The sequence below is a fragment of the Bos indicus x Bos taurus genome, chromosome X (assembly GCF_003369695.1).
Source record: "Bos indicus x Bos taurus breed Angus x Brahman F1 hybrid chromosome X, Bos_hybrid_MaternalHap_v2.0, whole genome shotgun sequence".
Classification (NCBI taxonomy): domain Eukaryota; kingdom Metazoa; phylum Chordata; class Mammalia; order Artiodactyla; family Bovidae; genus Bos; species Bos indicus x Bos taurus.
In genome coordinates, this window is record NC_040105.1 from 129,993,357 (window position 1) to 130,281,714 (window position 288,358).

Consider the following 288,358-nt stretch of genomic DNA (forward strand, 5'->3'; position numbering starts at 1 on the left):
TCATGATTCTGTTAATATTGTGAGTTGATATGTTAAAGTCCTAACCCTCAGGACTGCAGAATGTCACATTATTTTGGGAAATAGAGTTGGTTTTGTAGATGAAATTGAGTTAAGATGAGGTCATAGTGGAGTAGGGTGGGCCCTTAATCTAATCTGACTGGTGTCCTCAGAAGAGAAGAGACACAGAGAGACACATAGGGACAATGCCATGTGATGACAGAGGCAGAGACTGGGTGATGGAGCTTTAAGGCAAGGAACACCCAGGGTTGGTGGCTACCACCAGAAGCTAGGAAGAGCCAAGGAAGGATTCTACCCAGAGTCTCAGGCACATGGCTCTGCTGACACCTTGATTTTAGTATTCTAGCCTCCAGAACTAAGAATGAATCAATTTCTGTTGTTTTAAGTCACCCAGTTGGTGATAATTTGTTAGGGCAGCCTTTGAAAACATACAGTTAGGGAGTATAAAAGAATGCCACTACTCCAGGGACAAGCTTCCAGTTGAGAATAAGCTCTCACAAGAGGAGTTACTATAAATATTCCATTCAGGCTGAAACCTCTGGCTACTTGACAGAAGAACTGACAAGCTGCAAAGAGTGGTGAGCTTCCCTGGTAGGTCAGTTGGTAAGGAATTTCCGGCAGTACAGGAGACCCAGGTTCTATCCCTGGGTTGGGAAGATCCCCTGGAGGAGGAAATGGCAACCCACTCCATTATTCTTGCCTGGAAAATCCCATGGGCAGAGGAGCCTGGCGGGCTACAGTTCATGGGGTTGCAAGAACTGGACATGATTTAGCGACTGAACCACCACCACCCAAAGAGTGGTGAAAATCTGTGTCACTCCATGGATTCTGGGTGATGTTTGCTCTTGGAGATATTTAAGCTAGCTTGGTTCATAATTCCTAAAGTCATCAAAATTGATGTCTTTATTTTGGGTGTTTTTTTACAAATCAAATCCAGTTTTTAGTCAAGATAGTTCTCTTTTTATTTGTTCTTTTTAAAAGTTTCATCAGAGAGGGGGAGGAACTATTATTCAACAAGCCCCTTGTTAAGATTTGGTGAGTAGCCAGGGGGTCATGCTCCTGCTGAAAGTTCTGGGGGAGAATCCTTCCTTTCCCGAGATGATAGAATTCTTATAGAGATAATAAATAGCAACAACTCCAAAATACATAAGGATTAGATGAAGTTTCTAAAAGCGCTTCCAGTTCTGAAACCCCATGCTTTTCTTAAAAGAGAGCATATTCTGTTGCCTACCCTCACTCACACATCAAAGCCTTACCACACTGCATGGTCTACAACCTGGACCCAGGCTTCCTTATCATTCACCCACTCTTGGCACCCTGCAGTCTGGGCCTTTTCCCTTCTTCCTTGCTTTACTTTGCCTTCACACTCACATGTTCCCAACACTCCCCACAACTGTTCACCACCCAAGACTGCTCAGTGCAGTTTCAACTGGTTGTCTCTGATGTCCCTTTCCTAGCCTTCATCCTCTTTGAGTTTTCTACAACAGCTGACATTATTGATCTTCCTTCTCCTCCCTGAAACTCTTATTTCAAAACCTCATGATACTGACAATTTTCTTTCTCTCTTTATACTTTCAGATTCTGAAATTGTATCCCCCCAAGGGCTTGTGTTATTGTTTCTATGATGAAGACTCTCAAAGCTGTATCTGTAGTCCAGTCCTCTGACATATCTTACTTTCTAATACAGATCTCCATCTAGATACCCTAAAGGAGCTTCAAACTCAGCATACTTCAAACTGAATGCATCATCTCCCCTCTATGCTCCACTTCAACGTCTCTCCTTTTTTTAAAAAAAATATAACTATAATTGATTTACTATATTGTGTTAGTTTCAGGTACACAGCTTCAGATTCTTTTCCATTTTAGATTATTATAAGATGTTGAACATAGTTCCCTGTGCTATACAGTAAATCCTTATTGTTTATCTATTTTATATGTAATGGTATGTATCTGTTAATCCCAATCTCCTAATTTATCCCTCCTGTCTCCCCTCTCCCCTTTGGTAACCATAAGTTTGTTTTCTAGATTAGTCTATTTCTATTTTGTAAGTAAGATGATATGCATTATTTTTTTAGATTCGACACATAAGTGATATCATATAATATTTGTCTTTCTCTGCCTGCCTTACTTCACTTGGCATGATAATCTCTAGATCCATCATGTTGCTGAAAATGGCAATATTTCATTCTTTTTAGGGCTGAGTAGTATCCCATTGTATGTACATACACGGGCTTCCATGGTGGCTCAGTGGTAAAGAATCCGCCTGCAATACAGGAAACACAAGAGATGCGAGTTCAATTCCTAAGTGGGGAAGATCGTTGGAGAAGGAAATGGCAATCCACTCCAGTATTCTTGCCTGGGAAACCCCATGGACAGAGGAGCCTGGCGGGCTACAGTCCATGGGGTCACAAGAGTTGGACACAACTTAGTGACTAAATCACCATTACCATGTATATACATACATACATATATATGTCTCCACATATATTTTCTTTATACATTCATCTGCTGGTGGACACTTAGGTTGCTTCTATGTCTTGATAACTGTGAATAGTGGTGCTATGAATATTAGGATGCACGGATCTTTGTGAATTACAGTTTTCCCCTTTTCCGTATATATGCCCAGGAGTGGGATTGCTGGATTATATGGGAGCTCTATCTTTAGGGTTTTTTTTTTTTTTTTTTTTTTTGGCTGTGCCACGTGGCTTGTGGGTCTACAGGATCTCAGTTCCCCAACCAGGGCTCGAACATGGGCCCCTTGCAGTGGAAGTGCAGAGTCCTAAGTACGGGGCTGCCAGGGAAGTCCTGTTTTTAGTTTTTTAAGGAGCCTCCATACTATTTCCATAGCTGTGCACCAATTTCCATCCCCACCAACAGTGTAGTAAGGTTTCCTTTCCTCTGCACCCTCTCCAGGATTTATTATTTGTAGACATTTTGATGAAGGTCATTCTGACTGGTGGGAGTTTTGATTTGGAGTTTTGATTTCCGTTTCTCTAATAATTAGCTTTGTGGAGCATCTCTTCATGTGTCTGTTGGCCATCTGTATGTCTTCTTTGGAGAAATGTCTGTTTAGGTCTCCTGCCATTTTCCGTTGTCCTAAAATCTTTTCCTGTATTCTCTACTTGACAGATGCTTTTATTTTCTCCAAGCCATTTAGATTTGAAATCAGGAGTCAAATCATTGACGATCCTCCACTCCACAATCAGTAGTAAATTTCAATAGATTCCCTCTCTCTAATGTGCCTTGTATTTGTCTCTTCTTCATGCCTACTATGCCTATTTGATTCAGAACCATGTTACCATTTGCTTTGACTATTACAATAGCCTCATTGTGTCTCTGTTGCCTCTTTTCCAAACTGTACATTTTGCTGCTATAGTCTTCAGACCTCTTCCCTCTCCGGCTCAAAAGTTGTCTAACTCTCATGCTGTAGTGGTATTCAGGACACATCACTGCTCTGCACAAACGCCTTTAGTTACTCCCTCTTGATCATCAAATCAAATACAAACTTTTTGCTCCAACATTCCCTTCCCCAAATGATGCCAACCTTCCATTACAGCCTCACCTATCACTCAACTTGAACCTTTAGCTACAAACAAGACAATACATTCTGCTCATCTCAATCTCCATGCCTTTGCTTCTACTCTTCCTTCTATCTAAAACGCCCTTCTTAGAATTCATCTAGCCCAACAAAATTCTTCCCATGCTTCAAAACCCATTTAAATCACTCACTCCTCCACTGTACTTCTCCTTGATCTCTTAATCATACATGTCCTTTGCTCGTTTAAACACCATGCCCCCATCCTGAACTGATGGCCTCTGGACTTATTGAACATGAAAAATAAACATCTATTATTTGGGGACTTACTATTGCTTATAACTAAACCTAATCCAAATAATACAGTATTATTCAGCCTTCTCTGCCTTCTCTTAAAGATAAGATCTTCCTAAATCCCTGTTTGATTTTTAAGAATGTATTTTTCAATGTGCGAAATGAAATAAGTTGAGTCCAAGCTAGTCTCTTGCTAGCCACGCAAAGAACAATTCTACTTGGATGGACCTCTCTAAACAAAGATTGCCAATACTTGTGTGCTTACCTCCATCTGGCTTCCAGTTTCAAACACAGAAGATTTTTTTCTCAGGTCCAAGAAGAGTACTACTTTTGATCATAACTGGAGAATATGTTGGAGATGGATTATTTCACTTGGTTCCATTCATGTCTTAGTCTCAGGGAGAGACACAAGAGTATGATGGTTAAGAACATTGACTTTGAAGCCCTACCACTTGAGTTTAAATCTGAACTCTATCACTTCCTGGCTATGTGACCTTAGGCACAATGCTTAACCTCTCCACACTTTCATTTCCTCACCTCTCAGTAATAATAATAGTGCACACCATATAAGATGGTTGTGAGGATTAAATGAATTAATATACACAGAACACACACATAACCACATTGAACAATGTCTGGCACATTTAAGTGTTTACTATCACTGAATATGGTAATGCTTGACTTTATTACCTACTAGGGATGGCAACCCACTCCAGTGTTCTTGCCTGGAGAATCCCAGGGACGGGGGAGCCTGTGGGGCTGCCGTCTCTGGGGTCACACAGAGTCGGACACGACTGAAGCAACTTAGCAGCAGCAGCAGGGATGTAATGGTGAGTAAAAATGACACTTCTCTGCCTTCGTGGATCTTACAGTCTAGTACACAAGGTTAAACGATATTAAAATAATGTTTAATTTAGAGTTACAATTAGTGCTACAACAAGGCTGATGAGCATGCTTTAGAGAGAAATTTCTTCTAGTCCAGGTTATCAGGCGAGACATCTCCGCTGCAGTGTGGAGAGTCAGTAAATTAGCCTGGGGAAGGGGGCTAAGAGAAAGAGGAGGAGGCTGAGAGAAGAGAAGCCAAGATGCTTTGCTAGCCTCTGAGGTCCAGGGTGCTCAGCTTACTGGTCCACAATCCTAGCAGGAATTGAGGCCGCCTACAGAGAACTGCATGTGCTTCACAATTAAGAGGCCTTGAGGACCAAGGAAAAGAGAATTCCAGTGGCTTACCCTATGGAAACAAATCCTCTAATCCCCTGGGAAGTCGCAAGGCAGAGGGGCACAGCCCAGGGGGAAAGTGACTGCTGGGGGCTACATTTTGTCAAGGTAGATTAAAGCATCCATGAAGATATTCTGCAAGAAAAGTCAAAGCAGGGAATCACACAAAAGTGGCCGAGTTGCCTTTGCTGCTGAAAATTTTAGAAGGCCTTTGAACACTTAAGAAATCATATTTGCTGTACATATGTGAAGAGTTGAGTCAAGAGACCTCAAATGCTCAAATGTATTCCTGGCATGCACAACCTTAAATTAGAGGGGCTAAATAAAGCTGTGGCCTGCCCTTTCTGAAAGTTTGCCAACCACTGATATAGATCATGTGGGACATGGGGCCTCATCTGGGCTGCTCTTAGGACAGACACTGGAACTTGCTTTCTGGCTGAAATGTCTGACATCAGCCCTAATGTTTAGTCATGTATCCTTTTCCCCAAGACATCAAGTACCGGGCCCAGGGCCTCAGGGAGGGTAGGTTTAGTCCGCAGAGAGCTAACGGGCTCCTTGTGAAGAGAATGGATAATTCCTGGCCCCAAGCAGCCTGCCCCAAGTTGTCTCTGCAGAGACCCATCATATTCATGGTTTCTAGAGATGCCCTTTGACTTCTGAGCAACATGTGCAGCTTTCTTTTGGTTTGGCATCAGCGAACACTCCAGACCTCCCAGGCAGCTCCGAGTCATGGTCCACATCACCTTGTTTGGAAACATCACCATCTGGTGGATTTCACTGTATCTGCTCTCAAAGACCGGGCTGTGTTTTGTCAATTGAGGGCATCCAGGACATGCTGGATATTCCAGCTGTACACTGGCTCTGAGGCTGGTATTTAAGGAAGCCAGAGTTGAGGGGCAAGTAAGGAAGACTGTTGTATGCTTCATGCTTCTAAGCTGAAATCTTGGCGCACAGTCAGCGCTCTCTCTACAACTTGATTGGCTTTTCTCAGCAGCACAAAGGGCCCCCCATGGCCCTGCTCTTAAAGAGTTTCATCGAAGCTCCTTGAACCTGGATTGTCTTCGCAGAGATCACAGGAAATTTCCCAGGAGTGGAAAGGACCCAATAAATGGCTGTTCTTTCCTTCATAGCTGATTGAAATTTAATCCCTGGAATCTGAAAGGAGGCAAGACTGCTTTGCTTCAAATGCAGGCCCTTCCTGGCATGGTCAAACCCAAGGACCTCAGGTCAGATGACGCCCTGGGAAGCTCAGCCTAGACACGTGCTGTGGGATCCACATCGCTTTTCCTGTTTCCTAGCCAAAAAACATTAGTGAAGTCTCTTGAACACAGTCTTTCATTAGTGTGAGGGTAGGGAGCAGAAACACAAACGTATAGGGTCCTAAAAGATAGTATCTGCTCAAGTAGAAAAATGTCTGGGCTTTGGAGAATTAGATTCAAATCCCAGCTCTTCCACATGCAGATCGTGTGGATGAAACATAGAAAAGTCTCCACGCAAGCCCTGCCACTTCTGTTCTCCAACAGCAAGGAACTCAATCTCTCTGAGCTTTACTCTCCTTATTTAAGAAATAGCATAATCATAGCAGCTGCTTTATGCAATGAAAAAGAAAATGAAACGAGAGAGCAATATTGCTGTCATTTACCCACTCTTGATAATTTTAAAATATAATATTTTAATTTATTGGGGGTTTTGTTGCAGCTTTCACAATAAAAATGTTCAAATCTCTTGCTGTCTAAGCCAGAAGACTTTACTCAGAACTGATTCATACTTGGAATGATGTTGTCTGAAAAAAGCATCTGTTTAGTTTCTAACAAAAGGGTTTTATAAAAAATCCAAAGGACTCTGTTTAAATTATAGTTCTACTTTAGATCTAATTATCTGATGTATTTAGCATGGTCTTTCTCTAACTTCATTTTCTTCTAGGCAGCAGGGTTCTTTTTTTCAAGTGTATTCTCACTTGGAACCCTGATATATTGAATAAATAAAAGCAAATATGAGTGGAGTGGAGCTGCAGCTGGAGCTGGGGGAAGAAAGGCAGGCTTCTCTTTGGTTTCCACTCAAAAGTAAGCTCTAGAACAGCAGGAATTTTGCTGTTATGTTCACTGCTGCATTTCCAGTGTCTTCAGTAAATGATGCTTTATCATTAACAGGGCTCAACAGATATTTTTGAATGAATGATGGGGAAATAGTGTATGAAAATGGCTGGCACATAATAAGCAACAAACAAAATCTTTGTGCCTTTTACTTAACTAAAACCCTGCAGGAAACTGAGCAATATTTTGTTGGTGTAAGAATAAAAACTCCCACCCAGCAGAAAACTTTTGTCCTCCCTTTTCACCTATCTTGTTATCCCTTCTGCTATTCTCTTAACACCAGTTAAGTGTATAATGGGAGACCAGCTATGCAGGGAGAAAAAGACATCAGATGGAGTGACTTTGGCCTCGTCACTTCTCACCTCAAAAACCTCTGGGCTTATGACAGAGCTTGCAAAAATCAGACTGAGCACCTGGTTAAACATGAATATACATCAAACACCCTCTTCAATAGTAGCACTTCCCTGCTGGCTAAAAAGGTAAAGAATCTGCCTGCAATGCAAGAGACCTGTGTTGATCCCTGGGTTGGGAAGATCCCCTGAAGAAGGGAAAGGCTGCCCACTCCAGTATTCTTGCCTGGAGAATTCCATGGACAGAGGAGCCTGGCTGCCTACAATCCAAGGGGTTGCAAAGAGTTCGACTTGACTGAGTGACTAACACAGTAAGAACAGAAGCAATACAGTTGGCTCTGTAGCCAACAAGTCAAATTTGAAATTTGGACCAATAAAATTAACAGGCAGCCTGATGGAAAAAGAGAAATTTAAACTTTGTAGCCAACAGGCCCCAAATTTCAGATCTGCCAGTTATTGCTTGGGTGATCTTTAGGTAAGACCTCTTTGATCCTCAATTTGTTTGTGTTTTTTTTTAGCCTACTAAGTGATCCTCATTCCTTGTCTGATAAAAATATTACCCGTATCATAGATTTATGTGGAAATTAAATGAGCCGGTTAGCTAACTGATTAACAAAGTGCCTAACTCATAATGAACACTCAAGAAAAACTCACTTTCCCAGGAGTCTCAAAACAATCATGTAAAGATAGACTGCTTTATACAGAAGCCCCAAAGCAAAGATTAAGGATGTATACTATAGAAATTCAGAGACTTGGTCAGGGGTGAATGTTAAAATATAATGGAGGCATGTTTTAAGTGATGAGATTCTGATGCTCATATGGAGAGGAAAACCAGGATTCCTGAGCTCCCTGAGTGAGAGGTAGGTAAAAAGTGGGAGGCAATATGTGTAATGATCGAGAGTTGGACACTGAAGTCATGAATATGTGACCTGAGTTAAAATTCCAGCCCTGGTATTTGCTGATACGTATTTCTTCTAGGCATCCATGTTTCCTTATCTACAATATGGGGATGATAATAAGAATTCCGACTTCTGGAGGCTGTTTTGAAGATAAAATGTGATAATGCATCCAGACCTTCTGAAGACGGTGAGAGTTCTATATACAGTCATTGTAGTTATTAGTATCTTGGGATTAACACACCTGGAAGGAAGGAATGGGCTAGAAAGAGTGGTAATTTCTTCAACCCTAAATATGAGCAGAGACTTAACTTTAGAGAGGTGATTCTGCAAAGAGTCAGTCTTACGTACACCTCATTCTTGAAAAGGAAAGCAGAAATATGTCATGGGAGGGCCCTTTGCCTAGCAAGAAGTAGCTGTTTTCACTTTCTTGAGTTATCTTGACAACAACCTGTGAGGTAAGCAACCAGAATGTCTCAGGCTGGTACCCCACAAGCAGACAAGCAAATAAAGCTTCATGTGTATGTGGTTTATCAAGTACTTGCTCCTGGAAGGACTGGAAAAAGTAGGGCAAGTGGGATACAAAAAGAAAAGGAAAGAAAAGTGGGGGGAGCGCAATTTCGAGGTAAGTCCCAATTTTAGCTTTATTCTTCAGGGAAGCTCTGACACATAAATTATACACCAAAGCTGAACTTTTACACTTCTGCATCAGCCGTTGGCTAAGGGCTGCCCTGGAGAGATTTAAATCTCCCCGGATTTTCTGATTACTCTGCATTTTTAGGAAAAATGGCTCCAGTCTCCCAAGTACAGTCTTCTTAAAAACATTTGCAAGTGCTGGCATTTAAAAGCAAAATACATAGACGGTGGGAAGATGGGTACACAAAAATAGTAAAAAGGTATCTGAGGGGATCTGGGCAAAGCACTGACACAACACACTCCTGAATTATCTATCAATGGGTCAAAGGAGGAAATCAAAAGGAAAATTTAAAAATATCTTAAAAACAAACAAAAATGAAAACATTACATACCAAAACTTATAGGATGCTGCAAAAACACTTAACAGAGGAAAGTTTTAGCAATAGATACTTACATTAAGAAAAAAAATCTCAAAAAACTTAACCTTACATCTCAAGGAACAAGAAAAAAAAGAATTAACTAAGGCCAAATTAAGTAGAAGAAAGGAAATAAAGATCAGAGCAGAAATAAATGAAATAGAGATTTTAAAAAATTGAAAAGATCAATGAAACTAAAAGTTGTGCTTTTTAAAAGACAACAAAAACTGACAAACCATAGCTAGATTTAATTTTAAAAGAGAGAAGACTCAAAAAAAAAAAAACAAAACCCAGAAATGAAGAAGAGACATCACAACTGATATCATACAAATAAAGAAGATCATTAGAGATTACTATGTGCCCACCAACAGAAGAATATACAAAGAATATATACAATGGGATATTGTGTATATATATAGTGTATGCATATATATATGTATACTGCTATACATATACATATACATATATATGTATATGCTGCAATGCTAAATATAGATGTTAAAAATATTATGTTTAGTGAAATAAATCAAAGATAAATACTGTATTAGATCACTTATATGTGAAATCTACAGAAACAGACTCAGAGGTATAGAGGACAAGCTTATGTTTACCAAAGGGGTAGAGGAACAAATTAGGGGTAAGGGGTTAACAGATACAAACTACTATGAATAAAATAGACACAAGGATATGTTGTAGAGCACAGGGAATTTTAGTCATTTGTCTTGTAACAACTTGTAATATAATCTGCAAAAACACTGAATTACTTTGCATGTGATTGTTCAATTTGAAGAAACCGAAGCGGACACAAAAGGAAATCTATCTTCATGCATTAAAAGAATTAATATTGTCAAATGTCCATACTACTGAAAGCCATCTATAGATTCAGTGCAGTTCCTATTCAAATTCCAATGGCATTTTCCACTGAAATAGAGGAAAAAGTACTAAATTTGTATGGAACTACAAAAGACCCTGAATAACCCAAGTAATCCTGAGAAGAACAAAATGGGAGGCATCACACTTTTTGAATTCAAACTATGTTATTACAAAGCTATAGTAATCAAAATAGTATGGTACTGGCATAAAAATAGAGACAACAACCAGTGGAACAGAATCAAGAACCCAGAAACAACCCCTTGCCTATACAACCAATATTTGACAAGGAAGTCAAGAAAACTCAATGGAGAAAGGATAGTCTCTCAATAACAGTATTGGGAAAATTGCATAATCACATTCAGAAGAATAAAATGGACCCTATCTCAAACCACTCACAAACGTTAACTTGAAATGGATTTAAAAAATTAAACCTAAGACCTAAAACTGTGAAACTTCTAGAAGAAAACATAGGGGGAAAGCCCCCTCGACAGTGGTCTTGACAATGATTTGGGGGGATGTGACACTGAAATCACAAGCAACAAAAGCGAAAGTAAACTAGTGCACAGCAGAAGATATAATTAACAAAACGAAAAGGCAACCTATGGAATGGAAGAAAATATTTGCAAATTATATATCTGATAAGGAGTTAATATCCAATGTTTATAAGGAACTCAATAGCAAAAACAACACAAAAAACATTTGAATAGAAAATGAACAGAGGAACTGAGTAGACATATCTCCGAAGAAGACACAGAAATGGTCAACAGGTTCATGAAAAGATGCTCAATGTCACTAGTCACCAGGGAAATGCAAATCACAAGCACAGTGAGATGTTACCTCACACCTGTTAGAATGGCTATTATAGAAAAGACAAGAGAGAAAAGTTTGCAAGGATGTGGAGAAAGGGGAGCCCTGGTGCACTACTGGTGGAAATGTAAATTGGCGCAGCCACTGTGGCAAACAGTGTGACGATTCTTCAACAACTTAAAAAGAGAGTTACCATAACAGCCAGTAATCTCACTTCTGGGTACATATCCAAAAGAAATGAAATCAAGACTTCAAAGAGATACTGCACTCCCGTGTTAACTGCAGTATTGTTCACAATAACCAAGATACAGAAACAACCTTACTGTCAGTCTACAGATGAATGGATAAAGAAGGTGAGGCATGTATACACAGGGAATATTACTGAGCCATGAGAAAGAAGGAAATCCTGCCATTGGCAACAACATGGATGGACCTTGAGGGCATTGTGCTATGTGAGATAAATCAGAGAAAGACAAATAGTGTATAATATTATTTATATGTAGTATCTATAAAAGCCAAACTCACAGAAACAGAGTAGAAAGGTGCTTGTAAGTGGCTGGGTAGGGAGGAGATGGAGGTCAAAGGTTGCAAACTTTCACTTACAAGATAAGTCCTGGGGATCTACAGCATGGTGACTATAGTTAACAATACTGTATTATATGATTGAAAGTTTCTAAAAGAGTAGATCTTAAATGTTTTCATCACAAAAAAGAACTGGTAATCATGTGAGGTAATGGAGGTGTTAACTAATCCTATTGAGGTAAACATTTCACAGTGTAGAAGTGTATCAAATCAAGTGTACACATTAGACTTACATAATGTTATATGTCAATTTTATCTCAATAAAGCTGGGAAAAAATAAGGAAATTTTGAAAAAGAACAGTCTTTCAGTTCAGTTCAGTTCAGTCGCTCAGTCGTGTCCAACTCTTTGCGACCCCATGCCCCAAAGAAATAAGATACTAATGGTAAAGTGCCAGGAACTGGGGCCAGAATTTTGGTCAGAATTCTAAACTCTTATCCTTAAAGTCATATCACAGATCACTCATAATCTTAGGAAGAAACAATGATGTGCTTTTTATTTTTGATTTAGGTTTCTTTTTAAATGGTAATGGTAAAAGCTATCTAGTATACTCTTTCCATCTGAGCTCACCAACCCTGGACTCCATCCCCCAGTTTCCTTTTGCTCCTATTCTGGCCTCCGTCTCAGCTCTCCCTCTCCACCTCTCCATGTGTGGAGGGGCTAAAGTGAAAACAGACTAGCCAGGATAATTTTTCCAAGGGTGAGCTCAACTTTGGATTTTTACTTTAAAGTAGAATATGAAAATTTCCTTTAGGACAGTTTCCTGTTTTGAATCACAGTCAATTAGTAACATTTTGCCAGTAATAACTGAAGGAATAAAGTCTAGGTGGAAAAAGAGAGGAAAAGAGAGAGCTCATTCTTGATTTACCATTTTAAACTTCAACAAAAAGTGAATAATTTATATTTATGTCCTTAATATTAATTCAGCAAACATTTATTCTGTGCCTACTATGTGGTAGGTGCTGAATTATATGATTTCACATATCTAGATCTTTTCTTTCTCACAACAACTCTATGAATTAGAATTGTGACCTTACTTTATAAGTTAGGAAACCAAGGCACAAGGAGCTCAAGTGCCCTGGCTTAGGTCACATTGCTTGTAAGATTTTAAATAGATTCTTTGGCCACCAGTTCAGTTCAGTTCAATCATTCAGTCATTTCTGACTCTTTGCGACACCATGGACTGCAACACACCAGGCCTCCCTGTCCATCACCAACTCCAGAAGCTTGCTGAAACTCAGGTCTGTTGAGTCGGTGATTCCATCCAACCATCTTATCCTCTGTTGACCCCTTCTCCTCCTGAGCTAGTGCTTTTCCCACCAGCTTCACAGCTGACTCTCCACTTGGACTTGTTGTGGAGACTGCTGTGAGCAATCAAAATATTATCAAAGCTATGCACTCTTGTCCATCAGATGACAGCATTTCATTTCATTGGTCTAATTTTACCAGCCTGTTTAGTGACATAGAATAAGTTGGTTCAGTATAGACAAAGGGTGGTGTTTGGGGATTTTTGCCCAATCAGGTTTAAATGTACTTTAGACAATATCTCCTTCAAAAGCCAGAGTTTTACTTAATGGGGAAACCCTGGAAGCATTCCCACTAATGTCAGGAGAAAAAAAAGAGGATGCCCACTTTTGGCACCATTATTTAATGTTTCATTGGATGCCATCCAAATAGACAAAAGAAAGAAATTAATGTTATATGAATTAAAAATGAAGAAAGAAGACAATTTCTATTCACAAATAATATAATTGTCTTATACTTGAAAATCCAAGAATAAAATGTACTACAAACATTTAAGAGAGTTCAGTATGCTAGCAAGATAAAAAGCTAATATATAAAAATACCTTCATATATACAAAAAGCATCAGAATATACAATGGAAGAGAAAATCTCCATTTTTAAAAAAGCAACCAAAAAGTTTAAATACCTAGAAGTGAATATATAAGAAATACACAAAGCCTATATGAGAAATACTTTCACTTTGATGTTCATTACTTAAACCCATTCATCAATCTTAGTATCACTAAAAACAACCATCATATGCCTCCTGATGTGATGCAATATAAGTATGCAGCATCAACTATGAAGAATTCTTAGCAAAAAAGTAGAATGTGGATCTTATCAAGCATTCATAGCTATCTTTCACTTATAAGAAATATGAGTGGAATAACAAACTAGGTGACAGCATGGTGGAGCAAGCAGACAAATACAGAACATGGAACATTTCACAGGACAAGTGACCAAGTTTCTTCAACGAATCTAAGGTGTAAAACAGAGGAAGGACATTGCTATTGATTAAAAGAGAATTAATAGGTATAACAACCAAATGCAATATGTGGAACTTCTTTGGATGCTGATTCAAACCAACTAACTGTAAAAAAAAACTTTCTGAAATAATTGGGAAAATTGAGTATGGACTGGGTATTATGCGATAATAAGACTATGTTTGATAATTTTGTTAGTTGTGGTGATAGCCTTTGGGTTATATGAGAAATTTTCCATATTTTAAGTGGTAAATACCAGACATTAAGGGAGTGGAATAATATGATATTTGCTTTAAAATAGTTCCTGAAAGAAAGAGGCAAGGGGAGAGAGAGAGCATGTAAAATCTTAATAGTATTTGTATCAATTTTCTGATAAATTTGTATCAATTTTGCCATAACAAAATACCATACTAGGTGGTGTAAACAGAAATTTCTCACCATTCTGGGGGCTGAAAATCCAGGATCAAGGCATTGGCAGGTTTGGCTTCTACTGAGGCCTCTGTCCTTGGCTTGCAGATGGCTGCCCTCTCGCTGTGTCCTCACCTGAATTTTCCTGTGTGTGTGTGTGTATCCCTGGTCTCTCTCCTGTGTATAAAAATTTTCTTTTCATATAAGACCAGTCAGATTGGATTAGAGCCCATTCTAAAGGCCTCATTTGAACTTTCTTCTTTAAAGGCCCTATCCCCAAATACAGCCTCATTCTGAGGTACTGAGGGTTAGGACTTCAATGTATGAGTTCAGGGGATGAAACAATTCCTCTCATAACAGTTGTTAATCTGGATGATAAATGTATGGGAGTTTATTGTACTAAACTCCTTGGTTTTATGTATATTTTAAAATTTATATTAAATGCAACATTCTAGAAAAGAAGGATATAAAAGTAGACCTGAACAAATAGACATACACACCCCATGGATAAGAAGACTCACCATCAGAAAGATAAAATTTTTCACAAATAAATAACTTTAACACATCTCTATAAATAAACCTGATTCTTTTCCTGAAACTGAACAAGCTTATATACAAAAATAAGTAAGTAAGAATAGCAGGGAAAACTCTGTAAATATAGAGCAATATGGTGTAGAGAAGCCTTGTTGGATATTAAAACATAGTCTAGAGCCTCAAAAATTTAAATGATGTGAAATTAGTACATGGAAGTAAACAAAAATCCAAAAACAGACCCAAATGCATATAGCAAATTATTAATATATGATAAAGGTATCTTCTCAAATCAATGAGGGTAAAAATGAAATGTCTAATCAATAACATTAGGACGACTGAGTAGCTATTTGCAAAATGATTAAATATGATCCATACTTCATACCATATATCAAGATAAAATCTAAATAGATCAAAGATTTAAGTTTAAAAACTGAAACTATTAAAATACTAACAGTAAACCTTGAAGTGAATCAGGCCTTTCTAAGTATGACAAACCAGAGGCCATTTAGAAACTGATTCACATATTTCACTTCACTTCATAAAAAAAAATTCTCATAGTAAACAACAGCACACATGCACCCCACAAGCAAAGATAAAGGATAAGTGGGGAAAATATTTGTATTTCATATCACAAAGGGCAAATTTGGATCCTAAAGAATACCAAGTGACCCTGAAACCTCTGAAAAGTTGCTCAATTTTTCTCATTATACAAAAAATTCAAATTGAAAACTACAGTAAGATTCTTTTTCTCGCTTATCAACCTGGCAAAGGTAAAAAAGTTTGACACCACATTCTATTGGTGAGCCTGGGGAAAATGGAAACTCTCATACATTGTTGGTGGGACTGCAAATTGATACAACCCTTGAATTAAGTTGGTAGTTCTGCCATAACAAAGTACTAGACACTGGCTGGCTTATAAGAACAGAAATTGATTTGAATTAATTTTTCTCACAATTCTGGAGGCTACACATCTGAGATCCAAGTGCTAGAAGGTTTGGTTCCTTCTGAGCCTTCTCTCCTAGTCTGGTAAGCGGCCATCTTCTTATCCCTGTGTCTTCACGTTGTCTGCCCTCTGTACGTATCTGGGTCCTAATGCCCTCTACTTACAAGGACACTAGTCGTGTTGGATTAGAGCCACTCTAATGACCTCATTTCAACTTAATCACCTCTTTATAAACCCTATTTGCAAATACAGTCACATTCTGAGTAACTGGGGGTTAGGAATTAAACACTTGAATTTGCAGGGACACAAATCAAATCATAGCAACCATTATGGCAAGAAACAGAAGTAGCTATAAAGATTACCAATATATTACCTTTCTCCAGCAATTCCACTTCTGGAAATTTATCCTACAGATACAAATGACATAAAGCGGCATACATATGAGATTATTCATTTCAAACTTGTTTATTTATAATAGCAAAAAGTTTGAAATGACCCATGTCCACCAATAGGTGACTGAGTAAACTATGTTTCATCTACACTGTGCAAAATTATACAGCTGTAAAAAAAAATCAGGAAGCTCTCCTGATTTTAGCTGATGCACAGCTAAGGAGAAATCAACAATGATATATGAAGTAAGAAAAGGAAGGCACAAAACAATAGCATGCTACCCACGTATGAGAAATACATTTGTATTTACTTGTACAGATTTGCGTAAAGAAACACTGAAGGCAAAACGACAACAACAACAAACTAATACAATTGGTTATTGATAGGGACGTCATGGGTACTCAGAATAGAAGGGACAGAAGTGGAAGTGAGTTTTTCCATACATTCCTTTTTATATAGTTTCCATTTCTAAATCACATAAATTCAAAAGTTACAATTGTTATATATAAAGTTTTCTAGTTCAGCCATGAAATTTCTAGTACAATATGAGACTAACTCTAATTAATCTTTCCACTTCTAAGAATACCTACTTTCAGTTTATCAAAGCTACATCTAGAGTTTTCAAATCGTGCTCTTGTAAAATACAGAAAATATCCAGGGGTTGCAAAGGCTTTCTTTTTATTTTTCTTTGAAGAAAGGAAGCGAGTTTAAGAGGGCTAGAGCGAGTCCAGTTGGATTTGACGTTGACCGAAGAGGAGATCGCCCAGATGCTATTGATCACCAGCACTCAGCAGCACACACACCCTTTGGTGTGCATCACTTCAAGCAAGCAGAAGTGTGCCCTGCTGAGAGTGGGGGTGCCGGGGTGGGGGTGGGGGGACCTGAGCGCACTGCCTCCAGCTGAGAGTGAAATTCCTTGAGAAAGCCCCCTTCCTGTCATAGCACCCACAGCGCTCTGAGCCTGCTTGCAGCCCAACGGCCTCTCCGAGAATGCTACATTTAAAAGTGCAGTTTTTGGATGATTCCCAGAAGATTTTTGTGGTTGATGTAAGTGGAAATCACATTGCTATTATTCCTTTATTATTCATTCAATACTGGTCATTTGTGGACAGCCCATTAGCTGGCAATATTATGTCTTCTTTAGGACCGAATGACGGAGGACTGTGGTTTTTAGCTTTGGAAAAAAGAAATCTGTTTTTAATATCACAATGTAGCTCATGCTTTCCCATTAACCTTTCTTCTAGAACAGGTTCTCTTTTCTCAAGGAATAACAAAAGCAAGTCTTAAAGATATGTTAAATATTTGTAAAAATAAAGCAGCAATAACTTAGTTGTCCTACCCCAAAAGGTGTTATTGCTCACTGAAATAATTTGTCTGTGAGTCTCACCCCATGAATATTTGTGGGGAGAAAGCTGTGGTTCTGAGGGAAAGGAGAAGGGGAAAGCTATCCTCCTTTTCTGAAGAAAACCTGTGGGGTTTCAGGGGGTGGGGAGTGGGGGTAGAATTATGCAGTTATAATGAGAACTTCAGGAAGTAATGACAAGTATAAAAGAGAAAGATAGGATAAGAGACTATTTAGTTTGATTTAGTACTTAAAGTTCAGGGTTCTTCATATAATTCCTAGCTACATGATGATTGCGTACAATTATACCTCATCTCTTCAAGGAAGAACAAATGCACTAAGCACATCATTTGGGGCTCATCTTCCAGTATCTTAAGAGACGTACATTTTGGTGTCAGAATTTATGTATGAGCATTTGGAAATGTTCTACAATTTTATTGGAATCAAAGCCGCTATTTGCTCTGATATTTACATTAGCTACTAACAAGGAACAAATAGTTCATTTTCTTTGAAATTCCTACAAAATGCTGGCTGTTTTCTTTTATACATTACGTGACAACTGCTGTTGGGTGTGGGGGTAACCCATTTTTCAAATAAGTATTTCATTTTTATTTGAATCATGTGCTTTGTGGGTGATGGTTGCATGGTTTCAGCTGCTGTTTGGCTGTCTCTTCCTTTCACTTTTATTTGCAAAAGGCATTTCTAGGTCCATGGACCTGAATGATTTGTTTTTGTAGCAAATAGCTTCCATTAGAGGTATGAGGCATTTCCTATTCTTTCCTGGAACTATATTTAAGGGGTGGAAAATGTCTTTTGAGTAGTTTATCCATTTACAGGCTGGTGGTGTATGCTCGCAGTGCTCTGGTACCTGAATTAGTGAGCTGGGGATTCAAAAGACACTGCTTTAGGCTAAGTTTTTAATAGATACTTCAAGTGACTCAAAGAGAAATCTTTGACAAAAAGTGACAGAAGGGCTTTCTGAATGTACAGTTCAAATACAGATCCAATTAAATGGGGGTGAGGGGTGGGAAGCCCAGTATTATAGCATCACAAAATTCACCTTCTGAGGAGCTGGTTCTAGCAACTGGAAGCCAGCATGATTTGGCTTGAAGTCAGATTGTCTCTTTCCAGCTGCAACACATTGTGTTCCTTGGGAAGATAATGGGAGAGATTTGATACCCAGCAATTCGGGTGTCACAGCATCTGATCCCGTTTGCTCTGTGGAGCGCTGCTCTGTAAGTAGCAATTGTGCCGTTACCGAGAGTGGCGGTAGCACTAACGGCAGTCCCTTGGGCAGCTTTGTCTTGAGGAAAATGGAGCCTTCAGTTAGCATCCAGCCATCCAACAGGATTTCTCTCCTTAACAATAGTAGACTGATAATGAAATTGATGATGATGATGATGATGATGGTAGCAGTAGTAGTGGGTCCTCAATGAATACCACTTTCAAATTTAAAGAGCAATTTCACATCCATTAGTTAATTTGATCCTCCATTCCACCCTGTGAGTGAAAGTAGTCAAAAGATGAATCTTTTCCAGTTTTGCAAATTAAGAGAGAGGGGCTCAGGGAGCTTAAGTGACTTGGGCAGAATTAGCACGGAAATGCAGAGCTGGGACTTTCGACTCAGGACTCTTCCTATGACCCCATGTACAGTTGTATCTAAAGACTCATCTGTCAGTAGCTCTCTGTTGTTGTTGTTTAGTCATGCCTGACTCTTTGCGACCCCCAGACTGTATCCCACTAGGCTCCTCTGTCTATGGGGTTTCCTGGGCGAGAATCCTGGAGCAGGTTGCCATTTCCTACTCCAGGGGATCTTTCTGACCCACGGATCGAATCTGCATCTCCTGTGGGTTCTTTACCACTGAGCCACCTAGGAAGTCCCAGTTGTTCTCAAGTCCTGTAATATTGCCATTGCATGTTAGTTTCCATGGCCCTCAAAAGGCATAGAATTTGGCATACAATGAGCCTTTGATGATTGTTATGAACCAACTGGTAGATACTTATTTCTTTGCCCATCGATGAGGAACTACATGAGAAAACGATTCCTAGAGCTCAAGGAGACCATGGCATGAATCTTTTAATTGATTCAAAAGTTCACAAAGCAACCTAAACCTGTTATCTTTTATGAGTATCCTAGGATGAAAAAATGCTTGGAACCATAGTGACGAGAACCATTAGCAGGTAAGGAGAGCCACATGGAGGGGCTTTTGATACAAAAATTGACTGAAGTCTCATGAGGCATGGGTCAGTCCCAGGGACAATTGTTCTTCAAGATAAAATTTAAGAAAATAATTGGCTGCATGGGGGGAAAATGATGGCATCTTGGGCATTACATATAAAGCACACATGATCAGATAGAATAAGGTCACCTGGATTAGACTAACTGACATCCAGAAGCCTTTATTCCACTCCGAGTAGCATCATCTATATGAGTTTGCTGGTGTCTAGGATCTGGCTCTGAACTATAGCCTCAGAAGCCTGATTTGTCAGCACTCCACAAGATCCGAAGTCAGACAATGATATTTTAAAATCAGGAAGCCAGTGTTACCATTTATGGTAGGATTGGGAATGCTAATCCTCTCATCGATTACATAAGATGCGGAAGGACAGAAGAGTCAGATTTAAAGGAACTGGATTTATGATCTAGTTTGATGGCTTGATAATGAATCCATCTCCACAAAGGCCCTGTCATTGACACCTTTTAGTCACTTATTCATTCGTTTAGTCATTTCATTAACAAATTATTGTTGAGGTTCTAGTATGTTCCAGGCCCTGTTCTGGGCACAGTCAACTCTACTATATGAGCAAGGGAACACGCTCGCCTGGGCAGTGCTGGCTGGGAGCCGCCAACCTTAGCTGCACTGATTCCTCCTCCTTTCATTGCGTGGTTGACAAACTCCTTTTGTGATTGACCTGTTCTTAATTTGCTAATGTAATTTGCTAATCTAATCAATTAGATTACTGGGAAGAGTGTCTGGTCCCTGAAATGTCCTGGTTTTTTGAATTTTCTTTGCATATGTGTAATCTGAGACACTGGGTGTTGATATTTATAGATGAACACTGTGAGAGTATTAGTCAACATTTTCCTTTCTGAATTTCCAAGAGTGTTTAGGGGATGCAGGATAGATATGGGATTCCAGAATTGCTGGGATGTGCCTATTAAAGTTTAATCCAATGAAGAAAATGTATTTAGTAAAAACCTCATTTTACTTTTCTAGTCAATGTATTTGATAAAACTGATCATTGTTAAACAGCAACAGCATCTCTAGTCCAGAATGATGATGGGAGCGGGTAAACAGGAGGATAAACAGAATAAGGTAATGATTTTAGAAATAATTGAAGATTTTAGTATAAATTCAGTTTGCCTCTTCAACATGGGGACTGGGACTTTTCTGGATAGAAAAAGGGAGGATAAGACCAAAGCTAAGGCTTTTGAGCTCTCAGAAAGAATAGAGAAGGTCAGGTTTCTAGCTTGACTAGGAACCCTCCTAATACTCACACATACCAGTAGCAGTAATGAGTGACCTCATTTTAAGCCTGAACTGTTTGCTTATATGAGGTTTAGATAGAGAGTTTTCAAAACAATAATCCAGTCACCATAGTTGACACAGTTCTGTCTGATATGCCCCCTGCTTGCTGCAGTTCTCTCTTTGTAAAAGCATAGTGAAGGGGAAGAACAGCTGTTGTTTGTGAATTTCCAAAAGTACATTTTATTTTGATGATTTCTGGAAGCTGAAGTCAAAATAAGACATTTGAAACATTTCAAGTCTTACATTTACCTGATTGTTAAGTGACTGTACTGGCCAGCACAGTGGGTACCTAGGGGCTTACTCAGTGAGAGAATACAGTGAGTCAGCTTACTCCATGCCGCTGGGAGCCCATCATAAAGGCCACCAGGCCTCATTTTCTGAAAGACGCAGAGGGGAAGCGTTGCCAGGACTGAGCACTATTCAAGTTAAATAAGCAAGCCAAGAATCGCCTACTGATTTGTTCTTATTGGTAGTGGTATTTAAGCTTGAGATATTTGTCCAGGAGCTGTTTTTTTCAATTTGTAATGATGAGGGATCTTTTGCAGTTTTGTCAATAACAAACTAGATACCCCTCCCCTTCATAAAGCAAAGCTCGTCTAACACGAATGGAATGGAATTGCTCTAGTGTAGTAAAATGTACCTGGATTTGGGGTTAGAGAAACTGCCCCATTTTAGATGTGTGATCTCGGGACAGTCACTTAACCCCTTATCTCCCAGAGTTGTTGTAAGGAGTGATATAAATGATATATATCTGGAGTCTGATATAGCAAGGCAAATTTTGACTCTGCTGCTTACAAGCTGTGTGAACTTGGGCAAGTCACTTAGCATCTCAGACTTAGTTCTGTCAACTCTAAAAACTTGGACTTGGGGTATCAGGAAAAACTTTCCAAAGAATATACCATTTAAGTTGCTGAGTAGGAACTAAGGAGGTGAAGAGTGTGAGCTAGGGTGAAGGGGGTTGTATGGTGTTTACACAAAAGAAAGATTAAAGACCAATGTGCAAAAGAGAACATGGCCCTTTCATAGAAAAAAAAAAAAAAAAAGGTCACTGTGAGCAAAGAATGGAGTGGGGACAGAAAGATGGGGAGTAGCTTGAATTCAAGTTGAAGCAGAGGTAGTCAGCAGCTAGATCATTTGTATCAAGTTATATATATATATATATATATATATATGAAGTTTGAGCTTTATCTTGAAGATGATAGAGAATCAGTAAAGAGTTTAAGAAACTCAAAATGGGGCTATTAGCATCTGATAACTCATTAATTTGTGCATTCCCTTGCTCATCTAATATTTAATGAAAAATGTTCTAAGTGTTGGAGATGCCAGGTAGAATTGTAATAATAATTTCAAGTTCAGTGGCTCCAATTTCAGATAGCCAACCTCTGTCCTAAAATATGTGCCCAAACATCAAAATTCCAACCTGATAGGGAATAGTGGACACAGAAAGGATGGATACAAAAGATATTAATGAAGTAGAATTACTAGAAGCATTTGATGTCAGCCTGGATATAGGAGACGAATTGAGGAGTCTAGATGACATCTAAATTTCTGGCTTAGATAATGGTTTCAATGAGTGGCCCTCATTCACCAAGAAAGAGAACAGAATAAAAGGAGAAAGTTTAGGATGGGCAAGGAGTTTTGGATTTATTCATGGGAATGTGGAAAGAGAAATATATCTGGAGTTGCACAGATCTGAGTTCTAGTCTTGGCTCTAACAATTGTAAAAAAAAGATTATTTTATTGAAGTACAGCTGATTTATAATGTTGTATTAATTTCTGCTGTACAGAAGTGATTCAGTTATATTGGTATATATATATATATGTATGTATCTATGTATGTATACGGAGAAGGCAATGGCACCCCACTCCAGTACTCTTGCCTGGAAAATCCCATGGACAGAGGAGCCTGGTAGGCTGCAGTCCATGGGGTCGCTAAGAGTCGGACACGACTGAGTGACTTCACTTTCACTTTTCACTTTCCTGCATTGGAGAAGGAAATGGCAACCCACTCCAGTGGTCTTGCCTGGCGAATCCCAGGGACGAGGGAGCCTGGTGGCTGCCGTCTATGGGGTCGCACAGAGTCGGACACGACTGAAGCGACTTAGCAGCAGCTGCAGCATGTATGTATACACATATATATTCTTTTTCATTTCTTTTCCATTATGGCTTATTACAGAATATTGATTATAGTTCACTGTGCTATACAGTAGGACTTTGTTATTTATCCATCCTATATATAATAATTTGCATCTGCTAATCCCAAACTCTCAGTCCATCCCTCCCCAACCTGCCCTCCCCCTAAGCAACCCCAAGTGTGTTTTCTATGTCTGTCTGTTTCTGTTTCATAGATACGTTCATTTGTGTCATATTTTAGATTCCACATATAACTGACATCATATATTTGTCTTTCTCAGTGTGACTTACTTTGCTTAGTATGACGATATCTAGGTCCAGTCACATTGTTACAAATGGTATTATTTCATTCTTTTTTTATGACTGAGTAGTATTCCATTGTGTATATATCACATCTCCTTTATGCATTCATCTGTTGATGAACATTTAGGTTGTTTGCATGTCTTGCCAGCTCTAACGGTTTTAAGATGTGGAACATCAGGTGAGTCACTTCACCCCCCTAAGTCTGTATGCTTATCACCAAAATTGTAATAATCATAGCATGTACCTCATAAATGCATTGTAAAGAATAAAATACCAGAAGTAAGGTTCCTGACACAAGTAATGTGCTCAAAGCATGTTAATTCCTCTCTCCCTTGCTTTCAGACCTCTTCATTTCTATACTTTGCAAACCAATAGAGAACAGTCTTTCATTCTCAACTTGAAGTTTCTTTTGATAAAACTTGATGTTGCAGCCAACCTCCAGGCAAAATAGAACTGTGTTTCCCGTGGTTTGCTCTTCCTCTGTGGCTTCCTGAGGTTATTATCCTGCTTTTCTGAGCAGTTTTCCCTTTTCTTAGTCAGCATCCCCAGGAGATTTGTTCTTCCCCCTTGGAGTCATTAATCCTGTGAGGGTCCATGAAAACTGTCTAAAGTTACCTAAAATAATGGTGGGTTTCCTTTAAGGAAGCAGATGGAAACAGCCAAATCCTTTATCTTTAATGACATTTAATAAACATTTTTTAATTTGATACTTAAAAAAAAATTTTTGAGGTCCACTTTTAAATTAAGGCATAGTTGATTTACAATATTAGTTTCACGTGTACAGCAGTGATTCACAAATTTTATAGATTATACTCCATTTAGAGTTATTATAAAATATTGGCTATATTCCCTGTGCTTTACAATATACCCTTGTTGCTTATTTTAGACACAGAAGTTTGTACCTCTTAATCCCCTACCCCATCTTGCCCCTCATCCTTTCCCTCTCCCCACTGGTAACCACTAGCTTGCTCTCTGTATTGTGAGTCTGTATCTCTTGTGTTATATTCACTAGTTTGCTTTCATTTTTAGATTCCACATAAAAGTGATAGCATATAGTATTAGTTTTTCTCTAACTTATTTCACTAAGAATAATACCTTCCAGGTCTGTCCATGTTGTTGAAAATGGCAAAATTTCATTCTTTTTCTTATACCTGAGTGGTATTCTATTTGTGTGTGTGTGTGTGTGTACACACCACATCTTCTTTATCCATCTGTTGATGGACACTTAGGTTGTTTCCATTTCTTGGGTATTGTAAATAATGCTCCTATGAACATTGGAATGCATATGTCTTTTCAAATTAGCATTTTTTGTTTTCTTTGGGTGTATACCCAGGAATGGAATTGATGGATCATGGTCTATATTTAGTTATTTGAGAAACCTCAATGGTGTTTTTCATAGTGGTTGCAACAATTTACATTCCCGCCAACAGTGTTCAACTGTTTCCTTTTCTCAGTATCCTTGCCAACATCTGCTATTTCTATTCTTTTTGATTACAGCCATTCTGACAGGTATGAGGTGATATATTTTTTGTTGTTCAATTGCTAAGTCATGTCTGACTCTTTGCAACCCCACGGACTGTAGCACGCCAGGTGCCCCTGTCCTTCACTATCCCCCGGAGTTTGTTCAAATTCATGTCCATTGAGTCAGTGATGCTATCCAACCATCTCATCCTCTGCCGCCCTCTTGTCCTTTTCCCTTCCATCTTTCCCAGGATCTGGGTCTTTTCCAATGAGTTGGCTCTTTGCATCAGGTCACCAAAGGATTGGAACTTCAACTTCAGCATCAGTCCTTCCAATGAACATTCAAGGTTAATTTCCTTTAGGATGGACTGGTTTGATCTCCTTGCAGTCCAGGGGACTCTCAAGAGTCTTCTCCAACACCATAGTTGGAAAGCACCAATTCTTTGGCACCCAGCCTTCTTTCTGGACCAACTCTCACATCCATACACGACTACTGGAAAAGCCATAGCTTTGGCTAGACAGACCTTTGTTAGCAAAGTAGTGTCTCTGCTTTTTAATATGCTGTCTAGGTTTGTCATACCTTTCCTTCTAAGGAGCAAACATCTTTTAATTTCATGGCTGCAGTCACCATCTGTAGTGATTTTATTGGTTTTTTAAATTTTTTTTATTGAATTATAGTTAATTTACAGTGCTGTGTTACTTTCAGGTGTACAACAAACTGATTCAGTTATACACACACATACACACATATATTCTTTTGGCTTCTTTTCCATTATAGATTATTATAAGATATTGAATATCATTTTCTATAAGTAGGTCCTTGTTGTTTACCTATTTTATATCATCAAAAAAGCAAGAGAGTTCCAGAAAAACATCTATTTCTGCTTTCTTGACTATGCCAAAGCCTTTGACTGTGTGGATCACAATAAACTGTGGAAAATTCTGAAAGAGATGGGAATACCAGACCACCTGACCTGCCTCTTGAGAAACCTATATGCAGGTCAGGAAGCAACAGTTAGAACTGGACATGGAACAACAGACTGGTTCCAAAAAGGAAAAGGAGTACATCAAGGCTGTATATTGTCACCCTGCTTATTTAACTTATATGCAGAGTACATCATGAGAAGCACTGGACTGGAAGAAACACAAGTTGGAATCATGGATGGAGGAGCCTGGTAGGCTGCAGTCCATGGGGTCGCTAAGAGTCAGACACAAATGAGCGACCTCACTTTCACTTTTCACTTTCATGCATTGGAGAAGGAAATGGCAACCCACTCCCGTGTTCTTGCCTGGAGAATCCCAGGGACGGGGGAGCCTGGTAGCTGCCGTCTATGGGGTCACACAGAGTCAGACGTGACTGAAGTGACTTAGCAGCATTCTGTTCCATTAATCTGTGTGTCTGGTTTTTGTTTTTTGTTTGTTTGTTTGTTTTTGCTAGTACCATATTGTTTTGATTACTGTGACTTTGTAGTATAGTCTGAAGCCAGGGGAGCATGATACCTCCAGCTCTGCTCTTCTGACTCAATCTCGTTTTGGCTATTTGGGGTCCTTTGTGTTTCCATGCAAAATTTTAAAATTATTTGTTCTAGTACTGTAGACAGAGGTTGCATTGCATCTGTATGTTGCCTTGGATAGTATGGTCATTTTAACAATATTATCTTTTCCAATCCAAGAACATGGTAAATCTTTCCATCCATTTTTGCAGTCAACAGTATTGTTCATCAGTGTCTTATAGTTTTCTAAGGATAGGTCTTTTACCCATAGGTAAGGTTGTTTTGGTGCAGTCATAAATGGGATTGTTTCCTTACTTCTTCTTTCTAATATTTTGTTGTTACTATATAGAAATGCAACTTTATGGGTAAAGTTCATTGACAAGTTTTAATAGTTTTTTGGTGGCATCTTTAGGATTTTCTATGTATAGTATCCTGTCATCTGCACACAACGTGTCTTAATGGCCTCTTTGAATTGATCATGTTTTGGGCTCTGTGCTTCCTTGGACATCTGTTTCCTTTCCTGTGTTAGGGAAGTTTTCAGCTATTATATCTTCAAATATGTTCTCTGCCTCTTTCTTTCTCTCTTTTCCTTCTGGAACCCTTATAATGTGAATGTTAGTATACTTGATGTTGTTTTAGAGGTCTCTGAAACTGTCCTCATTTCTTTTCATCTTTTTTCTTTTCATCTTCAATGATTCTCACTACTCTTTCTTCCAGCTCATTGATCCATTGCTCTGTATCATTTAATCTACTATTATTTCCTCACAGTTTATATTTTTATTTCAGTTATTGTATTCTTCATCTCTATTTGGTTGTTCTTAATATTTTCTAACTCTGTTAAAAACTCCTAACTTCTTGATGTTCGTCCATTTTTCTCCTGAGTTCTTTGATCATCTTTACAATTACCTTGAACTTTTTCTTGGGTAGATTGTCCATCACCACTTCAATTAGTGCTTCTTCTGGAATTTTGTCTTGTTCCTTCACTTGAGACATGTTCCTCTGTTATCTCAATTTTGCTAACTTGCTCTGTATTTATACATATCTGATAGGTTGGTTACGTTTCCTGATCTTGGAGAAGTGGCCTTTTATAGGAGACATCCTACGCATCCAAGCACTGTGCTCCTATCTAGTCACCAGAGCTATATGCTCTAGGGGCGCCCCCATGTGGCTGCATGCATCTTTCTGTTATGACAGATTGACTATGATGGATGGTCTGGTGGGTGTGGCTAGGCCTCAGTCTGGTTTGTTGCCAAGCTTTGCCTTGTGAGGAGGCTCCTGTTTGCTAGTTGGTGGGGCCGGATCATGAGATGGCTGGCTATGGAACCCCTGGGGCCCCAAAGCTAGTGCTGGCTCACTGGAGTCAGGGTCCAGGAGATCCTAGGGCTGGTGCCTGCCCAGCCAGATTCCGGGGCTAGTGCTGGCCCACTGGTAGGCAGAGCTGAGTCCTGGGGTCTAGCTGCAGCATCCAGGAGTCCCAGAGATGGTGTTGGCCTACTGGTAATTGGGGCCTGGGCCCATTTGGTTGTATCGCCACTGCTGGTCTGTTGGTGGGTGGGCTGTGTTGACAGGCTGTGGGGCTATGGTTGTCTGCCTGCTGTTAGTGGGTGCCGCTGGCCCCAAGGCTAGAACAGGCTTGCTCAGGGCTGACGATCCTAGAGTTGGTGCCTGCCCACTGGTGGGTGAAGCTGGGTCTTAGGGTCTCTGGCTCTAGGGCCCAGAGGGTCTCAGGTCTAGTGCCTGTGCACCTGTATGGGGCTGAGTCCTGGGCTCTCTGGTTGATAGGGCCATATCCAGGGGTGGCTGTGGTCTCAGCTTGCTTGCTGGTGGGTGGGGCTGTGTCCCCGCCCAGCTAGATGCTTGGCGTGAGGCATCCCAGTACTGGTGTCTATAGGTTGGTGGGAGTGGGCAGGGCTGGGTCCTGAGGCTAACAAGCCAGAGGGAGGATTTCAAAAGGGCATTTGCCAGCACCAGTGTCATGTAGTAGGAGGACCTCCCAAAACATGGGTGCTGGTAGTATCTATGTCCCCAGGGTGAGGTCCAGTTGCCTCCTCCCTCTCTGGGAGGCTCTCCAAGATCAGCAGGTGGGTCTGACCCAGGCTCCTTTCACTTTACTGCTTCTGCCCCAGGATTCAGAGCGTGTGAGATTTTGTGTGCACCCTTTAAGAGTGGAGCCTATTTCCCCAAGCCCTGTGGCTCTCCTGAAAGTAAGTTCTGCTGGCCTTCAAAGCCAAATGTTCTGGGCTGGAATGAACCCCAGGGCTGGAGACTCCGAAGTGGGGCTCAGACCCTTGGCTTCTTGGGGAGAACCTCTTGAATTGTAATTATCCTTCTGTTTGCGGGTTGCCCATTTAAGGGTATTGGTCTTGACTATGCTGTGACTCTACCCCTCTTATCTGTTTCACTATGGTTCCTTCTTTATATCTTTAGTTATAGAAGATCTTTTCTGGTAGGTTCCAGTCTTTTTCATCGATAGTTGTTCTATAAATAGTTGTAATTTTGGTGTGCCTATGAGAGGAGGTGAACTCAAGGTCTTTCTACTCCACCGTCTTGGCCTCTAGGCCAGTCTGTTTAACTACATTTTTAATTACTCTGTGGTAACTACTCATAGTAACACTAACACAGTTAATAATAATGGTAGTGATAATACTACTGACTAATAATCATAGATAGTATTTATCAAGAGCATATGTTCTAGGTGAATTTTTCATGCACTATTTTATGTAATGTTCACACAAGTCAACTGAGTGGGAAAAAAATCAAATGAGTGTCACTATCTAGGGTAGTTCCATTACCTGTGTCCTGGGCTTTCTCATCTGTTAAATGGAAATAGTATTAGTATCCACTCTATAAGATTTTTAGAAAGGTTAAATGAATTAATATGTAAAACACTTAGAACAGTGCTACTAAGAGCTATAAGGGTGTTTGCTATTCTGATGCTTTGTGGAATTTAGCTCCAAATTTAGGTGGTAAATACACATTCCTGATGCTTATGTGCAAGCAGCAATATCCCAAGCTGATGAGGCCTAAAATATTGTTTTTATCTTTATTTTACAGGTGGTAAAACCATGGTCCAGAGAGGTTGAGTTATCCAAGGTTACTTTACTGTTTCAATTAATGAGTGAATTAATGGGGTTCAAGCCCTAGTCTGTCTAGTTTCAAAACCTAGCTGAACAGAAACAAATTCACATAGAAAACAAGTTTATGGTTCAGTTCAGTTCAGTCGCTCAGTTGCATCCAACTCTGTGGACCCCATGGACTGCAGCACACCAGACTTCCCTGTCCATCACCAACTCTAGGAGCTTGCTCAAAGTCATGTCCATTGAGTTGGTGATGCCATCCAACCATCTTATCCTCTGTCATCCCCTTCTCCTTCTGCCTTCAATCTTTCCCAGCATCAGGGTCTTTTCCAGTGAGTCAGTTCTTTGCATCAGGTGGCCAAAGTATTAGAGTTTCAGCTTCAGCATCAGTCCTTCCAGTGAATATTCAGGACTGATTTCCTTTAGGATTTTCTGGTTTGATCTCCTTGCATCAAAGGGGAAAGGAGGGGGGAGGGATAAATTAGGAGTTTGGGATTAACATATACACAGTACTATATATAAAATAGATAACCAATGAGGACTTACTGTAAAGCACAGGGAGCTATATTCAATATCTTGTAATAACCTATAATGAAAAAGAATCTGAAAAAGAATATATATATATATATATAAAACTCAATCACTTTGCTGTATACCTGAAACTAACATAACATTGTAAGTCAACTATACTTTTATTTGTGAAAAATAAAAAAAGAATTGTTTGAAATTATGCATTTAAAACTTTAGGTTTGTATTGTGAATTATAACATGTATATAAAACACACATTTATGAAATAAATTCACACTTTGCAAAAAAATTAAAAACCCTGAGTGGTCACTGGTTTGGTAGTGGGCTGGTGACTTGAGGGATTGCTCTAATGTGTTGTGAGGCTTCCTGGTTTTCTAGGACATGATAACATATCCTCCAGTTCCAAGCAGTCTGCCCCACATTAGGTGCTCAATCACTGTGGGATGACAGACTGACCAACAGACTGACCATATCAACTCATCCCCACCCTCTGCCTGCACAAAGTACTCCAAGCAAGGGAGCTTCTGAACCACATCAGAAAAGAAACACCCTGGAATCATAATGTCCAAGGCTAGCCAATGTTGGCCATTTCTTTGCCAGGGATTTATTTGTCATTGCAGGGGGGCCCCCTTGTCTGATGAATGCCTTTGTTTAAATTTCTGAGTTTGCTTTGCCCCTCATAGCCTAAGGTTTGTTGATTCAGAGAATAAATTGAACTGAGAAAGAAAGAAAGTGCTTGTTCTTTGTCTGGCCAGTGGCCAGATGGAGCAGTGGGCCAAATGTGGTTTAGGTGTCACCTGTCATACCCTTCTAGGGGCCTTATACCTTCCATGGTCATCTGGCTGCCAGGCTGCCCTCCTGATGCTTGAGCTCAGAGAAGAGGCCTGGACTCAAGCCTTCCTTTACTCCACCCCTGTCATTCCCTTTCTCTTCCCAGCCCCACAGCTGACAGGAAGAAGGAGTCTGAAGCCAAGAACATTCGAGGTGCTGGAGGTGGGGACTGGGGAACTGTCTTTGGAGCTGGGTGGGAGGCAGTTGGGTCTTAGTTCAAGTCTGCACTCGCGGGAATCTCTGTGAAGAGTTTCAGGTAGCTGGGGCCTTGCCACCCCTTCAGCTGAGGCTCCCTACCCTGGAGCTAGAGCGCTCTGCAGAGCTTCTCTCAGAGTGAAACTTGCTTGAGGGCAAGATTCTTCTGGCTTGTGTGGGAGTTTCTCTCTCTCTTTTTTTTAATTTAAATTTTTTATTTTGTATTGGGGTACAGCCAATTAACAATATTGTGATAGTTTCAGGTGAACAGTGAAGAGACTCAGCCATACATATACACGTATCCATTCTCCTTCAAACCCCCCTCCCATCCAGGCTGCCACATAACATGAGGCAGAGTTCCCCGTGCTATACAGTAGGTTCCTGCTGGTTATCCATTTTAAATATAGCAGTGTGTATATGTCCATCCCCAAACGAGTTTCTCTCTTTTTATTAAATGTCAGTTACTCTGTATTTGCACTCTTATTTGACCTGTCACAAATACAATATATTACAGTAATAAGAGCTTAGCCAGAGCTTGTGGTTTAAGACAGTGAAGTCCGATTGCAACTTAGAGACTGAGAGATTCTTTAAACTGGCTGAGCTGAGTCCAGTGTCTTGGGGTCAAAAGGGCTTGACTTGAGGGGCAGAACCACCCAGGAGATGGCCGGACTGACCCAGCAATTTCCTAAAAGGACCTGGAGCATGTTATCCCAGCAGCAGAGAGCAAGGCTGGCCTTTGTGATTCTGGGTGCCACTAAGCAATTGTGGGCCAAACTGTCAGAAGTGGGAAAACATTTGGTTAGACCAGTTCTACTGCGGAGAGATCCACCCTGAACAGATCACTGGCACCACAGGAGGTAGGGAGGAATTGGCCAATGAGGCACCAGGACAAGGCACCACAGGAAAGATCTGCTGAAGGTTGCAGAGCTTAGGAAGAATGGAAAGTGACAGGCGTCCAGGGCAGCGCCAGTCTGGGGGCTGTTGAACTCTGTTGTATAGCTTGTCTGTTCTAAACACAGCTGCTGTGCAAAAGCTACAATTATTACCCCCACAGAATCTTATTGCAGCCTTCTTTTCTTTATTCCCTGTGTTTCTCCTTACCCAATTCCTCCTTGACTTCTGGGTCCAAGGTGTGGGGCCAGAGAGGGGAGGTCTGTCTGGGCGAGCTGACCCCAGGCCCTGGAAGCACTTAGGCATGGCGCCTTACCACTAATCGCTGGGCTTAGCTGTCTTAAACAAGAGGTCCTTTGTCCTCTGAGATTCCTTCTATGATGACGAAATTCACCTTTCAACAGACTTAAGCAAAGACAAAAGTTCTCCAGAAATTCACACTCAGAATATTTTAAATGATTTCAAAAGATGGGTCTCAAGGTTACTGTCAGTTACCTTTATTGCTATGAGATACCATTTTCTGACCTCCACTCCAGGAATTTCCAGTTACATCATTTCATACAATCATTAGTTAATAAGTGTGTTAAATAGGTATGACTACCCTGCTTCATTCATTTGTCACTCATTTAACAAGTTCCTATGAGCCCTCACTGCTTCCATACACCAGGTTGGCTAATGAGGATGCAAAGAAAAGTAAGAAATACTACCCGACCTCATAGTCTAGTGGAAGAAACAGAACATAAAATCATGTACACTACAGCGCTATGTATACAATGACAGTGGCAAAGAGTGTTTTAATGGCATAACAGGAGAGGGGCACATAAGCCAGACTGAAGTGTGATGAGGGAATAGATGGACAGCTTTTTTTGAGGGAGATGATGTCTAACCTGAGCCCTAGTGACAGGTACTAATTATTTAGACATGTTAGGGGAATGGAAGGGAGCAAAGTTGAAGGTTGGTCCAGACAAAGGTAGAGTTATAGGGAAAGGTCTGTGGAGATGCTCGGTCTGCTCAGATCTTAAAACTGAGGACAGAGAGTGCTATGAGCGAGTTGAGAGACTGAGCCACGAGATGGGAGAGATAAGCATGGGCCAAGACATAAAAGGAATTTTTCCTCATGAAGAAATGAAGGTTCAGCAAGGTTAACTATGAGTCCATGGTCATGCAACTGCAAGCAAGTACTTGCGTCAGGAGAGCCCCAGCTCTTTCCCCTGCAGCCTGCTGCCTCCAGGCTTCTGATATCCAGTAGGAAAAACCTCTCACTGCTTTCCCAAGCAAGGCCCATCACTGTCGTGAATCTTTTCCACGATATTTGTCTCTATTTCAGTATTTAATTCAGATTTTACACAGAAATAAAACATCTTGGTATTTAATTTAAAGTCTCAAACAACTGGCAGTACAACCTAAATAAGCTAAGTGGTTCAATTTAGGGAAAAACTTATCCTAAGGAAATGATTAAGGTTGTGTACAAAGATGGATATACATCTTTGTGTACTAAGCTCTTTATCTTAGTGTTGTTTGCAGTAGCTCAAAGGAGAAAACAATTTACATGTCCCATAAGGTAGTTTCCCATACACTAACAAATGATAATGTAAATAATAAAATACTAAGTTTTTTTAAAAAAATTGGTCACCCAAAATGTGGCTGTGCATTGAGAATTATCTCAATAATTCTTTACCTCAATAAAGCTTTATCTTAAGGTCCTAATACTGTCTGTCTCTTAATGGATGGGATTATAAGCACTTTAATTCTTTTTGCTTTTCTGTTTCTTTTTTACCCTGATTTTTCAATGAGCATACTAACTTTCTGAATGAGGGTAAAAGCTCAGAAACAAAACAGTGAAAGAAATTTCACTTAAAAATGGCTGCCATATAAGTAGTCAAAATAGAGGCTTCTCTCAAAATGGTGCCTGTTCTCAAATATCAACTCCATTGCCCACTATCCCACAATTACTACTCAATTCCTTTCCAACCTAAACAGCAATGATAATAGCTACATATATCAAAAGAATGTTTATCATTTACTAGGCACTAATATGGGGCTTCGCCCATGGCTCAGCAGTAAAGAATCTGCCTGCAGTGCAGGAGGTGCCGGAGATGTGAGTTTGATCCTTGGGTTGGGAAGATCCCCTGGAGGAGTGCATGGCAACTCATTCCAGGATTCTTGCCTGGGAAATTCAATGGACAGAGGAGCCTGGTGGGTTACAGTCCATGGGGTCGCAAAGAGTTGGACATGACTGAGTGACTTAGCACACAGGCACTAATATAAACTTCACATGTACTAATTGATTGAAACCCTCAATGAAGTAGATGCCATCACCATCCCCATTTGATGGATTAGCAAACTGGGCAGAGAAATGAAGTAACTTGCCCAAAGTCACAGAGTAGTAAGTGGTAGAAACAGGATTTGAATGGGGCGCTGTGAGTTAAGAGCCCATGCACTCGACCACTATAAGCTCTTTAAGGCTTGTTTTTCAAAAGCCACTGTTTTGGAGTCATCTCGGCATTTCACATCTTATCAGTTATCTCTGGTGTGTGTTGGGAGTGGTAATGCAGACAACAGGATTGGCTGTTTCAGGGAAAAACTGACTTTGGGTGAAAAGGATTTGTGAGAGCTGTTGGGGAGCTTTCAGGGGACAGATGAACAATGGAAACGGTTCAGAGACATGGATGGGGTTAGAAAGATAAGGTATAGAGCATCTGCGAATTGCATGAGGCCAAAAAAGATAGGTCACTCTTTGGGGCTCAGTGTGGAGTGGGAGATATGCACCCAAAAGGACACAATAGGTTCTTCTAATTCAGTGACATCAGTGACAGTCTATGTGGTCTGTAGTACAGTTAACCTAATACATAGTAGATGCTCAATAACTATGAAGAATGAATTCTCTTATTTACAGCACCAGGCAGCTAAACCTTGCTCCAATGAGTTAGCTAATAAAATATCAGTTAGCTAATAAGACATTCTAGGAAGTAAAGTCTTAAGTCAAAGGGGATGTGGCACAAACAATGCATGTATTACTGTAACAGTCTCCCTGGACCAGCCCTACACCCAAGTAAAACTGTGTGGTCACAGTAAGCCCTCACTGACTGAGATGGGGTTGCCAGAGATGAGAAATGTTCTGATCAGGCTCTCCCAAGGTTCAACAAAGGAGAGGTTTACTCCACCCCTAATAGCCTACAAAGGCTCCCCAAGTCTGTCTGTGGGTGCCACCATAAACATGTTTGTTCATTTTTGTATTTGGAGGAATGTGGATTAGAGCCTTGTAAGCTGGGACAAGCAAATATCAAATTAAACATTCAGAAAAGAGGAATATCTTTGGTTTTGATTTATAAATAGCAATGAGTCAGTTTAACCAGATCCTTCTGCACAAATAATTCCCCCTAAGCAATTAGAGGAGAAAGGTATTGGAAAATTTGCACTGGGAATGTGCAACTAATTTTAAGACACAAAGGTTAGTATCTCTTGGAACCAGTTTCCCACTGAAGATGGCTGGTAAGTCACAATTCCTGCCACTCCGCCCTTCTCCAGTGCCCACAATTCTACATTTTGCATATTATACCCGGCCTTCTGTTTCTTTTTCTACATTAGAATTTTTGATATGCAGTATTTAGTAAAACATATGAGTTAAAATTTCTCTGGGCTCGGTTATCCTTGTCCCTCAGTACAGCTAGAGAATCGCAGACAACTGAGTTACACACCCTAACCAAAGATCAGCTATATTGAAATAGCCTTGTGGAGGGCGGGAGGATGTCAGAGTTCTGTAAACCTGGGATCGATCAGCCCCAGACTAAGCCAGGCTGAGAGATGTATGTGACTCTTAGGCTTTGGGTTATAGAGCCCAGGTTACCCTAAGGCCCACAGGAGTGAGTTAGTACTCAGGACTTGCATGACTGTATGCCAGGGTATCTGAGAAGAAAGGGGTAAAAGGCTCCATGCACACCCAGGAATTAAGTTATATTGCTAAACCACAGTTCATGAAGCACCTATGATGTGCACAGCAGAGGTAGTGACCAGTTAAGGGGAGAACAGAGCTGAGTGGAGTCTAGCCTGTGGCCTTTGTTGCTCCAAGTCAGCACCAAATAGTGGGAACCCAAATAGAGACTATGTGAACAGGGTCAAGAACTCAGGCAGATGTCTGCGTAGGGAAAGAGGAATGAAATCACAGGTCCTAAGTGACTTCTGCAAGAGTGGAGCTTGGCAAGAAGCCAAATTGAGTGTCAGCCTCTTATAGACTTCTTGCTGCGGGGCAGAGCTGGTCCCCAAACCTAGTCCACAGGTGTTGACAAGCACGCACACCTGGCTAACCATGGGGGTGTTGAAAGGGTGGGGGAATGAGACACTTGAGACAGGCAGATTAGCCTGAGTGATGGCTCACATGACCACTCATTTTGCTACTCAAAAGTCCTTTAGAGGTGCATTTTGTTTTTCAAAATTTGATGCTTAGGTTCTTTTTTAAAATTGTAGTTGATTTACAATGTCGTATTAATTACCACTGTATAGCAAGCAAAGTGATTCAGTTATACATATACTCTTTAATATTCTTTTCCATTATGGTTTATCATAAGATACTGAATACAGTTCCCTGTGCTATACAGTAGGACCTTGTGGTTTATCCATTCTATATATAAAAGCTTACATCTGCTAACTCCAACCTCCCACTCCCTCCCTCCCCCAACCCCCTTCCCCTTGGCAACCACGAGTCTGTTTTCCACATCCTAGAGTCTGTTTCTGTTGCACAGATAGGTTTGTTTGTGTCGTAGTTTAGATTCCACAATCAGTGATATCATATGGTATTTGTCTTTCTCAAGTTTTTTTTTCCAATTTTCAAATCCAGCTTCCATTATATGAGGAATATAAATTCATTAGAATATTCTGGTAAGCAAAAAGAAGAAAATAAAATGCAAGGATCGGAGAAGGCAATGGTACCCCACTCCAGTACTCTTGCCTGGAAAATCCCATGGATGGAGGAGCCTGGTGGACTTCGGTCCATGGGGTCACAAAGAGTCTGACACGACTGAGCGACTTTGCTTTCACTTTTCATTTTCACGCATTGGAGAAAGAAATGGCAATCCACTCCAGTGTTGTTGCCTGGAGAATCCCAGGGACGGCAGAGCCTGGTGGGCTACTGTCTATGGGGTCACACAGAGTCGGACATGACTGAAGTGACTTAGCAGCAGCAAAATGCAAGGATAATCTCATCATCCAGACTTTTAACATTTTGGTGTATATTTTATACATTGAAATACTACTTTCTTATAGAAGCCTAAGCTCCACATGTGTCTCTTGATTCAATTTAACTTGGGATAGTTTCTGAAATATTTTTCTCAAAGATTTTCTGTTCAGCCAACACAGATTCACTACAGTAACCCTGATACATTGGGTTTCATGGCCTCCTATTAAGTAGCCCTTTTAAAAGGCATTATTATTCTTTAATGGGTTCTTTATAGAGTTTCTGTGAAATTCACAACCTGTCAGAACAGAATGGCCTCCAATGTGCTCACAGTCTTGCTGGGCAACATAGTGAACACTTTCTAAATGAAGCAAAACTGATTCTAGAAAGAAGAGGCAGGAATGTAGAACAATCAAGGAAAGGGAAACTAAAGAGGGAGAAACATTGGAGTAATAAGCAGAAGGAGAGAGAAGTGAATTAGCACTACAGTTAGAAGGTGAGAAAAGATGATAAAGAAAAAAACAGCAAACATGAAAGAGGGACTTAAAGGAACAAGTTTAGGTGTTCATCTCTTTCTTGTCCTTCATACACCTAGACATTAGTTTTCCCTTTATATTTAAGTAAAGACATCTGGTGTAATGAAATGAGCCCATTACTGGAGGCCAGAAGACCTGGGTTCCAATCCCAGATCTGCTATTACCTGCTGGAATACCTTTGGACAAGTCTCTTCCCTTCTCTGGATCTCAGTTTCCCCACTTACTAAAATGAAGGGCCCGGATTATGTGACATCAAATGATCTCTGTTGTGTCCCGAATGTCTCAGATTGTTAGATATGCACAGAATGTTTTATCAACTCAAGTTTAAAGGAAAATTCAAACTACCATTTGGAATCCAGTTGTGCATCACGCACAGCACGTGGATTTAGTGCTAAAGCATTACGTGGAAACAAACAATTATAATTGTTTTAATTATCCAAGTAGCTAGTAATTTCGACAGGACTTGGAAGCACTGTCTTGAGAATGCTATTATTACCCTGTCACTTTTGAACAGCCTTTCCAATGTAGGCACAGTAATTTCAATGTCCCAGGAGTGGGGGCAAGATTGCTATTAGGGAGGTAATCTTGTGTTTTTTTCCCCCTTTTCTTTGTATGAAGAGTAATCCTGAGCAATGAGAGTCTCTTAGACACCATCCAGCAAAGAGTATGAATCAGATGCAACATGTCCAGGTCACTGGCAGGCCAACCTAAGGCCTCAGGCAGTGACATATCATTCCCTTAGAGCTTGAAAAGGGTGTCTGCCAGGTAGTATCATCTATCAGGGCCTAGATGAGCTTTCTGATTCCAGAGTTCCCTTCTGAACATAGTTTAGTCAGTATCAACACGGCTGCAGGTAAAGAGGGTGGTATACAGGTATAACTGAATCATTTCACAAAACTGCAGAAATTAACACAACATCGTAAATCAGCTACACTTCAATAGAAAAAAAGAGAGTAGTGGTCAGGCAGCTGCTCAGGTTGATACTTCCAGGACCCCCCTAGGATAGCCACGTGGGCCGGAAATCTTTCTGAGCAGTTAATCTCAAGCAACTTTAAACCTTCCATCGATCACACAGGCAGTACTTTGAACTGCTTTATGTTTTCAGAAATAAAATAAAAACCGGTTGTAATTTGGTGTGAATTTCACACGTGCACACACAACTACAAGGCTTGTTCTCTCTGCTTACCACCATCAGGAAATCTTAAGTACCCATTTAAACTGTGCTTCCCTCCAGGGTTTATTGCTGAGTCCTCTGGGCTCTGGGGAAGGGGCCTCCGTTGACTTCCAACTTATTCTTTGTTCTTTGATGTGTCTGACTGCACCTTGCTCTCCACCAGATGCTGAAAAACTAGACTGCCTGCAGAGAGGGCTCCATTTTAGAATGAACTACAGCTACCTGGTAATTAGCCTCTCACCACTCTCAGCAGTTCTCTTTTTACCAGGAGTTCAACCCTCCAGGAAGGTTATAGCTTGGCCAATAATTTCTTCTGCCCTGCCCCGAAGGAGCTCTGTTTCCTAGTTCCCCGGGTGGTTTACACAGTGTAAGTTTGGAAAATCTGTTCAACTTCATTTTTAGAAAACTGGTTGCGTCTGACTGTATTGGTAGATGTATATGATATAGGTTTCATTTTTCTGTTGCTTGTTGCAATGTCAGAATATTTGCATTTTAAATGAAAAGTGAAACAGCCCTTTGAAAGGAATAGTCCCAGGGTTTAACCCCTAAAGGGTTCTGAGGTTTCTGGATGTAGCCTGCAGATAATAAGAAAGGAGAAGGAAGGACCGAAGGGTCCAAACTCTGCAAAGGAGGTGCGTGCCTATTGTTGCTTATAAAGAGAGAGCTGGATGGAGGTGAGGGAATGTAGACCAAGATGCAGAACACGATTTCTTTATATTGCTGAAATTAAATCAGGATCACTGAAAACAGATTTTGCCTGGGAATTCACTAAATAGTACCAAAATGCAAAAATGTTGCCAGATTTACTATTCTGCTCAGCACAAACGAGATCTTCTCACTGGACAACTCCACTTGATTCTGAGCTCCAAAATGCCATTCAGGATTCAGAATGTGAAGAGCAAAAGGAGAGATGGAAATTAGCCATCAGGGTGGCTGGAAGGGACTAGTTCACTATTGTCTCCATAAAGATGCTGGGTGGCAATGTGCTTAGGCTTCTGGATGAACTGACTCTGGGCCAGCGCCAGGGGTTGGGGGGGTGATTGGGGTAAGTTGCCAATGGGATAATACATGGCAAAGCTCTCAGCTGCACCATAAAAGACTGAAAGTAATTTCCAGGTAGGTGACTCTAAAAGGAATCCAGGAACACATCAGAGATGGGGTGTCAAAAAGATAATTTATATGTTTATGTCAGCAGAAAGCTCTTGATCTGACAAGCTGTGGTTTTCTTTCCAAAGGGTAGGAAGTGTCAAAGGAGAGGCTCAAGCATGTCGTCATGGGTGAGGAATGTTCCCAGCATCCCCCCTCTCAAAGAGGTGGGTAAGGGAAGAATGCGGTAACAAGGGATGGTGGAAAGGGAGTGAGGCAAGCGGAGCCCAGCTTATCATGTCACGTTATGTAAAGTTATCATGTTGTAAGGATGCATCTCACTGCCAGTTGAGCCTTCTCATGCTGTCCTTGCTGTATATGTGGTTGGTGAGCCAATTAGTAAACAAACAAATATGTAAACCATGACTCCGCCTAAAGGCAAAAGGGGAGCCAGCGAGAGCACCTGGATATGCAGGCCTCTCCCTCTCTGTGACCTTTCAACTGCACCTATTACCCTGGACACATGTCCCCCATCCCGCCTCTTTCTCATCTCACAATCACTGCCCTCGTCCATGCGACCATCTTCTCCACCTGAACTGCTGCAGTAGCCCGGCCTGGTTGGCTCGTCACTGGTTTTGCCCCCTCCTCCATCCACTCCTTCCACTTGTTCCTCCAAGGATAGTCCTCACACCTGCAGCACTGGTCTCCCCTGGGAGCTTGTGAGAAACGTAGTTTCTCAGGCCCCACCCCACACTTACTGAATCTGAATCTGCGTTTTTAACAAGAGGTGGAGGTGATTCATATGCACTTTCCTGTTTGGGACGCTCTGCCCTAACTACTGCCAGGATGGTGTTTCCAAAACAGAACTCTGACCCTATCAATCCCCTGCTGAAATTCATTCAGCTACTCCACCCGAGCCCTGCCTTCAGGTATACGGCTTTGCCTGACCCAAGGAGCCATCTTGGTGAGGTTCCTGCTCACTTCCCCAGTCCCTGTACCTCCCTTACTCCTTTAGGAATGCCACACTGCTAACAGCCTCATTGTTCACAGCAGGTTAACTAATCTCTTCTGCCTCTGACAGCCTTCTCTCACCCTCTTCTTCATCTGGTTACCTCCAACTCTTGCTTCCTGCTTTGGATGAAGTGTCCCCTCTGTGAAGAATCCATTATGCTACCCCCTCACCTGCCGCTCTGGGTTAGCTACCTTCTAGGTGTGATGTCCGGAGAAGGCAATGGCACCCCACTCCAGTACTCTTGCCTGGAAAATCCCATGGACAGAGGAGCCTGGTAGGCTGCAGTCCATGGGGTTGCTAAGAGTCGGACACGACTGAGCAACTTCCCTTTCACTTTTCACTTGCATGCATTGGAGAAGGAAATGGCAACCCACTCCAGTGTTCTTGCCTGGAGAATCCCAGGGACGGGGGAGCCTGGTGGGCTTCCATCTATGGGGTCGCACAGAGTCGGACACGACTGAAGCGACTTAGCAGCAGCAGCAGCAGGTGTGATGTCACATTACCCCCTGCATACATCCTTGATGAGCCCCAATCACAGTGATCACCTGCTGATGCGCCTGCCTTGCCTGCCAGCCTATGTATTCCTCGGTGGTAATGCCTGAGTCTTGTTCACCTCAGTATCCCTGGAGTCCAGGAAAGTACCTGGCACCGAACAGGCACTCAATAAGGTGTGTTGAACTGAAAGAGTAGTAGAAAAGGGTCACAAAGAGTAAAGGCATATGGAGCAGGAAAAGGGCGAATGCCTGGAGTCTCGGCTGGGGGAAATTACAACAGGAAAACAAAAGGAGCAAAAACAGACAATAAAGAATGGAGAAAACAAGCTCAAGGAGAGGTGAGGGATTGACTTTTCAAGTGTTTAGTAGTGAAAAGGTTAAGAATGGTGAGGCAGTTCTCTCCGTCCCTGGCTTTTTGTGTGGTTGTTATGGTTGAGCTGTACCTATTAAAATGTGGAATCAGGGTGAAAATGACTGAAAGGCAACTCATTCACTTGCTACTGGAGAAATGATCATCAGACATGGGTGTCTTTGTGGGTAAACTAATAGTCATTTCTGTGATTCTTAATATTCCTGATCTTGAATATTCAAATAAATGCTGCCCTCGTCCAAACAGACCCAGAGCTGTCCAAATGCAGGATGGTGTTTGTCCAGTCCTGGTTTACACCTGTTGTGACAATATAATAATTACTAATGCCCCATCAACCCTCAAAAGTGTCCCAATTTGGATGATAAATTATATAGTCAACCTGTATACCATCAACATTTCTTGAGCTCTTCCTTTGGACCAGATATTGTATAAGGTATTTGACATGAATAGTTTCATCATTAATAGATAATTGTTATGATCCTTCTTTAACATGAAGATGCAATGCACAGGCCAGAAAATTCACCCTGTAAAATTCAGTGGTTTTTAATATATTCACTGTGTTGTACAACCATCACAACTATCTAATTCCAGAATATTATCATCCTTCCCAAAAGAAAACCCCAAACTAATTAGTAGTCACTCCCTCTTCCCCTCTCCCCAGTCCTTGGCAACCACCAATCTGTCTCTATGGATTTGCCTGTTCTAGACATTTCATAGAAATAGAATCATATAATATGTGGCCCTTTTGTGTTTGATTTCTGGCAGTACTGTTTCGCAACTGAGGAAGTGAAGGCTCAGAGAGATTAAATAGTCTGCCCAAGGTCACCCCTCTAACAGGAAGAGGGTCAGACCTAGATCCAGGTGTGTCTGGCTTCAGGGTCCACATTCTTGTGCTGCCCACCATGGCGTGCTGCCTCCTCCTATATGCAGGTTTTCAGGACATTTTTGGAACTTCTTTCTAGCCTTCTTTCCAAAATGACTCACAGATCTTCATAAGTTGAGAGTGGATTTATTGTTTGGAAAGAGTACAAAGTCTTAAAGAGCAAGTATGGTAACGAAAGTGGGTTATCAAGTTGGGTGATTGTTATGGACTGAAATATGTCCCACCCCCCACCAGATTCATATCAGTTCAGTTCAGTTCAGGGCTTCCCTGGTAGCTCAGATGGTAAAGTATCTGCCTGCAATGTGGGAGATCCAGGTTCGATCCTTGAATTGGGAAGATCTCCTGGAGAAGAAAATGTCAGCCCACTCCAGTATTCTTGCCTGGAGAATTCCATGGACTGACCATGGGATTGCAAAGAGCAGTAACACTTTCACTTTCAGTTCAGTTCAGTCGCTCAGTTGTGTCCGACTCTTTGCAATCCCATGGACTGCAGCATGCCAGGCTTCCCTGTCCATCACCAACTCCCAGCGCTTGCTCAAACACATGTCCATCAAGTTGGTGATGCCATCCAACCATCTCATCCTCTGTTGTCCCCTTCTCCTTCTGCCTTCCATTTTTCCCAGCATCCGGGTCTTTTCTAGTGAGTCAGTTCTTCACATCAGGTGGCCAAAATATTGAAGCTTTAGCTTCAGCATCAGTCCTTCCAATGAACATTCAGGACTGATTTCCTTTAAGATTGATTGGTTTGACTTCCTTGCAGTCCAAGGAGTCTTCTCAACTCAAGAGTCTTCTCCAACACCACAGTTCAAAAGTATCAGTTCTTTGGCGCTCAACTTTCTTTATGGTGCAACTCTCACATCCATACATGACTACTGGAAAAACCACAGCTTTGACTAGATGGATCTTTGTTGGCAGTGTCTCTGCTTTTTAGTATGCTGTCTAGGTTTGTCATAGCTTTTCTTCCAAGGAGCAAGCATCTTTTAATTGCATGGCTGCAGTCACCATCTGCAGTGATTTTGGAGCCCAAGAAAATAAAGTCTGGCACTGTTTCCATTGTTTCCCCATCTATTTACCATGAAGTGATGGGACCAGGTGCCATGATCTTTGTTTTTTGAATGTTGAGTTTTAAGCCAGCTTTTTCACTCTCCTCTTTCACTTTCATCAGGAGGCTGTTTAGTTCCTCTCCACTTTCTGCCATAAGGGTGGTGTCATCTGCATATCTGAGGTTATTGATATTTCTCCCAGCAATCTTGATTCATATGTTGAACGGCTAACCCTCATCCCAACGTGACTCAGGTGACTGTATTTTGAGATGGAGCTTTTAGGAAGTAATTAAGGTTAAATGAAGTCATAAGGGTGGGGCCCTAATATAAGATTGATGGCTTTATAGAAAGAGGAAGAGACAGGTCTCTCTCTGTCTCTGTCCCTGTCTCTGTCAAGTGAGGACACAGAGAGAAGGCAACCATCTGCAAATCAGAAAAAGAGGTCTCACCACAACCTGACCATGCTGGCATCCTAATCTCAGACCTTCAGCCTCTAGAACTGTGAGAAATAAATTCCCATTGTCTAAGCCCCCCAGACTGTGCTGTTATAGCCGCTGGAACTAGTATGGTCATATTTTGGGATTAAAAAATGAGGCATAACCATAAAGTCAGAAGAGTGAGTGATTATTCTCTGTGACTTCAAGAGCAATTTCCTGAGGGGAGCATGAGAAGTATTTTGAATGTGGGAATCAGCATTGGAAACAGGAGAAGCATCTCTTTGTATGGCATTGTGTATAATGTGTATTGTATTTCTCTGGAAATTGTAACAAGTATAAGGAAAAGTTAAAATGTCCTATTATGCTACTGTTAATAATATGCTGTATTTTGTTCCAGTTTGTCCTTCTCTGAAGCCTTAATTGTATAGCCTATGTTCTTTTGAAGTAAACAATCAATATGCGGGTACATTAGATAGAATCTGTTATCTAATGTGGTCAAAGGTGGTTGTTGGTCAGTTAACTGATAAAATACGTCAAAGCAGGAATCACAATAAGTATGTATATTTGCACTCAAACACCTTAAACTTTTTAGTTTGACATAAAACATATATTTATATGTGAAGTTTTTGATGCAGGGTCAAGGGTTTTTGAGTAAGGGCTTCTGATTGGTGTTTCCATTTTTCTTCTCTGACACCCACTCATAATGCATCATCTATGATTGCCAGTATTTGCTCATTTAACATAGAAAAATTTGAGTACAGAATCCTTCCAGATTTTTATCCCCCAATATTTTACTGCTGTCATACCCCAAACTAATTTGACAGCATATTTGGGGGGATTCCCCCCTTATTGATTTTTTTTTTTTTTGCAAAGTGATCAACTTAGTTTTCATAGAAACCCCTTTTGTTATTGTGATCCTAATTCTTGTGATATACATATAATTTAATGAAATTGTGTAATTATAATATAAGTAGAATTGTCAAAAATATATTCAAGAAAATAATTATTAGTAAGCCTGAGACTCAGTCAATGGATATAGAAGTGCAAAGTCATATCAGAGTAGCCTACTAGCCATGATCTTTCATCATGACATAAGCATTTGTCAATGTTTTAAAGGGGGAACAGAAAGCATCTTCTGTGCATTGTTGAGTTAAAGTTGATTAAGATAGTTTCTTCAATCCTAAAGCATGACAGTACCAAAGAATGTTCAAACTTACCCAACATTTGTGCTCATTTCACATGCTAGTAAAGTTATGGTCAAAATCCTTCAAGCTAGGCTTCAACAGTATGTGAACTGAGAACTTCCAAATGTACAAGCTGGGTTTAGAAAAGGCAGAGGAACCAGAGATCAAATTGCCAACATTTGTTGGATCATAGAGAAAGGAAGGGAATTCCAGAAAAACAACTGCTTCATTAAAAGCCTTTGACTGTGTGGATCACAACAAACTGTGGAAAATTCTTAGAGATGGAAATACCAGACCTCCTTATCTGTCTCCTGAGAAATCTGTATGCAGGTCAAGAAGCAACAGCTAGAACCTTACATGGAGCAAAGGACTGGTTCAAAATTGGGAAAGGAGTACGACAAGGCTGTATGTTGTCACCCTGCTTATTTAACATATATGCAGAGTACATCATGTGAAATGCCAGGCTGGGTGAATTAAAAGCTGGAATCAAGATTGCTGGGAAAAATATCAACAACCTCAGATATGCAGAGGTTGATAACACTAATAGCAGAAAGTGAAGAGAAACTAAAGAGCCTCTTGAAGAAGGTGAAACAGAGTGAAAAAGCTGGCTTAAAAGTCAGCATTCAAAAAACTAAGATCATGGCATCCAGTGCCATCACTTTATGGCAAATAAAAGGGGAAAAAGTGGGAGCAGTGACAGATTTTATTTTTATGGACTCCAAAATCACTGTGGACAGTGACTGCAGCCATGAAATTAAAAGACATGTTCTCCTTGCAAGGAAAGCTATGACCAACCTAGACAGCATATTAAAAAGAAAAGACATCACTTTGCTGACAAAAATCTATATAGTCAAAGCTATGGTTTCCCCAGTAGTCACGTATGGATGTGGGAGTTGGACCATAAAGAAGGCCGAGCACTGAAGAATTAAGGCACGCCAATTGTGGTGCTGGAGAAGACTATTGAGAGTCTCTTGGACAGCAAGGAGATCAAACCTAAAGGAAATCAACCCTGAATATTCATTGGAAAGACTGATGCTGAAGCTGAAATTCCAATACTTTGGCCACCTGATGCGAAGAGCCAACTCATTGAAAAAGAACTTGATGCTGGGAAAGATGGAGGGCAGGAAGAGAAAGGAACAACAGAAGTATTTAAGATGGTTGGATGGCATCATTGACTCAATGAACATGAGTCTGAGCAAACTCCAGGAGATAGTGAAGGCTTCCCTGTCCTTCAGGGGGTTGCAGATTTGGACACAACTTAAAGACTGAACAGCAACAAGAGAGTTTCTACTGTCCCTGATTACTTAAGAAAAATCTAAATATATGCAAACTAAAAAGGTAAAGTTCCCTTTAATCTAATCCCCTCTCCAGAAATAATGCTGTTAACAGTTTGGTATGTATTCTTCCAGACTCTTCTGTCTATCTATCTATGTACACTACTTACTGCTTGCTATGTGCCAGGCACTATACTAAGCCCTTGATGTGAATTATCTTGATTAATCCACACAACAATTCTATAAAATAATACTATTATTGTCTCCATTTTACAGATGAGTAAACCGAGGCTCAGGAAGGTTCAGTAATTAGCCCTAAGTCTCATAGTGACTAATTTGTTCTTCCTCTTGAGAGGACTGTTGTGCTAATGCACACGAATCAAGTTAAATGTTTGGATCTATTCATCTATTTATTCAGTAAGCATTTATTTAATGTCCACTCTTTGCCAGTCACTGTATAGAATGCCAGCTACTCAGACACACGCCTGAATAAGGGAGATCAATCTGTGAGCTAAATGATTTGCCCCAATTCAAAAACCTAGTCAATAGGTAGAGCAGGATTAGAGTCCAGGCTTGTTTAACCACCTGTTCTTTGCCCTATGTGCAAAGAAGCTTTGGTAGACTGTTTTTTTGGAGAGAGACAACACCGCTTGAATAAGTATCGTTTGCATGAGAAAATGAGTTTGGATCCCCAAGAAATCAGTGTCCAATGCTTAAGGCCAAGTTTGTAGACTGGAGATTATAAATACATGTTCTGAAAAGTTTTAAATTATATTATATGTGTGTGTGTGTATGATTTTTCTTAAGGCAAATACTGCTCTACTGTAATCCAAGGCAGAGTTCAAAATTGGAGTTTCTATTTCTTGAGTGGGAGGGCCGGTGATAAAGCATTTAGATCCTAAGGAGCTTAAACAAGAGCAAGCAATGGAAAAGAGAATCAGAAGTCCAGAAAAAATAGGAAAGTTGTAAACAGAGATATTATGAGAAAATAATAAAGATTGAAGAATTGGTTGAAAAAAAGTAAAGGCTGCATGTTAAGACAGAACCAAGACTTACCTATTGTGCAACACATTCCACTAGGCTGGCCAATTTCAATGTACACTATGGAGGGTTGAAGGGAAATGCCTCTCCCAGAGATGGGGGTGGAGAACTCGAGCCACGTGAGCCCCTGACCTCTGAGTGCACACATGCCAAAGCCTTTTAGAGCCAGTTGGCAAGATATACAGGGGTGGACGAGTCAGGGGCTTATTCTTGTAAACATGGTATGGAATCTTACAGAAGGGAGCAAAAAGGCAGCCTGGATTGGAAACCTTACAGGAACGGCTATATACTCTTTGTGACTGCAGAAACATTCAAGTATACAAACGCATGGAATGTGGCAGCATTGATGCGGAGGATTAAGCACCCCAATGGAAAAAGAAAGAAGAAAAAAAAATGAGAAGGAAAAAGGAAAGTCTTGAGTTTCTTAAATTGTTTGCAAAGAAACTGGAGTCTATGACGGAATTTGGTCCCCATGACTGAAATGTTTCTTTGGTGTTGGAAAAAGTCTTGCTGTCATCTCTCTCTCTCTTTAGAATTTTTTTTTAATTCATAATAAAAATCTTGTGGCAGCTCCTTGTCTGGAGGACTTTAAAAATAGGAGCGATTTCATCTGTCTGGAATGGTCTGTGTCAGCACTTGCCCTAGGCAAGGTTGCCACAGAGGCAAAAACACCCCCTCCCTGCCCCCTCCCAGACACCCCTCCCCCACTGCCCCCCAATGCCTTTCAAGCCCCCAAACCACCTCCCCTCTGTGGGCTGGCCCCCTTTTCCCGGACCACAGCTCCAATGAGACCTCCCACATAAAATCAAACCTCCTTGTCTTCAGCTCTCTCTCCAGGTGCTAAGGAGGCAGTAACTTTCACCCTTTGCGGCCTATTTGCATTTAAAACCAGGACCCTGCTTAACCCTCATGAATCTCAAGTTGGTGGAGATTTGGACCGTGTAACCGAGCAGAGAGAGGTCCAAGCAAGAGGGGAGTGTTTTGAGTCCTTGGGGGAAGGGAGTGGGGGAAGTTGCCTTCCTGGAAGCTATTAAATCCCAGATGTGAGTTCTGTTCAGTGTGAGACTGCCTTGAGGGAGAGTGTTGGTGGGTGGGGGAGGTTGTCTGGACTCTCTGACCTCTCAAGGTTGGCATTAATTCTATGGGTCGGTGATTTCCAACTATATTCCCTGAGCCCGGCTTCCTTCGCAGCACTAGAGGCACCTCGTGACTTGGCTTTAACTAGGGGTTTTCAACAGCGTGTCTTTGTGCCTATCAGCCAGGGCCCAATTTTCCCATCACTGTCCTCCCCGCCACTGCAACCCTCAGCTTCAGCGATGGTGGCTGAAGATCAGCCCCAGCCCCACTCCGCTCAGGTTTTCAGCTCTATACAGCTCCCGTTCTCAGAGAAGCCTGAGAAAGGGACTGTTTTGTGCTCACAGTGTGAGGGGACTTTATGAAGAAAGAAATAATACGTGTGGCCTTGCATGAAATGAATATGTTAGACGCAGATTTGGTGGAAAAAGCTGCAAAATCAAATCTCCTGGCAGAACTCAGAGGAGGAAGTTGGTCAGTTTCATGTTGGAATAACCCACATTCAAGAGCCCCTAGTATGTGCCAGGCTCTGAGTTAGATCCGGTGAGTAACAAGAAAATTAAAGCAAGGTCCCTGGTATGAAGGAATTCAGTCTAACAGGGAAGATAGACATCCCATGTGAGAAATGTCATGTTTGAGGTAAGCAAGAGTGTCTGGGAGCACGGAGTGTGCCCTTGGCTCCACCTGCTCCTGTAGGGATCAGAGAATGCTCTCCTGGGGAGATGGCATCTGAGCTGAGTAGGAGGAAGCCAAAGCCAAGAAAGATGGGAAGGGCGTTCTGTGTAGAAGGAATGACAGAAGCAGAGGCATGGAGGCATGAAGCTACTTGACCTGTGTGGGGAGCCAGGAGCAGGCTGCGATTAGTAGAAAGTGGCGGGCCGGGGAAGGGCAAGAGATGAAGCTGGAGGGGCAGGCGGGCCGCCAGAGAGGGAGGAGGGCCCAGCCTCCCTGCTAGGGAGTACAGACTTTATCCTGAAGGGAGTCACTGAAGGATTTTAAACAGGTCAGAATTGCATCTTGATTAAACTATCTGTCAATTGGGGGAAATCCTTAAAATTGCCTGTGGAATGAACTGATGAAAGAATTCCATTGAAAGCGTGGATTTGTAGATCCAGCCTAAGTAGTTAAGGGTGAGGCTGTCTTTTCCAAGAGGGTTTCTCATTCATCTGAGGCTTTTTAAAAGGTACCTCTAAAACAATCTACAGATAGATGCCTGTATATGTATGTAAGATTCAACCTCATTTGGGAGGGTACCAGAAAACTGTGCTTAAAGGAAACTGTTTGAATAAAGTCTAGGTGCTTCTCCCTTTCCCCACGCAACCTGCCCCACCCCCGCACTGCAGTAATAGTATTAGCCTAGAATGGAAAACTGCTATGATCTCTTTGCTTTGTTTAGCAAAAGTCATCCGGGAAGGCGCTGTTTAACTTGAGCTGCAGCCATCTAAATCTTGCTGAAAAGGAGTATTTTGGATTAGAATTCTGTAGCCATTCTGGAAATAATGTAAGTTGCTTTCATTATAGGGTTCTTTGTGTCTAGAATTGCTTCTAAATGCAGCTTGCAGCTAGGTATGTAGGGCTCAAACCCCTGATTGCAAAATGAAAAACCATTTAAACCCTTGCAAAATGACAGGATTTAATCACTATTTCCCCTCCTTGGCTATTAAAAGTCACTTCAGTTTGCCAAACACAAACTCTTCCACCCGCTGCTCCTCTTTTGTGTCTTCACTGTGTGAAGAGCTCTCTGTGCTTGGTTCTGATTTTCTAGAGGCTGGAACTCAGCCTCCAGAATGAAGACTGCTAACCTCACCAATGAGTGTTCAAGGCACTCTCCTTGGCCCTCTCTCATGTCCTACCACTCCCAATGTTCTCCCTGCTGTGTCCTGCCTTGGCAGATCTCTTATCTGGCCCCTTCCCAGAAAGGCTCATTATGACTACTAAGCTGGCATTTGGAGGCTGTAGGATTCAAATATGGAGCCAAACGCCTTCATTAGTCTTTGTGGCCACTAATAAGCCTGGCATATGACACCTCCGTCATCCCTCTGTGGCAGGGGAGCAGTAATTCAAATGTCAACAGCCAAGGGTTTATAGATCAACAATCTGCACTGTCATTGGGAAAATACAAGGGGGCAGACTGAGTGTGGGGCAGGCACGGCATCTCTTTAACGTTGCTGTTCCTTATTATCTTTAGAAGTCTGAAGAGTCTTGATTTTTGTTTGCTTCATGTTGACTTTAATATGTTAAAAAAAAAAAGTGTACTCAGTGCCATGTTCTACCAATTCTTTCATTAATGTTATTACAGGTCTGGTTGGAACTGCTGAAGCCCATTACAAAGCAGGTAAAAAGTAAGTATGGAAAATCACTTAAGGAATAGAATTCCTAGTTATAACTTGAAAATATTTCAACAATACCGCACTATTCCACACCTTAATATAAGCTGAGAAAAGGGCTTTGATGTATTATTTTAATCCTTCATCATCCAATAAATTTACCAATTTTGAAAAATCGTTTTAACTTTGCCTGAGATGAAGAAAATCAGGCTGCTAGGTTTTTGAGTAAATTTAGAGAACTCTGTGGATTGGCCCTAGGACTACATCTCTGACTGCTGCTGCTGCTAAGTCGCTTCAGTCGTGTCCGACTCTGTGCGATCCCATAGATGGCAGCCCAACAGGCTCCCCCGTCCCTGGGATTCTCCAGGCAAGAACACTGGAGTGGGTTGCCATTTCCTTCTCCAATGCATGAAAGTGAACAGTGAAAGTGAAGTCACTCAGTCGTATCGGACTCTTAGCGACCCCATGGACTGCAGCCTACCAGGCTCCTTTGTCCATGGGATTTTCCAGGCAAGAGTAGTGGAGTGGGGTGCCATTGCCTTCTCCACATCTCTGACTCTAGCCCTGAAAATCTTTGAGCATCCCTGATGTCAATCAGCCATGCCATTCGCAGTCTTCCAGAAGGTGTTTTAGTTTCATTCTATCACAGACATTGTCCATTCATTTCAGTTCACATTTGAGTGCCTGTATGTATGAAATAATCCACCTACCCCATATGTTACAATCTATGTGGTGGTTCTCAAATTTCAGTGTGTATTAGGATCACTGTGAGGTGGGGCAGGCAGGGTCTTATTAAAATGTAGATTCCTGGGCCTCACCCCCACGTTAGGGGCCAGCAATCTGCATTTTTAACAACCTCCATAAGTGTTTCTGCTTGCAGGTTGATTTCAGGCCACACTTTGAGGAAAGCTGTCTTTGTGTGTCTTCCCCCACCTGCTCTCTGCATGTTGCTGCTTCCCACTGTATGATGTGGGTCTTCCCAGGCGGCGCTAGTAGTAAAGAACACGCCTGCCAATGCAGGGGATGTAAGAGACGTGGGTTCAATCCCTGAGTCAGGAAGATCCCCTGGAGAAGTGGCAACCCACTCCAGTATTTGTGCTTTGAGAATTCCATGAAGAGAGGAGCATGGTGGGCTATACAGTCCATGGGGTCGCAAAGGATCAGACATGACTGAAGTGACTTAGCACTGGATGATGATACTCTGTCACATGATTGTAGCAGCTTCCCAACTGACTCCCTCACCTCACCCCTACAATCCATCTTGTGCACTACTCCCAAAGGAACTATTGCAAATAGAAACCTTACCGCATCACTCTCCTGCTTAAAGTGTTTCCATGACTCCCTATGGCCCTCGGAATAAAGTCCAAACCCCTTTGCATGACCCACAAAGCACTGAATTCTGACTGGCTTTTTAGCCTTTACCTCTGCCTCTGACCACTTCATACTCCTACCTCTCCTGACTTGAACAAAACTAGCCTCAGGTGTAGGCTTCTCAGATAAAATAGAAGATGCCCAACTAAATTAGAATTTCAGACCAATGAAGACTAATTTTCTTAGTGTAAGTATGTCCCATGCAATCATTTTTTATCTGAAATTCAAATTTAACTGAGAATCCTGTCTTTTTATCTGCTAAATCTGGTGGCCCTACTGAGGTGTCAGCTCCTCCAGGAAGCCTTCTTTGACTTCCTCCAAACTCTTTTCTCCCTCTTGGGCTTAAAGTGTTATAAAGCACCACTTTGTGGTGCTGTACTCGTCAGTCTAGAAGTCTGCCTCTTCTACCAGCCTTTGAATGCTTAATTGTATTTTTATTTCCAGGACCTGCTAGTACAATGCTTAGCATACAACAGACACTCAACAAATATTTACTGAATGAATGGTGTTAGTGCTGCATGTGTACACTGGCTTTTGATGCAAAAAGTTTCTTATTTTCAAATGCAAGTAGGAGTGAAGGCAAGTAGATACGGATTTTTAAAGTAATTAATTTTGCAGTAGGTCCTTGTTGCTTATCTGTTTTACATATAGCAGTATGTACTTGTCAATCCCAATTCCCCAAGATGTTTTCTTAATGTAGATTTTATGATACACGGAGGTCTCAGTCCCTACTACTAGTTCCCTTTAAGAATTTTGAGCCAGCTGAAATTCACCTGCCTCTACAGTGGGGTCCTTCTCTCAGCCAGGAATGCAGAATCACAAGTAGCAAGTGGTATATTTTTCTAAATGCAACACTTCTTAAGAGAGGACACTGCTGCTGCTGCTGCTAAGTCGCTTCAGTCGTGTCCGACTCTGTGCGACCCCATAGATGGAAGCCCACCAGGCTCCCCCGTCCCTGGGATTCTCCAGGCAAGAACACTGGAGTGGGTTGCCATTTCCTTCTCCAATGCATGAAAGTGAAAAGTGAAAGTGAAGTCTCTCAGTCGTGTCCGACTCCTTGCGACCCCTTGGACTGCAGCCCACCAGGCTCCTCCATCCATGGGATTTTCCAGGCAAGAGTACTGGAGTGGGGTGCCATTGCCTTCTCCAAGAGAGGACACAGTAGGCCCCAAACGGGGCACATCTTCACAAAAAGAAAGTCAGAGAGAGAGAGAAGGTAGGAAGAGGGGCACGAGGACTTTCCCAATTGCTGTCCACATAGAGGCACAGTCCAGAAATAGCAGCATTTCACAAATGTGAAAAATTGAAATTTCAATGAAAAGTCCATGGGAAGGAGTGATGAGGAGAGGAGGGGAAGGGAGAGAGGAGTGTGTGCGCGCGCGCGTGTGCGTGTGTGTGCGTGTGTGTGTGTTTCTGAAGACATGTAACTGTTGAAATAAGACTTATGGAGATATTGTGTTTTAAGATCCTAAGGAAGTTGTTTTCAAATTTATGGTGAAATTTTTCCCAGTGGACCCTGGACATCTGCGAGAAGAGCTTACAAGGTATAGTACTTGTATGATGCATGATGTTATTTAATCATTATCCTTTTATCAGGGAACAAGCTTCTAGCCTTCTTTGGAAGGCTTGGATCATAGTCTCTTTCTGGGAGATGGTGAGGAGTTGGTGAGCAGGAGGGCCTGGCTGGTCCCCGAAATGTTACTCTTTCAAAGGATAGGGACTTGAGGGACAAGGAGGGGTGGTGTTCTAAAAGTGGTAACCAGCCTGGGTGCCCACTTGGGGGATATGCCATTACCTGCTACAACAGTAAGAATGTTTGCCTCCACTGCGTCTGTGTTCCCATCATAGGGCAGCTTGACAGCACAAGTATGATGCCAGCTAAGTTCCCTGCATGTTGAAAATGGTTGTGTGTGTGTGTGTGTGTGTGTGTGTGTATCCCATAGGTAGGAAGTGATAATGACTCATAAAACCTTTCTAAAGTAGAAAAGTAAAAAATATAAAACTAAATTGTAATAAATTATTTATTTTGCACAATTATAAATGATTGACATTTAAGTATAATATTAATAATTGCTATTATTAATATTATACAAGTAAAATATTTGTATACTTGTAAAAATGTAAAAGGTATAAAGTATGAAATGTTGAAGTATTTTTATATTTGTAAAAATTCCCTTTAAAATGACAATGTAAACTTACTTCTTTGAAAACACCTTGTCAACATAGAAAAAAAAATGAAAGTGTCATTTGCTAGGTTGTGTCCAGCTTTTTGCGACCCCATGGAGCCCCCCAGGCTCCTCTGTCTGTGGAATTCTCCAGGAAAAAAATACTGGAATGGGTTGCCATGTCCTTCTCCAAAGGACCTTCCTGACCCAGGGATCAAACCTGGGTCTCCTGCATTGCGGGCAGATTCTTTACCATCTGAGCCACCAGGGAAACAGTCTCATAAACCTTTGCTTTCTAGACTTTAGACTCCAGACTTCTACACATAAAAGGAATATAAGGAAACGGGTCCTGGGAACTAGAGTGACTTGACCAAGGTCTTGGGATGTTAGAGAATATTTCACCTGACATATGCCCCAACATCATTCATGGCCAGTTTTTCTTTACCTCTCTTGTACAGGAAGCTTCTTTTCTGAGAGGTCTTTGTAGAAGTCAGTCTTTTCACATATCAGTCTCTCTCTCTAAATCCTCTCCAAATTTGTGAGTTTTAGGCCGCTTTCCCACATAACTTGGTATCTCTATTAGTTTGCCTTTGCTTACCCATTTCAGTCCAGTCTCAAATTGTAACCAATTCTGATGGAGATAAACTTTTTCTTGGGAAAAAAAAAAAGAATGAGAGAATCAATGTGATGATAAATGATTCATCAGCTGTTCAGAGGAAGGATTTGGTATTTGCAGCAGGCAGCTGCCTCCTTAACAGCAAGGAATGTGTCAAATGAGAAGTTTACTTTCTTTCTTGTTAGGAGTAAAATGAAATTCACCTCCCCTTTAGCAATTGAGGCTGATTATTCTCATTTACATTTATATTTGAAAGCAGGCAATGGCAAAGTTTAGACTTCCTTTATTTTTTCCCCATTGGTCCATTTGAGAATACTTAACTGTAGTTGACTTTACAAGGAAGCGTTGTTTGAGGCCAATACCTGAGTTTCTCAGAGTGGCATTCAAATATAACTTTTCTAATTGAATCATTTCTAATCCTTTAGGGGAGTATCACTTTTCACTTTCATAATGAACCCTTTTGTAAAGTGAATAATCATCTACTAATTTATCTGTTTTCTCCCACTCTGTATTTTCATTTATCACCTGCAGTTAATTTTGATTCACCACATTACCTTCAAGTCTTAACTGGTTTTAAAACATCTAGATAGAATGTTACTTAGAAATTTATCAATTACATCTTATATAGGGAAATGCACACAGTAGATACTCAATGAATGTTTTAATGTCTAAAATAAAATATTGGAAACAGTTTTGGACCAAGAAGGGACACAGTCAGCAGTAGAATCTTAATTATACACATCTTTTTGAAAGTTGATTGCCTTTGATAAGGGCTTAAAAGTATGGAACAAACGCTCTTTGCCTGTTCGGCAAAGCTCTGGATGCCAACATGCACTTTATGGGTCCCTGATTATCGGTGGAGGGCTTCCCAGGTGGCGCTAGTGGTAAAGAGTGCCAATGCATGAGATGCAAGGGACACAGGTTCAATCCCTGGGTCAGGAAGATCCCCTGGAGGAGGGCACGGTAACCCACTCCAGTATTCTTTCTGGGAAATCCCATGGACAGAGGAGCTTGGCGGGTTACAGTCCATGGGGTCGCAAAGAGTCAGACACGACTGAAGAGACTTAGCGCGAATGATTACAGCTGGGGAAAAGGGCAGTCTGGCTTCATTCCATTCGGGACACAGTAATTCCATACCTGCTGTGTGCAAAGGGCTGGGCTGGGCCCTGGTGATACAGAGACGGGGGTCCACGTGAAGGGGCAGAAGCATGTCCTCAGGTTCTTGATTTCTGAAACACCGTCTTTTGGGTAGGAGCCAGCCTAAACTGGATGGCAGACCTGAGATCTGGCCACAATTTCACTCTGTCGGGGTGAAAGGACTTTGCCAAGATCACCTAACCTCTGTCTTTCCATAATTGGAACATGGGGTGACGGTGCCAACTTTCTAAGTTGTTACCATAGTGAGGACTTGAGAGCATTTTGTGAACAGAGCAGCCCTGGCCTCCTGCACAGTCTTATTCTTGCTGAATCTCTCTTTCTCTCTGGCGGGGTACGTGGCCTTGCTACGTGGCAGAAACCACCAGAGGATGGCTGGCCAACTCCCTTGAGTTGGCGGGAGGATTTGGCCAGGGTGATTCCTAACGGCTGTGAGGCCTGCCAAAGCGCTGGCTCAGCCGAGTCGTGGTCTAGCTGTTGGTTAGGGGCTGAAGCGAAGCCTATGCATTACTCACCACCCCCAATAGGCATCTCCCTGACTGGGGGCACCGTGTCTTTCTTGAAACATCTTGGGTCTGGGCGAAGGGAAATGCTTCTGTCTTGTTCCTGTTTCTTTCTCAAGAGATTTCCCCCCACTTCTTTGCAGGTACCTTTTTACTCTTCAAATAAAGAAGGATTTGGCTCTGGGAAGGCTGCCATGCAGTGACAACTGTACAGCGTTGATGGTATCCCACATCTTACAATGTAAGTAGCAAATGTCGGCTTTGGGGCCCATCAATTAGCTAGAGAACCCAGCAAAGGAGCTGAGCACCCTCAACGTCCCCACCATTGTGCTGGGACCTTTCTGTGGAGGAGAGAAAGCAGGGATGAGATAGATGGGAATGACATGGTCCAGTAGAAAGGGGCTGGTCACTGTAGTCACTGAGATTTGGATACAAATCCTATCTCTGCATTCTAACTGTTGTAGCCTGGGGTGAAGTCCCCTGTTTGTCTCTGTCTGTGCCTGTTTTTCCCTAGTCTTTAAAATAGTGACAAGAATGCCTTCTCACAGAGTGCTTATGTAGATTAAAAGTAAATGCTGATTTCCTTCTATCTCCTTTTAACCTTGCCCTCCCACTGCCCCCAGCTTGCTCACCAGGAGCTGGTCTGGACTAATCCAGGCACGGACTTGGCTAGGCAGGCCCCCTACTCCTTCTGCTTCCCCCAGAAGCCATTTGTGGTACGTGCTTTCTGCGGCACATTGTCACATTTAATGTGATTTCCGTGTTGCTGTTTATCATGATTCCAGAGAACAAAGCACAGAGTCCAGCAGGTGGAGAGAGGCTAAAAGGGAAAAAGGCCCCAGGCGTCTATTAGAGTTCCCCATATTCTAGCAGCCAAGCCGGTGGACGAGGCTGAGTAAGGAAGGGAAAAGGAGACCCAGGGAACAGTGGGGCCTTGCCTGGGAGGGGGTGAAGCTGGGCAGGTCAGCCTTCTCCTCATCCCCAAGGGTAGGGTTGAGGCAGCTGGAAATAATCATTATGATTATTTTAATTCCATGTGTATAATCTATAATATTTGTTCAAAGGAGAATAGGCTGTTCCTATTCCTGCAGGATCATAACTTCATTTTTCTGGTTTCATTTTTTGACCTCTATCCATTGCCTCACTGACAGTCCAGAAATGGTCGATTTTTTATTTCAGTGGGAACTCCAGGATGAAGGGCTTGGATAGAGACAGTATCTGAGTCATTGTTTACCAAGTGACTTGTAACTGAGGCAGAGTGACAGCCCAGGATCTCAGGAAGGCAGTGAGCAGTGAGAGCGATAGTTACCAGAGAAGGCTTATGGATGAGGTGGCTTTCGTGCTGCGCTTTAAAGGGATGCACAGGAATTGGATATGTAATGATAAGCAGAGAAAAAAGCAAGAAAAAAAGGGAGGGGCAGTGATGGTACAAGAAGGAAGTATACACAGAGGATACAGCTTAAGTACAGCTTGAGCATAGGGTCTGTTTAAGGGAGGTGGCCAAAAACTAAGCATCATTTTGAAGGGCCTTGAATGCCAAGGACACTAACTACACGTCCAGTATTGTGCTTGCGGTGGGGTCGGGAAATGGGGTAAGGCAAATGGAGATAACCGTATTGGAAGACTTATCCTTCTCCACTTTATCCGCCTGCTAAATCAGCAGTCATTCTGATTGGGGCTCCCCAGACAGCCTTTGATGGGGGAGCCCAATTTCATTCTTAATGGTTCAGCATTATGGATTTGAGCATTCCCTAGTGGCCATTTGAGGCATAGCACAGAACACTTCAGGTTTTCTAGAGGGTATTTTGTTTGCCAATAGAAGCTCTTTCCACAGAAAAAAGCTGAAGTTTCAAGGAGTCAGCTCTTCACAATCCATGCAGGTCAGATTATTTCACTGGATGCTAAGACAGTGTGCAGAACCCAACCAGGCTGCTCATTCATTTGCTCATTTATTTATTCATTTAATATTTATGTTGCAGGCATTCAAGGGCCTCCACATTCTGACCTTGTCATCTGCTTAAATCTCTCTTACACACCCCTCTGGCTCTAGCCAGATTTCCTCCCAAACACAATTTGTACATTCCAAACATTTATGAATACCCTTAGTAACTCTTCTTTGTCATTCATTCAGCAAAAATGTATTGAGTACCTACCACATGCCAGGTACTACTATAGGCACTGGGAACATAGCAGTGAAATAAACGACAAAAATCCTTGCTCTCATGTAGCTCACATTTGGCAGTGGAAGACAATCAGACCAAAATAAGGAAATATATAATGTATTAATATGATTGTAGGTGATGAGTGCACCAGAGGCCTTTAAATATGGAAGGGAGAGAAGGAAATTCAAGGGGCAGGTATTGAATTTTTTAAAAAGGTGGTCAGGGTAGGCTTCACTGTGAAGGTAACAGCTGAACAAAGACTTGGAGGAAGTAAAAGACCAAGCCATGCAGAAATTGGGTGGAAGAGAGTTTCAGTCAGAGAGTATCCAGTACAAAGGGCCTGAGATGGGAACATGCTGGGAATATACAAGAAATATTAAGTAGGCTTTATGGCTGGCTGGAACTGAGGCAAAAAGGGAGACTAATCATGGAGAGTCTTAAAAGTGTATTAAAATCGACTTCCCTGGCAGTCCAGTGGCTCCCAATGCAGGGGGCCCGGGTTCGATCCCTGGTCAGGAAACTAGATCCCACATGCTGCAACTAAAGATCCTGCGTGCTGCAACTGAGACTCAGTGCAGGCAAATAAATATATAAAAATAAAATATTTTAAAAAGCATATTCAAGACATAGGATATTACTCTAAATGTGATGGGAAGCCATTATAGCATTTGAAGCAGAGGAGTGAAATGATCTGAATTAGGTTTGAACTACATCATGCTGGCTGCAGTGGTGAAAACAGAAACTTGTAGCAAGTCATAAATAAGCCATAGTGATCTAATGTAAAGTATAATGAATGTAGACTGTAATATTGTATTATAATTATGTAATGTGATGAATATTGCTACAACAGCAATCATTGCCACCTATAAGTGTATCAAAGTAACCCAATGTTATAGTCAAATTTATTCAATTGAAAAAAGAGAGAAAACAGACCTTATGGGGGATGGTGGAAGTGGGGAGACCAGATAACAGGTGATGGCAGGAGAGAGAGAGGGTGGTAGTTTGGACCAGTGGGCTCACAGTGAAGGTGCAGATGCTCTGCGCTGCCTTCTGTCATTAATGATATTTACCTATTTGTATGTCATAGGTCTCTTCCTAGATTGTCAAGAGAAAAACAAGCATGGTCTTATGTGTTCCTATGTTTTCCTTAGAGTCAGCATAGGGCTTGTGCTTAATATACAGAAAGATTGGTGTGTGATGTGTGTGTGTGTCTAATTTATTTTTTTAAAACAGCTCAGTTGTGGTATAATTTGCATACGATAAAATTCACTCATTTGTAAGCCTGTAACTCAACGGTTTTTTGTAAATTTACAGAGTTGTGCAACCTTTACCACAACCCAGTTTTCAAACATTTCCATCATGCCAAAAGAGATCTCTCATGACCATTTGCCCATGCTCAGCCCAGCAACCACTAATTTATTTTCTGTTTCTGTGGATTTGCCTTTTCTGGACATTTCATGGAATCACAATGACAAAATATGTGGTCTTTAGCATTGGGCTTTTCTTAACAAGCGTAATGTTTTTGAAATTCATGCATGTTCTAACATGAATCACAGCCGTCTGTTCCTTTCTACTGCTGAGTAGTATTCCATTTTATGGGTATACCACATTTTGTTTATTTACCTGGTGAGGGATGTCTGGACTGTTTCCAGTTTAGCTATTATGAATAATATTATGAATATTCATGTACAAGTCTTTGTGTGGACACGTGTGTTCATTTCTCTTGGGCAGACTCCTAAGAATGTAATTGTCTCGTCTTAAGGTAAATTTTTTTGGGCTTCCCTGGTGGCTCAGAGGTTAAAGCGTCTGCCTGCAATGCAGGAGACCTGGGTACGATCCCTGGGTTGGGAAGATCCCCTGGAGCAGGAAATGGCAACCGACTCCAGTATTCTTGCCTGGAGAATCCCATGGATGGAGGAGCCTGGTGGGCTACAGTCCACGGGGTCGCAGAGTCGGACACGACTGAGTGACTTCACTCACTCAAGGTAAATTTAGGGCTTCCCAGGTGGCGCTGCTGCTGCTAAGTCGCTTCAGTCGTGTCTGACTCTGTGCGACCCCACAGACGGCAGCCCACCAGGCTCCCCTGTCCCTGGGATTCTCCAGGCAAGAACACTGGAGCGGGTTGCCATTTCCTTCTCCAATGCATGAAAGTGAAAAGTGAAAGTGAAGTCGCTCAGTCGTGTCCGACTCCTCGCGACCCCATGGACTGCAGCCGACCAGGCTCCTCCGTCCATGGGATTTTCCAGGCAAGAGTACTGGAGTGGGGTGCCACTGCCTTCTCCGCCAGGTGGCGCTAGTGGTAAAGAATCCACCTGCCAATGCAGGAGACATAAGAGACGTGGGTTTGATCCCTGGATAGGGAATATCCTCTGGAGGAAGGCATGGCAACCCACTCCAGTACTCTTCCCTGAGAATCCCATGCATGGTCAGAGGAGCCTGGTGTGCTACAGTCCATGGAGTCGCAAAGAGGCAGACATGACTTAATACCTGAGCATGCGTGCACAATGACTGTTGATATTGAGTACCTTCTCATCTGTTTTGTTAGGCATGCCTATGTTTTCTCTGGGCTTCCCTGGTGGCTCAGACGGTAAAGCGTCTGCCTGCAATGCGGGAGACCTGGGTTCGATTCCTGGATCAGGAAGATCCCCTGGAGAAGGAAATGGCAATCCACTCCAGCACTCTTGCCTGGAAAATCCCATGGACGGAGGAGCCTGATAGGCTACAGTCCATTACCTATTCAAATCTTTTGCCAATTTTAAAATATGTTGTCTTATTGGACTTTAAGAGATTTTTATATATTCTTTTTTTTTTAATTTTATTTTATTTTTAAACTTTACAATATTGTATTAGTTTTGCCAAATATCAAAATGAATCCGCCACAGGTATACCCGCGTTCCCCATTCTGAACCCTCCTCCCTCCTCCCTCCCCTCCCCTCCCTCTGGGTCGTCCCAGTGCACCAGCCCCAAGCATCCAGTACCGTGCATCGAACCTGGACTGGCGACTCATTTCATACATGATATTATACATGTTTCAATGCTATTCTCCCAAATCTTCCCACCCTCTCCCTCTCCCACAGAGTCCATAAGACTGATCTATACATCGGTGTCTCTTTTGCAGTCTTGTACACAGGGTTATTGTTACCATCTTTCTAAATTCCATATATATGTGTTAGTATACTGTATTGGTGTTTTTCTTTCTGGCTTACTTCACTCTGTATAATAGGTTCCAGTTTCATCCATCTCATTAGAACTGATTCTAATGTATTCTTTTTAATGGCTGAGTAATACTCCATTGTGTATATGTACCACAGCTTTCTTATCCATTCATCTGCTGATGGACATCTAGGTTGCTTCCATGTCCTGGCTATTATAAACAGTGCTGCGATGAACATTGGGGTATACGTGTCTCTTTCCCTTCTGGTTTCCTCGGTGTGTATGCCCAGCAGTGGGATTGCTGGATCATAAGGCAGTTCTATTTCCAGTTTTTTAAGGAATCTCCACACTGTTCTCCATAGTGGCTGTACTAGTTTGCATTCCCACCAACAGTGTAAGAGGGTTCCCTTTTCTCCATACCCTCTCCAGCATTTATTGCTTGTAGACTTTTGGATCACAGCCATTCTGACTGGCGTGAAATGGTACCTCATAGTGGTTTTGATTTGCATTTCTCTGATAATGAGTGATGTTGAGCATCTTTTCATGTGTTTGTTAGCCATCTGTATGTCTTCTTAAAAAATGTGAACCTTTTGTGATTCAGCCATAGCCTTTACTCCCAGGTGACTTCTTCATTGGGTTTCAATGTCTTTTTATATAACAGACTCCTGTTCTGGAAGGCAAGTTAGATTTTCACCATTATTTTTATCTAGATAACATCCAAAGACAAATTCCATAGGGACAAGTATATGTACCCAGTGGTCGTGCACAACCTGAAGTAAATTCATTATCAATGCTGCAGCCTTGGAGCCAACAAAAACCCCATGACCAATGTGGGCAAAACAGAAATAGGTAGAAGAGCCATTGATTTGGTATTTTTTAAAAAGCTTGTTATATAGAGATTTTCATTCTAATGTGGTTTTTTAAATATACAAGCATGCCTCATCTGTCTAAAAATGAGCATGCCATCTGTCTAAAACACAATAGAAAACCAAGACAAAAGAAAAATAACTTTGTAGTACTCAAAATTGATGCCCCATGTCCATGAATTTTACTCAATAGCAGAGCACCACATTATTCCATGGAGAGTCTATTTACTCTTATATTTCATAAAATCCTAATAGGTTTGTATATCTGGATTAGCTTTTTTTTTTTTTCATTTAAAATGTGAATTTTAATTGTAAAAACTGTTTTGGGTTCCCATTTTATGGTAGATTAGAAGTCATTATTTGGAACCAAGTAGAGACTTCTTCAGGGGAAGTCAATGACAAGGAAGTGATTCTTATGACACTGACAGAGAGTGAAAAGGCCTAAAAATTATAAAGAACATGTAAGAATTCAAAAACCAAAACAGGAGACTTCTCTGGAGGTCCTGTGGTTAAGACTCTGGGCTTCCAATGCAGGGGGCATGGGTTCAATCCCTGATCAGGGAACTAAGATCCCACATGCTGCATGGTGCAGCCAGTAAATAAATAAATAACAATGTCAAGCCATTTACTGTAGGGGCAGTAAATATCTACCTCAATTGCATTTGTAGGCACAGTGTTATAATAGACATTTATAGCAATAAATTGGATACATTTAGAACAGAATGTTATGACCAGGAATAAACTTCCAGTGATTTGGAAAAGCAAGAATGATTTCCAGAATGATTCACCTACTGGGGATTCCATATAGCGGGGTTTTACTAGGTTTCCAATGTACAGAGTGATGAACGGCTGTGGCTGGCTTACATTGTAGTTGGCATTTATAGTCTCCTTTCTGAATAATGTCTGATCAGTGCAGAGTGAGGTTAGGGGGCTGTCTTAGTTTGCTAGGGTTACCATAACGAACAACAACAGACTAGGCGACTTAAATGACAGACATTTATTTTCTCACCGCTCTGGAGGCTAGACATCAAAGACTGAAGAGTCAGCACTTTCAGTTTCTTTCGAGGCCTCCCACCTTGGCTTGCAGATGGCTGCCTTCCTGACGCATCCTCACGCAGTCTTTCCTCTTGTACCTGCATTCTTGGTGTCTGGCTGTGTGTCCAAATTTCCTCTTCTCAGAAGAACACCAGTCAAATTGGATTAGGGCCCACTCTACTGCCCCATTTTAGCATAATAATTCCTTTATATGCCCTGTCTTTAAACACAGTCATATTCTGAGGTACTGGGGGTTTAGGACTTCAACATACAACTTTGAGAGGGAGGACACAATTCAACTCACAACAGGGACTGATCAGGAACAGAAGAGATCATAAACAGAATGTGGGAGAAGAAAATAACATTTATCTATGATCCTGGAGCCTCTAAGACCTACACCGTGTCTGTGACTTCCTCTGTTGAGACTTTATAAAAGCCCACTGCTTCTGATTTGAAGAAGAACCAGTTAGTTCTTCCCCCACTACTCATAACCTAAAACAAAACAAATACACATCAAGTGTGTGGTGGGAGGTTTAGGGCTGCACTGGCCTCCAAGAAAGGGCTGTTTGGGGGCACTCAGAGGGTCTGTTGGGTGCTCCGTTGCTTAACTCATCAACGGTAATGTGAAATATGTCACTTTTCTGTCATGCAGCAGAACTGGGAGACTTTCATGAAGAAACAGATAGGAAACACTTGGCACAAACCCGGTATTTACCGAACCAAGATGATTTAGAGAGCAAGATCGTGCACTTTCATCAGAAGCACATGTAAGTTCTTTCACTGGCACCTGTTTCCACCTATTCCACTGGCAGGAAAGACTGAAGCCAGGGACAGACACTTAAAAGCAAGCTTTTAAGTCAGAGAAGCTTCAGTTTAGTTCAGTTCAGCCGCTCAGTCGTGCCCAACTCTGCCACCCCAAGGACTGCAGCACGCCAAACTTCCCTGTCCATCACCAACTTCCAGAGCTTGCTCAAACTCATGTCCATTGAGTCGGTAATGCCATCCAACCATCTCATCCTCTGTTTCCCCTTCTCTTCCTGCCTTCAATCTTTCCCAGCATCGGGGTCTTTTCCAATGAGTCAGTTCTTTGCATCAGGTGGCCAGCGTATTGGAGCTTCAGCTTCAGCATCAGTCCTTCCATTGAATATCCAGGACTGATTTCCTTTGGGATGGACTGGTTGGATCTCCTTGCAGTCCAAGGGACTCTCAAGAGTCTTCTGTAACACCACAGGCTCAAGAAAACATTGAGTTCCTCTTGGAACTCTCGGGGTGGAGGTGTCATTCTTGCTGCATTTATTAGGCTCATAAATTCTTTCTCCTTGCAGTGGCAGGAGCCCAGCTGAATCTGACATTCTGCTACTGGACATAGCGAGGAAGCTGGACATGTATGGCATCAGGCCACACCCCGCCAGTGATGGTGAAGGGATGCAGATCCACCTGGCTGTTGCTCACATGGGTGTACTGGTGTTACGGGTAACAGCTCCTTTCCTTTAAAGTCCTCAGCTTTTGGGGTTATCTTGGCTCAAACTTGAGTGTCCATTCTCAAGGTGACCCCTCCCCTCAGTTTTACTACCAGCCAGAAAGGGAGGCAGTGCTTGGAAGAGTTTGAGGTAAGTTCCCTCCCCTTGATGCGCTCTGTTTCCTTTTGCAACCTAGAACTGACTGTTTTCTCAGAAGCTCACATGTTAGATCAAGCCAGCATGGTGGAGAGATGAAGTCAAGAGGCTCTTCAGAACTTTTAGACCCTAAAGAATACAGATTTTGGCATCCTAAAAGCCCAGGCTGTGACATAAAGTGCATTCAGCCTGTCCAAATCTGCCAGAAAAAAACCAAAGAGTTTCTCATTCAGTTACTAGTTAAGTTGGAGGTGCCCAGTGCCCACAAATAGGGCATTAGCACCCAACCCTGCAAGAAATCTTTACTGTTAAGAGACTCATCCTTTCCCCAAGGTTCTGTTTTCCAGGTTAGAAACCAACTCAGGGCTCTCTGGTCCTCCATCATCATTAATCCTCACGCCTAGGAATGTGGCCAGAGGCTATTTTCAACAGTTTTTCAGTCTGTTTAGACTTCTATATCTGTGAATATTCAGTGAATTCAGATCCAAGTTAAAGTTTAAGAACCTTCAGAATGATAGGCAGATACCTGGACACGTTTGGGAGTGAACCCCTTGTGAGAAAGCAAGGGATGGCTTTGGACCCACTGACCTCCAGGACCGAATTATAGCACTGAAATAAGTCACAAAGCAGGTCAGGTACAGACTTGGCTACAAAAATCTTCACTTTTTAATTTATTTGGCTGTAAACTTTACAGCATGAGACTCACATTGATGGCCAGAAGACCCAATGGATCACAGGCATACCTGTTCACCCAGGAGGGAATTTTTACCCAGGCCACTCTAACTCTGATTCATTTTTTTTTTTTAAGATAAGCAACAAGGATATATTATACAGCTATGAGAAATATAACCACTATCCTGTAATAACTATTTAAGCTTTTTATTTAATATTGAAGTATAGTTGATCAACAATGTTGTGTTAGTTTCAGGTATACAGCAAAGGGATTCAGTTTTACATATACATGGATCATTCTTGCTGATCCTGATTCTTGCTATTTCCTGTTGCATGAGAGAAGTTGGTGAGGGTAGGGGGGCAAGATCATCATGTTAGCTGTGATCTCTTTCAGTGTGACTACTTCTGCGGACAGTTGGGAACAATACAGATGGTCTATTTTGTCCTACATGAAATCTAGTCAAAGAATATTCATGTATTGAGTGCCTTCTATATGTTCTTCATTGTATTATTTTCTTAAAAAAGTTTTATTGAGCTGTAATTTGCATACCATGAAATTCATCTGTTTTAATGGTACAATTCAATGAGTTTGAGTATATTTATAGTTGGGAAGCAATCCATTCATCTTTCTATCAGTATATTTATTGTACATCCACTCTGCGCCAGGCACTAGAGGTACAGAGGTAAACAGGAATGATCCTGACTTCATGGAACTTAAATGCTAATAGGAGGAAGACAGTTAAGCAAGTAATTATAAAAAAATGTGATATGCTTTGTGCTAGAAGAAACAGGATGATACAGTAACACATGTGAAAGGGACTTAACATTTAAGCAACACCAAAGGGATAAGGTTGGCAGATGAAGGAGAGTGTTCCAGGGAAAGGGCACATGGGCGAAGGCCCTGAAAAGGATAAAGGATGACATAATTAAGAAGCTAACATTAAGCATGACACATGGCTCCTGTCATTAAGATAGTCACAATTTATTTTGAAAGACCAGAGAAAGAATGGTCAATATCAGACAATAAATAATCAAAAGCTAATCTATCATATTTACTTTAGTTGCACAAGGAGTATACACAACAGAAAAATGTGGTTACCTGTAGAGAATGGTTAGATGGGGACAGAGATAGGAGTGGCAGTGGTGGGAGTGAGACTTCTCAATATATTTATTTTTGTACCCCCTTTGATTTTGGACCATGTGAATAAAAACCAAAAGAGCTGATCTGTTCGGGTAGTCCAGGAGAGCTAAAGGAGTGCAGAGGAGTTGGAAACGTGTGTGGGCTGGGACAGTACTATAGAATATCCTAGACGAGGTGCCATCAGAGCTGGCAAGAAGGCTTGACCATGGGGAAGTCATTCTGGTAGGAGAATGAGGAGACCTGTGGGGGCAGTGGGAAAGGTACAGAGTTGGATGGAAAGGTGTTTTCTGGGAGTAATGGGATCAAAGTTATAGTCAATATAAGGGCAAGAAAATCCAGCCAAAAGAGTTTCAAGTTGATTCAGGCAGTGAGTGAGGAGCTATTGAAGGTCTTAGAGTAAATGAGGTGGCAGGATAAATGGGATTTTTTTAAGCAGTTCAATCTGGAAATATAGGAAGGGGTGAGATTAGAGAAGCTATTCAGTTCAGTTCAGTTCAGTCCAGTCACTCAGTCGTGTCCGACTCTTTGTGACCACATGGACTGTAGCATGCCAGGCTTCCCTGTCTATCACCAACTCCTGGAGCTTGCTCAAACTCATGTCCATCGAGTCGGTGATGCCATCCAGCCATTTCATACTCTGTTGTCCCCTTCCCAACATTAGGGTCTTTCTAATGAGAAGCTATTGAAGTGCAGGTTTCCCCTGCTTCAAAAGTAGAGCGTTCCTATGAAACCTTTCCTAGCTGACATGGTGTAAAGTGAAGAAGCATTAACCTGAGGACACATCTTCCTAATGGATGTACAAGATAAATCGAGATAAAGTACTGGCTGGATGCTGAGCTGCTGAGTGGAGTGTAGTTCCTGGGGAAGGAGCATAGAGATGCCACTCGTACTGCTTGGCATGTGCACTACTTTATAACACCTTGATGCAAAACAAATGCTGATTTTTATTTTTGCTCCCCCCCTTTTTTTGTAAGAGCAAAATTCCTCTTTGGATTTCTTTGAGTTAGTGAAAACAGGTAATAATGTGGGTTTTTCATGTAATAAAAGCAAAGTGGCATAAAGCAAACTTTTGAAAAGCAGAGGACCCCTCAGTTCAGTTCAGTCCCTCCATCGTGTCTGACTCTTTGTGACCCCGTGGACTGCAGCACACTGGGCCTCCCTGTCCATCACCAACTCCCAGAGCTTACTCAAACTCATGTCCATCGAGTCAGTGATGCCATCCAGCCATCTCATCCTCTGTCGTCCCCTCCTCCTCCTGCCCTCAATCTTTCCCAGCATTGGGGTCTTTTCCAATGAGTCAGTTCTTCGCATTAGGTGGCCAAAGTATTGGAGCTTCAGCTTCAGCATCAGTCGTTCCAATGAATATTCAGGACTGATTTCCTTTAGGATGGACTGGTTGGATCTCGTTGCAGTCCAAGGGACTCTCAAGAGTCTTCTCCAACACCACACTTCAAAAGCATCAATTCTTCAGCACTCAGTTTCTTTGTAGTCCAACTCTTACATCCATACATGACCACTGGAAAAACCATAGCTTTGACTAGATGGATCTTAGTTGCCAAAGTAGTTTTTTCTGTGACCTCCCTATCCTGGTTAGAAACCTTTCCCTTCTTACTTGCATTTCAGAGCAGGTTTGTGTCCCACCTAGAATGCCTTCTCTGGCCATAGTCAAGTGAAGTCACTCAGTCGTGTCCGACTCTTTGTGATCTCGTGGACTGTAGCCCAACAGGCTCCTCCATCCATGGAATTTTCTAGGCAAGAGTACTGGAGTGGGTTGCCATTTCCTTCTCCAGGGGATCTTCCCGACCCATGGATCGAACCAGGGTCTCCCGCATTGTGGGCAGACGCTTTACCTAATACAACTGGATCAGTCTATACAAGAGATAGATCAAGGACAGCCCTGTTCATGTGATGCATTTTCCAACAGGTTCACATTGTCTTACAAACCAGCCTGTGCTGATATTCATCCTGAAATCTGCCATGTGTTTTGTTATAGGGAAATACAAAGATCAACACTTTCAACTGGGCTAAAATCCGAAAATTAAGTTTTAAGAGAAAGCATTTTCTCATCAAACTTCATGCCAACATCTTGGTAAGTAGCTTCTGAATAAATTCTTTTACTTTCTACTCACTTGAGATTTCTTGGTTGGTTCTGCAAATGATTGGATTGTGAGTGGTGAAAGCTGGCTGGCCCCAACCAGTGATGTGCTTCCTTTTTTGCCTCTATATAAATAAACCAGGGCTTTGGTCAGATTTTCACTAAAGGCAAAACACTAAGAAATCCTATTGGCAGTTCAGAATGAGTAAAGTGATAGGAAAATGGGGTGGCTGGGATGAAAGACAAGTCTCCTTAGACATCATTTTTCAGGGATTTGATAAGTCAAATGAGGGAGCCCAGATCTAAGATTGTGTCCATATTAATTCAAAGTTATTTGCTTGATTTTATAAAGTATTTTCATCTTTCCTGAAGCAAAAAAAAAAAAAATTGAACACCTACTATGTGCCAAATAACTGAACACCTACTCTTTCCCAAAGCAGGATGTGGGGATTGGGTACATTTTAAGCCAAAGAAGCAATTATTGGGCAAGGCTGCATTGTACAGGGTGAGACAAAGGGGCTAGAAAGAATTTTTATGACTATAAAGGAAATGGAAGATATGTATCAGCTACTTTTTTGGCCTAAAGATAATTCATACTACAGATCTTAGCCTTAGATAAAAATATTCATGTGAGCAGTTCAGAAGACTGAATCTAGTGTGAAGCTTGTGGAGAATCCCAGGGCTGTATCCAGAGACCTGGAGAGGAATGGGAGAAGGGGAGGAGCAAAGTGTATTGGGGGTATATAGTGAGTCAGGGGATGGGGCAAACTTGTACTTTAGGTCTGTAAGACCAAGCTCCTCTGCAGCAGATTAGGAGAAGCTAAATGAGCATCACACAGCACCATAGAACAAGGCAGCATAAAGAGGGAGAAATGTTCTAGCTGGTGTGTTACAAAGACTCGTGTATACGCAGTCATCCTATAAAGCCTACCATTTGTAAGAAAAATCTCCTCCCTCCCCCTTTCCTGTTGGTCGTTTATAACTTCTTGTCACCTTGAAAGGGTGCCCTTTGATGTTCATTTTAACCTAATTTACAACTTCATAAAATGTTCCTGGCAGAGAAGAGGGGGTAAAAGGGGGTGTGAGGTGAGGAGGGTGTGCAGAGTAAGACTTGCTTCATAGAGAAGGCTCTGTTTTTGAGCAGTAGCCCTGTCTGTTCCTCGGAAGGTTGCCAATCATTTGATTTCAGTAGGTGTGAAGCCTAAAGGGAGCCAAGTGGAAAATCAGAAGCCGGATGTGGACCCTGGACCAATAGTTTAGCAGGCGTTGGGCTTTGAAGGTTTTTGATATTCTTGAAGGATGTTTTGCTTGATAGAAATTGGTTTATACAGGTGTTGTGCAAAGATACTTTGGAGTTCACCATGGCCAGCCGAGATGCCTGCAAAGCTTTCTGGAAAACCTGTGTGGAGTACCACGCTTTCTTCAGACTTTCTGAAGAGCCCAAATCAAAGCCCAAAACCCTGCTCTGCAGCAAGGGTTCCAGTTTCCGCTACAGGTAATTAAATCTTGCACATAAGCAAACTAAACACACAATTTCTTTTCAATAACAGGGAAGGCAGTAGGAACAGCTTGAATTCTAGAAGCAATAAAGAATCCATTTCAATCACATAAAGGACGATATCCTTAACTGGTCATTCTCTGTGTAACTCATTAAGTCAATATTTTCTAACAGAGAGGCAGGGGAAGGAGTACACCCCACTTAAGGGGTTAGATCAGAATTTCTGCAAGGACAGAGGGGCATATACTGTGGAGAAAATGTAGTCAATGAACCTATTGTTTTCCTTATGTGCAACTTACATGCTAGCCATGGGAGGGCTAGTTCAACAACATCGTTTTGGTTATGGTTAGGCAAAAGATAGGGTGAGAAAGCTTTGTAGGGGCTAAGGGATTAAAGAGGTTGAACAATATGGTAGTAGAGGCTCCATACTACACGTTAACACCTTGGAGAAAAGGAAGCGAGGTCGAAATAAGAACTTGTTTTTACTTGAACGCACCAGCCTAGGAATTCTCTGAAAGACTTTCAAACTCTTAGCTAAGATAAAAATTCTAATTCAATGCTTCCTGTAAAGGATTTTTCAAGTAGTAGAAGCCTGCCTCAGTAAAAAGTGGGATTTTTACAGTGTACATATTTTTATGGAATCGTTCCAAAATGTATTCTACAAATCTCTGTCTTCTTAAACAGATGATACTAAGCATGTTTTGCCCTTTTCTTAATGACCTGAGTTATTATAAACAGTGCTTATTATCCTCTGCCAGCAGCTGTGGTACAGCGACAACCTCAGGGCGGGGGTAGCATGTCAGAGCCTGCACCATAGTGATAAATGGCCCTGACTTTTGGGGTTTTATTATGCTCATGATTTCTTTTTTGGTTCTTGTGTTTCTCCCAGCAGTCAGCTGGTTTTCTTTGCTAGTGTATGTCTGACTGGAGCAACTTTCTTCTACTGTTTAGTTGGGTGTTTTTCTCCTGTCATGGGTTGGGAAACCAGACACATAGCCTCAATAGAAACTATGTGTAAATTTGGAGGAAGGGGAAAGGCCTTTAAAGGAAAGTATATTAGTTTTCATGGCCAGAGTTTGTACCTGTTAAATAGCCCTGTTCAGATGCTTTAAAAAGTTTTCTGGGTTCTGAGTAGTTGAGGTTGCTCTGCCCGATTCTTGGATAAATGAGTATTATTAACATGCTGGTTTGGTGCGCTACAGTTCACAGGGTCGCAAAGAGTCGTACATGACTGAGCCACTAAGCACAGCACAGCGACGTGGTCACAGATTCATGACATATGTCACTCATCCAGACTCTTTTGATTTCAACAATAAATGATGCTTTTGAGTTTTAGTAGCCTACTGGCTTATGAAGAGCATTCATAAAATAGTTTATCTCATTTTTCTCACAGTGGAAGAACCCAAAGGCAACTTTTGGAATATGGAAAAAAGGGGAGGTTGAAGAGCTTGCCATTTGAAAGGTAACCTGGTTTTGTTTCTCTCTGTGATGGTAATTTTTTAAGATGAATTTAGAGTGTTAGAGGGATCCTGTATTCACATGAAGACTATTTCAATTCCTTCTCTGTTTGGGGATTTCAGGAAACATTACCCATCTCAGTACCATGAACGACAGTGCAGGTCCTCCCCAGACCTCCTCTCTGATGTGTCAAAACAAGTAAGGTTTTTGAAAATTTCTTCTTGTTTACGTAAGTGTAATGCATCCACATTTCAAATGCTTCCAAGAATTGATTGTGCCAGAATCTCCCAGTATGTAAAAAGGTGTAAAAAGGTTACTGTGATCAAATAGGCTAACTTCCTGGGGTCTGTCAACTCAGTATCTCCAGCCAATAGAAGACTGCTGGGTACACTGCTGTGTGTACTGTATGGACTGACAAGATCTGGTACAACTTCAAACTGCAACCTGTATTGCTAACATCTTGCAAAATGTAGATCCAAATGAATTTCTATGGCTCTGTATTTTTGAAACTAAAAGCTTCGCCTTTTTACCCATGAAAATCTTAAGTCTTATTGGAAGCTATGAGATCTTGGGTTAATATTTTAAAGTACTTTTGCTATGTAATTTTGTTAATTTAAGAACAAAGTGCTATTATCTTGGAACTGTGAGATGATAGCTTCATTTGAGTTCTATAGTATGAACCATGTTCATTTTTCTTTTGCTCTCCCTTAAAAAAATCTAATTAGAGGTCTCATAAACTCTGTCTTCATTCAAGTCAGAGGCAGTTTTTATCTGAAAGGAATCACAGAGTTATAATGCTGGAAGGTATCATCAAATGTTTAATCGTCTCCTGCCATTCACAGCGTTCCTCCCCACCATTTTACAGAAGGGAGGGAGGAGGCTGGAACAGTGAGGTTAGGAGACTTACTTGAGGTCACACAGCAAGTAAAGACAGAGCCAAGCCAAGACCAAAAGGCAGAACTCCCGGCTCGTGAATATAGCTACTCAGCCATACTGCTTGAAGTCCAAGGCTGGGGCTCAAGTAGATAGAGAATGTGGAGGCCGGGAGTGTGATGGTGTTGAGAAAGGGTAGTGTTACGTCTATTTTTAAGCACATATATTGGGATGCGGTCCAAGTTAGAACCTTTTATGTACGTATTTATCAACCCTGGCAGAGAACATGGGTAGAAATGACTTTGTGAAAAACTACCTTTGCGAAATCAAAGGCTGATTTAGATGCCTGTCCCCACCCCAACCAGATGGCTTTTTCCTTCTTTCACTCGCCTGTCCTTTCTCTCAAGGTGGAAGATCTGAGACTAGGCTATGGCAGTGGGTACTACAGAACTGTGAATGGAGTGCACGCCTCTGAGCCTGTGCTGGATGGCAGGAGGAGAAATTCTGCAGTGGAGGTGACGTTTGCAGCTGAGTTGGAGCATTCCAAACCAGAGGCAGATCCCACATCATTACATCAGTCCCAAAGCAGTTCCTCCTTCCCTTTTATTTATACAGACCCAGTCTTTATCACTGACCCTGATCCTGACACTGATCCCAGAGACTACTTTGAGGAAAGGAGTCCTCTAAGCTCCTTCCAAACAAGCTCTAAGTTTGCTGACAATCCCATGAGCACATCTTCTGGCCTTACAAGCAAAGTGAGTCCAGCAAGGCAGCTTACTTACACAGATGTGCCCTATATTCCTTGTACTGGTCAGCAGGTTGATATTATGCCCCCCCAAGTCTTCTTTTATGTGGACAGACCACCCCAGGTGCCCAGACGGTCTCCAATCATGGCAGAGGAAAGGGAAAGACCAGACAGCTGTCTACAGTCTACTGCAGTGAAGTCAGCCAAAAGAAGCCCAAGGAACATCAGAATGAAGAGCTTTCAGCAAGACTTTCAAGAACTCCAAGAAGCTATGGCCAGGACTACTGGTAGGAGCAATGTGAATGTAGATCTAGAAGAGCAAGATCCAACTATAGAAGATACATTTGCATATAACATTCAAGAGCCAACCCCTAAACGTTCCCAGAGCCAATCAGACATGAAAACGATCCGATTTCCTTTTGGGTCAGAATTTAGACCTTTAGGGCCTTGTCCTGCTCTCAGTCGTAAAGCTGACCTGTTAACATATATGTTTGCAGAGCAGGAGTTTCCAACAGTTTTAATGGATCAGGGAGCTACAGAAAGGTATGTACCTAGTGAATCCAGTGATTCTGAGTCAGAGATTCTTAAACCAGACTACTACTCTTTGTATGACAAAGGAATAAGGTCGCCCATGGCCAGAATCCGCTTGTCTTCTGGTAGTCTACAGCTAGATGAAGAAGATGAAGATGTTTCTTTCAATACATCAACTGCTGAAGATAGGACTTTGCAAAAACCATGTAATTACTTTTTAGCCTAAAATGTGAACCCTATGAACATGTCGAGACCAATTCCATGTTACTCACTTAGGTGAAACATAAGGCACTTTCTGCAAAAACCATTTTCTGTTACTATTCACTAGTATTAAGGGACTCTTCTAAGCTTGGGCATCTAGCTTATGAAAGATCCAGCTACTGCCTCATTCCTCAAGCCTCTCTTCTATTCCCTCTGAATCATTCTGGAACATGCCCTTTCCTCACCAGCACTGAGGCAGAGTGAGGTGGGTATTTGTCATCTCTATTATACATTTCCCCATAGAGACATTATAAATGAAGGCCAGGCTCCTCAACACTGAAGAACAGTAAGAACAGTGACAGTATGGACTGGCATACAAAACTGGCTTCTGATATCATTTAGTGATAAGAGACTGTGACTGTGTTGGTCATTTTAACAACACTGCAACTAAAGGTTTCAGTCCTCATTATTTGTGTGGGGCCCAGTAAAAATGGTCCTGTTTTATGTTAAAATACTTCAATTTTTATAACATATATTAGGGGGAGCATGGCCCTCTTGTACTTCAGGAACAGAAGGAACATAGATCCTTTCAACAGAATACAAGTTTATAATTAATCTAGGACGTGGCAGAATGCTAAACCTTGGAAATTCATGAACTGGTCAGTTTCTAAAATCAGACATCTGCTGATGAGGACAATATGATGTTTGACTTATTCTCTATTCTTAACTAGCTATAATATGTAGTGAAAGATAAAACTTAACATGTTGGTCTGTTTATCTAATTTCTTCTGCAAGAATTAATTTTTTGCCATATCTTGTTGCATGCATGTAGGCAAGGAAATGAGATGAATAGCATTTTAATAAAGAGTGATGGAAACCCATTTACTTAAAAAACAAGTTGTAAGTATGAACTTCCTTTTGTTTTAATCAATTTCAGAAGTGATTGTCTCTAGCCTATAATTAAGGGAAGGCATAGTTAGAGAACAAGGAAAAGGAGGGAAGCAGGTGAAAATGTATAGTCAGGGATGGAGAAGTGGCAGAAATGGGGTAGCTGAAAAGAAAAAGGATAATACTCCACACTGAGTTAATGAACCAAAATTCTATTCTTGACCCTTTCAGGATTTCTCTATTATTCCCCCTTGAAAGGTATATAGCATTCTATTTGAGAACTTTATCTTCTTTTTTTATTTTAATTGTAAGTACAACATATTTACAAGATAATGTTAGGTAATTACATCAAAGAAATGATGCAATTATATAAGCAAGTTATTTTTATATATGACTGAATGGATAAAAGATAGATGGAATAGTTTTCTTACTCTCCTAGTCCTTACACCAGAAAAATCCCTTTTAATAAACCTCACTCTACTGCTTTTTAAAATTCCAGCACTTTCCTTCCTGCTCCTGGAACCAAATCCAATAACTCACAAGTCTACAATAGCTATTTCATAATAAGAATATATGAAGCCCAATCACTTATGTATTAATCATATAGATACTCAAAGCTACATTAAGTTAATCTCTGACCTTTTCTATAGGAAAAACCCAAACTCCTTTATGATTATATGCTGTTTCTCATCTCAATTTCCAGAAATCTTTGCAAAATTTGTTTCTCCAAGAGAAATACAGGGTTCAAATCTGTATAAGATTTTCTATAAAACTATATTAGGGTGACCATATAATTTACTGTCTAACCTAATAAGGACATTTTTGAGTGAAAGAGGACTCTGTTAATAATTTTGTCGGGACAGGAGGCAGAAATCATGACAGATATTCAAGCAGGACAGAAATCAGATATTCAAATTATAGTCCATTGGAGCTATAATCAATGCATAATAAAATTGTGAAGAATATCTTCTAGTTTCCAATGGAAACTCTGATGTTAAAGTTCCAACAATAAATGAAAGGGGAAAGGAGAAATAATTTGAAATAAGTAAAATACCATACCCCTCAAGAAAACAAACATTAAGGACCATGAAATTTAAATATTTATTTTTAAATCCCCCCAAAACATTGAAGTATGCTTACCCAGAAACAGTTTACAGGACTAATAACTAAAATGAATAAGCAATACAATTTTCTATTCATAATGCAGCTGTGCTGAAAGTTTCAAATAATCAATTTAAAAATTTGTTGCTTTTACTTTTATAAAAATATTCATTTAATACATGAGTTGCAAAATTATTACCAGGCCTCTACAAATTATAAACTGTGATGGAGTTTCAGTTAGTTAGCAGGTGAAAATTTTCACTCAACTATTACTTCAAAATAAAATGTGTTAAAAGTAATTATTACAGTATAGGCACCAATGAAAACATTTTCTTGGCATATGACACAACAACAACTTATTCAAGTGTCTGTATTATTACAAAAGAGGAGGAGGTAATGGCCACTTTGACTAAAAACTTATTCTTCACTTGAAGAACATCTTCTAATATTTGGCAATTATTGAGCTTTATTAAAATGACTTTTGTGCAAAACCCAAATTGTGCAGATCCAAACAATAAAACAAACTATCAAAACTAATTAATATCAATAATTCTACAACTACTGAAATACAGCCCCACTTCAGAACTTAGGCAGGCATAATATGTATACTGGGTTTAAAAGAAAAGGGTATTACCCATGTAACAGTACCATAAATATAACTGAAAATTAACTGTACAGTCTAACTTACCTTTGTACGGACAGAAATCATCCAGTACTATGGTTATTTTCATATGAATTAGAAAATGCTTATTTAAATACCCTCTCAAAAATGAACAAATGATGCTTATGTATTGGATAGTTATGAAGAACAAAAATGTATAAATAGTTTATAGGACATTTTAAGACCATGACAAAAATATGCTGGTTTAAATTATATTCATACCTGTTGACCAGGTATTTATAATCACATGATAATCACCTTCTTTTAAGCTCCCCAAATCCACTCATATAATATGCGATTTGAGTTGGTTTTTAAAACGAATCCTTATTCTTCCAGTATTACTGAAAATTCATCCTTGGCTAATTGGTATTGCTTTAACTTCCCAACCATGTTAAATAAGGATCAACCATCTCTTCCATAAGAGAAAGTAAATACTGCACACAAGAGGTACTTCTGTTGCTACATGTTGCCTCTAAACACTACAGACGCAGGGCTCTCAAATGTAATCATTATTGAGCTGCCTGGAATATCATACCCACTTCGTAGAAACATCAATACTTTTCCAGGTTTCATTTCTAAGAGCGTATCAAAAACTTCTATCTTAAGAATGTGTGACTTGTTTCTGCTTCCCCACCAATAGTCATTTTTAGAATATGCTGTGTTTAAAAAAAGCTTTTTGAAGTTTGATGATTATAAAAGTTGAATATTTACGATGACTTTGAACAACCTGTATGTTTCATAAGTGTACAGTTAAGATCAAAACATGAAAAGTATTCATCCTAGTAACTTAAGCAATAATGATACCTAAAAGCAAAACTGTCTCAACATTTACTAGAATACAGGTGAAACTATAGTATTAAAAGTTACTCCTTACAAAATAATCTCTTTAAAATAGAAAATGATAAACACCATCACAAAATAGTTGAATAGCTTCTTCCAAATCTTCAATGTCACAAAGATCCAAAAGGCACATGGAGCTCATGAGTTAAGCATTGGTAAGCTTGAAGTAACTTTGGTGGGTTTCTCTGGGTCCATATGAAATAGAAGCCAATAACGAGAAGTTTCTTAGGGGGATTCATCTGTCGAACACCTATAAAATTAGGAAAAATTTAAATGATGTATAAGTATGCGTGTGTCTATCTTATATCTGTATAAACTCTCCAGTGAAGGAAGTGATTCAGCAGACACAACTGTATTGGGTCTCATCATACGGATGCTAAAATATAAGGAAGTTAAAAAAAATCCCTTCTGTGTCTGACTTTACAACTTCCAATTGATTTGTTTGCAAATTGGAAAAGAGAAGAGAGGTTTTCATTAAAAATTAAGGGATTTTAATTAGCCTCCAATTAAAATAAATAAATTAATTTAAGAAAAACTAAGGGATTTTAAGAGGGGTTTTAGCTGATGAATATAAATAGGCTTTATCAGCTAAAAAGATCTAGCAGAGTATGTTTTACAGCTGTATAGTTTGTTCCAACTTGATCCCAGCGGCATTACAAATACAAAGAAATATAAAGATACACTGAGAAGCCATCTAATGAGATTAAGGCTAAGATTAGTATTGCTTTATAACTTGCTTGAGCTAAGAAGTTGTGTTTGTATATGCATTTTAAAAGGGAATTTAACAATTAAATGTAAGAACTTTACTGAGTGTGAACAAAGTTAAAGCAACAGTTCAAGAGACAGTATAGAAACTGAAATCAACCAAAAGAACTTTTCAGAATCTTCATTTGAGTTTCTCTACCTAAAATCCTTTCCTTAACTTTTCCTATGGGGGTTAAACTTAATGAACTATAGCACTGAAACTGTGAATAGCACTGTGATAAGAACAGCAGCAAGAATGAAAGCATTCCTAAATGGTATTTACAAGGGTCCAAATAAGAATATGCCCCCTGGCCTTTTGTCTATACTCCTACTAACAAAAAAAAAAAAAGAGAGAAAAACAACCAGGCCATTTCATTCAGTGGAAAACTACCTTGTAATGTGTGCAGATAATTCCAAAAGCTAATATTTCAGATGGGCGGCACACAAAACAGTTTTCAATTATATGACTATTAAGAATTGACTTTGTAGGAATAACCAAAATAAGTAGGTAATCATATTATCACATCATAAATGAACATCCAACAGAAAATGTCAAAATAGTTTTTTAAAAATGACATTTCAAGCTTACTTTTGAAATTTTTCAATTAATTTCTTCACCATTTTATCTGTAATGCCAGGACAGGCAGCTTCGGCCACGGCAATACTTTTCTCCAGTTCTTCGATTGCCTGATTCCTGCTTGCATTATTCTCATCCTGCTGTTTAAGCTGAGAAAGATCAATAGCTATAACATTTAAAATTACTAAACTTCTTAAAATAGATAGCCAAAGCTTATGAGTCTGTACTTACTTCAGCAAATGCAGGTGTGATTATCATAGACAAACAGCTCAGGGTTTGTACAAGATCTTGCTCCTTTGAACAAATATTATAGATTATACACATGAAATTAAAATAATCACTCGTGCATTCATTGGCGTCCTCCTCAAAAAAGACCCAATACAAGGCAAGTCTCCATACTTTCTTCACATCACTCATTCCCATCCATTGTCCAGAGGCCTCTAACTTCTAGGATTACAATTAATATGCACAATTCTGTTTTAAAACATACCAATGGCCACTTAAATGACTTCTATGACCTTTTCTTAATTAGTTTGAAATGAATGGCAAATGAAACATACTGTGGACCACAGTGAGGTAGACAAGCATTTAGGGGTATTAAATTCTAACAATTTCTGGCCATCACACTGTCTCATTTTATAGTTCGAAAAAGTCTACCAAAAGGAAGTGATCATCTCTGTATACATACTGCCCCATTCTGTAGTTTCTTAGGATCAGGCTTCTTTCGCACAGTGGTAAAGCTCCATTCAGGATGAGTATTATTTTCCCTGCTGGTGGACTCCCTAAAGAGATTGCCAAAGATATTTCTATAAGTTCCCAAATGACACAGCTTGGGGAAAATATCAAATCAGTGCAGACAGATTCTGAATGGATAACTGTCCCAATGTATAAAAAAAATCATTTGATCTCAGTTTCAAATACACACTGCTTTCTGCCAAAGAGTAGCAATGGTACCCAGCTCTAAGTGTATATCAGAATCACATGTGAAGGTCTCTTACTATATATAATGTCCTGGCCCAATCCCTTCAATGACTAGATCAAGATCTCCTGTAGTGTGGCTTGTGTTTTTTTTTTTAATCTTATTTTATATTGGAGTATAGTTAATTTACATTTTTAAAGGCTCCATGACTGACTAATGGGCAGCAAAGGCCAACAACCATTAGAACAGAGTAAAGACAACTACCTTGGTACTTTTTAGACCTTTCAAAAGTTGGACAATTTCTCATAAATGCAGATATTACCTGAAGAGATTTGGTGTTGCCTTTGTGTCAATTCAACTAGCAGAGGAGCTAATTCTGGTGTAGCCTACAGACTCTGTAGTCTAAATTAAGTTAAGGAGTTAGAGGCTCAAATGTTAGTATAAATGCTGTAGTTAAAAAATAATGCAACTTTTAGGGGGTACAAATCAGATATAAATGAATACTTCAATGTACCGGTCTGATCACAGTTTGGTACATGGCCAAGAGGTGAGAAACGTTAGTTCTCCAGAGAGGTTTTGCAGGTTGCCAGGAAAGTATGAGAAGACATTGCTCTTTATCACTTTGGGCAAGCTAATAAAACACCTTAAATGCAATCTTGTTCCAAAATTTTGTAATATACTCAAGTATCCACTAGGGGTTAGACTGAGACCATTTGAAACTAAAGAAATTCACTTCTAAGAAGAAAAAAAAAAAAAAAAAAAGTGTTTCCAAATTCATTGTACTTCACAGACCACAATTTTAAAAGATTTTCACAATTTCTAAAGTCACACTTTAGAATAAGGTTTATATTTTATGCTAGAGAAAGCGTATCAGCTCACAGTAAAAGATATGAAATACTGAAATGGGCTATCTACATAAAAAGTAAACAATTGGTACGTACGAATCAGACCCGTCAGAATCAGATTCATCATCGCTGTGTCCTTCTGCCTTCCATCTCTTAAATCGATCTATCAGTTCAGTCAGATAAGAAGTCTTCTTTGAATTTTTTACAATGAATTTATGTTTCAGAAGTTCTTTAGCTGTAGGACGCTAAGGAACAAAAAAGGAAGGATACCAGTATTTCTAGGCTTTTTATGATTGCAAAGAGTGATATGAAATCATTATCAATTATTAAGCTGAAAGGTATAAAAGTTTGTCTATAAATATGAGGATAACTAAAATGCCATAAGACAATAGCTAATTCTATTTCCGAAGTGGCTCAAGGCAACCAAATTAAATTCACTACTTTGGTATCAACTTGCTAAAATCCAGTGGCAAAAGGTGGCCTATGTAGCAGCAAACAGGCAGGCAGGGCTTTCTTCAAAGCAGAGAAACACATGACAGGACTTCAATAATTAAGTAAAAATTTTAAAACAAGATTGTACATGAAAATACTTTTATTATATTTACTGTAAATTGGGAAAAAAGCATGAGAACTAGCAAGGCTATAACTTTCTTATTATCTGCACACATCATATGACCCCCACAGTAATCCCTTCTCCATCACACATTAATTCATATTGCATCTAAATAAAAACACCATGTGCTGTGGGGGATATTTCCTCCCTAATATTTTATTAATATCAGAATATTCATTAGCAACCTATGATAGTTACATCCAATTTAGATAGTTCTTGTATATTTTAGGCAACTTTATTTTAAAAACAAAAAAACAACTGTAATCAAATTTGCCAACTAAATGAACGGAGCTCACTAGACTCAGGAAAAGTATACAACTTCATGTTGGAATTTCTGAACATTAAATAAAAAATCATGAAACACCAACAACTTTTCATGAAAAATGAAAACAGCTGAATAAAAATCATTGTGCATAGTTATACTTTCTTAATGACATCCTAGAAAATGAACTTTATTTCCCCTTGAAATAGGAAACGATCAACAGAATGAGGAAGGTGCTAGGGAACATAGCAAAAAAAGAAGATGCAGGGGAAGGAGAGAAGAACTACGGATCTTGTCAACAACCGAACAAAATTAGCAACACAGACGGGACAGTCAGGTTCCTGGATGGTCTGTAGACAGTTTCCACAGGCACTGTATTCCTTACTGTTGAACAAACCACATTGGCTCTATGTATATCTGACCACAGAAAACAACGGTCATAGCACATATACTCACAAATGATGGATCTTTGTTCAGGCAAGCATCAATAAACTCCTTAAAGGATTTAGTGAAGTCTCCGACAAGAGTTGGAGGATTGTTTTTTGGAATAAGAAACAGAACTCTCATTGGATGCATATCGGAGTTAGGTGGCTCTCCCTTGGCTAGTTCAATAGCAGTGATTCCCAGTGACCAAATGTCAGCCTAAGGTAAGGAGCAAAGAACAATTACCTTGAAATTCCATTCTAACATTCTGCCACAAAATAACCTGTGGAGTCTAATGGTCATACAATATTAAAATGTCTCAAGAAATGTGGTGTTAATAACTTTTTGATACAATTCATTTTTTTAGAAAAGTATCAAATTCCCTACTTTGTGCCAGGCACTGCATTCCAAACACAAAGAATTCGGGTGGTGACTAAACCAGACAAAAATTCCTGCTCTCAAGAGGCTGATGTTCTAGTAGAAGAGAAAGATAAATGAATAAACAATAGGATGTCAGATGGTATTAAGTTCTGTGAAGAAAATACAAAATCAGGATAATGGAGTAATGAATGATAAGGTAAAAGGGCTGCAAATTTACATGGGATGGCTAGGGAAGACTATTCTGTGTCAGTAATGTTTAAGCAGAGATCTGATTGAGAGGAAAGTTATTCCAGTAAGAGGGAGAGGCAAGTGCAAAGGTCCTGAGGCTGGAGGGGACTTGCTGTGTTTATGGACCAGTAAAGAGGCCACTGTGGCTGAAATGGGTAGAAAATGGAGGAGAGTGGTGGGAGATGAGGCAGAGGTGGACAAGGGCCAGACAGTAGAGAGCCATGTATGTGATAGTAAGGACTTTGGATTTATTCCAAGTAGGATGGAAGGCCACTGAAGGGAAGAAGATCCAAATATTCAGTATTACCAGCATCTAGGGAACTTATGATTTAGCGGCAAAATTTGACATGACTCTAGTTTTAGAAATACTCTAAGAGGAAGGAGAATTAAGGCAGTTTATTAAATAGGATAGGATGCTATGTAAAACAATATTAAAAACAAAATAGTTTATAGGTAACACTTCACTTTTGAGTCATAAGCTGACTGCTGGATAACTTCAGGAGCCATCCAAAATGGTGTTCCCACAAAGGTATTTCTTTTAATTTGTGTATCCGTCAGCTGGCCAGCCACTCCAAAGTCAGCGAGTTTCACATCTCCTTGCTCTGAGAGCAAGACGTTGGCAGCTAGGAGGGAAAAGGAAATGAAAAAAAACTCAGCTTCCTCAGAATGCATCTATTTTTCTCAGGTTCATATTAGACTTCTGTATACCTTTTATGTCTCGGTGAATTTTCTTTTCAGAATGCAGGTAGTCCAGACCTTTCAAAATTTCCTTTAGCATGGTAGCGATCTGGAACTCATCAAATGGACCAGCTCGCAGCTTAGGGGGAAAGACACACATATACATGTAAAAGTTTGGAACAATAAAGTTCAAACTTAACATTATCTTTGAAATAAGGGAATTGCTTATATATAATGAAGCAGTTCTGTTTATTGAGCCAGTATTTAAACAAATGAGAAAATTCTTAAGGGTGAAGAGAGTTAAGTCAAAGGGCTAAAAGGGTTTTCAATGATTAGATTTTAATGATTAGATTTAATCTTGAAAGATAATATAACTATATATTAGCTTCAAATCTTGAGGTTCTTAAATATTTACATTAAAGATCTAAGGAACATGCTTAAGTCATGACAGATAGGAAAAAATATATCAACTACTTAAATTTTGGCATTTGCTGTTTAAAACATTAAATATTTACACTGAACTGATTTTTAGATCAGATGGTCCATAAGATTTCTGCAGCAACCCAATCTGATCATATGGGTCTGCTGTAGCACCGTTCTTAACATTTACGTATTTCAAAAACATTATAAAGCATAGAGACTTTTTGGAGACTCAGATTTAAGTTTTAGCTAGGAATATAATAATTAAACTATTCAAACTTTCATTGTAAAAAGAAATTCAAATCATGGAGCGATGCAGTTTTTCAAATAAACATAACACATTTCCCTTTCTTTCCCCATCCCTGTACTAAAGCCAGTGGTTTCAACTGCAATACAAGGAAAGCAATGATTAAGTTTCAGGAGAATTTGTAATGGAATATCTGAAAATCTCTCTTTAAAATAAATGGTTATTTAAAAATTCTGGTACCTCATAAAGCACAAACAGTGGACTGTATAATATTATTACAGGAAAGGGTGGGAATCTAAAGTCAGAGCTGAGGTAGAGTTCTGTTTGCTGGAAGGAGGGAAGAGGTGGTGAAAATCAAATATTGCCCACTCTGCCTCACACTGGGAGGGATTCACAGCTCTTTGGCACCTTCTGTATTTCATCTTTCATGAATGCCATATTTATTCTGAATAAAGGGCACTTTCATGTTGAAATTTAACAGCTTAAAATAGAACCCATACTTCGGTCTCACTATTTAATATTAACTATGCTCTGGATATATAGTATACTTCAGGGATGTTTATAGTTCAGTAGGTGCCTTTCCTAGGTAACAGTATCTATTTACTTTCAAATGTATCAACTTCCACCCCAAAGTATCTATTTAAACACCAGTGATTAAAGTCATCTAAAAGGTGAAAATGGTATATTATTTTATTGATTGCTGGTAATGAAATTCTGAGGTACTACCAAGCAACTTAAAGATAAATGTCAAGTAATACTACTTAAGACTAGTACTTTAGTATCATTGATTATAAAATGTTGACAGGGCCAGAGGAGGTATATTCTCAGTCACTCAGAAAATTGGGCAAGGTCCATATAAAAGGTACTAGCTATCATTCTGAAGGATTTCTAAAAGTGGTCTGAATAATACAGCATTTTAAAAATATACTTTAGTAAAAACCAACAGAAAAGTGGTCCTAAAGACACATTAGCTTATCTGGTATACTCAGGTCCAGTTTAAAATTCAACGCAATCTCACTTAACTGGGTACTGGAGGAGGATGGGAAGGGCACTTCCGTGGCAGGGAAATGGGAGTGGGGTGGTGGCAGAGTTGGGTTTTTCTTGTTCATGTCAGACAGAAAACTATCCCAAACCTTGTGGTTAAAATGTTTCCTTAGGCATGATGATAATGATCAGAAAAGGAGAAAAAAAGGAGCTGGAAAGAGAAGGAAAGTAAATAGATGGAATAGAGGTTGCTTTTTAAAAATTTCCAATGCAATCTTGGGAGAGATGATGCCAAGATCCTGGTCCACTGTCCTTGGAGCGCACAATGGAGCTTCTCTCCAAAGACTGAAGATTTTACCATGTCTCTAATAGCTAACACGTCTACCCCAGGGCAGGGTGCTGGCTTTGTATGATTTGCCTTTGTTGTCAACTGAGGATATTCAAGAGAGGGACATTTGCAGGCTTGGGGGTGTTCTCCCACACTGCTTTGACTTCCAGCCAGTCCCTAATGCAGCATGTTTTGCTATGCTTTCTCTTATGGTTAGCATATTGTTTCCAACTTTTTCCCCTGGTGCTCATGTTTTATCATCTTAACCTTATTATATGTGTTTTTGTTGTAAGCCACTGCAATTTTTATTGGAAACAAGTGAGGTATAATCAATTCAATAAAATAATGTACAGTATGCTCAAAGTCTGTTCACACACAACTGATTTTTTTTGTAAGAATGGGAGGAAATCTTGAGGTATATAGTTGTTGTTTTCAGTTGCTAAGGTGTGTCTTATTCTTTGCAACCCCATGGACTGCAGCCCGCCAGACTCCTCTGTCCATGGGATTCTCCAGGGAAGAATATTGGAGTAGGTTGCCATTTCATTCGCCAGGGGATCTTCCCAACCCAGGGACTGAACCCACATCTCTTGTATCTTCTACATTGGCAGGCTGGTTCTTTACCAGCTGAGCCTTTGGGGAAGGTCCATATACTATATAGTGTTGAACTTAATTACTGGTCATAATCATATTACAATAGTCAGGCACCAGTTTAACGGGATGAACACTTTTGCCCAGCATTCCTTTTAATTTCTCTTGTCCCTGGTAGCAGTGCCCTCCTCTAACCCTGATCCTTTCTTAGATTCCTCCAAACGACAGCATTCTCCTAAATGAAGAATAGTATGTTCTCAGCATTTGTTCTCCCTACAAAGTCGAGTCAATGAGGTTTATAATTAAATCATAATAGTATTAAGTATTAAAGCTAGAAAAAGAAAACTAGAGAGATTACTCATCTAATTTCTTATTTGAACATCTGAGTCACAGGTTAAATAGTCTGCCCAATATTAGCCAGCTAGTCAATGGCAGAACTGGGGACAGGATCTAGGTGTCTTGATTTTTAGCCACTACACAGCTAAAAACAGTTTAAGTTCATTGAATTTATGCTAATTGTTATTTTTGGACTTAGGCAGAGCTCAGAATGAGATTAAGATCTCACAATCATTTCATTCAGAGGTTTCATAAAACTGCCCCAACTACTCTTGGGGGATACAGATTGTATTAGTTAGGGCTGGGGCACCGTCCAGTGCTTCCCGTTGCTATCAGAGATCCTGATGAAAGCAGTGCACTTTGTCTTGCCAATGCCTACAAAACAGGGAAGTGACATGGTAAACATTTTGGGGGGCCAGTTAAGGTAACTGTGATAAATTTGGAAAGGATTCTTAATATTTAAAAAGTAGGAGGAGGCTCCTAGAGCAATTGTGAGGCTTCTTGTGGAGCTAATGAATAAACTATTGTTTAATCAAACTACATGACAAGACAAATAGAGCTGAGATCATTTAATGGTGAGAATGAGACCTGACTCCATATGCATGAAGGACTATTAGCTAAAGAAATACCAGTTATGTTCTCTCACTAGACAGGAGCGAGAAAGAAAAAAAAAATGAAATGGAGCTTTAGGATGTAAGAATTAGATTAGAAACAAGGAAGGATGGCCTAACTCAGCAACTGATTAAACTGAGATGAATTCCTAGAAGATGAGGCTCTCCATCAAGTTTAATTACCATTTCTTTTGAATGGTTTAAATATGGTTCTGTCTAAAGGAAGGAAAAATCGCTTATGGTCATTTCTGTTCATAGGATTATTTGAAACTTTGGAGGTACTGGGAGTCAATATTAAAGCCTTTAAGAAATATTTGATCACTTTCAGTCAGAGAAATTCATCTCTACTTAAAAAAAATAAGAATTAAAACATTACTCGGTGATCTTAATCATCAAAACACTTTACTTTTAGAAACAGCAGACTCCAATTTCAAAGGCAGAGCATATTATATAAAAGTTGTGTAATATTAAAGATGGAAGACAACTTAGTGCAACTTCGTTTTATAGGACGTCAAGCCCAAGGAATTTATGTGTCTGGCTCACAGTCACAGACTTAGTTATAAACAGAGGCAGCCCTAGAAACTCAAACTCGCATAGGCCAGCCCAGTAGTCATTCTATCACACAAAGTTGTCTCTAGTCATTCATATTGCATTTTAAATACAATGTCATATTAATAACAATTTTAAAGGGGGAGGGACAACACTGATAGAATGACACCACTTGGGGGAAAACAACCAGTGTTTCTCAATAATATTCTGTGCACAACACATCTTCATTTATTAGAACTTTTCCCTCACACTGCAGGATTTTAGCAGCCTGGTCTGCTAAAATGGCTGTGGCATTTCCAAGTCATTGTGACAAAAATGCCATCACATTTCCACATCACCTACAGAAAGGCAGAGAGAACTCTGCAGAGAGCTGGGTCTGTAGGGCTTCTTGGTCAAAACCCAAGAACCACATTTAGAAACAGTTATCTGGATGAGATCTCTTCAAAAATCTAAGAACACTCAGTCTTCTCAGGGATAAGCATGTAAAGTAAAACATGAAACTGATGGCAACTCTCACACACTCATTCCTAATTTGGAGGGAATTTTATTAAGCTGTTTGCATTTCTTATATACTTTAAGAATGCCAGCAATGTGCAGAACCTGCAATACAGCTGAATATATGTTAAGAGTAGCAGTCCTGAAGGCAGAGTGAACATATTAACTAAAGCAACCACTTAGCTTGCCCAAAAGCCAATGCTTACTCCAATTAAAAGAAAAAGTGAAAGTATGGATGTGTGTGTGTAATAGTTTAAAAATACTTACAAGATCCAGTGCTGAACCGCCACCCAGGTATTCCATTATTATCCATAATTTTGAACCCTGTGAAAACCATGAAATAGCTTAATAATTATAAACTGGAGCCAAACAACATACTAGCATAAATGTTCAATCTGACATACTAATGTACTGGCTTTAAAATATAGGTTTAAAATTAGTTGTTTGGAACTCAATATATATTTCCATAGAATATTACAAATGAGAGTCAAGTCCTAAGTCTTGACTCTCCCTGAAACCTACTGAATGTATGATATAGCTAAATATTATAGATGACACATTATTGTTGCTTATTGTCAAACTATTAGCAACTTTAATAAAAGTTAGGAAAAAACCATAGCTTTAAATTATTATTTTGAATGATGATACTGAAAGGAAATGAATGAGGAAGTAAATGGAGACGTTAGAAATTTTGAATGGGGCTTCTGAGTACTTCCCATGTGATCTGAGAGTCTGAGGACACTGGGTACTCTACCTTATTTTAGTTTTTGTTTTAATCTATTTTACAACTTTTATCAGCCATGATTAATGGGCATTTTTTTGTACAAATGTAGAAACTAGTAAGAACACTATAGCCCCCTCTCCCCCAAGGTAAATGGATAAGAGAAAGGAAATGTGTAGCTTGAAGAGCATGATGATTAATCCAGGTAAAATTAACTTCACTGTCAGTTGTACAATAGGAAATGGAGCTCCATAGAGGGAACACACATTTGAATTACAAAACAGGTGTGTGTACACACACTATTCAGCTGTATCAGACAAAATTTGGAAATCATTAAATTTTCTTTCAGCTACAGTTTGAAATACTGGAGACATCTCTCTCTCTCTCCATAACACTTCATGAGTGGTATTCTCTGAATTTTTTTAGGACCACAGAACTGACTGGAAGCAGAATGGTTGGTTTTATTATACTGGCAAATAGCCAAGCTGTGAATGGATTGTATTCCAAAAGTCCACTTTTTTAAAGAAAGATGTTTGGGATTTGGAAAGCAAGCATTTTGCCATAAAAATAATGCATAGGTTCCTGGAGAAGTCCCCTCCAAAAGACAATTTAACACAAAGGTATCCATAGTATACCTGAAAGAACACCAGAGAAACTGTTTATACCATAACAATGTTTCTAGGGGAAAAGTGGATTCAGTGTCTTGCTTCATGTTGGGATTCCGGGAACACATTTCTCACCTTTACAGTCCCAGCTGCAAGATAAAGATTCTCAAGCTATTGCTGGTAGTTCTGAAACTCTAAAATCCTTGGGAAATAGGAGTTCCATTCAAAATTTCCAAGTGTCTCTGTGAGGCTAGGGCTTTATGATGGCAGAGAATGGACTCCAGAAAAATGATGATGGGTGTTTAGGGGACACTGTAGTGGGGGGAACAGTCTGTGGCCGAGAGTTAGGGACTGGGGAGGGAAGGTTCAGTTAAATTAAGATGTTGACACTATGTAGGATGTCTAAGAGAGAGAGGAACAATGCCCTCCACCCATCTTGACACCCGCTCTCTCCTGTCACAACAAGCTCGCTTGAGCTTAGGAGAGAGAATAGCATCTATAGTAGGAACGAGACAAAATGAATCCCCATAACAGTGAGAGGGCAGAAGAGTTCCAGGAGGGGTTCATGCAACTTGTTTTAAGTATAGAAATTAGACACTCAGAACATGATACCTGTGAACTGTTCCTCACAATGCCATATAGCCGGAGAAGCTTGTCTTTTGCCACTGTTTGTTTCTAATAAGTACTACATTCTACCTCATGAATTCAGAATGCTTCCCATGCACGTGACATTTCAGAGAAAAATGGAAAGATCTTACAAAACATGTTTATCTGTTTTGCAGTTCTGTGTGAATGAGAGCACCTGTTTTCCAAGTTAAAAACAATGTGTGGCTTTTTTTTTTTTTTTTGGTACCAATTGAAAACAGAGACTTACCAACTGTCTGTTCGTCACTAAAAAGTATTCATAGAAAGCTTAAAAATGTCATTAACCTTATGACTAAGCAACTTCCAGGTCTGAAAATGCTTCCTCTTTGCAAGCGAGCTATTCAGTGGAACTAGGACTCTTTCGAAACAGGCAGGGAACCAGAGCTGTCTGATAGGTTTTCTGGGTGCTTCCTTCTGACCGTCACTTCTGCAGACAAGTGTTGCTGGAGGATGGTTATATGTCTGGACATTCAGATGACTGTGAGGCAGGCAGAGGAACTGAAGCAAAGTGCGACTGGGCACAGGCAGGAATGGCAAGCTGGTGGAGCTCCTGCCTACTCACGGATGCTTAATCCACACAGGCTCTTAACTCGTTCCTTGTCCACAGTGGGTCTTAATGAAAACACCAATCACAAACCAAACCTGACCAAAACTCCCAGATCCTGTGTTTGTATTCTTTTGGGGAACTACAACTATTACCTTTGATTTCTGGTAAAAGATGTTTGCGTTTGAGAATGCAAATATTTGGTTTATTCTTAAATAATTTAAAAACCTAAGATGATATCTACATAGTGGTTTACAAATCTAAAAGAGCCAAGTTGCTCTAAACCATAACCATATATCCGGCACATTTAAGCATAGAAGTCCCTGCAGGGAAAATGCCACTTTTCCAATTATAAAACGACCCACACGTTTTAGCAATGGGTTGGAAAGAGTAAGTGTAAAGTCCTGCATCAACATGGGTGGTAAGTTGCTGCTGCTGCTGCTGCTGCTGCTAAGTCACTTCAGTCGTGTCCAACTCTGTGTGACCCCATAGACGGCAGCCACCAGGCTCCCCCATCCCTGGGATTCTCCAGGCAAGAACACTGGAGTGGGTTGCCATTTCCTTCTCCAATGCAGGAAAGTGAAAAGTGAAAGTGAAGTTGCTCAGCCGTGTCCGACTCTTAGCGACCCCATGGACTGCAGCCTACCAGGCTCCTCCATCCATGGGATTTTCCAGCCAAGAGTACTGGAGTGGGGTGCCATTGCCTTCTCCGGGGTGGTAAGTTAGGGGTCAGGAAATGGCTCTCTGTTCCAAAATGCAGAAAACCTAAAGAGTAAGTATTTCAGAGTTATACTGTTTACCAGGGAGAAGTTGGAGTCTAGTTTTAACAAATCACTGGTGTCTGGAGTATCAACTCCATCAACCCCATGGGGCCTTTGAATGCCACTGTGTGCCACTAAAGCAGACATTTGGCCAAAGTGGGCAGAAACGCTACTGTGGACCTTGGGATTCATTTGTTCACAGAAAAACAAACATTTAAAAGAAAAGAACATGTAAAATACCCATGATATGTATTTTCAAGATAACAGATCATAGATCAAGTTCATATACATGAACATAGATCAAGTATATGTTGAATTAAGCAGGTCGGTCTATGAAGCAAATAGCCAAATATAACACTGACCACATAAACCAGCATATGCAAGTAAGACAAACAAGTCACCACTGGGCAAATGTTATATGATCCCACTGATCTGAGGAGTCTAGGGTAGGGAAACTAAAGACAGAAATTAGAATGCTGGTTACCAAGGACTATGGTGAGGGGAGAATGGGGAGTTATAGATTAATGGGTACAGAGTTTCGGTTGAGGAAGGTGAAAGCATTCTGGAGATGAATGGTAGAGATGGCCACACAGTCACTGGAGTGTATGAAATGACACAGAACTGTACATTTAAAAGGGTTAAAATGATAACTTTTGTGATGCATATTCCACTACAGTAAAAAAAAAAAAAAAAATAGACAGAATGTAAAATTTTACAGAACCGCAAGGAATAGTAGAGATCACCTTGCCAGAACTTTACTACCTGAGATTTTTTTTTCCAGTCAAGAATGCCTTGTCTATACCCCAGTCTCACATCTCAGTTCACTTCAGTTCAGTTGCTCAGTCATGTCCGACTCTTTGCAACCCCATGGACTGCAGCACACCAGGCTTCCCTGTACATCACCAACTCTTAGAGCCCACTAAAACTCATGTCCTTTGAGTCAGTGATGCCATCCAACCATCTCATCTTCTGCTGTCCCCTTCTCCTCCCGCCTTCTATCTTTCCCAGCATCGGGGTCTTTCCCAATGAGTCAGTTCTTTGCATCAGGTGGCCAAAGTACTGGAGTTTCAGCTTCAGCATCAGTCCTTCCAATAAATAATCAGGACTAATTCCCTTTAGGATAGACTGGTGGGATCTCCTTGCAGTCCAAGGGACTCTCAAGAGTCTTCTCCAACACCACAGTTCAAAAGCATCAATTCTTTGATGCTCAGCTTTCTTTCTACTCCAACTCTCACATCCATACGTGATAGTGGACAAACCAAAGCTTTGACTAGATGGACCTTTGTTGGAAAAGTAATGTCTCTGCTTTTTAAAATGCTGTCTAGGTTGATCATAACTTTTCTTCCAAGGAGCAAGCATCTTCTAATTTCATGGCTGCAATCACCATCTGCAGTGATTTTGGAGCCCAAAAAATAAAGTCTGTCACTGTTTCCACTGTTTCCTCATCTATTTGCCATGAAGTGATGGGACCGGATGCCATGATCTTAAGTTTTCTGCATGCTGAGTTTTAAGCCAACTTTTTCACTCTCCTCTTTCACTTTCATTAAGAGGCTTTTTAGTTCCTCTTCACTTTCTGCCATAAGTGTGGTGTCATCTGCATATCTGAGGTTATTGATATTTCTCCCAGCAATCTTGATTTCAGCTTGTGCTTCCTCCAGCCCAGCATTTCTCATGATGTACTCTGCATATAAGTTAAATAAGCAGGGTGACAATATACAGCCTTGACATACTCCTTTTCCAATCTGGCACCAGTCTGTTGTTCCATGTCCAGTTCTAAGTGTTGCTTCTGCATACAGATTTCTCAGGAAGCAGGTCAGGTGGTCTGGTATTCCCATCTCTTTCAGAATTTTCCACAGTTTATTGTGATCCACATAGTCAAAGGCTTTGGCATAGTTAATAAAGCAGAAGTAGATGTTTTTCTGGAACTCTCTCACTTCTTTGATGATCCAACAGATGTTGGCAATTTGATCTCTGGTTCCTCTGCCTTTTCTAAATCCAGCTTGAACATCTGGAAGTTCATGGTTCACATACTGTTGAAGCCTGGCTTAGAGAATTTTGAGTATTACTTCACTAGCGTGTGAGATGGGAATGGCAAATCACTTCAGTATTCTTGCCTTGAGAACCCCATGAACAGTATGAAATGGCGAAAACACAGGACAATGAAAGATGAACTCCCCAGGTCAGTAGGTGCCCAATATGCTACTGGAGATCAGTGGAGAAATAACTCCAGAAAGAATGAAGAGACGGAGCCAAAGCAAAAACAAGGCCGAGTTGTAGATGTGACTGGTGATGGAAGTAAAGTCCAATGCTGTAAAGAGCAATATTGCATAGGAACCTGCAATGTTAGGTCCATGAATCAAGGTAAATTGGAAGTGGTCAAACAGGAGATGGTAAGAGTGAATGTCAACATTTTAGGAATCAGTGAACTAAAATGGACTGGAATGGGTGAATTTAACTCAGATGACTATTACATCTACTACTGTGGGCAAGAATCCCTTAGAAGAAATGGAGTAGCCATCATAGTCAACAAAAAGAGTCCGGAATGAAGCACTTGGATGCAATCTCAAAAAGGACAGAATGATCTCTGTTCATTTCCAAGGCAAACCATTCACTATCACAGTAATCCAAGTCTATGCCCCGACCAGTAACGCTGAAGAAGTTGGACGGTTCTCTGAAGACCTACAAAACCTTCTAGAACTAACACCCAAAAAAGATGTCCTTTTCATTATAGGGGACTGGAATGCAAATGTAGCAAATCAAGAAATACCTGGAGTAACAGGAAATTTGGCCTTGGAGTACAGAATGTAGCAGGGCAAAGGCTAATAGAGTTTTACCAAGAGAACGCACTGATCATAGCAAACACCCTCTTCCAACAACACAAGAGAGGACTCTACACATGGACATCACCAGATGGTCAATACCGAAATCAGATTGATTATATTCTGATATCCCAACCCCTATCAAAATCATATTCAAGACCCATTTTAAATGCTACTCCCCAGTCTGGGGGTTAGTGTACTTGACAAACCTACTCACAGATAAGTGGGAGATATGAGGGAAGTTAGATCCACCTATCTGGAGCTAAGGAGAGAAGCTGAAACCAGAGACAGGAATTTAAAAACTGTCAGAATAAAGTAGATGAGAAAGATGAGGGTGAACATGCAGAGTGAGAGGAAGACACAGAGGAGGTACCCAATTAATAAATATCTGCTGCATTGAGTCTAATATGAGGCTTCTTATAGGTGTATTATAGGAAATTTAAAGTGATTCTGATTTTGAGTGGAAAAAAAAAAAAAAAACACTGAAAAAGGAGGAAATATTTCCCTCTCAATTTCCTTCAAGTTGCACAAGAAAACTAAATTTTTTTATTTAAAGAAAATTCCAGAAATATTCCAGAAACATTCACCATACATTGGGAATAAGCACACACAAAAGTCTCAGGAAAAATAATGAGAAAGCTGTGTACATATCCTGTTCTGGAATATTTTACTTCAATCACTCAATTCTTTTTTAAAAAATAAATATCAGGAGTTGTGGTATATGGAGGGGGGCATATATCCTCAACATAAACAGAAATCTAAAAGCAATTTTCAGCAGCACATAAAGGCATGATTCAAATTCTATTCAATGCCTGAGTGACCTTCATTTTAAGATTTACATCGAACTAGAAAAATATTTAAAGATTATAAAAGATTCTTCCAATATTATGAGATCAGAAGGGAAGGGTTTGCTTATTTTAGCACTCTTCATAAAGACTAACTTTGTCTGTCAAGAAAATCTGCACTGAACTAAAATTAAAGGAAAATACTGTGGTCATACTGATGTGTTTATCTGGTTTTTACTCTTGTTTTTAAAAACAAAGTTATACAGTGAGCTCAGTCAAAATGAATACCCAGTACATTTTTGCAAGTCTCAAGAAAAGCACTACAACTATATACAGTTTCAGAGAGCATATAATTTTCTCTCAAATGTAATAACTTTTCCTCCAGCTTACAGTGAGGTCCTGGTTATATCCTGTATTAGGACAACCTGAGAAGAACTCAGTATCCTATTTTACTCAATTAGCTTGACTCACAAAATCCCCCATGTTATCTGAAATCCAAGGATGGGCCACAATAAGAACAGAAGTCAATTGATGATGCAGTTCTCTGATGGTACTTAGAGGATGCAGCCTTGAGTTACACTGACTGCACCAAGCCAAACCCTGTTATATTTGATGTGATTTTAGTTTAAAAAAGCAAGCCTGAAAAGTCACACTACGTCTTAATATAAATGGAAAATAAACAAGGGGTTGATTTAAGAAAGTAATTTAAATAAACAGTATTAAAGAGTTATAAAATTATAATTCTTTTTCTCTCTGTGTATATACGTATACCCATAATGAGACAATATGTGTGTATGTGTACAAATAATCTAGATACAAATAATCAATATCAGCCATCTGAATTTCTACAATTTTATCATGAAGTAACACGTTCTTCAAAGTAGTCTTTCTTATAATGTACTTTAATGATCGGTTAAAGAGATAAAAATAATGCAGTTTAATTATTTAAGAAGACATCTTGGATAAGAGTTCTGTATCCTTTACTGGCCTAAAAATATTCTGCAATCAAGATTTGGAGAAAACAGACTATCAGTTATATTTGTTAAAAGATTAAGTATCTGGGGGATGACTGGTACGTGTATACTATGAGGGAAATTTTTTAAAATGTGAAATATTAGGAATAAATAGTGCAAACAGAGTTACAATTCATTTTCCATGGTAGTATTGAATACAAATAAAGGTTGTAAGCAACCAGTGGGGCTTCCCTGGTAGCTCAGCTTGTAATAAATCCGCCTGCAATGCAGGAGACCCTGGTTCGATTTCTGGGTTGGAAAGATCCCCTGGAGAAGGGCATGGCAACTCACTCCAGTATTCTTGCCTGGAAAATCCCATGGGCAGAGGAGTCTGATGTGCTATAATCAATCCATGAGGAAACAAAGAGTCAGACACGACTGAGTGACTAAGCACAGCACAGCAAAAGCAACCAGTAAAAGTCAATACCATATCAGTACACATTTTAAATAGGGCTTACTTAATATTTTGAGTCAGTTACCAAAAGTAGCTTATCTGGTACAGACGCCTAAAAATACCAAGTGTTCAGATTTGCTCCAGAGTGGATCTGAAATTATAAGGATTCAATCCAGAAAGAGTAAACCAGAATGAGCATGCGCATGCACACACACACACCACCATCACCACTACCACCACCAAATTTCCCGGGCTGCCTACAACCACGGGAATTAGAAGGGGGACCTAAAACTACTGAGACTGGAGGCCAATAGGATACTGAAAAAGGGAATCTGACCTGCTAAATAAGCTTTTTAGGAAAGAATATGAAAGCAAAATATACCACAAAGAATCAAGTAATTATGTATACAGTAAAACAGAGTAATGGCTAACACTCCAAAGTATATTGGATATGAGTTACTAGCAGTATTACTTCCTCCTGTGAGTCTTTCCTTCATACCATAATGGGAAAAAATGATAGAAGTGACCATTTGCTTATTTATGCAAATGGTACCTTGTACCTTGTATGCATTCAATCACAAAATCTACACCACTGTAGTGGAAAATGGGATTGTAAGCTCTTCAAAGGCAGGAGCTGTTCCCTTTTACATCTCCATAATCTAGTACAGTGTGACACACAGTGACTGGTTATTTAATGATTTATTCTACTACGCGTTAATTCCACAGTCACCTAATTCACATACTCTTAGACTACATTAGCCTCTGTTGGGAATTCCCTGGCGGTTCAGTGGTTAGGACTCTGCACTCCTACTGACAGGGGCTGGGGTGCAATCCTGTAAGCCACACAGCTTGGCCAAAAACAAAAAAAAATTAGGCTCTATGGGGAGGGAGGAAGGAGGAGGGTTCAGGATGGGGAACACGTGTATACCTGTGGCAGATTCGTGTTGATATATGGCAAAACCAATACAATGTTGTAAAGTCAAAAAAGAAAAAAAAAAAAGAAAAAAAAAGCCAGGGAAATTGATAATGAATATCTATATGAGTATTAACTAATACAGTTTATCCCAGGGTATATTTGATCAGCAGAATATAAAAGGATAAAAAGACAGCATTAACTTTTCTGCAGGCCAAGAGCCTAATAGGTTATAAACACACCCTTCTGGCCTAGAGATAGACAAGCAAATAAACAAAAAACCCTTCCCTCTTATAAGCCCTGAAAATCAAAGATCTAACTAATACTGCCTTCCTTTGAAAAATATCAAAATGGGGATATAGTTTTAAATTTTAAAATAATTTAAACTCTAATCTAAGCTAGATTTTTCTAATTATTTATTGTTTATATTTCAATAGATACAAATCTTGACTCTAACTCTGGAACCCAAGAACTCATCAAAGAGTTTTCTGTGATGCAGAAATACCTCCATCTGCTGGAACTTTAGGTGTCTGTTAATTCTATAATCCTGGAAACTAAAAATCCAACTTTTTTGGTGGTGGGGTTAGATATTATTCTATTTAATTATATTTCAACAAGTATTTATCATGTGCTTAAGATGTGCCATGCCCTGTGCTATGTGATGTGAAAACATAACAGGTTGAACTAAACTGCCTGACATTAAGAAGCTCATAGTCTACAGGGAGGATGTGTAAATAACCACCATAACTCAGTGGAACAAGTGACATACTTACAGTACATATGCCATCAATTCTGAGGTTGAGACAGACTGGGCCATTGAGAATAATGTGTGAAAGTCCAGGAAGAAAGCTCTTTCCTGACAAAGGTTATGTGTCAAGGCTCAGCTGCCTTTCTGCTCCCCCATCAACCCAAAAGTTCAGGTGTGGAAAAATGGTGCAGCTGAATACTGGATGCATTCAGGACACAGCTGCTAAATCTAAATCTATTTTGGCCCTACAAATGGAGCTGGATTCTGCCTGAAGGCCGAAGGCTGCCAAATCCTAATTTAAGACACTGCCTTTCAAAAAACAGAATTAAAAAAAGAAAGACTCATAATCAAAGTACCTCATGACCTAAATGATCCAGTGCACACATTACCTTTAAATATGATCCATAGTATTTCGTTACATATGAGCTGTCACACTGACTCAAAACCGTTATTTCTTGCTGAATGTCTTCAATTTCATCCTCGGCTTCCTCGAGGTCTATGATTTTAATAGCAACCACTTGCTGGCTACGGTTATCAATTCCTTTGAAAACTTCTCCAAAGGAGCCTTTTCCAATGCGTTCTAATTTTGTGAAGAGCTCTTCTGGATCGGCTATATTATTCTGACGGGGCAGGGAGAAAAGAAAGGGAAGAACACAAACATTTAGTATCAAAGTTTTAAATGAAGGAAAATAAATCATGTAAGATAGTACCACATTTATCTAAAAGAAAGCATACAAATTCCCTTGACTCTCCACATGTGCTTTGTTAGAACAACTGTAACCCAAACGGGTAGTCCGTATTCTATTGGATCACCCACATTAAATGGGCTTAGCTGATCCTGCTATCAGAAACAATCTCATACAGCAAATGTTGTCTCTGGCGCATGCCAAAGGGCCAGACTCTTTTTAGAATAAAGCAGCTGACTATATACAATTTGCACATTAGTGCAATGGTAGTGATAGTGAGAGAATACCTAACCTACTGTAGGTAGGGGCGTCATTAAAATTCTTACATTCCACCAGCAAAATATTACCTTTAAACTCTCCGACTTGGACAACCCAATCACAGCACCTGTACTTGAAAACCACCATGTAAACAACACAGAACACAAAAGACCCAAGAATCTACAAGTCTTTTTTTTCCTCCTTCTTCTTCATTTGGGATCCTATCTATATGTGTGGCTCAGCTGGTAAAGAATCTGCCTGCAACACAGGAGACCTGGGTTTAATTCCTGGTTCGGGAAGATCCCCTGGAGAGGGGAATGGCTACCTACTTCAGCGTTCTTGCCTGGAGCATCCCATGGACAGAGAAGCCTGGTGGGCTATGGTCCATGGGGTCATACAGAGTAGGCTATATGACCGAGCAACTAACACTTTCAACTTTCATCTGTATGTAATGCTCTCATCAATGGCTGAAAATAAAATTCCAGAATAAGTCAATATTTTTCTACAGCAAAATCTGAATTAAGCATAAGTCTTCAGGTTAACAAATATATTGGCAAGACTTAGATTTTATAACTTCACTGTCCTTCCCTGACTCAGAAATATCCGACATCTAATAGTGCACAATTTTTATTTCAAATTTGACTCCCACAGGATAACCCTTCAGTCAGTTCAGTTCAGTTCAGTCGCTCAGTCGTGTCCAACTCTTTGCGATCCCATGAATCGCAGCACGCCAGGCCTCCCTGTCCATCACCAACTCCTGGAGTTCACTCAGACTCACGTCCATCGAGTCTGTGATGCCATCCAACCATCTCATCCTCTGTCGTCCCCTTTTCCTCCTGCCCCCAATCCCTCCCAGCATCAGAGTCTTTTCCAATGGGTAACCCTTAACCTTACTTAAATTCATATTGCTGAATATATACTGCTGATCAAGTAGAAATAAGGATTTCCAAACCTTATTTCCAAACCAAAGGGCATGTTATTAATTAATTTTACTTTTTCATGGAAGGGCATTTTATTTTAAATATAATAGTAGTGTGTACATGTCAATCTAATTTATACTTAACTGCCTTATTAGTCTACATCTAAAACTTTACTTTGAATTCCTTCAAAATATAGAAGAATGTTATATAGTTCTAACTTGTCTATATTTAATTTGTTAATTGCACCTAGATTATTTGTTCATTTATTACAATTTAACCTGGTCATCAATTTCAGAAGGCAAATTATAGAGTTATTAGCATCATCCCCTAATATCTTTTTTATTAGACAAACAGATCATTAACATTATTTTCCTCTCAAGTTCATTGTACCATCATCACCAAATAGACCCAGTAAACTGCCCGCTTTTGAGTAACTGAAAAACTTATGACTGATTTTAAAGAATTTCACCAATTTTTCTCTTTTCGACCTGCCTAAAAGACAGTTTACACATGACCTGCTTAATTTACAAGCTTCCCCATTCTCCTTGATTGGACTTTTTCCATTTTTAAAAGACAACTTTCCATGTATGCCATAGTCTCTCTGGTATGGCAAGCTACTTGTTATCTCCACCCACCTCCAGTACGCACGTGGGACAAATACCTCTTCAGCTGCCCATACGGGCCTTAAAAAATAGTTTAGACTTCCGTAAATTGCAAGTGTTTCTTTAATGCCAACATTTTGTTATAATACCTTCTACAAAACTTGAGTACCATCATTATTGATTAACTTGGTGCTTAATTTCTTACCAAGACATTGTGATTACTATCACATAATAGCTAACCCACAAGTTACTTCTTCCTACTTTTGGTAATGGTTCTTTTCTTTCTAGTAGCTTGTGGCAAAAATACTCATCAAATAGCTCAGTGATAGGTTCATCACCTTACAGTTTCCTAAATTCAGTGAATTTGGAAAAATAAATAGAGCAAATCTTTCAGGTTTCCTGATGTAACTACAAAATACTCTAAAAGTTATAAATATACCGTTGATGAAAAAGTAGACAATATGTACTTTCTGATAACACATTCTGGACTAGGAGGTATATTAACTGTATAATAAGATTTTTTTTGTTGTTGGAAGAAACAAAGATTAAATCCTAATCTTCCTAATTCATGTTTTAAAAGGATTTGACTGAAACAACCACCCCGAGGGAGAACACAGCTGTTCTTGCTTTCTATAATAAATGGGTTCCTGAAAGTATGTAAATCAAAGACTTAAAAATCAAGTCACATTTTGAATTTTAAACATGCTCTGAAGTGAATCCTAACTCATCAGTGTAATTTAAGATTTTAAATCAAGAAATACAAAATTGGAAAAATAGAAAGATCTATCATTCATACAACATTTGCATTTCCCAATCTTTCATTGGGGGACTAAAATATTATTGTTTGGGGGTTTTCTCATGCAAAACCCCAACTTTCAGAGTGAAGGGAATCTTGAAAACAAGTTTTCACTAGTTATAACCTCACCTCCCTGACTTCCTAAATCTGGGATAGAAAATACCTAAGTCCTAATTCCCCATTCACCACGTCACCAGGTTCTTAAACCAAAGTATACTAAGTCTTTATTAAGACATATTTCCTTCCGGCTTTTCATGCAAGGGCAAAAGTCAAGTAAATAAATAGTAAACACTCCAAGCAATGTAATTTAAAAACCACCTTATAAAGACGCTGGTTTGCCCAATCATTCACATCACTCTTCTAAGAAAATCAAGTCAGCTCCCTCTCAACCCAAATCAAATATTCTTTTAAGAATATTAAAATGTTTAAATCTATCTCTATTGCAAATGAATTATTGAAATATCTGTGTTTGCATTGGCTTCTCAAAGCCATAGCCCAGGAAGAAGCTCTAAGTTCTGCAACAGCAAAAAGGATGAATGGCTAAATTTATGTCACATTTACTCAACAACTAATGTTAGATGATTTATACATGCTGCACAAAAATGGGTCTGTGAAAATGAAAACCTCAGAGATCCGCCTCAGGACATTCTCGTTATTCCTGACCTTTATCACCCGTCCTTTGCTTGGATTTGAACTCTTCAGCTATAGGTACATTTTTGCAAACTAAAGTCTTAGAGGGTATGATCACCACTAAAACAACAATGATAACAACAGCCTTTTACTATGGAAATATTCTTAGAAAGTCCAAAGGGAAAAAATGGAGGATCATCATCTTGTCTCTCATGGAAAGTCAGGGGCAGATGGGTGGGAGATCAAGATGGCAGAGTATGAGGATTCTGAGTTCACCTTCTTCCACCAACACATCGAAAGATATCTACACGTGAAACAACTCGTGCTGAAAACAATCTGGAACCTTTACGGCTCTTCTATAACCAAGGTTACAAACAAAGAATGCACAGAGTTGGGTAGGAAGGGAGGAAATGCAATCTGGCCAGGACAAGTGCCTCTAGTACGGGACACACAAGAGGAGGGGGATTTCACAGTCTCAGGGATCCTCCCTGGGGAATGATGGGTTAAAGATACCTGTTGGGCATGACTCTGGGAAGACAGCCCCCTTAGCTGGTTTGAAAACCACTGGGACTTAGCAGAGGGCTGTAAGAAACCAAACCAACACTCTGCTCATGAAGCACATGCACACACTTGCTTACTCTCATGGAACCAGGCAGAGGAAACAGACTGAAAACTACCTGGGGTTCTGACTGGTTTCCCGCAACTGCCACAGCCTGTTCCCCAGACTGGCCGGGTTCCCACTCCAGCTTCTCTTGCTCCAGTGCAGTGCACTGCTGCAAAGGCTGCCACCGCCAAGAAGAGTGTTCACTCTTAGAGAAAAGGAAGCTGCCTTGGACACATCCCTGCCTCTGAACAGGGAGAAGGAAGCTATTACCAGCATGCACACGAGGAAACAGCCTGAAGATTGCCTGGGGCTCTGACTAACTTGCTAGGACGGTCTCAGCACTTACCCTGGCCTGTCCCGCAGTCCTCTGCTAGTCCCTGTTGTTCAGCGCTGCTCTCCACTAGGGCAGAGGTGCCACTGCCCGGGGGGATGCACACACTTGAAATGGAACCAGCTAGGACCTGATCCTCAGGGCTTCTGCTCCAGTACCTTGGGCACCAACTGCCCCCAATGGGGTGGTGATGGCCATTGAGCACAGGAGAAGCCCTGGCTCTAGCCATTCCATCTCTAGCCCCACCTTCTACCATGGTGATAGCTGCCAGCACACCCTGGGCGAAGGTGTGACTCCCGCTCACGTCAGATTCATCTCTCCCACCAAAGCCACTGGGTACACGTAGACTGCATAGGGATGCTCTCACAGAAGCAACTTTATAGAGACAGAGATGTTAGGGGAATAGGATTTTAAAATGTAGATTTTTAAAATGTGGTTGAACTTATATGACTACCAGTTTAAAACAAGTACATTATAGGTCAACATATAGGAACCTGATGGTAACCGCCTATCAAAAATCTGCCACAGATTAAAAAAAAAAAAACTAAAAAGAAAGGACCATACCACTAAAGAACATCATCAATCAACAAGGGAAGAAACAGAAGAAATGAACAGATAACTACAAAAACAACTGGAAAAGAAGTAATAAAATGGCAATAACGACATACCTATAAATAATTACTTTAAATGCCAATGGAATAAATGCTCCAATCACATAGGGTGCCTACTGTATAGCACAGGGAACTCTTCTCAATACTCTGTAATGACCTATATAGGAAAAAATCTAGAGTGGGTATATATTTATATATAACTAATTCACTTTGCTGTACAGCAGAAACTAATACAACACTGTAAATCAACCATACGCCAGTAAAAACAAAAAGACACAGAGTAGCTGACTGGATAAGATAATGAGACCCATATATATGCTATACAAGAGACTCACCTCAGAGCTAAAGACACACACAGATTGAAAGTGAGAGAGTAGAAAAAGATATTTCATGCAAACGGAAATGACAAGAAAGGAAGGATAGCAATACTCATATCAGAAAAATCAACTTTAAAACAAAGCCTATAACAAAAGACAAAGAAGGGCATTACATAATGATAAATAGATCAATACAAGAAGATATTATATTCATTTAGATATATGTAACCAATACAGGGGAACTTAAATAATATAAAGCAAATATTAAGACTTAAAAGGAGAAACTGACAATAATACAACAATAGTAGGGAACTTCTGACACCACACTTACATCAATGAACATATCACCCAGACAAAAAATCAATAAGGCAACAATGCTCTTAAATGACACAATAGACAAGCTGGATTTAATAGGTATTGAGACTTATAGGACATTCCATCCTCAAACAGCAGAAAACACATTCTTTTCAAGTGTACAGGAAACATTCTCCAGGATAGCTCACAAGGCCACAAGCAAGTCTCTCAACAAATTTAAGAGAAATTACATCAAGCATTTTTTCCCAATTACAGTGGTATAAAACTAGGAATGACCTACAAAAGAAAAATGGGGAAAGCACAAACAGGTGGAGACTAAACAATAAACTATTAAAAGACCAATGGATCAATGAAGAAATCAAAAAGGAAATCAGAAAATACTTCAAGATAAATGAAAATGGAAACGCAACTTTCAAAAATCTATGGGAAGCAGCAAATGCAGATCTAAGAGGGAAGTTTACAGTGATACAGGCCTCCCTCAAGAAAAAAATCTCAAACAGACTAACCTACTGTCTAAAGAAACAGAAAAAGAATAAAGCCAAGAGTCACTAGAAGGAAGGAAATAATAAAGATCAGAGAAGAAATAAATAGAGACTAAAGAACAATAGAAAAAAAATCAATGAAACCAGGACTTGTTTTTTGAAAGCATAAACAAAACTGAAAACCTCTAAACTGGCTCACCAAGAAGAAAGAGGATCCAAAAGAACAAATAAGAAATGAAAGAGGAGAAATTACAATCAATATCACAAAGGTACAAAAAAATCTTGAAGAGAGTACTACAAACAATTATATGCCAATAAATTGGATACCTAGAAGAAATGGACAAATTTCTAGAAATACGAAACCTGCAAAGACTGAATTAAGAAGAAATAGATAATAGACTGATTACCACTAGTGAAACTGAATTTGTAATAATAATAAAAACTCCCAGCAAACAAAAATCCAGGACTGGATGGCTTCACAGGGGAATTCAACCAAACATAAAGAAGAGCTAATGCCTGTCCTCAAACTATTCCAAAAATCTGAAGAGAATGGAACACCCCTAAATTCATTCTGTAAGGTCACCACTATTGTAATACCAAAATCAGACAAATACACTGTAAGAAAATAAAATTTCAGGCCAATATCTTTGATGAATATAGATTTAAAAATCCTCAACAAAATATTAGCAAATTTCATACACCACGATCAAGTAGGATTTATTCCAGTGATGCAAGATTGGTTCAACAGTCACAAATCCATCACTTAATATACCACATTAACAGTAGGAATGATAAAAATCACATGATCATCTCAACAGATGCAGAGAAAGCTTTTGACAAAGTTCAACATCCATTCACGATAAAAACTCTCATCAAAGGTGGTACAGAGGGAACATATATCAACATAATAAGGGTTATTTATGACAAGCTCATGGCTAAAATCATACTCAATGATAAAAGGTTCAAAATTTTTCCTCCAGAATCAGCAATCAATTCAGTTCAGTTGCTCAGTCGTGTCCTATTCTTTGCAACCCCCATAGACTGCAGCACGCCAGGCTTCCCTGTCCATCAGCAACTCCTAGAGCTTGCTCAAACTCATGTCCATCAAGTCAGTGATGCCATCCAACTAGCTAGGATATTCACTCTCACCACTTCTATCTAACATCATATTGGACATCCTAGCCACAGCAATCAAATAAGAAAAAGAAATAAAAGACATCTAAACTGGAAGGAAAGAAGTAAAACTGTTACTATTTGCAAATGACATGATACTTTATATAGAAAACGCTAAAAAGAAATAAAAGACATCTAAACTGGAAGGAAAGAAGTAAAACTGTTACTATTTGCAAATGACATGATACTTTATATAGAAAACGCTAAAGTCTCCACCAAAAAAAAGAGAATAACACAGTAAAGTTACAGGATACAAGATTATATACAGAAATCTGTTGATTTCATTTTTTTCTTTTTTTCCAGAGACTGTTGTTTTCATTTTTTAACTGATTATATTTTTTAATTGGTGGAAAATTGCTTTACAATATTGTCTTGGTTTCTGCTGTACAACAATGTAAATCTGTCATAATTATATTACACTACTGATGAACTATCAAAAAAGAAATTTTAAAATACCATTTACAGTTGCAGCAAAAGAATAAAATATCCCAGAATAAATTTAACCAAGGAGGTGAAACTTCTATACTCTTAAAACTATAGAACACTGACAAAGGAAACTGAAGATGATACAAACAAATGGAAAGTTATCTTTCATGTTTGTGTGATGGAAGAATTGATATTATTAAAAATGTCTATAGTACCAAAAGCAATCTACAGATTTAATACAATCCCTATCAAAATATCCATGACTTTTTTTTATAGAACTAAAACAAATATTGTAAACTTTACTTGGAACCATGAAAGACCCTGAATAGCCAAGGCAATCTTGAGAAAAAATAACAAAGCTGGAGGTATGCTACCTGACTTCAAACTACTACAAGTCTATAGTAATCAAACCAGTTTGGTCCTGGCACAAAATCAGACACACAGACCAATGGAACAGAATAGAGGGCTCAGAAATAGGCTTCCACATTTATGGTCAATTAATCTATGCCAAAAGAGGCAAAAATATACAATGGAGAAAAGACAGTCCCTTCAATAAGTGGTGCTGGGGAAATTGGACAGTTACATGTAAAACAATGAAATTAGGAGGACAAGATGGCAGAGAAGTAGGTGGATGTGGAGTACATGTCTCTCCACTGATACATCAGGAATATATCTTCAGACACCGAAGTGCATGCAGAACACCAGCTGAGAGCAGACAGGAGTACCTGACCAGTGGAAAAGAATATATAGAACCACGCAAAACTCTGTAGGATGAAGGAACTAGGGGGGGAAACAGGAGTGTTAGTAAGACTGGACCTACCCTTGGCGGGTGTAGGAACTGCAGCAGAAGTCCAATCCCCACATCAGGGAAATTGTCTGAGTCAGAGGAGAAACACTTAAGGCTGAGAGTGAAACAGCTGATCTTTGTCAGCCTAAATGGAATGAGAATTAGACAGTCCTTGCTGCAGCCACACGTACCCTGCACCCTGGACAGGGATGCAGGTCTCCTAGAAGCCGCAGCGGCTGGGAGCTGGAGCTTAGGGACTGTGGAACAATCCCAGGGTGAGGGCTCCTGCTGACTGTGGAGAGACGGACTGATGGGATATGAGGGAGGAGACTGTGGTGGGAAATGCCTATGGAGGAAAGCCAGGCAGCCATGGAAACAAGGTGATACTGCTGAGTCACATGTAGGGGGTGGAGCCATCACCATAGCCTCTCTTTCCCCACATGCCAGCATCGGCGGCTTAACAATAGAGAGGCTGGCCCATCAAGCATCTGATACACAGAACTACAGAGTAGGACCCCACGCAGAGTGCCCCTTTAAGTGACTGATGCGCGCAAGTACAGAGTAGGACCCCACCCAGGGTGCCCCTTTAAGTGCCTGATGCACTGATCTACAGAGTCGGGCCCCAGCCAGGGGGGCCCCTCTATGTGCCTGACAGGCCAAACAACAGAGAAGGACCCCAGGCAAGGGAGCCCTCTAAATGCCTGAAGCGGCAGAGCTACAGAGAAAGACTAGCCAAAGAGGCCTTCTGAACACCAGCTATCAGAAGCTCAAAAAAGACTCTAATAGGGCCATAACTCCTGTGGCTGAGGCAGTCTGTGTCCCTGCACACTTGGTGCCACCAGGGTCCCCACAACCCAAGCAGCTGAGCCACATTCACACTCAACCTTCACTGGGGAAGAGCTGCCACAGGGAAAAAAAGTCTTGCATCTATGCACGCAGGGTCACTTTTGTCGTGTCCAGCTTTTTGTGACCCTGTGGACTGTGGCCTGCCAGGCTTCTCTGTCAGGGGGGTTCTCCAGGCAAGAAGACTGGAGTGTACCGGCCAATACTGGTTGCCATACTCTTCTAGAGCACTAGATTTCCTGCTGCCCTAGCTGCCAACTCCCCTGAGTACCCAGTGCTGCCAGATTCCTGAGACCCAAGCAGCTGCACCACCTCTGCAACTGGCCCTCATTGGGGCAGACCGAAGTCCTCCAGGGCAGCCTCAGGAGCAAACCCCAGTGGATGACTCACATGCACAGGAGGAAATAAAACCACAATTGAAACCCAGGGGCAGTGTGGCTAAGGAAGAAGACCCAAAACCTTCCCACCAGCTGTACAAGCTGCAGATTAAATCCACACGATCAACTAGGCAGACTCTGTGTCTACAGAATATATAAAAAGACACAGAGCTCCCCCAAAAGAAAATGCATTAGTGCTGATAGCTGTGGACATTGGAGGCACGAACACACAGGAGTTGGACCAGACTAGAATCTGAGCTGCCCCCACAGCAAGTCCAGAGACCAGCACAGTGTTGGAGGGCATTCTAGGGAGGTGAGGTGGACTGTGACTCCCAGTGAGGGAAAGGACCCTGACAGCAGTGACTCAAGAAAAATATTTATTATTCTTATGTTTTTTTACCTGTTCTCTAGTTTCTTTTGGATATTTTTTCTTTTTTCCTCCCTCTGTTGTAGTTGTTGATTTTATTGGCACTATGAAATCTAATTAAGCTTTTGAGTTTTTTTTAATCACACTTTTTATTGTTGTTACAAACCTCTGCCTCTTTTCTTTTTTTAATTTTAATTTTTTTAAACCTATTATTATTTTTATATTTATTCCTTTGTTTGCTTTTCCTATTGTTCTTTTCCCCTTCCAGTTAATCTTTAGTGTATATAAATCTTCTTTACCCACCTCTATTTAACTTTGAATATCTATTCTTCCTTTCTTTCCTTTCCTCTCAACATATTTGTTAGTTTTGCTTTCATTGCTTTATTCCCTACTGGGCATCTTGCTTTAGTTTTGTTTTTCAGTTTGTGCTGTAGTTACTTTTGTTCTTAACTGGCAGATATAATTTTTGGTTTCCTTTGTTCACCAGGTCAATCTATTTTACTTTATTTTTGTTGGACTGTTTTGACTTTGCTCATTGGTGTATATGTGTATACTCCATTATTTTAATTATTATTTGCCTGATTTTGTAACTGCCATTTGTTTGGGGTTTGTCTTTGGTTGTTCATTTTTGGGTATTGGTTTTAATCTCACTTAATTCCATAACAAACCACTTGTGGAACCTTTGTTTTTGACCAGAGATCAAGCCTTTGGAGTGGGAGCACTGACTCCAAGACCCTATACTACCATAGAACTAACCCTAGGGAGTATCAAATAGTGAGAACTCACACTAAGGAAACCACCTGAATACAAGACCTCGCCACCAGTAGCACCACCAGTAGCACCAGTAGCAGGATGCCTCATCCAAACAAAAACAAAACAAAAATACAAACCAAATCATCAGAAGACAGGATTACCACCTCACTCAGGCTTGCCCATTAGAGGAAAAAGCAAAAGAAAACTCAGCACAAATCTCACCCTATATGAAGCTTACACAAACCACTGCACCAGTCTTAGGAGGGCAGAAACCAAAATGAAAGAATTCAGCCTTGAAGCCTGGAAAAAGGAGACCTCAAACACAAGAAGTTTAAAAATAAATAATGAAAAAGCAGAGAAATACTGCACAAATGAAGGAACAAACTAGAAACACAGAAGTCCAAATAAATGAAGAGGAAATAGGCAAACTACCTGAAAAAGAATTCAGAATAATGATAGTAAAGATGATCAAAAACCTTGAAAACAGAATGGAGAAAATGCAAGAATCAATTAACAAAGACCTAAAAGAATTAAAGAATAAACATACAGAGAAAAACAACACAATTACTGAAATTAAAAATACTCTAGAAGGAATCAATAGCAGAATATCTGAAGCAGAAGAACAAATCAGTGAGCTGGAAGATAAAATGGTGGAAATAATTTCTGAAGAGCAGAATAAAGTAAAAAGAATTAAAAGAACTGAGGATAGTCTCAGAGACCTCTGGGACCATATCAAACACACCAACATTCGAATTATAGGGGTCCCAGAAGAAGAGGAGAAAAAGAAAGGGTATGAGAAAATTTTTGAAGAGATTATAGTTGCAAATTTCCCCAACATGGAAAAGGAAATAGTCAATCAAGTCCAAGAAGTGAAAAGAGTCCTATATAGGATAAACCAAAGGAGAAACACACCAAGACACATACTATTCAAACTAACAAAGATTAAACACAAAGAAAAAATATTAAAAGTAGCAAGGAAAAAGCAACAAGTAACATACAAGGGAAAGACCATACGTTTAATAGCTAATAGCTGATCTTTCAGCAGAAACTCTACAGGCCAGAAGGGAAGAGCAGGATATATTTAAAGTAATGAAAGGGGAAAATCTACAACAAAGATTACTATACCCAGCAAGGATCTCATTCAAAATTGATAGAGAAATCAAAAGCTTTTCAGACAAGCCAAAGTTAAGAGAATTCAGTACCACCAAACCAGCTTTACAATAAATGTTATCAAGACTTATATAGTCAAGAAATACAACCGAAGAAAAAGATCTACAAAATCAAACCCCAAACAATTAAGAAAATGGCAATAGGAACATATATACCAATAATTACTTTAAATGTAAATGGATTAAATGTGCCAAAAGACACAAACTGGCTGAATGGATACAAAAACAAGACCCATATATATGCTGTCTACAAGAAACCCACTTCAGGACCCCAAGACACATACAGACTGAAAGTGAGAGCATGGAAAAATATATTCCATGCAAATGGGAAGCAAAAGAAACCTGGAGTATCGATCCTCATATCAGACAAAATAGACCTTAAAATAAAGAATATTACAATAGATAAGGAAGGACACTACATAATGATCAAGGGATCAATCCAAGAGGAAGACATAACAATTATAGATATATATGCATCCAACATAGGAGCACCTCAATACATAAGACAAACACTATCAGACATAAAAGGACAAACTGACAGTAATAAAATAATAGTATGAGATTTTAACACCCCACTCACACCAATGGACAGATCATCAAAACAGAAAATTAATACGGAAACACAAGTCTTAAATGGTACATGAGAAGGATTTCACTGATATCTTCAGGACATTCCATCCAAATGCAGAAGAATACATCTTCTCAAGTGCACATGGAACATTCTTCAGGCTAGACCACATCTTGGGTCACAAATCAAACTTCAGTAAATTTAAGAAAATTGAAATTATATCAAGCATCTTCTTCGACCATAACACTATGAGACTAGATATCAATTACAAAAAAAAAAAAAAACTGTAAGAAACACAAGCACATGTAGATTAAATAATACATTTCTAAATAACCAACAGGTTACTGAAAAATCAAAAGGGAAATAAAAAAATTTTATAAACAAATGACAATGAAAACATGACAACCCAAAACCTATGGGATGCAGTAAAAGCAGTTGTAAGAGGGAAGTTTATAGCAATACAATCCTACCTCAAGAAACAAGAGAAACATCAAATAAACTAACTTTACACCTAAAACAACTGGAAAAAGAAAAACAAAACAAAACAAAAAAAACAAAATTAGTGGATGGAAAGAAATCATAAAGATCCAAGCAGAAATAAATGAAAAAGAAATGAAAGAAACAATAGTAAAGATTAATAAAACTAAAAGCTGGTTCTTTGAGACAATAAACAAAATTGACAAGCCTTTAGCCAGATTCATCAAGAAAAAAAGAGAATAATCAAAGCAACAAAATTAGAAATGAAAAAGGAGAGGTTACAACAGACAATGCAGAAATACAAAGGATTATATAAGACTATTATGAACAACTATATGGCCATAAAATGGATAACCTGGAAGAAATGAACAGATTCTTAGTTCAATCTTCCAAGACTGAACCAGGAAGAAATAGAAATTATGAACGACCCAATTACAAGCACTGAAATTGAAGCTGTGATCAAAAATCTCCCAAAAAACAAAAGCCCAGGACTAGATGGCTTCACAGGAGAATTCTATCAAACATTTAGAGAAGAGCTAATGCCTATCTTTCTAAAACTCTTTCCAAAATTGCAGAGGAAGGAACACTTCCAGAGTCATTCTATGAGGCCACCATGATCCTGATACCAAAACCATACAAAGACAACACAAAAAAATAGAACTACAAGCCAATATCACTGATAAACACAGATGCAAAAATCTTCAACAAAATTTTAGCAAACAGAATTCAACAACACATTAAAAAGCTCATACACCATGATCAAGTTGGGTTTATCCCAGGAATGCAAGGATTCTTCAATATATGGAAATGAATCAATGTGATACACTATATTAACAAATTGAGATAAAAACATATGATAATCTCAATAGATGTAAAAAAAAAAGTCTTTGACAAAATTCAGCACCCATTTATGATTAAAACTCTTCAGAAAATGGGCATAGAAGGAACCTACCTCAACATAGTAAAACCCACATATGATAAGCCTACAGCAAACATTATTCTCAATGGTGAAAAACAGAAAGCATTTCCCCTAAGATCAGGAACAAGACAAGGGTGTCCATTTTCACTACTATTACTCAACATAGTTTTGGAAGTCCTAGCTACAGCAATAAGAGAAGAAAAATAAATTAAAGGACTCCAGTTTGGAGAAGAAGAAGTAAAGCTCTCACTGTTTGCAGATGACATGATATTGTACATAGAAAACCCTAAAGATAACTATCAGAAAATTACTAGAGCTAATCAGTGAATTTAGCAAAGTTGCAGGATACAAAATCAACACACAGAAATCACTTGCATTTCTATATACTAACAATGAAAAATCAGAAAGAGAAATTAAGGAATTAATCCCATTCACCACTGGAACAAAAAGAATTAAATATCTAGGAATAAACTTACCTAAGGAGATGAAAGATCTGTACACAGAAAATTATAAGACACTAATGAAAGAAATCAAAGATGACATAAACAGATGGAGAGAGATTCCATGTTCCTGGGTAGGAAGAATCAATACTGTGAAAATAACTATACTACCAAATGAAATCTACAGACTTAATGTGATCCCCATCAAATTACCAATGGCACTTTTCACAGAACTAGAAGAAAAAATTTCACAATTCATATGGAAACACAAAAGACACTGAATAGCCAAAGCAGTCTTGAAAAAGAAGAATGGAGCTGGAGGAATCAACCTTCCTGACTTCAGATTATACTGCAAAGCTACAGTCATCAAGACAGTATGGTACTGGCACAAAAACAGAAATACAGACCAATGGAACAAGATAGAAAGCCCAGAAATAAACCCATGCACCTACACGTACCTTATTTTTGACAAAGGAGGTAAGAATATACAATGGGCAAAGACAGCCTCTTCAATAAATGGTGCTGGGAAAATTGAACAGCTACATGTAAAAGAATGAAATTAAAACACTTCCTAACACCATACACAAAGATAAACTCAAAATGGATTAAAGACCTAAATGTAAGAACAGAAACTATAAAATGCTCATTAGAGGAAAACATAGGCTGAGCACTTGATGACATAAATCAAATCCTCTATGACCCATCTCCTAGTGTAATGGAAATAAAAACAAAAGTAAACAAGTGGGACCCAATTAAACTTGAAAGCTTTTACACAGCAAAGGAAACTATAAGCAAGGTGAAAAGAAAACCCTCAGAATGGGAGAAAATAATAGCAAATGAAACAACTTACAAAGGATTAATTTCCAAAATATACAAGCAGCTCATACAACTCAATACCAGAAAAACAAACAACCCAATCAAAAAGTGGGAAAAAGACCTAAACAGACATTTCTCCAAAGAAGACATACAGATGGCTAACAAACATATGAAAAGATGCTCACATCGCTCATTATTAGAGAAATGCAAATCAAAACTACAGTGAGATATCATCTCACACCAGTTAGAATGGGCATCATTAAAAAGTCTACAAACAATAAATGCTAGAGAGGGTGTGGTGAAAAGGGAACGCTCTTACACTGTTGGTGGGAATGTAAATTGATACAGCCACTATAGAAGATGGTATGTAGGGAGATTCCTTAAAAAACTAGGAGGAAACCCACCATCAGTTCAGTTCAGTTCAGTCGCTCAGTCGTGTCTGACTCTTTGCGACCCCATGAATCGCAGCACGCCAGGCCTCCCTGTCCATCACCAATTCCCGGAGTTCACTCAGACTCATGTCCATCGAGTCAGTGATGCCATCCAGCCATCTCATCCTCTGTCATCCCCTTCTCCTCCTGCCCCCAATCCCTCCCAGCATCAGAGTCTTTTCCAATGAGTCAACTCTTCACATGAGGTGGCCAAAGTACTGGAGTTTCAGCTTTAGCATCATTCTTCCAAAGAAATCCCAGGGCTGATCTCCTTCAGAATGGACTGGTTGGATCTCCTTTCAGTCCAAGGACTCTCAAGAGTCTTCTCCAACACCACAGTTCAAAAGCATCAATTCTTCAGCGCTCAGCCTTCTTCACAGTCCAACTCTCACACCCATACATGACCACAAAACCCACCATATGACCCAGCAATCCCACTCCTAGGCATATACCCTGAGGAAACCAAAATTGAAGAAGATACATGTACCCCATTGTTAACTGCAGCACTATTTACAATAGCTAGAACATGGAAGCTGGAGAAGGCATAGTCAACCCACTCCAGCGTTCTTGCCTGGAGAATCCCAGGGACAGAGGAGCCTGGTGGGCTGCCGTCTATGGGGTCGCACAGAGTCGGACATGACTGAAGCGACTTAGCAGCAGCAGCAGCAGAACATGGAAGCAACCTAGATGCCCATTTACAGATGAATGGATAAAGAAGTTGTGGTACATATACACAATGGAATATTACTCAGCCATAAAAAGGAACGCATTTAAGTCAGTTCTATTGAGGTGGATGAACCTAGAGCCTATTACACAGAATGAAGTCAGTCAGAGAGAGAAAGATAAATATCATATACTAACACATATATTGGAGAAGGCAATGGTACCCCACTCCAGTACTCTTGCCTGGAAAATCCCATGGACCGGAGGAGCCTGGTAGGCTGCCGTCCATAAGGTCGCTAAGAGTCGGACACGACTGAGTGACTTCACTTTCACGCATTGGTGAAGGAAATGGCAACCCACTCCAGTGTTCTTGCCTGGAGAATCCCAGGGACGGGGGAGCCTGGTGGGAGTCCGTCTATGGGGTCGCACAGAGTCGGACACGATTGAAGTGACTTAGCAGTAGCAGCAACGTATATATATGGAATCTAGAAAAACGATGAAAGTGAAAGTGAAAGTCACTTAGTCATGTCTGACTCTTTGCGACCCCATGGACTTTACAGTCCATGGAATTCTCCAGGCCAGAATACTGGAGTGGGTAGCTTTTCCCTTCTCTGGGGATCTTCCCAACCCAGGGATCAAACCCAGGTCTCCTGCATTGCAGGTGGATTCTTTACCAGCTGAGCCACAAGGGAAGCCCAAGAATAATAGAGTGGGTGGTAGCCTATCCCTTCTCCAGTGGATCTTCCCAACCCAGGAATTGAACCAGGGTCTCCTGCAGGTGGATTCTTTACCAACTGAGCTATTAGGGAAGCCCAGAAAAATGGTACTGAAGAATTTATTTGCAGGGCAGCAATGTAGAAACAGACATAGAAAATAGACTTTATGGACATGGGGAGAGGGGAGGAGAGGGTGAGATGCACGGAGAGAGTAACATGGAAATTATATTACCATATGTAAAATAGATAGCCAATGGGAATTTGTTGTATGTCTCAGGAAACTCAAATAGGGGTTCTGTATTAACCTATAGGGGTGGGGTGGGGAGGGAGATGGGAAGGAGGTTCAAAAGGGAAGGAATATATGTATACCTATGGCTGATTGATGTTGAGGTTTGACAGAAAACAACAAAATTCTGTAAAGCAATTATCTTTCTCTTAATAAATAAATAAATTTAAAAAAAAGAATGAAATTAGAACATTTTCTCATACCACACACAAAAAAAACCTCAAAATGTATTAAGTACCTAAATATAAGACTGGAAACTATAAAACTTGCAGAAGAAAATATAGCAGATAACTCTTTCACACAAATGTAGCAATAGTTGTTTTTAGATCTGTCTCCTCAGGCAAAGACAATAAAAGCAAAAAAATAAACAAACAGGACATAATTAAATTTAAAGCTTTAGCACAGCAAGGGAAACCACTGACAAAACAAAAAGGCGATCTACTAAGTGGGAGAAAATATCTGTAAATGATATACCTGATAAGGGGTTGGTATCCAAAATATATCAACAGCTCATCAACTCGATATAAAAGAAGCAAACAATTTAATTTAAAAATGGGGAGAGGATCTGAATATACATTTTTCCAAAGAAGACATACAGATGGCCAACAGGTACATGAAAAGATGCTCAGCATCACTAATCATCTGAGAAATGCAAATCAAAACCACAATGAGATATTACCTCACACCTGTCAGAATGGCTACCATCAAAAAACCCACAAATAACAAATGTTGGGCAGGATGTTGAGAAAATGGAACCCCTGTACAATGGTGATGGGAATGTAAACTGGTGTAGCCATTGTGTAAACAGTATGGAGGTTCTTCAAAAAACTAAAACTAGAACTACCATATGATCCAGCAATCCCACTCTTGAGTATATATCCAAAGATAATGAAAACATCAACTGAAAAAAGATATGTGTACCCCATAGTTCACAGCAGCTTTATTTAAAATAGCCAAAATATGGAAACAACCCGTGTCCATCAATAGATAAAGAAGAAGTGGTATATGTATACAATGGAATATTACTCAGCCATCAAAAAGAGTGAAGCTTTTCCATTTGCAGCAACATGGATGAACCGGGAAGGTATAATGCTTAGTGAAATAAGTCAGAGAAAGATAAATAGTGTATTAAAGTTATCACTTATATGTGGAATCTAAAATATAAAACAAATCAACATATATAACAAAACAGAAACAGACTCAAAGATATAGAGAACAAACAGTGAGGAGACGGGCTTGGGACGGGCAAGATAAGGGTAGGGGATTAATAAGTACAAACTACTATGCTTAAGCAACAAGATATACAGTATAGTGCAGGGAATTATAGCCATTATTTTGTATTAACTTTAAATGGAGCATAGTCTATAAAAATATTGGGTCACCATGTTGTATATCTGAAACTAATATACTATTGTAATCAACTATAATTTAAGTGAAGTAAAAAAGGCAAGTCAGGGGCAGATGAAAGGTTTCTTACATACTTAAATCACAGAATTAAGAGGGCTGGAAGAACTCTCTTAAAGTCTTTTCTAAGTGATCTCCAGTCCTCGCTACACATTAGAATCACGAGTACAACTTTTAAAAAGCAGATACACAGGCCTCATCCCAAAATTACTGATTCAGAATCTCTGAGACAGGGGCCCAGGAATCAGTATTTTAAAAAAAACCATTCCAAACTATTACGTATGTAGTTATTTTGCCACCAATCTTAAAATGAGCATTCAGGAACCACTGAGCAAACAGATCTGAAAATGGTATCCTTCATTATAGGGAACTCATGTCCCCTATTTTTCCCAGGCAAGCATATAGCACTCTTCTAACTCTGCACACTCAAAGTGGACAACTTGGAGATTAAAATAAAACCACGAGATCTTTAGTATTTATATATACATACCTATATTTAAAAAATTGAGTCTGTTATACTTCTAAGGAAGGACACTTCAAATAAGACTATAAATGTAATATTCAGCAAAACACATGCAACATATCCCACATTCCTTATGTGTGTATTCTTGAACAATTTGTACCCAGTACAGTCTATATAATAGCAGGATACATAATAAGTTAAGATTTAATTGATGACCGTTTTGAATCAACAGTCATCACTGACAAAGAGTAAAAGTTTAGTTCTCGGCGCTTATAGAAAATGGGTACAAACTGTGCAGTGGGATGCAGGGGCAAAAAAAAAAACCACCAACAAAAAAAAACAACATTTTCTCTCAATCCTGTTAGGCTCTCTGGCTAGGTTTGAAAATTAAACTAAGACAGATGAACAGAAGAAATGAATGTAATTTTATAAAAGTTTTAACCTCCATGAGGAAACAAAGATTGAAAGAAATGGCTAAAACTGTGTGTTTTTATACTAAGTTTGATGAAGAGCGCAGAGTGGAACATCATGGAAAGAGTGACTGGGCAAAGGGTATGTGCCGAACACAACACACTGTGGGAAACTTAGCAACACCTGTTTGTTCCAATGATTTTTGGCATCCCATTGTCTCTGGAGATAAAGATGCCCCTTCCATCTGGGTATAGGGAGAGGACCTCTCACATGACAGTTTAATGACCTACTTTAAGGCAGCAGGGGAGGGGTGAGTCTTTATCCAACTCCTTCAAGTTAAAATATTCAACATGTCAAGGTGCTATATGTTAAGGTTACTGTGCCCTGAACGCCATCAGGGACATTAGGTGATTAGAAGAAACAAGAAAATTTCAGGCAGAATTAAAATTTGTCTTGGAGTTCTAGCAGTATGAAGATCTGGAAAGCCAAAGGTGGGAAAGAACCAACGCTGAAGAATCTAGTTTCTTTAAATCTGATGTATCTACGTGAGCCCTCTAGTCTGGAACTGAAAGTGAAAACAATAGATTTAGGAAGATGAAGACACATTTCTCCGAAGTTTTGACCAGGAAGGGTTGAGTTAAGGTGAACGAACCTTCAGAAACCAAGAAGTAAGCAAGGCTGACTTCAAACTACGTTTTGCACTTGCCTCCCAACCTTAGTAAAATCCATACTATGAGTATTGTTGGCTATAAGATACTTCTTGCACTTTACAAAGTAAGATCTGTGTGTAGGCCTATCAGTGACTCACTAATGAGGAGGAGTACACAGGAAATTATGAGCAAAGAATGTGCTAATGCTATCCAGGCTTAGAAACGAGTATCTCTTACTCTCTTCAACTTCTCAAGTGTTAACCACCAGAAGGAATGGGCAATGAACCACAGAGAGTAACTAAAAACATTAACAATGTACTAAAAACTGGAGATAACACTCTTTAAATTACTCAGATTAGTTCTCCTAAGCTAAAGAGGAAATATTTTTCAAGATTACTTTCACGTCTATACTACTACATATCGTTTAACAATATAAAATGCACAGAAATCTTTCTCAAGTGGTTCCAAAAGCCTCAAATTCAATTTGTTTTATTATGATTATGTTAAGATTTTTCAACTGCCCTACGAACACTGCTTCAAAAGTTTGTCGTATGCTTCCTAACCAAGAATTTGTTTATTTTGACCACATTTAGGGAGGGTATGGAGAGGGAGGAGGGAGGAGGGTTCAGGATGGGGAACACAGGTATACCTGTGGCGGATTCATTTCGATATTTGGCAAAACTAATACAATATTGTAAAGTTTAAAAATAAAATAAAATTAAAAAAATAAAAATTGTCACTGTTATATTTAAAATGGATAAACAATAAATTCCTAATGTATAGAACAGGGAACTATTCAATATATTCAATATTTTGTGATAAATTATAATGGAAAAGAATACAAATAAAGAATGTATGTATATGTATGACTGGGTTACTTTGCTGTACAGCAGAAATTGGCACAAAATTGTTAATCAATGATACGTCTATTAAAAAATGTTTTAATAAAAAAGATATTGCCAGAAGGAAAAAAAATAAAGATTAAAAGTCCACAGCCATCTACCCCTTAGCACTGCTTGAGTTCAATACCACAGGACATTATTTGTTTTAAGTGCTATAATGATCTAAGCGCAATAGACTTCTCTTTGGATAGAACTGAAACAGTCACAGGCTTTTAGAGCTGGAAGGAAATGGTCATTTAATGCAACTCCTTATCACCACTATCAGCAACAAGCATTTATTGTATGCCTTCTGTGTCCTAGGTTAATACCACCAAACACAAGATGTGAAATTTAAGGCCATTTATGTCAAAATGATGGTAGACACGTGCTGTGTTAAGTCGCTTTCGGTCTGTCTGACTCTTTGTAACCCCACAGACTGTAGCCCACCAGGCTCTGTCTGTCCATAGGATTCCAGGCAAGAATACTGGAGTGGGTTGCCATTCCTTCTCCAGGGGATCTTCCCGACACAGGGATTGAACCCGCGTCTCTTACGTCTCCTGCACTGGCAGACGGGTTCCTTACCACTAGCAGCACCTGGGAACTCACGATGGTAGACCTAGGGAGAGGTTAAAAAAGGAAGCAAATCCTGGAATTAAAAGAATTATAGAGTCTCTGGGATGAACAGGAATTTGGCAAGGAAAGAATTTAGCAAGATAAAAGGAATTTAGAGTGATCCAAAATGTATTTTTACAGGGAGAAAAACTGTAGTCTAGAGAGGTTATATATTGTTCAATGACATAAGGCAATTAACTAGTGGCAAAGCTCAAACTTGAAGTCAAGTCCCCTGATTCTTAAGTATAAGGTTCTTTCACTACAGCTTGGATTAATTTGTAACCTAAACTATATTCTTTGGCTATAAAACCAAATTGTTTTTCCATCATGCACAGATCACACAACTATCCAATATCTGCGTAGTAATTTCCCTACATTCAAAGAATTTGGAAAAAACCAACATTTTAAACTTAAAAGAATTTGAAAATCTTAAAATAGGACTTTCCTATTCTTTGAGACATGATTTCTTAAAATTTTTGAACCATTGTGCAACTGATTGATCTCTCTATATATGCACAATTACCAAACAGTTCATATTACAATCTTACAGAGATGTGTCTCATATGTAATCTTTACTTTCTGGCTCATTTTTTTCCAAGTCAGTAACTAGCCTTTAAAGTGTGGGAGGCAAGGTAGCGATGGTATTCCATACCATGATTCCCAGAGGACCCAATGTCTGGAAGCCAACAGCTCAAATTCCAGCTTTATCAGTGATTTATTGTAGACTTCAGTAACCATTAACACTACAGTTTTCAGCTCTGTTCAGTGTGTGAGACCCTCAAATTGGTTAAATTATCTAAGAATAAAGACAATACTTTTGTGCTAGGTTTTATACAGGCATAGAATTGTTTAAATGACCATGTGAGTACTCAGATTATTTTAATAATGAGAAGGATAAAACAAGCTCCTCATAAATTTTTCTTAATTTCTGAAGAATGTGATGTTAGCAGAGTACTTTTCTATCTTATCTCAGGTTCATATTACAAGTACCTGATAAATTTTATGGAATTCTTGAGACCTCTGTGATTTATATTTCTGAAGTAAAATATTTAGCTTACTACATTTTGCATATAATGGAATAAGAACTAAGATAAAAAATTAAGTATGTCTGTATGTGTTTCAAATTGAACGTGAAGAACTGGGCTTGAAGTCAAACCTCTTGAGGTGGTCAGTCATTTGAGTTTGCATTTCCATATTTGTGAGAGCTCAAAATATGTAAGTGCATAAAAGAGAATGTTTTTAGTTTACCTATTTTTATGGAATACTCACATCTCTCAAAGGTAATTATAACCTGCTTTTGCAACATAAACTAGAAGTCAAATTGTTCAATTTTATGTATATACAATGACAATTGAAATGTAGTTAGAGATATAGTTAAAACAACCCTGGGCTTCCTTGTGGTCATTAGACCACATTTTATAAACTCACAGTTGAGTTCCCGTCTTTACTCACCCACTTAAAAGGCAGTTTTGAGATGGATGAGGTAGCAATAAGGCAGTCCTGGTCTTAATAGCAAAGCAAAAAGTCAAAAGTCTCACACAGTATTATTTTGTACTTCTAAGGCAACAATTTATAAACTTTCAGCCATACTGTGTACAGCAACAAGAAAAATATATTCATAAGGCAGAAATAAATTTATAAGTACTTTTTCATCTGCCCTTTATTATTCTTACTTTTAAGTGTACCTCATTAGTGAAAATACTTGGAATGCAAATATTTTAGTAAAGGATAACTTAGTTAAAACTATTACAAAAGATTTTGACACAACTGTATGAATAACATAGCAGTTTGAGGAGTTTCTTCTGATTAATAATTTTGAGTCTACTTCATCTTTAAGAACAAAAGCATAATTGATAATATTCTTCATCTGAATTCCTCCTACTCAGGAGAGGATAAGAAGAGCTTCCTCTGCCTCCTAACTTGCATTCTTCTTTTCACCCAAGCTCAGATCAGAGGAAAAGAACAACGAAGGAAGCGGGACACATTCTGGGATTTGAAGAATGCAGTTCTTTACATCTGTTTGTAAGACAGTTCAATTTATACTGAGTAAAGGAGAATGAGACATTTCTTTGATTCTATTGTCACTTTACCACATGCCACATTTTTCTTAAGAAAACTGAACTACAGAAAGGATGAGAAGAAATTCAATTTCCCCCATCTTAGAAATTCTCAAGTAAGAAACAAAGTCATGACAAGCAGCACATTTATTAGCTCCATTTCCCAGACCTTTACATTCTTATTATTTTAATTGAGAGTGGAAATGTCAGATTGTTTTGTTCAGCCAGGTAAATCATCTTTGGATCTAAGACCTCTTAAATTAAAGGAAATAATCTTGTCTTTCTTTACTAACTCTGTGGGAGGGGAAGTTCCCTAAATCTTTAACTGTATTCATAGGTAAAGGGAAGGAAACATCCTGCAAACAATCACATTCTTCTTTCAATAACCAAAAGTCAAGGCTGTCCTCATAACAAATGCTGGCTGCAGATTCCACTGCATCATTTAGCTCATTTCTCTCTGACGTTACAGCCATTCTAAGGGAAAAATGATCTAGTTTCTTAGAAGTATTACAGAGGTAAAGAGCAGAGAGGTCAGGCAAAATTGGCATAATTGTGCTTACCCCAGAAATTACAAGAAATCAACAATTAAATGTCAGCTTCACCATCTGTATAATGAGAGAGAGAGGTGGGCCCAGTGATTGGTTAAGTCCCTATTGTTCTGACACTGAATTAGTGATATTCTAGAAGCCAGATCCCTTTGTTCCCCTCTTCTATCACTAGCAGTTCCCAATTCTAATTTTTTAAAATAAATTTTAATTGTATTTATTTACTATGTTATTCTCGGCTGTGCTGGGTCTTCGTTGCTGTATGAAGGCTTTCTCTAGTTGCAGACAGCAGGGGATACTCCCTAGTTGTGGTGCCTGGGCTTCTCACTGCAGTATCCTCTCTCGTTATGGAGCATGGGCTCTGGGCACGTGGGCTTCAGCAGTTGCGGCACGTGGGCTCTAGAGTGTGGGATCTGTAGGTGTGGCATACAGGCTTAGTTGCCCCCTGGCATGTGGAATTTTAGTTCCCCGACAAGGGATCAAACCTATGTCCCCTGTACTAGCAGGCAGGTTCTTTACCACTGGAACACCAGGCAAGTCTCCCAACTCTACTTTTGAAGCAATCACTAAAGTAAGGGATAAACTGGCACTGGCCACATGGTCAATTCTACAGTTGTATACTCAAGCGAAAAGTACATACTATCCCATTGCTCCAATAGGAAATTCAGAATTTTCAGAATTTCAGAATTCAGTTGTATACTCAAGTGAAAAGTACATACTATCCCATTGTTCCAATAGGAAATTCAGAATTTTTCCTTTCTACTGGGGAGCTCTTTGAGTAGCAAAAAAGCAGTTCTTAAAATAATATGGAGCTGTACTCAAAGGAAAGTTGTCAGGAACCATACACAAAAGCATGCATACCAGTGGCATATGCAAATCTGATTCTGGAAGCACATCTATAATCACTATCAAACAGAGTCACAGGACTACTGTCTGTCCTGGACAGTCTCGCATGATATCATACACTAATGTAAAGATTAGAGGCCTCAAAGAGCCACAGTCTGTGTCTCATTCTGCTGAACATTGCTTTTAATTTAGTTGGGCTGAACACATATAGAAAGAAATGTGCAATTCAATCAAGGATCAGGTTTAACCATAAGCATTAAGATTAAAACTAAAGAGATTATTACTGAATAGACAGTATGTTACATAAATATGCTCTGGATTGATAACAAACTTTAACTATAAAATATTCATTTGGAAAGGGGGACAAGGCCATACAGTGAAAAGAAGACAAAGATTCTGCTAATATATAAATGATAAAACAGGGAATTATTTAATCAAATCCGCTCAGGGCACTTCAACATGATGAACACTGACAGCCTCATTTTATGCTATCCATACTGGAGGCAAAATTAAAGAATGTCATTCTAGCACTTTCAGAAATAAACACTTTGGGATAGAATCTAAGGTAGAGGCCCCTTAGAGCAAATATCGAACTATCATGGATAATGTTATGGTGAATCTTCAACACACTTATTAAAATGCATTGGATTAAAATAAAATTGATTTGCTCACTGTCTATCTTCCTTCTTGATGCAGAACTCCAATTAAAATCAATAGGTTTGAATCTTGTAAGCACAGCACTAAATTATTAATACCATGAGTTCTTTTAGAAAATTAACACTGATTGAAAAAGTGTAATTTTACATAGACTTACCTTTTCATTCTTAATGAGAAAGTGGCTGCAGTATAATTTCCCTCCAACATTTCTCTCTTTAATCAAATCTATACTTTGAATGAATTTAATCAAATAGTATTTGCAAGGAGTTACCCAGTGGAATCTTAGGGGTAAGGAAATTTATCTCTTGGGTCCTACTGGCTTTAATATTCTTTGATCCCAAGAAAATGATACCAATGGCATGCTGGTGTCAATAGCAATCTTAATCTTGTCAAACCCTATGAATGGACCAGAGAGGATATTATAGAATACTCTAAAAGAATGGTCTCCAGTTTTTCAACAATTCATTTCCCACTTTTCATTTCCCCAAAGTGAAAAATATCACGGTGTGTGTTTATGTGTGTGTGGGGTGGGTGCATGGCTAAAAGAATAATGTTTATTGTTTTTAATGTCCCATCTACTTCTTTAAAATAATTGTAGCAGTGTATTAATAAATAGGAATACACTCAGAAACCAAGTAAATGTGAATGTGTGGGTGTAACAGTTATACCTGAAAATCTAAGCTAAGAAAAAAGTGACATTCACTCAGTCATGTCTGACTCTTTGCGATCCATGGACTGTTAGCCTGCCAAGCCCTTCTGTCCGTGGAAATGCTCCATGCAAGAATACTGGAGTATGTAGCCATTCCCTTCTCCAGGAGATCATCCCAATCCAGGGACTGAACCTGGGTATCCTGCATTGCTCCCTGGGGGCTCAGAGGGTAAAGAATTTGCGTGCAATGCAGGAGATACAGATCCGCTCCCTGGGTCAGGAAGATCCCCTGGTGGAACGCATGGCAACCCACTCCAGTGTTCTTGCCTGGAGAATTTCAGGGACAGAAGAGCCTGGTGGGCTACAGTCCATGGGATTGCAAAGAGTCAGACATGACTGAGTGACTAACACTTTCACTTTCTCTTGCATTGCAGGCAGATTCTTTACCATCTGAGCCACCAGAGAAGCCCAAACTACCATAAATGAGCATAAAAGTGAGCCCTGTGCCTCGCACCAAGATACACTTAACATATATAAAAAATGAGCTTGCATCACCAAATTTGTTACGTTAACAAAACAGGGGCTGGATTTCAACATCCTCACTGATGATGATTTTATTATCATTATTCCCTTTCCTCTGTACAGGAAGTACCAGCTCATTTGGAAAAAAACAAAAAATAAAGCCCTACATATTGCCATATTTCCATTTACCCAAAGAATTTCAGCTTAGAGAACTCATCTTCTTTTGTTATAAATTAGCGTCTTCTCAAAGTTCATCAGCTTTCCCTGAACGAAGGTTTCTCAAACCAACCTCCATCCTGCCCCACTGTCAACAGCATTTGTGAATGTTCTAGTCCCTACCCCTAAAGGTGCACATTCACCAGCTTTTAATCCCCATTGATCTGTGTTGACATTACTGAAATCTATTCATGTTACCAGAGCATAATATTAGAAAAAATAATTTTCAAATAAAGGGGTAAATGCTACTGAAATTATGAGATATCTACTAATATGAGTTGAATTTTTTAACTTTTAAGAAATACTACTATAAACATAAGGCTGTTTACATATTCTCCATACCACTACGGCTAGGATAATATATTTTATTAGTTGAAACATATAGTCCTGTTCATTTTGCAATCAACAAAACTGTAATTCTCCAACAAAGATAATCAACATCCAGTATGAAATCTGCATACATGAACAAAATCAGATTTTTTTTTCCTCCAAAAAAATACACTATGTGATCTTTTTAGGAACTTTAGAGGATCACAGGATTTTAGAACTGAAAGTGATCTTTATAAAATACTTGTCTTTTTTATTTTATAATGAGAGTTTTCTAGCTGGGGATGGGGTGCGGAGGGCAATGACAAACAAGTAACCTCAGGATGGAGACAAATGGCAACGTTCCTTAATTAGTTTTTGAACTGCCATAGCCAAAATAAGCTTGATGAGCAATTCAAAGTAATTAAAATGCTTTGAACAGTACACTACCCGAAAAGATCTGTGATCTACAACTTGAGCTGACTTGTACCCTATCATTTTACAACCTTAACCAGAGATAAAGTACCATTCATCAAACAAATCTTCACCGCCCACCCCAAAAGGACCCATAAAAGATTTTGAAAAACACAACCTTACAAGTTCCTTTGTCTTTTCTTGTCTTGTCTAATTTCATTTCCTTCCTTTCTTTCCCTTCTTGCCATCCAGTCTTAAAGCAAGCTCAGCCAGCCAGTGAAGCCGTTCCTGACCATCCCAGCAGCCTCATTTGACTCACCCATCCTAGAAATTTCTGAGCAGGTTAGCAGTGAGCTATCGAACGCATTCAGCAAATGAGTAAAAAAGTCTGTTTCAGGTAGTTACATTATGTCTGCACATTGCCTCAAGTGTACTTAGTGGCAAGAGGCCAGAATGGCTTGATAAAAGAAGGGATGATGTCTGACATTTTCCAAGAAAAAAAACACTGCTTAGAACTTCACGATTAACTGAATATGGGGATAAAGGAAATTAGCAGCAAATTACAAAGAATGCCTGCTGGTCTTTTTCTCCCTTGGTAATTTTGTGATTTACCAATATATGTTTTATGGCTGATGGCACCTCCCCCACTAAATCAAGTAGTTAAGTAGCATTTGGTGCAGCCTGATTATTTCATATGCTATGATCTAATAATTTGAATGCATTTTTGATTAAGTACTATTCTTCTTACTGCTGACAAGGTACCTGAGATGTTAATTGTAGGGTGAAGACACTTTTTCAGTACAAGGAGGAAACAAATGTGATTATATCTGACACTTAACACTCTGTATTCACTTTCCTTCTCTAATAGATATAGGCCCTTAACTTAAAATAGTGATAAAAGCAATCAATGCCTTCCCTTATAGTCCTTTAAAATTTACTTATATTTCTTGTTGTAGAAACTAAGAAAAACACTAAAATATATTTGTATATACATATACATAATTTGTTATTCATTATTGTTTCCAACACAACTTTCCACATCATTCAACTATTAAATATAGTTTTTGTCTAGAAAACAAGAACACATCTCCCTATTTACTATGATCTGGAGTCTTTGCTTGAATTAAGCATTATAATAATGGGACCAATACACAAGTCAGTTACCTTAACGAAGAGAAACTTTCCTAATATCTTACTGTATCCCTAATCCCAGAGAAAGTACTATAAATTGCTTCCTTCCAGCAATTCTCAATGAGGTTCCATGCCCTAAGACAGCGTTTGGCAAACTTTTTCTATGAAGGACCATGTCGTAAATATCTTAAGGTTTTGTGGGCTAGGTACAATCTGTGATCTCTGTCACATATTCTTTTTAAAGAACTCTTTAAAATTGTAAAAAAAAAAAAAAAAGAATTTTTTTTTAGCTTTTAGCCTATACACAAACAGACTGCACTTGGGATTTGGCCCTTGGCTGTAGCTTGCAACTGTTGCTCCACCAAATCTACTGTGTGTAATAAATAAACTCCTCTCTAGTGCGTCTAGGATGGTTTTAGTTGTGTCCTTTTGGGCAGAATTGAGAAAACATTCACTCATATCATTGTCTCTGTTTTATGGTTCAGAATGACAGTCCCAATGGAGAAAGGTTGCATTAGATTAAAAAAAACTCTGAAAACACGACTGGAAGAAGGTGATCATTATTATTGTTTAAAAAATACAGGCATTCAAAAATATTTACAAGGGAGAATGAAAAATCCACAATTTCAAGGAAACTTCATTTTGTACAAAACAGAAGTCAAACATTATAGCCCTGCTCGCTATCTCTTAGAAATTTAATTACACATAGTACAAAAGTAACTACACATTAATTGCCTCAGTAGAAAATTAATTACATCCAATTCAGAATTTGCTTGGAATGAATATATGATCGCATATCTTTTATAAATAATAACCTAGTCCAGACTCCTGAGCAGAATCCCCAAGGCTCAGTTTTACATTTGAGGAGATGCACACAGGCATTGTTTCATGCATTAAAGGAACAGAACATACCATACTCTTCATTCTAGTAGTTAGGAGAAAACAATTTAGTGTCCTACTAGGAAAAAAAGGAATTAAATTCTCAAGCTCTGGAATCACGTGGCCATATTAAATAAGAATATCCTTTCACAATATATGGATCATCTTTTGAGCTAAAGGGGTTTTAAAAAAATCATCTACAACTGTGCTTGCTCTTTCAATCAGGATCGTACCTACACTATGACGGTACAATGCACTATTTAAAAATAACACCTAAAAGTAATCATATCAAAATGCTTCTGGTCATACAGATGGATTCTCCCAAAACACCTAGGCACATGGATGGCCAACAAGAGAAAGCTGTCTCTAACCTGAACGTGGGGAGGGGCCTGCAATCCCTGGGCAGAATAGAATTTTTGTTGTTGTTGTTTAATATGAAGACATTTATACCTTTTAAATTACTGGAGAGTTAAAAAGCAACAATGATGCAGTATTTGGTACCCATAGGCCTTCTTAGAAAAAAGTAATGGACTACATGCTTCTCTAGAAGTCTTCTCTCAGTCAAGACATAAATCAACTGGTGCTAAAAAGTTATTAGGCAAACTTATTTTAAAGTAAATCTGAGATGCTACACAGCCTTGAAATGCTCCCAAAAAAACTGTTTTAATCATTCCCTAAGGGAGATTTTTAAGGTCAGAACCCACTGGAGAAGTAACAATAACATCAATTCCAGTCATTGGAAAGAAAGGTTTCTTCTCTTCAGCCTCCCCTCCCCCAAATAACAGCCCAAATTAGTCAAATAGAATCCAATGATAATCTAGCACTTTTCCTTGTTAATGAAAAATATTCATTTTGCCTTCAGAAGCGGGAAAAGGCCACCCCAAATGACTCCAAGTGTCTAGAAACAATTTATTGGCCCAGTATGCACGTCACCAAAATTGCACATCTTAAACAGAAAAGCAGCTGAAACCACCATCCCTATGATGTCAGCTCTTTCCCCTGATCTTTCACAAGCTTTCTCCCAACCAAAAGACTCTTTACATTTCTTGCCATAACAAATCAATTATGTAAATGTAACTTTTATCACAGAACTCATAAGCAACAAGAAAGAAATGAATTACTATTACCTCCCCAATTTCCTTTTCTGTTAGCTTTTTCTCCTCTCTGCAGAAAGTATACAAATTTCCCATTCTAAAAAAAATATATAGAGAATTCTCAATCTTTAAAGCAAAAGACTACTTTTTCCCTTTCTGGGAAATACTGTTTCTCTTCTTCCAGAATCCAACACCTTTTCCCTCACCTACATTTTCTGTTTGCTCATGAGGCAGCAGTAATCCTCTGGTATTATGAAATTCTACCTTCCCTAAGCAGGGTTTACACTGCAGCCTCCCAAACGATGCCTGAACCTCAGCAGATAGAAGATCCATAGCAACAGCGGTAATAGTTTTTTTCACTTGCTATTACCAGAAATCACAGTCCAAAAAGACGACGATAGAGGTGTCACCTATGCTAAAACCTCAAATTTGATTCATTATTTAACTAGTTAAATCCTACGTTTTCATTTTATGTGCCCTTTGGAAAGCCTGTGACAGAGAACCCCCCCAAAAAAAGATCTTTCAGTGACAGTCACCATTTTTCATGAAGAGATACATTTTTTTTTGAAAAAGCAGCTCTCCTATACAAGATTTTGTCATTGAAACAGAATCCAATGCCCTATCCCCTCCATTCCCTATCACCCTAAAGTCTAGTGTAAAGTACCTATAACAACTATAACTTCAAAATAAAAGCTTAGACAATGATCACAAGTTCCTGTTAACCAGAAGTCATTTGTATACTCCTCACATGCCTCTGATTTTGCTAATAGGCAAACAGATTTATACTTATCAAAAGCAGTTCCTTTGATGCAATGATTCTTTGTAAGACTATTCTATGGGAGAAATCAAGCAGAGAATTGAGAATCTTGATAATACCATTCTACGTAATGTTCAATTCAATTCTAATTCACTAAAATAGATGAACATTGGTACTAAACTTCATTAAAAGTTGTTTACCATGATTTGTTTCCTGTATGGAACTGACCGCTGTGAGTCCATTTTCTTTAAGAACAGTAATAGTTTAAATATTAAATACAGCAAAAAGAACTAGTCATGATAAAACTGCAACATGTGTAAAATCCTGGTAACCCTGTAAAGTGTGTAGACATAGGTACATAAAGACATATGTATTTATCTTTCATAAATACATATTTAAGGATTTTTATAAATCTTTTTAAAGGTGATAAAGAATTCTATATATTTTCTATATAATAAAAATACTCAGCAAATCCATGGATACTGTAATTTCTACTAAGTACATACTTTTTACATCAATTTTACTGAAATTCTTTTATATGCAGACCGTCTTGTATGACATTGCCAAGTCATAATTTTCTGCTTCTTGAACTTAGTGACCATCCTATCTTTTACTCATTTTTATTTTGACAATGCACTTTTCTATTTTAAATAGTTATGTCTAAAATTGGTACAGATGACTAAATACTGGCCAAAGTTGAACCTTATTTTCTTGAACAGATTTTGAAGGTTTTTCAAACACAAAATATACTCCACGTATGATATACATTCCATGTGCATATACACATGGCCCCCACGAAGTTTTCCCCATAAAAATATAATTTACCATACAGAGTAATGAAAAATGGATCACAAAAGTAATTAAGTATCCTGGAAAAGAGACAGCTACCCTGTAAGAGATGTGACGAATAAGGTAAACTTAGAATTTTAAACTCAAATTATATTCCCTAAAGGGGGAGAAAGCCCTCAAGAAACTTATTTTAATGGTAACTAAACATCACCTGAAATGCGTTTGTTTAAAGGCTCATTTCTACACGTTTTTGAACATCCTCATTGGTGGCAAATCTTTGATTCTTAAGGATAATTTTGGTTTGGTTGGTTGTGTGTTCATTTTGATATTGAAAAGTGACTTAGGTCCAAAGCTGGTGAATGAAGTGGGGGATCAAGTTTGCTCACATTGTTTGGTGTTGGCAAACTCATTAAATAGGCTCATTTGCTTCTCTTATTTTCAGTTCTAATCCTTTGTTTGTAGCTCAGTCAGTAAAAAATCTGCCTGCAGTGCAGGAGACCAGGGTTCAATCCCTGGGTTGGGAAGATCCCCTAGAGAAGGAAATGGCAACCTACTCCAGTATCCTTGCCTGGAAAATCTCATGGACAGAGGAGTCTGATGGGCTGCAGTCCACCAGGTCACAAAGAGTTACAAAGAGTCTGGCACGACTGAGCTACTAATACTTACTTACTTACTTAATCCTTTGTTTAAACTGAACTCTAGGCTTTCCTACAGGATACCTGTTGGCAGATGGTAATAGATTAATCTGACAGGTATAGAGAATATTTTAGAGGGCAGAAGATGGAGTCAGAAAGGCCATTTAGGAAGTGGTTTGATATTTCCTTAATGATTCTGAAGCAACTTCCTCTCCCCTCCAAGAATTTCCATATGTAAACACAAGTTGGCTTTGGAATGTGATGACCGAATGGGTATTTTTGACATAATAGCAGCTCAGAGTTAATACTTCTAGGTTTTTTTTGGGGGGGGTGGGGGTTGGATAATACAGAGTGAGGGAAAGGAGTTCTGTACAAAAAAAATGATGAGCTGTATAAAAATTGGAAAAAGTTTTTAAAATGTCTATCTTTGGGGTAAATAGTGCCACTTACTGGCATTTAGGAAAGTGGCATTTTATTTCTCTTTAGCCAATTTGCATTTTCACAAGTATAAACATAAACAGATTTCATGAACTTAAGAGAAGTGTTTACATTTGAAGGTAAGAGCATTTACTGAACTGTCAAACCTACCTGGATCAAGGGACACAGAAGTGATGGTTGACAGCGAGATTTTGGAAGCTATAAAAATTAATACAAAATTGAGTCCACTTTCTTGGAAGGATGACTGAAAATCATGTTATTTTGATCTGTCACAATTTCGTCTACTCTCTCTTTCTCTCCAGGTAGCACTTCCCATCATCCTCTTCATTCCTGAACTAACCTGTTACTACTTGCTTCTGCTTGGTTGTGTGGCCAGTGCTACAAATTCAACAGTTTAAAAAAAAAACAAAACCATTTTCTCCCAAACTCAGCCATATCTCTGAGTCTTTACTGTCATGTTTTTCCCCTTCCCATGTCCAATCAATCATCAAGGTCTCGCAGTCTTCCTTGAGTGGTACTCAGAGTGGTCCCCAGACCAGCAGAGCAGTTGGGAACTCATTAGAAATGCAAGCTCATGGCCACTGCAGACCTACTTGAATCAGAAACACTGGAGCTGGGGCCTGGCAATCTGTGTTTTCAAAAGCCTCCAGGTAGTTCTGATACATGCTCAAGCTTGACCATCACTGCCCTAGATCACACCCTTAACAACTAAAGCCTGGGCTATTACAATATCCACTTACTATATCTAGCCTTTCTCCAATCCAGCCTGTTAGGTTACAAGCCTAATCTTCCAAAACCAAACCATAAACCACTGCTTTGATCAGTTCACTTTCTTGATTTTTGTTTAAAAAAAGAACACATCTTGTTGTAGATTGAGTTAAAAATAACTGGCTCAGTCAGGCATTCAAAGAAAGTGAAAATTGCTCAGTCGTGTCCAATTCTTTGCAACCCCATGTACTATACAGTCCATGGAATTCTCCAGGCCAGAATATTGGAGTGGGTAGCCCTTCCCTTCTCCAGGGTATCTTCCCAGCCCAGGGATCGAACCCAGGTCTCCTACACTGCAGGTGGATTCTTTACCAGTTGAGTCACCAGGGAAGCCCTCTGGCATTCAAAGCCTTTCATAATTTGATCTTGACATAGTTCATGGCAACCTCTGTTATAGAAGGAACTTTGTATGTGCCCCTTTATGCCTGTTCTCCTGCCAGTCTCCCACTCTGCTTTAAGGGTCTGTTCAGGGCTGCTTTGCCTAGAAGCAATGTAGGGCAGTGGCAAAAACACATGTGTCTAGCATAAAGGTGTTGTATAAATGATAGTTCCCTTCCTTAATTTGATCTTCCTTGGAATGCTGCTGCTGCTGCTAAGTCGCTTCAGTCGTGTCAGACTCTGTGCGACCCCATAGACGGCAGCCCACCAGGCTCCCCCGTCCCTGGGAGTCTCCAGGCAAGAACTGGAGTGGGTTGCCATTTCCTTCTCCAACGCATGAAAGTGAAAAGTGAAAGTGAAGTTGCTCAGTCATGTCTGACTCTTAGCAACCCCATGGACTGCAGCCCACCAGGCTCCTCCGTCCATGGGATTTTCTAGGCAAGAGTACTGGAGTGGGGTACCACTGCCTTCTCCGCCTTGGAATGCTACTATGTCCATTTCTATCTCATTTGGGATTCATTACTATTGCCTGGAGAATTCTAAGGACAGAGAAGCCTGGCATGGGGTTGCAAAGAGTTGGACATGACCGAGGGACTAACACTATGACTATATGATGGACTATTGCTCTGCATTGTTAGATGTGCGGAAGACTAAAAGTGTAAGAACATTAAACCTGGATCACCAGTATCCAACTTGGGAAGTCTACTATATTACCATTAACTGACAGAAGGAGCACGTCGTAAGGCTCAGAGCAAAGTTCAGACAGAGGATCTGAAATAAAACTACAGAAGCAAACAGGACCCTCAACAATGAACTCGCTAACTGTTCTTCTCATAATGTCAGAAGCACTTAAAAAGCACACAGTTGAAGTCTGTTTCTTTCCCTGAGGCTGCTAGACACACTGACTATAGCCTCCTTAACCACAAGAGGTCAAAGTTCTATTTTCTATCCGTATACTTCGTAGCATGTGTGCATGCTTTGCTGATTGGTTTCTTTTATGCTTCTACTTAAAGTTAAGACAGGCAGCAGGAAATTGTGACCAGGGGTCCAGAAACTTTTCCTGCTCTGCTGCTGCTGCTGCTGTTGCTAAGTTGCTTCAGTCATGTCCGACTCTGTGCGACCCCATAGATGACAGACCACTAGGTTCCCCCGTCCTTGGGATTCTCCAGGCAAGAACACTGGAGTGGGTTGCCATTTCCTTCTCCAATGCATGAAACTGAAAAGTGAAAGTGAAGTCGCTCAGTCGTGTGCGACCCTCAGCGACCCCATGGACTGCAGCCTTCCAGGCTCCTCCATCCATGGGATTTTCCAGGCAAGAGTACTACAGTGGGGTGCCATTGCCTTCTCCGTTTCCAGTTCTAGGGGGCAACAATAATGATGAACCTAGGTTCTGGGAAGAAATTCTGACCTCTTAGTTTCTACTGGCTCAGCTACCCCAACTTTTCTTGCATTAAAACCAACTTATGCCCCACCTGATTATCTATGTTGCCCATCCCTTCCCCACCACCCACTGCTGTGTTATTTATACTATAGTGCAGCAAGCAGTTAAATCCTAGCTTAATATAACATACTGTAAAGTGATATGTCCCAAAGCCAGTGGTTTAAAGGAAAGCTGGGGGAGGGGGATAAAAAGGCACTCACAGAGCTACGCAAAAATGCATTTTCAAAGAAAAATCTGGATGCATCTACATGTCCTTGAAGTCTTTCCTCCACCTGCCAAAAATTCACTCCTTGGATTGTGTTACCAGGCTCTACTGAAATCTGGTAGAGTAATTCACTAGTGTGCTTAGAAATTCCCTAACATATCTACTGTGGTATGGATTTCAAATCCAGTAAAACTTCATTAAATTGATACTGGGAAGCAATTTCTATGATTCAAAGCAACTGTTATTCTTCAGCTAGACACACTATTGTTCTGTAATAAATAAATTGAAAAATTCAATGATGGGTGATTTAAACCCTACTTTTTTCATCCTTCGCATTTTAAATTGATAGGGTTTTACAGATTTTTTCCTCACTTAAAAAAATACCACTAAGAACACTATCTCTTGTTACAAGGATCTTAACGAAACATTGAAAAGGTTTTTTCTGTAAATGTTTTCCTGAGAAAAAGATAAACACACACTGCCTTGGATTTCCTCAGCAGTGCATTCATGAAATTACTTGATCACAGAGGAGGAGAGTGGACATTTAAAAAAAGATAATTAGAATATTTTTAACTTGTAGACCTAAGCTGTCTACAATCTTGTTTACTCTAGTCCCCAGGAAGGGTGAACCATGGTTTTGTTCACATTTTGCTAGAATATCCAAAGCTGTTGTACCAATGGCTAATCTGGTATTTTAGGATGCGGGTCATTCTAATCCATGACCATATGATAAATGAAGGGAAAAGAAAGCTCAGTGGGTTGCTGTCAGAGGTATGCTGCAACAAGTCCAGAAGAAGCTGACAGGGAGTAAGTTCTATTCTCGGTGAGAGGTGATGGGGAGAGGCAAGCAGGAACAGAGGAGAAGGATGGGATCTGCTTGGCACTAGGTCTCCTGGTTTCTCTGAATGTGCATTTCAGAAGACCTGCTTGAGTTATATGGATTTGGGGGAGGGACAACACCCATGGGAGAGGTCACATAGTGAGCCATTAATCAAAGACACCTCAATATCCGTGAAATTTATCAGATTCTTTCTAATATGACGGCTGAGACAGAGAAGTAAAGAGGTTTTATTTACTTGTTTGTATTTTTTTTTGGGGGGGAGGACACAGGCAAGGGACAAAAGGTTATTTTTCTCAAAGACATAAATTTGTCTGAAATCAGCCCTAGTTACTAGGAGAGCAATGAGGGCTCCTCTTTCTCTCAAAGGTCCTGGAAGACGAGAATAAGAGTTTCAGTGTGTGGACAGCTGATTAGTTACCAGTATATTTTGTTAGACCTATCACATATAATGCATTTTTAGTAAGTAGAAAATGTCTTCAGTGTGCACACATAAATTAGCCTTCACGATCTACAAGAATTCATGCAGAACACAATATATTTACAAAAACAAGAATGGAAAAGTCAGAAACTTCTAGTCTATATGTACTGTACTCACCTACACTTTTACACATAATTCATACCTAATGGAAAAGAGAAGTAAAATAGATGGTCCCTGCCTATAAGAAATTTACAACCTAGTTTGAGAGACAAGTATAACATATATAATTAGGAAAAATCTAAGGCAGGATATAAACCAAGGACTGGACTGTCTGCTACTGACAAGGGATATAATAGATGCTGGGAAATAGGAGTGATTACTGTAGTCTGGAATGTTCAGAGAAAGTTCATGGAGAAAGTAAGATGGAGACCTTGAAAATCAGGTAGGGTCTGGCCATTTAGTGATTACTGGATTGTAACTGGCATGGTAGAACAAAACAGCTTTCTTGTTGGGGAGTAGAAATAACTAAGTATAGATCTGTAGAGAGGAGCCAGATGATAGGAAGTCTGGAAAGCTGAGCAGAAGACTTCAGGTCTGGTGGTGGTGGTATCTGTGTGGGTGTTTTGGGGTGGGGGTGGGAGGCTGGATTTCAATAGGAAAACTGTAGGTTACCAAGCAGGAGTGAGAAGAGATAATGACAGTGTTTTCATGTGATTAGCCTAGCACTGTTTTGCAGAATGAACTGCCCATATATACATCATAACACCCTTGATGAAGGAGTTCAAAATATACTCCACAGATGGTAGTTAATTCATCCTAATAACATCTCATTGAGGCAAAGGAAACACAGCTTTTATTATTCCCCATTTTGTAGATGATGTGCTCAAGGTCACTGAATAAATGAAAGGCAGAATAAAAAAACCCACAGTATCACAATATTCAACGGTTCCTAGGTACCAGCTAAATTATATTCTCTTATTTGCTATGACTCAGGCAATGGAGGTACATGATGGACCTTTGTCCTCTGGTGCCCTTTTTAGACCCTCCTTAGTGTTCAAGGCACATATCCTACCATGAGCAATTCCTGTTTACTCTCTGTTCAGCCCCAGCCTGCTTACCCCATACTTTGCAACTGCCTCCAACTTTCCCAGCTAAGAACTGTCTTTGATCATTCTGATTCAGCTGGTCTTCTCCCATCATCAGCAACATATTCAACATCTCTGTATCAATCACCTACCAACCAAGACAATGGTTTGGGTTTATGTATTAGTGCAAGCACTGCTTTCTATCTCAAATTACAAAGCTGATTAGTCCCTTCAGAAGGTGGAAGGAAGGTAAGAAACCTGCATACTAGATTCTGACACCAAGCTGAATTCCTTCTCCAATTTAGGTTTCATGATAAGAGTAAAATAAAGAATTCCTCCCCCACCCCCAGTTAACTCCTTCCTGATCCTGATGCATTTTCTCATCCCCGAATGCATCTTAAGTCACCATTCCTTTTCTTACAATCCTCCACCTTAGCTTCCTGCCTCATGAGGGCCCTTACTTCAACATGCTCTCTGACATTATGACCTCTCCCTCCTTCGTGGCCCCCATCCTTCTGCTTCAATTAAAGAAACCAGCCAAAAGTAAATGCTCAGTAAATGTCTGATGAATGACTAAGGCTCCAGATCTATATCTACAAGCATTCGCTGGACATTTTTAAAACTGGCTTTACTGAGGCATGTTGATATACAAAAAACTGTACCTATTTAATGTATACAATTTGATGGGTTTGCACATATACATGCACCTTTGAAACCATCTCCACAGTCAAGGTAACAGACATACAGCTCTACATTTTTGTCATCCTGCTGTTACCTCAAACTTCACAAGCCTACAACAGAAATCATTAATATTCTACCAGATCTGGCTCCTCTCCCTGACTTTCCAGCTTTTTTTGGATGTACCATAATTGTCCCAGTTCCCCATATTCGACATCACAATGGCTTCGATGCTTTCTTCTGTAACTGGCTAATTTTAAGTCTAGTAATTATATTTTCTACCTCATAGTACAAGGCATATGGAAGGCAATCAATGTAAGGTCCGTTGCATCTGTACAGATATGACTGCCTCATTGACGTAGCCTCAGTTGATCAAACTACCTGAAGTCTCTCAATCCTCCACGTCATCTATTCATCCAATCTTAAGATTTCTCTTCCTATATATAACTTTGTTCATTAAGCCTTCCTTACTTAACAATAGCGGCTAGTCCGAAGGCCAAACCCTTCCCCAGCATTCAAGAACTGCCACAATCTGGACCCAATCAAGTCTTCTAATCTTACCTCCTACTATTTCTCTATTGCAATTCTTCATCATAGTCCAAGTGATTTTTATCCCATGACCAAGACTGTGTGCATACACACACTTGCTCAGGCTATTTCCCTGCTTGGAAATACCCTTCCAATATGGACCCTAACAATCTTTTGGGGCAAGACTTCAACTGTTCCAGTCAAAACCCTCTATTACAGAGTAAGTATCCTAGATTTTGCATTATTTCATGTTTCATGTACTAGATTTAATTCCCCAACAACATTTTAAGATCTTTAAGGGCAGATATTATGTAGTATACTTCTGTATCCTTCCCAGAACCCAGTAACTAGGTTCACCAATGCAAGGAAAGATTTTCCACCTCTTAGATAAAAGTCTTCAATAATGTGTTCATTAAGCCTTAACCTTCATTTCCATCTCACATCTCAAATAACAAACGTTTAAAAACTGTACCACCTTGATCATATTTAAAGATATATGGAAGCTAATGTTTAAATTCTTTAGCAGGAAGTTTAAAAAAATTCTTTCACAAGAGGCATAACATAATAACAGTACTCTAATTCAACATTTAACTTCATTCTCTCACCCACACTTTATGAAAGATTTAACACCCAATTTAGAACACTGTGTTCATAAATACTCATGCAGTTTCTAAGGGGAAATATCTTAAACTTAAGTATGATTTACAACTGTGAACTTCAAAGAAAAAACATGTTTTAAATCATTAGAGAGTAAATATTTGAGTGGAAAGAAACAGGTTTGTTGGTTATTTTGTTTAAGTTGTGCTTTAAATATTTTTCAAGAGTTCAGCTCCTGGTATGGAAAATTCCTTTAGCGATATACTACAAAAGCAAGCACAAATTAAGCATCAAAAAATTCATATCCTTCACATTGGTGTAATATGGCAAACATTTCATTTCCACAATATTAAGAAATATTAACAATATGAGTCTGAATAACTAATTCATAAGGAAGGGTTTTAACTGGACCAAATCCTGGGTTTTCTTTCGTCACTCCAAGTTTCTTTTCTATTTTAAACTAGAGGCAACAGAAATTTCTTTGTTTGAACGTAAGGAATGCTGGAAGTCTTAAGTGATAGAACAGGTAGCTCGACTTCACGTCTCTCCTCAGGGGGAGAAAAACACTGCGGATAAAGTAATTTTGTTTTTATTTCTGGAAAAATCATTTTTCCATCAATCTTCATAATTCCCTAAAATAAACTGTTAAAAAGTTACTGGCCGGTCGACCACTTCACCCTGATTTGTGGAAAGACTATACATTAATTTCAGGAACACATGGCTAACTCAAGTTTTCTCACTACTGTGAAGATCTAAAAGTTGCTCCTAACTCTTGCAGAAAACTCAAGGAAAATTTTACAAGCTCGTGATATATTCCTGCATCTCATCTTCACTACTTTTAAACAAAAGAATAGTCACAGTAGTCTAGGCACAAGAGTCACACTGCAAATCATCAAATTTGTTTTTAGGATACCCCACCATTTTAACTGTGGAAAACTTTTTTGTTGCACCAAATGCCTAAGAACCACATCTACAGAGAGCATGGAAATAAGAAGGTAAGAATTTACCATTTCATTCAGACAGAGACAGTGACAAGTATTCCTTTCTTCTTTGCAAATGTTGAGATCACTGCCCTTCCCAAAGCCATCACAACTTTGGGTAGGAATAAAATGAAAGGCAGAATTTATCATTTAAAATATGAGACTCACATTCTAACCCACCTTAATGAAGAATTTTAAAAATTTAAAAATTCAAAAGATAGGGAAATCAGATAATGAAACAAAGCAAGGAGCCATAAAAAATACTGAACAGTAAGGAGTTCCTAAACCCTAAACCATGTAAATCAAATAAAGACAAATCAAATAAGGACCAGAAACCATATAAATCAAATAAAGTCAAGACAAATGCAATAAAGACCAGAAACCATTTTCTCCGCAGCACGCAGGGTTCCCCAGAACCAAACTTGATCGGGAGGTGCTCACTCTGCTGACGCACGCACGCAGGCAGCGCGTGCACACAATGGAGCGAGCGAGCAGTACTGAGACAGAGACGAACTTCACATGCGGACTGTTCCACTCCCCGAAGGAAAGGAGAGCACGGTGGGAAAGTTTTCCCACTTTCTTCCACATCAGACAGAGCAAAACTGTAGTTGATAAGGCAAACTACTAATTCTCTGGATATAATAGAAGGCAGAACTGAATGAATGGGGTGAGGGGCAGTGGCTGGGGAGAAGGAGAGAGGGAAGGAGAGGGTGGCGTGAGAAGAAGGAAGTTTGAGGCATTTTGTAAAGCTTGAATGGATTAACCTTTTAAAAGGCCCTAATGTCTCGCATTTCCCTTTTGCTTCCTTTTCTTTTCTTTTTTTTAAATTAACTACACATCGATTTCCTGGGACTCAACCCAGACTTGTCCTATATTTAGCTGAAAGGCCTGGTACTTAGGACACACAGGAGTCCTAGGTTAGATATATGTCCGATACAAACAGTCCTTTTGGGGGAAAGCATTTTAAAAATCACTTTTTTCGTGTGATCATGCATCAAATATGACCAACTGTTTTTTTTAAAAGATGAATTCCATGCATTATTTAGTAAATTGAGGCCCCAATCCATGGAGCTTTGATTTCTACTAGCAACATAAGCTATTTACTAAACATTTTTTCTAAACTTAGAAAACGTTTGCTTTCACATTTTTAGAAGATAATGAGGCTTAAGTGTTTCTAGTCTTTTACCTATTCATAAGTGGGGGTGTTTAGGCTGTCTAGCAAAGGAAAAAAAATAAAACGTGACTGCTTAAAAGCTACTCAACTTGGATAACATTTAGTAGATAGCTTGAAATGCACCGATTTAAAAACCCAACAATGCAGAAAGTTTGTGGACATAGCTTGTTTCTTCTTTAGTAAAATGAAAATGTAAGGGGGGAGGGCTGGTAAGATGTAAAAGATAAACAGTTAGGTCCCAGGCCGTAATATCTTGTCGTCCCGGACAAAAAGCTTTGCAACGACCACACTGCCATAGCCCTCCGGTGGGAAAGGCAGGGGGCGGGGGCGGGAGAGTCATCACCTCGGCTGCTCTAACTTAGGACCCTGCGTTTCTCACACCCCACTACGGGCTGGGCCCAGTGTGGGGAGCGAGACATAACTTGGCCCCAAAGCAGCAGCCCCAAAAGGGGAAAAAAGTCACCTCGCTCTTTGCTCTACGCACACAGGAAGAGCCCAATTCAAAGCCGCCACCACCGACACCCCCTTGCCTTGCTCTGCCCCAACTTGTGTCGTGTGTGTGTGTGTGTGTGTGTGTGTGTGTGTGTGTGTGTAAGCACCACTTGCGTTTTACCCCACGAATTCCGAGACACCTCCATCTCTCCCAAGTGAAGTGCTTCCATTCCCACCCCCACAAGCGCACCAGCTCAGCCGGCGCAGGTGTCCCGCCCCTGCCTATTTTAACGCCCCCCCTCAGCCCCCGGCATCCCCAACGAGCCGCGCGCCCCAGTCCCTCCTCGCCCGGCCGGCGCACTGCACCGCCTAGCTTACACGCCGGGAAACACCGAGAGCTCTCTGTCCGGGTCACCTGGCCGGAGCGCCTGGCCCGGCTTCGGTCGGGGAAGCCCCGGGCCGCTTCTCGTCGCCGGCGCCCAGCGCGGAGCGCGCCCCGAGCTCCCCGGCAGTCACGTGGACGGCGGGGGCGGCCCGGGCGTCCTCACCTGCATCCCGGGCACTTGGACCGCCACCGGTGAGTGGGCCATGAAGGCGAAAGCGGCTCCGCGCGGCTTCGGCGGCGGCGGCGCCTCGGGCTCCGACTGGCTCCTCCTCCGGGGGTAGGTCGGCGGCCCTCTCAGGCTTTTCGACCCGGGCCTGGAAGGACACACACGAGTTGGGTGACGGGGCGGGGGGCGCGCGCGGCCCGGGGCCGGGAGGTGGGCGGTCCGCCGCGAGGCTCCCCGGGACTCAGTCTACCTTTCTGGCGCCCGCCCGCCGCTCTGGCCGCCGCCTCCGCTGCCGCTGCTGTTGCTCCTGAGGGCCGGACGCCGTGTGTGGCAGTGGCCGGGACCTGGGCTCCAGTGATGCCGCTCGTCTGCGCCTCGCCGCTTTAGGAAGAGGAGGTGGAGGCGCCCCAGCCACCCGCCCGCTCGCCGGGCCCGGGAGGCGGTTGGGGGCGGTTCCGCCGCTGGCCCTGCCCCCGCCCCGCCGCCGGGCGGTGTCAGGAGAGCTAGGACTGCGCTGGGAAGGGGCTCGGCTGGGGCTCCTGGAGCCCGAGAAGAGGGAGGCTTTCTTGGCCCACTGAGAGGAGAGCTCGGGGACTGGGGGGCGTGGAGCACGCCTCGGCCTGGAGAGAGAGAAGGGATGAGTTCGGGTGACCCGCGGGGTCCGAGAGCGTCCCGGACGCGGCCACGTTGCAGGCAGGCTTGCGAGGGCACGGGCGGCGCAGCCTCGGAGAAGTGTTGAGTTGAAACTTGGCGGGTGTCGGAATTTCTTCTCGAGTCCTCGACGTGGTCGAGGGCGGGGGCACAGACAGCCGCCGAGTCCGAGTCGGCGGACCCCTGCTGTCTCCCGCGGTCCGGTGTCCCCAGCTGGGGCCGCGCCGCTGGGCGGGGTCGGTGGCCGCTCTCCTCTTTCCGGATTCCCCGCCCCCCGTCAGGCTTCAGGTGCTTTAGAACTGGGGTTACCCCTACCTCTTGGGCTACCGGTTGGGCGGTTGTGGGGGAGGGCGACCAGACTGGGGCTTCTCCTCATCACAAGCACGTGTAAGAGACGGAAGTTGGAAAACAGATGGCACCTCGGCAGAAAAATGAATGAGGAAATAGAGGCCTGGGAAATGAGATTGGGTCATTCGCAGGACATATTATTGAATTCAGCATACAGAGCAGTGGTTTGGGCAAGTCCCTGCCTCCACCCCATTTGAAGTTCCACTCCAGCAGGGAGGCAGACTCTTCGGAGAGTAACCTAACAGTAACGAGATTGAAAATAATAATAATAATAATAACAATTGCAGTCATCTCATTAGGAAGGCACCTTTGGGAAACCACAAGTGCCAGTTTAAAATGAGGATGGAGTTCCCTAACTTGCAGGTTATTGTAGGGCTGTACCCACCATGGTGTTGGGGCTCTGGCAGACGAGAAATGTTTGTCTTGTTCCTTTTGAATCTGTCTCAAAAGATAGCATATCATTGTTATCAATATATTTAGCTATCATTAATGAATTCCATTTTCTTTCTGTCAGGGACCGCTAAGTGCTATATATATATATGTGTGTGTGTGTGTGTGTGTGTGTGTCTTACCTTACTGAATCTTTACAAGGGCCCTCTGAGGTCATATTACCTTTCTTCCATTTTACTGAAATGCAAAAAAAGGCTCAGTGAGTTTGAATAATTTGACCCAAATATCACATAATTAAGAAGTGGGAGGGCTGGGAATTCACACTCAGGTCCTTTTGACTTTTAAGATCTGCTCTCTTAACAACTGTCAAGTATACAAAACAGTATCGTTAACTATAAGTCACAATGCCATACATCACATCCCCAGAATGTAACAATCTTTTAACTGGAAATTTAATCCCTTTGACCACCTTCACCTGTTTCCCACATCACCCTCCCCTGGCAACCACCAATCTACCCTCTGTTTTTGTAAGTTTGGTATTTTTTTAGATTCCCTGTATAAGTGAGCTCATACCGTAGTTGTCTTTCTCTGTCTGACATTTCACTTAGCATAACTCCCTCAAAGTCCATCCACACTGTCACAAATGGCAGAATTTCCTTTTGTAGCCAAATAATATTCCTTTGCATGTATATACAGCACACTGTCTTTATCCATTCAGATGATAAAGGATATCCTCAATTCCAGGCCCTCAGTACTTCCAACCTGATGATAGGCCTCAATCCAGTCTGGATTTCCCACCAGCCCGGTTCACACTTAATGCCAGCCTGACCAGAAACCCACAGTGCCATGTAAACTTCAGTGTCCATAGCAGTTCCCTGGGATTCTTTTTAAAGTGCAGATTTTGATTTAGCAAGCTTGTAGTGCGTCCAAGATTCTGCATTGCTAACCGGTCCCTGGGTGGTACGATAATGCTGATTCTTAGAGCACATCTTGAGTAGCAAGGGTTTGAATCAAGCTCCATCATTTAAGGCTCATCTCCTGTCCCATCCCCACTGATTCTTCCGCATTGCTGCAAGCCTTCCTTCAGACTCTTCCTATTGCATGTTGGTGGGAGCAGCACTCACATTGTAGTTCTTTTCTCTTATGCATTTCATTTGCTTCTCTTACATAAGAATTCTTTGGATAGAATGTCAGCTTTTTGAGGGCAAGATTTTTGTTGGTTATGTTCACTGCTGTATCCTCAGAGCCTAGAACAATGTATGGCACACAGGAAACCCTCAGTAGATATTTATTGAATGAATGAATGGATGGATTTCCTTTCAGTTCTTCACTGAGTTTGGTATAGTGCTAGTTGGTATAGGGTTTTATTGATAGCCTGGTTCAACTCTTTCATTTTTCTGTCTCCTAAATTCTTTTCTGTTACTTTAATTTCACAACTACTTAAAAGGGCAAGTTGTATAATTTTAATAAATAAGGTAAACATATCTAAGAAGTGACTTTTCCTGACACGATTTTGTGCTAGAGTTATGTAAACATGTGGAAGACTGAATGCTACCTTTTGAGACCTGAACTATCGAGGCATTTCCTTAAAAACACTGCGTTTGAGATCTTGCTGAACTTTCTACCTTTCTCTAGCTTTTGTGCTATTAAATAAACTATGTGCTGTTATTATTATTGATAGAGATCTCTTGGGTTTTTACATGGAGTTACTTGTAATTACTTTGGCCACCTCATGCGAAGAGTTGACTCATTGGAAAAGACCCTGATGCTGGGAGAGATTGGGGGCAGGAGGAGAAGGGGGTGACAGAGGATGAGATGGCTGGATGGCATCACTGACTCGATGGACGTGAGTCTGAGTGAACTCCGGGAGTTGGTGATGGACAGGGAGGCCTGGCGTGCTGCGATTCATGGGGTCGCAAAGAGTCGGACACGACTGAGTGACTGAACTGAACTTGTAATTTGCTTATGCTTTTTCATGTGTCTATTTCTTAATTTAAACAAAATGACAAGAAACTCAAGGATGCTTTTGTTATCCCCCACACAAAAGGGCACTTGAATATTTTTACTCCAAAATGTCAGCCTAGAGTCTGATAATATATTACAATGTGTTCCCACAGCTTGAAGGGAGATACCATATCTTATGTTCTGAGTAGCCCCAGAGGGTGTGACATAGTGTCTGAGATCAGATTTGGTACTTGCTTGATTGATGTGACCTGAGTGGCTATGAATACTTAATAGCCATATAAATAAAGTAAAATTATATACTAATTATATGCTTAATTATATATTAAGCAAAGTCAGTGAATTCCAAGTTACACTGTGTCCTTGAGCCCAACAGAAGTTAATAATTAAAATTAACAATCTGTGGCCTCAGTTTCTTGACATTTGTCATGCCCCCAATATTAAATATTTGACTTTTCCTATGTTTATAAATATTTACTGAGTGGATTGGGCCCATAGCTAAAGTGCAGATAGACAAAAGTGGCCAAACTGTAATGTAGGCAATAATGGGGTCATGCATTAGGACCATGGTTCTCAACCAGGGGAAGATTTGCTTCCTGGAGACATTTTTGGTTGTCAGAAATTAGGGGGTGGCAAGGACGCTACTGGTAGCAGGTAGAGGTCAGAGACAGTCGTGCCCGACTCATTGCGACGCCATGGACTGCAGCCCACCAGGCTCCTCTGTCCATGAGATTTTCCAGGCAAGGATACTGGAATGGGCTGCCATTTCCTTCTCTAGTGGATCTTTCCAACCCAGGGATCAAACCCAGGTCTCCTGCACTGCAGGCAGATTCTTTACTGACTGAGCTACAAGGGAAGCCCAGTCTGATGCACAGGGCTGCCCTTACAACTCAGGATTAGCCAGCCCTAAACGTCAGTGGTGGAGAAGGCAATGGCAACCCACTCCAGTACTCTTGCCTGGAGGATCCCATGGATGGAGGAGCCTGGTGGGCTGCAGTCCATGGGGTCGCTAAGAGTCAGACACGACTGAGCCACTTCACTTTCACTTTTCACTTTTATGCACTGGAGAAGGAAATGGCAACCCACTCCAGTGTTCTTGCCTGGAGAATCTCAGGGACGGCAGAGCCTGGTGGGCTGCCGTCCATGGGGTCGCACAGAGTCTGACACGACTGAAGTGACTTAGCAGCAGCAGCAGCAGCAGCAAATGTCAGTGGTGCCTGCGTTTGAAACACCATGCTCTATACTCTTTGCATTAGGGGTTACTAACCAGGTAACAGACCTAAGAATCCCTGTTTCCTAAATATTTCAGTTCAGTGTGGTGGGTGGGGTTAAAACAAACAAACAATCCCATGGGATACTGGGCCACATCAAGGGAGTACTGGAAACAAAGCAGTATTTTTAAGCTACCTTTGTATAAACTATAGATCATCTGCCACCAACGAGTGACTACTACTTAATGAAAACTACTATTGAACAGAAGATAACTTTAGGAAAAATTTAATGATTTGTGTTTTAAGAATTTTATCATGGGTATGTTCTAATGTACAAGGCATTACCTGGGAGCCTTCAAATATATTACCTCATTGAGATAAATTTGACCTCTTATACCACTTTATCAAATTTAAAGGTAGGGTTTCATATTGTGGACTATCACATTTTGAGACTAATGACTACATTAAAATGGATAAAGTTCGTATGTGTCTGAAGTGAAGAGAAGTTGATACAAGTATCTGAATTTCTTTCAATTATCTGAGTATTTGAAACTACAGGAAATTATCCGGGTAATTCTAGAACCTCGCCATCCAGTGATAGGAATATTTTGATGTAAGCTACTAGACTTTATTAATATTTGGAAATATACCATTCACCGGTTCTTTTTCTTTTTCTTTTTGTGTACGTGACACTGTAACTCTCTTTACTCTCTGTGGGTATCAAATTGGAAACCACAAAATAATAATAGTTCTTGCAGATGTTGCAGCCTAGCTATTGTTCCAGCAAAGCATCCCAATGAAAAACATATTGAATCAATTCTTGGTCAAGGAGAATTAAACCTGTGTAATTGCTTAATTCTCCTGAATAACCTTGCACTTTTGGGGGCTCACACAGTACTCTGCCATAGTACTAGCACAGCTGACTTTTCTTGCTAGCTTTACTTCCTGATGCTGCTGAGGGGAGTAGAGCAACAGAGGAGGTGGGTGGAAGCAGATTGCTGTTTAAGCGGTTTCCTGCTTAGAACATTTCTTTACATATACGCTTCGAAATATTTGCATTTAGATATGAAAAGAATTGAGCTCATTACTTCTTGCCTTTACCAATTGGTTCCAAAACTGAGAGGTAGACCTGGCCTGAACATTTTATTCACATGTAGAGATAGAAGTCGAAAGATAGAAGGATAAGAAATAACTTCCTGGTTCCAGTTTGGCTGCCTGCCTAAACTCACACGGTCTCACTGTTGATCATCAGAGGCCTTGGATCCAAGGTGAAAGGCCTCAGAAGTTTGCCAGCCTTCACTCACGGTCTCCTCAATGACGACAGACCGCTGCTTGCTGTACCACTCATCCTAAAATTGTGTTTTGTATGGCTATAGGGTACAAGAGGAGACTAGGGACTTTCTTAGAAGAGATTCTTTGGGAGACTAGGCTCTTTGTAATGAAGTCAGGTAGCTTCTTTGTACTCTCCAGAGTGCATATTTTAGCCACAGGGGAACCATTCATGGGTTACCATGAAACGATGCTAGACAACCAATTGGGTGATACCTTCCCCCTTGGAATTAACTTTTTTTGAAATGAATTGACCACTTGTTCTTTAATTTGTAGGCTTCTTGAGAAAACAGTTCTAGTCAAAGGTGGCAGTTAAAAACAGGAAAAAAAAACTGGCAGTTGAGACCGAATAGGAAGTGACTATGCCATCAGCTCACGCTGAGGAAAAGGAAGTTGTCGCCAGGACCTCTAAGAAAGGCAGCTGTGTAAAAATTACCCTTCAACTTGCTCACTGAGGTTCTGTCACCCTGCGGTAGAAGCTGCCATGGTTTTATTGCTTCTGTACTCAGAGAACATGAACAGAACTGGAGCATAGCAGGCAGTCTTTACAGGACCGTTATCAGGGACTACCAGTAATTTCTGGGGCAGAAACTCAGCATTGTAGACAAGCAAAGCTCCCACTCTACTCATTTGTTTTTCTGTACCAAATCGATATTTTAAGATTAGTTAGAATTTAGTATGTTCCACCATGAGGCACATTACAAGAGTGCAACTATAGAGTGCAACAGGGGATTTTCACTGAGAAATAGGAGATGGAAATTGTTTTTTATATACTTTCACTTGGGCCCTAGAGCCAGTCTAGGCTACACCACCTTTCCCTTTCTCCTCTCTTCTCTTCCCTTCTTTGCTTTCTCACATACTTCCTGAGCACAGTGCCAGTAACTGTGCTAAGTGCTTGGACTAGAAAGAAATGCAGAGTTTGCTTTCTTTCAAGACATACCACACACGCACACACAAAAGACAAGGAACACTCAGTAACCTTTAAAAAATGTGAAAAGTACTTTAAAAATAAAATTAAAAAAAAACAAGGAGCACTCAGAGTGATACAGAATGATAGTAGCAAGTAATTTCAAAAAGGTTACAGCAACAGGCACCAGAGGGCAATTCATTTTATTTGTGTGGATCCTGGAAGGCTTCTCAAAAAAGGTGATATTTGCACTTTGCCTTGAAAAATGGATAGGAGGTAGCTAGGTAGAGAAATGGGGAAAGGGAGTGGAGAATAAAGAGCATTCCAGATAGAAGGAACAGCGTGAGCAAATGCCAGAGCGAGGTGTGTGTTCCCTTCACCTGGTGACCTAGTTACATTACAGATACTGTGCTCCATTTGTATAGATTCTGACTTTGTAGGTCTGGGATGAACAAAGGGTATTTGTATTTTATTAAAAAAAAATACTCCCCAGGTAAGATTATGATATGTCCTCTTGGTTATAAACCACTAGCTCAAAGGAATGACAAGCTCTCTTTGAGGATGATCTGGTAGTTTGGTTTAACAAGCAGAGGCCTGTTAAATGAGACAGCCCAGCAGTGAGGTTGGAAGAAGAGTGAGGGGCAGACTGTGAGCCTCGTCTGCCATGCCCAAAACTTTAGACTTGATCCCGTAGGCTCCTAGGAGCACTGAGTGGTTTCAAGGAAGAGGGGAATTTGCTCCAGATTTGTATTTTCAAGAAAAAAATAACCACGCTTTATTTAGTATATATAGGATGAATTGGATATAGGAGACACTGGAAGCAGAGGGACCTATTAGTCTATTAGGAAGCCATTGTAAAAATACAGGAGAAGGATTAAACTAAATTAATGGCTGTGAGAGTGAAGAGGAGGGGATAGATTCCAGAAGCAATTTGGAGGTGACACCAACAGCATTTGGTTGATTGGATGTAGACAAGACCAGAGGGAGAATTTTAAAATGCCAGAGACATCAAGCTTAGGGAAATGGGTAAATGTTGATGCCTGGAACTGAGCCAGGGCATCCAGCAGGAAGACCAGGTTTGAAGGAAAGATAAGGAGTTTAGTTTGGGGACACTGAATTTAAGGTGCCTGTATGATGTCTAAGTGGAGATGTTTAGAAGGCAGTTGAAAATAACAAGAGGTCAGATTGCAAATACACATCTGAGAATTGCAAAGAGAAATGCTTTGTAACCTCATGGCAAGAAGTCAATACAGGGCATAAAAAATAGAAATCAAGTTGGGACCGTTCACTTCCTATATAGAAAATCACTTCTTGAATAATTATTCTATGTTTTGGTCCAGTCAAATGCTGTCATGCCTACAGACATAATATCTATCTGCAAAAACTATACATTTTTCTTCAAAGTAATGATAGTTAATCTCATGTCCATAAGATGATATTACTAAATACTTCTGCTGTGTCCCTGCATACATAGATTACCCTTTGAATGCATGATAGTGACAATAAAGAAAGGAATGAGCAAAGGACAGAAATGATGTGAAGAGATCTGAATGCTATGTTGCCAAGTTTTCTGGGATGGTTTTCTCGCATGCAACTGTAAAATAGATTATTGTGCGCCAGAACAGTTTGTATTATATTTCCCCTCCTACACTCAAAAGAAAATGAGGTGGGAGATGACATGCATGCCTGGTTTCATGGAGCCAAGTTAGTGTCTTCTACAATGAAAAGAAAAACAGGAACAATTTATTGCAATCTAAAGCACAGATTACTGGCAAAATCATGATGTTTGCCTGCTGTGAAAGTGCACAGCAACTTTAGTTAATATTTCTTCAATTTTTCAGAATCATTCATACCATTCTGGTTCTTCCATTTTTTCTGAGCTATTGACCTTTTATGAAACTTCACACATCCCTATAGTTTACCATATGTGAAGGTAAGCATTCAAGTGGCCAAATGCCAACTTGAAATTAACACAGATAAATCATGCTTTTCGTATAAATTGTGAAAATAGTGGTAGACATTTACAATCTGAGATCATGAAAGCAGATACAAATAGATTGCATTTTAAATATTTTGTACAATGCATTTTATTATGTGTTTGGGTTTTTCTCAGGTGTTACAAGAAACTGAAATATACCAGCTCTTAAATTTTAAAGTAACTTTTGCATCAACAGTATACAGAATCCTTCTATGCAAATACAGAGAAATGAGTGCTTAGTATGTTGTGAAGGATGGATTTACTTCATGAAACATATGCTAAAAAGAGATTATTTTTTTCTTTTTTTACCAGACTCTCAAAACATAAAAGGTTCATGCTGTATGGAAAGGTCATTAGTATGAACAATAACAGAAGAAACTGTGTCTGGGTTGTAAAATGCTGGGCTATTTATTGAATATGTTTCCTAGTTAAGAAAAGAGTAAGGTATTCAGTGTGAGTATGCATAACAATACACTTCAGGATCACTCTTCTACTTTGGTTCTGCACATAGTAAATTATGTATAAAGTAGTTCTTTCATTGTCCTTTTTAAAGCAAGAAGCTCAAGTCAAACTTGTATTAATGTAAATAGAGGAATCAAAGCTATTATTTATATAGTGCTTACTCTGTGTCAGGCATGGTTGCAATTATTTATCCTCACCACAATCCATGAGCTAGGTACTACTATCATAATATCGTTCCCATTTTACGGTTGATGAAACTGAGGCACAGAGAGACTAAGTATCTCATCCAAGGTAGGGTTGCCAGATAAATTACAGGATGCCCAATTGAATTTAAATTTCAATAAGCAATGAATAATTCTGGATGAGACATATACTTTTAAAATATTATTTTCTGAAATTCAGATTCGACTGACTGTCCGGCATTTTTATTTGCTAAATCTGACAACCCTACAAGCAAAGGTCATATAGTTATTTAGAAGTGGAGCCAGAATGAACCCAGGGAGTGTGACATGAGAATTCATGCCTGTATTGACATATGTACACTATCATATGTAAAATAGATAGCTGGTGAGAAGTTGCTATGTCACACAAGGAGTCCAGCCTGGTGCTCTGTGATGACCTTGAGGGGTGGGATGGGTTGAGGGGAGGGAGGCTCAAGAGGGAGCTGATATATGTGTAATTATGGCTGATTTGCATTGTTGTATAGCAGAAACCAACACAACACTGTAATTTTCCTCCAATTAAAAAATAAATAAAAAGATATAAAAAAGAATTCATGCTTGTAACCACTCTGCTTTTACTGATTATAAGGAATGAAGGGTAGAGTGCTTTATTACCTATATATGGAATATTGAAAAATATGACTCGTGAATACCTCATGGACAGGATCATAGATTTATAAATTTGAATTTATTTAATTTACTCTAATTTGTACTATTGTTTGGACACAGTATTTATAGTGAGAATTTTTGTTTTGAAACTGATAAGACCCATAACATTTTTGAACTAATTTCTTTCTTCAGTGCTCTCTAAGGAAAGAGACTAAAGAAAAAGTGTGATTCAATGTGATGAGTGGAATTAACTGATCAGTATTATTGTTCCAAACACCTTTCTCGTCCTTCAAAAAGCAGCTTTTGTGTTGTGTATAAAGAGTAAGAGCATTCTCTCAGTAAGTGCTTTTTAAAAGAAAAATATGTCGTATATTTACTCACACCATTTTCTCCTCTCTTTCTTTGATAGTTTTACTTGACAACAGGCAAAGGGACATCAGCTTTTTGAAAGGTAATGCAATGTAATGGAAATAACATGAGCTTTGGAGCCAGGCAGAGCTTATTAGTTGTGTGAACTGGTCTGAGCCTCGTTTTCCTCATCTACAAAATGGCGATTATGAATGCCTTTTCCAAATGGTGATGATGAAGATTAACTGAGCTGATGAACATAAACTTCTCTAATGTGATCCAATACAGAACTGACACTTGCACAAACAGCGGTAGTTCCTTCCTCCTGTACATTTGCCCCTTCCCCGGACCTCCAGTACTCTTCAGCAACCCTCGTGAATCTTTGAAAATCTTCCGCTTATTTATGAAAGCTTTTTGACTTGTCCAGAGGTTACATAGCAATCAGAGGTAGAGTCAGTTGGAATCCAGAGTGCTTAAGATGTTTTTCTTTCTTTTGTGATTTTTTTGGGGGAATCTCTAAAATGTTTAGGTTAAAACAGAAAACTACAGTGTGATTTCTGCTCTTAGAGATTAGTTGTGAGGATTTGGGAGGTGTTTTGTTCCCCCTACATTGAGAATGTTCTTAGAATTTCAAGTAGGGGTTTATATACTTCAGTTTCATGGGGAAAGTCACCATGGATATTTCTGAGGGACACAGAAAGGCACAAAAAGAAACGGTAAGAGCAGGGAAATTATGTCATTAAAGCATTTTCCTGTGTATATGTGTGTGCACGTGCATGTATGTTGTTGAAGCAAGAGGTGGTGATATATGATGAGGGAAAACACAAAAGTTACTATAATAAAATAAAATACAGTTATGATCAAATACAAAGTCATTATAATATTAGAAAGCAAATCACTTTGCTATTGAAAAAAAAAATCAATCCAGGCAAGTGCTATATAGTGTACTAAGTAAGAACATGGACTGTGGAGTCAGACTACTTAAGTTCAAATTCCGGTCTTGTTTACACACTAGCTCCGTGATCGTCAGGAAGTTCTTTCATTCTCTGTATTTCAGTTTCCTCATCTGTCAAATGTGGGTAATAATAATAATACCTATCTAATTGAGTTGACTTAAGGTCCATAATGTGTGTTATTTTTTCCTTTAAATTTTATTGAAGTATGCCATACATACAGAAAGTTACACAGATCATGTGCCAAACAGCTCAGTGAATTTCACAAGATTAGCACATTCCTGTATGTCACCCCGATCAAGAAACAGAACACTGCTTGCACCCCAGAAGTCTTCTTGATGCCCTCATCGAGTCATTACCTCCTTCAGCCCAAACGTATCCACTTCTTGTCTTCAAACATTGTGGATTCCTATTGTCTACCTTTGAACTTTAAATGAAGACCTATGTGATATGCTTAGAACAGTGCCTAGTGCTGGTGCTTAGTCACTTTCAGTCGTGTTCAACTCTTGCGACCCCATGGACTGTAGCCCACCAGGCTGTCTGTCCATGGGGTTTTCCAGGCAAGAATACGGGAGTGGGTTGCCATTTCTTTCTCCAGGGGATCTTCCTGACCCAGGGATCGAACCCACGTCTCTTATGTCTGCTACATTGGCAGGTGAATTCTTTACCACTAACACCACCTGGGAAGGAAGCCCTGGCACACAGTAACACAATATAAGCTTTCCAAAGTGATTTTAACCATAACAAGAAAGAAGGTATGTTTGGGGAGTAGAATTCTTAATAGGAATAACGCAATCGAAAGCAAATCTGTGAGCTAAAGGAAGTGCCAACAGTTAAATATGAGATATTGAAAGTGAAAGTGAAGTCGCTCAGTTGTGTCTGACTCTTTGCGACCCCGTGGACTGTAGCCTACCAGGCTTCTCCGTCCATTGGATTCTCCAGGCAAGAATACTGGAGTGGGTTGCCATTTCCTTCTCCAAGGGATCTTCCTGACCCAGGGATCGGAACACAGGTCTCTCGCATTGCAGGCAGACGCTTTAACCTCTGAGCCACCAGGGATATTAAGCTTCTCTTAAAAATGTTAGAGTTCTTGAGAACATTTTGTTTCTATAAATTATATTTATTGTATATTCCCTGGTAAGAAAATACATTCCATTTGAGACATCAGAGAAAACATATGCCCAAATATTTTAACACAATCTAGAATAAGCATTTTATTCAAATTGTTAAAAGACTGATAAATGAAAAATGAGTTTGGCAGGAGCCTTTTCAGGCCTCAATTTCCTCGTTGTAAAATGGAGAGACTTGGTCCATCTCTAAGGTTCCTTCCAGCACTGACATTTAATGATTATATTAAAAAATTTTCTTAAAAAGCAAAATCTGGAAATCTCTGAGTCATTGTTTTATAGCCAAATAATAAATCTAGAGTCACAGACAAACATGACCTTTCAGAAGAAAGACAGCAGGGTTTCTGTAAGAGAAAAATCATGTCTGACTAATCTATTAGTAAATAACATATTGACAAAGAGAAACCAGGAGATAGAGTTTACATAGACTTTTAAAAAAGCTTTTGACAAGCTTCCATACGGTTGACATTTTTGTTGCTCTTAAATGAGTTGTTACGGGACTTGGGGAAACATTTTGCCATGAAAGGTGAGCTAACTTACATAATGAAATGGAGGATTGGAAAAAGTGGGTGCTTCTCTGGATGGAGAGGTGTCAGCATTAAGATTCACATGGTCCCTGCCTTACTTAAATGTTATGAGTCGTGTAAAGTAGGATATACACAGTGGTGTTTCTGTGATTGTAGCTGGCACTAAGCTCTTCTCAGTAGTGAAGTGGTAACCTGGCACAGGATAAATTGCAAGCAAACCTCTCAAAATTGAGGGAGTAGGGAAAAGGTACAATACATTACCTCAGCAAGGTAAAACATTTATTTAAAAAATCCTAACTATACAATACCTATAATAAGATCTGTTGTTACTTATGGCTCTGGAAAGAGACCTAGGAGTTGTAGATATTTCTAGAACAATTTCAGCTGACTGTGCCATTTTGGCTGGTGAGGTCAACAAGATGCTGTGTGTCAATAGAAAACAGACTAGAAACAATACCATACTATCCTATTTTTGAAAAAACAATTAAACCTCGTACAGCCTTGTCTGGAACAGAATATTTAATTCTGGGGGTTTTAATTTAAGAAAGGGAAAATGTACCTCAAGAATGGAGTGAGAAGGTGCTATTCTGAGACAGCCTCAAAGTGTTAGGATTCTTTAACCCAGGAAGATGAAGATAGAGGCAATGGCCAAAGTTCACTAACAGTGCTAATTTAGTACTCACTCCGTGCCTGGTGTAAACACTTGATGTGTATTGAATCTTTCAATACCTATTATCCCTATAAGGTAGGTCCCACTCGTATCCTCTTTATGAAAGCATCATATAGGGTATGTACAGAGTAAATAGTAATCGGAACTATTCACTGGCCGGAGCTCGGAATAGACCTTAAAAGTCAAAAGAGTCGTTGGTGGGAATGCAAACTAGTACAGCCACTATAGAGAACAGTGTGGAGATTCCTTAAAAAACTGGGAATAGAACTGCCATATGACCCAGCAATCCCACTGCTGGGCATACACACCGAGGAAACCAGAATTGAAAGAGACACGTGTACCCAAATGTTCATCACAGCACTGTTTACAATAGCCAGGACATGGAAGCAACCTAGATGTCCATCAGCAGATGAATGGATAAGAAAGCTGTGGTACATATACACAATGGAATATTACTCAGCCATTAAAAAGAATACATGTGAATCAGTTCTAATGAGGTGGATGAAACTGGAGCCTATTATACAGAGTGAAGTAAGCCAGAAAGAAAAACACCAATACAGTATACTAACGCATATATATGGAGTTTAAAAGATGATAACGATAACCGTATGCGAGACAGCAAAAGAGACACAGATGTATAGAACAGTCTTTTGGACTCTGTGGGAGAGGGAGGGGGGAATAATTTGGGAGAATGGCATTAAAACATGTATAATATCATATAAGAAACAAATCGCCAGTCCAAGTTCGATGCAGGATTCAGGAAGCTTGGGGCTGGTGCACTGGGATGACCCAGAGGGATGGTATGGGGAGGGAGGTGGGAGGGCGGTTCAGGATGGGGAACACATGTACACCCATGGTGGATGCATGTTGATGTATAGCAAATCTAATGCAATATTGTAAAGTAAAAAATAATAATAATAAATAAAAAATAAAAAAATCTTTAAAAAAAGAAAAAAAAAAAAGTCAAAAGAGTCAAATCCAAGGCAAACAAAAGGAAGTGAGACTTTACACAGTAGGCAGAAAAACCTAGGGAGCTCACCACCCCAAGCAAAAGTACATGTTGAGCTGAAAAGAGATTCCAAGAAGGATTTAGACTATATTGGTAGACTATAAAACCAAAATAGCTTGTGAAGAGAATCCTGTGAAATATCCGTAATCTTTGAGGCTGTCATTAATGAGGACCACCACACCCTTTCCACTCCTACTGCCAAAATGTCTCTGAGTCCCCCTGTACAAATTCTGGGCTGGATGGGCCAGAAATTTGGCCAAGTGTGGCTTTTCCTTTTAATTATGACATAAGTAGGGAATGGTACATGAATTCCCTGTGGGCATTTCAAGATGGTTGTAATTTATGCTATACTTGAATGTCTTCATTGATACACAGAATCCTATTTTAAGCAAAGCTTAGCCCTGTAGAAATGGATCTTTTTCCAAACATTACTTGCAGAAGAGTGAATTGCCACACAGAGAGCAGGTAGAGGGGGTTTGCTTTAATATCCAGCCTCTAGTCAGTATTTATTTGGGGTTATTTCATAATAAAGAAAGAAAGAAAATAAATTTCATACAAGGAAAAAGACATAGCTTAAAATAATACTCCTGTGTAAAAACCATCACATGAAAACTTACATGATATCTTCTCTGTCAGATGAATCTTTATGGAACTCAAGCACAGACCATCTAGTATTGCTGAGGGCTTCTTGGGTCTTGTTGGTATAACACTGCTGGATTCCACAGAATGCACCAACTTCCTCCCTTGGCTTGCTGACCTCTACCTTTTTGAAACATTGTACGTGCTCTACCCACACCATGAAAAAGAAAGAGAGTAGAAAGTCTTGGAGTATGAATGTCTAGTTACAGAGAACTAACCTTATCTGTCGGAAGGAAGTATGAAAAGATAAAAATGAAAAAACTTGGAAAGCTGACATACAGAGGAAGGGGAAAGGGACAAATGAAGAGAGAAGATTGTTCTGAAGTATATTATACAACAATGAAAACTTGTTTAGGGACTTTCTTGGTAGCCTTGTGGTTAGGATTCTGGGCTTTCAGCATTGTGACCCAGGTTCACTCCCTGGTCAGGGGACTGATATTGCACAAGTGCAGTGCGGCCAACAACGAAAATAATAAAAATTAAAAATCTCTTCAAAATTTGTTTTCCTTCTTTAAAAAAAATTATTTATTTTTAATTGCAGGCTCATTGCTAAATGTGGATCTAAATAGTAAAATGGATAATTGTGCCATCAGCAAAATGGCGAACCTGCCCAATCCTTCAAGCTGTCCTACTTCTCATAGCAGAGACTTTATGCTCTCTTCATTCCCCTCACTCTGACCCTGTGTCCTCTGGCTGCCCAAAGCTTATTTCAACAGCTAGTGGCTAAGCCAGTACTTCCTCACAATGCCTCAGTTCTAGGCCATTCTCATCTCTCTTGGTCAAAATGTATCTGTTTGATACCCTGACCTGCTTAATATCTGTTTGATATCTGCCTGTTTGATATCCTGACCTGAGAATATTTTCATCTTATTCATCTTAAAAAGAATATTTATGAAATGTGGCTGTCTCTCTACTTGGAGTTGCAAGTAGAGATATTTTGGGAGCAGAGGCCACCTCACACCCTCAAATATCTGGTGGAAAGCCAACAGTTTTTATCTAAATCAGGTAACCACAGTGACCTTACATTTCCTCATCTGTAGAATGGAGCTAATAATACCCTTCATTTCTATTACCTTTGACAACACTCTCACACACATTTACCTGTTTGGTTCTCAAAGCCACTCTCTGAGGTAAGGGTTATCTCTCCAGCCTACAGACAAGGAAACTGAAGCTCAGTGAGGTGAAGTAACTTGTCCTGGTATAATTTATGAAAAGGCTAGTGCGGAAGGAGAGGAGCCAGCTAGCCAAGACAGTGAATTGATTTGTGATGACAGAAGCTGCCCAGACTGTGGTGCCTGGTACAGGAGCCACATAGCTGTGCGGAGGCAGTATGAAATCAAGGTTGTACATATGGGCTTTGGAGTCATAGACACATAGGTATGAAACCTTGGCCCTGCCTCACTTTACCTGGCATCCCTGCAGCAGGTCACCCTCTCTGAGTCTACATTTCCTCATTTGGAAGATTCAGATTCTTCCCTTAAGGAGATATTGTGAGGATTAAGTGAAACACTGAGTATACTGTGCTTTGTATAGTGCAGAGCACACGAGAAACAAGCAAAAAAATCTGGAATCTTCTGGAATGATGAGTGGTAGTAATACTTAGTACATGTGCTAGCCCACCACATGAAGTCCACTGGCCCAAAAGTAGAGTCAGCTGCTCGTAAGGAGGCTGTAGGCAAACAGAACCAAACATAGTTGACACAAGGAAAGAAAGAGAAGCCTAGTCAAGGCTGCCTAGGACTAGGTTGCAGTTTCCTTAGAACAGTGGTTCTCAAGCTTGAGCCTGTACTAGAATTACCTGAGGGACTTGTTAAACGACAGAGGGCTGGGTCTTATTCCCAGAGTGTCTGATTCAAAAGTTGAGGATGGGGCCTGAGAACTGGCAATTCTAATGAGTTCCCTGACCTTGGAAGCCCACTTTGAGAATCATTGTCAAAGAACGAAGAATCCTGTCCAGTTCTAAGCATCCGAGTCTCCTTGCTTTTGTCTCCTCTTTCTGTCTTAATAAAAAATTCACCTGAAAAATGCCACCCTTATTTCTGGTAGACCAGAGGGAATCGCCTGTAGCCGAGAGCTTAGGCAATCAGAGGACTGTTGGAGACCAGGGATGGTGGTGGCAACGACTGCCCCAGATAGAGGATGGAGAGAACTCTTGCTGCTGCTGCTGCTGCTGCTAAGTCGCTTCAGTCGTGTCTGACTCTGTGCGACCCCATAGACGGCAGCCCACCAGGCTCCTCCGTCCATGGGATTTTCCAGGCAAGAGTACTGGAGTGGGGTGCCATTGCCTTCTCCGAGAGAACTCTTACAGCAGAACAAAGGTCAAGACTCAGATGAAAAGGAATCGGAGACAGCTGTGATTACAGAGCCATTCCCAGCTTGGATTTTCCCTCACAAGCTTTTTCTTGCCTAAGCTTTTTATCCCTTTTATAACTACAACTGTATTGGGAGGAATGGGGAAACAATCACTGTATTTTTTTTCTGAGCATTTCCTACTCCCTTGTTGTATTCTTTGTCGACCACAAGGCCAATATGAACTTGGAGAGCCTAGAGCAGCATGCACAGATTGTGGCAGCCAGAGTAAGAAGTTTAACAAAATTAGAGATCTCTCTTGAAGTAAAATATGTGCTATGTGCTCTGTATCATGTTACAGCAAATTCAAAAACCAAGGGCTGTGTTCCAAGTCACTGCCTGGCAGTTGTCAGTAACAAAGCCTCTGCTACCTGTTAAACACAGTTAATGAAGTAGTCTGTATTTATAAATCAGAGGATTTGTCTTTGAAAATAGTAACCTAATAGAATGAAAAAGATAGATCGCCTTGGATTTAGACTTCTGAATTACAAATCATCTGTCCCATGAATTTGAAGGAGGTGTAAGAAACTTGTGCTCTTACATATTGAGAATATATAGTTCTACTGCAAATCTTAGGAAAATGAAACAGGAATAGGAACCTCTGCTAGAATTCTAAGAATGTAAGCTTCTTCAGCTGTTGATGCAGAGACTATGGATTCCATATACAGTGTCTGGGCTTGTTCAGTGCCTTAAACTATCAAGTATTTGCCTGTACCAGCCTACCCACATTGCATGAAAACAGGTCTCCCTCATTCTTTGAGAATTCGTGGCTGCTGTCCTGAACCATTCACCCCAGCTTATCTCATACTCATTCTTACCTCTTTCTCAGTCCGCTCTAATGTCTGACCTCGTGATTCATTTTTTCCTCTTAGGAACTAGCACTTGGTATACTTCTCCAACTTGAACCTTTTTGGAGTCCTCTTTGGCCACTTACCAGCTTTGCGACCCCATGGACTGTAGCACACAAGGCTCCTCTGTCCATGGGATTCTCTAGGCAAGAATACTGGAGTGAGTTGCCATTTCCTTCTCCAGGGGAATCTTCCCAAAGCAGAGATCGAACCCTGGTCCTCCTGCATTGCAGGCAGATTCTTTACTGTCTGAGCCACCAGGGAAGTTCTGACTAACGCTTGGTCAATTATCAGATTCTCTACTTGACTAGACTGCTCTTGGGATCCATGAATGAGTGCTGCATGGGGACCAACCCATTCCATAGGACATTTATCCAGGCCCCCATGAAAGGTACCCCTGTGCCATACACCACATCCGGAGAACAAAACTCAGATATGAGAGATTTGTGACTCCTTGATACTGCTCTCAGAAGGAACAGAAAACAAATGGAAGGGAAAGAATTTGATTGCCCAATCATTAGATACAGAAGAGCCAACTGAATTTCTCTATTATTTACAGTACATGAGGAAGAAAAGTGATGGTTTATTTAATAGTTCTGACTTCTCAGATGTGAAGAATTACTATTTCCCCCTTCTTCATACTCACCTCCCCACAACAACCCACCAATGGACTGATTGCCAAAACTTACTGATTCTACTCTCTATGATGTCTCTTGAATCCATCATCTCTTGCCTGAGCTATTTGCAACAGTATGCTAATAACTGGTCTCCCTGCGGCCAATGTTTCTTTCTCTCCTGGTTCCACTCTCCCGTGTCCCTCATCCCCTGCCAATCCATTCTCCACACTTCCACCAAAGTAACATTTCTAAAAACACAGATCTGATCCTGTTACTCCTCTTCTTAACACTTTGATTCCCATATATGTATCTGATTGTTATTGTATACTTTTGATTCTAGTTTTCTATAACAGAAGATAGGCTCTTCTAATTATGACAAGAATATTGGTCTACCATGTATTGTACTTTAGAGTGTTTTCACAACTATTACATGGTTTTTGAAAATTATTCCTATGATTTAGGTATTATTTATTTCTATATCTGAGGAGAAAGTATAACATTTTATGTATCAGTGGTGCATAGTATGCAGTGGACACATTAAAAATTAAATATGTGTTGGATCTATTTGGTTGAGTTGACTAGGTGCTCTTAAAGAAAAGTCAAACTTTCAGTTCCAAAGAATCAATTTGTTAAGTCTTATTCAGATGCTGACAAATCTCAGTTGTTTAGAGCATGCAATTACTGAGGTCAAAGTTGACGGTTCAGTTCCCATTTGTTTAAGTTAGCCTCATTCAGTTTCATGGACATAGTCTATAACCCTAACCTCAGCCAACTATTTCACAATTGCAGGTCCCAATGGAACATGAGTAACAGAATATGGATAAATCTACACGATGCCTCCAACCCTGTTACTTGAAAACAAATATGATGGTAACTCCTCAGGGTTATATAGATTTTTGTATATGCAGTTATACAAAGAAATTTTGGTGATAATCATCTAGACAAAGAGACAGTATGATTTTCCCAAATGATACTTTGAGGACCCTAGAGGATGCTCCATAAATATCTCATTCCAGTAGTAGTTTTCTAATTATACAATTCCTGTCTAAATGCTAGTTTCATCTCTATTGATGACTCTGGTAACAATTATTAATGTAGCCTCAGATAAACCCTGTAATAATTCTACTTATTAATTTCTATATTCTCTCTGGAGTGAATAGCAAAATATTGTACATATCATATTAGCTTTCTCATTCACAGAGAGGTGATGAGCATCAGGCTCAACCTTCTGTACCCATGACATCACAAACTACCTATGTGGTAGCATTATGGAGACCCTGATCTGAAATTTTCTTGTTTCCTCTTATTTACTCTAGGTTAAGGCACAAATCCATTGTTGTCAGTCATTAGCACCCAGGTAGAATTACTTTATCAGATCCTTTCCACTAACATGTAATTAAAAGAGGTGCCTTAAGGAAGACACCTGACTGGCATATTTTGATGGGAAGATAGTAGTCCATATTCCAAGGTACAGGATGGGACACATAGGGGTGAAGTAGGGATGGTCCTAGAAGAGAAAAGAGAACAGTACTGTAACAAAAGCCTGTCTTATGTCCACATTTGGCTTTTAGTCAGCAATAATAATAATACATGAAATGGTATTATATAAACAGCATCTCATAGTGATTCAGAAACCAAGTTCTGATATCGGACAGACTTGGGTTCAAATTATAATTCTGCCATTTTCCAGTAGTGTGGCCTTAGACAAGTTTCCTAATTATTCTGAGCTTCAAGTTGCTGATCTTTGAAGGTAACAATAGTACCTATCATACAGGGTTGCCTTGAGAATTAAATGCGATAGTTCATGTAAAGCACTTAGTGGAATTTCTGAGACATACTAATGATCAAGAAATGTTAGCTATTACTATATATAAATTAAAAATTAAGGTTGCTTATTCTCAAGTATGTTTAATATATTCTCAATTGGAAGGCTACTTTTAGTGGAGTCAGATTTATGCCACCTCAAAATAAAAACTCTATAAAATGTCTCTGATGCTAGAAATAAACCTGATTAAAATGACACAAGAAATAAGCCCAAGAAATATATGAAGACAGGAGGATCCCTATGTTCCAACAGAGACCTGAAAGCTATACTTTAGAAAGATGAGGTCTAATCCAATGTATAGACTGGACACTGGAATTAGTACCATGAGAACTCAGAGCAGGGTAGAAGGACAGCAGATGTAACAAAGCTAGGAACAGAAGCCAATGTTACTTATTCACCTAGAAACTGTGTAAGTTATCTGGTCAACCTGTAGTTTCCCTCAAAAACACAATTTAGAAGAAGAGAATGAAGGTACAATTCCTTTCCAAGATAGGAGTTTGAGGGCAAGACATCACTGATGATCAATTGAAAGGTCATGCTTATTATTATTTAGTAAACTTTTAATTGACAGTTCAGAGAAAATAACATTTATGTTTGTGTCCTCCTTGAGCTGGAGGACATTGCTCCTTGTTCAAAATCTACTGATTAGCTGGCATATACAAATGTCAAATCACCAAGTTACAGCTGTTGCTTTTTTAGGACATAAACAAAGAGTCCATACCTATGTGACTAAAAGCAGACCAAAGTACTAGGTTTGATGGAATGTTAAAAGTATGGCTGTTAACTGTCCCCTGCATAATAACTCCTGACAGCCATTTCCTGCTTGGCAGCATGGGGGGAGGGTGCTGGAGAGTGTGGATGACTGACTTATCATCTTGACTCGTCATTATGACCTGAATGATCCCTTCTGCCTACCTGTCCCGAACAAGCAACACTTTCTTTCATTATGGAGACAGTGTCAGTATTTGGTTCTAAGGGGAAAGGTCATGATTTTGTTTTGTTGGATTCAAGACATGTGAGTTTTTGAGTCAACAGAAGAACAAGTAACATTTGTATATGGTGCCTTCCAGCATATAAAGCATATTTTCATACACGACTTTATTTAATTCCTATAATAGGTATATGATGTAAGTCATAGCTATTTTTGCTTCTACTGTGAGAACACTGAGTTTCTAGGGTAAAGAGACTTGTCCTAAACCTCATAGCTGTTAAGTGATAAACATTTCAACATTGATTCCAACTTCTAGGCTCTTGACATGCCACCCTAATTTTCATTAACACTATCTCCATCTACCAGGGTTCCTGGTCTATAATCCTTGTGTCTGACTTTTCCTTCAAACCCTTTCTTCTACTAGTCATGAGCTGCTATTAATTTTACCTCCACAGTGCTTCTCAAATCTACCCACTATTGAAATTCCTATCCCTACTTCTATGGCCCTAGCCCAAGCCACCATTGTTTTTTATCTGGATTATTGCAGTAGTCTCCTAACTGGTCTGATTGTGATTTTCTGCTCTGTCCTACGTATTGCTGCTAAAGTGGGCTGTTTAACAGGGGGACAGATGGGGGAGGGAATAGTTAAGGAATTTGGGATGGACATATACACACTGCTATATTTGAAATGGATAACCAACAAGGATCTACTGTAGAGCACAGGGAACTCTGTTCAATGTCATGTGGCAGCCTGGATGGGAGGGGAGTTTGCGGGGGAATGGATACATGTATATGTGTGGCTGAATCCTTTTGCTGTACACTGAAACCATCACAACATTGTTAATCTGCTATACTCCAATATGAAAGTAAAAATCTCTAAAAAATAAAGTGGAGTGGACTATTTAAAAGTGTCAATCTGAATATGACACTCATTTGGTCAAAACTCATCAATGGCTCCTCACCTTCAGAATGAAATCCAAATTCCTTAGTTTGGCCCTGCCTCGTCCTTTTCTTCCTCTCCTTTTCATGTACCCTATGTTCTGGCTAGAACTAGCTCTCTTCTCCTTCTTCTCCTTGAATCTCTCATGACCTTTCTTATTTCTGGGTTTTTTATTTTATTGGAAAAACCTCTTCCTCCTGTTGCCTACTTTATTATGTGGGAAGAGCCTGTAACAAATGTCTCCAGTGACATTTTCTAACCCTGACATAGTCCTTCTGTTCACCTTCATATAAACTCCTGTTATGGCATTTAATAACTTTAGTAATCATTGATTTACATGTTCATCTGACCCACTGGACTCTGAGATAAGGGCCAAAGACTTGTCCTGTGAAACATATACCCAGCTTTTTTGCTTTCCACAGTGTTTGGAACATAGTAGGTAGTAAAAAAAAATGTTTTTTACACGTAACTCATAATCAATGATTAATTATCTACCATATGCACAGCTCTGTGACATGTGGGAAGGTACTAGGTCCAAGCCTTACTGAAAAGAGGAGAATTACACAATTCCTTTTGCCAAGAAGCAACATAAGACATTTTATAATTGAGATATTGTGTGGCACTGACTAAAAGTCTCCAGCAGTTTAGAAGAAGATTTGAAACTAGGGAGGCACCCCTTTCCTGTAGAAATGATGATTACTTATGAAGGGCCAATAGTAATTGAATATTTGCCATCTGGCAACTGTCACAGTACTCATTGTAAATCAGATTTAATAAACCCAAGTCCTTTTAAAAGGTGAAGGTGTTTTGTGTTATTTAAGGAGAAATATCATCCCCTGAGAGACTGACTCAAGGAAAGTACTCAGAAACTGAAACTAAATTCCTCCAAGTGTTAGGAGGCAGAATTCTACCTGTCTGGGATGTGACACGGTTGGAATACCTTCTTTAAGGCAATTCAGATTCATTCTTTTCATCGAAGAGAAGAAAGCACATTTGCTTTTCATTTAATCAGTCCAAGTTTGAATAAATCAGGATGGACATTTGGTGTTGCCCATTGGGCACCCCTTCCTGGGTTAGCACTGCCAAGTCTCCACTTACACTCAAACAGAAAGTGATGCCAGTGGTTTTCCTGTCTATGGCTTGCACCCGCTGTGATACTCTGGCATAGACTGCGTAAATGTTTCCCTCCATTATCAGTTAGCTAACTGCGAAGCTTCATGTCTTCCCTCAAGAGTGATCTTGAATAGCCCCCAACCACCACTGCATAGAGTTGGAAATTGTTGTTTCCATTGATAAATGTGGGGCCTTAAGTGTTTTCCCAGTAAAATTGAAGTAAATCCAAATTTTCTTTAAAACATGTGCATTGTGGAGCTCTAAATGAGAGATGTTATTCAAGAAAACCAAATCAATAAGCTTCATTGAGTATTTGATATTTGTAAAGCCCTGTGCTTATTGCTGTGTGGGACATGTGGACGCATAGACCAGATTCCTTGCCCTTAAGTTGTTTAGTTAGGTGGTCGAGGGACCCCTTAGCTAGATCATGAATGGGAAGAAGAGGTGACGTTGACCCTTAGTTGGTATGTTATGAAGTTATTAATTGAGGCATTTCAAGAAAACTTACAGAGCAGACAAGCTATGATAGGAGAATGTAGGCCAGGGGGAAGAGATTGGCTAAAGAATTAAGTAAGGAAAAAGGAAGATTCAAAGTGAGGATCCTAGAGGCATGATGGTGAGTAATGCCAGGCAGAATCTCCTAAGACAGAGAAGTGCATGGGACAGTTCATGGAGAGAGCAAGGCCTGTGCTGTGGGCTGGATGGAGTAGGAGGTAAAAAGCAAAGGTCATAGAGCAGAGTAGTCCGAGTGTGCCAGTTGTGTTGATGACGAAGGCAGAGACTGCATACATAGAAGTGGGTTCTACCAGAAGCAAATAGGTTCCATATAGGGCTCAAACAAAACAGAGCCCTATAGACCTCCAGAAAGCAGAACGAGAACCAAAGATAATAGCTCCATCCTGGACTGGTGGGTGGAAGTACAGTGAACCAACCTGAATCCCATCACACTATGAAAAGGCCCATGATTAGAAAAAATGCCAGGTGATGGATCTGAATAGAATCCACCTGTGCCTTATATCTGTTCAAACTAAGCCTTGTGAACTGTACCTGCGAGAAACTTTACTGGTATAAAGTATGGAGCTTGGAATGTCTTTATACTGGAGGAAGCCTGAGTTATAAATTACTTGTGCTGGTCCTCCGTGGATAAGATGAGCAGAGGAATAGTACTGGAAAACCTGGACAGTCTGGAGAAAATGGAGAACTTACAACTCCAAGTAAAGAAATCTCCAGCCCCATTGTACATGGCATCTTAAGAATATGAGCTATGTCAAAGTGGGGGAAGTATGCCTGAGATTCTGAAATTCCCACCACTAGATTCTATCTTTCATGGCCTTGAGGAAACAGGGTTTTTCCACTGAACTAAAATACTGTTACCTTGGAGTTGCTGTTGTTCAGTCACTAAGTTGTGTTTGACTCTCTGTGACCCCATGGACTGCAGCGTGCCAGGCTTCCGTGTCCTTTACTATCTCCTGGAGTTTGCTCAGATTCATGTCCCTTCAGTCGGTGAAGCTATCTAACCATCTCATCCTCATACCTTGGAGGGATGACCTTTATCTGATTCATTTGTTTTGTCTCCATTCTTTCAACAAACATCGAGGGCCTGATACAATGCTAGGAGTACACGTATTTATAAAACCTAATCCCCCCCTTCCAAGAAGCTCACAGTTTAGCTGTGCTTAGGGCCTTGTGTGAGGATGGTACAGGGAAGTTCGTTTCATGAAGAGTTTAGGTGGGATGAGGTTACATGAGAAAGTGGGAGTGGGGGTGGGGAGGGGAGAGAGACAGAAAGACTGTGCAGGCAGCTAGTAAAAGTTCAGGGCCTGGAGCTCCGTGGGGGTTAAAAACCAAAGCGTCTGGGGAGGAAGGAGAGGATCAAAGCAGAAGATAGGCTGGGATGGGAGGATGGTAAATTCTGTGGATGGAAGACAGATAACAAAGCCTGTTAAGAAGAGAGAGAACCAAGCCAAAACTGAAACTAGGAGAAACTAAGTTTTCTAAGTTTTTGATGGATAGAATGTCTTATTTCAATATAATGCCTGTAGAGTGTGTGTGCATGTGAGAAGGAGAGAGAGACAGACAGACAGACAAGGAGACACAGACCAAGAGAGAACTTGAGATTCTGTCAACCCTTTTAACCATTGGTACAGGGTGGAGACTGTAACCACTAAAACAAAAGCAACTAGACCAGTGAGCCTAAATTGAACTTTAAAAAAGAGGAAGTGAGGAAAGTTTGTTTGTGAGCTCTGGTGGCAGGAAATCCTGTGACTAACCTTATTTCACACATCTCAGATTATTCAAAGGGATCTGAACTTTCTTAAGATCAGTAACTTAAAATGGAAGGGACTGTCTCAGAGGCTCTGATGTCTGAGAAGAGCTGACCCCTTGCTAAGCAAAGTAATCCAATTTAAGTTGCCCTTCACTGTGTGAAGAGAGGCTTCAGGGAACATGCCTCCCTGGTCTTTCCAATCAATAGTGCAATGCAGCATTAACAAATAGAATTCAGCTCTATTGGAAAAAAAGCCAATATATTGGAAACAAAATCAACAGGTTACCCTCTTTTTACTTGTAGAAATATTTTTCTAGGGCTGAAATCAACCACCATGTACGTGCTCTAATAATTTTCAGTAGCACTGGTGGAAGTTTGGACTGTGGTGAGGGCTGCAGGGGAGTTGAAGAGTTGGTGAGGAGGGGAAAGGCTGATGGTCAGGGTGAGGCAATTACAAAACAACAAGCATCCAGGCAAGTGACGACATGTCCTTCTGCGAGGGCACAATAATAGGAAGGAGCTCCTCTGCTGGGCTGGGCCATTAGCAGGGAGAGTAAGGGTTCCAACCACCTGGAGCTTTCATTTCTAGCTGAAGGTGCAAGTAGCGAGTACTTCTTGCTGAAGTAGCAAGAAGGGGGTCTCAGACTTATCTTTCATCAGCCGCAAGTGAAAATGTACCTCAGGCAAACGCTGAAGCCCTTGGCTATTTTGTATTCCAGAATAGTACATAAAGCACGCTCAGTTTTCAGAAGACAATAAAAAAAAAATTTAAAGTGTGCAAATTGTTGACAATACATGCTGAGGCCTGCCACGGATCAGGCCAACTGCATTTTCTAAATCCAGTGGGACCCTCGTTATAACACATCATATCACTGCTCTCCCCTTGGAGTCCCCGGGATTCTCACCAAGAGTCTAGTCCCTCTTTCAAACAGCATCATGTATCCAGAGGAGCACAAACCATCTTTCCAACCTCCTGTCCGGGCTCTGTAGCTCTGTGGGGGATGTGCCTGTCTCTACAGGCAGCTGAGCCTTAGTAAAGGTCAGAATCCTATTTACAGGCCTGACTTGCCATTTCGCTCATGGACTGATGAGGGCAAGGTTCTTTCTGTTCTGTCTGAAATCATTTGGGGGAACCTGCTGTGTTCAAAGAATGCAAACAAAAGGCAGGATGAATAAATAAGTTAGATATTTGCAGGCACATGCTGGAAACCAGGCCTCCAGCTGACAGACATACTGGTGGACACCTCTTGGGGCCCTCTGCCTCCTTATTAGGTTCACACTGGCCAGCCACCAGACCTGAGGGGCCAGGTCAAGGTTGGAGACCCCAGTAGGCTGAAATGAGTACTCCCAGCTGGTCTGGGGAGCACACCTGGAGGCTGGGGCTGGAATTACGTCTGCACCTGGTTCAGGCAGGGTTCAGGAATCTGAGACAAGAGCCAGGCAGATGCCAGGCAGATGCCAAGACATGGGGGAGGGGGATATCCCAGGCCAAGGGGAAACTGCGAACAACAGCAAAGGGGCTGGAAGGCACGGAGCACTTCTGAGAACAGGGAAGATCTTTTGTCAGTGCCCAGAAATTTAGGAACCCAAGGACCTAGAAATCAGATCAAACTCCAGGACCTAGGGGAACACCTTGAAAATTGTCCAGGGCTTCGGAGGTGACGGGGTAGGGGTAGGGGGGGTGGGGGAGTGTTAGAGGACAGGGAGGTCAAAGAAAGAGCTTCTCATCACTGACTTCAAAGGGAAGAAACCAATGGCCTCAAATCCTGGTGATTGGGTTGATTATAGTTTTAAACTTAGGCAAGGGCCTTGGGCCTGGAAACCAGTAAGGAAACTTGGGACTCAGTTCAGTCCATTTATTGAAAGCCTACTATGTGCAAGGGCCTCTGCTAAGTTCTGAATCAGGAATGTGACAATTTGGAACTCAATAGCCATATCAAAAGTGTAAACCGTGCCCGACTTGACAGTGTCAAAAAGCCAAGTATAGGGCTTCCCTGGTGGTGCAGAGGATAAGAATCTGCCTGCCAATACAGGAGATATGGGTTCAGTCCCTGATCTGGGACGATCCCACAGGCCGCAGAACAACTAAACCTCTGTGCCACAATGATTGACCCTGCACTCTTGAGCCCAGGAGCCACAATTACTGAGCCCTATACTGCATCTGCTGAGCCCGTGCGTCCTAGAGCCTGTTCTGCATAGCAAGAGAAACCACCACAATGAGAAGCCCATGCACCACAGCTAGAGATGAACCCTGCTCACCATAGAGAGAGAAGCCCACACAGCAATGCAGACCAAGCACAGCCAAAAAAAATAAGTATAATATTGACTTTTTAAAAAGCCCAGTATATGGAATGTACAGACCTGATTGTGATGTGCTTTTGACTCATTGTGAATATGACAACTATAATTTATAATTCCCAGATCAGACACATGAAAAGGATTTTGTCTCATGACTGAATTTATTTACATAAAGTTGTTATAAATTATTCTAAGGTTGAAATATTAAATCACATTTAGTTCTGCATTTTACAATTGGTCATTGTTTAAAGTAATAAACACGTGAAGAGAAATATAATAGACAGTAAGAAAAATGTGTATGAGTGAGAAGCAAAAAGGTAAATTAGAAAATGCAAACACTTTGGAATAGAAAAACATGATTTCAAATCCAGTTTGTACCATTTACTAGCTTCTGATCTTGGAAGCATTATTCAACCTTTCTGTGCCTCATTTTTTCTCATGGGTAAAATGGGAATAAAAAATAATACCTATAAGAATTATCATGAGGATTAAATGAAATAATGTACATAAAACATTTAGCAAACTGTCTATACGTAAGTACCCAAAAATGACGGTTTTTATTTTTGTTGTTGATTTTGTCATTCAGCTATTGTTGAAACTGTTACAATGTATTTAGCTTGTTTCAGAAATATTTATCCTTAATATTTAAAAAAATTTTTCAAATAAATCATGTCAAGCATTTCTGTATTCATTTGGATTATTCAGAGAAAGTTTATGTTTTTAGTAATTAGGGATGGCTTTTTTCATTCCCTTAATTTGCCAATATTTGAAAGTGACCCTTGATCCCACCATTCCTACTTCATAGTAAAATGAAGATTTTCCACATTTGTTACATTTAGAAGATTAATATTCTCAAGAGGAAATTATTTAAGTACATTATACTATATCAGATCTATAGTTACTTTCTCTATATCCTGTTTGGCTGATAAGTACTCAATAGGATATGACTATATCAGATCTATAGTTACTTTCTCTATATCCTGTTTGGCTGATAAGTACTCAATAGGATATGATCCAAAGGTTCATTATATAAATTATTTTAACATAAAATAGCAAAAACACTTTGGGAAAGATTCTGTCTCATTTATGGTTCTTTATTGACTGACTCAAGGATAATCATGGACTCTTAGTTTAGTTTCTCTAGGAATCAGATCCTGAGACAAGGAATTTAATGAAAATGGTTTGTTTGGAATTGCAGGTAACAATTGTAAGGGAATGGGATAGCTGTAAAAAGAAAAAAAGGCAGTCAATAAAGAGTATGCTGTTGATTAGCAATATTGTTAGTTTCAGGTGTACAGTGAAGTGAATTTACAATATTGTGTTAGTTTCAGGTATACAGTGATATATGAATACATATACATATATCTTCTTTTTCAGATTTTTTCCCATATAGATTATTATCAAATACTGTAAATCAACTATACATCAATAAAATTTTTTTTTTTAAAAGAGTATGCTATTAAGCTGGCTAACATAGTGGTGGACTAATACTTAATCATATAGGGAACCTCTGGAAAACGGTGCAACACATTTACCTCAGAATTATCCCACCCAAGAGGCAAGGGAGCTGAAGTAGTTATACACCAACTTATGGGCCACATCTTACCTCTCCTGGAATTCACTGGCATTTTTTAAACTGTTGCAAGTATAGGCAGCATAGAGATCTATAGTTCTGGGAAAAGAGCCCTCAAGCAGTCATGCAGATACTGGCAGTTGAAACTCAGCGCAAACACATGGAAAGGACCGAAGGACATAGGAGGAGTTCCAACAACACCTGTTTATCAAGGGACACTCACAGCTCAAATAGACTTTTATTCCATGAGATGCAAGGCTGCTGGGCTAAGGTTTGGTCTAAGCTCTGATTCTGATTCTGGCTATCTTACTCTGTTGCCTTAATCTTTTAATCTGCTTCCCACTGACTGACATGTATTTTCTTGCTACCAGAGTAAATATCTAACAACTGAGGATGAAAAGACTCAAACTGAGAGAGAGACGAGGGAGAGAAAGAATAGAGCTGATACCTGTCTAGCTTCATGGAAGCAAGCGATTGTCTGGAGAGGAGATCCCATGAGAGACTCAGACTCTTGAACTCCTAAGACGATGTCCTAAAATGTGAGGATTCTATTGCTATGCTACTTCTCTTCAGTGTGGAAGTGGGGTGCTGGGAGAAGAGAGAAGTTGGTCAACATTTATTAGGATTTGTCTTCCTAGGGTCTAGGTTGGTAGCTTTCACACTGCGCTCCTGGATATAGCAGACATTTGCCATAGTCTGGCTATCAGCACCCTCTTGATAGTTCTCCAGCCTCCTCTTGAGGAATTTCTCATTGTGTGTGGTCCCAGTAGCGGTAAGTAGTGTTTACTTTTCATTGTAGTATCCCGAGGGCCAGAACCTTGCTCATCACAGCTCTTTGGAGCCATGGGGGTAGACATGTAACTGTCAGAAAAGTCCTAGAATTATTTAGTACAACTATGGAAGACTTGGGGTGTATGATAGCAACTGAAGTGAAATCAGAAGTTGAAAGAACCTTCTTTACTTATAAGTAGAATGTTTCAAAGTTAAACAGTAAGGGTCATCTGGACAGTTTCATCACACTGGGAAAAGGAATGGCGGTGGTGGGGGTGACAGCTACTAGTCACTGAATATCTACTCTGGGCCACACACCTCACATGGGTGATATTTATCTTTACCAATTCTGTGGGCTCAGTGCTATTATTACTTCTCCGTTTTTCAGAAAATGGAAACTGAGGCTGCGGGAAATTATGTAACTTGCCAAGGATCATAGAGTGGCATGTGGGGTTTAACTCCAGTTCTGTCTGACTCCAGAGCTGGAGCTCTTTACCGTCATGCTGGGCTGCTACTGCCCGTAGCCAGGAATTCAAATACGTAGTTGGAATGGACTTTGCTGAAACATGAACAGAAAGTAGAAAGGAGGGCACCATTAAATTAGCTGACCGCAGAGTGTGACCTGGGAAGGGAGGCTGTTGTGATCAAATCATATGGTCATGATTCAAATGAAATGGGAGGTACTGAGTGATTGGAGGTTGCAGGGAGGGTGAAGAACTGGTTAAGTGACTACAAGGAGTGATCGAGATCGATGTGATTAGAGATGGAGAGTGCTGTTTCAATAGTAGTGTGTGCTATTCTGTGACTTATGTGGATTTAAAAGAGCTAGCTTCTCTATCTACTGCTATTATCTTCTTCAACATTCTGTTGATTTCCTGATTTTATAAAACCCACTGGAATCTTGACCTCATAGCTTTCTTCTCCTCCTAGTTACTCACATGCAATTTACACTATGCTTAAATCTCTGTTTTTACACATCCTCATAATTATGAGTTCCTGATAATTCTGATAATGATTTGGAGTGTGTGTATGTGTGTGTGGTGTTTGTTTGCATACATGTCTGCATGCTTGCTTGCATAGTATGTTCCACTTTATTTCTCTTTCATTTCATATAATCTCTTTGATAGGGAAGTTCCATCCAAGAATGCTCAGTTCAAATACATAAGATATTGCATGCTTGAGGAGCTCGAATAATGATGATTTACATATTTCAAACATAAAAAGTGAGCTTAAGATTCCTCTCTTGTCTAAGAATGTCTAAGGGTTTAGAGGAGCTATTTTTGAGTGTGCAATGATAATATGAGAATTATAGCTTTATGCTGGGTTGTGCAAGTGCGTGTGTGTGCATGCACACACTCATCCATGAGTACATGTGTGTATGCTTCTCCCCATCCCTGTACTTTGCTGTGATTGAAACATCACAGAGTAATCACCAGCACAACGCTGGCAGATACCCTGAGGGCTACTAGTAGCATGATATTTTCAGAGCTGTGAAAAAGAAACTTGAGAAATCATATTGAAAAAAATCTTTTTTTAATCTCCTTAGGCCTTAGGGGTTATGATAATAGGGACAGATATAAAATTCACGTAGGTGTCTAACCTCGGCATAAATTGAAGAGGAGAGACTCAGTATTCCTCCGTCACTCATACTCCTTACAAACGCTTCCCAGGATCCCTTGTTTACATTAGTTGTTGGGGAAATGTGTTTTCACACGAGGACAGGGAGGGTTGGAGAACGAGTGTGTGTTCAGGTGTCTTAACAGCTGTGTGAGGGACATACTTGTTTGTGGAAGTCAGTTGTTTGCCAAGGTCCAAGACCCCTACCTATATCTAACTGGACCTCGCATCTACACTGTGGTAAGACTCCAGACTGAGGAGAATGAGCCTTGCAGGCTTGCAGACTGGCTAAACCTCAAATCAGAGGTTCATTATTGTTGAAAGAAACCATAGGATTTATCCAAATAACTGAGACAAGGGTCACGATGGGGACCAAATCCAATTTTTGATTTTAGGAACTTTGTGATGAGAAGGGTAAGAAACCAGCAGTCTTATTTGCATTAGGACACGAAGGCCTCCTGGAATGAATGGTGAAGGCTCTCAGCACAGCAGGATTAAAGATGTCGACAAAGAAGGGGAGACAAAGACTGTTGCAACAAGGGGGGTTGACAGGAAATCACTTGAAAGTAGGAAAGGAGAGATCCTTGGGCTTATTCTTGTGACACTGGCTTTGAAGCATTGAGAAATGCACTAATGGGACTCTGGAAGGTGACCCTCACATGCTGTCTGGCCTGATCCTTCAGACCTTATTGCACAGCAAAGAACAAAACCCAGAGTAGTCAGGATACTTTGCCTCACACACAAGCGTATGTGTTAGAGAACAGATGAGGTTAGGCTGGTCAGGAGAGTGTTACTGAAGAAGGTATGGTACCTGTGTACAATGGAGTGTCACTCGCCATCTGCAGCAACATGGCTGGACCTCGTGATCGTCATACTGAATGAAATAAGTAAAAAAGGAGAAATATCGTGTGACACCTGTTATATGAAGAATCTAAACCAAAATGATGCAAATGAACTTATTTACGAAATAGAAACAGACTCACAGACTTAGAGAATGAACTTATGGTTGTCAGGTGGGAGAAGGATGGGGGAAGAGGTAGGGAGTTTGGTGTACATAGATGTACACACTGCTATATCTTAAATGGATAACCAACAAGGACCTACTGTATAGCACAGGGAACTCTGTTCAATGTTATGTGCCAGCCTGGATGGGAGGGGAGTTTGAGGGAGAATGGATATATGTGTATGTAAGGCTGAGTCACTTTTCTGTTCATCTGAAACTATCACAGCATTGTTAATCAACTATACTCCAATATAAAAAATTTTTATAAAAGTTTTTCAAAGAAAGAGTGTTACTGAAAGGAAAATATGCTCTACGTTGGGGACTCCTGTAGTGGTTGTGGTGGTAGCAGCAGCAGCAATGGAGTTGTGACAATTGCATCAACAGAGTGCTGGGAGCAGTTATGGTCTGCCACTAATATTAAAAGCAATCACACTGCTTCTTGAGGCTTACTGTGTGGCAGACCACTTTCATACTTTATAATAATCCCATGTGGTAGATACTAGCTCATCTCCAACTTACACAGGAGAAAACAGAGTCAGATAGGGTATCTGGCACAGGGTCATGACTGTTGAGTGGCAGCCCCAATACAAAGATTTTAACCTCAAACCCCATGCTTTTAATCACTGAGCTATAAGGTCACAAGAGTTACCAAAAAGAACATGCACTTCCTGGTTTACTAGCCTTGGAGTTCCAGATCACTTCTGATTGGAAACTCGAAGCGGAGCTCATTGAAAGGCTGCTGTGACCCACAGAAGAGAGACAGCATGACTGGATCCTTCCTTTCTCTGGGATCGGCTTTGCCCACATGGGAACTGAGGCCAGCGCAGAGCAGAGGTTCTCACCAGGGCTCGTACTGCCCTCTAGAAGAGGTTTTGAAAGTTTGCTGGGACAGGTTTGTCTTCTTACATATTTCTACCCAAGTCTTTACATATAGAAATAAATATTATTTTAGAATGAATAGTTTCCCCTCTTTTCCCTCTTTTTATCACAGGATGTTATTTTTTTATTTTTTAAATACATATGTAGATGGGTTGAATCACCTATGTTTTCTACTTCAGGATAACGGGAGGAGTAAATTTTTTTTTTCTTATTAGAAAGAAGCATTAGGTTAAGAACCACTGTTGTGGATGGTTTATAATGGTCCCCCCAGTTGTAATAGTCTATGTTCAAAATCAGTGTTGGGGCAAGTGAAGTCATGGAATGCCCAATATCAGTAGTATTGAGATGACCTTACAGCCAAGACCTGCCTCCCTGATATAGACGTACCTGGATTGCCTTCACCTAGGGCACCCTGCTGATATCGTTCTCTTGCCACCATTTGAGGTCACAGAAGTTGCTCCATGAAAGATCACATAGCTTTGGACTTTGGCCTCTTTGTTTTTCTCTCCAGTACAATCCTGTGTCTACATCACGAGGCTACAGGGAAGACAGTCTTCTTTGCTACTCTGGGCCAAAGGGACGGTCTAACAGAGGAAATCCATTAAAACACGTGCCAAGTGGGTCTCCTGAATCCTCAGTGTAGCTCAGGTTACACTGATTAGGTTCAGACCATAGACTTGCTGTGTTACTCGCTCCGCTCCTCTCACCCATAATGGTGGGCTGTTCCCTACTCCTCATTTACAGGGCCTTCCTTCCTTTCATCCTTTCAGCCCCAGCCATAATCCTTGAGTTTCAGTCTGACTGCTCACTGGGCAGGCCGCTAAACTCGACCCCTCAGTTGTGTCATTCCAAGGCTTCTGCTAGCATCTCCACAGGTCTCTTTTAGCCTGCCAGAGTCACCTACAAAGCCACTTCATCTCAGAAGGCCTTTCTGAACTACCCCTAGCTTGCTGGTCCCCCCAGTCCTTCCAGCCTGATCCAGTGAATCAAGATGTGACCTCTGTTTCTCTACACAGCATGTTTTCTCTCTGGTCTGATCTCCACTGAGTTCAGTCATCTTATCTCCATCATCCTCTGAAGCAGGGGGCTTCTTAGTTGTCTTACAGGTGATGAACTTGCTATCCAGGAAGTTTCACGAGAATAGGGGTATGTCTGTGATATCACTGTCATATAACCCTAACCTGCTAGCACAGATCCTGACATCTAGGGGGCACTCAATAAATGTATTTCAAGTCACCAGCTGACTTGAAGTCCATATGTGCACTTCCCATTAAAGGTAATGGTGGGGGGTGATTTTCCCCTGTAGTCCAGAGTTTAGGACTTAGCGCTTCCTCTGCATGGGTTTGATATCTGGTCGAGGAACTAAGACTCTGCATGCCATGCAGCGCGGCCAGAAAGTAAAAATAAAAAAATTAAATGTTTTTTAAAAAAGGTAATAGGGACCATGGTCTCTGCCTGGTCCCCAAATAACTATTGAATTTAGGATTTTCTGTAAGGAGCCAAGGATACTGATCAGCACTGGGACCTAGTCTGGTTCCCAAAAGGAGTCTAAATATCTCATGGCCTAAATCCACAACATTTTTGTCCTACATCCATTTCTAGAAAGTTCCACCCTTTTAAGGAATAGTTTGGTAAGGCCCACACCAAGCATTTTCAAGAAACAGCTTGACTTAGTGGAGTCGGTGAGAAGGGGCACCCCTCCACTTCCATTCCTGTCTCTCCCAGGCTGGGAGTGAAGACGCTTAGACATTCACTGCCCCATCTTTCAGGGCTGCCCACAGCTTGGAATCCAGTTTCAATAGGACTCTCTAGTTAAAGTTTGGTTCAAGCCACACAGTGTCTTTTTCTCCTCAGAAAATGGGAAAATAACACTGGCCTATGTGTCACACATGGAAAGTGTTTGTCACGATGCTGTGAAAAACTATTTCCAAAGGTTGTCCAGGCTCTGCTGTCATCTCCACTCTTCCCCAGTGGCTGAGGAGGGTGGCCTGCACCCTCTGAAGGGTACAGCAAGCTTTCCTCCTGCCCAGGGCCCTGCTGGGATTGGTCGCGTCCCCCTCACTCTGCTTCCTTGGAGCGTACCTACCTACAGGAAAATTAGGGGAACCAGTGGCCTTGGGCAAGGTAATTTGTGCTCTGGGCCTCAACTTCTGCATTTTTAAAATAAAAAAGTGGACCTATTGAGGTCACAGCTCCTTCAAAGAGACAATCTTGAGAACATATGAGCTTTGAAACAGATAAAAGCAGATTTCATTCACATTCTGCTACTCGGTGGCTGTGCAACCCTGAGCAAATCAATTAACATCTCAGCCTGTTTCCTTATTTGTAAATTAGAAATGAAGCGTTATTTCAGTAAATGAGAGAGCATGAAAGAAGACACCTAGCACAGGGCTTCCTGTTGTTGTTGTTAGTCACTCAGTTGTGTCTGACTCTTTTGTGACCCCTTTGGGCTGTAGCCCACCAGGCTCCTCTGTCCATGGAATTCTCCAGGCAAAATACTGAAGTGGGTTGCCATTCCCTTCTCCATGGGATCTTCCCGACCCCAGGGATGGAACCTGTGTCTCCTGCATTGGCAGGCAGGTTCTTTACCACTGAGCCACAAGGAAAACCTAGCACAGTGCCAGAATGTGGCAATTACTAGTTTCCTCCTCATCTCCCTTCCTTCTTTTGTCCCTTCTCTGGCCATGAGTTACTGTCAGTGGAATGTTTGGAACAAGCATGGTGATGCCACCTCGCTGTGCCATTGTCTAATGTCTAGACACTTAGAGTAAGGCTGCTTCCATTCTTGGTGGAAAGTGAAGAGGGAAGAAATGTTCCAGATCACAAGGAGATTGTCTTCTGGGAGCATCTGATCGTGGACCCCAAAGCATTAGCAGGATTCCTATCTCACTAAATATGCTTTCTCAGATACAGTATAATATATCCTCCTTTTAGGTGATCAAACCATAAGATTAGAATTTGCTCTTTCAGTCACTGGCTTATATAAATTTGGGAGATTAGGATTCACTTTATTAACTGAAGGTGAGCAGAAGTCTCCCTTAAATCCATTTCAAGAATTTTGATTTCTGGACTGATCTAACTAGGAAGTAGAAAGTGAGCATCAGCAAATATGCTCACATAGTCTCATTACCCATGGAATGTACATTCTTGTTGCTTAGAGTAGATTATGAATGCCTTTAAAAAAACAGGGCTTTTTTCCTATGGATTTTAGTAATTCCCCATGGTATGTGCTTTGGTGCTTTTGCTATAAATAGGATGTATATATTCTCTGTTTAATTTCTGGCTATGGGGTAGTATAATTTAATGGTTAAGAAGGCAGTTCTAGAATTAGATCTTCTGAGCTGCCTGATCTTAGCCAAGTTATTAATAATTAACTTTGCCTGGTTCCCTTCACCTCTAACATAGAAATGATAATAATACCTGCCTCAAATAGTTGCTATGGGAATTAAATGAGATAATGCATATGAATTACTGAAAACAGTGCATAGCATAAAGCAAACGCTCAGTAAATGTTAGGTTACATTAGACTATCACTAGCATCAGATCAGCATCGTTATTATTATGAGGGCCCTTTGTGAGAGTATAGCTAATTCACTATTTATTGGACTCCAGCCTGTTTTCTAAAGTGGAGTTGTGGGGAAATGCTTTACAACCTTTATTTGCAACAAAATTTTTAGCAATGAAATAAAAATTTGCCCCCAATTTTGTTTTCATAGCTAGAATGAGGCTTGTAGTAAATCTTGGCCTAGTTGGACTGTTGCCCCTACCTCTCTAATCTACAAAATCCACAAAATCCACTCAGCATATATTTCTGAATGAGCACTTGCTGTGTTTCAGGCAGGTTTGTAATTTTCTACTTCATCATATAGTCGTATCACGTGTGCGTGCATGCTCAGTCATGTCCGACTCTTTGTGAACCCATGGACTGTAACCCACCAGACTCCTCTGTCCATGGAATTTTTCAGTCAAGAATACTGGAATGGGTTGCCATTTCCTCCTCAAGGGGATTTTCCCAACCCGGGGACTGAATCCACGTCTCCTGCAGCTCCTGCATTGGCAGGCAGATTCTTTACCACTGTGCCACCTGGGAAGTCCCATATACTTGTATAGTTTTGCAGTATATGGTTCTACTGCCTGTCACATTAAATAATCAGTTTTGTTTTGAACAATGTAAGGGTCTCTCTTGGGGTTTGAGATAACTAATAAATACCTCTATGCTTTCTATCTGAGGTTAGAACCAATGTTGGGGGAGAGAGAGAGAGCACCAATGGTCAGGCAAATGACAATCAAAACAGTTGATTCTACTTCTCCTATGTTGATGAGAGAACCTAGCTTAAGTTTGGGGACCTCACCAAGGCTACCTTCCTTGCTTTTAATTGAGACGGTCTCTCACTTTCCTATGGGAAAATGGAGCAATACCAGAAAGGGCCTTCCTGTGCAGGCAGGCAGATCCCAAAGAAGAGAGGAGGATTCCAAGGCAGAGATTCCCAGGTTATTCATCCATGCTCACCAATTAATTATATCCCTTCTCTGAAATGGATCATTGAGCAAGAAGTGAGGTAAGAGGCCAGGAGTGGTTAAGGAATCTCCTCATGTGGAGCCCTGAAGGGTGAGACATTATGTCCACCCAACTTTCCTCATGTTTTGTCATCTTAACCACTAAGCATATGGCCAACCAGGGATAGAGCTCCCTCCTCTGGAAAGATCAGTGACTTATTCTGATTCTCTGATTCATGAAACCACTTTCCCAGTACCACTTCTTACTGGGGGTGTCTTACAGAGATTAATGGTGGGTGATGTTGATGTTTTTGCTTCTGGAAAAGATTAAGAACTGTACATTAATTATATTAATATGGAACCTGAAACCTGGGTGAACATGGCTGAAGAAATACACAACCCTGGGGAGTTATCTCACATTCTTTTCATGGTAATGAACCTTAAGCAAGCCCTAACTGCTGCTGACAATTAGAATACATTTCCCTAGTGCATTCATTATCCCATTCTCCTAGACAGCTTTTTCATACCAGTTCCTCTTTCCTCAAACTCCAACACCTTCTTTCCCACTCTTACGCTCAGCTGATGGTCTTGGTTGTTATTTTACTGATGAAATAGAAGCACTCGTAAGAAATTTTTTTATAAGCTCATATCACTAGATAGATAGATATAGTAGGGTAACCCCCCTACTGGCATCTGTGCCCCATTGTACTCTAACGGGCTTCTCTCCTATTACTTTGGATGCACTGCCCCTGCTCCTAGCAAAGGCTCTCTTTCTAAACCAGAGCCAATGCCCTGTCTGTGATTTAGGGACATTATTCCAACAAATTTTCGTGCTCCTATGTCATCATTTTTCTGTCTTTACTGAGTTTTCCCATACTCAAACAGTTCTCCTATCCTAAAACATAGCACAACAAAACCCCTCAAAATCCTCTCTCCACTTCCTCCCTCTATGTACTCTCTCTCTCCCTGTCTTTCTCTCTCCTGTTTACAGAAAAGCTACTTGCAAGAGTTATCAATATTCTGTGTCTCCAATTCCACTCCTCCTATTTACTCATGAACCCACTCTAATTACTCTTTTGCCTGTGTTCCTCCATCAAAACTGTCCTTATCAAATCCATCTATGACTTCCTTATTGCTAAATCCAATGATTGATTTCTGGTTCTCATGTTATTTGTCTTGTTGGCAGCATTTGACATAATTTATTATTTTCTCCTCCTTGAACTCTCTCTTCACTTGGTTTTCAGGACACCATATTCTACCTCTCTGGCTGTTCTGTCTCAAACATCTTTGCTATCTTCACCTTATCTTCCTGACCCCTAAACACTGGAGTATCACAGGGCTCAATCTTAGGGCCTCTTCTCTTTAATAAGCGCTCCAATCATGCTGAGAGCTCTTACATTTATAACTTCAACTGGGAACTCCACACTCATATATCCACCCACTTACTAGACCTCTCTACTTGGATGTATAGTTGACAACTCTAACTCAAGATGTCAGAACTCCTGATCTACTCCCCTAAAAACTCCTTTTCCTAGTCTTCTCTCAATAATAGCTATCTATTGCTATCGCAATAATAGCAACTCCATTTTTACAGTTGTTTAGGCCCTTGGTACCTTGAAGTTATCCTTGAATCCTGTGTTTCTTTTACAATCTTAAAAACAAAGAGAGTTCATCAGCAAACCTTATTGGCTCTACCTTCAAAAGGTATCAATAATCCAGCCTCTTGTTACCGCCTCTACAGCTCTTTCTCTAGTGGAAGGCACCGCCATTTCTTTCCTGCATTACTGCCATAGCCTATTAGCTGCTCTATATGCCTTCTCTCTTGCCCCTAGAGTTTATTTCCAGATAGTAGCCAAAGTTATCTTGTCAAAACTTAAGTGATGCCATTCACTCCTCTGCTCAAACGGCTTTCTATCACCCTCAAAATAAATGACAAAGAAAGGCAAAGCCATCTCTCCACTTCAAAGCCTGCATGATCTGGTTCCCTGTTACTTCTCTGCCTTCATTTCCTACTGCTCCTCTCTTTGCTCACTTCTCTCCAGCAACACAGGACACCCTACTGTTCCTCAGACCCCCAAGGCCTTACCTCAGGGCCTTTACACTTACTATTCCTTCCGCCTGAGCCTTTCTTCTCTCAGTTATCTTTATGGCTTGCTTTCTCAACTCCTTCAGATCTTTGTGCAAGTATCACTTGCTCAGTGAGGCTTTCCCTGATCACCCTGTTGAAATGCAACCACTTTCCCCCCATTATTTGCTTCTGCTGAGCACTGATTACAGTCTGACTCACTGTATATTTTACTCATTTGTCTTATTAACGTTCTGTCTCCTCTTCCCAAAATATAAGTTACTCGACGTGGGACAAGATAGTAGATACTTAATAAATATATGGTTTATGAGTGAACTCAAGGCTTAAAACCTTGGGAATTCAACCTATGATCAAGATGGAGTAAAGGGATTCAGATTTACCCTCCTCCTTGAAACAACTAAAAGGCCACACAAAATATGTAAAATCGTTGTTTTCAGCACACATAGTATCAGGCAACAAAGGACAGAGATCCCTGAGATATGGAAAACAAGTGAAGTTAGCCAGATGATAGCCCTAACTCAACACCCTGAGAAAGATTCCAGATGGTGCAAGGAGGAGGAACACAGCCAGAGCCTGACAGGCTCCCTGAATTAAGGAAATGGGGCTTAGAGTCCTGGGAGACAAAGATGGCAGAGCAGAATACTGGAGATGGCAGAGCTGGAGAGGGAGAGAGAACCATGGAGATCTTCAGAGAATCTCACCCATGTATTCATAGCTATTCCTATCAGCACATGCATATTTGAAAAATAGCTGAGGTCAAGGAAAGAACGACTTGAAAGGATTAGAAGTAACAATGATTGGTGCTCACACAGGGCCAGGATACTGCCTGTTCCCAACCAGTTAGACTGGAAAACTTCATAATTCACAGGTCATTGAGTAGAGTACTCAAAGGGTCTTGCCTCTACAGTGGAAAAGAATTAGCTCTAGACTAAACACTGCTGTGAACCTGCCCAACAAATCATAAAAGCAAGACCCAAAAGGATGAAACTGTTCCCAAGTAACTTAACAGTGTCCCAGAACAAAGTTCAAGAATATTTATAGGAATACAAAAATATACAGCACCCAACAAGGTAAAATTCACAATGTCTGGCATCCAATCAAATATTACCAGGTGTGCAAAGAAGCAAGAAAATTCAACCTACACTGAGGGGAAAATCCATCAATCAAAATCAACTCAGAACTGACACTATATGTTAAAGAATTTCCTTCAGGCAGAAGGGGAAATGATACCAGATGGAAATATGGGTCTTTACAAAGGAATGAAGAGTACCTGAAAGGTAACTACATGGATAAATACTCAAGAATTTTTATTTTCTTATTATTGAAACTCTTTAAAAGATATTTGGTGGTTTAAATGAAATAATAACAATGTAAAATGGGAGGGATAACATATGTAGAAGTGAAATGGATGACAGTAACACAAAAGCCAGAAGAGGTTAAATGAAAATTCAAATAGGAGAAATTTCCCATGATGATATTAACTATGGTACTACTTTTACCTAAGATTTTGAAGATTACAGGCTTTGAATGTTTTTCTGCAGTAATGGAGTATGCTCCAAGTGTTCCATCTCCCTCTCTAATTTCTTCTTAAAGGTTCAGCTAAGTTTATAACAGCTGAATTTCCTCCTTAAGTTTTTCCTCCTTTGCTTTTCTATGTGCTGGATCCTTTTACTTTTTATTTGCATTTTGACCTAGAGTTTTTTAAACATACTCTTCTAGGTTCTTCCTGTGAGATCTCCCTTAGTGAGATAAATGGAACATAAATTATTGTTCTTCCAAAAGTATACACTGTTCAGAGAAATATTGTCCACTTTTATCTCCTTAAATTGCATAGTCCCACTTGGGAGACATTTTCCCATCAAAACCAAGCTCCCTTGACTGGATCCCCTGGTTCATCTTTGCGTTGCCTTTCCTTAGAGCCGTAGTCCATAAATTTCACTAGCATGTTTCTTTAGGATACAGACAGTTACTTCTTCTTATCTACAAAACCTCTGTCATCCTGAAATTTACACAGCAATTCCTGGGATATTTGATGCTGATCCTCCTTGTCTTTTCTTCTCAAGTCAGCCCAGATTTTTTCAAATCACTTCCTCCAGTTGCCTTTCTCTTCAATGGTGTCTCGCAATTCTTTAATGATTGTCATGCAGGTCTCTAGTTGCAAGTTGCTGCAGCACTAACAACACACACTGTAGCCATGACAGGATTTATCAGGAATATAACTTACATGCAAAGGAGTAGCAGAGCCCACAGGACCCCCTGTAGCACATAAATACGGAATGTCTATTGCACTGAAAGATGTGCTTGAGTACACAAGAGCTGGCAGACACTAGTAGAGGACACTCTCCTGTCATGGGGCTCCCTGCATCAGGAATTATTTCTGAGGAACCTTTGAGGCTTAACTAACTTTGTAAGTTGTAAAATTAGGTTACTGATTTCAGATATTTCTCCTTTTTTACTGTAGGCATTTCACAGTTATAGGTTTCCCTCTGAGCACTGCTCTCACTGCCTTTCATAAGTTTTGGTATGTTGTCTTTTTGTTTTCAGTTGCCTCAAGAAATTTTCTAATTTTCCTTGTGATTTATTCTTTGACTGATTGGGTGTTTAAGAATATGTGGTTTTATTTTCACATATTTGAAAATTTTCCAGTATTCCTTCTTCTATTGATTTCTACTTTTATTCCATTGTGATTGGGGAAGATGCTTTGTATTTAAAATTCATCAAAGCCTCTTCTGGCTCTGGATCAAAATGGTAGAGTAGGAAGCTCATGAGCTTACTTCCGCCCATAGACACACCAAAACTATATCAGTGTATAGAACAACTATCTCTGAGAGTGACCTGAAGACTAGCAGAAGAGATTTCAACAAATCTGCAGAAGTCCCTCTGCAGAATGAGGGATCCAAGTCCCACATCAGGCTCCCTAGGTGATGCTGACCCCCGTAACATCTAGCTTTGAAAATGAGTAAGGCTTATGTCTGGAGAGTTAGAGGGCTGTGGGTAACTGAGCTCTTGAATGACTTGTTCACAAACTCAATTGTTATGAATCCCAGTGCAGAGGCAGCAGTTTGAAAAGCATCTGGATCATACGAGAAGATACATTGACTAATTTTAGGGTATGTGACAGAGGGGCAGGGATCTGGTACAACTTTCTCTGGGGATAGAAATGCTGGTGGTTAAAACTAATAAATGAATTCAGTGAAGTTTAAGAATACAAAATAAATATACAGAAATATATTACACTTCTATATACTAATAATGCACTATCAAAAAGAGAATTAAAAAAAATTCCATTTATAATTGCATCAAAAGAATGAAATAAATTTAACCAAGGAAGCGAACAACTTGTACTCTGAAAACTGTAAGACATTGATGAAAGAAACTGAAAATTACAGAAAAAATAGAAATATACACTGTATTCATGGATTGGAAGAATATTGTTAAAATGTCCATACTATCCAAAGCAATTTACAGACTTAATGCAATCCCTGTCAAAATACCAATGACATTTTTCACACAACTGGAACAAATAATTCTTGCATTTGTATGAAACCACAGAAAAGCACAGATAGACAAAGCAATCTGAAGAAAGAAGAACAAAGCTGGAGGTGTCATGCTCCCTCACTTTAAACTATATTACAAAGCTATAGTAATTAAAACTATATGGTACTGGCACAAAAACAGACAAAAAGATCAGTGCAGCAAAATAGAGAGCCCAGAAATAAACCTACCTTACGTGGTCAATTAATTTAAGACAAAGGAGCCAAGAATATACAATGCGGAAGAGATAATCTCTGATAAATATTGGGAAAGCTGGACAGCTACATGCAAAGGAATGAAACTGGCCACATTCTTAAACCATATAAAAAATAAGCTCAAAATGGATTAAAGACTGAAATCATAAAGCTTCTAGGTGAAAACATAGGCAGTATGCATTCTGACATCAATCTTAGCAATAGTTTTTGTATATATCTCTTCAGGCAAGGGAAACAAAACAAAAATAAACAAATGGGACTACATCACATTAAAAAGCTTTTGCACATCAAAGGAAACTATCATGAAAACAAAAAATCCACCTGCTGACTGGGAGAAGATATTTCAAATGATACAATTGATAAGGAGTTAATATCCAAAATATACATAGAACTCATATAATTCAACATCAAGAAAACAAGCAACCCAATTAAAGAATGGGCACAGGATCTGAATAGACGTTTTTTCAAAAAAGACATACAGATGGCTGACAGGCATACGAGAAGATGCTCAAAATCGCTAATCATCAGTGAAATGCAAGTCAAAACTACAATGAGTTATCACCTCACACTTGTTAGAATGGCTGTTAGCCAAAAGACAATTAACCAGTGTTGGCAAGGATGTGGGGGAAAAGGAAATACTCATACACTCTTGATGAGAATGTAAATTAGTGTAGCCACTATAGAAAACAATATGGAGAGTCCTCAGAAAATTTAAAAGAAAACTACCGTATGATCCAGCAATTCTATTTCTGAACATTTATCCAGAGGAAACAAAAACACTAATTAGAAAAAAATACACACCCCTATGATAATTGCAGAATTATTTACAATAGCCAAGGCATGGAAGCAATCTAAGTCCTCATTAATTGATGAATAAAGAAAATGTATATATCAGTTCACTTCAGTGTCTGACTCTTTGTGACCCATGAATCGCAGCACGCCAGACCTCCCTGTCCATCACCAAATATATATGTATATATATGTACATATGTGTATATACACAATGGTATATTACTCAGCCTTAAAAAGGAATATCTTGCCATTTGCAACAACATGGATAGGCCTAGAGGATATTGTACTACGTGAAATAAGTCAGACAGAGAAAGACAAATATTGTATGATTTCACTTATATGTGGAATCTAAAAGCCAAATGAACAAACTTAACAAAACAGAAAGTGAGTTAGAGATTCAGAGAACAAACAAGTAGTGACTAGAGTGGAGGGGACAGAAATAAGTGAGGGAGATTAAGATGTACAAACTTCCAGGTGCAAAATAAATGTGCAATGTGGGGAATAGTCAATAACCATGTCATATCTTTGTATTGTGACAGATGGTAACTAGACTTATCGTGGTGATTATTTTCAAACATATAGAAATATAAATATACTGTACTGTATAATGGAAACTAGCATAGTGTTGTAGATCAATTACATTTCAAAAAACAAGCTCATAAACAGATCAGATTTATGGTTACCAGCAGTGGGCAGTGAGGGGAGGGGAAACTGAATAAAGGAGTCAAAAGGTACAAACAAAATAAATGAGTACTAGGAATGTAATGTGTGCTTCCCAGTTGTCTCGGTGGGTAAAGAATCCACCTGCAATGCAGGAGACACATGTTTGATCCCTGTGATGTGAAGATCCCCTGGAGGAGGGCATGGCGACCCACTCCAGTATTCTTTTTTTTTTAATATAAATGTATTTGTTTTATTTGGAGGCTTATTACTTTACAATACTGTATTGGTTTTGCCATACATCAACAAGAATCCACCACGGGTGCACACATGTTCCCGATCCTGATCCCCCCTCCCACCTCCCTCCCCATACCATCCCTCTAGGTCATCCCAGTGCACCAGCCCCAAGCACCTTGTCTCATGCATCGAGCCTGGACTGGCGATCAGTTTCACATATGATAATATACACATTTCAATGCCATTCTCCCAAATCATCCCACCCTCACCCTCTCCCACAGAGGCCAAAAGACTGTTCTATACATCTGTCTCTTTTGCTGTCTTGCATACAGGGTTATCGTTACTATCTTTCTAAATTCCATATATATGTGTTAGTATACTGTATTGATGTTTTTCTTTCTGGCTTACTTCACTCTGTATAATAGGCTCCAGTTTCATCCACCTCATTAGAACTGATTCAAACGTATTCTTTTTAATGGCTGAGTAATACTCCATTGTGTATATGTACCACAGCCTTCTTATCATTCGTCTGCTGATGGACATCTAGGTTGCTTCCATGTCCTGGCTATTATAAACAGTGCTGCGATGAACATTGGGGTACACGTGTCTCTTTCAATTCTGGTTTCCTCGGTGTGTATGCCCAGCAGTGGGATTTCTGGGTCAGAAGGCAGTTCTATTTCCAGTTTTTCAAGGAATCTCCACACTGTTCTCCATAGTGGCTGTACCAGTTTGCATTCCCACCAACAGTATAAGAGGGTTCCCTTTTCTCCACACCCTCTCCAGCATTTACTGTTTGTAGACTTTTGGATAGCAGCCATTCTGACTGGCATGAAATGGTACCTCATTGTGGTTTTGATTTGCATTTCTCCGATAATGCCACTCCAGTATTATTGTCTGGAGAATCCCGTGGACAGAAGAGCCTGGCAGGCTACAATAGGGTCGCAAAAGTCAGACAGAACTGAAGCCACTGAACATACATGCACACAGGGATGTAATGTACAACATGATAACTGTAATTACCACTGTTACATGTCATGTGTGAAAGTTTTAAGACAGTAAATCCTAAGAGTTCTCATTACAAGAAAATTTTTTAAATGTCTTTAATTTTGTGTCTATATAAGATGATGGCTATTCAGTAAACTTATTGTGATCATCACTTAATGATGTATGTAAGTCAAATCATTACCCCATATACCTTAACCTTATGTAGTGCCATATGTCAATTATATCTCAGTAAAACTGCAAGAAAATCAATGCTAGTTCAACTGACAACTCAGACAAATGCAAAATGCTTTTTCTTGACTCACTTATTGCTTTAACACATATCAGAAGTACATTTTGTACACCTCCCATTTTGTCACACAGAATATTAATAAAAATGTGCATTCAAGGCTTGATATTTTTAAAAATTAACTGCTTCATCAAGGACATTCTTAAGTGAAACTGACATTTTAACCTTTCAAGTGCACGGTGGTAAAGAATACAGTTACTAATTAGTACAGTTTGGTGCTACTGCCCTGATTGGTAGTTTTGCCCACTATTGCTTTTGTACCATTGGTGCAAGTGCAAACACAGTAAAAAAGGAAAATGACTTTTTACAATTTTTATGAAAAGCGTCTTGACCTTATGGACCTCTGAAAGAATCTGAAGAACTATCAGAGATCTGTAGACCACGCTTTGAGTGCCACTACTCTAGTATTGAGTAACATTAGGAATAATGAGTGTACAACTAACAAACTGATATACAGGTAAAGAGAAATAATTTTTAAATAAATAAGGCAGTAAAAGAGAAATGAATGTACGTAGATAGAACATGTGATACAATGGTAGATTTAAACTCTTAAGGTCACTTTTTTCCTTGGTCTCCAATACAAGTAGAATGTAACAGGTAATTCAAATCATTCTCCCAATGTTTCCAGATAGACTTGCATCCTTGGGTAAGTGCAGTTTAGCTTTATTCTGAGACTTCTGCTTCAAATGAGTGGAATGAACAATGGGAACTAAGATCACTAAAGTTATTTGAGCCACAGGTTTAGAAAGAAATATGATAGAAAATAATCCCCACTTTGCTAAATGAAGATAGCAACTCATACCAATTTACTTGAGAATGTAGATTGAACCCTGCCAGTGAAGATCTAAGATGCACATGGAGTTTGTCAAAGAAAGGAACATCATTTGAATACATAGTCCTTCAAGCTTCAGGAGAATTTTGTGATTGGCATACTCATTTGCTTCCTATTTAGAAGCAAATTCAAGGACAAACAAGATGAGGTAAGGAGGCATTCTCTAGATCCCTTCCCCAAAGACAAACTGTCTAGTTCGTTGAGTTGGACACTGCTAGGGATTTATCAGTAGTATCTTCACTGTCCATTTCCATTGTACAGGTGTGTCTATCTCATTGATTGGTTGTCCATCAAATCTGAATCTAATCTATCTCATTGATAGGCCTTGTCTCTCACAATATACCTTCTTTAGTGTGCTGAGAGCTGTTTGTCATTTATTTTGAGCTGAATCACAGATCCATCATAGAATTATAACATGAAAGAGTTGCAGGTAACCTTTGCAGTCATTTCTTCTAACCTCTTACTTGATAGAGAAATATCCTGTACAGTAGCCATGTCTAGATGTCATTCAGCAGATTCTTAAGTACTTCTGATAACAGGGAGCTCACTAACTTATGAAGCAGGCCATTTCAATATAGTCAGCCCCAGTTCTTAAGTTCTTCCTTATACTGAATCAAGACTTCCTAGAATTTTCATCTCAGCCTAGGCACCCACTCAGTGTTCACAGAATAAGAATAAGCTTACTGTTTTTTGTTTTTTTCCCCAGAGAGCCTGCTATTTTGGTGTTAATATTATAATTCTTTGTTTTTTATCCAATATTTAGATCTTCTTTGGAAAACTGGGTACTGATGCTTTTGGTAAGTGACATTTAAGAGTGTGTAGGGCATAGGGAAGAGGGAAACACCTGCCTTTATATAATACTATCATTGTAGTGGACATATTTGGATGGCTACTTAGTGCTCACTCTCCATCTTCAGATTTTATAAAAGACTCCTGATTTTATTCAGATGTCTGTCATCTACTCCCCAATCACACTAACCTGAGGAGATAGTGATCTTGTCCTTAGCTCTAGTAGTGGGACTCCATTATTTCAGTCAATGGAGTTAATGCAAGCCTCCTTCCCAGTGATTAGTTCAGAAATAAAAATTAAGCTAATAAATACATAACATACACCTAGCAACTATTATTGATACAGAAGTGGGCTTGTAACTTTGATTCAGTCAGTTTTAAGGGAAGTACTTTTTATTTTATGATCAAGGGAAAGATTTTTCTCTCTGTGTCATTGAACATGAGCAACTGAAGAGGAACTAAATAGCCTCTTGATTAATGTGAAAGAGGAGAGTGAAAAAGCGTACTTAAAAGTCAACATTCAAAACAACTAAGGTCAGGGCATCCAGTATCATCCCCTCTTGGCAAACAGAAGGGGGGAAACGTGAAAGCAGTGACAGATTTTATTTTCTTCGGCTCCAAAATCACTGAGGACAGTGACTATAGCCATGAAATTAAAAGATGCTCGCTCCTTGGAAGAAGAACTATGAAAAACCTAGACAGCATATTAAAAAAGCAGAGACATCACTTTGTCAACAAAAGTCCATATAATCAAAGCAATAGTTTTTCCAGTAGTCATGTACAGATGTGAGAGTTGAACCATAAAGAAGGCTGAGCACTGAAGAATTGATGCTTTCAAATTGTGGTGCTGGAGAAAACTCTTGAGAGTCCCTTGGACTGCAAGAAGATCAAACCAGTCAATCCTAAAGGAAATCAACCCTGAATATTCATTGGAAGGACTGATGCTGAAGCTGAAGCTGCAATACTTTGGCCACCTGACACGAAGAGCCAACTCGTTGAAAAAGACCTTGATGCTGGGCAAGATTGAAGGCAGGAGGAGAAGGGGATGGCAGAGGATGTGATGGTTATATAACATTACCTACTCAACGGACATGAACTTGAGCAATCTCCAGGAGATAATGAAGGACAGAGGAGCCTGGTGTGCTGCAGTTCATGGAGTCGGACACAACTTAGCTACTAAACAACGATAAAATTCACCAAGGCACTCCTGTAGTGGGCACAGACAACTTCTAGCTTCAGTTGGTATCTGTATGATCATTAAAAACCTGGAAGTTGAGTATATATCTGTTTGGCAAGAATGAACACCCTGTTCTATCTTGAGTTGTATCCTTGCACACATTTTAGCAATTACTTCATTTACCACCAAGTCTTGCCTTACATGACACTCTATACCTAAGATTTGTAAGTAATTTTGGACATGAAGAAGAAAAAAGTTTCCTGTACTGTGAATGGGACTGAGTGACTGATTTGATGCCCACTGTTTGTTTTCCTGCCAAATTTATATAGTGTCTTCAGGTATCAAAGACTTCTGCCAGTTTATTGACCCCAGTTTATCAACCACTTCTCTTCCCCTCTAAAGAAAAATGGAGTGCTTCCCTGATGATAAAGGATGGTTTAACTGTGGTCTCTACACAATATCTGATCATTCTACTTGTAACTATTAATCTTCATGGAAAAACCTCATGGAGCATTGATTTTTGAAAATTTAAATACTAAGGTCTTTATGATATTGCTTTTAAGTGGTGATGATAAACCCATGCTAAGAAAGAGAAATAAGGATTTAGTGTGCTCCAGTGGAATTCCTTGGCTATCTTCTGCCCAGTTAAGACATCTTATGACAATATGTCCTAGAGGATCTACAATGAGAAACTCCCATGTAAATCAGAAATGTTTATCACTTCCTGGAATCCATTGAGTAGTACTGTAAACGAACACTTCCTCCCCATTCCCGAGGCCATGGAACACAGAATTTCTTTTTTTGTTAATTAATTAATTAATTTATTTTACTCTACAATATTGTATTGGTTTTGCCATACATTGACTTGAATCCTCCATGAGTGTACACGTGTTCCCCATCCTGAACCCCCCTCCCTCCTCCCCATCCCATCCCTCTGGGTCATCCCAGTGCACTAGCCCCAAGCACACTGTATCCTGCATCGAACCTGGACTGGCAATTCGTTTCACATGATATTTTACATGTTTCCATGCCATTCTCCCAAATCATCCCACCCTTGCCCTCTCCCACAGAGTCCAAAAGACTGTTCTATACATCTGTGTCTCTTTTGCTGTCTCACATACAGGGTTATCGTTACCTTCTTTCTAAATTCCATATATATGTGTTAGTATACTGTATTGGTGTTTTTCTTTCTGGCTTACTTCACTCTGAATAATAGGCTCCAGTTTTATCCACCTCATTAGAACTGATTCAAATGTATTCTTTTTAATGGCCGAGTAATACTCCATTGTGTATATGTACCACTGCTTTCTTATCCGTTCGTCTGCTGATGGACATCTAGGTTGCTTCCATGTCCTGACTATTATAAACAGTGCTGCAATGAACATTGGGGTACACGTGTCTCTTTCAATTCTGGTTTCCTCGGTGTGTATGCCAAGCAGTGGGATTGCTGGGTCAGAAGGCAGTTCTATTTCCAGTTTTTCAAGGAATCTCCACACTGTTCTCCATAGTGGCTGTACTAGGTTGCATTCCCACCAACAGGGAACACAGAATTTCTATCAACTCTTCTACCTTTCAAAGATAGTTTAGGGGAAGGAAATTCTGCCCCATTTATTCTGTCCATTCATTACTTGCTTCTGCCTGATGAAGGAAGAATAACTAGCATGATTGGTGATTACTTGACATCCACTGAGCCACACTCAACAAATGGGTAAAGTAACAATAATTCCAAAACAGAATTAGTGTTACTCTTTCTCTCTTTTTCTTCACTCTTTCCTTATTCTAACTGCCTTGCTCATGGACTGGTAAATGTGTAAGCAGGTGCCTGCATCCATGTATGCAGGGCCTATAATGTGTCCTCTATATGGAAACTTGGTCAGCATCTCTCTCTCTCGCACATGCACACACACACACAAGCATGCACACATACGCTTTTGTTTGTGCTCTTGCTGGTAATTATGGTAACTATATATGTAAAGCAGATCTGGGTCCTTAGAAATGACTTTGTAAGCCTGGACTTACCATATACATACAACTCTCTGAATGGACAGGTCCCAAAGTCTGGTTTCAACAAGGTAAAAGAAATATGCTGTTGTGATCTCAAGATACAGCTACATTCCCTTATCTGGCTTTAGTGAGAAAGCCATATGTTTGGGGGGTTATTGAGCACTTGCCCTGTTCAGTAATAAAGTTGATACTCTGTGATCCCTTTCTGAGTATCAATTTACCATATATATATATATATATATATATATATATATATATATATATATATGTTTTGCATTAGATGGAACTCAGAATGGAGAAACTTTAGTTCTTACCTCCAGAATTTAAAAGTTGCCAATAATTCATTCTACAGTTCTCTGTTTTTAGAGCCATAGTAAACAACTTACTAAAAAAAGTAAAAGACTATATGGGCCTTTGAAATAGCAAGTCTTCAGGTTCCTTTACCTTTGGCTAATTCCCTAACCTTGATCTACTCTGGCTTTATACCAATAAAATAAAAGGAATTTAACATTGTGATGAGGCTTGGTCTTGTCCTAACAAGACTCTGACTCCAGCAACCTCTACCCCAGAGCCTGATTCAGTCAATTCCTATATAACTGGGAAACAAACCTGGTAGCAGATATGATCTTATCTGGAAAGTACTTTATAATGATAAGGAAGATCATACACAGCTGTACTCCCAGCGGAGAAGAGCTATACCCATGAACCTATGGCACAATACCACCACTGTGATCCTTTCGAAATAGTGGCTAAGCTTACCAAGACTTTTAGCAGTCTCATATTTTAAATAATCAGAAACAGAATGGGGTGACCCAAGAGATCATTGTATCCCTTCCCCATTCCTCTTAGAGGTCAATCCAGTTTTTATCTCCAACATGTCTCATGTGCACAGTCTTGGCATCTTTCCAGCAGTGATAGATATTCTCCTCATAACGTATTTTATATCTTGCATCTGTCTTCCATAGCATCTGCATTACGAGATGCTGTAACAAATTACCACAAAATTGGTGGCTTAGAAAAACACAAATTTACTCTCTCACAGTTCTGGTTTGCCTAGAAGTCTGAAGTCAAAGTGGCAGCAAAACCACATTCCCTCCAGAGACCCTATGAGAGAATCCGTTTTTGCCTCTTCCAGTTTCTAGTGGTTCCAGGCATTCCTTAGCTTGTGGCAGCATAATCCCAATTTCTGCCTCCATATTCACATGGTCTTCTCCTCTTTGTCTCCCTCTGTCTCCCTTTTTGTTTATTTTGACACTTATCATTAGATTTAGGGCCCACCATAATCCAAGATGATCTCATATCAAAATCCTTACTTTCATTATATCTACAAAGACCCTTATTCTAAGTAAATTACATTCTGAGATTGAGATGGACATATATTTTGAGAGGACACCATTCAACCTCCCTATAGCAAGCAGGCAGCATCTTGTATTTCCACACACTTTTCCTATTAATGGAGCCCCTGGTTTGTGCTCTGATTTTTCTAGGGTGCTCTTTCCCATTTATAGTTTTACTCAACTCTGAGATTTACCACTTCATACTATTTTTCTGGTGGCTTCCCTAGTGGCTCAGACAGTAAAGACTCCACCTGCAATTGTAGGAGACCCAGGTTCAATCTCTGGGTCAGGACGATCCCCTGGAGAAGGAAATGGCAACCCACTCCAGTATTCTTGCCTGGAGAATTCCATGGACAGAGGAGTCTGGCGGGCTACAGTCCATGGGGTCGCAAAGAGTTGGAAAAGACTGAGTGACTAATACTTTCACTTTTGCTATTTTTCTAGCTTTAATCTTTGACTTCTGTATCAAGATTCATTTGACGACAAACATAGATGATGTAAACAAGAAAGGAGGAACTTATTGGGATAATAATGTCTTCAATTGTAACTTGTTACAGAGGCTCAAGTGATAATAGGGCCAGTTTTTATGAATATCTTGGCATTACTTTTTCTCTCTGCTGGTTTTTCCAGGTTGCCTCCTTTCTTGAGAACAAGATGACTGAAGCAGCCCCGAATTTAATATTCTCATAAAGCCAAAATCAATGGAACAGGAAAGTACTTCCACCTCTCAGAAACCTCAATAAAGGGCTCATGACTTCTCATTGGTTCTGATTTAGTCACATGGCAATCCCTAAGATAATCACTATGGCCAGGGATGTGCTTCTTTGCTTTGGCCAAATAAAGTCTACTCCTGGAGCTGAGAGTGGAGGTCAGTTCCAACCAAATCAAATGGATTGAAAGTTGGGCAAAGTATATCATCAAGCAAAAGATGAGATTATATTTCTGGAAGACTGGGGACTGAGTATCATAGGGATATATCAGTGTCCACTATAGCTTCCCTCTTAATCATGACTTGGGTTCTCTCTTTGGCTAAGCTATCATTTGCAGCCCTGGATAAATACATCGTTTCAATCCGTGATCTCATGGTGTCTTAAAGAAGCTGAGTCCAGAGATTTACCTAGGCTTTCTGCCAGAAGCATTGCCTGTAGGCTATACAGTCAGTATGTCTTTCTGAGTCCCCAAAATACTAGGCAAGTAGGAAGACAATACCTGGTAGAAGAACTTTTCTGATGTCCCATGTCCAAAAAAACTCTGGCTTTGCTAAAAGTGAGACTTGAGTAGATGTTCAGTGCCAGTCCACTGTCTAGAAGTATGTCATTTGACGTTCTGTTTGTGGATGTAATTCTGAGATGAGCATTAAAACAAGGAACCTTCTATCTGGGTTAGTATGGATCCCTAAAAACCCAAAGGTCAAAATCCTTATTTCACAGCTGATCCTCAAAAATCAAGTGCCACAGTCAGAGTCATGAAACAAGATGGTTCCTCCAAGCTTTTAATATTGCCATATGTTGTGTGAGCAATTCCTGCCTGCATCTATTTCAACCACAAACAGTTTCCATAAGCATGCACGCAGGCCCAGATATGTTTCCCAGGGATTCTCTCGCATAAAACGATGGCTCACTGTGTTGCACTGGAGGTTATCTCTCTCCATTCAGTAAGGATAAAGTAGATTACAGTGGGCCAGGGTGGTGGTGGAAGAGTTGAAGAGCATCCAGAGTTACTGAAGTGCCACAGTTGCTGCTGGCATCCAAAAGACAGAAACATCCCCTTACTTACTTGGTTGGATAGGTGAGAGATGAAGTAAATCAGTATTGGGTAATGACTATTTGTTGTTTAGTAGCAAAGTTGTGTCTGACTTTTTTGCGACCCCGTAAACTGTGGCCCACCAGGTTGTTCTGTCCATGGGATTACCCAGCTAGGCATTATACTAAGTACATACACTATCCTATTTAATTTTCATAGCAACCCTTTATGATGTGATTATGATTACTATCTGCTAGCCTGGACTGATAAATTAAGGAAGAATGACTTTGAAGCAGAGCATAGATATCAAGGCCAGAGAAGACAAGGCCACAAGCTCAGAGGGCCCAGATGAGAGAGTATTGAGCCATAGAGGGTTACTCTCAGGCCTTGAATCCTACTGTGTTGTAAACTTGCTTTAGATCAGTAATCCCTTTATTAATTCTATTTTCTCCCTTTCAGAATGGAAATATCTGTCCTGTGGGTGTCCAATCATTGTATTTTGAAAGCAGATAACTTCTTTTTTAGTTTCACAGGTCTGTGGACAGAGAGGGATTTTGTCTCAGGATGGAATATACACAATGTCTCACCCATACTTGATTTAGGTGATGAGAGCTGGAATTTTTATAAGCTGATGATATTCAGATGAGATTTTAGATTTATGGTTAATGCCAGAGTGGGTTAAGACTTTTGGAGATATTGGAAGGAGGGTTAAGGTATTTTGCACACGGGAAGGACATGAATTTTGTGGGGACCAGGGGGCAGAATGTACTATGTTGAAAAGCACTTCCCTCAAATTCATGTTCACCCAGAAATCGTGAATGTAATCTTGTTTGAAAACCGGGTCTTTTAGTATGGTACTGGCACAAAGACAGAAATATAGATCAATGGAACAAAATAGAAAGCCCAGAGATAAATCCACGCACCTATAGACACCTTATCTTTGACAAAGGAGGCAAGAATATACAATGGAGAAAAGACAATCTCTTTAACAAGTGGTGCTGGGAAAACTGGTCAACCACTGGTAAAAAAATGAAACTAGAACACTTTCTAACACCATACACAAAAATAAACTCAAAATGGATTAAAGATCTAAATGTAAGACCAGAAACTATAAAACTCCTAGAGGAAAACATAGGCAAAACACCCTCTGACATAAATCACAGCAGGATCCTCTATGACCCACCTCCCAGAATAATGGAAATAAAAGCAAAAATAAACAGATGGGACGCACCTAAACTTAAAAGCTCTTGAACAACGAAGAAACTATAAGCAAGGTGAAAAGACAGCCTTCAGAATGGGAGAAAATAATAGCAAACAAAGCAACTGACAAAGAATTAATCTCAAAAATATATAAGCAGCTCCTGTAGCTCAATTTCAGAAAAATAAATGACCAATCAAAAAATGGGCCAAAGAACTAAACAGACATTTCTCCAAAGAAGACATACAGATGGCTAACAAACACATGAAAAGATCCTCAACATCACTCATTATCAGAGAAATGCAAATTAAAACCACAATGAGGTACCACCTCATGCCGATCAGAATGGCTGCTATCCAAAAGTCTACAAGCAATAAATGCTGTGAAGGGTGCCGAGAAAGGGAACCCTCTTACACTGTTGGTGGGAATGCAAACTAGTACAGCCACTATGGAGAACAGTGTGGAGATTCCTTAAAAAACTGGAAATAGAACTGCCATATGACCCAGCAATCCCACTGCTGGGCATACACACCGAGGAAACCAGAATTGAAAGAGACACGTGTACCCCAATGTTCATCGCAGCACTGTTTATAATAGCCAGGACATGGAAGCAACCTAGATGTCCATCAGCAGATGAATGGATAAGAAAGCAGTGGTACATATACACAATGGAATATTACTCAGCCATTAAAAAGAATGCATTTGAATCCGTTCTAATGAGGTGAATGAAATCGGAGCCTATTATACAGAGTGAAGTAAGTCAGAAAGAAAAACACCAGTATAGTATACTAATGCATGTATGTGGAATTTAGAAAGATGATAATGATGACTCTATATGCGAGATAGCAAAAGAGACACAGATGTAAAGAACAGACTTTTGGGCTCTGTGGGAGAAGGTAAGGGTGGGATGATTTGGGAGAATAGCATTGAAACGTGTATTATCATATGGGAAATAGATCGTCATTCCAGTTTCGAAGCACGAGACAGGGTGCTCGGGGCTGGTGCACTGGGATGACCCTGAGGGATGGGATGGGGAGGGAGGTGGGAGGGAGGGTCAGGATGGGGAACACATGTACACCCGTGGCTGATTCATGTCAATGTATGGCAAAACCACTACAATATTGTAAAGTAATTAGCCTCCAATTAAAATAAATAAATTAAAAAAAAAAGAAACTTGGGTCTTTGTTGATGTAATAAAGGTAGGATGAAGTCATGCTGGATTAGGCGTCATTCTAAAACGAGGGAAATTTGGACACAGAATCAGAGCTACACATGTGAGAAGGCCATGTGAAGGTGGAGGCAGAGATTGGCACAGTACATCTCTAAGCCAAGGAGTACCAAAGATTTCTGGGAACCACCAGTAGATAGAAGAGGTAAGAAAGGATTCTTCCCTAGAGACTTTGGAGGAAGCATAGTACTGATGGCACCTTGATTTTTGGCTTCTAGCCTTCAGAATTATGAGAGAATAAATTTCTGCCGTTTTGCCCACCTAGTTCTTGTTACTTTGTTACTGCAACTCTGGAAAACTAATACAGAAAGCATGTACCCACTTTCCCAGGGAGATTTCTGGGGAGTTGGCAAGAATGCGTAGAAGAAACAACTATATAGTGCGTCTTGAGAGAAGAGACCTTTGATGCTCTGTGAGTTCTTTGTGCATGGGGTTGACTTCCCTGAACGTGGGAATAGCACAGACCTTGGGGAAGTGTGGTATGTTTACAAAGTCGTGAACCTCAGATAGCACCATAGTTTCCCATCCTTGATCACTGGAACCACAAAATAAGTCTCAGGTATTGGAGAGGAAAAAGAAGCAACAGCGACAGTTGCCAGATCCAGAGGTTTTGAGGGACAGAGCAGCAGTCAGTTCAGCAGGACTCATATGACAAATGACAGAGGACCAGAGAGGATGGTCAACATGTATATGATGCCAGGTGATACACTGAAAGATTATACTGAATATTAAAAATCCCTGCTCTATCTCCCACCCTAATGCCTTTGTACCTGTTCAGTTCAGTTCAGTTCAGTCACTCAGTCGTGTCTGACTCTTTGTGACCCCATGAATCGCAGCATGCCAGGCCTCCCTGTCCATCACCAACCCCTGGAGTTCACTCAAACTCATGTCCATTGAGTCGGTGACGCCATCCAGCCATCGCATCCTCTGTCGTCCCCTTCTCCTCCTGCCCTCAATCCCTCCCAGCATCAGAGTCTTTTCCAATGAGTCAACTCTTCGCATGAGGTGGCCAAAGTACTGGAGTTTCAGCTTTAGCATCAGTCCTTTCAAAGAACACCCAGGACTGATCTCCTTTAGAATGGACTGGTTGGATCTCCTTGCAGTCCAAGGGACTCTCAAGAGTCTTCTACAACACTACAGTTCAAAAGCGTCAATTCTTCGGCGTTCAGCCTTCTTCACAGTCCAACTCTCACATCCATACATGACCACAGGAAAAACCATAGCCTTGACTAGACAGACCTTTGTTGACAAAATAATGTCTCTGCTTTTTATATGCTGTCTAGGTTGGTCATAACTTTCTAAGGAGTAAGTGTCTTTTAATTTCATGGCTGCAATCACCTTCTGCAGTGATTTTGGAGCCCCCAAAAAATAAAGTCTGCCACTGTTTCCACTGTTTCCCCATCTATTTCCCATGAAGTGATGGGACCAGATGCCATGATGTTCATTTTCTGAATGTTGAGCTTTAAGCCAACTTTTTCACTCTCCTCTTTCACTTTCATCAAGAAGCTTTTTAGTTCCTCTTCACTTTCTGTCATAAGGGTGGTGTCACATGCATATCTGAAGTTATTGGTATTTCTCCCAGCAATCTTGATTCCAGCTTGTGCTTCTTCCAGCCCAGCATTTCTCATGATGTACTCTGCCTATAAGTTAAATAAGCAGGGTGACAATATACAGCCTTGGCAGGGTGACAATATACAGCCTTGACGTAACTCTTTTTCCTATTTGGAACCAGTCTGTTGTTCCATGTCCAGTTCTAACTGTTGCTTCCTGACCTGCATACAGGTTTCTCAAGAGGCAGGTCATGTGGTCTGGTATTCCCATCTCTTTCAGAATTTTCCACAGTTTATTGTGATCCACACAGTCAAAGGCTTTGTACATCCCTCCAAACTTGACCTTTTGTTAAGAGGAAGGATACTCTACATATGTTCACATTGTGGATTAAGGTCCATTTATGTATTTATTTTCAGTACATGGGATAGCCTCAAGAAAGATTGCAATGTGCCTCAGAGCATGTAAAGGAGGAATACTCATGATATTCCATACTGCACTCATATTATTTATAGGGTTTTTTGTACAGTTGATGTAAAAGGTGGTGAGAGGCAAACATTGTACCATGAAAATTGTGGTTCATTGTTTCTGATTATTCAGATGAAATGTAAATGTGTGGGATATGAGTGAGTTCAGAGGGTGGATATAAGGAATTGAGTGCTATATGTAAAGAAATGAGGGGTTGGAAGTAGAAGATGGTAGGTATTATAACCCCCTTGACTTGAAATGGGCCTGGGACTGGTATTTGAGTTTCCTGCAGGGTCAGGAAACTTAGTTGATGGTTGTCCTTGGGAAACAGTACTTAGAATGATCCCCAGTCTAACTCAAGGTCATTCTGTAGACCTTATAGTTCCTCTTGATTCAGAACAGTGTCTGATATCATAGTGGTGCTGGCCAGTGCAGAAATACAGGGCTGAAATTCCTAATTAGTTTGAAAGAGGCAGCACCTTGTAGTCAAGTGCAGGGAAATTATGTGTCCTTCAGGTACTCTATTCAGTTCACGTGCTTCCTCAAATCCCTCATGGATATGTAGATTTGAATTTGGAGGGCCTTAAAAGTTTACCCTTCAAGTCAGGATAATTTTATGTGGTTCAACCTGATGCAATTGCTAGTCCAGGGAGAAATAGCCTCAATATAAAAGGGATTATAAGACCTAATGAATATGTACAAGCAGGAACCAGGGTTATTACATGTGAATTGAAGGGTTAAGATCAATATGTGACAGAATGTAAGTCTGGGAAAGAATTCATTGTCATGGGGAATTAATATATGGATTGGAACACATAAAATCTTTTATTTTGGCATAATTTCACACTTAAGAAAGTTGAAAAATTGTACAAAGAACCTTAATTTCCCCCAATGTTAATATTTTCCCACTTATACTTTATGCCTGACCCCATTTCCTTCATCCCTTCCTTTTCCTCTTCCTTCCCTCCTTTCCCTTCTCCCCATCACACATACATATGTACTATTTAGTTCTGAAATATTTGAGAGTGAAAGTAAGCTAGAGATATTTTGGGACTTCCCCAGTAGCTCAGTGGGTAAAGAACCTGCCTGTCAATGCAGGAGATGCAAGGAGATGTGGGTTTGAACCCTGGGTCAGGAAAATCCCCTTAAGAAGGAAATGGCAACCCATTCCAGTATTCTTGCCTGGGACATCTCATGGACACAGGAGCCTGGTGAGCTACAGTCCATGGGTTGCAAAGAGTTGAACACAACTGAACGTGCACACACACACTCACTAGAGATATTTTGCCCTTTAACCCTAAATACTTCAATGTATATTTCCTAAAATCAAAAACATTCTAATACAGCTTCAGTTAATTATCAAAGTGAAGAAATGAACAGTAATGCACTATTTTTAGCTAATATAATTAACTTTATTCAAAGTTACGTTGCTGTATACCTGAAATGAATACACCCTTGTTAATCAACTGTATTCCAATATAAAATAAAAAACTTTAAAAACAAAAAACAAAATATACCAATTATCCTAATGGTGTCCTTTTTTAAATTAATTAATGTATTTTAACTGGAGGATGATTACAATATTGTGATGGTTTTTGCTATACATCAATATGAATCAGCCACCAGTACACATGTGTCCCCCCATCCTGAAACCCCTCCCATCTCCCTCCCTACCCCATCCGTCTGGGTTGTCCCAGAGCACTGGCTTTGAGTGCCCTACTTCATGCACTGAACTTGCACTGGTCATCTATTTTACATATGGTAATATACATGTTTCTATGCTATTCTCTCAAATCATCCCACCCTCGCCTTCTCCCACAGAGTCCAAATTGCGTATCACATGGGGCATGTGGTTGCCACATTCCTTTAGTGTACTTTATTTGTGAATTCAAATTTAATGTTTTGGCAAGGTTATCTAGAGCTGGTCCTGATATTTACGTGGATAGTTCTTTGAAGCCTGGTCATGTCGATGACCTCCAGTAACCAAAGTATAGATACCTAAACTTTCTTGGAATGCTCAAGGGGATGGAATGGACTTACAATGTAAGACTTGAAAATTTGCTAACTGACTTTGTGCCCTAGGAGAGCCAGAGACCACTTCTTTAACAGAAGATGAACTAGTAACAGAGACACTAGTATCTTTTAGCTCAGTGATGGTTGCTGTCTGTAGACTAGAGTTGATAGATAGAGATTCTATCATCGAAATGGGCTCTACAGTATTAATGTGTACAATGACATTCTGAAATTACATAGGCCAGATAATAACTCTGAGCCACCAATCATTATTAATACAATAGGTGGAGAACATGGAATGGTAATCATAGTGCCTTGATGCACAGAAATCCATGGCAATTGAAATAGATCACGGTGTTCCTAAATTGGGAGCCAGCCAGGCTGTTGCTGAATTTGATTACAAAAATGGAAAGTTTGTGACCAGAAGGTTGATGTCAGATGCCGCGATGGACGCTCACCCTCCCTCATACCATTTCCAGATTTAAGTCAGTTCTTAGACCTATTGATTCAAGATGATGCTGGTACCCTCAGATATCAACAGTGAATGTTCCTTTGATGTTTCCCCAAAGAGGCCTTTGGCCTTTTTCCAGCAGAAAAAGGCCAAAGGCCTTTTGTACCCTGGGCAAAAGGAGATATTCAGTATCTAGAACTGATATATATAGAGTTTGAGCTGACCTTGATCACAGAGGACCTAAACCATCATCATGATCATCTGATTAGAGCAGATGCTCTCCGAATCCACATAAGAAAGGGAGTTTTGGCCCAAGTCCATCTCATAGGGGGTCAGTGAGTCTGCACACTTACACTATGACTCTTTCTCTGGTGTCTGAATATATAATTGAGATACACATTCTTAGATGCTAGAAGACCCCTCCCATTGTTTCTTTGACCTGTGTGCTAAGGATCACTACAGTAGGAAGGACCAAGTAAGAACCCGTCAACCTTCCCCTGCCAGAAATTTAAGTCAGAACTCTATTCCATTCCCAGAGACACTACAGAAATTGTTATCACCATCAAAGATTTAAAATATGTGATTTCTTCTCTCAGTGTTCTTATATCGTCTCTGTAAAACCAGGTGGTTGATGGCTGATAACAGTGATGACTATAAACTTAATGAGAGACCTGATTGCAGTTGCAGTGTTTGCTGTATAATAATAATATCTTTATGAAAGCAGATCAACCTAGTTTCTAGCACTTAGTGTACAGCTATTGATTTGAAAGAATGCTTTCATCTTGATATACATCAGTGAGAACTGAAAGCAGTTTATATTTTCATGGTAAAGACAGCAGTTTGAAAACTCTCTCGCCTCAGCACTATGTTAACTCATGCTCATTGACATAATACAGTCTCTAGAAACCCCAGCTGGGAAGCCCCAGCTGGTAAAGAATCTGCCTGTAATGCAGGAGACCCAGGTTGGGACCCCTGGGTTGGGAAGATCTCCTGGAGAAGGAAATGGCAACCCACTCCAGTATTCTTGCCTGGAGAATCCCATGGACAGAGGAGCCTGGCGGGCTATAGTCCATGGGTTCACAGAGTTGGACACAACTGAGCCACTAACACTGTACTGTAGGAACCTTGAATATCTCAAAATTCCTGAGAAGTTATTCTTATCCACATCTTACAAATTTGACTGGATGAACTAGAGTGGCAATATGCCTAGACAACTAAGTAAGACATTTGGATGCCAAAAGTGAGAGATAAACCCCATAAAGATTCGTATCATATTGATGAAGCTATAGGATTGTCTAGAAACTGCTGGGATATTTTTCCTAAGGAGAGTACAGATTGTTGCATCTTGTACCTCCTACCACCAAGAGAGAAGGGCATCACTTAATTTGGCCCCAGTAGGAGAGCAACAGTACAGGCCTCGAGGGCCCTGGATCAAGACCATGCTGTCCATACCTGAGAAATACTCTGTTCAAAAAGAACTTCTGATATGTTACTGGACCCTGATTGAGACTGGGCACAAGATATCAAGAGCCTTTGAAAACTAGATGTGCATTATGAACTGGGCATCTAATTATCTAGATTCAACATGTTATGAGTCTGAGTAGTCATAGCAACTAGGCATTTAATCTTCTGTACAATAAAGTAATCCATTTGTACTGGGCACAAGAGGGTCCAGAAATGACAAACCAGCTATGTGAATAGGTAGTCTAGATGTGTATGTCACCTAACTTGGTTGTATCATTGCTTCTTAATCAGCTCACCCCAATCAATGATAAACTGTAGGGTAAAGCATTCAGAGCTATGAATCAGAAGTAGATTTTTAACTTTCTGTCCTGCATAAGAAGATTGAATCAAAGGAAAATCACTTGCATAATAAGCATCTTATCATTTTGAATTTTTCTTACTTTTATTGTAAAATTGTTCATTCAAAGAAAGGTCATTTGTATATATATTATAAGTATTATCTACATATTATGGTAAATGCTCTTATTCTAACAAAATCAGTATCTGTAGATAACATTTTTTCTACAGTTGGAAGCAAAGTTATTTTTTAAAATAATGTGATGGATACATATTGTTCTATTGAAGTTACAGTTGAGAGTCAAGTTTGACAATTGGAAGACCTTTTTGAACTAATAACAACTAAAATAACCTATACGTCTAAACGAAAAACTTGTAAACAAGATATAGATTCTAGAATTTAAGTCCAGTGTATAATTTCAAATAATATCCATGCTTAAGTTTATTTTCTTGGTAATAATTTGATGTGGTGTTTTAAAAATTAATGTTACATGAAAATGATAAAGGAATAAAATTTATGTGTTATTCCCTTGAAAGCATTAAATGAAGTAAGAAACTACTTGAAGCAAACAACAGGATAGTTCTATGAAATTATAGTTTTGACGCCAGACAAATTTCAGAGTCTCTTAACACAGATGCCAACTTCTCCAATGAAAGAAATATCAGAAAAGAAGAAAGAGGCCTAATTTTGACCACAGATTCCGCAGTCAGCCCATTTATAATCCAAAAGTAATGTCAAAATCAATTTCTGCTTTTCTAAATTGGATACAAAATGACATCTTTAAAACAAAGATGTACAATAATATGCTAATATTATGGCCTTTTCAATGTCCCAGATGACTAGTGATTTGATGAATTTTGAAGACTGTGAACTATTGAAATTATGTAAAAAAATTATAGTTAAAATTGACCAATCGATATTGTAAGGGATACGATATTGCTTGAAGATCACTGTGTAAGGAACTAACTCTCATATTTTCATACCTAGTGTGATTGACCTATACATTTTTAAATATTTTTGTGGCTCTCTGGATATATTTTATTTTTCCAATATTGGTCATCAGCAAAGAATTGTAGCACCTCAAAATTAAAATTTATTTCACAGCACTTAAGGAATACAATATCATAAGAAAGATTATAAAATCTATTGGCCACTTCTGTTGAAAACATGATATTGGAGTAAATAAGCTTTCAAATTCTCATATGATATTCAGTTTCTTGAAAGCAAGACATGTAGCTATTTTTTTTAACATGTAGCTATTTTTAAAAGAAACTGTCATATCATAAAGAACTTGATTTTCCAATAACATCACCAACACAATGGACATGAATCTGAGCAAACTTCAGGAGATAGTGAAGAACAGGGGGACCTGCCGTGTTGCAGTCCATGGGGTTGCAAAGAGTCAGACACAGTGACTGAACAACAACATAATTAAAACTGTAAATCACTTCTGATTTTTTAATTTTTACTCAATTATTTGAAATAATTTTTATATAATTTGTGCTGAACCCAGTCATGTTTTTATTTTTGATAAATAAATGATATTTTAACTAAAAAATGTGTGTAGGGAAAGGGCATCTTTCTCTAACTTGCATAAAAGCTCTAATTGTTGGGCTTGTGGTGGCCCTGAGTGGTGGCAGATAGGGGGACTGGATAAGAGAGAAGAACATAGATAGATATAAATTACTGTTACTATTCTAGTTCTGGTTTGGATTTTAGTTTTGTGGGTATTTGGTTATAAGTAGATATATAAATAGATATGTAAGTAAAAGTTAATTCATGAACTAGTGAGGATGAAGTATCATGAACTGAAAATGATAATTAATTTAGTTCTATGCATCACCGACTCAATGGGCATGAGTTTGAGTAAACTCTGGGAGTTGGTGATGGACAGGGAGGCCTGGCGTGCTGCAGTCCACGGGGTTGCAAAGAGTCAGACACGACCGAGCGACTGAACTGAACTGATTCTCTGGAGGTCTAGCAAAAATATATTTGTGGAGCATGATTAAAAGAAAATATATTCCATCTCTAGCAAGAGAAATAATATGAAGCACAGGGACTTGTATCAATCCTAAAAGTTTAGACCCTACCTTTCCCCTCCTTTTGCCCCAACAGAGAAGGATCCAAGTGCAGAGCAGTTTACAAGAAGCCCACCACGCAGGCCCGGGTGGGATATTTATGGAATTTATGTAGTTCATGAGCCTGTGTCTGGCAGGCCAGGAAGCAGTTTCAAAGGAGCATCAAACTGGAGACAAGATTAACTTTAGCTCCCAAATCTTTGAGTCAGATTATAAGACCACAGGACCATGGTGGTTTAGTGCTGTGTGTTGTGGTAAAGAGTTTTGAAATATAGAGGGATTGTGCAGGAATGAGATGAGACCTGAAGATGGTAGTCCTTCTTTCAGTGTGATTATATTGAGAACTCCTAAGTGAGCCCAGTAATCCCTACCTGAATAGTTTCTTATTTTGTTCAGATTACAAAAAATTCATGTCCACACTGAGGGGAAAGTATGACCTGGTATGAACATGTTTTTCTTCCTCCATCAAGAGGAGATAGCTGTCAATTACTGTTCTACAGCATTACATTGTTTATCTAGGATTGGTCTTATATCAATACCATACTACAGGTGCAGTCACATGAATTCTCTGAAACCATCTACTACAGACTAACACATAAGAGATAATATTGGTCAGATGGGGTTGGGCATGTTAGAGGGGGCATGCCTAGATTAACATGGCCAAGTGGGCAGAACTTTATATCAACATAAATCTCTCTCAGTCTCTGTCTCTTGTCTATATATATATATGTATATGTGTATGAAATATATAATATATATAAATATACCTATGTATTACACTCATGTATAAATATGATTGTTTAAATTATAATATAAATATATACTATATCTATATATAATGAGGATGGCATGGCAACTCACTCCAGTATTCTTGCCTAGAGAATTCCATGGACAGAGGAGCCTGGCAGGCTACAGTCCATAGGGTCACAAAGAGTCAGACACAACTGAAGCGACTTAGCATGCAGCATGCATATATATATAAGACAGGGCCACTTAAACTTTTTAGCAGTGCTATTCAGTAGAACTTTATGAGATGATGAAAATGTTCTGTATCTGTGCTGTCCCATATGATACCTGTTAGCCATGCAGTTGAGGATATGAAGTTTTAATTTTATTTAATATTGTGCTGCTCTGTGCTTAGTCACTCAGTTGTGTCTGACTCTTTGCGACCCCATGGACTGTAGCCCACCAGGCTCCTCTGTCCATGGGGATTCTCCAGGCAAGAGTACTGGAGTGGGTTGCAATGCCCTCTTCCCAACCCAGGGATCGAACTCAGGTCTCCCACATTGCAGGCATAGCATATTCTTTACCATCTGAGCCACCAGGGAAGCTTACAGCCTCCTGTGACTAATGGTTATCATATTTGACAACACAGCTCTAGAGAGCGTCATATTTGGTATCTTGAGTTCTCCCTATGGTCCCCGTATAACCTTTTCCTAAGAGGACTCTGATGGGCAATTTAAGATCACTAAGGTTCTAGTAGCTGAATTAGAAAATCACTGATGTGTACAAATATTAATACATAGTACCAAGTAACTATTTTGGTGGTTTACTTTGCTTATCCCAGGTTGTCAAAATGATAGCCACCCTCCTAACCACCCCTCCCCTTCAAGAGCATTCAAAAATTCATGCTTAATTTATCCATCCTGAGGTTTCACCTGACAAACCTCCCAAAGAATGGTAGAACCTTTGCTGTGGCCGAGGCATTCCAGCAACTATAGATTCTGCTTACCTTCTTCTCCAACCTAGCTTACGATTAACTGTCTTGTTTACAAAGTAAAGACAAGCGTCTCCAACGGAGAAGAGCTGGGGATCTTATTGTAAGAGGATCTCTAAAAACTTTGCCCATGAGTATATTTCTTGAAGAACCTGTTTACAACTGTAATCAACTACCCTGTACATGAATGGAAATTGTGTCTTCCAAAGATTGGAGAAGCCATTTCCAAGAGACTCAGCACTGGTGACCATGAAGTCAGAAGACAGCAGCCTGGAAAATTTCCGGAGAGTGTGGAAATCCAGCCAGTGCCAGATGTAGTAGACTGTATGTTTGGGAACCTCACAGCTGCTTTTACTCTACTGAGCACACTTTTCCTTCCTTTTGGTAGACCACCAGCTGTCCTGTGTGCCTCAACTCAAGTTACAACAGCAAAATTCACTTCAGCCCTGGGAAACTGATCCCCGTCAGCAACTTCATAACAAATTCCTGAGGAGATGACCTCGGTTTCAAACTGTCTCAGTTAAAGTGGCCTTATTAGGTTTACTTATTAATAGAAAAAATTGTAACGGTTTCAGTTGCATTCATGAATGATGTCATTTGAGAAGGGACTTGTGATTTCTGGGACTTTGGTTCACAGGGTGTAATCAGAGGCATAGCCACCTACCCGGGGTTATTTGGAGGGCAGTCCCTGCAGGCCCTAAGTGGCAGGTGTGACCTCAGTGACAGCTGCTCCTATACCGTGTACACGAGACTATACACATGCTACTTAGAATTTAAGTGAAGGCTCTGCTTTGCTCTCCACAGAAGTTTTTAAATTTCCCCATGTTATCCTGGACATCTTCTTCTGTGTTAATAACTGGAAGTCATTAAAGCAGCCCCTCAAACATGTTCTTGGGTTTTCAATTTTGCTAGCACACCATCTCGCACATAGAGAGACTGTATACAGACGCTGTACATACGGAAGTTGAAGGGACCTTGACCGCTAAGATTTTGCTTACAAGAGATTTACTTTAGTGATGGCATTTGAGGGAGTTTGTGAGTAGAACATGAGTTATAAGTGGAATTCTTAGGAGTGGGAGAGTAGTTTTACGTTTAGATTTAAAGGAAGCAGCTGGCCCCCGTGCTTTATATGTAGTTTGTCCTCAGCCCAGCAGAACCTATATTAAAATTGGAACACCACTGAAAAGATTAGCATGTCCCCTCTATCCACTGTACAGTGTGACTTAGGGAGCTCTGGGTTCAGGATAACATAAAATATAATGTATTCTCTATATTTGAGAAGGTAACATATCTTCATATAACATGTGTAAAGACATGAGATGCATTCATGCAGACAACATGGCAACAGTTAGACACGTGGTCTGACAAGCACTCTCTCTGTGGTGTGGTTTCGTTGGCTGGCCAAATATGGGCCCGTTTGAGACATAGCCTCCGCCATTGATGTGACTAGGGAGAGCTAGTCCCAATAGTGGGACTAGTTGAAGAGACTCTCTTTTCTCCATTGTATATTTTTGCCTCCTTTGTCAAAGACAACGTGTCCATAGGTTCATGGATTTATCTCTGGACTGGGACAACCCAGAGGGATAGGGTGGAGAGGGAGGTGGGCGGGGAGTTCAGGATGGGGGAACACATGTATACCTGTGGCTGATTCATGTTGATGTATGGCAGAAACCATCACAATATTATAAAGTAATTATTCTCCAATTAAAATAAATACATTATTTTTGCCATACATCAAAATGAATCCATCACGGATATACACGTAAAGTAATTAACCTCCAATTGAAATAAATAAATTTTAAAAAATACATTAAAAAAATAATGGGACTAGAAGCAGGAAAGATCCCCTGTCTACAGGACTTCAGTGTCTACAAGTGAGACATTAATTCCTGCATTTGGGGACATAAGACAAAATAGAAACATAATAAAGCCACAAGGCAACAACCTTTATTTAGCATTTGAGGTACAGTGAGCTGGGGAGCAATCAGAAGACAACAGTTACTTGCTTAGTTTACTGTGGAAGCTTTTATGCATTGGTGGAATAAACTAAAATACAATGACTTACATGGCAGTATTTGGAAAGTCATCTGACTACAGTGACAGTTGAGGGCTTGTCTGGTATACTTTCAGTTAAAAAAAAAAAAAAAAAAAAAAGGGCACAAACAGGCTGTCACTTGAAGCCAGTCCCAGAGGGGGCAGCAGAGTCTGGCAAAGGCATTGAATAGGCATGGAGAAGCAGCTAATTTCTCTATTTAATTTACCAGCTTTACATTAACATTGCGTAAGTTTAAGGTATACAGTGTGTTGATACACATATACATTGCAATATTATTACTACCATACTATTAGCTGACACCTCGATCATGGCATATATAATTACCTTTCCTTTTTTGTTGTGAGAACATTTAAGATTCGATCTCAGCAACTTTCAAGTATATAGTACAGTATTGTTAACTATAATCACCATGCTGAGTTTTAGATCCCCAGAACTTCTTCATCTTATAACCGGAAATCTGTAGACTTTGACCAACATCTCCCCACTTCCTCCACTGCACCCCAGCCCCTAGTATCTACTGTTCTACTCTCTTTTTCTATGAGTTCAGGTTTTTAAGATTCCACATGTAAGTGAGATCACATAGTATTTGTCTTTCTCTGTTTGACTCATTTCACTTAGCATAATGCATTCCACTGGCGTAAGAAATGGCACCCCCATGCCAGTATTCTTGCCTGGGAAATCCCAGGGACAGAGGAGCCTGGCAGCTACAGCCTGTGTGGTCACAAAGAGTTGGACACAACTGAGTGACTGAGTACCTAACGCTCTCAAGATTCTTCCATCTTGTCACAAATGGCAGGATTTCCCTTTTCCTCATAGCTGAATGATATTCATATATCTCATATACAGTGGGGCTTCCCAGGTGGCACTAGTGGTAAAGAACTCACCTGCCGATGCAGGAGACGTAAGAGATGGGGGTTCTAGTTCCAGTTTTTTAAGGAATCTCCACACTGTTCTCCATAGTGGCTGTACTAGTTTGCGTTCCCACCAACAGTGTAAGAGGGTTCCCTTTTCTCCACACCCTCTCCAGCATTTATTATTTGTAGACTTTTGGATCGCAGCCATTCTGACTGGTGTGAAATGGTACCTCATAGTGGTTTTGATTTGCATTTCTCTGATAATGAGTGATGTTGAGCATCTTTACATGTGTTTGTTAGCCATCTGTATGTCTTCTTTGGAGAAATGTCTATTTAGTTCTTTGGCCTGTTTTTTGATTGGGTCATTTATTTTTCTGGAATTGAGCTGTAGGAGTTGCTTGTATATTTTTGAGATTAGTTGTTTGTCTGTTGCTTCATTTGCTATTATTTTCTCCCATTCTGAAGGCTGTCTTTTCACCTTGCTTATAGTTTCCTTTGTTGTGCAGAAGCTTTTAAGTTTAATTAGGTCCCATTTGTTTATTTTTGCTTTTATTTCCAATATTCTGGGAGGTGGGTCATAGAGGATCCTGCTGTGATGTATGTCGGAGAGTGTTTTGCCTATGTTCTCCTCTAGGAGTTTTATAGTTTCTGGTCTTACATTTAGATCTTTAATCCATTTTGAGTTTATTTTTGTGTATGGTGTTAGAAAGTGTTCTAGTTTCATTCTTTTACAAGTGGTTGACCAGATTTCCCAGCACCACTTGTTAAAGAGATTGTCTTTTCTCCATTGTATATTCTTGCCTCCTTTGTCAAGGATAAGGTGTGCATAGGTGCATGGATTTATCTCTGGGCTTTCTATTTTGTTCCATTGATCTATATATTTACACTGTTGGTGGGAATGCAAACTAGTACAGCCACTATGGAGAACAGTGTGGAGATTCCTTAAAAAACTGGAAATAGAACTGCCTTATGATCCAGCAATCCCACTGCTGGGCATACACACTGAGGAAACCAGAAGGGAAAGAGACACGTGTACCCCAATGTTCATCACAGCACTGTTTATAATAGCCAGGACATGGAAGCAACCTAGATGTCCATCAGCAGATGAATGGATAAGAAAGCAGTGGTACATATACACAATGGAGTATTACTCAGCCATTAAAAAGAATACATTTGAATCAGTTCTAATGAGGTGGATGAAACTGGAGCCTATTATACAGAGTCAAGTAAGCCAGAAAGAAAAACACCAATGCAGTATACTAACACATATATATGGAATTTAGGAAGATGGTAACAATAACCGTGCATACGAGACAGCAAAAGAGACACTGATGTATAGAACAGTCTTTTGGACTCTGTGGGAGAGGAAGAGGGTGGGATGATTTGGGAGAATGGTGTTGAAATATGTATAATATCATATATGGAACGAGTTGCCCATCCAGGTTCGATGCACAATACTGGATTCTTGGGGCTGGTGCACTGGGACGACCCAGAGGGATGGTATGGGGAGGGAGGTGGGAGGAGGGTTCAGGGTGGGGAACACATGTATACCTGTGGCAGATTCATTTTGATATATGGCAAAACCAATACAATATTGTAAAGTTAAATAAAATAAAATTTTAATAGAATAAATAAAATTTTTAAAAAGGGAAAAAAAAAAAAGAGAGAGAGATGCAGGTTCAACCCCTGGGTTGGGAAGATCCCCTGGAGAAGGAAATGGTGACTCACTACAATATTCTTGCCTGGAGAATCCCATGGACAGAGGAGCATGGCGGGCTACAGTCTGTAGGGTTGCAAAGAGTCAGACACAACTGAAATGACTTAGCATGCAAGCATATCATATATGATATTTTATATATTATTTTTATCACATATTTATCCATTAATCCATTGATGTTCACTTAGGTTGTTTCCATGTCTTGGCTATTGTTGCAATAAATATGGGAGTGCAGATATTTCTTCAGCATTCAAGTTTCATTTCTTTTGAATACATACCCAGGGGTGGGATTGCATGATCACATGGTGGTTCTGCTTTTAATTTTTTGAGAACCCCCCATACTGTTTTCCATAGTGGCTGTACTGACTTGCATCCCCACCACTGGCTCACAAGGGTTCCCTTTTCTGCACATCCTCACTAACACTTGCTATCCTGTCTTGTTGACGATGCAGCTACCATTTATTGAGTGCCAACTAGGTACTGAGCACAGGTCTATGCATTTTTATCCCCATAACTACAAAATTTCTGGATCAGAAAATATCTTTTTCTCTTTTGCACTTTTCTCAGTGGAAAAGGGCACCTTTTAGATAACTGTGCCCCCCACCTGCCAAATTATCTCTTTATATACTGTAAGTTCCAACTCCTCTCTTCATCCCTTCCAATTTTTTTTTTTTTTAATCAGTGGCTTAGGCCTCTCTCTGGGCTTCCCAGATGGCACTAGTGGTAAAGAACCCACCTGCCAATGCAGGAGCTGTAAGAGACGCGAGTTCAGTCTCTGAGTTGGGAAGATCCCCTGGAGAAGGAACTGGCAACCCACTCCAGTATTCATGCCTGGGAAATCCCATGGGCAGAGGAGCCTGGCAGGCTACAGTCTATGGGGTCACAAAGAGTCAGACATGACTGAAGCAACTTAGCACACACACACACTCACACAGGCCTCTCTCCAGGACTCCAGGCCAATATGTCGACTCAATCAAAAAACATTTGCATACCTTTTCCCTGTCTCGGTATGACGTAATTAACCTTAGCCCTAACACCTGAGACTCATTCTTGATATTTCCCCCTCCTTATACCCCCATCATCCCTCTGGAGAAGAGATTTTGCATGATAGATTTGAGAACAAAAATTCACAAAATTAAAAAAGGGAATCAATAAAGATTGAGAAGGTTTGGTCAACAAAGATAACATTCAGTCTAGTGTGGATTAGTGTCAGGGTAAGAGACGTGAGACAGAGTAGAAAGGAGGAGATCCAGTTTCAAGGACCCTTATGAATGTGGCCTGTGAGAAGTCTTTGGGAGCTAGTTGGCCAAGACAATAATGAAAAAGATAAGGTAAGGTACATAAGGTATATGGGGCTTCCCAGGTGGCTCTAGTGGTTAAGAACCCTCCTGCCAATGCAGGAGATATAAAAGACACGGGTTTGATCCCTGGGTCAGGAAGATCTCCTGCAGGATGGCATGGCAACCTACTCAGGTATTCTTGCCTGGGAAATCCCATGGACAGAGGAGCCTGGTGGGTAATAGTCCATGGTTTGACAAATTGTCAGACACAACTGAAATGACCGAGCACAGACATATAGGTATATGAGATCTCATAGGAAAAAAAATCAAAAGGAATCACAATCTTGGCCATTACTCTCAGGGAGAACAGAAATGCTAAGCTCATAAATGTGTATGAGGATTGAGAGCAAAAATGGCCAGAAGGGTTGCTAAAGCACTCCGTGAAGAGAAGGCAAAGAAACCAGATAAGAGAAAGAATAACAATCTCAGTTTATGCTTTTTATTAAAAAGTGATGTGATGGAAATTTAATAATTGTAAAGATTATGTTTGAGAAACATTTATTAATATTTATTGCATGTAAAATACTTTAAAATAAGAAATTATAGTGTAAACAGAAATAATTTATGCAATAGTACTTCTAAAATGATAAAGTGTTTTCATTACAAAAGATAATTCTTATCATGAGATGGAATCACTGTAACATAAGATTTGAGGGTCTATTAGCTCAAAGAGGGGTCATTAGCTCAAAGAGGGGGGTTGCATATAAAATGAGATCTGAGGAAGAATTCCTAGATTGCAGTTGCATAAACCCTATATTGTGTATTAACTCCATTCATCTTGTGTGACAAGTAGCAAGAAGACGTAGGTAACTAACGAAAAACTGCAGTTCATACGCAGAAGAAGAACTCCCAGTGGGCGTCTATGGTGGTTCTACCCAGTACTACTCTCTGTGCACTATTTTGAGCACACTTGTGGGAAAGCACTTAAAGTGGTTTCTGAAAGTGCTTATATTTTGTGATTAATCAAGATAAATACGAAAAAAAGAAGAGAAATAAATACTAATGAGTTCTTTGCTTCATTCTACCCAGGACTTTGTAGGGTTTGTACTAACGTGTTAGACTCTACTGTGCACTTGTACAATTGCTTGAATAAAGGCTTCTTTCTCTTCCCATCGTAGACTCCAAGAAGGCAAGGGAAGGCTATTAAAGTTGTTTAGGCTATTAAATAGCTAAAGAAAGGTATTTAAATTAGGTTACATTATGTCAGTGTTTCTGGCCAATTCAGTTAAACATATAATAAAATTGTCCTATCACTTTCATTAAATGACATTAACTGGTTGATTGACTAAAATTTTGACAGAGTTTTATCTTTGCATAGATGCTATATCTCCCTATGAAATAATTTTTCCAGCTTTTAAACAAATTTTCTGGCCACACCATACATTTTTGTAAATTATACTTGCAAGCAGTTATGATGTTAAGTGAATGTTTGAGGTTTTTTAAATCTGATTTTATTTATTTATCGTTTTAATTGAGGGATAATTGCTTTACAGATTTTTGTTGTTTTCTGCCAAATATCAGCATGAATCAGACATAGGTGTACATATATCTCCTCTCTCATGAACCTCCCTCCCATGTCCCTCCCTATTCCTCTCCTCTGGGTTGTTACAGAGCCCCTGTTTGAGTTCCCTGAGTCATACAGCAAATTCCTATTGGCTATCTATTTTACATATGTTAATGTAAATTTCCATGTTTTCCAGCTGTCATTTCAGACACATCCTAATATGTTAAACAGGGGCTGCCCTGGTGGCTCAGTGGTAAAGAAACTGCCTGCCAGAGCAGGAGACACAAGTTCAATCCCTGGATTGGCAAGAGCCCTTGGAGAAGGAAATGGCAACCCACTCCAGTATTCTTGCCTGGGAAATCCCATGGACAGAGAAGCCTGGTGGGCTACAGTCCATGGGGTCACAAAAGAGTCAGACGTGACTCAGCGACTTAACAAAAACACTATGTTAAACTATCTATATGTTGGCAACACAACTAGTCAATTCAGTGAAAATTAAACTGGTCAAGTGAAAGAAAAGTGAAAGTCGCTCTGTCGTGTCCAACTCTTTGCAACCCCATGGAGTATATGGTCCATGGAATTCTTCAGGCCAGAATACTGGAGTGGGTTGCCTTTCCCTTCTCCAGGGGATCTTCCCAACCCAGGAATCAAACCCGGGTCTCCTGTATTGCAGGTGGATTCTTTACCCACTGAGCCATCAAGGAAGCCCAAAACTGGTCAAAGTGGTGTGAAATAAATTCATCTGATGAATTTACTGAAATCTCACTCTTTGCTCAGTTGTTCTGTTATCTGCCTTCAGTTGACATCTTATTATATGTAGTTCCTTTATCTTCATGTAGGTCTAACCAAAATCTGATTAATCAAGATGATTTCACAAAGACAATTATGAGGTGGTACTAAGCAAGTTTCGGGGTGCATGTTCCCAGAAGCCTGTAGGAAAAAGTAGGACATAATTAGTTTTGCACAATTTAGATAGATAATAGAGCAGATGAAACACTGATGACTCTTTTGGCTTTAGAATTTTCTTATGTAGACATGGCATCACATCCCTATAAGTGGTAGATAAATAAATATAGTATATCATACAAATATTATTCAGACATAAAAAGGAACATGCTACTGATGTAGGCTACAACATGGATGAATCTTTAAAACATTACAATAAGTGAAAGAAGCCAGTCACAAATGGACTTATAATACATGATTGCATTCATATAACATGTCAATAATTGGCAAGTCTATAGACAAAGAAGGTGGATTAGTGGCATTTTAGGACTGGAGGGAGGATTGGCGATATGCGAGTGATAGTTGAATTGCACAGGATTTCTCTTCTGAGGTGATGAAAATATTCTAAAATTGACTGGTTGTAGTTGCACAAGTTTGTGCAAATGCCAAAGGCCATTGGATGGTCCAATTTAAATGGGTGAATTGTATGATATGTGAATTATTTCTCAATAAAGCTGTTGTCTTAAAAATCCCTGTAAGCTGTATAGTTGTAAGACTACTTTGTCCAACTGCATTCCTCTAGGACCTCAGAGGCTGTATGGCCAAGTGGAGAAAGAAAACAGAGGCACTTTGGAGTTTCTGGGAGCTAGTTTCTCACACCTGTTCAGTTAGTTACTGATAAGCCACACTATCTTGAAAAAGTCAATTTCCTCACATATGAAATGGGAATATTACTTAACCTCTTGCAAGATTGCTCTAAGGATGAAATGAGATCCCTTCAATAAAGAGACTAGCACAGTGCTTGGCACATTTATAGCCACCCAAGAAATGTTAGCTACCTTTCCGCTTTTACCCTCATGTAGAATTTCTCATCTGCTCAGATTTCACATTTCATCCCACCCATCTTTGTGAGGTTACCACATTACCATCCAGCAAAGGAACCCAGAGTTTTAGGTTTGAATAACAAGTAAAGAAAACTTGACTGTGTAAGTCATTGCAACATGTGTGCAAGTGGGAAAGACACAAAAAAAGATAAGAATTAGGACTGGAAGACAGCAACAGAAAAGTGCACCTCATTCATAACAGAAGCATTTTGCAGTTGGTGACACCCCCACAAATGACTAATCTCCAAGAAGAAATTTGATTCCCTCAACTGCAGGAAAAGAAGTTTAACATGGGCAGCTGTGGTGATAAATCTTCCTATCAGTTGTGGTTATAAGGTTGGAAAATCCTGAGTTAACTGTGCTGGTGAATCATGCCCATTTATTCCTACTAGTTAAAACATATTTTTCTTTTATGTACACAGAGATGGCTTGTAATAAAGCTGCCATTAAACACTGGTGTCAAAAAACCACCAAAAAGAATTCATTTTCTAGCATCCATGATGATACTATAGACACCAATTCATGGCATGCATTCCCTCTCTCTGTACAAATATTAAAATAATATTTCTGCTTGCAGTGTTCAAGATACTTTTTTCTTGATCCCAGCCATGGGAAAATAAATTAGGGAGAGGGCTTTTTGATTGTATGTACAAATTGTTAAAGCAGTCCTATTTGCCAAAAATGTGTAGTCTATTGAGATGCCCTAAATATTTAACTAGTATAAAACATAATCCACAATTCAAATGCAACTACAGAAAGTCTTGTGGTGACTTAGAAATTCATAGCCTCAGGTTCAAAGTGATGTTTTCACTTTAGGACCAGAAAGGAACATGTCCCTGCTTTGCAGTTGAGTTGTCTAATGCAAACAGAGGCTGGGGGTTAGGGAGAGAAGAATACTAAGGTGGTGGAAGCCTAGACAGTTGCTTTATTTACCTAACCAAAGCTAATGTTTACTTTCATTCTAAAGTATTTGTTGAGAATTTCTAAGAATGGGAACTTCAGCTATGATTCTGAGGAAAGAATGTCTGATCTTCTAAGAGAAATTGTTTCTCCCTGGGCAGTATTTGGTACATTCATTCTCTTCTCAGACAGTAAGTGTTTAAGTAGTACTTGGAGGAGGTTTTCCCTTTTTTTACACTTTTTCCCCCAGCTTTATTGAGATATAATTGACATATAACACTATATAAGCTTAAGATATGAAGTATGATGATTTGATACACTTGTATATTACAAAATTTTTGCTAGGGTTTGTTCACACCCCCATTGCCTCACATAATTTCCATTTCTTTTATATATTGAGAACATTTAAGATCTCTTTTAACAGCTTTTGTGTATATAATATTAATGCAGTATCATTAACTAGAGTCACTATGCTATACATCAGATCCCCCAAACTTGCTCATCATATAATTGGAAGTTTGTACCCTTTGACGAATATCTACCCATTTCCCCCACTCTCAGCCCCTCACAACCAGCATTCTACTTTCTATGAGTTTGATTCTTTTAGATCCCACATTTAAGTAAGATCATACATACAGTATTTGTCTTTTTTTGGCCTGACTATTTCACTTAGCACAATGCTCCCAAAATACATTTATGTTGTTGAAAATGTTCCTTCTTTCTCATGGATGAATAATATTCCAATATACTAGTTCTTCATCCATTTATCTGAAGGTGAACACTTAGGCTGTTTGAATAATATTCCCCTTGCTATTATGAATAATATTGTAATGAACATAGGAGTGCACATATCTCTTTATGATCTTTATTTCATTTCCTTTGAATGCATACCAGAAGTGAGGTTGCTATATCATATGGTAGTTCTGTTTTTAAATTTTGAAGATGGTCCATCCTATTTTCCCTAGTGATGCTACCAATTTATCTTCCCACTAACAGTGTACAAGGGTTTCCTTTGCTCTACTTCCATTCTAGCGTTTATCTCCTGTCCTTTCAATAAAAGCCATTCTAACAGATATTAGATGATATTTCATTGAGGTTTTGATTTGCATTTCCCTAGTGATTAGTTATGTTGAGCATGTTTTCATGTATCTATTGACCATTTGTGTGTCTTCTTTGGAAAAATGTCCATACAGGTCCTCTGCCCATTTTTTAATCTGATTGTTTATTTTGCTGTTGAGTTGTATGAATTACTTATATATTTTGGATATTAACCTCTTATCCTAATAAATGGAACTTTTCTTTAGCTCAGATGGTAAAGAATCTACCTGCAATGCATGAGACCTGGGTTCAATCCCTCAGTCAGGAAGATCCCCTGGAGAAGGAAATGGCAACCCACTGCAGTATTCTTGCTTGAAGAATTCCATGGACAGAGGAGCCTGGTGGGCTACAGTCTATGGGGTTGAAAAGAATCAGACATGATTGTGCAACTAACACACACATCCTCATAAGTGGTTTGCAATTACTTTCTCCCATTCCATAAGTCTCCTTTTTTGTTGATTGCTTCTTTTGCTGCACAGACACTTTTTAGTTTGATGAAGTCCCACTTATCTATTTTTGCTTTTCTTGCTTGTATTTTAGGCATCATATCTGAAAAAATGTTGCCAAGACCAATATCAAGGAGCTTTCCCCCTTATGTTTTCTTCTGTGAGTTTTATGGATTCAGGTTTTATGCTGAAGTCTTTAATCCATTTTGAGTTACTTTTTATGAGTGGTATAAGATAGGGATCTATTTCATTCTTCTGAGTATGTTTATCCAGTTTTCTCAACACCATTTATTGAAAATAGTATCCTTTCCCCATTGAGTATTCTTGGCTCCCTTGTCAAATATTAGTTGACCATATATGTGAGGGTTTCTTTCTGGGATCTTGATTATGTTCCATCAGTCTATGTGTCTGTTTTTATGCCAGGGCCATGCTCTTTTGATTACTATAGCTTTGTAATATAGTTTGAAATCAAGAAATCTGATGCTTACAGCTTTGTTCTTTCTCAGGGTTTCTGTGGCTATTCAGTAGCTTCTGTAGCTCTATGCAAATTTCAGGATTCTCTAGTTCTATGAAAAATGTCATTGGAAGTTTGATCAGGATTGTACAGAATCTATAATAGGTTTGCAGAGTATGGACATTTTAATAATATTCTTGCAATCTGTGAACACAGAATATCTTTCCATTTATTTATGTCTTTTTCAATTTCTTTAATCAATGCCTTAAAGTTTTCAGTGTACAGTTCTTTCATCTCCTTGGTTAAATGTACTTCTAAGTATTTTATTGGTTTTGATGCTCTTGTGAATGGGATGGTTTTCTTTGTTTTTCATGTATTTCACTATTAGTGTATAGAAACACAGCTGATTTCCATATGTTCATTTTGTATTCTGCAACTTCTCCTCATATGCTTTTTGGTATTAACAGATTTTATGTAATCTTTAGGATTTTCTATATAAAATATCATATAATCTGCAATCAGAAACAATTTTACTTTTTCCTTATAATTTGGATTTTTTTTTCTTTTTCTTGCATAATTGCTCTGGCTAGGACTTCCAGTACTGTGTTCAATAGGAATGGTGACACTAGGCACACTTGTCTTGTTCCTGATCTTAGAGGAAAAATTTTCTAACTTTCACCATTAGAAATGATGTTATCTATGGATTTATCATATATGGCCTTCGTTATGTTGAGGTACATTCCTTCTATACCCAATTTGTTGGAAGTTTTTATCATGAATGTATGTTGAATTTTGTAAAATACCTTTTTTCCATTAATTGCAATGTTAACTCTTCCCAATTTAATCTATAGATTCAATCCAAAATATAACCAAGTAATTTTATGGATAGCAACACAATAATTCTAAAGTTCATACGGAGTAGGAAAAGACCCAGAACAGCCAGCATAGTACTGAAGAAAAATAGAGTTGAAGATCTGTCCTGACCTGAGTTCAAGACTTAATATAAAGCTACAGTGATCAAGCCTGGGTGATATTAGCTAAAGAACAGAAAAATTGGTCAATAGAATGTAAAGAAGAGCTAATAAGTAGACACACACTATTAGGGTAAATTGATCTTTGACAAAGGAGCAAAGAGAATTCAGTGGAGAAAGATAGTCTTTTCAACATATGAGACTTTACTCCTTCCACAAAAATTAACTCAAAATGAATCAGAGACCTAAGTTTTAAAATACAAAATATGTAATTCCTAAAAGATATCATAGGGGAAAATCTATGTCACCTTTGGTTTGATGATGACCTTTTACATACAACAGCAAAAGCATGATCTATTAAAGATAAATGCGATAAATTTCACTTCAATAAAGGTAAAACTTGTGATGTGTAAAAGACACTGTTTAGAGAATGAAGTGATAATCTACAGACTGGTAGAAAATCTTTGCCAAACATATATCTGATAAAAGACTTACATCTAAAATATACAAGGGACTTTAAAAAAATCAATGTTAAGGAAATAAACAACCCAATTTAAAAGTGGGAAAGAGATCTGCAAAGTCATATCACCAAAGAAGATATACAGATGACAAAGAAACATATGCAAGATTCTTAGCATTATATATCTTTAAGGAATTATAAACAGTGTTAGACCACGATATATATATTAAAATGGCTAAAATCGAACACACTGACGCCACCAAATACTGGGAAGATAGAGAGCAACAGGGACTGTCATTCATTGCTGGTGGGCAAATATCCATATGATATTCTATTGGTTGATACATGACATTATATATTTCTCAAAACCTATAGAATTGTATAGTTCAAAGACCTAAGTTAAACTGTGATCTTTAGTTAATAATTATATATCAATATTTGCTCATCATTTTAAACAAATGTACCACAGTAATTAAAGATGCTAATAATAGGGGAACTGTGGGACAGGAAGAAGAGGAATATGGGAGCTCTCTGTATTTTCTGATCAATTTTTTGGTAAACCTAAACTTGCTTTTAAAAAAACAGTCTATTAAAATAACAACAACAAACACGTGCAGACCAGATTTGGCCTGCGGGCCATAGTTTGTCAATGCCAGTTTTAGATGACTCACACTCGCTGTTGTAGATATAGCCTCATCCATGTATATTTTAGTCCAGGAATACAGTTACCATACTCCACCCTTCCTTCTCCTCCGTTAATTTCTTCCATCACTGAGCTTCAACACTGTAGGTTGGGATTTATTTAACTCCTTTTTATCCTGGGTTCCATGCAGGATTATTTCCTCAAACTTTTTTTCTTTATGGTCTAGAACCAGAGGTTGGCTAAGTTTTTCTGTCATCAGGAATATTTTAGATTTTGCAGACCATTGGTCTCTGTTCCAAGTACTTAGATCTGTCATTGTAGCACAAAAACAGCTTTTGAGATTGTTTAAATGAGTAGGCATAGCTGTACTGTAATAAAAGTTTATCTACAAAAACAGGCAATAGGCTGGCTTGGCTCTCATGCTGCAGTTTTACCAATTGATGATATAGAAGGGGTAATGATTATTTCTGAAATCCCATCCAATAGCCTAGCTGTGTGCAACTAGCATGCATGCTCAGTCGCTTCAGTCGTGTCTGACTCTTTGCGACCCTATGGGCTGTAGCCCGTCAGGCTCCTCTGTCCATGGGATTCTCCAGGCAAGGATACTGGAGTGGGTTGCCATGCCCTCTTCCAGGGAATCTTACCAAGCCAGGGATTGAATCCAAGTCTCTTATGTCTCCTGCATTGGCAGGTGGGTTCTTTACCACAAGTGCCACCTGGGAAGCCCAATAGCTTGGCTACTACCTTGTATTCGCTCTTTGCATTATACTAATTGGAGACCACCTGTGCCTGACAGGTCACTGCAAATAGCAGTCCCATAGGCATCTGCGGGTCTTGTGCCCTATTTGTGGTTCTCTGTGCCCTCTGAATCCCTCATAGAACTAAAGCCTAGAAACGTGTTACTGATCTCACAGTGCTCAGTCTCAGAGTCATCTGAGAAGACAGCTTTTAAGCCTAACAGTTTTCATGCCCCTGTCCCTGGAGTGACATTTCTGCCAATCTAATTATGAGGTGATAGCAATTAGCACGGAGAAGGCAATGGCACCCCACTCCAGTACTCTTGCCTGGAAAATCCCATGGGCAGAGGAGCCTGGTAGGCTGCAGTCCATGGGGTCGCTAAGAGTCGGACACGACTGAGCGACTTCACTTTCACTTTTCACTTTCATGCATTGGAGAAGGAAATGGCAACCCACTCCAGTGTTCTTGCCTGGAGAATCCCAGGGATGGCAGAGCCTGGTGGGCTGCTGTCTATGGGGTCGCACAGAGTTGGACACGACTGAAATTTAGCAGCAGCAACAGCAGCAATTAGCAGGCATTAGCACACATCCTGTAAAAGTTCAAGGTTCCTGGAGAATCCCAGGGACAGAAGAGCCTGGTGGGCTGCTGTCTATGGGGTCGCACAGAGTCGGACATGACTGAAGTGACTTAGCAACAGCAGCAGCTTCTTCATTGTAAACCCTGTAAAAGACGGGTTCAGGCATACCCAGAGCTTTGACAGGCATTTACCAAATGTGTTTAATATCCTTTTGCACCAGAAGTTGTGAGCATCCCTGGATGACTGAAGCCACTGTTGGCAACAGGCTCTTGGGTAGAGCAGATGACTGAAAAGAGAAACTAGAGCAGGACAAGGGGAGCTCTGTAAGATGATGTTTGCAGATGACTGTGCCCTCTAAAAGAGAGTTGACGTCTAGGAAGCATATCCACTGCCTATGTAAAACCGTTTCCCACTTGACTCTAGAATGAGTGCCAGGTTTTCAAATGCATAGGATTCTTATTTCACTCAAATTTTAGGTTGATTGAAAAACAGAATTCTAAGTCTGTGTCTTCTTCAAATCTCAATTCGAAGAACAACTTAGTTTAGAAGTCCTGAGGCCAGATTTCTCGCCCTGGTTGTGCCAGAACACCTGGGACTTTGATTTCTCCTCTGTTAAGCAAATGACTGTCACTGGACAATTACTCTTTTTAATAACATTTTTCTAATCAAATGAGAGAACATGTAAGCCACAGAAAACCGTAGGTAATGGAATTAAAACCACAGAGAATTGTACTGTTGGTCATGGCCATTGACAACATTTGGGCTCCTTCCCTATTCCTATGCCTATTTTCACAGTCATTATGTCAAACTATAGAAAATGCTGGGCCCTGATACCACTCAAGCATTTCCTCCATAGCACAGACAACAGTTCAGGACTTTTCTTGCTCTATGATTTGGGGTATGTCTGGTTTATTACAGTCAATGTAAAATAGACCATCAAAAATCATAGTGAATAATATTTGGTTTTTAACCAATAAAGAAGTCAACATAAAGTTTTTCATGAAAAATAAATTAAGAATTATAAAAATAATTTATTTATAAACTTATGGTCCCTAAGGCTACAAGAAATTACTGGAGATGAGCAAATAAAACAGAAAAAATAGAAGAAAGATACACAAAAAATTAACAAGAAGAAAAAAAATTAGAAGAGAAAAACAGAAAGTGCCTCAGAATGAATAAGCTGCTGCTGCTGCTAAGTCACTTCAGTCGTGTCCGACTCTGTGCGACCCCATAGACGGCAGCCCACCAGGCTCTTCTGTCCCTGGGATTCTCCAGGCAAGAACACTGGAGTGGGTTGCCATTTCCTTCTCCAGGAATGAAGAAGGAGTGTAATTTTTAGCACCTGGTAAAATCAAAAAAATGAATCAATATTGATACCATATGGAAAAGAATGAAGATGGCTGACTTTGAGAATGAATTATGGCAAGCTTTACACGACAATAAAACAGCATTGAGAGACCAATAAAGCAACATTGAAAATGTGGACATTGGCCAAATATTGGACAAGCATCTCTTATATACAATGCATTAGCCCTTGGCACATAGCATCCCAGGAAAACCAAAACACTGTTGTTGCCTGACTTGGGCGAGGAGAGGAGACTCTTGGACACAAATACCTCTCAGGTGAGGGACAGAGTAGTAAGTATCCTCACAGAGAGGCATCTGAGATGTTACAGGAATTGCTTTCTTCTGACGACCTGCAGCAGCGTTCCAATGGATCATTCCATCCCGGGACAGAATCCTTGGGCTGAGCAGTTTCATGCCTCAACACAGAACATGCAGTAGGAGTAGGCTTTTTCCTACTTAGTGGAGGGCTGAAGTGAACTTCAAATGTAACTCAAAAGCAGCAGCATCTTTAGTAAATGGGGAGAGGAAGACTCCAAAGTCTATTTATTATAATGTCTGGGGAGGGAAGTAGAATCACACCTGGCAAGGGACACAGCATCAAATGTTTCAAAGTCACAAGGGCAAATCATTTCAAACCCTCCAGGATTAGGTCCCAGAGATGCAATTAGAAGAAAAAAGTTCCTGTGAAAGAGTTCAGAAGTGTTTACAAGAACAGGTCCCAGAGAAAGAATTTATTTCTGGATTCATAATGCTAACGTTGCTCTTCTCCTTAATTAATTCTCTAGATCTTTGGAAACATGAATATGGCCTGAGAATCCAACCTGTGGGACTAAGTGGTACCAAATGCTGGGATGAAAGGCACACAAATCTAGTAGTCACCTGGGTGATTCTAAATATCTGGATGGTTGATTAGACATGTATTTAGTTTGGTGCCAATGTTACTACCATGGGGCAACGTACCTTGACTCCTCAGGAAGAAATCGTGCTCCTTTTCTTATGCTCACACTCACCCCTCTATATTTTTAGTATTTGTCCACTCGTGTGTCTCCAGTACTGGGTCTAATTTTGGGAGGAGAGGCGCTGTGTCCTCCCTGCTCACCGTTGATTTCTTTCCACAGTGTGTAGCACAGGGCCTGGAGGGTCACTACACACCCGTAGATGTTAGATAAAGAGAGAGCACTTGGGCGAGCTGAGGTGGGTGCATGCAACACTTTCTGGTGAAGGCAGGAGGGAACGAGCTCTGCCAAGGGTCAGCCATTACCTGGGGAGTTGCCTAAGTGGGTGGGGGCACAATGGCTAGAGCTGTGCCAGCGTGCAAGGGTTTCCCCTCACGTCAGGTGAGGAAGGTCAGGAATGGAGCTGGGGAAGCCGATGTGATGTATGACACCATTTTCACGCCCAACTGAGGACCTTGGAGCCCATGATACAGGGCCCTCATTCTAAGGATGAGGAAATTAAGCCCACAAAGGAACAAAGTCTGTCTCTGAGGCATTAGGTAGCAGAGAAGACTCTCATACCTGCATTGCCAGGCTTTCTGCTCCATGTTCTTTCCTCTGTAATCAGCTGCCTCTCCAAAGAGCTCTGAAACTCAACAGTTTCAATGGCAGCTCCACAAAGGAGGTAACCGTATGGGCTTAGGAGATGTTCCCTCCTTTCTCAACCTCTGTTTTCCCATTGGGAGATTGGTCTTGCAATATGTGACTCCCGAGGCCATTGTGAGCTGGCCTTAGAGGGAAGAGCGTATGTGACGTCCTGGCAGAGTGCCTCTTACATAATTGGTTCTCAGCTCCTTAACTCCCTTCTCCCCACCTCCTGCACAGGAGGAGTTTCAGGACAAGCAGAGGTGTAGAGTGTCCTTAGTGGTTCCCAGGACCAGCCCTGCTGGGGGGTTGACTGCTTGGCCCATCTCGTCCTCCAGGAAGCCAGTTCAAAACTCAACCTGGCGTGGATGTGGTCTTGCTCTAAAGAGACTCTCCTTGCTGACTCCTAACATCCCCCAAGGAAACACAGCCTTCAAACCACAGACTTTCCAATTTTCCTAGTAAAATGAATGAAAGACGCTTTTGGGGAATAAAGTGATTTCTTTTTAGCTCCACTTGTTTACTTTTCCATAAGCTCCCAAGATGGCTTACATGTTAGCTGTTAATCACACCATCTGTTCAAACAGTACTTCAGTAAATGATTCGATTCATACTTTTTCTTCTAAAAAGATCTTTTAAAAGGCAATGTTTATGTCTCTGTTATCCTTCATTTGGCAATGTAGCATGAGCTATTTTAATGTTGCCATCACTGTAAACACATACTGAATTCCCCATTTCTTAACCGTGCAGAAAATAGGACAATTTCCCTGTGTTTGTTCCACTTGACTCTAGGCTTGGAGGCTAGAGAGTGTAATAGATAGAGATTTTATGTTTCTAAAAAGAAAAAGGCGAAGACACAGAGTTCCAGCCAATATGTCTTCTGAAAGCTTGAATTTAGTAACAATGAGTAGGTTCCAGAGACTTGAGACTTTTCTGGCCAAGCAACTGTGAACAGAATGTCCTTAGTGGTTGGGAAGGGTCAGCTCTGAAGAGTGATCCAGCTGCTCAGGTCCCTCGCATCCCTCAGGAGGCAAAGTCACTGGTTTATAAGGACTTCTGGGAAGCAGAGCCTGCCCCCCACCCAACCCCAGCATGTCCAGACACAATGCTTTTGTGAACACAGGCCTTGAAAGGAAGCAAAAGGGCTGCAGTGGGTTTCGGCCAAGAGACAGCCCTGGAGTGAGGTTGAGAAGAGCGGGGTGGGCTTTTTTTGCTTCAGGCTGTTCTGTGGACCTCTGAAAGCACCATATCAAATGACTGGGGAAGTTCATACAGCAACATGGCTATATCTTATTGCTGACCCATATGGATGCCACTCTTCCCTGCTTTCTAAGACCTTTTGCCAAGTGGGAAGTGCTTGCTGTTAAGTCATGTACAAAGCGTACCAGGTACACAATGGAGGGATGTGTAAATTCATGCATTGGGACCCTAATGAAGGAGAAACCGATTCCTTGGGTCTTCTTAAGGCCTTCCAAGATCTGGACCCAGCCCATGTGCACGGAATAATTCTTGTTGATCCAGCCATACAAACTTACTCCTCTTCCCATAAACATCTATGTCCAATTCTATGCACAGGTTTGATACAGTGTCTGTAAAATACATGTGATTCTAAACCAGTGGAATTTCTATCCAGCCCTGGAAACCCAGCAAGAATGTCTCTTCTAATATTAGCCTTCCTTACCCACCTTTATCTGGGCCTGGAGAACCAATGCCTCTTTCATCACTGTACAGATATTGACCTATTGAGTGTGATTTCCACCCTCCCCTCATCCCCAGCAACAGATGGTAAGAAATCTAGCTCTGAGGAAATAGGAGAAATTGCTTCACTTCTTTCACTTTCTTACTATGGCACCCCTCCTGCTGTCTGTCACAAGAGAGTCCAGAGAGGTCATCATCATTTTACTATCACACAGATCATTGCACAGGACCCTTACAATGATGACATCATATTAACTTGAGCTGATGAACAGCAAGTGAAAGGAACTACTTATCTTAGGAAGACACATGACTGTGAGATAAACCCCATAAAACTCAGGGTCCTGCCTCATTGGTGAAGTTATTAGGGGTCCAGGGGCCTGAAAGAAGTCGCCATACATTAGCACTGTTTTCCATAACCAGCAAGAGAGCACAATAGCTTGCAGGCTTCTTTGGATTGTAGAGAACAGGCAGCACATTCAGGTGTGCCGCTCCAATCCACTTACCAGGAAATCCATAATACTGCCATTTGTGAGTAGGGCCAGAAGGAAGAAGAGGTTCTGTAGCAGAGCCAAGCTGTGAGGAAAAACTGTCCTACTGCTTGGCTGCTACGATTTAGCAGACCGAACTGCACTGAACTGAACAGTCTTAGAATTGCTGAACTGTCTGTGGCAGACAGACATGCTCTGTGTAGACTCTGGCAAGCCCCACTTAAAGAATTACTGCACAGTTGCCTAGAGGTTTTGAGTGAGGCATACCCTTCTTTCTCAGCAACTCTCTATTAGAAAAGCAACTCCTGGCTTGCTACTATACCCTAGGAGAGACTGAACATCGTGTTGCGAAATACCAAATAACGATGTAACCTGAATTTCCTATCATGAAGTGTGCATTGTTAATCCATCGAATCATAAAATTGCATATATAGATCAGTATTCCATTGTAAAATGAAAATCGTATATAAGGACAGAGCTGAGTAAGTGTAGAAGGCATGAGGAAGCAGATGGCTCCAGTGTCCTATGTTCATACTCCACTGCTTTTCCCTCAGCCCCCATAGAGTTTCCTGTGACCAGTAAACAGGGAAAGCAAAGAATAGAACTGGCTTACATAGAGATCTGTGTGCATTGTTGGAACCAGCCAGAAGAAGATGGAGAGTACATTGCAGACTCACTCAGGGTCAGCCCAGAAAAAGTATAGTGAAATATTACCACTGGTCAGAACTCCAAGTGTCCACTGGAAGGAGAAATGGCCTCAAATATGTATCTATTCATGACCAGTGATGAATAGCTTGACTGGTTAGGGACTTGGAAAGGACAATGTTGGCAGACTGGTGCCAAAGAAGTGTGAAGAGATGTATAGATGGACTTCTCAAAGGGAGCACAGAGTATATTTATGTCTCAGGTACATGCCCACCAGAACAGACTCACTTTAGAGAAGGCTATCAATGCTTAACCAGATAAGGTGTGCTAGATTGCAAAATGATTGCAAATTATTCCTGTTCCTAAATGCGTGTCTTTTCAAAAAATTTTTTTGCAGGTCTTAATTTTTATTAATATTAGTTTAAATTTGTTTACCCTATAATTGAATGAAATTCTCCCCATATTCAGGCATTGAAGGAGTTTGTTAGGTTTTTTGGGGGGGCTGTAAATATTCATCTTCAGTGTCTTTGTAATTTTTTTACTCCATGTAACAGTTTCTAGTTTCAGAAAGTCTCAGAACGTTTATCATGACTTCAGAGTTTCCTTTCTACTTTATTTTTTAATGAATTTTTATTGGAGTATAGTTGATTTACAATGCTGTTAGTTTCAGGTGTGCACAAAGTGAATCAGTTTTACATATACATATGTCCACTCTTTTTAAGATTCTTTTTCCTTGTATGTTATTACAAGATATTGAGTGGAGTTCCCTGTGCTATACAGTAGGTCCTTGTTAGTTATCTGCTGTGTATATATCATGTGTATATGTCTACCTCTGCCCCGTCTCCCAATTTATCCCTCCCCCTTCCCGGCCTCTGCCCCATAACTATTTTAGCAAAGTGACTTTTCCAGTCTCCGCATCAAGAGGTAGAGCCTGTTACTCCACGTCTTAAATTGAGGCTTGACCAGGTCGTTTGCTTTGGTTAGTGATTTTCTGAAATTTTTATTTATTTTTGGCTGTGCTGGGTTTTCCTTGATGCACGTGGGCTTTTCTCTAGCTGAAGTGAATGAGGGCTACTCTTCGTTGCAATGTGTAGGCTTCCCATTGCAGTGGCTCCTCTTGTTGTGAGGCATGGGCTCTAGAGCACGGGCTCCGTGGTTGCGGCATACGGGCTTAGGTGCTCCATGGCATGTGGGATCTTCCTGACCCAGAGGTCGAACTGGATCTCCTGCATTGGCAGGTGGATTCTGGTGTTTTATAATAACACAAAGTTAGATGTGAGTCCGTCTTCCTGGAAATGAGCCGGAAATAATATACTGAAGAGGCCAGGTGGAGAACTGACATGCTTCAGAAAACAGCCTTCCAATCTAGGTATGTGAGTGAGGCCTTCCAAGATCATTCAGGCCCATTGACAACTGACCTCAGAATCATCCAGAAGGATCATCCAACCAACCCAAAAATCATGAGAAATAAATACCTATTGTTTAAGCCAGAAAAAAAAAAAAAACTATTTTATACAACTCTATGTAAATAAATTTGAAATTTTGGATAATTTTTATTATAATCCAACTTGCTAAATTGACTCCAGTAGAGACAAAAAGTTAGTAGGCCAACTGCAGTAATAATAATAATAATATTAAGTTTAGCTGGGAGGGATCTCCCTTGCTCCAATAAATGGCACCAGATTATGAAGTCTTCATTGGAGAATTCTACAAAAGCTTTAAGTATAATCTTAGTCCAATAAAACTTTGACAACTTTGGAGCATAGTAAAAGAATCAGTGCCTTCAGATACACTTTTGAAGTTTTTATTTTAATTATTTCACCCAGAAAATTTGCAAGAATAATACAAAAATTATCACACGCCCGTCACCTAGACTGTCCAATTTATTGTTCAGGGTCATGTGTTGCATTTAGTTATCATGTCTCTTTTTCCTTCTTTAATCTGAAATAGTTGCAGTCTTCCTCTATCATGACTCTGTTTTTTGAAGAATATCGGTCAGTTATTTTTCAGAAAGTTCTTTCAATTTGGGTTCATGTGATGTCGCCTCATAATTAGATTGAGGTTACCCTATCCTTTTCTTTTGTCAGTCAGAAGTACCATAGAAGTTATCTTATTTCCTTCTCATTTCATATCAATATCAGGAGGCACATGGTATTGTTTTGTTCCAGTATTAATGACGTTGATATGTAATACTTGGTCATGGTGATGTATGTCAGAGTTTACCACTATTTTCCCTTTTGTAAATGATACATATTTCTTAGGGAGATATTTTGAGACTGAAAGTATCTTGGTTCTTATAAAAGTTTTAGCTAATAGTTTTAACACAGTGTTATCATTTTGTTAAGCATGATTGAGTTTTCTTTTTGGAGTATAGTTGCTTTACATCGCTGTGTCAGTTTCTGCTGTATGGCAAAGTGAATCAGCTCTAAATATACTAATACATGCATTTCTCTTTTTTTGGATTTCCTTCCCATTTAGGTCACCACAGAGCACTGGGTAGAGTTCCCTGTGCTATACAGTAGCTTATCATTAGTTATCTATTTTATAAAAAGCATCAATAGTATATATGTATGTACACACACACACACACACACATATATATATGTCAGTCCCAGTCTCTCAATTCATCCCACCCAAGCATGATAGATTTTTTAAAACCTTTTAAACATAATTTTAGACCTACAGAAAAGTTCAAAATATAGTACAAAGAATTCCCTTATATTAATCACCAGGATTACCAAAAGCTTATTTTATTACATTTGCTTTATTGCCTCCCCCCCTCCCCGCCATATCTATGTATGTATTTGTACACGTGATTTTTTTCTGAACTACTAAAAATAAGTTGCAGACACAGTATTTCAATTTATATTTCTCAAAAGCACGGTCGTTCTCTTTTAAAAAACATAGCACAATTACAAAAATCGAGAAATTAACATTAACACAGCTTATCTACAGACCTTATTCAAATTTTGCAGTTATCTCAATAATGTCCTTATGAAAAGAAAATTTGAATCATGAGTTGCATTCAATTGTCATGTCTCTTTGCTTAGTTTCCTTTAATCTGGAGCATTTCATCATTTCTTTTTTCTCTCTCATAACCTTCACATTTTTGAGGCGTGCATAGTAGTTATTTGTAGAATGTCCCTCAATTTGGGTTTGTCTGATGTGTCCTCTTGATTAGATTCTGGTTATGCCTTTTTTGACAGAACTATCACAGAACTGATGCATTTTTCTCAGTGCCTCACATCAAGAGGCAAAAAATGTCAATTTCTCCCATTATTGATGCCATTAACTGTGATAATTTTGATCATTTTATTAAGGAGTTGCCTCCCACTTTTCTCCACTATGAGGTTATAATATTTTCCTTTGTACAAATATCTTCTGGGAGAGACCTTAAGACTATGTATTAATCTGTTATACACCAAATGTTTAACCCTCGTTATAGCATACATTGTTAATTTTTGCCTAAATCAATTATTATTATGATGGCTGCCAAATGGTGATTTTCTACTTCCATCATTTCTTCTACACTTACTAGTTCATATTCCATTGTAAGGAAGAGTTCTTCCTTCTTCCACATTTATTTCACTATAATAGATTCTTCTTTCTCAATGGATTATAATGTTGTTGCCATTGCTTATATTAATGCTTAGATTGTCCCTTATTTGGCCATTGGTACACACTTTAAGAGCTTCTCTGGTGGCTCAGCAGTAAAGAATTTGCCTGCCAGTGCAGGAGACGCAGGTTCAATCCCTGGGTCGGGAAAATCCCCTGGAGAAGGAAATGACAAGCCACTTCAGTATTCTTGCCTGGGAAATCCCATGGGCAGAGGAGCCTGGTGGGCTACAGTCTATGGGGTCACAAAAGGGTTGGGCACAACTTAGTGAGTAAACAGCAACACACTTTATTTAAGCCAGCTTCTCTGTCCTTTTCACATGCACACGCCATTCTTTGACCACTTTCTTCTTTTCTTGACAATATGGTATTCAACAGTCATTATGTACTTTCCAAGTATCAGCCCTAGGATTAGCCAGTTCTTCGAAAAACTTGATTCCTTGTGATACAGAATGGTATTTCCAAACTAAGATTCAAATGCTAAATATGCTCATTGCTAGTGTGGTGTCACATTTCTAGGCTCTCTACATGGGCAAAGCTAGGAAACGTGTTTTTATATGTAAATATTTATATGTATATACATATAGACACACCTGTATCTCTGTATCTGTTTTTCATTCTGTCATTCTATCTACCTATCTATCTATAGTTACTTCAAAAGTGAATTTCGTTTAGGTATGTCATGTTAAGTTTGTTTTGCTATAGTTATGCATTATCAATTCTGAAACTACTTTCTGTGAATTCTCAGTTCAGTTCAGTTGCTCAGTTGTGTCCAACTCTATGCGACCCCATGAATCACAGCACACCAGGCCTCCCTGTCCATCACCAACTCCCAGAGTTCATCCAAACCCATGTCCATTGAGTCGGTGATGCCATCCAGCCATCTCATCCTCTGTCGTCCTCTTCTCTTCCTGCCCCCAATCCCTCCCAGCATCAGAGTCTTTTCCAATTAGTCAACTCTTTACATCAGATGGCCAAAGTATTGGAGTTTCAGCCTCAGCATCAGTCCTTCCAATGAACACTCAGGATTGATCTCATTTAGGATGGACTGGTTGGATCTACTTGCAGTCCAAGGGACTCTCAAGAGTCTTCTCCAGCACCATGGTTCAAAAGCATCAATTCTTTGGCGCTCATCTTTCTTCACAGTCCAACTCTCACATCCATATGTGACCACTGGGAAAAACCATAGCCTTGACTAGACGGACCTTTGTTGGCAAAGTAATGTCTCTGCTTTTGAATATGCTATTTAGGCTGGTCATAACTTTCCTTCCAAGGAGTAAGTGTCTTTTAATTTCATGGCTGCAGTCACCATCTGCAGTGATTTTGGAGCCCAATAAAATAAAGTCTGACACTGTTTCCACTGTTTCCCTATCTATTTGCCATGAACTGATGGGACTAGGTGCCATGATCTTCGTTTTCTGAATGTTGAGCTTTAAGCCAACTTTTTCACTCTCCTCTTTCACTTTCACCAAGAGGCTTTTGAGTTCCTCTTCACTTTCTGCCATAAGGGTGGTGTCATCTGCATATCTGAGGTTATTGATATTTCTCCCGGCAATCTTGATTCCAGCTTGTGCTTCTTCCAGCCCAGCGTTTCTCATGATGTACTCTGCATAGAAGTTAAATAAGCAGGATGACAATATACAGCCTTGACGTAACTCTTTTTCCTATTTGGAACCAGTCTGTTGTTCCATGTCCAGTTCTAACTGTTGCTTCCTGACCTGCATATAGATCTGTGAATTCTAGTATTAAGCAATAAAAAAAAAAGCGCATTATGTATAATGGAGGCTAGGATTCTTATTGCCAGAGAAGATAGTTACAAATATGAAAAGGGTAATACTAAATTGAATCATGTTTTGTTAGTTTGCAATTAGAGGTATTAGTATGAACTTATGGTTTGATAGAAGATATATAGATCAATGGGCTTCCATTGTGGCTCAGTGCTAAAGAATCTGCCTGCAATGCAGAAGATGTGGGTTCAATCCCTGGGTTGGGAAGATTCCCTGGAGAGAAATGGCTACCCACTCCAGTATTCTTGCCTGGGAAATCTCCTGGACAGAGGAGCCTGGCAGGGTATAGTCCATGGGGTTGCAAGAGTCAGACACGACTTAGCAATTATAACCAACCATACATAGATAGACACATAGTTCCAATTGCTATGTCTTCAAGTTCACTAATCTCTTGCCATGGCTAAGGTAATGTTAATCTTATCCAGTATAGCTTTCATTTTAAATATTGTAATTGAATCTATAGAATTTTGATTTGGACTCTTTATATTTCCCATGTTTCTTTTTACTGTTTTGAACATAGATATACAGTTATATTTTAATTTCCTTTTCTGCCAATATTAACAACTGTGTCAGATTCAGGTCAATTTCAGTTGGTTTCTCCTTCATTATGGGTTGTGTTTACCAGATTCTATGTATGCCTGTAATGTGTTACATGCCAGAGAGAAATGTATTCTCTATGAATTTCACCTTGTTGGATACTGGGTATTCTTGTATTTCTAGAAATATTTGGTATCTTTTTATTAAGATGCAGTTTAGTTACTTGGAAAGTTTGATTCTTTGGATTTTTTAGGTAGCACCAGAATCATATTTAGTTCAGGAGTAATTATTCCCCACTACTAACACAAGAACTTTCTGAGTACTTTACCCAATGCTCTTAATTTTGGTATTTTTAAGTCTGGCAAGTAGGAAATAGGTTCCATTCTCAGCCGTGTATAAGTGCTGGGTACTGTTTCCTCCAGCCCTTTCGGATAGCTCTTACCCAGTTTTATCTTCCCTGGTGGCTCAGACGGTAAAGCGTCTGCCTACAATGCGGGAGATCCGGGTTCAATCCGTGGGTCAGGAAGATCTCCTGGAGAAGGAAATGGCAACGCGCTCCAGTTTTCTTGCCTGGAAAATCCCACAGATGGAGGAGCCTGGTAGGCTACAGTCCATGGGGTCGTGAAGAGTCAGACATGACTGAGCTACTTCACTTTCACTTTTACCCAGTTTTGCAGTCTCACACCCCACACATATGTATCCCTGAAGATATCCTGTTTTCTCTCTGTGCAGTCCCCTCCCTGGTGCTCTCTCTAGCAAACTTGAGCTACTTCATTATCTCCAAAACTTCTTCCCATCTCAACTCAGAGAGTCCACCCTGCTCTGCTGCTGAGACCTGAAAACTCAAGTCAGTAAGCTGGGACAACTGTAGGGGATACATCGTCTGTTGTCCCTCTTTAAGGGTCACCATCCATTGTAATCTGATTCCAGTGTCTCGATAACATTTGTTAGTCCTTGATTGTTCACACATGAGAATAAATTAGTTTCCATTATTCTATACTGACTAGAAGTGGGATTTCTTTTTTTTAATATCTTTAAACATTGTGAGCATAGTTATTTTGTGGTCTATGTCTGATAATTGTTGTTCAGTCAAAAGTCGTATGCGACTCTTTGCAACCCCATGTAGTATAGCACACTAGGCTTCCCTGTTCTTCACCATCTCCCAGAGTTTGCTCAAATCATGTCCATTGAGTGAGTGATGCCATCCAACCATCTCATCCTCTGTTGTCCCCTTCTCCTCCTACCTTCCATTTTTCTCAGCATCAGGGTCTTTTCCAATAACTTGGCTCTTAACATCAGGTGGCCAAAGTGTTGGAGCTTCAGCTTCAGCCTCAGCCCTTCCAATGAATATTCAGGGTTGACTTCCTTTAGGATTGACTGGTTTGATCTTCTTGAAGTCCAAGGGACTCTCAAGAGTCTTCTCCAGCACCACAACTGCAAAGCATCAATTCTTTGGTGCTCAGCTTTCTTTATGGTCCAACCCTAACACCCATACGTGACTACTGGAAAAACCATACCTTTGACTATATGCACCTTTGTTGGCAAAGTGACGTCTCTGCTTTTTAATATGCTAAGTTGGTCATAGCTTTTCTTCCAAGGAGCAAGAGACTTTTAATTTCCTGGCTGCAGTCACTGTCCTCAGTGATTTGGAGCCCAAGGAAGTAGTCTGTCACTATTTCCATTTTTACCCATCCATTGGCCATGAAGTGATGGAACCAGATTCTGTGATCTTAGTTTTGTGAATGTTGAGTTTTAAGCCGGCTTTTTCACTCTCCTCTTTCACTTTCATCAAGTGGGTCTTTAGTTCCTCTTCACTTTCTGCCATAAGGGTGGTATCATCTGCATATCTGAGGTTATTGATATTTCTACCAGCAATCTTGATTCCAGCTTGTGCTTCATCCAGCCCGGCATCTCGCATGATGTACTCTGCATATAAGTTAAATAAGCAAGGTGACAATATACAGCCTTGATGTACGCCTTTCCCAATTTGGAACCAGTCTGTTGTTCCATGTCCAGTTCTAACTGTTGCTTCTTGACCTGCATACAGATTTCTCAGGAGGAAGGTCAGATGGTCTGGTATTCCCATCCCTTTAAGAATTTTCCACAGTTTGTTGTGATCCACACAGTCAAAGGCTTTAGCATAGTCAATGAAGCAGAAGCAGATGTTTTTCTGGGATTGTCTTGCTTTGTCTATGATCCAACTGATGTTGCCAGTTTGATCTCTGGTTCCTCTGCCTTTTCTAAATCCAGCTTGAACACCTGGAAGTTCTTGGTTCACGTACTGCTGAAGTCTGATAGTTACATTCATTGCAATTTTGTGTCTCATTTTGGTATATTTTTCTGCTTGCTATTGCCCATGGTGCCTTGTTTGTTTATGTGCCTGGTTATTTTGGTCATCATACTTGAACAATTATCTGCAGCAATAACTTTAGCCTAGGATGGAGTCACATTCCTTCAGAAAGATTTCCATTTGCCTCTGCCAAATGGAGCACTTGGGGGATTATTGGGGCTTCTCTCAGTTGAAGATAATGTTAAATTTTAAGGCTTGGGATTCCCTACATATCAGGCCAGTAGAACCTGCAATGAAATTCTCCATTGAGAATAATGGAGATAATTCTCCATTGATAATAATAATTCTCCATTGATAATAATAATAATCATAAATGAGGGCTGGGCCACATTCTACATCCCTTTTGGGGTGTCAGCTTATTGAAGGATGGCTCTCATGTTAGACTCCCTTCTTTGTCTACATCTTGACCTTTGTTTTGTGTTCCTCTTGTCTTAAGATATTATCAGAACAATTTTCTGATTTGGAAAATATTCACATGGTAAAAGTGGCCTCCTCATTTGTCTCTCTAAATGAGGTCTCCATTTTACCTTTATTTTGTCCAGACTCGATGGACATGAGTCTGAGTGAACTCCGGGAGTTGGTGATGGACAGGGAGGCCTGGCGCGCTGCGATTCATGGGGTTGCAAAGAGTCGGACACGACTGAGCGACTGAACTGAACTTAACTGAACTGAATGCCTTATTTACTTTAAGGCTTTTTAAATAAGAATACATTGTTTATTTTTATACAGGGTTTTAAAAATTGCTTTCAGATTGTTGGTAGGAATAACCTGGCCAGTCTTAACAAAATCCTGGAAGTACGCTATGGAGCTGGGGAGCCTCAGACATTGGCAGATGGAGATGCTAGTGAACCTGTCCAACCTGCTCATACACTTTCTGGTCCATCCTGTCTTTGAAAGCATCTTCTTGGTGTGTATCCTTTTTCTTCTATTTGCTGAAATTTATTCTTGAGACACATCCATTAGGAACACCTGACTCTGTTTCTTGAATTTGTACTTAATTTATTAGTAAAGGGGTCATGGTATGAACATATCTGGTTGATTATGCAATACTGACAACTTCTGGTGAGCTCTCCAATGGGCCTGCAGGCTGGCTTTTGGAGGAAGATGCCTAATTCTGCAGTGAGGCTCTTCCTACATAGGACTGCCTTCGTTTCCAGTTTTCTTACTAGGATTCAGCCAGGACGGTGAACAACTCAGCATAGTTAACATACAGAACATTTAAGACATTCCTAAATTTGGGAGTAGAGAAGTAGTTGAATGAGGAAACAAACCTTTGAGCTGTGCAAGTTCTTGGTCAAACAGAACTGTGCACTTGAGTGGGCGGGGCACAACACCTGCCCGGTGGGAGCCTGGCTCGTGTCCCAGGAGCAGCATTTTATGCATGGGCCCTAAAGCTGCACTCCAGGGTCAAATATTTACACCAGACGGAATGGCTTTCTATCTGTGGGTGGAGGGAGTTTCTACTTTCATATGTTCCCAGACAACATTGGGACTCAAATAATATGCTGCCAGGCCTGTCTCAACCCAGAGCATGGCAGCAACTACACCAACAGCAGGGCTTTGAAGAAAACTAGGAGCACAGAGCACCTAGCAACCACCAGACACAGTTTATGAAACCAGGGACAAAGCCCAAAGACAAAACCCAGCAGCTCTAAATGGGAAATGCCATTTAAAAAAAGAGAGGGGTAATTTCTGTGGCCTTACTATGAGAGTCCAAGATGACAAATTAGGAGCTAACATATATGCTAGGTATCCTCTTAAGTGTTTAGAAATACAGATTCATTTTGTTCCCATAACTCCACGAGGTAGGTACTATTGCAATTCTCCTTGTATTTATGAGGATACATAGGCACAGAGAGGTTAAGTAACTAGCCGAAAGTCACACAGCTACCAAGATGTGGTCCGTGTCCTTAGCCCAGCCCACAGTAGTTGTTGGCTGGGTTATGCTGAGGTCAAGAAAGAACATGGACGCCGGTCTTCTACACCGTGAGGGAGGAGGGCAGTAGGTCCGGGGAACACAGGGACAGCCAAAGACAGCTGCATTCGCAGCATCTATCCTTGCTGATATTATTGCTGGAGGGAGTCATACACTGTGTGATCAGGGAGGGGACAGGATGCTTAAGGGTGGAGTGTCCAGAGTGGAGCAGTAAGTGGTTTTGTTCAGCGTTCGTTCACTTAGAGATGTGTGTGAGAGGTGACAGGAGGATATGGGGGTGCCATTTGTCCTGAGCCCTAGTTTCACTCACCGGATGAGGACAAACTTGACCTGTGAAAAGCTGCCATTAGCCCTGGAAGGGGGCTTCCCTGGTAGCTCAGCGGTAAGGAATCTGCCTTCAATGCAGGAGATCCGAGTTCGATCCCTGGATCGGGAAGATTCCCTGGAGGAGGGCGTGACAACCCAGTCTACTATTCTTGCTTAAAGAATCCCATGGACAGAGGAGCCTGGCAGGCTGCAGTCCATAGGGTCACACAGAATCGGGGACAGGACTGACGAGACTAAGCCAGCAGCAGCAGCAGCAGCCCCGAACAGCGGCGAGGCGTCCAGGCAGGTCTCTGTCTCCATCTAGCGGCCACTATGGGGAACGACACCCAGAGGCGACCCTGCAGCTGAGAGCCACTCTTAAGTTGGGAGGAGAACGGAGGAGGGGTTCTGAGCTCCAGGGGTTCGGGGGAAGGGCTGGAGGTTGTGTGAACATAAATCCCCTTGAATCGTATGTAAAAGCAGCTCCGGAGCATTTCCCCGCAGCGGTCACCAGGTCTGCAGAGGCTTTTGTGAGGCACACAACTTCAGAACCACAGCTGGAGTGTCGGAAAGTGGGGCCCAGAGCAGGTGGCTCCAGGCTGGGGGACCCTCCCCCTGTGTCTGAGCCAGGTGAGCAGAGGCCGCAGGCAGGGCCCAGCCCTGCTCCCTCTGCTCACAGAGGCAGGACGTTGGAGGGAGCACTGCACCCATGAGACCTTCTGGGTGGTGGCATTCGGGCCCTCTTGGTCTTCAGAGGGCCGGGCGGGCCTCGTGACAGGGGCCCCTGGGACGGCTCACCTCCTTATCGGTCAGAGGCTGGCCCGTCAGCTCTCGGGTCCTTGCTTCCCTCCGAAGCCCACAGACTGGCACAGGCCCAGCCTGTCGCCCAGGCTCTTCTTCCGTCCCTTTGCTGTAAGACCCGGGACCCTGCCTCCTCCCCTCTCTGTAGCTGCCACCTCCACCCCTCCCTTGGGTTGCCCTTTTCCCTGGAGGCCTGGCTGCAGAGGGGGTCACAGCCCCCCTGCGCCTCCCTTCCTGGGCCTCGGAAGCCTGGCACGCAGAGCATCCTGCTTCAAGGGCTGCCCTCCGGATCAGGCACGAGATGTTCAGGGCACACACAGCAGAGGCCACTAACACTACTAACTAACTACTAACACTACTAACCAACCACTAACACTACCAACTAACTAACTACTAACACTACTAACTACTAGTACCACCAACTAACTACTCGCACGAAACTAACTACTAAACTACTAACTACCTACTAACAATACTACCAAGAGCAGCAGGCACAGAGCGCCCTCCAGAGGTCTCCGAGGCCCCATTGCGGGTCTGTGGGTTCCTTCTCCTTTTGACTCAGTGTTGACACCTGGAGGCCGGCCCACTTGGGCTCCTGTCCTTTGCTTTCTTCTCTTGATGGTTAACTCTCCGCACCTTCCCCTGTTTTAGTGTGCTGCCTTGCAAGATAATTGTGACCTGACCAGAATATGTATTTTTGTAAAATACTGTTCAAATTCCCCCATACTATGATTTTAAAAACAAGTCTTTATGATTTATAGCTTGTTCAAGCAGGATTTCTAAATTCTTTACTCCTGATATCCGGAACAAGAGAAGAATGCCCAATTTGTCAATTCTATTGAACATTTTAGCCAACGTAATCAGGTAAGAAAAATGTACTAAAGGCATCCAAATTGAAAGGAGGTAGTAAAATTATCTGTCTTCAAAAATAAAATGATTACATTTCATGAAAATTCCAAGAAATCCACAAAAACAATATAAATGTTGATTAATGAATTTAGCAAGTACTATAGGATACAAAAGCAACTCACAGAAATCAGTCGTATTTGTATAAACTAGCAATGAACAAATGAATTTCTGGGTGTGCAGTATAGGCTTTGGTATTTTTTAAAAAGCCCCCTGTGTGACTTGAAGGGGCAGCCGAGGGTGAGACACATTAGCACTAGGTGACCAGATGAACTCTTAATTCAAGGCACCAGCAGAAGTCTGCTGAGGGAGTTGGTGAGAGACACTGTGCCCTAAAGACATTGGCCTATATCCAGAATCCTATGATGGTATGGCAGCTGGTGATACAGCTCTGTTCAGCTCTTCTCTGAAGCCCTTTTCTAATACCTATCCCCTGGACACCCGAGTGAAGTGTCAATGACGAGTGTGAGAAGTGGGGATGAGAAACCTCTCTGATATGTGACAGGCTCCAAAGCCCATCCCATGGGCTCACACACTACCTAATCTCCTGGGTGGTCACTGTATGCACAGTGTAACAGAAAGAATATCTTAAATGCTAGCAGGACATTTTGACTAATTACAAAGGCCATACATAGAAAAGATCCATGCACCCAAATGTTCATATCAGCTCCATTTGCAATAACTAAGACATGGAAACAATGCAAATGTCCACCGACCAATGAATGATTAAAGAAGATGTGGTATGGAATATACTCAGCCATAAAAAAAGAACAAAATAATGCCATTTGCAGCAACATGGATGCAACTAGAGATTATCATAGTAAGTCAGAAAGGAAAAGACAAATACCATATGATATCACCTGTATGTGGAATCTAAAATACAGCACAAATGAACCTATATACAAGACAGAAACAGACTCATAAACATAGAGATCAGACTTGAGGTTGCCAAGGAGGAGGCGGGGAGGAAGAGGGATAGACTTGGAGTTGGGGTTGGTAAATGCAGACTCTTACATACACAATGGATAAGGTGCACAGGGTACTATTCAGTCTCCTGGTATAAGCCATACTGGAAAGAATATTTTTAAAAGAATGTATATATGTATATGCAGATGGCTAATAAACACATGAAAAGATGCTTAACATCACTCATTATCAGAGAAATGCAAATCAAAGCCACAATGAGGTATCATCTCACGCTGGTCAGAATGGCTGCCATCAAAGTCTACAAACAATAAATGCTGGAGAGGGTGTGGAGAAAAGGGAACTCTCTTACATTGTTGGTGGGAATGCAAACTAGTACCACCACTATGGAGAACTGTGTGGAGATTCTTTTAAAAAACTGTAAATAGAACTGCCTTATGATCCAGCAATCCCACTGCTGGGCATACACACTGAGGAAACCAGAAGGGAAAGAGACACGTGTACCCCAATGTTCATCACAGCACTGTTTACAATAGCCAGTACACGGAAGCAACCTAGATGCCCATCAGCAGACGATGGATAAGAAAGCTGTGGTACATATACACAATGGAGTATTACTCAGCCATTAAAAAGAACACATTTGAGTCAGTCCTAATGAGGTGGATGAAACTGGAGCCTATTATACAGAGTGAAGTAAGCCAGAAAGAGAAACACCAATACAGTATATTATTGCATATATATGGAATTTAGAAAGATGATAACAATGACCCTATATGCAAGATAGCAAAAGAGACACAGATGTAAAGAACAGACTTTTGGACTGTGTGGGAGAAGGCGAGGGTGGGATGATTTGAGAGAATAACATTGAAACATATATATTATCATATGTAAAATAGATGACCATTGCAAGTTTGATGCATGAAGCAGGCACTCAAAACCGGTGCTCTGGGACAACCCAAAGGGATAGGGTGGGAGGGAGGTGGGAGGGGGTTCAGGATGGAAAACACGTGCACTCGTGGCTGATTCATGTTGATGTCTGGCAAAAACCACCACAATATTGTAAAGTAATTAGCCTCCAATTAAATAAATTTTTAAAAAAAAAGAATGTATATATACACCGCTTCCCAGGTGGTGCTAGTAGTAAAGAACCTGCCTGCCGGTGCAGGAAACCTAAGAGACACAGGTTCAATCCCTGGGTAGGGAAGATTCCCTGGAAAAGGGCATTGCAACCCACTCTAGTATTCTTGATTGAAGAATCCCGTGGACACAGGAGCCTGGCGGGCTACAGTCCATAGTGTCGCAAAGAGTCGGACATGACTAAGGCAACTTAGCATGCACCCTGATTCACTAGGCCTCTGCCTTTCAGGCAGGAATGATTTCTATTGGTTTCGTGTAAGATCCTATCATAGGTAATGTTATAACTTATGTCTGGAGGTCATTCTAATATACTTCCAGGGCCTGGCCTAACATAAATACTGGTCTGGACCATCATATGATTACTTCAGTGACGCCATCTCGGTGAAGAAGAAGTACTCATTTGACCACAGTGAGGTTTCTAGAAAATGCTCTTTATTTAACTAGGAGATAATGCAGGTAAAAGTATCTTTAGCTCTACATGAAGGGGACAGCAAACTCTGCAAAGGCTCAGATAGTGACAAATTTAAGCTTTGTAGGCAATATATGGTCTCTGTTATATATTCTTCATTTTTTCAAACAACTCTCTAAAAATGTAAGGACTTTTCTTAGCTTTCAGGCCTTACAAGTACAGATAGATCACTAGCCAGATTTATTCTGTGAGCCATAGTTTTCTAACCCCTGTTTAGAGAGTCTCACCTCCCAAATCCATCAAAGGCCTCCACCATTTCTTGGGCTTTCCATAGTGCCAGTACAGATTTATGATGCATTTACCTTCTCTGACTCCTGCAAAGGGACTATGAAATTGATTTTTGTTTATAGTGTGAAGGAGGAGAAAAGTTTCATTGGTATACATGGTACCCAGTAGTCCCAAGAGCACTTATTGAAAGGCAGTCATTCCCCCATAGACTTGAAATAACACTACTGTCATATATCACATCTCATTTAGATAGCTATGGATTTCTCATCAGTAAGCATGGAGAGCAGAAGACAATGGAACATCCTCTTTATTGTGATTTTATTTTTTTATGAAATATAGTTGATTAACAATATTATATTAGTTTTAAATGTACCTGGAACATTGCCTTGAAAGTGCTGATGGGTAAAAAATCAACCCAGAATTCTATATCCACTGAAAATATCCTTCACAAATGAAGATGAAATGTTTTCAGAAAAAATAAAGCTAAGATTATTTGTCACCAGCAGACATACACTAAAATAAATGCTATAGGACATTCTTTAGGCTGAGGAAAAATGACACCAGGGGGTTACACAGATCTTCAGGAGCCAAGAAAGAACATCAGAAGTTTTGACTAGCTGGATAAATACAAAAGACTATGCAGTTAGCACTCTGTATCCATAAATTCTGCATCTGCAGATTTAATTAACCATAGACTGAAAATATTTGAAAGATAAAAAATTCCAAAAACCAAAACTTGAAGCTATTTACATAGCATTTATATATTTTCAATTATTTACATAGCATTTACATTGTATTAGGTATTATAAGTAATGTAGACATGATTTAAGGTATATGGGAGAATGTGTGTAGATTATATGCAAATACTATGCAGGGTTGCCACAAACCTCCAATTTGTAAAATACACAGTATCTGTAAATTCCAATGAAGCAAAGTTCAATAAAATGAAGTATGCTCATAACTACTTTAGCTATCTTATGATTTGTGTTTATGTAACTTTTCCACCTGTTTAATTTTAGTCTATGTTCTGCAGATTAAATGTACAATAAACATCCTGTAAGTGGGTTTTCTTTACTTATCCATCCTGGCGATTTCTGCCTTTTAGTTGGAATTGAGTCCATTTATATTTAATATTAATATGGCTAGGTTTATGTCTACTGTTTTGCTCTTTTCAGTTAGTCCAGTCTGGTCTTTCTTCCTTTTTGCTTCTTTTGTGTCATCTTTTGAATTATTTGGGTGCTTTTTAAAATATGTTTTTATTCCTTCTCTTGACTTCTTAGATACACCACCATTTGTGGTCAATGCTAGGGTTTAAAATATAAAACTTTTATTATATTCTACCATCAAATAATATTATGCTTGTTTAGGTATAAAATAATGGAATAAAGTTACAAGAGTGCTTTACTACTCAAATCTTCTGGTTTTATTTACAGATATTTTACTGCTACATGTTTTAAATATCACAATATGCTATTATTTTTATTTTATGTAGTCAATTTTCTTTAAAAAAATCAGAAAATGTAAAACCTGCTTTACATTTGCCTATATATTTATTATTTCCAGCAATCTTCATCTTGTCATCTGGAGTTTCCATATGCCATCGTTAAATTTTAGCTTGAAGAACTTCGTTTAACATTTACATTAGAGCAGGTGTGCTGGTAGCCAATTCTATCAGCTTCTGTTTGCCTGAAAACGCCTTTTTTACCTTAATTTTTGAAGGCTGGATTTTCTGGATAGAAAATTATAGATTGGCAGGTTTTTCTAACAGTGATTTATAGATGGTAATCCTTTGGCTACTTGGCATCAAATTTAATAAGAAGTCATCTGTCATTTTTATTGCTGTTCTGCTCCATGTAACCAGTCTTTTTATTCAGCCTACTGTTGATTTTCTCTTTGTCAGTGATATTTAGAAACTTGATTGCTTTCCCTTATTTTGGTTTTCTTTGTGTTATTTGACCTTCCTCAATCAGAATATTTATAATTTTTATTTAATCTGATAAATGGTTTACTTTTATTTCTGCAAATATTTTCTGCCCTTTATGCCTGCATTTCCTCTCTTTTCTTTCATGAACTCAAAGTACATGAATGTTATTTTGATATTATCCCAAAGGTTACTGTGATTCTTTCTGTCTTTTTGTGATTTAATTTTTCAATTTATATTGGAATATAGTTGATTTATAATATTGTGTTAATTTCAGGTATACAGCAAAGTGAATCAGTTATACATAGACATATATTTACTTTTTTTAAGATTTTTTTTCCTTATAGGTTATTATGGAGTACTGAGTAGAGTTCCCTGTGTTACACAGTAGGTCCTTGTTGATTATTTTATGTATAGTAGTATGTATATGTTAATCCCAAACTCCTAATTTACCCCTCTCCCCCATGTTTCCGCCTTGGTAACCATAAGTTTGTTTTCATCTTTCCATCTTTTTGTCCTTATTTATCTTTGTGCTTAATACTGGATGATTATTGTTATGTTTCATATTCACTGATATTTTCCCCACAGTGTTAAATATGCTATTCAGTATCCTGTGAATTTTTCTTTTCAAAAAATTTTTTACTTTTAGAATTTCCTTTTGGTTCTGATTTTAGTTTCCATTTGTTTATTTCTGTTTCTGTTTTTCTCTCTTATTATGGTCAGATTTTCCTTTAAATCCTTGAATGTATTTGAAAGAACTCTTATAATCTTTGTTTGTTCACTCAATTTATTCGGTTACATCTGGGTCAGGTTCTATTGGCTAAGTTTTCTCTTGGGTATGAGTCAAATTTTCATGCTTGTATGTGCAGCTAAAGTTTTAGATTCTATACACACACATGCTCCTGCAAACACTTAAGGGAATCTTCAGAACTCATAAAGACTACATTCCTATCTGTACATCTCACACCATTGATATAGAGGAAAACAAATTATCTTACCTTCAGGATCAAACTCTCAGTTTACTGAGAAAGAGAAACAAAACGAAAGACCATTTTCTCTATTTTATGATTACCTACAACCATAAACACATTTAGTTTGTAAAGAATGAATATGCACAAAGCAAAGTATCTGGAAGGCTTCTAAGCAAACTACTAATAGGATCTACCTCTCAAGAACACAAAGTAAATTATATGTCAATTATATCTCAAAAAAGCTGGAGGGGTGGGGAAGAATACACGATAGAGTCTACATGTTTTAATTATGCCTGTCTTAAAGACTGAATGTTTGAAAGCAAACTCAGGTTATTTTTGAAATTCACAAAAAAAAAAAACAAAACATAAATGGTCCTATTATAAATTTAATGAAACAGCAAGTTATAAAGGATCAGTTATTGTAAGATGCTATTTTTTTCTATAGAAATAGACATTGTTAGGATTTCCCTGGTGGTCCAGTGTTTGAGACTCCATACTTCCAATGCAGGGGTGCGGGTTTGATCCCTGGTTGGGGGAACTAAGGTCCCACATGCCACAAGGCCAAAAAGTAAATAAATAAAGAAGAAAGAAATAGACATAGTTCTATGTACAGGGGTCTTCCCTGGTGGCTCAGTTGGTAAAGAGTCTATCCACAATGCAGGAAACCCAGGTTCAATCCCTGGATCGGGAAGATCCCCTGGAGAAGGAAATGGCAACCCACTCCAGTATTCTTGCCTGGAGAATCCCATGAACAGAAGAGCCTAGTGAGTTACAGTCCATGGGGTTACAAAGAGTCGGACACGACTGAGTGACTATCCCTTTCACTTTCTATGTACATGCTGGAACGATTAACTGTCCCGCCTTTAATGGTCATGGAAACAAAAGCTTTTGGCAAATTATTACTTAACATAAAATCCAGTGTTCTTGGGTACGTTTACTTGAAAGTGGCCTTGCTATTAAAGATCTGAGAAAAACATGGAAAAAGAAAAAGTTTCTAACCACAAGAAAAATCCCATTATGGATGATGTCAGTTAAAATTTATAGCTAAAAACCTCTGTCTAGAAGCACAGAAACACACACACATGCACACAAATACAATACATATAGGAAAAAAAGACAGAATGCAATAGATTGCCATATCAATTGAGTTTGTCAGTGAGAATCTCCTCTCTTTCCTGTTTTATAACTGATTAATTTATCATTTCTTTGCCAGACGTGTATATTGTCATTAGAATTTGATCAATAGCAAAGGAAATTTATGAGTATCCATTATCCAATACTGAGTGAAAAACAATGACAAAAACTCCACCTATGATATAACCAGGATACAACTGAAAAAAATAATGTGTTTATTTGTGGTTGAAAGTTTTGTGTTTCAAGCACTGTGTGAGCAAATAGGGGAGTTTATTGATGAACAGTAGGCTGTATTTGTTTCATTAAGTAATATCAGCTCTCATGAATGAATGGTTGTACATCTTGTCTACAACATTTGAGCACGTGTACCCATTAAGCTGTCCATAGTGGTTCCCTTGGGATAGATTGATTTGGGCTGAAGTGTTTCCATATGTCTTTCAGAGATGTATGTATTCTGCAATAGTCTTCACAATGTTTATACTATAGTGTAATTCAATAGCAAGCACAGAACAAATATGTGCAGGAAAAATTATTCATGACAACTTGCTGTGTTTATCTCAGGAGTACTGACAGATCTGAACATATACAACAGGAGGCTTGAAGAGACAACTTATTTTTTAAGTTCTTAGGCTTGTGGCTTCCTTGCACTTCTTTGTAAATTGACTGTTGTACCTGGACTTACTATTAAGAACCATGTCTAATTTTGAGAAATCCCAAATTCAAGAGACTACTGTTTAATAAAATAACCAACATTTCAAAGAATATTTGATGAAGTTTGGAAATTATTCTAGCTTCAGTAAATGCAGAAAACATATTTGAACACCAGAAATCTGAAGGAATTTTCATTTTATTTTTAAAAGTTATTAGTATATTGTCTAAGAGGTGAGAATGAAATTTTAAGTCTTTTTTCTTGTTAGGATTGAACATTCATTATTTTTGGCCTTTTGACTTCTCAAAATTTGAACAGTTTGTCTACAACAGGTATTTCTTTTGTAAATCTCTTGGATAATAAGGCTCTTCCTATAGGAGAATAAAGAAATTCCAAGTTCTCCAAATATGTATATGTATATGAGAATATGGAAATGGTATAAGATAATGATTATTTTGTCAGAACTACCTTCAATATGCATCCAATTATGTTTAAAGAAAGAACATAAATATTTGTACATCACATATAACCATCTGTATGTCTACACGTGTAAAAATTATATATTTAATCATAGTGATTATTATGATAAGAATACAATTAAACTTCACCCTCTGTGTCCATATATGCATGTATGAAATGTGTCTTTGTGTGTGTGTGTGTGTGTGTGTGTGTGTATATATATATATGAAAAGTGAAAGTGAAGCCGCTCAGTTGTGTCTGACTCTTTGCAACTCCATGGACTGTAGACGACCAGGCTCCTCCATCCATGGGATTTTCCAGACAAGAATACTGGAGTGGGTTGCCATTTCCTTCTCCAGGGATCTTCCCGACCCAGGGGTTGAACCCATGTCTCCTTCATTGCAGGCAGACGCTTTACCGTCTGAGCCACCAGGGAAGCCCCATATCTATACATATATATGTATAGATATATATATACACACACACAAGTATAAATTGATATTTAGCTTCATACTAAAATGAAATGTATTGGGACCTCCCTGGGGGTGTAGTGGTTGGCTACACTGCAGCGGTCCACTGCAGGCGGCGCGGGTTCAATCTTTGATTGGAAAACTAAGATCCCACATGGCACACTGTGCAGCCAAAAAACAAATGGAATATATTCATATATCATCATTTCTATCATGTTTTCACTTCTGTTTCCTGGAAAGTTTGTCATTATCATGAAAAATTGCTAAGACTTAATTTTTAATAGGTAAATAAATAAGCATTGATGAACTATTATTGATGATTATAAAAAATGTGACTGCTTTCATCATCATGACTCTTTGATAGAATACACACCTGGATCACAATGTTAGAGTGATGTAGACACAAACTTTATTTATACAGTAATGTAATCTGTGGTTATATTTTCTAATAAAATATTAAGGTTAAATTTTAAATAAAAATATAGTTTAAATTTTTGAAAAGTGGGAAAATCCTATATTTTCTGAGGCATATGTGTATAGTTGTCACTCAATATTTGTTTTAAGAATATATATATATCATGTTAGCATAAAAAAGACTAGAAAATGTAGATCTTGAAGTAATGGTGTCTGAGGGTTGGCATCATAGGCATTAAATTTCAGTTGTTAAATAAGTGTCTTATGAGCTGAAGTTTTCTTCATTAAGAGCTGAATATTTTTGGTGAATGTGGCAATTGAGAAGCTCTTTGCCAGTGTTTTACCAAACATCAGGTCTTGAAAAATTTTCATGAAAATATGATCCAAATTATGACATACAAATTAATCTCATTTTTATATAAATTTGTTGCCTGTGAAGCTAAATATACAAGTATGTATGTATGTGTTTATTGAAATGAGTGCATAAGTATATGGAAGCAGTTTGTATAAGCATGTTGAAAACATAATCCAAATGTTTATCAGTGGTACTAACGAGTACTGTTTATGACAGTACTTTACTCTTGATCATCACATGGTTATTTTCTGAATCCTTTGTAAGCACCATGTTGTATTTACATGAGAGAACATGCTATGTGACTGACCCCTAAGATATAATCAGTGAAACATATGCACAATAAAGTCACAGGAAGCCACTGAGGCCCTTTAATGATGTAGGAATGTGTCAGTGTTCCAGTGTTAAATGATGAAACCATGACGCTAAATCATGTCTGTCCCCTCCAACTGGAATTTGTACATATTTGAGTATACGTATCATTTCACTTGGGCACTGTATAGCATACAGTCTTGAGAACTATCTAGACACTTAGCTTAGGCTTCTGGACAAATAGTTACCTCTACCCCCAAGTACTAGCACCCAAACCAGTAAATGGAGGAGGATGCCCAGGGAACCTGGGAAGTGAGCCAGGTCAAGAACCACATGTACTAGTGCCTAGATTTGCTCTTTTCCAAGCCCTTAGGTGCAAATATTTTCTGTTCCCCCTTAGGCCTGGATCCCAGAGGTTAGCCTCTTAATATCCCAAGATAATTTGGTAACGAGAAAACACTGGAGATAAAATGCTGAGTGAAGAAAAAGTATAACTGCAAAGACTAGGTAAGTGGAAACTGAGTTCTTGAACCAAAAAGTTGTCTGAGGAGAGTACAGGTTTAGGCCTCAGTTTGATGCTGATGGAAACCAAAAGCAGAATCACAACAGTGTGAGCATGTTTCTTAAAACTGGTCAAGAAGCAAGGCAGCCATGTTTCTTGCTGCCTGTTTCTCTTGGTCACATTTTTTTCACACCAGACGGGCGGGAGAAGAGGGCATGGGTTGTGGGAGGTGTACTGTTAGATAGAATTTCTGGAGCAATACTGCCATCATGAGGAAATCCCTGGAATAAGTCCCAAAGGTTTCCTCTGAAAGGACTTTTCGTCTGGAAAGGTCCCTAATGTGAAGAGACTGAAGGGCTGGGCACCCAGCCCGAGCTCAGTGCCTCCTCCAGAAGCCAACTGGGAGCTCTGGACTAAGGTAGGGTTCAGGTCTAGGGGCTGGCCTTTGGGGAGGCAGGACAGCCAGCAGCTGCCAGGAAATCCAGGCACAGGAAGTCGTGGGGTGGGGTCTTGGTATTCTCCCAGGGTGGGCGGGACCAGAGGAAGCCACTAACAAAGTCTTAGGCCTGTGGGTATTTTTCTCTCCCAGCCCTTCTGAGCACGTGGTATTCCCTTGCTTTGGGACCTGGGCCCTTTGTGGTAGCAGAATCAGAGCACAGAGGACAATGCCTGGGGGCTTATAGTAAGACCCAGAGTGTTGCTGGAGGTCTCAGGTCTATCCAAATTGGAGCTAGTAGAGCCTGAAGAAAAGTGGAACCACCCAGCCAAGCCAAGAAGGGTTAGTACTTCTGCTTTGAGAGCAGACCTCACACAAACAGATGGGAAGCAGAAACGAGGGAAGAGGATTGAAGATGAACCCACGTTTTAAAAGTCCTTGTCTGCAGGAGGTGGCATTACCTGTGACCTCGCTTCACTTCTTCATACATGGCTGTTGTAGCAGGTACATTGTAAAGAAGCATGATTATTTCTAGAAATGTGAAAACAGGTGGCAAAATTTTAAAACATGTCAAAATTCCGAAGAATATTTAATGCTGTTTTAAAAAGCATTCAAGCTGCAAAGTAAGAAAACTTGTTTTAATGCTCAAAGTAGAGGGAATTTGAACATTGTTTTTTAAATACATACATGTGCAAAGTGAAGAGAGAAGAATGCATGGCAAAGATGTTTTAAAAGTGGTTATTCTGATTGAGGTATCGATTGTTTTCAGCTTTATAATTTCTTAAAATTTGAATACTTTGCCAGCAGTAGGTATAACTTTTGTAATTTCTTAAAATAAGAAAGTCTTCTAGAGTACTATATAAAACATTTTGAAGCACACAAAAATATATTGATATGCATATATGCAAACGATATAAGGTAGTGCTGAAGATTGTGTAAAACTACATCCTACAATATGTATCCAATTCTGTTTAGAGAGAAGCAGACCTGTGTGTATGTGCATGTTTGTATATTTGTGTGTCTGTAAATGTATGTGTAAATATGGATTTATATCTATGTATATACTCATATATATATAAGCATTTTTAAAAGCTACATATTTAAAATGATGGTCAGTGTTGTAGTGAGTATGCTTTTCAACTTGAAATTCTCAGGCGACGTATAAATAACATAAGGTATTAATGAAAGATTACAGCTGCATGTAAAGGGTGTGAGTGCATCTCCTTCAAGTCTTAGGATACAGATCTGGGTGATGGAATTTGAGAGATACCAATTTCAATCTTCAGTTATTGAGTTCTGTTTTCTTCCTTGATAATTTTAAAAGAAATTTTTAAGATAAAAATTGGGTGTAAATTTTGAGAAGTATTTAAAAAAGAAATCTTAATGTTCTGACTCATGAGTAGCCAAGTGTCTGTTCCAATATTAGTTTTAGAGAAAAAAAGCATGTACATGTATGTCATAGTGTTAATGATTAGGTAAGGCAAATCTCAAAATCAAAATTCCTGAGTGGTGGCATTATCGGTATTTTAGGTCCTGTGGATGAATTTTAAAAAGATTAAGTGAGAACCTAACTAATATTCTTTAATTAATGGGTCAGTCAAGTAGTTCTTTGCAATTGTTTTATTGTCTGAAATCCAAGTCTTGCAGACATTCCATGATAATTTCAAACTACCCAGGAAACAGAAGTGAAAATTTGGGATCTAAAACAGGATGCATATATAAAACCAATTTAATGTCAATTTATTGTAAGTCATTACCATAAATACAGAACTATATGTGTGTGTGTTGAAAGAATGGAAGCAAATGTGCAAAAGATGATCAGTGTTGAATACCGATTTTCTGACAGCATGTTTACTCTTGATCAGCACATGGTTATTTTCTGAATGCTTTGCAAGCACCATGTGTTGGTTGCTTATAAGAAAATAAAGGAGACTGATACCTAAGACTTAATTAATGGCGTACATATACATAATAATAAAGTCACAGGAAGCCATTGAAGGTCATAATCACATGCATGGCAATGTGGTGTGTTCCGGTGTTAAATGATGAAACCGTGAAACAAAATCCTGTCCCTTCTGACTGGAATTTATATACATTCAAGTATCCATGTCATTTCAAGTGGGACAGTATGTGGAATTCAGATTGGAGAGCTATCTGGATCCTCCTCTTAGGGTTCCAGTCAAATAGCTGCTTCCCACTCAACACCAGGCCTAGTGCCCACTCAGAAAATTTAGAGCTCCCAAGGAACCTGGCAGTGAGATCCAGTGAAGAACCACGTGGCCTAGTGCCTAGGTTTGTTCTTCTGCAGGGCCTTATTTCCATCATTTTCCTTTCTCTCTTAGCCCTGGATCCCTAAGACTGCCAGTTAGAGTAAATAACAATGGACAGTGTTGGGGATCAAGGCAGGGAATGGTTTGGTAGAATAGAAATGAAATTCTTGAAAACATGGCTGATGAAGATAGGTGGTTTAGGCCTCAGTTTGATTTATGAGGGAAACTAGGAGCAAAAATTGTCTGTTTGAGCAAATTCCCCCCACACTGGACGATAGCAAGGCAGCTTTGTTTCATGGCTTCTTTGTCTCTTGGTGGCTCAGACTGATTGGGCGGGAATAGGCCTAGGGTGGGTGGAGGCCAGCTGGATTAACTGGCTTTTCCAGAGCAATACTGCCACCAAGAGGAAGTAGTCTGACAGAACCCAAGGTGTTAGAACTCCTGTGAGACCTAGAAGTTGAGAAGCTTGCCTTTTGCAAGGTTGAGGGGATGCTGGCCCTGAGCTGGGCCTTCTTCACTTCAAATCTGAAACATTTGGGTCTAGATATTCTTGAGGCTGTTCTTGGTTAAGGGCCGTCATGGAAGATAGGGAGACATTTAAGAAAGCATATCCCAATGGTCAAGAACCCTATGAAGATGTAATGTGACCTTTGACCTCTGCACCCTACTTCAGCTAAGCAGATAGCAAAGAAAGCTTGTATCAGATGAACTAAGCTGCCTGAATTCTGTAAGTTTGACTTGTTCATATGCTAGACTAAGGAAGCTAGATGTATGAAGACAATGACCCATATCTGCAGTTAGAGTTGAGTGTGACAGAATTCCCTAGACCTGGAATTCTTCATGCTCCAGAATTGTCAGTTCACAGATTTTGGTATACATTAAGAGACTATATTTGGCCAGGAAGTGGATGGAAGCCTAAAACAACAGCACCTTTCTGAGTGTCAGGAATTCAAGCGTGTCACCATGACCCAGCAGTAGATTGTAACTCTTGCCAACCCTAACTACTGCTCAACCATTGGCAGTCATCTCAGATCAAAAGCTGCCTCAGGATGAAAAGTTAACAACAACAACAAAAAACCCACCTAGTAGGAAAGGTGGCAAAGGAAAGAGCAGACACTTTCCAGACAATAAAAGGCCATGTAACACAACAGTCTTACTAGTAGAGATTTTCAGACTCACCAGTACCAAAGTAAATTGCAATCCCACATGTGCTCTTATAATACTCTTCACTCTTCCTTATAACCCTGAGTAAACCACTGAAAATAAAACAATATCACCCAGTTTGTGTAAGGATTTGTATAATGGAATTGGACAACCTCCTAACCAGGTGAGATGTATTGTCAGTTGACACGACTCTTTGGAGGTCAAATGGTCAGCATTGCCCAACTGGTCAATTGGTTATCTTTCACAGGAGAATACCCTTTGTATGGAGACTCTGCCTCTCAAAAGTAATCACAGAGCCACACTCTCACAGCAAAGCAGAAAGGTGGGGCCAAGGGTGATCGTGAAGCTTTCCTTTATAAGAATGGGAGGGGCAAAAGGTCCATTTTCTAGGTTCAGCTACAGCAAGTTCAGCTAGCGCAGGCAATCTTCATCAACCTTTGGAAAAATGGAAATCCATTCTCTTTAGTCTTTCTCAGGAGAGATGTCCAAACCTTTGATTCAGGGGCAAAAAGCAAAATACTGAAACTTCAGGATCAAACCATCCTTTGTGGCTAATACAAGAAAATGGAAAGAAAAAGCTTATCTTTTTCTACTTATTACATGCATGATTAATTCAGGTTGAACACATAAACACATGCATTTTAAAAAGTGAATAGGCACAAGGGAAGTATCTGGAAAGTGTACAACCAAACAACAGACCATGTCTAACTTTGTAGAGTATTGTTACCCATGGCTTACCATCAAGTTTTAACTTTCTGCTTGTCTGAAGTCTTGAAGTGTTGAAAGCAAGAAAAGCTTGCATTTGGAATTGTTTAAAGAAGTAATGAACATTATCCCAATATGCAATTAAGAAAAGACTGTGTTCCAAGATCTATTTTTCTTATAAGTATGTGCACAGGTCTATGTATATGCAAGATTTAAAGACCTCACTCTTAATTATTATGCCAGCAGAATGGCATTTCTAAATTGTGCTTAATAGAAAATCTGGTTTTCTGAAGCATATTTAATGTCATATGAAGGGGATTTTATGATATAAGACCTAAGAAAATGATAGAAGGAAGGAACTCAAACTTGAAGAATATTGCACCTGTATCATGTAAGTCAAAAATCTATACAGCAAACCACGAAAGCCATTACACAGGTGCCCACACATGTATAATTATATAATAAATATGTAACATAAAAGCAAAATGCAATAGCTTAGATATCAATGGTATATCTATTGAGTTCCTGTGACTTAGAGTATCATTTCTTTACTGCTTTATATTTGGTCAAATTACTGAGTCTTTTCTAGATTCATGTTATTCTTATGATTTGATCAATAATAAAGGGATACTATGAAATTTAGCCATGAAAAACTATTGTATTATTCATGAATAGTTAATGGTGTTGTCAGCTGCCCACTGTCCACTGCTGACTCAAAAATCCATGGCACCAAACTCCATGTATAGTGTGACCAAGATGGGCTTGAAGGAAAAAAAGGAAATGTTCTGTGTGTGTGTGTGTTTAGTGTTGTGCTGAGGAATCTAGGGAGTATAATGATGACATGTAAACTAAATCTATTTAGCTGTTGAGAATAGTTTTATATCACTTTTATTAAATTGAAACAAACACTCATCAATGTGCTAATAGTGGTTCCCTTGGTAAAGAAGAATTTTGGATAAAGTGTTTATATTTGTTCTTGATAGACTGTGTTTTTCAAGAAGCCAATAATAAATTTGTAATTTGAAAACAAATTCAGAACAGATATGCACAGAAGAAATGATTAACACAACTTATTTGGTGGCCATTTGATAACTAATGTATTTATATCTCTAACTGATCACAAAAAAACAAAACATTTGACACACCAATATTTTGAAAATAATTGTCTGCTTGAATGGGCATCACTTATGCCCTCACTGCACTTTAAGAATGGCTAATGTACCTGGTAATTTTGTAAACAAGAATGCTTAAATCTAAGAAATGCAAAAAGATGGGAGGCACCTTTAGAAATAGGAAGTATTCCAGGGAACATTTAATGATGTTTGCAAAAAAGTGAAACTATAATCAGTGAAGAAATATTTGAACACTTGAGGTACAAAGGAACTGGGATTTTAGGCTAAAAAATATATGTGCACAGAAAATATGTAAGAACATATGGCAAAGATAGGTTAAAAGTTATTTCTACTTTTGACTGAAGTACCATTTATTTTTGGCTTTATTAATAAAATATGAACAGGTTGCCAACAGTTAGGCATCACTCTTTTAATTGCCTGAAGGAGAGACCTCTTTCTAGAATAAAATGTAAAGAAATTTCAAGCTGGGTAAAATATATATTGATATGATATTGATAATTTATATAAGGTTATGAGAAGACTTTGTGTAAAACTACACCCAATATAAGTAAAATTATGAATAAGCAGAAACAAGTGTGTATATGTGTACATATGCATATAACAGATGCCTTATATATAGTATATATTCAATATATGATAAATAGGGTGATAAAAAGCATTTTCATAAACTATTTACTAAAATGAGGACTTGCAAATTTTATATAATCTTAAAATGCCTGGGAATCAAGAGTGAAAATTTCTATGGAAAACATAATGTACTAATATACAGTTTTAATATAAATTATTGTTGTGTTTGAACCAAATGTAGAATTCCGTGTATTGAGAGGAGTGGAAAGATATAATCCAAAAGGTTATGAGTGGTCATAAGTTTTATGGTAGGTCTTTGCTCTTGATCAGCACATGGTTATTTCTGAATCCTTGGCAAGCACATCTTACTTATTACTGAGAAAATGGTTTTAAAACTGATCTCTAAGAGACAAATGGTAACACACACATACCTATACCCTATTAGAAAAGCAATTGGAGGCCATTTAATGACACGAGAAAGTAACCTCTGATGTGGGTCATTGTATGGCATATAATGAGGAGAGCTATGTGGACCCTCTTCTTGGGGTCCCCATCAAATGTCTGATGACAGTTCAACACACAGAGCCTAAGTCTTTACCTAGAAAATGTTGAGACATCCCTTGAGGTGTAGAGATAAGCCAGGCAAGGACATACAGATGCGTAGAGATGCCCTCCTGGATGAATTTTCAGCATTTTGTTTTTCTGTTTAGGCCTGGATCCTTGAGACTTACCCACAAAAGTAGACAACTTGATGACTTGGGAAAAGGCTGGGGATGAAATGCTGAGTGAACAAAAACAGAACTGTGAAGACTAGGCTTAGTGGAAATTGAAGATGCCCAATTAGAGTGGGTAGTTTTAGGCCTCAGTTTTCAGATGAAAATCAAAGCATAAGTACAGCAGTGAGCAGGTTTTCTCAAACTGGGCAAGATACTAGGCAGCCATATTGCCTGGTGACTTTGCCTCTAGGTAATGTTTTTTTTGACAGGTGAAGAGGGCTGGGGGGCAGGGAGGGCAATACTTACTGGCATAGACAGTGCACTACTGCCATCATGCGGAAATAATTTAAAATCTACCTACTCCAGTTTTGTTTGGTTTCCGTGATGACTTTCAGTTTCGAAAGATCCATTCAGTGGAAGGGTTATGTGCTGCTGCTGCTGCTGCTGCTGCTAAGTCACTTCAGTCGTGTCCGACTCTGTGCGACCCCACAGACGGCAGCCCACCAGGCTCCCCCGTTCCTGGGATTCTCCAGGCAAGAACACTGGAGTGGGTTGCCATTTCCTTCTGTAATGCATGAAAGTGAAAAGTGAAAGTGAAATCGCTCAGTCGTATCCGACTCTTAGCGACCCCATGTGAGCCCTGGTCTTAAATTAGGCCTCCCTGTCTTCTCTGGATTATTATAGGAGCTCTGGCCAAAGGCCTAATGCTGCTATTACAAAGGAGAGCTCCAGGTCTAGGAGCTGGCCAGCGGGACTGACTGGACTAAGCCATCTGCCACAAGGAAGTCCCAGCACAGGAAGTTGTGGGGGGAAAACTTCAAGTAGTTAAAAACACATACAAAGACACATCAGTGCTCAAACTCCTGAAACCTAGGATAAAGAGAAAATTTAGAGGATCCATGGAGAGGAGCAAATACGCGGTTTATAGAAGACTGGACAAGCATTATGCAAGCTACAAGGAAACAGACTGGCATCTTAACAGTCCTGAAGACAAAACAAAGATAAAATGATCAACCCAGAAGTTTATACCATCAACAGTGTCTTTCAAAATAAGGAGAAATGCTTTTTCAGACAAAATCTAAGAGAATTCATTATTAGCAGACCTTCACTACAATAAAATATTAAAGAAAACTCTTCTGACAGAAGGAATGTGGTATCAGACAGACACACAGGATTGACACAAAGAATTAGAGATCTATAGAAGTGGTTAAAATGAAAGTAAATACGAAAGCCATTTTTCCGTATTTCTAATTGTTTTCAAATATGTTTGATTGTCTGTTAGAAGAACAGTAGTTTATTTTAGAGGTATAAAGACAGCACAAAAGATAGGAAGCAAGAACGTATTGTCATAAGGTTCTTCCACTACATGAGATGGGATATATTTATCTGAAATCAAACTGGGATTAATTGCGTGTATATTTTTTAAACCTGAGTTCAACTACATATGGGCTTCCCTGGGGGCTCAGAGGGTAAAGAATCCACCTGCTAATGCAGGAGACCCTGGTTTGATTCTTAGGTCAGGAAGATCCCCTGGAGAAGGGAATGACTACCCACTCCAGTGTTCTTGCCTGGAGAATCCCATGGACACAGGAGCCTGGGGGGCTACAATCCTTGGTGTGGCAAAGAGTTGGACATGACTGAGCAAGTAAGCACACATGCACACAGCCACATACAAATTAAAAAAGAAGTATAAGTAATGGCTAATAGTAATAAAACTAGAATCATAAAAAATGCTCAACAGATCCACTAGAATTTCAGGAAAGATGAAAAAAAAAAGAACTAATAGAAAGCAACCAGAAAAATGATATATTTAATTGCTGCCATATTAATAATTATATTCAATATAAATGATCCAAGCAACTATTTAAGAGACAGAGATTTTCAGGTTGTATTACTTAAAGTAAGAACTGAGTATGTTTTGGCTGCAGGAAATCCACTTTAAATATAAAGATATTGACATGTTAAAAATAAAAATGATGGGATAATATATACCAAGCAAATACTATAATCAAAAGAAAGCCATACTGCCTCTTTCAATCTCTAAGGAAAATCCTAATGGTAAAGGATATAGACCCAAACGTAGAAGAACTATATTGGAGAAGATCAACTTTAAGGGAGAAGAGAACTTTAAAAAATAATTATTATTGATATCTTCAAACAGGCAAGAGATAATATTTCAACTATGATAGAAAGGATATGATGAAAAAAATAAGGTTACAATGAAAAAGAACACAATTAAAAGTAACATAGCAGAAATACTAAACTCATCAAAGAGGTTGGAAAAAGACCATACTTGTAATTTTAAGAATTGAAAAAGGGAAGAAAACTAAGAAAATTAGAGTGCATCAGTAAATGTGATTTATTATCCAAATAATAGGAGTTCCCAGCAAGTTCACAGAAATGTAAAATACTATATGCCAGGTTGAAAGGGGCCACTAAGTTGCCAACATAGTGGGTAGAAAGAGACCTGCCTGAGGACATATTATTATGAAATTTCATCACACCAGTAACAGGGAAAATCTTATCACCTATAAATACAGAGAATGACTTTGAACTTCTAAACATCAACACTGGAAGCTAGAATTCAATGAAACAACGTCTTCAAAATACTGAGGAAAAATTATTTCCAACCTACAATTCTATACATAACCAAATTTTCAGTGAAATATAAGGATAAAGATATCCTTGATTTGCAAAATCTTAAAAATTTACTTGGCATAGAGCCTTTTTCAAAAAGTTACTTTAGCCTGTATTTTCAAAAAGTTTTACAGTTAAAGGGGAAAATATGGGTTGATTCAGGAAATTGGAGCTCTCATAGAGGAGATATGAAAAATAAATCCCCAGAATGTGAATGAAAGAAATATCAAAATGATAAACACCAGACAGAGGGAAAACCAGGATGCATCCAAGGGCCTCAGAAAATTATGAGATAAATTTTGCCAAGTAGATCACATTGATATAAATACTTAATATGAATTAGATTCTTGAGAGATATTTTAGGTAGCTTGTATACATCTATAGATAAATATATAATAAATTTATTTCAGTCATTATGCATGAGCGAAATGTGATTTTTAAATGACATGTTTTCATTATGATACATATGAAGTATAGGGATATTTAAAAAATAACTAAATTAATGAAACAAATAGAGTTGTTTGTTTAATATCGAGGAACAAACCCCAAGAATATAAGATTTTGGCAAGATGTTCATTATGCAGTATGTAACCAAAGAAAGATATAAAAACATATATTAAGTATAAATTTATTTTATGAATAAAAACTATTAATATTATATCTGCAAGGGAAAGAAAAGAGCCATAAAATTTTAAAATTCTAGTTACTACGTATAAAAAGTCGAATTATGAGCATTTATTCATTTCTAATTTATAACCTTTTTAGTTTTGAATATTTTAAAGTGATGCATATCACCTTAGCAGCTGTGGGAAAATAAAGCTATTCTCATAGTAAAATATAAATTAAGGATATAGGCCCATGTACAATAATTATTTTGTTAAAAATATAGGGCAAAATTAGATTCAATAATATCGAACACAATTTCTAAAAACTCACATATGCACACATAGTCACATTCACCAAATAAATTCATTTCTGTTGACCGAATTATATAATTTATGTCAATGTGTATAAAAACAGATTCCTAAACAAATATGCATGAAAAATATCATCAAAAATGTACATACAATAAAATGTACTTCTACCTGAAAAGCAGATGTTGGAAATGACATGAAAATTCAAAATGTAGGCAGGCATGCATTGAAATCTTAAGTTCTAATAATATGTCCCCAAGATTCACTGGAAACAAATAATCTTCTATCTATGCTAACCTAGAGAAGCAAAAATTAGCTTCTGCCATAGAAGTGATAGAATCATGTGAAAAATAATCAATATACATTTTAATTTAAAAATGAATATAGGTGGTACATATGGAATTCCAAGTTGGATGTGCCATTAACCAGTAAGAGTTACTTTAGGCCTTAAAGAAAGAATCTCAGGAGCTGAGTCAAAAAACAGCCTTCCACCAAACATAAAAGTATTAGTGTGTCCCAGAAAATGGATGGAGACTCTTCCTGGGAGGCCTTTGAGGACAGGTGACTAGAGACAGTCTCCTCCAGGCTTGGAACTTCCAGCATTTTCTTCCATTTAGTCCTGGTATTCTGAGACTTGTCCTGAACTTGATAATTGGGATCAAGTGCTGGAGAACTAATGCTGAGTGAAGACTGTGAAGCTGAGATCTGGTGCAAAGCAAATGCTTTATGGAGAAGATGCCTGATGCTGAGGAGTAGTTTAGGCTTCAGTTTGATTATAGACGGAAATGGAAAGCAAAACCACTGTAGTGTGAGCAAACTGGGCCATGTGTGAGACACTTTTGCTTCCTGGTGCCTTTTGTGTTTTTTTCAGACTAGACGGGCGGGAGAAGAGGGCCTCAGGGCAGGGCTGGTTGACATTTCTGGAGCGCTACTGCCATCACGAGGAAATCATTTGGTGGAGCTCTACGCCCATCACTATTTTCTCCCAGGAAACCCAGAAGTTGAAGACTGTTGGACCTGTGGGAGGTTGAGTATACTATAACTCCAAGCTTTGCATCCTTACCTTCATCTCAGAGGCTTTCCAGGATACATTGACAAAGACAAGATATAATTGTAAAATCTTCCAGGCACAGGAAGTCTGGGTGGAGCCTCTCCCATTCCAGGCAGCACTACAGGAAGTGGGTTAAGACCCGGAGCAGCATTTATGATCATTTGCCTCCTCTTCGTGTCCCTTGAGCATGAGGGAGACAGTCTGGGACACAATACTTCGGCACACTGGGACCTTGGCACCATTTGGCAGTGGTGTCAGAGCTCGGGATGCAAGGAGAAAAACCTCACTGTTTATCATAAGGGATATTTTGAAGAATGTATTTGAGCTGAGAAGTGTAATTGATCAACAACAAAGTGTCATTTGCTCTCAGGAGAGTCTTGAAGACATTTGGCAGAACATGCTTCAGTGACCCCCTAGTGCCTTATGAAGGTGAAAGGTGACTCCTGACCTCCTAAAATTATTTCTGCTGAAACAGACCAAGAGAGAAAGCCTGGACCAGATGTGCTGGAGATCAGCACTTTGACTTAGCCACGTGCTTGAATAGAGTAGACAAGTGTATATAGAGAGAATCGTGAGCAACACAAGTAGTGGCCTCAGCTCTGGAATTCCTTAGGCTCAAAAGTACTGTGTTCACTTCACCCCAGCTATCCTTAACAGAAGCCAATGGACAAAGGCTGGATAGAAGACTAAGGAAATACTTTCTCCCTGAATTTCAGTATTGCAGTTACAGTGAAAATAGCAAAAACTAGATACTAAGAACAACTATTGTCAATGATTACTGCCCTTCAGCGATTGACATCCATTACAGATCATTGGCTATTAAATGGAAAGCTAAAGGAAAACAATTTAGCAGGAAAGGAGAAAAAAGAACGGGGCTCAACCTTCCCAGAAGAAAAAGGCCATGGAACAGAAAAGTCTGTTGGCAGAGGTTCTCAAATTCACCATTACCAAGTAAATTATGGTTCAAGAAGTTCTCAACCATCTCCATCTCCCAATTAATATATCCTGAGCGAGCTACTGAAAATGAAGCCAGCAATATTGCCCAGTGTATGATTATTTGTAGAAACAGACAAGCTCCTATGAGCTAGGAAGCATTGTCAATTGATTTAACTTGTCCGAGGACAATTTATGTGCATATTTCACATGACCATACCCTTCCTCCAGATACTATGCCTTCCAAAATTGATCACACAGCCACATTCCAAATAGGAGATGAGAGTGTAGGGAAAGTAGATTCATTGAGCTTTCGTTTACAATGGCTGACATTGCAGAGGGAAAGGACCCGTTGTTCTCGGGTTGGATTTCACTTGGTTCAGTTCCACTAGATAGTCTTCTTAAGTCCTTGTGAAGACTGAATTCCATTCTCTATGATCAGGCAAGGTATCTCACACCTTTGATTAGGGATTAAAGCAAATTCAGAATCAAATCATCCTAGTTTGTTAATATAAGAAAAGAGAAAGGGAAAAGTAAAGTCTATGCTTATCACATGTATTATTACTCAAAGTTGAATGCATAAATATATATGGATTCTAAAGAGTGAATATGCACAAAGGAAGGATTCTAAGCAAACTGCTTTTTGTGTCTGCCTTTCTCGAGTAATTTTTCTAAGGTTATGTCATCAAGTTTTAACTTCATACCTGTCTGAATCTTTGAAATACTAACAAACCTGGGTTACATTTGAAATTAAAAAAACCAAGCTATAGCCCTCAGGCTTTAAGATAACCTTCCGTGTAAGATTTCATTTCTTTTAAAAAAAAATCTGCATAGTTCTATCCACAAATGGAAATGAAAAAGGTCAGTTTTTTGCAGTAAAGAAAACAAATATCTTTGGGCAAACTTCTAAGTAATACAAAATCCAATGATCTGAAGGATATTTAGTGACATGTGAGATACCCTTGTGATAAAAGGACTCAGAAATGTATGACAGAAGGAAAGCAACCCACCCCAAGGATATCCTTATATTAAGGTATCCTTATATAAGTATTCTTATACTAAGGTATCCTCATAAGGATATTCTTACACCAACAACCCCATGAGAGCTATACATGGGAACATTCAAATGAAACAGATTTAGAAGGAAGAGCAGGAGAAAGAAGATAAAGATACAAAGCTTGTTTCCATGGACTGCTCGGCCTTTCTCTAAGGGGTTATATACTGAGATCATATCAGGTACAGAAGAGTAAGTGGCACTAAAATAGGCAAGAGTTCAGGAGTCCTGATGTACTTGGTTTTCTGAAGAGGATATCTTGTGAAGCCTATAAAGAATCTTCATCAATGAAAGGCTAAGAAGCAGGCTCTGAGAATAATACTAGCTGAGATGAATGAATGATTAGGTCCCAAACCCCAAGGGTCTCATCTTCCTTAGGTAAAAGCTAACCACTTAAGAACTCATCTCTGTTCCTGATGACTGGATTCCTTTAAGGAGTAGTACTTCACAGTGAGCCCTAGAGAAAAGTCACAACCTCTTGGACTGAGAAGATGACTCCAGGCCTTCTTCTCCATTCTTGGTTCCCATATGGTTGTTACATCGGCACTCCTACTAATGTTCTAGAATTCATCGGCTTGGCATGGCAGCGTGACCATCCTTGTTCCAGGCAATGAGTATACCAACCATTTGGGTATCCCTGAGAACTCCAGATCACAGACCAGCTGCTGTTAGATGTGACATGGACTGAGATTCCCATCCCAGACCCCAACTCTGACCCTGCTGATACAGGGTGCCTAGGCCCCAGAGTACAGGGACATCTTGTGTCAGCCCAACTGTTTCATTCTGTAAGAGGCAGGAGACAGATGCACAAGGTCTGCATAGACTCTAAATGATTTCCTCTAGTTCTGCTCCCCAGCCCCCACCCCTGCCACAGTCCTGGCCCCTCACCTAGAAACTTCTCTACCAACATTCTACCTTTGTCCAGAACTCTTAGACAGTCTCAGAGTTCAAGTAAAGGAGACACAGCTTGGTCAGGGCCCATTTATCCTGGGAATTAGCCTTACATTTCGTAAAGGCTAGATCTCAGGGGAATTCACACTAACAATTTTGTTTTTTCCTTTTTTCAAATATAATTTATTTATTTGAGATCTCAAATCTTTGTTGTTAGGGATCTCTGATGTTCGTTGTGGCATGCTGGATGTTTTCTTTCTTTCTTTCTTTTTTTTTAGTTGCTGCATGCAAGATCTTTTAGTTGAGGCACATGGGATCCCTTTCCTCAGCCAGAGATTGAACCCAGGCCCCCTGCATTAGGATCATGGAGTCTTAGCCACTGGGCCACCAAAGAAGTGGTGAAATTTTGCTTTTCTAAAACTACTTCCTCATGATGGCAGTATGGCTCCAGGAAAGCCAACCAGCCCTACCCGCCCCGCCCCCCCAACTCCTCTTCTCCCGCCTCTCCAGTCCGAAAAAAAACACTGCCTAGCGATAAAGGAGCTAGAAAACGTGGCTGCCATGTTTCAAATCCCTTTTGGGGAAATGGGCTTGCAGTGCTTTTTGCTTTTGGTTTCCCCTTAAAGGACTTCCATGGTGGCTCAGACGGTAAAGCATCTGCCTACAATGTGGGAGACCCGGGTTCAATCCCTGGGTCAGAAAGATCTCCTGGAGAAGGAAATGGCAACTCACTCCAGTATTCTTGCCTGGAGAATCCCATGAATTGAGGATCCTGATAGGCTACAGTCAATGGGGTTGCAAAGAGTCTGACATGACTGAGCGACTTCACTTTCACTTTTCCATTTAAAATCGAAATGCACCCGAAAATCACTGACCCTCATCAGGTATCTTTTCATTGCAGATCTCTTCCTCAGTCAACACTCTGTAGGATTTTTCTCATTTTCAGGTTTTCTGATGCAAGGCTCAATTCTCAGGGATCCCTGTAAGAGGAAAAGAAATTGCTGGAATCTCATAGCTTGAAGTACGCCATTTGCAGGCATTAGACCTTGTGGTGTTTGATTTGGCTCATTTCTCAAGCTCCTATAGGGCTTCCCTGGAGAAAGGAATAGCTACCCACTCCAGTATTCTTGCCTGGAGGGCTACAGTCCAATGGGTCGCAAGAGTTGCACACGACTGAGTGACTCACCCCCTTCTACAAGCTCCTATGAGCTGAGAAGCATTGTCAATTGGTTTAATTTGTCCAAGGGCAATTTATGTGCATCAATTAACCTTTCACATGACATACTACCCTTCCTCAATAGACGATGCCTTTCCAAAGTAATCATACAGTCATTTCAAATAGGAGACGAGAGTGTAGGGAAAGGACATTCATTGAGCTTTCCTTTACAGTGGCTGGCATTGTAGAGGGAAAAGGACCTATTGTTCTCAGAGAGGTTTCATTGTACTTGGTTCAGCTACATTAAGTAGTCAAAGCTATGGTTTTTCCAGTAGTTATGTATGGATGTGAGAGTTGGACATAAAGCTGATCACCATAGAATTGATGCTTTTGACTCTGGTGTTGGAGAAGACTCTTGAGAGTCCCTTGGACTGCAAGGAGATCCAACCAGTCCATCCTAAAGGAAATCAGTCCTGAATATTCATTAGAAGGACTGATGCTGAAGCTGAAGCTCCAATACTTTGGCCACCTGATGTGAAGAACTGACTCCTTAGAAAAGATCCTGATGCTGGGAAAGATTGAAGGCAGGAAGAGAAGGGGATGACAGAGAATGAGATGGTTGGATGGCATCACCAATTCGATGACATGAGTTTGAGCAAGCTCCGGGAGTTGGTGATGGACAGGGAAGCCTGGCATGCTGTAGTCCATGGGGTCACAAAGAGTCAGACCGACTGAGCCACTCAACAGACTAAAGTAGTCCTCTTAAGTCCTTGAGAAGACTTAATTCCATTTCCTCTAGTTCTGCCCACAATGGGAAGAAACAAAACTCCCCTGCCACAGTCCTGGCCCCTCACTCAGAAGCTTCTATACCAACATTCTCCCTTTGTCCAGAGCTCCTAGGCAGCCTCAGAGTTCAAGTAAAGGAGACCCAGGTTGGTGAGGGCTCATTCAGCCTGGGAATTAGCCATAAATTTCTTTAAGGCCAGATCTCACGGGAATTCACACTAACATTTTTTTTTTCTTTAAAAAAAAAAATAGTGTTTATTTATTTAACTGCCAGGGTCTTAGTCATAGGCTCTTGGATCATCATTGAGTTAGTGGATCACATCTTTGTTGTGGCATTTGGGATCTTTTTTTTTTCCTTTCAAGTTGTGGCCTTCAAGATCTTTTAGACTAGGCATGTGGGATCTAGTTCCTCAACCAGGGATTGAACCCTGGCTTCCGGTATTGGAAGCATGGAGTCTTAGACACTGGGTCATCAGAGAAGTCCCAATTTTGGCTTTTCTAAAACTACTTCCGCGTGAGGGCAGTATGGCTCCAGGAAAGGCAACCAGCCCTGCCCCCAGCGCCTCTTCTCCCGCCCATACAGTCTGAAAAAACACCACAAAGAGGTAAAGGAGCTAGAAAACATGGCTGCCACACTTGAAATCCATTTTGGGGAAATTGGCTTGCAGTACTGAGCTTTTGCTTTTGGTTTCCATTTGAAATCGAAATGCACCTGAAAATCACCGACCCTCATCAGACATCTTTTCAAGAATTCTTTTGTAGAGCTTGTCACTGAGTCCAAGCTCACTCTGCTCTCCGCAGGATAGGCCAATAAATCGGAGAGGCAAGGTGTTGAAGCAAGGAAGAGACTTTAATCTGGGAGCAAGCAGACCTAGAAAATGGCGGGCTAGCGTCTCAAAATAACGATCTTATTAGGGTCTGGATGCTAGGTTCTTTTATAGATCAGAGTGTAAGAAGCAATGAAGAACTAAAGTCAAAAGGCAGAATAGAGAGGAAGATGCAGTGGAGAAGTAAAGTCTTGTAAAACATCTCCAAGAGAATGTCCAGCCTTTGAAAGATGTGTTAATCTCTTGTAACTTTAGTCAATACTAAAGAAAATCCGTCCTGAATATTCATTAGAAGGACTGATACCGAAGGTGAAACTCCAATACTTGGCCACCTGATGGGAAGAACAGATTCATTGAAAAAGACCCTTATGCTGGGAAAGCTTGAAGGAGGGAAGAGAAGAGGACGACAGCGGATGAGATGGTTGGATGGCATCACCAACTTGATGGACATGAGTTTGAGCAAGCTCTCAAAGTTGATGATGGACAGGGAAGCCTGGCATGCTGCTGCCCAGGGGGTGACAAAGAGTTGGACATGACTGAGCGACTGAAGTGAACTGACTGAATCTCTTCTAATCACAGGTGGGAAGTGACAAGCTCTCTCTCCATGAGCTGAACAAAGGCACTTTAGTATACAGCAAGCAGAGGTGCAGGGTCCTCCAGGTAAATCATGGAATATGATTATAATAATAAAAGCAAGTCAAAGAAACATTTCCAACATGGAGTCCAAATTGGCTTTCTCCCTGCAACAATCTCTTCCTCAGTCAAAACTCTGTAGAATTTTCTGCATTTTCAAGTTTACTGATGCAGGGCTCAAGTCTCAGGGATCCCTGCAAGAAGAAAAGAAATTGCTAGAATGCCAAAGTTTGCAGGAAGCCAGATGCAGGCATTGGACTTTGTGGTGTTTGATTTGGCTCATTTCTCAGCTTCCCTGGTGACTCAGACAGTTCAATCCCTGGGTCAGGAAGTTCCCCTGGAGAAAGAAATGGCAACCCACTCCAGTATTCTTGCCTGGAGAATTCCATGGACAGAGGAGTCTGGCTGGCTGCAGTCCATGGGATCACAAAGAGCAGGACATGACTGAGGCACTATCACTTTCACTTTCAGGCTCCTATGGAGCCCTCCATTTTCTGGCTCACATACTTTAGAAAGTAACCAAAATGGCATCTCTCCTTTTCAATGTCTTTGTAGATGGAGAGCACACTAGTAACTCAAAATAAGCATTCATATTTAGTTACTTTCATTTAGGGAAATGCTAAAAACTAAAGTTCCAAAGAAAAAAATTTAAAATCTAATTGGTTTTATTGAATAATTCATGAATTAGGCAGCACCCACCTAGCAAGTAGAAGGGAGCTCCAAAGGGGTACAGGAAGGGAAAAATTTTCAAAGGCAGGATGAGTAAGTCATAGAGAAAAATATTACTTCAGAGTAGGTCTTCTCCCCTCTGGAATAAGGGAGTTTTATTCTTTGATTTACCTCATCTTCCTTTGGGGATGGAGAGGGCCCCTGTAACATAGTACCTCGTTGGTGCTAATGAGAAAGTTATTGATTGACTGTTTCAATTAAGACTGTATTTCTGAAGGAGGCTGAATTGTCAATTCAGTTAGACATTAAGCCCTAGTTTGCTGGTATGGCCTAGCATAAGTGACTCCATTTTGGGCCTGTGGTTTTCTTTTTTACAGAAATTAGAACCAAACTCTACATAGGTTTTCCTTTTTTTTCATTTTCGGAGAAGGCAATGGCACCCCACTCCAGTACTCTTGCCTGGAAAATCCCATGGACCGAGGAGCCTGATAGGCTGCAGTCCATGGGGTCGCTAAGAGTCCAGCACGACTGAGCGACTTCACTTTCACTTTTCACTTTCATGCATTGGAGAAGGAAATGGCAACCCACTCCAGTGTTCTTGCCTGGAGAATCCCAGGCACAGCGGAGCCTGGTGGGCTGCCGTCTATGGGGTTGCACAGAGTTGGACACGACTGAAGCGACTTAGCAGTAGCATAGTTGATTTACAATGTTGTGCCAATCTCTGCTGCACAGCAAAATGAATCAGTTATATATATATGTACACTTTTTAAATGATCTTTCCATTATGGTTTATCACAGAATATTGAATATAGTTCCTATTCTATACAGTAGGACCTTGTTGTTTATCCTTTCTAAATGTAATGGTTTGCATCTACCAACCCCATGGTTTTTGAATGCCATGGATTTTGAGTGACTTTCACTTTAAGACTCAAGTTTTTTATCAAATGACTTTTCTTGTTTCTTTATACTTTTATGCCTCATATAGATCCATATTTAAATTTTGTCATAAGTATTAATGTTTTCTATGAATATATAAATGTGTTTTTAATAATGAATTTGATAATTAAGTAGAAACTATAAATTGTGTACTCTAAGTGCTTACATAATTTATGGACCAAATGAGACAGCTGCTGTAAACTGTAATTTCCCAAGGCAAGTTAAGAGGAATGTTCACTGTATTTACAATTCCACAGTCCTAAAACAAACACTGATTACATTTTTATTTGATCTTTACCATGTTTTATATTTACATAAATATATTGATGCATTTTAATTTACATATATCATACATGTTTTACAATAATTGGGTGTTTTCTTACTTATCTGTTTCATTTTATACCTTTTTCCCTTTTGTATTTTATAAGGATTTTGACAGTGTACTTTAGTTATCCAAACTATAATTTAAAAATATGAAAAAAGGGAATTCCCTGGTGGTCCAGTGGTTAGGACTTCTCACTCTCACTGCCGAGTGCACAGGTTCATCCCTCATTGGAAAATGCAAGCCTCACTGTGCAGCCAGAAAAAAAACCAAACTGTTTATTACTTATGAAAAATAACCTTTTTTCAATATAGAATATTGAATTCCTGTGGAATTCAGATAAGTGAACACAAAGAGGCCTATAATATTATTTGTATTTTATATATGTATTTTTATCTTTATATACAACTTGGGTAATATATGATGGAATTCTGCTGGCAAACTTTATATCCTCTACTTTATCCACTATTCATTTTTCTCTACTACTCAGTGCCTCATAATCCATGGGGTCGCAAAGAGTCGGACTGGACTGAGTGACTTTCACTTTCACTTTCACTGTGCCTCAAATGGTTGACCTGAATTGATTACATGATCTGATTATGTTCTGCCAGAGGCTTCTGGTATGATTTCAGAGATAGGTTGGGGTATTTCTTTAATCAGGCCTTTCAGTTTGACTTCATCCCTTGGCCCAATATTGCTGATCTTAACAGTATCCAGGAGTAATAGAAATATTTGGTAAATAGCCAAAATTAATTTATGATAAGATACTGGCAAATATATATGAAGACAGTACAGCACTTACACAGTTCAACAATGTTAGCAGGTTTCTTCTGATTATTGAAACACACAGACTTGAATGTGATTCCTTTCCTCTCCACTCTCAATTCATCAGCATTTTCTGAGCCAAAGGAGTCCAGAGATATACAGGTAGCTGAGAATAAATGGGGCCTTTATGGAAATTTCTTCCTAGGCCTGCTTATCCAAATAAAGGTCAAGTTAGGGGAATTTGGAAAGTTTAAAGAACTTAACCTGAGAAACAAGTGGACTAATGTTTATAAGGTCAATAAAATCTGACTTATTTTTATCTGTGTTCCTGTATGCCAAGAATCCAAGATGGAACTGAACTTGTTTCCTGAATCCTCTCTGCACCTGAGTCTTAGAGAATGTAAGCAAAACAGAAAAGGTTGGGAGGCTTCCTCAAGGTGTCCCAGAACTGAGCCTATAGTTTATTTCTCTAGTGCTTAAGAGTATGAGTTCTGAAATCTTATTCTGGTTTATAAATTGTCTCTATTCCTTGGAAAAGCTTTGTAAAATTTCTGTGCTATGTTTGCTTATTTATTAAGTGGCAAGAAAAACTCTACTCATCCAGAGGGATGCTGTGAAGAATCAATCTATGAATTCTTACCAAAAAATCTGTGGAATACTTTCTGGTACACTGTAAATACTCAATAATTATCAGCAACAGTTGTTGCCTGCTGCTGCTGCTAAGTCACTTCAGTCGTGTCCAACTCTGTGCGACCCCATAGATGGCAGCCCACCAGGCTCCCCTGTCCCTGGGATTCTCCAAGCAAGAACACTGGAGTGGGTTGCCATTTCCTTCTCCAATGCATGAAAGTGAAAGTGAAGTCACTCAGTTGTCTCCAACTCTAGCAACCCCATGGACTGCAGCCTACCAGGCTTCTCTGTCCATGGATTTTCCAGGCAAGAGTACTGGAGTGGGGTGCCATTGCCTTCTCCGATGCGTAGGCTAAGTAGATATAATTTCTAAAAGAACAAGATGTCTGATGAGGGTGAGTGGTTTTAGACCTCAGTTTGATTTCATGGAAAACCAAAGCACAAAAGTGTACCTGCTTGAGCAAGTTTCCTCAAATTGGACAAAACTCTAGAGAGCCAATTGTCTTGGTTCTTTTGTCTCTTTGTGAAGTTTTTTCAAACTGGAAGGGCGGGAGAAGAGAGCTAAGGGCAGGGTCTGTTGACATGGCTGGAGCACTACTGCCATCGTGCGGAAACAGTTTCAAAACAGCTTACATTGTTACACCGTCCTTGTAAGTTCTACTAGTCAAGGAATGTCAGAACAGGCTTGGGCCCCCAGCTGGACCTCCTTGCTTTCTTTTCTAAAGCCTTACCGGAGACCTGGACGTTGGGAGCATCTTGGCCTAGAACCTGCAGGGTGAGGGGGCCTGGAGTAAGCCAGGCGCCACACGTCGTACCTCACTTGGTAAAGAATCTGCCTGCAATGCAGGAGACCTGGGTTCAGTCCCTGGGTCAGGAAGATCCCCTGGAGAAGAGACTGGCTACACACTCCAGTGGTCTTGCCTGGAGAAGTCTATGGACAGAGGAGCCTGGTGGACTACAGTCCATGGGGTCTCAAGAGTCTGGACTGAACGACTATCACTTTCACTTTCACCAGGAGGTCAAGGTACAGAAAGTTGTAGGGTGCGTGTTAGGTTTCCTTCCAAAATGGGCTGGACTAGTAGAACTCACACAAAGACTAATGTAAGCTTCTGTATACATTTGTCCCCTGTTCTTGCCCCTCGCAAGCAGAGTTAACACACTTTCATATGGTGTCCCTATGCTACGGGGCTTCAGTTCCTTCGGCTAAAGTAGTAAAACATGATGGACAAGCCTATTCCAAGGGAAATTCAGCAGCATTTGGTTTGACTGTTCTGAGTCTCAAGTCAGAAAAAATTATAGAGCCCCGCTGCCCGGAAACAAAGGGGGCAAATTAGAAGTAGAGGCTAATATGCCCAGTCTAACTTAGGCTAGCTAAAGAAAAAAGATCTACCCAAGAGGGAATCTTGATCTCCTCTCACGTGTCACAAGAAGGGAAGACATAATACGCCTAAGACCTGAGACCACTAATCACATTATAGTAATCAACATTCTCTGTTTTTGCTTCATAACTAAAGCTGGATGGAGATGAAGGAATTTCATAGGCCTGTCCTCTTGTGACACCTGAGATAATATCAAGACTCCATGAAGCATTTCATCTAGGCCTAATAATCAGCTACAAATCTACTGTAGCTGCCTTCTCCTTCCAGACCTAGCGAGTACTTCTTGGTCTTCTTTTCCATTTGGTAACCTCACTAGGATGTGTAAGTCTATTCAGCTAGCCAAGGCTACATGGGACTCCAGAACTGGCATGGTCTATGACGTACAAGCATACCAGATACTGCTAAACTGCCCTCAGAACAAACTTAATCACCTTGCAGACGCTTCAGCCACAAGAGACCCAGGCCTAGATGAAACTGAACAATTTCCTATGCCTGAAAAACAAGTGGACGAATAATTACAAGGTCAACAGAATCTGACTTCTTTTTATCTGTGTTCCTGTATGCCAAGAATCCAAGATGGAACTGAACTTATTTCCTGAATCCTCTCTGCACCTGAGTCTTAGAGAATGCAAGAAAACCAGAAAAAGTTGGAGGCTTCCACAAAGTCCTCCAGAACTGAACCTACAGTTTATTTCTCTAGTGCTTAAGAGTTTGAGCACTGAAGTCTGATTATTCTGCTTGTGTCTATATTATTGGCCATGTGACCTTGGAAAAGGTTTATAAAATTTCTGTGCTATATTTCCTTATGTATTAAGTGGCAAGAATCACTCTACTCACCCAGAGGGATGCTGTGAAGAATCAACCTATGAATTCTTACCAAAAATCTGTGGAATACTTACTGGTATGCTGTAAATACTCAATAATTATCAGCAAGAGTTATTGCCTGAAATGCTCTAATGTTGTCCTTCATGTTCTGGAATGATCTTTTTTCTCCTAGGCCTGCCTCCTTGAGACTTACCCTGGGAAGCAGACTACATAATAACTTGAAAATATACATGGGATGTAAAGCTGAGTGAAGAAGAACAGAACTAGGTCAGGCAGAAATTCAGTTCTTGCAAAAGAAGATGCCTGATGGAAATACGTAAATTAGACCTCAGTTTTGATTTCAGTGGAAATGAAAAGCAAGAGACCAACAGCATGAGCAAGTTTCCTGAATGGTCAGTCATGTCCCATTCTTTGTGACCACATGGACTACCGCCAGACTCCTCTTGTCCATGGCATTCTCCAGGCAAGAATACTGAAGTGGGTTGCTGTTTTCTATCCCAGGAAATCTTCCCGAACCAGGGATGGAACCTGTGACTCCTGTATCTCATGGATTGCTAGGCAGATTCTATACCATTGTGCCAGCAGAGGAACCAAGCAACTTTCTTAAAACCCTCCAAAATACAAGGCAGCCATGTTTTCTGGAGCCTTTGTCTCCTGGTGATGTTTTTTTTTCCAGACTGGTTGGGTGGGAGATGAGGGCTCAAGGACCTGGCCTGCCTCCATATCTGGAGCACTACTGCCATCATGAGGAAATTGTTTCAAAATACCAAAAACCCTTACAACTTCCTTGCTTTGAGGCCAAAAGTTGTAAAAGAGCACACATGTGGGGACTTGGTAAAGGCTTAGGCCCAGGCTGGGCCTCCCTGCCTTCTTCTCTGGCCTTACAGGATTCTTGAACACTGGTGGAATCCTGGTGTACAGTGTGGAGAGTGAGGGACTAGAACTGAGCCAGCAGCTGCCTGGTCCAGGCAAGAAAGTCATGGGTAAGGCCTTGTTCTCCACCCAATGCAGACAGGATTAGAGAAATCCACTGAAAGACAAAGGCAGGCTCTGGTGGGTATCTGTCTCCTGTTCCTGCTCTTTGGAACAAAAGGTGGTAGACTTTCAAGTGCTACCCAGGTATTAGGGAACCTGAATCTTTAATGGCAGCAGCATCAGGACATCAAAGACAAGCCAGTTCCAGGTAGCATTATGACAGGAGCAGGGGTGCTTGCTAAGTACTCCGGTTCACCCAGATGTTTACAGGCCCACTGCCTGGAGTTCACAGGGCCTGAACAGAAGCGGAACCACCCGGCCAAACAAAGAAGTGTTAAATGACCCTGTGTTATTTCTTCATATATATCTGTTGTAGCAGTTACTTTCTGAAGAAGCATGATTCTTTCTAGAAAGGTAAAACCATGTGGCAAATATGATGTCACTGAAGATGGTGAAGTAGGGAACTCCAGTGATCCATCCCTCCATAAAATAACAAAGGAGCTGATAAAGTGTCAGGATCCAATTTTACAAAGCTCTAGATCTATAAGAAAATCAACAACGGCTTGGTGAAGAAAGAAGTGACTACTGTGCAGTGAGAGAGGACTGTGGCATTTAAAATTCCCCACCTACCACCCCCTAAAAACCACACTGCCTTAAAGATGGCTCTTGTCATCCTGGTGTGTTTTGTGAGTTCCGGAGGGGGAAATATGGAGTAACTCTCAAAAGAATTGTGGTTGTCAATTTTGACCTCTCTGGAGGCTCCCTGAAAGGTTGGTGCAAGAGCTTGTCTTTGTCATGATTTCCTTGGAGTGTTGGCACCGCTGGGCTGTCTTGAAGAAATGCATTTACTAAAAAAATGTAAAGGCACAAGAATTGACCAGAAAAGCCTGGGGCAATAGACAATACTTAGGACAAGCAGTAGACAATTGGAGGAACACAGAAAGGAGAAGGATAAGAAAGGAAATATACTGCAGAAGAAAGAACTTTAAAAGTTCTTACATGTACTGGAGAAATTAGAAACCTGCAGACCTATGCAGAGCTACACGACTATTCAGATAAGGCCTGAGAGCCTAAATATTCGTGTCTCTTGAGGCTCCTTGCAAGCTGGAAGTGAAGGGTAGAGTTGTGAGCAGTCTTTATAATCATTGAAAGAGTTCTTGAGACAAATCCAATTGCAAAGACTGGCAGCATTTTTCAGATGTTTAAAGAACGTCTGTCACAACACTAAATGATCACCAAGCTAACGTGACATAGACGTGAGTGACCACACATGACAAAGTACAGACTTTACAAAAAGAATTGAGAAAAGTCACTAAACAAGAAAAAAGCAATACACAACAAGTGCCATCAACTAAACCTGTGTGTTGGAAATCTAATTTCCATGTTGATACATCGGAAAATTCAAGATGTCCAGTTTCCCCACCAATGAAAAAATGAGACATCCAAACTAACGGCGGTATATGTCCATTTATAGGAAAAAGCAGTAAACTGAAGTTGTCTAGAATGAAGGCTAGGCAATGGATATACTAGAAAAGACTTTAAATAAACTCCCCTCAATATGGGGATATTTGATGGACATCTTTAAATATGAAAGCGATAAAAAAAAACGAAATACAATGAACTGATGAAAACCAGGAAAACAATGTCACAGTAAAGTTTATAATCAAACTTACAAGAGCCACGAAGCAAGAATCTTGTAAGCATCAGTACACGTTATCATACACAAAGCAGCTCAATACAATTTGCAGTTGATTTCTCTTCTGAAACCTTTAAAATTCTAAAAGAAAAAGAAAACCTATCAACCAAGGATTCCATATCCAGCTAGACTCTTTCAAAAATGAAGGAGAAACTAAGACATTCCTAGAAAAGAAAACAAATGAAGTTTGTTACTAAAAGACCTAGCATAACAGAAATGTAAAAGGGAGTCCTCCAAGGTGAAATGAAGACACTGATCAATAACTTGAAGTCATACAAGAAATAAAGGACGAAGATAAAGGTAACTCCATGGATACATTTAAATGCCATAATAATAAATAAATATATATATATACACACACACACATATATGTATGTGTGTGTGTGAGTTTAGTTACTAAGTCCTAGCCAGCTCTTTTGCAACCCTATGGACCGTATACACTGCCAGGTGCCTCTGTCTATGGGATTTTCCAGACAAGAGTACTGGGGTGGGTTGACAATTCCTTCTCCAGGGGATCTTCCCAACCCAGGGTTTGAACCCGTGTTTCCTGCATTGGCATAAGGATTCTTTATCACTGAGGCACTACGGAAGTCATACATATTTGCTTGCAGGATTTTAGTAGACATGTCAGACCAGGGATTGAATCCCAGCCACAGTAGTGAGAACACTAACGCCTAACCACTGGACTACCAGGAAACTCCTTATTTTTGTTTTCTAATCTTTTATTTCCCTTTGGCATTTAAAATCTAAGAGAAGTACACAAGGGAAAATTATAAATCTAAGTTAATGGGAATGCAGTGTACTAAGATATAATCTGTGAAAATAACATAAAAGATTTCAAAGCTGCAAAGGAACAAAAGTAATTTGATACTAAACTATTAAGTATACGTTAGTTATATATACCTGACCAAAAAGGACTTAAATCTGGAAAAAAGAAGATGCCTGATGAGGTTGGGTCACTTAGATCACAGTTTGATATTCAATGGAAACCACAAATTAAATGAAAAGACTATTGTACAGTAATTAGCCTCCAATTAAAATAAATTTATATTAAAAAATAAAATTAAAAAAAATGTCATATATGATCAAAAAAAGAGAAGACTAGCAGCTGGTTTCCTCAAACCAGGAAAGTAAAAAGTAGCCATATTTCTACTGCCTTTGTGTGTTCAGTGTTTTTTCAGACAGGAAGGGCGGGAGAAGAATGCTTGGAGCAGGGCTCCGTGTCTATTCTGAGGCCATACCGCCATCGTGCGGAAGCAGTTTGATCGGGCCCAAGCCGTGAGCTGCTCTTCTTTGCAAGGCCTGGCAGTGGAGGCAGGTCAGACCAATGTAGAAGCAACAGAACCTGAACTCAAGCCTGGGCTCTCTCTACCTTTTTCTCTGTGGTCTGGCAGGATCAGTGGACAGTCAGGTTCTGGGCTTAGTATCTGATCCGTGTTACGGCCCACGGGGAGCCTGGTGGGCTGCCGTCTATGGGGTTGCACAGAGTCGGACAGGACTGAAGCCACTTAGCAGCAGCCATGTTTCCTACTGCCTTTGTCTGTTCAGTGTTTTTTCAGACAGGAAGGGCGGGAGAAGAATGCTTGGAGCAGGGCTCCGTGTCTATTCTGAGGTCATACTGCCATCGTGCGGAAGCAGTTTGATCGGGCCCAAGCCGTGAGCTGCTCTTCTTGCAAGGCCTAGCAGTGGAGGCAGGTCAGAACAATGTAGAACCAACAGAACCTGAACTCAAGCCTAGGCTCTCTCTACCTTTTTCTCTGTGGTCTGGTAGGATCAGTGGACAGTCAGGTTCTGGGCTTAGTATCTGATCCGTGAGGGCCCAGGGGGAGCCTAGTGAGCGCCCAGGGGCAGCCTGATGGGCTGTGGTCTATGGGGTCCACGGAGTCTGACAGGACTGAAGTGACTTAGCAGCAGCCATATTTCTTACTCCCTTTGTCTGTTCAGTGTTTTTTCAGACAGGAAGGGCGGGAGAAGAATGTTTGGAGCAGGGCTCCGTGTCTGTTCTGAGGCCATACCGCCATCGTGCGGAAACAGTTTGATCGGACCCAAGCTGTGAGCTGCTCTTCTTTGCAAGGCCTAGCAGTGGAGGCAACAGAACCTGAACTCAAGCCTGGGCTCTCTCTACCTTTTTCTCTGTGGTCTGGTAGGATCAGTGGACAGTCAGGTTCTGGGCTTAGTATCTGATCCGTGAGGGCCCAGGGGGTGCCTGGTGGGCTGCCATCTATGGGGTTGCACTGAGTCCAACAGGACTGAAGCCACTTAGCAGCAGCCATATTTCCTACTGCCTTTGTCTGTTCACAGTGTTTTTTCAGACTGGAAGGGCGGGAGAAGAATGTTTGGAGCAGGGCTCCGTGTCTGTTCTGAGACCATACCGCCATCGTGCGGAAACAGTTTGATCGGACCCAAGCCGTGAGCTGCTCTTCTTTGCAAGGCCTAGCAGTGGAGGCAGGTCAGAACAATGTAGAACCAACAGAACCTGAACTCAAGCCTGGGCTCTCTCTACCTTTTTCTCTGTGGTCTGGCAGGATCAGTGGACAGTCAGGTTCTGGACTTAGTATCTGATCCGTGAGGGCTCAGGGCCCAGGAGCCCTCCAGCTGCTGCCAAGAAGTCCAGCTACCGGAAGGAGGGAGGCGGGGCCTCAGTTTCCTAACAGTGTGGGCTGGACTTAGAGCCAAGCAAGGAAAAAGGGGGCGTTTGTCTTGTGAAGGTGCCCTTTGGGGTTCAGGCCTCCTGGTTACCCCTGTATTATAGGGTCTGGGCACTTTGTGACAGGAGCAACAGAGCGCGATGGACTGGCCAGTGCCAAGTACCCTAAAGAGCCGGTGTCATTGATGGAGTTGAGGGTGACCAAAGGTCTCAAGTACCATGGCTTGGAGCAAGAAGGACTTGTATGGAAAGAATGGGCATACACTGCTTTGGTGGTGTGAGCCAGGACATCTAGGAGACTGCAGTTGCTCAAGGGAATGAAAATCAGGAACGGACTGGAAGCCGCTGGCTGGCTCCTGGGCCCTGGCCCCTTACGGAGCTTACTGACCATCCCTGCTCTCGCCAGACCACATAGGAAAAGGTAGAGAGGCCAGGCTTGAGTTCAGGTTCTGTTTTCTCTTCCATTGGCCGGACCAGGTTCTCCAGGAGGAACAGCTCACAGCTTGAGCCCGATCAAACTGATACCGCACGATGGCGGTATGGTATCAGAACAGACAAGGAGCCCTGCTCCACGCATTCTTCTCCCTCCCTTCCAGTCTGAAAAAACACCATGAGCAAAGATATAGGAAAATGTGGCTGCCCAGTATTTTGTTCAGTTTGATGAAACCTGTTCATACTTTTGCATTTAATTTTTGCTTTCCGTTAGATATCAAACTGAGGTGTAAACCATCCAATCTCATTGGGCATCTTCTGTTTTCCAGATTTCCTTTTCTACTTGCCCAAGGCTTCCCACATTTGCTCTTATTTTCTCAGACTTTTATCTCCAGCATTTTTTCATGCTATGAAATTGTTTTGTGGTGTCAAGGGGCAAACCTCAGGAATTCATGCCAAATGAAGGAAAAAAAAAAGATAAATCTAAGGACTTGGTCAGTCTAGGCAACAGGCCACGTGGTGGTTATTATCCTATCTCATTTTCCAAATTCCCTGGGGTCTTCATAAGTTACACCCTGTGTGTTGTGTTGGAGCATCCATTTGGTGGAGCCCTAGGAGGAAGGACCAGAGACCTCGCATGACTGAATGCAGGCAATCTCCTGCTTATAATCATACATTCTTACATGAGTATAAATTCCAGTCAGATGGGACATGTGACTTTGTCTCATGGTATCATCATATAACATTGGAAAAAGGCATTTTCCATGTCATTAAATGTCCTTCGACTTTACTGTGTATGTACGTCACTTTAAAAAAAAATTATTTTATTTTTAGTTGAAGGATAATTTCTTTACAATATTGTGATGGTTTCTGCCATGCATCAACATGAATTAGTCATAGGTATACATATGTCCCCTCCCTCTAAAATCTCCCTCCTACCTCCCTCTCCATCCCATGCCTCTAGATTGTCACAGAGCACAGGTTTGGGTTTCCTGTGTCATAGGACAAATTCCCACTGGCCATCTATTTTACATGTGTAAATATATATGTTTCAGTGCTACTCTCTGAAATCATCCCACCTTTTCCCTTCCGCATTGTGTCCAAAAGTCTGTTCTCTGTCTGCACCTCCATTGCCGCTCTGTAGGTAAGTTCATCATTAGCATCTTTCTAGATTCCATGTGTTTGTGTTAATATATGATATTTATCTTTCTCTTTCTGACTTGACTTTGTGTAATAGGCTCCAGGTTCATCCAAGTCATTGGAACTGACTCAGATGCATTCTTTTTATAGCTGAGTAATATTCCATTGTGTATATGTACCACAGCTTCTTTATCCATTCATCTGTCAATGGACGTCTTGGCTGCCACCGTGTCCTAGCTCTTGTAAATAGTGCTGCACTGAACACTGATCGGAGTACATGTGTCTTTTTCAATTATTGTTTCCTCAGGGTATATGCTCAGTAGTGGGATTGCTGAGTCGTCTGGTAGTTTTATTCCTGATTTTCTTAAGGATTCTGCATACTATTCTCCATAGTGGCTGTATCAATTTGCATTTGCACCCAGCAGTGTCAATGTGTGTGTGTGTGTGTGTGTTATCTTCCTTAAAGAACAACCTTATAATATTTTCTCATTAGTGAGACACAGAACGTGTTTCTACCTTTGCAGAAGAGTGGGACATGACTGAGCAACCCAACTGGACTGAACTGACAAGGTCTTTTCAGAAGGTGCTTACTCAGTTGTGTCCCACTGCACTACCCCAGGGACTGTAGCCCTCCAGGCTCCTCTGTCCATGGGATTCTCCAGGCGAGAGTACCGGAGTGGGTTGCCATTTCCTTCTCTAGGGGATCTTCCCAACCCAGGGTTTGAACCCACATCTCCTCAGTCTCCTGCATTGGCAAGCTGGTTCTTTCCCTGCTGAGCTCTCAGGATTTCTAGGTAAAGTCAAAAATATATGCTTGATCATTCACTATGAGAAGAATTAACCACTTGCAAAATGTCTTTGCCATGCATCATCATCCCTTCCCTATGTATATAAGATACATACTTTTATAAAATACTGTTCCCGTCCCGCAGTACTATGATTGCTAAAACAAATGCTTATCACTTATAGCTTGAATGTTTTTCAAATATCATTAATAAATCTTTGGAATTCTAGCATGTTTAAAATATTGCTACTTTTACAATTTGAGGTGAAATTCATGTAACATAAAATTAATTATTATGATGTGTATAATTCAGTGACATTTAATACACTCGGAATGTCGTGCAAGTATTTTCTGTATCTACCCGCAACTGATTTTCTTTACCCCAGAAGAAACCCTAGATACATGAACTAGTTTTTCTCCATTACCCAAGCTGTTCAGTTCTTGGCAAGAACTGATCTGCTTTCTGCCTCTGTTGAATTTACCTACTCTAGTTATATCATGTAAATGGAACCATACATTATGTGGCATTTCCTGTTTTTCCTTTACCATTTACCAGAATGATTTCAAGGTACATCAATGTCATAACATATCGGTGCTTCATTTCTTCTTATGGCTGAATAATATCCGTTTTACATATCCACTGGGTAATGGAGAAAAACTATTTTATGGATATAAGGTTTCATTTGGGGTAAGGAAAATGATTTGGAGGTGAATAGAGATAATACTTTCACAGCATTTGGAATATCCTAAGTGTTGATGAATTATACCCATTAAAATGGTTAATCTATATCATATCTTATTTATCAAATCATCAAGTGATGGAAATATTGCTTGGGCTGTTATGAATATGTGTTTATATGTGTACTTGTATAAGTACTTGTTTTCACTTCTTTTGGGTATGTGTTTTGGAGTAGAATTGCTGGGTTATATGGTAATTTTTTTTTTCCCCAGTCTTTCTTCTGCTTCCCTTGTCACACCATTAGCAATATCCCTGGGTAAGTCACCTGGGATTAGGTTTAAAAACCATCTTGACATTTTTCTGCTTACATTGGATGAACTTAGACTGAGATTTCTTTAAATATTTAATTTATTTGTTTTGCTGAAGGGTAAATTCTAGAAGAACTTCTAATGGCCTTTCCTTTGCACAGTTCACCTGAATTCTTTTTGTTCTCAAAAGAAAGACCCTGCTTTCAGACATAAAAGTTATGATAGTAAAATTCTTGAAATAATTTTGTGCCCCATGGTAATTCTATGTTTAAATAGTTGAAGCATTGCCAAACTGTTTTCCATGGCAGTTGCATATTTTGAATTCAGGTCAGCACAGTTCCTACACCCTCACCAATTGTTGTACTTTCCTTTCCTTTATTTTTTACATTATAGTGGGCATAAAGAGGTATTGCTTAGTGGTTTTAATTTACAATTCTGTTTTGACTGTTATGTATCTTTTCATGTTCTTACCGGCCATTTATATATCTTCTTGTGAGAAATGTATATTCAAGTCCTTTTCCTATTTTTTGAATTGGGTTGTCATTTCATTCTTGGGTTCTTTATGTACTATAGATCCTAGAACTTTGGAAGATAAATAATTTGCAAATATTTTCTTCCAAACTATGGTGGAGGTAATGAAGATAATGGTGACCTCCCTCAAAAGATCCCATGCATGTACTGCTACGCTCAGTGCCCCCAACCCTGCAGCAGGCCACCATGACCCACGCCTCCACTGGAGACTCCTGGACACTCACAGGCAAGTCTGGGTCAGTCTCCTGTGGGGTCACTGCTCCTTTCTCCTGGGTCCTGGTGCACAAGGTTCTGTTTGTGCCCTCCAAGAGTCTATTTCCCAGTCCCGGGTAAGTTCTGGCGGCTCTATGGTGGGGTTAATGGCGACCTCCTCCAAGAGGGCCAATGCCATACCCAGGTCTGCTGCACCCAGAGCCCCTGTCCCTGAGGCAGACCACCGCCGACCCGTACCTCCACAGGAGACACTCACAGTTCTATCTCAGTCTTTGTGGGGTCCCTGGGTCCTGGTGCACACAAGGTTTGCTTGAGCCCTCTGAGCATCTCTGGCAGGAATGGGGTTTGATTCTAAACGCGAATTCGCCCCTCCTACTGTCTTGCTGGGGCTTCTCCTTTGCCCCTGGACATGAGGTGTCTCCTCACAGCCGCTCCAGCGACTACCGTCTTACTGGGGTTTCTCTGACCTTGGACGTGGGCAATCTCCACACGGCTGGTCCAGCGAAGCACAGCTGCTGCTCCTGACCTTGGACGTGGGGTATCTCCTCATGGCTGCTCCAGCAAGGCTGCTCAAGCAAAGCGAAGCCACCACTCCTGACGCCATTTCAGGAGAAACGCTGGGCTGGATGAAGCACAAGCTGGAATCAAGATTGCCAAGAGAAATATCAATAACCTCAGATATGCAGATGACACCACCTTTATGGTAGAAAGTGAAGAACTAAAGAGCCTCTTGATAAAAGTGAGAGAGGAGAGTGGAAAAAGTTGGTTTAAAGCTCAACATTCAGAAAACAAAGATCATGGCATCCGGTCCCATTACTTCATGGCAAATGGATGGGGAAACACTCGAAACAGTGGTAGACTTCATTATTTTGGGCTCCAAAATCACTGCAGATGGTGACTGCAGCCATGAAATAAAGAGACGCTTGCTCCTTGGACGAAAAGTTATAACAACCTAGATAGCATATTAAAAAGCAGAGACATTACTTTGCGAACAAATGTCCATCTAGTCAAGGCTATGGCTTTTCCAGTAGTCATGTATGGATGTGAGAGTTGGACTATAAAGAAAGCTGAGCACAGAAGAATTGATGCTTTTGAAC

General features: G+C 40.0%; 2 protein-coding genes and 1 pseudogene across 3 annotated transcripts; 1 reads left to right on the plus strand and 2 right to left on the minus strand.

The window, feature by feature from the left end:
- The first annotated feature begins 41,740 nt into the window (after positions 1-41,740).
- FRMD7 (FERM domain containing 7) lies at positions 41,741-76,125 on the plus strand. Its single transcript, XM_027535471.1, has 13 exons — positions 41,741-41,853; positions 48,640-48,712; positions 50,218-50,322; positions 51,121-51,163; positions 53,985-54,063; positions 57,102-57,199; positions 64,827-64,941; positions 65,500-65,647; positions 69,597-69,692; positions 71,030-71,193; positions 72,590-72,658; positions 72,777-72,852; positions 73,935-76,125. Exons 1-13 carry the CDS (start codon positions 41,741-41,743, stop codon positions 75,027-75,029), a joined length of 2,274 nt encoding a protein of 757 aa, XP_027391272.1. The 3' UTR covers positions 75,030-76,125.
- On the minus strand, positions 62,815-63,058 carry LOC113887034 (annotated as a pseudogene).
- An 849-nt stretch (positions 76,126-76,974) lies between the features above and the next one.
- STK26 (serine/threonine kinase 26) lies at positions 76,975-143,299 on the minus strand. 2 transcript variants are annotated; one of them, XM_027533836.1, is made up of 12 exons: positions 143,116-143,299; positions 142,863-143,013; positions 99,060-99,290; positions 88,990-89,046; positions 84,195-84,303; positions 83,952-84,109; positions 82,911-83,096; positions 81,676-81,824; positions 80,504-80,597; positions 80,047-80,109; positions 79,828-79,964; positions 76,975-78,744 (listed from the first exon to the last, which is right to left on the minus strand). In XM_027533836.1, exons 2-12 carry the CDS (start codon positions 142,902-142,904, stop codon positions 78,720-78,722), a joined length of 1,251 nt encoding a protein of 416 aa, XP_027389637.1. In that variant the 5' UTR covers positions 142,905-143,013; positions 143,116-143,299; the 3' UTR covers positions 76,975-78,719. The 2 variants fall into 2 exon arrangements, with proteins under 2 accessions (XP_027389637.1, XP_027389638.1); XM_027533837.1 differs by lacking the exons at positions 142,863-143,013; positions 143,116-143,299 and adding an exon at positions 142,693-142,712.
- Between the last annotated feature and the right edge of the window lie 145,059 nt (positions 143,300-288,358).

Excerpts from the sequence above, each read along its gene's own strand:
- FRMD7 (XM_027535471.1), top strand. The coding sequence starts at position 41,741 with ATGGAGCAGGAAAAGGGCGAATGCCTGGAGTCTCGGCTGGGGGAAATT. Across the intron at positions 48,713-50,217 it reads CCGAGCAGAGAGAGGTCCAA|CAAAAGTCATCCGGGAAGGC; the intron begins GCAAGAGGGGAG and ends TGCTTTGTTTAG. Across the intron at positions 54,064-57,101 it reads CTGCGAGAAGAGCTTACAAG|GTACCTTTTTACTCTTCAAA; the intron begins GTATAGTACTTG and ends ACTTCTTTGCAG.
- STK26 (XM_027533836.1), bottom strand. The coding sequence starts at position 142,904 with ATGGCCCACTCACCGGTGGCGGTCCAAGTGCCCGGGATGCAG. Across the intron at positions 81,825-82,910 it reads TGAACAAAGATCCATCATTT|CGTCCTACAGCTAAAGAACT; the intron begins GTGAGTATATGT and ends TTTGTTCCTTAG. Across the intron at positions 79,965-80,046 it reads TCACACCTGCATTTGCTGAA|CTTAAACAGCAGGATGAGAA; the intron begins GTAAGTACAGAC and ends GATCTTTCTCAG.